The sequence below is a fragment of the Vidua macroura genome, chromosome 5 (assembly GCF_024509145.1).
Source record: "Vidua macroura isolate BioBank_ID:100142 chromosome 5, ASM2450914v1, whole genome shotgun sequence".
NCBI lineage: Eukaryota > Metazoa > Chordata > Aves > Passeriformes > Viduidae > Vidua > Vidua macroura.
In genome coordinates this window covers 2,283,522-2,571,879 of record NC_071575.1, presented here as the reverse complement: position 1 = coordinate 2,571,879, position 288,358 = coordinate 2,283,522, and the positions used below count along the sequence as shown (strand labels likewise).

Here is a 288,358-nt window from a genome sequence, read left to right as displayed (position 1 = left end):
CCAGCACAGAGGAATTAACTCTCTGCCTTCAAGTAGCAAATCATTTGTTCCACAACCCAAACTCCACACTTGCATTGCTTGCAGTAAATCAGTTTTAACACTCACCTATTTGACCACTGTGATTACATTATCCCCACGTGCTCTTATCTACAGTGGCAGTCTGCCAGAGCTCTTTTTGTTTGTGACCACTATTATTTTATTTGCAATATGGGAGAACTGAAGAGCTGCTGTAATAGGTTCACATTATGCCAGACACAGAAAAGAACAATAAAAACAGCCTCTGTCCTAAAGATTTCCCAGGTCCAAGTAATTTGCCCAGTCCTCCCTTTGGATTTAATTTTTGCCATTGATGAAACCCATTTATTTTACCCTTTTCAGATACTCAAATTTTTGTGCCTTCCACTATAGTTTCCTTTTTCTCTAGAAATGTACCTTTTGTGAATTGACCATACAAGGTCCCTACGTCCCCTTTCTTCAAAACTGTCAGAAATATATAAAATTAAGGTCTCTAAACCACTTACCTTAGCTCAGTAACTGGTAACAGCAATCAAAACATGTTCTTCATGAATGATGGAAACCCTTAATCTCATCCCTTTTAAATCCATTAATGGTTTCAAATATTTCCCCAGATATTATCATTACTTCTTTGTTGGTCAGAGAATGCCAATCACGATTGTGTTTGCACTCTTGCATGGTGCTCTCAAGAAGGAATGAGCAAGAGGGAGAGGGAATTGTTGCCAGGAGATGTAGTGGTGGGACAAGGGGGAATGGTTTAAACTGACAGGGAGTAGCTTTAGATTGGCTATTAGGAAGAAATTCTTCCCTGTGAGGCCCTGGCACAGGGTGCCCAGAGCAGCTGTGGCTGCCCCTGGATCCCTGGAATGTCCAAGGCCGGGTTGGATGGGGCTTGGAGCAACCTGGGACAGTGGAAGGTGTCCCTGCCATGGCAGGAGGATGGAACTGAATGACCTTCAAGGTCCTTTTCATCCCAAACCATTCTGTGCTTCTATGATTCATTCCATAATTCTAGAACAGTACAGAACTCTTATCAGACCTTCAGTCCAGCAATAACTAATTTGCTATAAAACGAGAGCCAAGAGACCAGGTACAAGATTTTCTCATTGTTCTGAAAGACATTATTGGTAAGGTATGTGAAGCCACCAATTAGTTTGTAATTGCCAGCAGAGCAAAATACCAGAACTATCTGACTCATAACAGAGAAATTCCAGCCTCACCTTCCCAGGCTTCTCAGAATTCAATATGTACAACAATCATGATGTACAAAAGGAAAGGAAGCTGTCTCCCACGCAGCACATGGGGTCACACCTATTTCAAGTGGCTCTGTTACAGGGAATCCTCAGAGACCCTTGATAACTCAGTCTTGAAGAGTGTCTGAAAAATTCCTGCCAATTAAAAGAAACATGCATAGGTGCAGAGATACCTTGGGGCAGAATGCAGAAGGGACCCAGGCAAAGGGAAGGGCTGTCTTCTCAGTTCCTGTTTATTAGTTACTTGGATTTATATGCTATTACCCACCTGCATGACTAATTAATCCACGGGGAAGGGAGAAGAAAACTCCACAGACCAGCCAAGGGTTCAGGTTTTTGAGACATTTATGTGTGAGCAAGCTCTGCAAGTGGTTCAGAGATGCTGAATTAGAAGGCTGCTCGCATGAGTTTTCCCTCTCGAGCACTGAGTCGCTGAAGGAGGTGAACTGATGGGATTGGAGCAGCAGGGCAGACACTTCACCTCTTTCAGGTTCACAAACCAGCACGAGGGTGAAACGTACAGAGTGCGGCTGACGTCACCACCCAAAATTTGAAAGCTGGCAACCACGGATGTGTCTGCAGTCCCCTGGCTCCTTTGAAAGTATCAGGGATGAAAGACAAACCTCTGCACTTGAAAAGAACCTCCATCAAAGGTCCAAACACAGATGATGACTAGCTCCCTCCTGTGAAGAGAATCTTAAAAAGAAAACAGAAAAAGAGAGAGAAAAAAAAAAAAAAACAGCTAAAGGGCTTGCAGGACTAAGCTGTGTAGATTTATCTGGCATTTATAAAAGCAAGGATCAATAGGTCTGACAGAACTTCACAAAAGTGAAGGTGAAATCTTCCTCAGCTCTCAAGAACAGTAGAATGGAAAAACAGTGCAAAATTATCCTAGTGTTGTCAGCAAAGCCTGCTACCTGTGGGAAGCCTCATCCAAAGCACAGGGTGGTTCTGCCACGTTAAATGTGCGAGTCTTAGTGGCTGGTGATGTGTTTAGCATCACACTAAAATATGCTCCTTGTCACAAGTTTTCTGCTGTTTTGGTTTGGTTTCTGAGGAATCCTGACACAGAAGCCCTGCAGAACTTGCCTGAGAGCATATTATGATGTAGAAGGCATCACACACACCGCTGATAAAACAATCTCAGACAGATGTCCTCAATTGTTACATTGATCCGAGGATTCCTAAATGCTAAACTCAGGATGGCATCCATGAAAAGTCATTGCATATGCTGGAGTGCCAGCTGTGTTTAGTGCAACCCAGAGACAAATAAGGCAGGGAGATGGCTTGGTTGGAGCTGTAGGGAGTTCAGCCCTCCAGGAGCTACACAGGTAGATTTTTCTAATGAAAACGTTATCACCTAATTGACCTCGAACATTTTTTAAAGTGCAAAATGAACACTCATACCAAACGCCTCAAGGATGTCTTTTCTCCACAGAGAGCATCAAGGGTGGATCTACTTGGTTCCCTCGAGCACTGCAGTCAGGAACAGGAGCATAAAAACATGTTAAAAAAAGCTTTTGCAGGAGCTTGATGTCTTCCTTCTGCTTTTCTTGGACATGGTCAAGGTCTATACAGGTGTATGCCAGATGGGCATGGCTACACTGCTTGTGTTGACAAGCACAATATTTCCAAGAGTTTTCTTGTTTTTCTTGGACAACCTTCTAGAGAATGCCTAAGATTTCTGCCATGTACTTCATTAAATTCTGGAAAATTTTAGACTTCCCTGTAGAAGCCAGGAGAAGATGAGAATATTGCAGCTGGGGTGGGATGTTGTTCTGCTGGACTTTGAGGTTTTTCTCCATTCTGTCAGATAGCTGGGGTTGGAGAAACAGAGTTGTGTGAGGAGATTTAATGCACCCTTTGCAAGTGAAGAGCTGTTCTCTGGAGGCAGTGGGCCTAGCTGGCTTTGGGGGCTAACAGGGCGCAGTGAGAGGTGACGGCAGCTCAGCCAGGACCAGAAACACAAGAAACTGCAGGAGGCAACACATGGGAAATGGGACGAGCTCCTCTGCTGCTCTTGCTGCAACTTCCGGGCTCTTTTCTGGAAGCTGGGCTGCAGGGAGAGAAAACTCTGGCAAAAGGAAAGCCAAAAGGTGCATTCACAAGCAGGAGAGCAACAACTTTTTTTTTTTTTTTTTGTGATATGCTGGGACCACCACCCTGAGGTCAATCTCCACAGTCCAAAAGCCCTTTTGTCCCAGGTCTGCACTGCCTTGCTGGTTTATTTCTAGGCATCTCCAGACACATAAATGAAGTGCAAGGTATTAAATTCAACACTCCTTATCCTTCTTGGTCCAGGTTTGGTGGCAGATTTCAGGACCAACATCCAGTCCAGCCTTCACAGCTGGCTCTATCTCCCAGACACCTAGCACTTGTTTGGGAGTTCTTCATACGTCATATTCTGCCAAAAAAACATGTACAGAAATAGATGTAGAAGCAAACAATTTGAATAAAAACTAAAATCCCAGAGGTCTGGACCAGCATTAAGATTGATTTGCACTAGAGGAGAGTGCCACAGGAAGGGAGGTACTGTCTGTGCCTGTGTATCAACACAGGCAAGCCAGACCAGAGCTCATTCCTTGCAGCAGAAAATGAGCCTGTTCTTGCAATGACCCTTCTGTCTCTTCCCATACCTGGCAGAAGCCACCTACATCTTTAATACACAATTTTTTAAGCTCCAAGCTGGCATTGTCACAGAGGGAAGACATCATTTGCTGAGTGTTTATCGCTCAGCTAAAGAGACCTGAGGCCTCACTGGCAGAAGTGAGGATCCTTACCCAGCCAACTGAATTTATTTTAAAAGTTCTCTTCAGAACCCACCATATTTTCTAGCAAAAATTCATCCTTGTCTCTCAGCAGGGCACTGAGGATGTTCACAGCTGAGCAGCATTGTTCTATACATAAACTGGTGGTTTATTTAAAGCACAGAGAAAAAAGCTTCTACTTACACATTTCATCTTCAGTTCCCAGGATATCAGAGATGCCTGGAATAGAATTTAGTTCTCATTGTGCATATATTATAAAAAACAAACCAAGAATCTCTGAAAATATAGATAACCGTGTGTTTGCCAACTTTAAAATTCAATGTATTCGATATCACTGTTCATAAAGAAATATTCACCAAGTTTCTCCATCTTGAGCCTTTTTTCTAGTGTCCCAGAGAATATTTCTTCCACTTTCTGATTAGTACCTCTGGATGCCTTCTAGGTTCCTTGGTCTCTTTTGTATTATTTGGCAATTACTCAATTACTTAAGGCTTTAAAAGTAGACACTCTTTCTCAACAGTTTTCCAACCTCTTCTCTTAAACATTTCTTCCAACCTAAGGGGCTGCTGACAGTTGCTGAATCCCTGCATTTCTTAGGAATTTATTGTAGCAATTCGCAGTTTTTAGATCTCCTTCTGCACTTTTAAAAGTCCTAAAACTTTCAAATACATTTATTAAAATGGAATACTGACGACTCTGTGATTCACTTTAAAGTGCAGATTTCCCAAAAACAAATCTTAAGCTGCCAAATCTCGCCCTGCCTTAGCCAGCCTCTGACGTTTTCATGAGGATATGACTGCCAAGATATGTAAATTGAGTCATTTTATTCTGTCTTTGTCTTCTAGAGTTCAGATTCTGATTTCTCACTAAATTTATTTGTAGGGCTCTCCTCTGGAAAAAAAAAAAAAAAAAAAAAAAAAAAAAAAAAAAAAAAAAAAAAAAAAAAAAAGAAAAAATAAAGATGACCAACTTGCTCCTTTTTTAGATGATTCCCTTGTGTTTACTTGTTCCTGACTGAACTGTCACATCACAAACTACATGCAATTATTCCAGTATCTCGTTATCAAACCACGTAATGACTCGGGGCATATCTGTGAGTTTCCTCATCATGAAGTCATTAACAATGCTATTTACTGGAGGTGAGAGAACACATTTCATCTGGATGCTGACATCTACAATGGATCAGTTGTTGAAGCAGATAATTCAGACTAGCCTCAGACCTTTGTGCTATTTTTCTTGGCACACGACACTGCACAACGTTCCTCAGTGGATTATGGTAGAAGTTTCTAAAGAAAACCAGCGAGTGTATGACTGGTTTCCTCTCCCTTCTGCTTGATGGCTGCTCTGACGCCTGTGCAGGGATTCTTACAGGAGAAATTTGTGCAATTTATGCTCTTTCAGGCTGGAACATGGGTCAGTTCTTCTTTGGAAGGTTGTGCAACGTCACACGAGTATTTGCCATAGCTCCCTTTGGTATGTAGGTGGCAACATCTATTTAACCACAGACCTCTCCTGGCCCCTGGCTTCTCTCAAGTCCGTGATTTTATCACAAATTTTATTTTCAGATTCTTCTGTCCTTCACAGTTGCCTGGTCTTCAGCCACAGCTTTCTCACTTGCATGAGCTCTGTTTCTCTTGTGCTGTTGGACTCTTCCCACCTCCTTTGTCAATGTCCTGGAGAAAAACCACACAGGCAGCACCACCTGAAGGCTTTGACACTCCTCCCCTGCATCCAAACCTTTCCTTGCCCACCCCTGGTGAACATTCCAGCTCCCACAGCCTCCACAGAGGGGATTTTTCCAGAGGTATGGCAGAAACATCACTGCCTCCAGCAGCAGCAGGTTCACCTTCAGAGCTGGTTTGTCCTTGTGCTTCCTCCCAGTTCATCCTCCACGGTGTATTGTCGTACACAGCCACATCACTGGAACAGCACAGCCCACCAGAGACCACAGCAGCAGCTTGTGAGAGCAGCTCAGAGGGAGTCTGACAATTCTGATTTTATGCCCACGGGCAGGGCAGGCACCTACAAGGCTTGGACAGCTCACACACACCAGGCACCTGTGCTCCAGGTCGTCTCCTTGGAATCCACCTCTCTCAAAGAAAACTCAAATACTGCCATTCCTTTTGTAGTTTCCACCTACTCTCCAAGAGGAGAGCAGTTCCCTCCTCCTCTCTTCTCTTTAAGATCCATTCTCCATCAAGACTTTTCCTTTCTGTTAAGAAAAGAGATTTTTTTCTAATACTATTTTCACTGAAGTTGACTGGGTAAAATTACCCAGACTCCCACAAGTCATTTGGAAAGCTAAACAGTGTATTGATAAAATATGTACATTGAACAGGAGTATTGCCTGCCTGTAAAACTTTGAGATATCTGCAAATAACGTGCTTGCACTGCTTTATTATCCAAATAAGCAAGCTATCAATATTTTTGTCTTTGCAGCATATCCCTTGTAAATCCCATGAAAAATTAACACATCTGGTATTTTCCTTGTTGTCTTAGACAGAATATCTGAACCTCCCAAGGTTTTGCATCTTAAAGTAGCATCTACAATATTCAGCTATGACTTAGTGCCTTCTCCAAAAGCTCTTTTAAAAAGCACCTAACATTTTCAGAGCACAGAAGTGACATGGAAAGCTAAGCCCTGCTATCAGAAACGTCTGGAGCGTTCAGAGGCTGCTGGAAGTCAGCAGTTCTTACCCACCTAAATAGCTTAGGCACATTTGCATTGCTCCTGTGCTCAACACCTCGTGCCAGACAAGAGTTTTATCTGTGTCAAATTGTAATTGCTCGTTGCTTTATGAATGTCATTGTCATTATTGCATTCACTCTGCATGTTAACCTCCATGCTGAATTGAGAGATGCAGTTTCTGCTGAAAACTGGGTGTGGTTTGACAATATCTGTCAATTCTGATGCCCTGGTTGTGCATTTCACGTGCTTGGAAGAAGACAACCAGATGAGAATCACTCAAGCCAACATTTAAGTCTCCTTCACTGCATCTACAAGCAATTAAAGTCCTGTTGTTGATTTGAATAGCTTTCTGCTGAGAAATTGGGTAAGGCTGGGTCAGGGAGTGGCAAGACATTGGCAGAGGTGAGAGAAAACTTATTTTCAAGAAATGACTGCTTTTGAGAGCACCAGCCCAGACCACCAGCAGAGCCCACATGACAAGGACAGCTGCCAGGCACAGGGATGCTGAACCAAGCCTCTGGGATGAGGTCAGGCAGGGGCAGAGCATTCAGGTCCATTTCTTGTTTTCCAAAGGGCTGTTGGGATCTCTAAAGCTTTCCAAGCTACAGTCAAAAAAAAATTCATTTTGCTAATCCTACTGTCTTGCTCTCCAGTCCCATCATTCCTAAGGATTTTTCTGGTCAACTCCCATAGTCAAGGTATTTTTCTGTGGTGAAAGGATAGGAAGGGCATCACACTTACTCCAGAACCTGTAGTTTTCCACACTCTGCAGCCCACAGTCCAAGACAAGGACCAGACACTGGGTCAGCATCCAGGAGTCCTGCCAGTGAAACAAGTTCTGGGGGAAGAGAAGAGCACAGGGAAGTATTGCACAGGTTCATCTTCAGCAGCTTCATATGGTGTCCAAACAGCTTCTGTGAGCAGGGCCTGGTTAAAACAGCTCCCACAGCCCACCTAAGAGAGACCAGGGTTCCTCTTTGCTCTTATGTGGCCCAGGAGACAGAATTTAAAGCCTGTGATTTATCAAAGCCAGGGCTTATCAGGGTTTTTGTGACTTGACCTGCCAAGTCTGACACCCACTCTTTTCATTGTTTCTAATTTTCTCTGATCTTAGGCTGCCTGGAATTTTGGTGGTGCTTTTTTGTTTATTTTTTTTTTTTTCCTCCTCTTGCTTATTACACGACCATTCTATTATGGAGCTCACTGGTGAGTGAGGTTTTTCCAGGCACTACTGCACAGGGGTGTAAATTCTCAGTGCACTTGTCAAACCTGTTGCTGTTACAGCCTGGCACCAAAAAGCCAGGTGGGTACCAGGTCCCTCAAAGCCACTCTGCTTTACACCTCTCTACCTTGCTTTTACACCTGGCAGTTTTGAATTACCACTTCTCCTGCCTCACACTTTGATTTAGTATCTTGGGGTAAATATTTACACTCATTCAGAAAAAGCAGAAGAATGTATTTTTATTTTCTTTTGCCCAGGAGTGCACAGCCTCATCTTTCACTGCAACGCTGCCTCCTGTCTGTTACTTGTTCTGGATTCACTTTTCACCATCTGCTAACCTCTTCCTAATCTGTGCATCATCACCACCCTCTCAGCTGAAAAATATAAAAGATTTGCTTGAATTCATTTCACTAGGAGCTGCAGCATTCAGGGAGCTGTACCAAAAATAACTTGATTTATGAGCTGGCAGTTGAAGTAGCCCCTTAGCAGCACTTAACAACTGCTGCTGATGCATGTCTCTGTTGATTCAGGGCCATCCAGGTTTGAGCTACCATCAGGTATCTCCATTTCACATGCATCAGAGTTCAAATTTGAGGAATAAACATGAAATATAGATTTATGGGAAAAGCCAGTTAAGAGATATAGCAAAAATTTACTGTCAAATCTATGTCTGGAAATAAAAACCCCCACCCCACATCCACGGTTTAATTACCATTTTTGCATTAAATGCCAAGCAAGGGTAGTAAAATTAAATATCTTCAGTCTGTACACTTTGTACTCACTTTTCCCTGTTGATATACTGAGTTATGGGATAGATAGAATACATTGTCTCTACTTCACTGTTCTAAAGCCAAGCTGGTGAACTGGCAGTTGTTTCCAGGACAGCCCCTGCAGTGTGCTTTAAGTTGCAAGAGAGCCAGGAGCAGCTTTGGCTTCTCATTTGCAGACGGTGCTTGCTCGACACGATCCTTTGCCACAATGAAAACCAAAAGCAACCCATGGAAGGTGCTGGGTGGTGGCACAAAGAGCCCAGGATGGAATTCCACGTTCACTCTGGTGGCTCCTCGATCATCAAGTCAGTCGGGGTTACACCTAATAAAGTACATCAGGAAAGAGCCAAGCACTGTAATCCCATTTTTTTCTTGTGCACACCTCCCCAGTGCACATCACAGTTTTCCAAGGGCAGGAGCAGGGTCCCTGGAGAAGTGGGGTTACTAATATGGGAAAGGAATGGGCAACTATGGAAATTCTTATTTTCATATCTGCAGAGGCTCAAGGCTGGGCAGAAACCTTCTGCTGCTGCCATGCCTCTACGCAGGGGTGGGAAGAATCCAGCAAAACAAAGCACTTTGTTAGAGTCCACTCAGGGACAAGATGAGATTCCAAAAGCTCCAGCACAACCCTGGAGGGCCACAAGCCACTCTAAATGAATTAGGTGATTTTGAAAGGTCTGAATAAAAAAAAAAAAATCCCAAACTGTAATGACACATTTACAGGCAAGATATATCCTATAGAATCTGAAAGCAGAAAGACATATAAATTTTGGGATGGGGACTATTGTCCTGATAAATGTGGAAATAATAGCAGCCCTATGCCCAATGGGCAATAAAACACATCATGGAGCAAGGCACCAAGAGGCTGCAGTGACTTGGTTGATCAGGGAGTGAAAGAGATGAATGAAAAGGTCACTAGGTATGAATAGAAACATCTGAGCACTCTGAGGCTTTCATAATTTGTTAACCAAACAGAGATGCTGGAAGAATGGATACTGGAGAAAGCGGGGGCAGAGAAACAGAGAGCAGCAGGAGAAAGAAAATACAGTGACTGAGTAATTCTCCTTAAACATAAAAGACCAGGGGCAGGGGAAGGGGATGTTGTACAGCTTTAAATCCCATAAAAATAGGCACCAATGCTGTGCTTCTTGTAGCTGGGCCAGCAGCAAACACATCTGAGGGAGCCAAGGCCGCGTGACTGGGCCACGCACGTGTGCTGTGCTGAGGGAGATGTCACACAGAGCACAGATAATTCCTCTGATGTGGCATTTGCTGGGGTAGCCATGCAATTCCCTGTGCACAGCAAGCTAAGGAACCATGCAAAGCCCACAGTTCACTGCTCTCTTCTTCCCTGAGGTTCAGTCAACTTTCATTTGTTTTTTTTTTTTTTAATGCAGTATTTAGCTCTTTGAGCCATTCATATTTCTCCATCTCTTTTTTTTTTTTTTTTTTTCAGCTGCTCTCCCATTTATGAATTTGTACCATGTATGAATGGTGGCTGCAATTCATTCATACCCTCAGCATCCGTGGGGGTGCAGAAAAGGCAGGCACATTTATGGATACACAGCTCCAAAAGGCTCTGAAGGAGTGCAGGGACAGCCTTTCTGAAAAGCCTCCTGGGTGGGGGCTGCCCTCCTGTACCTCATGGAGGAAAGCTCTGCAGGCAGAATCCCCAGCTCCGTGCTGTGCCATGCCTGGTTTTGGGCAGGAAGCTGATGTCCCATGAGTGGCACCTTTGTGCTTGCTCCACCTCTCTTTGGGATGCTCTCAGCTTTCCAGCTCTCCTGCCAGGAGTAGATAGGTTAGAGATTTATGATTAGTTGTGCTGGCTTTTTTTTTTTTTTTTCCCCATGAACATTCTATAATTCATTGAGTTTAAAACTGAAATTAAGACTAAAAAAAAAAAAAACACTCTGTTGTTGACTGGACAAATTTAAGATTTTATAACAGCGTGGTGCTACCTTTCACATCATAGCAGACTCTTGCTTATGGTTTTAAGTGCATAGTCAAAAAACACAGACTGTGGCAGATTAACACCACTCTTGGATTTGTGAAGTTTTCCTGACTTGCATGTCAGTTTGTTTCTTATTTAAACACATACATACAGAGGTCTCTGAGGTTTTAAAGGATATTATCCATGACCACACACATACAGAGATGTTTGAATTCAATGTTTTAAAATGTTTGTTTACCAGGTGGTCTTATTTTCTCCCTCTCAGGAAACAAGGCACATGTACATACAAAACTGTCTCACACAAATTACAGTGAAGTTGGTTGTTATTTTTTTTTAATGTAAGGAATTAGCTCACATGCTTGCTCCTTATTAAAAAAAAAATAGGTGTGCACATGCCAAAGATTTCCAAGATGAGTATCCTATAGGAAAATATTGAATCTGGGAAGCAGCAGGAGACAGAACAGACCAAACATCTGTTTGGCTTGCTCTTTTTTATTATTATTATTATTATTATTACTTTCCAGTGCAGCAGCTATGCATTTGTCTGATTACTTTGACTCTCAAAACAAGAGCTCTGCAGCTGTACAGTAATTCACTGAATTCCAACTTGCTGTCAGGGAAGGGCTGAATGGAATGGTGTGCATAAAAACAATGATCCACTGTGGGATGGGGCTGGAGGAAGGTGTCCCTGCCCCTGGCAGGAGGCTGGAACTGGATGGGCTCTAGGTCCCTTCCAACCCACACCATTCTATGATTCTAGGTCCTGCACATGGAGCATGACACTGCAGGGCTACAGGATGCTCCAACAGGATGCCTCGGGGCAATTTCCCCCAGAGAAAATTCAGTGAGAAAGCACTGATCAGGAGCATTGCTCTACAAACAGTGCTGAGGGACCCCAGCGAGCAGTTCTGAGCAGAGCTGTGCAGAAAACCTCCCACGGGAGGTACAGAACCACCCAGACTGAGTGCTGGCAGACCAGGGAGCATTTCATACCCAGCCAAATGTGCTGGAATTCCACTTGCAGTGAAGTAACTCCACAGGCTTCAGCCCCTTTCAGACCCTCTATGGCCCAAGTGCATTTGGAGGTGCTGCCCCTGCCCTGCAGCAATTCCAAGCCCTGGTGGTGATTGTTCCAGGACACACGTTCTGGGAAATCCCATTTGAAATCCAGTGGGTCAGAGCAGGGGAAAGTCAGATCTCTCTGTTCTCATCTGCAAAGGCCCAGCCATTATTTGCAGATGAAATTTAGTTTAAAAACATGAATAATTTATGTGCCAACAGGACCTCAGAATTTTACAGCAGCATTGATGAGATAAAAAGCAATTTGGCTTTGCACAGGACAGACCCTCAAGCATAGATAGGCCTCTGCAGTAACAAAATCTTCCTGTCTCTAGAACTTGATTTGGTCTGCTCTCTTTCCTAACTACTGACTGGATGCCTTGACAACACAACAAACCTTTATTTCATTTTGAAGGTTTAGCTTGTCATATAACAATAACCAGATCACTCCCCCTAATACACAGAAAAACAAAATTGCTCAGAAGAAAAATCCCATTTCTGTTGTTTGGCACCAATTATTCACCATGTGAATGACTGTAGAAAGACTTTAAGCTCAAAACCCAGAATATTCATCAGTATCTGTGAAATTATTCCACAGGTATCAATTATTTGTCTTGAGATACAAGTTGAACTAGTGATTTCCTCCCCCAGTGAAGCCCAGAAACTTTTTGTCCTGACATTCATGAGAAGTAACCTCCACCTAAAATGGAATGAAAGACAGGAAAACAAAGCACACAACATGAAACTAGGGCATCGAGATCAGTGGGGACAGAAGAGGAAGAGCCTGCAGAATTAACTTGGATTGAAAACCCCAAAATTCTCATTAGGTGGAGAGTAACAGCTACTAAAACTGTTTTAAGCATGGAATCCAGCAGAAAGATACAACTTCTGTACACACAGACAAATAAGCAGAAGGTTAGGTACTATCCATGTTATGGCCCAGAAAAAAAAAAAAAAAAAAAAAAAAACCAAAAAAAACCACTTCCTTTCTGGTAATTTAAAAGGAAATTTTTCAAAAACCCAACACCTAAGGCTCCACTTCAATAGGTTTTTGCCAGCAGATCCTAGATTCTTTGGGGAATTCTCTAGAAGCAATTGAGATGTAGGGAAATGCATGAACATAAAAGTTCCATCTGGGCAAAGTTTATTAAAGGAGTGGGATCCTAAATTGCCCACACACTATTGCTGTACCCATTAATATTCTGTTTGCAACATGTAGTATCAGATGATTCACAGATGTTTTAATAATTGACTTACAAGCCTATATAACAAATTATTTCTATAAACTCCCAGGATATGCTAGATAACCACTTTTAACTGTTTTTTAAATTATATCTTAACAGCAACTCTGATCGTTAATTTTTGCATACAAATAATAAAACTACTAAAACAATTATAGTTTTAGAAACCATGATTTCAAATGAAATCCAAGACTGAACTCCAGGGTTTGGGTTTCTATTTCCCAAATGCTAAGAACAAATTTCTTCCCCATGTTGTCTGAAACAAGCAGATTTTTCCTGCCTTCAAACAAGGCAGTCTGAGGGCTCAGAGGGGAAGAGATTGATTAAATGTTGACTGAAACACTTAAAGGCCTCCAGGAAGAAACACAAATGCCAGGTGCTGACCTAAGGTTCCAAAAGCCTGTAACCAGTATACAATAAAATTGAAATATTTCAAAGTCTCCTACCCTTTGACAGATGTTGCAATCATGTTGTTTCATTTTTCTGGTTTCAACACTCACATACTTGTCCTTTGGACATTCCTCATTTTAAGCTCATGCTTCTATCTTTTGTTTGCAGCAAGTCTCTAAGGCAACCACGGGGTTGGGCAAATAGTTTCACTTTATGCAAGATAATAGGTAATTCAAAACATCTATTTTTTTCAAAGCAAACTGAAGTCATCTACACATCAAACACTGCAGCTGATTAAGAGTCCAAGAAAAACCAATCAACGTGGCCAGTTAGACAATAACAACTCAATCCCAAAGTGCTGCAGCTCCCATTAACTTCCAGGGTCAGGGCTGAAATTCAGGGGCGTGTAAAGCACAGCCTGCTGCCAAACATCCACCCACTGCAGCCACAGGGTGAGGAAAAGACTGATTAACTGGGGGCTTTATTGCCAGAGGATACGCAGATCACGTCGGTGAAATTCACTTCAGCCCAAAGAGTCCTTCTGGCACCTACAAACACAGCAGGTGCTTCTCATCCAGGCTCCAAGAAGGTCTGAGCCAGAGGAGAGACCACTCAAATAAAGGCCATGCTAATGAACAGCTATCATCCCCACTGGGCTAAAGTGGGGCCCCGTTTTCCCCTCCAAACAAGTCAAAAAGCAAGGGCTTTATCCTCCTAGGACAGGGGCACTTGTCAAGTTCCCTGAGACGCAGACAAGAGACATGTCAAGCCCTGAGCTTGGCACGATGAGGTTAATTCCCCAACATGACAAAAGGGATCTGCCTGCTGTCCTTTTGGATGCAGGGAAACAGAGGAAATTGCACTGATTTAACTCAACTGCCTGCGCTCTTATTTGCCAGGAGAAGAGCAGCTCTGCTTCAGAATTTCCTGCTACTCTACAGATGCCAAAAGATCAGAAAGCAGAATTAGACTAAGGCTCTCAGGGCCTTAACAAATGGACCCTTAAAGGGTTTATGTACTTGGGGCGCTGCAGAGAGACTTGAAACAAGAACACAGAGCTGGGCCAAGCTCAGAAGGAAGGCTGAAAGCAGGAATGTGCTCCCAGGGCTGTGGCCATCTCCTCGTGCAGCACCTCCAGGACTGCAAAGGCTGCTGATGGCACCACCCAGCCCAGAGAATCTACCAGACATCCCAGGGCTGGGACCCAGCCACAGGCTTTAGGTTTATAGTCCTGACAAAGGTTTACTTCCCACCTCCACTGCTGCCCAAATTTCATTGAACTCACTGCTTTATGGCTTGTCCACTGTGTAGCCATAAGGTCTCCAGCCAATATTGCTGCCCTGAGCCCCTCTGCACGAGAAAACGTGAAGAAAATGGATAGCTAATTTTTAAAAAAATATTCAAATTGATTGACATGTTTTGCTTGGACAAAGGGGGTGTTTGCTCAGCCTCACACCCTGGTACCACCCCAGTTCTGCAGGCAGTTTTTCCCTGTGATCCTCACTCGCAGCAGTGCCTGGAGCACAAGCCCACAGCACACGGCCACTCTGGAACAGAACAGCCTAAACCAGTGCCCTCTCAAAGCTTTTGGACAGCTCAGCAGTTGATCTTGCAAGCACCTCACCCACCAAACAAGACCCCCACTGGAACTGGCTTACATCCCAGACTAAGAAGGATCAGGCCCGTGACATTTTCCTCCATCTCAGCATTTCCCTGACTTCTGTGTACTCAGGTGTTACCAATTTCCAACTCAGCTGGTGGCTACGCCTAAAGCTAAGACAGTGGTCCCAAAAACACCTGAGAAATAGGATAACAGCAGCTTTGCAGGCCAGTTGCAACAATGTAAGTAAATCCTGTGGACCCCATAAAAGATCCTATTGTCTCTGAACTCCAGCAGTCGGAAATCAAAATACACGGTGCCCCAAGTGTTTGCAGGGTAAAGAAAGGTCACTTAGCTTACCAGCAAACACACTGAGAGTCCAGCCAGCACAGATCTCTCACCAATGTTTGTCCCTCACACAGGGGAAGCCCAGAATCTCTGGAGAACTCTTGTCCATCACGTGGAGAACACATGTCCTCCTCTGTCTCCTCCTCCCACAAAAAAGACACCAGGGGTGCAACCTGACTCTTCTTTTGTTAAACTTCACTGTGCTTGGAAGTGCAAGAGCAGAGGCAAGTCCTGGATTTTGGCAGAAACTTCTCAAACCATCACCATCTACTGCAAGGTAACAGAAGGGGCAGAGACCCCACGGATCCCTCAGAGTCAGGGGATCCTGGCACAGTTAAATGCAGATGGAAGATGCAATCCTGGATGGATTATCTGATCCAGCAGCACAGATTGCTTAATCCCACAGAGATGCTCAACATGTCATTCTACACATCTGATATCAGCCCTTCACAGAACTACACCAAGAACACCACCCAAGCCTGATGGAGAGAGTTTCACAAACCACCAAGAATACCGAGTTCCCAAATATGTGGGCAGTGTCCAGTGGTTTCAGAGGCTGCACACCAGAACTTGCCAAGGAACTGTACTTCAGCTGTGTTACACAGAAGACCACAGAAGTGCTCGAGAGCTTGCACAAACTTTCCACTTGGTGCCCCCTAATGTTCTGGAGCACTTTATGGTCACAAAAGCCAACCCCGCTTTGGACATCAGCAGCGTTGAGGTGTCACGCTCAGTGGCATGAGTCAGTGCCAGGTTGTGCTCACACCATTGTATTCATGAGACAGTTTGGAAGAGAATAACCAGAGCAAGTCCAAGCTCTACTACTATTTACAAATGCTGAAGTCTGAGAAGCAGATGGATTAGTAAGGAAAGACCAGACTGATGCAGTGACAGCTGATAGCACTACTTTAGATAACGGTTGTAATGGGAATAAACCATCATTAGCTGATTTTCTTCTGGTTCCCACTTTGCAGTTCCCTCACACCACAGAACAAACATCAGTTTATTGCAGATTCCTGAGGACATTTCCAAACCATGGGCTAAGCAGGGTAGTTCCTTTTGCTCAGGTCTGGACAAATTCCTACAGAGTCCTGGAGAGTCAAGGTCTGAGTGTGAATTATTTCCTCCCCACGCACTGGTTTTCTTTCAGGAAAATATCTAGTGAAAAAACAGAGAAAGAGCTGTAACAGGTGAGAGAATTTCCTTCTCAACTTACACAGCACCAGAGACACAAGCAGGTGAGAACACAAATTCATCTTATTTAGTTTCACACTGGAATATGCTGCCAACCACCTGCTCTTGTAGCTGCAGGTAGACACTTTGTTATCATAATTTTGCTCTCTGGTAAGTCATAGCTGTGTCATTGTAAAATATATGTATTTCCTGGAAGCTCAGAGTTAAAAAACATTCCTGAGGATATGTGACATGAAATTACCCCTGTACCTGTATCTTCAGTCAGATATACACGTATGAATTTAAATATATATGTCATGTGTGTATATAATCTCTTCCTGTGGATTCTCCCTCTGAAATAAAACAAAACAGCCAGTTTTGAGGAAAACAACGTTAAAAAGCAGAGAGAAAGGAACCAGACTCCTCCAGAGCATGGAAAAACAGAGTAGTCAGGTACAAAAACTACATCTTCTTCCCATGGGAAGGAGAACAGGTCCTGTGTCCAAATCAGCTCTGGCATGGGCTTCTCATCCATCCCACACTGAACACACTGCCTTTGGAAAGGGACAGCACACTGGGAGCAGGGAGAAGAGAAAGAAAGGGTGAGCAGCCCCTCCTCCGTGGGGAAGTGGGAGGTAAAATACTTGATTACATATCCTCCTGGGGCCAACACCTGGCAGCACAGAGGCTGTGCTGTGAGCAGTGCCCTCGAGTCATTCTACGGGGGAAGCATCTCCATCCACCACACCAGTGACAAGGTTCCTCCATCCTCAGCTGTCTTTCTTCCTTCACAACCCTTCCCCTGTAGCCCTAGATGTTATCAGGGGACAGTTTCTGGTGACAAAACTCAGGTGCCATGAAATTCTAGGCGTTGTAGCATGACCCACGTGGGTTCCAGCCATTGTCACAGAAAGAGCAGTCTCCCATTTATGCAAATACCCTACAGATTAGCAAATGGCAATATTTAGGTAGATGGTTGCTCCCCAGATGATTTCTGTAGCCACAGCTGGAATCATTATTCATTTTAGCTTTTTTACAAATATTTACCTTTTCTCTAGACACTGTAGCAGCACAAACAGGAGCACGTGACCCTGTTTTTGGAGCAGGGAATGAATGCACAAACTTCTCTCTACTCTGGGAGGTGGAGCATAATGAATGTAGTGGTTTGTTTGGTACCTCACTCTCTGTACCCCTGTTTCTCTGGAGTACTTGGAATTAAAAAAACAAACAAAAAACAAACAAACAAAAAACCAAATCAACCAAATAAAACTCACAAGAAGTTTGAGGAAGAAACAAAGAGCAGCAGAGGAGGGACTCAGACTCTCCAGCTGGTTGTCAAGAGTGCTGAGGTCAAAAATAAAGGCCTCAAATCCTGACCAGAAGCACAGGGAGACAAATGCACTCCAAAGGAGGTCAGTATTCAGAAGACCACAATACAACACTACTGCAGTTGGGGCTTCTGCACACCTACACCAATTTCTACTTGAACAACTTTTCTTGAAAAGCCTCTTTTGTGCATCTGAAGAATGGAATTACTGGCATGTCCTGTTAGAATGAAACAGAGGTATCATTGTCATGGAGCTGCTTTTAAAAAAAAATAATTCCTAGACTGAAAGAAAAACAACTGGAGGCACAGTTGGATCAAGAGCAACCAAAACTCTTGGGCTTGCTTCCACTATAGCTGGAGGTGAATTGAAATAAACTTCCCATTCCACAGAGCTCTGGCAATCTCCTGGGAACTACACTCACCCCCAAAGCTATAAATAAATAAATAAACAAATAAATAAATTAAAGCAGCAAGCCCAGACCTCCCACACCATCATATCTGACATAACAGTCCACACTTGGGTGGCCCAATTTGTAAACCAGCCTTATTTTTATGACAGTAGAAAGCACTCAATCATGCTCATGAAAACTGGATCTAGCTCCCAAAAAGACAGGGAAAAGAAACAGAACACGAGCAAGACTGAAAGCAAGTGCAGTACTCAAGAAGGAAAGAGCTCAATGAAAGAAGATATTTAAATTTAAACTTGCTCTGGGCAAAGGGGTACACCCCAGTGCATTTTGATTCTTTTTGCCACTTTCCCCTTCTATTTTTTGAAATATCCAAGCCTACCATAATATTGGCCAGGAAATTCTCCTGCTCCCCCTAGAGAATCTCAATCACTGCAGATTTGCAAGTGTCAAACACGGGGCATACTCTGGAAAAGAAAGACATTTGCTGCTGACAGAGTACCAGAAAAATGGCTGTGGCTGAGGGGAGGTGCCAAAGGCTGCAGGGATCCTGCTCCTCAGGCTGCAGGCAGAGCTCATCATGATGATCTCGTTGTCACCATTGTTTGAACAAGGGCATGTTGTCCTCCCTGGAATAACCCACACCTGCAACAGGACAGCCCAAAATCAGAGCATCCCTGAGGCATGTAAGGACAAACATTCACACCTAGAGAACTCTGCCTATGGTTCCACGCAGCTCTTTTTGGAACCTGTACCACCCTCTTGACAAAGCCTAGAGCACAGGCAGGTCCTAAACACTCAGTTCTCAGATGATGCCCCACGTTTAACTGGTGATACATTTAAAAATTAATGAATCATACACTGCTTTAGGAACAGAACTGGCAACATCCTTCTTTTGAGCCCACTTACAGAGTCCCTGGAGCACATTTCTCACTGCAGGGCTCACCTCCCACTGCCACAGCTAAAAGCTGTAACATCACAGAACAAACCCTACTCCCAGAGCATTGCAGAAGATGGATTCAGTTACTCAGATAAAACAGGAATAACAGATTTAATGTTCAGACCTTGACTTGCAAATTAAGCTGGATTTATAAGAGCAGCCCTTAGGGTTACATGGAGCTTATCTCTCACATTAACTCATGTGAGACTAAATGCCACGAGCCTGCCAATTGCTCCTTTTCTGCTCTATCCCTGGTCTGGAATAAACCTTGTCCACTTGTCATTACAATTGCTTTCAGCTGCTTCAACTTATCATCTATCAGAGGGAGAATTCTGCTGGATCTCACTTCCACCTCCCCTTCCCCACTCACACAATCCTGTGAAGATCCTGCTGTTCCACAGGTGCTGGCCTATCCTAAAGCCTCATTGCAGATTAGGTCTCAGGTGCCTATGAGAAAAGCCTCTCCTCTACACAAATTCCCCAAAAAACCCCACCTGGTTACAGTCATATCAGCTGCAACCAATAAAATTACATCATTCAAAAGCTTACATAAATCATCACTAATGAAGCTGCACAGAAAAAAAAAAAAAAATCATAAAAATCAAACTTCTGGTACTCCACCAGAAGAATAAGCACTTTCTATCCAAGGCATCATATCATGCCATGGCTTTACACTTTGGAAAATAAAGAAATCAGGAAAAACATGGGCTCTAACCAGTAAGGATTGCACCTAGGCTGAGGCTGAGCAGTCTGAGACACAACTGCAGCTTGTGGCTCTCTGAAGGCAACTCAGCAGACACATGGAGAGAGGAAAACTCCAGTAAATGAGGCTTTCAGGGCAAGAGGCTTCACAACAAATTCAGCAGTTGTGGACTACCAATGCTGAAAAATCTGTGTTGCACTGTTATCTTTAATTTGATCACATTTAGGAGCAGACCTGTTCCAGCAGCACCCAGTACTATGTAAGATGTCTACACTAAACTACAGTCTTAAAAAAAAAAAAAATCCAAACCAAAACCATTAATTTAAAAAATCCCAAACAAACCCACAGCCGCTTAATAAATAAGAATTATGAAAAGTCAAACGTATAAAATTTGGTTTTCCTTCATAGCGCAGCTGACTCTCCTGCAGTGTGAAGTTTTCAATCATATTTTTTTAATTTTTCATTGATTTTCTGATTTTTTCCAAATTATGACATATATAGGATGCTGCTATCAAAGTGCTGAAAAGACACTGATAAGCACAGCATATGTATTCTGTATAGATAATGGATATATGCTTAATACTTTATGTAAATAAATACAGAATATCCTGTTCTCTAGTTCACCAACCATATTCTATTACACAGTGAGGCTAAATAGACCCATACCTTTAACTGTTAGCAGTTTTAAGGATTTATGGCTGTTTTGGAAAGGAGCATACAGCACATCTGATATTCAGTTAAATAACACATAATGTCACTTCACTGGGGGATGATGAAACCCAGCTACCTGAAAACACTTTCCTCAGTTTAGCTCTTGATTTCAAAAACATTGATGTGACATCCAGCTACCTCCAGTCTCACACTGTGTCCTTTTCAGGCACTATTCTGAACCAGCTCCTCAGATTTTGCCTACAGTGAAAGGAGCACTTGGAGCTTGATGCTTGCCACAAGGTGAGGAGCACAAAATTCGAGCTGGCTGCGTGAATTCTCTGTAGCAGGGTTAGCGTGCCTGCACCTTCCAAAAACACCTCCTCCTAAGAACCTAGACACAAAGAAAAGCTCGGTGTTGTGCTTTCAGAGCAATCAATGCTCTGTGGGAGGGAGGGACAGACATTTCTCACACAGCAGCGTGCTGAAGTGTAGCTTCTCCCTTGCAGCCTGGCTTCAAACCTTATTTGACCTCGTGGTTTGGTGTACTACAGGCAGATGCAATTTGCAGTGCCTCATGTTTTATTGCTTTGTTACAACCAGGAGCAGCCTGCTGGCCATTACTACATGTACTCTTACTCATGCATGAGAGCCTGCTGTCTCTCATTTACACACACACTCCAGGCTAAGCCTAGTTAATCTATCACTATCTCAGGGCTGCAAAACAAAGCCTGAGCTGAAAAAAAAAAAAAAAAAAAAAAATCTTACAGAATTTTTTCCTTCCACGTAATCATCTCAAAGGCAGCTGCCTGATAAAACAGGCGTAGCACAGTGAATACTTTGTTAATTTAGAAATACTAGTGCAGCTAACTCAAGCATCAGCCCCAGACATGCTGTACTCTGCTGCTAAAACAGGACTTTCCGATAACTTGTGTTTACTGAAGGACTTGCTTAATGCATCAGCCCCTGGATTTCTCATGGAACCTTGCTAATAATAGTGAACAGGTCCAGAAGGCTGGAGTCAGTTGGGGTCGTTTATCTAACTGTATTAAACAGACCAGGAATGCAGAAAAACCAGCAATCATGCCAGAACCCAGAAGTTCATGCAGGGGTAACTAAGAGTCCCCTGACCAGTGGGACAAACGAGGGGCAGAACAAGGCATTAACAGCAGGACAAATTGGCTTTTTTATGTGGTTTGTGGGCATATCTCCCCCTCAGTGATGGTGAGGGGGAATTTCTCCAGTGATGAAGAAATCAAAGAATTTTCTTTAGGCTTTAGACCTTTAGTGTTTCCTCCTTTAATTCTAAAAGTGTTCTTTTTTAAAAAATATCTAAGCATCCGAACAAGACATCCAGCATAGTTTGGTGTAATACATTAGAACTACAAGCTGATTTTACCCTCAGAAAAACAGAGCCTGTCTGGCTCAAGCCAGAGGGATCTGTACACAAGATCTGTACACAAGAAGCACAAAGGGATCTGAATCTTCATCCCAAGCACTTTCCAGGCTGGTATCATGTCCTTTCTCAGATACACCTGGCTGAGGAAAAGCCCTGCTGCCACTGCTGAGACTCGACTACGAGGAATTCACATCTTGCATCACTGTGAATGCAAGAAATACTGGGAAAATTCACTCTTTTAGACCCAGAAGAACTAACAAAAGAGGTCCATCTTCAGAGACCACCTGTCCAACAAATTCACCACAGAGCACTCAGATGATTACACATTAACTCTCTCAGGTAGGATTAGGTTAATCTGAACAGTTAAGATAGTTGGGTCTCATGTACACTGCAGATACACTTTATATCTCTGTCTTGTAAAAAAACCCCTAAGTTTTTCTAGTCACTTCTTGATAAAACTTGTTTGAACAGTAAACAAAAATACACTTTCTTTGTAGAAGACTTAAGATAAAATGGATTTTCTTTCATCAAAATGTTTTAGAAAATAGAGGGGGAAAGCTGTGTATGCTAATCAATAGAAATAAAAATTATCAGATGTAGGCCATCGGAACAATATCCAAGTGTTGGGCCTCAATTTCCTTTTTGTATAGATTTCTGAAGTCAATTGTGTATCAAGTCACACAAATCCCCACATCACACTTCTGTAGCATTTCAACACCTGTTAAGTGTGTGTGGCTACTTTTTTGTAACAATTTTTAAAAGCAGCAGGGAGTCTTTCTGATTGTTATAGTGTAACACTTGTGCTGGTATGGAACAGAAGCTTGAAAAGACATTTTTATATTCAGTGTTGATCAGCAGAATTAAAAGTTTCAAGCAGTTATGTAGAAAGGTTGTAAGGAACAATCCTTCACTCCTCATTTCTCCCCATTCTCAGCTGGTGATGTTAATCTCAGGGCCAAATTCCATCAAGTTTGGCAAACATGTCATGCTTAGGTGAGGTGTCCTTATGATTGCCAACACCAGGAAAAGGTACAAACCTGCTGATGCCTCAGGTTTAGCTTTTATATTTTTCACATTCTGTGCTGCTTTAGTGTGCTGTTCTGAGCTTCACATTATGGGATGGTGAGCTCTCTGCACAGAGCAGGGAGACAAAACAATTCCTGCTCCAGCTGGGCACCAAGGACAAATGACCCAAATCTCAGGCCCAAGAGCACAAACAGCGTGGGCTGGAGAGAGAAAAACAAGCAGGATGGGAGTGCATGGGCTAAAGCTGGAATGGGACAATGAACTGCAAGGTGCAAATGGAGCAGAGCTGATCCCAGTGAGAGCCCCCGGGAGCGCTCGTGCATTTTGGGACCATTTTGGTTCCTCTTGGCTGCAGCCCTGGCTGGGCTCTGGTGCTGCCCAAGGTGGATCCATGGAGGAGATCCTTGGAATAAATCCCTGCTTTATTCTTTAGCTCTGCCCAGCCTCTGTTCTAGGCAGCCTGCACAAGGCATCACTGCCAGCAAGTTAATTAAACGCTGCAGTAATAGAACACAGGTCTTTGCCTCCAAACCCCTCACACTCACTGCTGTCCTGGGAAGCTACAGCACAGCTGGCCCCAGAGGAAGGAAGTCAGAGGAAACACAGGGGACTGCAGCTACAGGGCAAAAATGGAAAATTGTGGAGTAGATGTTGAATCATGACAAGCCACACAGCAGAAATTGCTGGACACTAGCAGAGGGTGCATATGAAATGATTTTTCTGTTCTACCACCACCCCAGATTTGTCCTGAAAAGCCTCCAGATAAGGATGATGTTTAAGCACTGGAAATCTAACAAAGGTCAGAATAGAAGCAAACTGGCAATGCCAGAGCACCTTTCATGCTTTTTCCCTGTGAACCATTTGTTCCTTTCCTGCCCCTTTTCTGTTAAAAAAAACCCAAACCAACCAACAAAAAAGCCCCAAACCAAAACCAAATCAGCACGGTTTCTTTTGTGGTATGACCACAAGAAAGCTCCCAAACTGAAGCCAACTGATTTTCAAAAGAGGAAAGAGGAAGAAAGTGCACACAAGAACAGAAGGATATGTTGACTTTTGGATTTATACTTTTAAAATATACAATCACTCAAAACGCACATCATCTGTCTCACTGACAGCTAAAACTTTGTCCCTTGTTATAAAAGAAACTGATGAAGTGCAGATGGCAGCTTGTGTATTGAGTTGGCTGCTTCATAAACTGTAATTATGGTGGATATGAAATGGATCACCTCATCCATCTGGAATAAAAAATGGGATTATCACTTGGCAATTTTTTTTCCTTATAGGACTGCAAAATGTCTTGCCTGTCGCTACTCTTTGGCATGGCTCGAGTATAACAATGAAATACAAAAGAATGCAGAGTTCAGATTATCTTTTATTTACAGAAGTGATAAATTAACCACTGGAAAGATAAAACCTGCCCAAGAAATCATTTCTCCTCACTGACCTCATGCTTAGGCACTGCTTGGAATGAAATCAGCTTTGGAAAAAGTTATCCATAATTGAAAACAAATGGTGACCATGCACAAAAAAGATACACCAATAACTGACTTGTAATTTCAAGAGTTTCCTAAGCTCCATGAAAGCCTGGACCTTTCCTAAGTATGCAGCCAGAATCTGGTGACATACTCACCACCACCTGCCAGATTGCTGTCATGTGTACAGCATGACAACCAGTGAATTTGTTTGTGAAAAGAAAAAAGTAATAGGAAAAACGTGCTCCTTTTGGCTGTGCAAACCACGAAACAACAGATCTCACTGTAAAGTCAACAGTGCATCCTATGAAACACACAAAGGACCACAGGACACACATGATTATGGCTCAAATCACCCCTTACATGAGCTGACCTTTGTGGTACACAGGCAATCTGTGACTTTGTTACTCAGCACTTGTGTACTCACCTTCAGGAGGCACTTCGAGGTGAACCTGAAATAGTTAGCCAAGTTATAGAACTAGTTCTATAGAACTTTGAGTTATAAAACTCAAAACCTAAGAGTATTAGGTGATGCCACTGCTGTTGGGGGCAGGGAGGAAATCACCATGGAGAGTAAAGGCACCTTCCACTTAAGACAAAGATGCTGATTAGAAAGTTGTAGATAAAGAAAAAAAAAACAACTTGCACCATAGATTAAAAACAAGACAATCTGATTTCTTCTGTAACTTCTCATGAGCACCTTGCCAATATTAAAAAAAAAAAAAACCAAAAAAAAAAACAAAAAAACAAAAAAAAAACAAAAAAAACAAAAACAAAAAAAAAACAAAACAAAACAAAACAAAAAAAAAACCAAAAAAAACCACTCAAAACCACATGGATCATTTGAAAACAACTTACTTTGCACAAATGTGGAAAAAAAAAAAATTCTGTCACTGCAAAAAATCCCCCAGAACATCTCAGTCCAGTTTTCAACTGTGACTCATTTACCCCATCCCATGACTTCTAGATTCATAATCATCCCTTGCCTTTCACATGATGGCAGAACAAGCAAATAAATTGTATACTTCTGTTTTGGCAGTGTTTTGCACCCATTTTGGATAACTCAGTTGAACAACAACACTGAATTTTGCTCAATAAATTCTTACATAGCTGAGGTGTTTGCCAACCCTGCCCACCAAGCCCCCAACAAACACATGTCCACTCCCCATCAAATCAAGAACTGGACCTGCAGGCAGAGAAAAGAGGCTGTGTAAGGAACCTTCCTCTTATCACCTTCCCCTTGCAAGTCCTTGCCATAGCAATAGTGAGATTTAAGTCTAGATTGAGGGGTTGTCTGTGTTTCACACTTACTTGCCATTAATCTCATGTATTTTTAGCCTCCACTGTTGTCCAGAAACTGGAAATTATCACCCCACTGCACACAGTGTACTGAGCTCTACCTGAAAGTGCAGAGAGCCCAAGACTAACCACAAGTGCACCAGAAACTTGGCAATGACATTACTGGAATCCCTGGAAAGCCATGGAGGGTGGTGAGAACCCGGCCACCTTCCAGGCAACTGCTCAATGACACAGTGAGAGCACCAGCCAGAGGGTTTGGGATGAAGAGAAGGCTCAGGGTCTGCAGTTCCTGGATTGGATGTGGGGCACAGCTTATCCACTGCTGTGTCCTTCCTCTTGTAGCCATGCAAGACAGTTCTTGAGGTGTCAGCTTCAATTTCAGGCTTTAAGCATAAGCAAGAGAGACACTGCACAACACAGAAACGTGGAACAGTTAAGGTTGGAGAAGATCTCTAAGATCCAACTGTTAACACAGAGATGCCTTGTTCATCACTAAACCATGCCCCAAGTCATGCATCCACGTTTTTTGAACAGTTCCAGGGATGGTGAGTCACCCACTTCCCTGGGCATGTCAACAGCTCCGTGCTCAGTGCATCAGCCTGCACCACTCACGCAGCAATGCAAACCAACTCCCTTCCTCACTGGGAACAGAACCACGTCCCACCAGCTCACTGAAGGATAAAGGTTCTGTAGGGCATTGCTATAAAACAGCAGATGCACAGCAAAGTGTTGGAGCATCAAAAGTCATTACAGACCTCAGACCAATCAAGAAGTACAGCAGAAAGCAAACCAAGTAACACCACTTTTTGGAAAAAGGGCTTTTTTTTCCCCCCCAGAGTTCTACAAAAACTACTAGACAACTCTAAGGGCAATCGCAGCTGGGAGTTTTGGAAGCTTGCTTTAATCCTGCCTTGTACATGGTCACCCATCTTACAGACAAAAAAAAATCATTTTCCTGTGAAAGGATTACTCAGATACAGAAGAAACCATGGTTCTGATTTCAGCAGCATTTTTCATGAAGTGGATAGTAATCTGAAAAGCTTTGCAATTTACTGGAACATAAAAGTTGTTAGATTTGGGTCTGTTGTTTTTAGCTCATGCTGAAATTGCCCGATTTTTCATTTCCAGAGGGGAAAAAGCCCAACCACCAATAATCTGATTACCTAAACAATTGTATTTGATATGCAAGCTACTTGAACAGAAAATACAGAATTCCTGCCATGCCCCTTCAGAAAAATAATCAGGCAGTCAAATGTGCAATCTAGGGCATCACTGGCAAAGAAAAGGTAATCAGAGAAGAAAGTGCCCAAGCACCATAATTACCCAGACACGTTTGACAAAATGTACAATGTTCAATCTTTTCAGTGCTTGGATAATAACATAACTTCTTTCAAGAATTTTCAGTCTTAGGAGTCAGTTTTATTAAAAGACAAGGCAGTTGCTCTTCTCCTCTGCAACATCTGAGATATAGACCAACCAGAAAAGCAGTGAGGAGAGGTGTAGTCAATTAACACACAACTGCATCCTGTATCAACAAACCAAACTGCACACAAGGAGGCTGGTTTAGAAAAGCAACTAAACACCTTCAGCAGTCTCAGCACCAAGGGATATATTAATTTCTGCAGAATTTAGTGTGGTAGGCTGCTGCCACCTTTTGGTTACAGATCGATGTGAAATTAGATTTGATCCTAAAACACACACACAGTGGAAATGTGCTGTGACGTGTGGGATCTGAGCACCTGCGAGAACAGTGGGGTGGGACAGGAACATCATTTGTATTTTCTGTAAACTGCACAGTGTGTGGCTGCATGTCTTGGTATTTACTTGATATTTACTATCTTCCAGCTTAAAATATCTTTGAATCCTCTACTGCTGAAATCAGCTCCCACTGGAATGCGTGCAATAGTTATTAAATGATGAAATACCTTCTAAGATTAAAATTAACAAATATTTTTGCCAAAAAGAAAAAAAAAGGGGTCCAAGGAGATAAATACATCAGTAACTACTGTGAGCAGTTTGTACAGCTTGTAGTAATTACCCAGCTGAGGCATCAGCCAAGGTAAGCTTTTGTTTGCACCTTTCCTCCACAGCAATTCACTTCTGAACAAAAAGAAATGCAGCTTATTTTAAGACAGAGGCCACATTTTATCCACAAACCAGCTCTCTGAAATTTTTACAACATACACACAACATTTATCTGCAATTGCCCATTTTAAAAGCTATTTGTAACTAGTCAATGAGATGTAAACCACACAAAGAACTACCACCACCATGGGTTTGACCTGTAGAGCCTATGTTACACCTCCAGCAGCAAATCCACACAGCTCTGCCCATGAGGAAAGTCTGTCCACACTCTGAGCTCTAACTGTAACATGAAACTTCAGTCTCCAAATCAATGGCAAACTCTCAACGACTGCAGAGGGAACAGCTACCACAAAACTACCAGATGAGCACAGGATTATTAAAAAACCTTCAGATCTGTCTTCAGATCTTTCTTAAGGCCACAGAACCCCATCAAGTGTTACTTGACTGAGGCAGCGAGGACATGGAAGTCATGGATGGCTGCACAGCACAATGAAAAGGCAGCAACACCACTTGATGGCTCTGAGGATGGAGGCAGAGGAAATTTTTTAATAAGTAATTACACATGAACTTGCTCACTGTCAGCAGAATGTCTCCTGACATCCTTTTCTGCTTTCCTACCTCCTCACTTGTTTAAAAAGAAAGAATCCAGCTGCAGGCAACTGCTAATTAAATACTTGGGCTTTCAGCTACAGTTGCTGTATGCACACATCTGCTCTGCAATAAACAGTTTTAAGTGTAATTGACTTATTTTCCATGCTCTAGGAGAGAATATTTATGGCAAGAAGAAAGAAAAAGCAAGCAGGGTCCAAGCCCCTGCCTCATTTTCACTAGGAAGTAAAAGCTGCAAAGTGTTTAAAATTAGAACTGTTTAAAATGCTTTTATTGCTTAGAGGCAGTCTTAAATCTTACATTCCAAGGCATTGCTCCCAAAACAATACATTTACTAATTTTTTGGCCTTGAAATTATGTAAATCCAAACATATATTTCAGTGCCTAGACATGTTTAAGTGGCTCATGTTGAGCATTTTGGCTTAAATGAATCATGAGCAACATCACGTTCCATTCCCCCTGATTTCACAATCTGGGTTTCAGACAGGAGATTTGAACAGAGGTAGACAAGTCAAATATCCATAACAATGTCCTCCTAAAATCAACGGGGCATTGGTCAGACTCCATATGTCTGTGCAAATCCCACTGAGCCACGTGAGCTTAGACACGTTTCATGGATGAAACAAGCCAAAAAACACGACTGAGCAAAAAAAGACATTGAGAAAAAAGAGATCTCAGAGTCTGGATGGGGCATTTAATTTCTAGTCCTATATCCTCCCTTATTTTGACTGGGATGGAGTTCATTTTCTTCCTAGTAGCTGGTACATTGCTGTTTTGGATTTAGGATAACAAATGTGCTGGTATCAAACTGATTTTTTACTTTTTGCTGAGCAGAGCTTACACTCAGTCAAGGACTTGTCAGCTTCTCATGCTGCCCTGCCAGGGAGTGGGCTGGGGGTGCCCACGAGAGAACCAGGGCAGCTGACCCAACTGACCACAGGGATATCCTTTTATCATTTCACAAGGTCTCCAAGTTTATCTTTTTCTCCAAGCCTCACCCTTTGAGACAGACTGTAGCCCTTGATTAGTCAGAAGGGCTACTGACTGCTTCAAATCAGAGGCAGTTTTTCACAGTAAATCATTGTGGGGATCTCTCATCCTCCACTGAGGCTACAAACACAGGCAAAACACCAAGACTAAAGGATATTAAAATCTGACAATTCTTTTGAACAGCATCCAACAGACAGGACTCAAATCTCCTGTACACAAGCCAAGCCAAGGGGATGTTATCAGCAATTATCTCTCATTTGGGAAGAAATAAACAGATTTATCATATTACTTAGTATTTGTTGCTTTACTACCGAGGAGAATTTACAAAAGTTCAAAGGGCCAGTTTTAGAATTAGGAAAAACAAATAATGTAGCATCAATCACAGCACTTTAATCATCACAAACAACTGCAGGACTTGAATTCATCCACAACTGGCTGACAACCAACAGCCCACTTTTTGTATGCAATCAACACAATTTTATTGTCTTTACTCTTAGAACTGCATTTCCTTAGTCCACTCTAAGTTACATTACGACACCAGACACGTCCTGATTTTAACTCTAGGTAAGAGTTAGAGATAAGTGCATGGATGTATGTGGGAGAGAAGGGGAAATGAGCCTTAAATCTCTAGACCACAGTTCCTTCCAGTCTAGAGCTGAGCAGTATAAGGAATTCTCAACCTTCCAACAGCCACCAAACTCACAAGCAGCAGCATCTCCTTCCCTTCTTTCTCCAAGTCTGCACCCATGAGAACGCTGACTCCTGGGCTGGGTCACTCCATGAGGACAGCTCAGCACCAGGAGCCCTGTGAATAACAACAGGTAACTCCCAGTCCTGCCACCTCCCCTGAAAGGGCAGCAAGCTGCTATGCATCAGAACTGGTACCTATTTTTAAGTCATTTCAGAAATTACAAATTAAACAACTTTAAGGTTTTCTGTTGCTCACAGCAGTAGTGTAGGTGGTGCTTATCTCCTCCTCCCCAAAAACATAACTTTTATTTTTAATAAAAGTTGATTCAACTTTTATTAATTCTACCAGAATATTCTTTGCTTGGAATAAATAAACATGAATGTCTGAAAAAATCCATACATTCAGCTGCTTTTTTTAAATGCCAACTTTCCTATTATAGGACTTTTTTCTGTTGTACTTGTCATACATTAATATGACAAGAGAAATACTTAGGCTGGGTTCACCCACAAATTTAAAATGTCAAGGCAGGAAAGCATTAAGTGAGAGTAAACCATCAATTTCAGACTCAAGTATTAAACAAGACCAGTCTTCTGCACTAATTAATTCATACACAGTAATGAAAAGCTGAAGGGCACAGAACTCAACCACTTGAATTTCAATTATTAAAAACAATGCATGTTTGAACACAATTCACCTGTTTGTTCCAAATGAAGCTAGTCCAGAATCAATGTGCAATTCAATTTGAAATTCCATGTGATATAATTACTTCATGGACTATAGAGGAAAAATATAGTGCAACCTATTGCAGATTTTGGCCAAAATCTGAAAGACCCACAGTAACCTGAGAAAATTATATTCAAAGTAAGTGTAAGAAAAATACCAATTTGTTTCTGCTCTGTCTTTAATAAACAGATTATTAGGGTGCCTTAGCAAACAGAGTAAGATCTCATACCAAACAATCAGCTGTGTGCTATGCCCAAATGCCAGCAAGCTTTCCCAGACAAGAATTTCCATCCACTTAAGCAACAGGCAGAGCTGGTCTTCGAGCCCAAAACACAATCCCTCACTCAAAAATCCCGTTATTCCATTTTAGAACACTATACAATTCAAGCCAAAACATTCCAAAAGAATGGGAGTTTGAACACAGATATTTGTGTGCACTGCAACTCCTGAAAAGTGTGACTTTCAAGGAGCTGACATTTCTCTAGCAAGAAAATAAACACTCAAGCTGGGAGGGAATGTAATCTGTAGATGTCTGGAAAACCTAACATTAAAAAAATGTTCTTGAGAAAGACTGGGAGAAACCTTTAAATGTTACATCCCAAACATCCCAAAACAAAGCACATGGAATTACTTATAAGGGGAGAGGCCAATTATTTCAGAAACAGTTTCCAAGAGTAAGAAGAAGATTATTTTCAGAACAAAAACATGACCAGTGCCCCCCAGCACACAGTGGCAGTTCCACCTACCTGGTATTCCAACAAGAGTGAAATCTATCCAGGGGCACACAAAAACTGCAGCAGAGCTTTAGAGAACAGACTGGCATTTGAAACAAAACACCACCAAATAATTCCAGAATTTGTAGAATGCAAATAACTTTCAAGCATAAATAGTTTTAGCAACTCACTTCCATAACTACAAGGTAAAAACCAACCAGATGTTCACTTACCTTCCGACTATTATGGAAAGTTTAATTAACTTCAGTGTATCCTTTTCTTCACGTGTGTTTGTTACTTAAGCTGGTTTTTCCTTCCAAAGCAGAAACTCTGCCATGAGAACACCACAAGTAATTGTTTTCTCAACCCCAGGAAAAGTCACATTTTACATGAACACCACATTACTTGAATCCATGAATTCCCCCTTCTGTAAAGGTGTGTGTTACAGAGGAAACAACCTCCTTTTTAGATTTGTTTTTGAAAACACCATTGAAAACTTACAATTTTGAAGCTTATGAGGTTTGTTTGCTTTGTTTTATTAGAAAAAATACTCAGGCAAGGTCTACAATCATCTGTCAATTATAAATGACTTACAAGAAACTCATGAAGCAATAAAATTAAAAAAATACAAATACAAACTATATCTGAAACACTTCTATTTGGCAATTTTATAACAAATTCAAAAAAAAAAAGAAACAAAGATTACGGATTACTTTATAGGTACAGAAAAAGCAGTAGGTGAAGTGCTCAAGCAAAAAAAATAAAAAACCAAAACACTGCATTTCTTCCAAAAATAAAGTCACGTCACTACAGATTTTATGAATAATACCCTTATTAAACAACCATTCCAGAACATCTTATATTAGTGGTGCTTTTAATCTGCACTTCATATCATTGATAAGATTCTTTTTTTGTGTATATAAGTAACATTTTTAACCCACTGGAGCTAAGCAAGACTCGTGTCAGTACCAATGCAGAACGCATTTGTATTACATTAGGATATGCTCACTTCTGCAACCAAAGGGTTACTTTAAGTCTTAATCTATTTAATAAAAATTTAGTGTAAAAACTGCTGGTTATTAGTTTCACTGTAGTAAATTCCTCCTCAATAAGGAGGACTAACTCTGCAGTTTGACTGCATATATCCATACAAATTTTACATATTAGTTCCTTCCGACAGTAAGGAAAAAACTAATTCTGTGTTTACTATTAGAAAGGAGTGCCATGAATTAATTGTGAGTACTATTCATCCCTCTAAGATTTCTGGGAAGGATGTTCAATGTATTTTTGTTCTTACAACAGATACTAACAGTAGTATATAGTCCCTTAGGTATGTAAAAGAAGGTTTTTTTTACTGTTGAGGAAGGTGCTTTTTTTAAACAATTCTTCTGGCAGCACTAGTGAATTACAATATCCTTCAATATTATTTCTACCGTAATATATACATTTTAACTTTCATGCCTCTAGAAAAACATCTACAGTACATTTCATAATATAAAAATATATTACAAATCTGCTGAAATATTTACAAGCAATGTCCTATTATCTATATGCAACATTTTTGTCTCCATACAAAGACTAACAGGTTAGACGCATCTCTATTTGTCAGTTAAAAAAAATCCACGGCTCCTTGCTTATTAAGCAAGAAAATGATTTTACTTTCCTTTTCAAAGCCAACTTTGGTGCATAAAGGATTGAATTTCTAGATTAATTTTTTTTTTAAAAAATACCATTTTCTTTACATCTAGAAAACATTAGGCCAGATAAAGTATACTTTACAAGTGAATGGGGGTCCTAGAGGGTCAAAAAAGCAAAATAAATCACCAGTAACACTGACTGCTTACATCGAGGTTTCCCAAACCCGTCCATCGATAGGGATCACACCAAAGCAGATCTGATGAACACACTACACTACTCCTGCAAAGGGGTCAGACAGACTGCAACACTCTGAACATCCTGCCACCGTACTATATGCATTCAGAGTTGACTGGGAAAGACAAGCATTCCATCAACATTTGTTTCAACACCATAATCCAACATATTTTAGGGAGCTGCAAAAGGACACGAGATCACAAATGACGAATGATTACTATCCACCATACTCAAAGGGCAACAGGATAATCCCTTGGTAGCTGTTCTATTGTCTGGCATGTGTTAGGTTTAGTTAACATTGACAGGAAGCCCAATAGCTTGTTAACAGTTCTCCTGGGAATCGGGAGGAAATGGTGATGGTTACTTTCTCTTTTCATCAAATATAGACTACTGTATTCACTAAAGAAAAAAGCAGCTTAAAGAAGCAAGCATGCAAAGCCTTTTAGTTGTTCCACTAAGTTGCCAGAAGAGTGTTTGCTCAGTCTCCCACTGTACCATTCCATGAAAATGTGGATATACAGTAATATATTAATATATTCCACGGAAGCATCAACTTCATTCACAGAATGTTTACACTAAGCATAAATATTTCTCTAACAAAAAAAAAAAAAAAAAAAAAAAAAAAAAAAAAAAAAAAGAGAGAGAGAGAAAAGAACAAAAAAAAAAAAAAAAAGAAAAAAAAAAGATGGGATTTGACTAATGTGCAACTTTATTTCTAAATCCATTGTCAGTGACTAAGACTGCAGGTGTCCCCAGTTGCTTGGTTTTTACCTCTTCAACCTCTTCTGGGGCATTGTTCTGTAAAAGAAGATGGTACAGCTTTATGTTAAGACCCTGTGATGTATACATTGGTCAGTTGAATGCAATGTGAAATCATGACTATACAAAATCTACTTTCATTTGTTTAAAACCAAGAGTCATTTCAGATAATCTCACAAAAGTGTGTATTTTAGATCATTATTTCAAACTTTCTATTAAAGCATGACATTTTAGCATGATGTTAATATCTGCCACTGAATTTCTTTAACTACTCTTTCCTCTTGAAAAGAGATTTTGGTTTTTATTTTGAAGTTTTGGTTTTTAAATTTACATCATTAAGCTCCCTCAGCTGGTCCCAAAAGCTCATTTCAATCACAGACTGATCAATACTGCTAAAAATAGAGTACAACATTACATGTAGGGACCTTAATTTTATTTGAGAGAGATAGAAAGGTTTGCTAATTTTTCTCCAAGGGCTTAATCCAGAGATGATTAAATTTTTATTTTAAAAGGTTATTATTTTCTTTTCAAAGCAAACTAATCCATCAAGCTCGGCAAAGGTAATCAATATAAAATTATTAACACCTCAATTAGATTATAAAAGTCATTGTGTTAAGCAGTTTAAAATACACAATCCAATCTCACAGTAACATTTTTATTATTTTACCATTAATAGCAATGATTCGTGGACTAAGATAAGTACTTAAAACACATTTACAAAGATAGCAAATACAGTAGGATTGGTTTTCATATTGTAAAGCAAGATTTCATTAATCTGATTAGTGAAATACACTGAGGATTAAAGGTGAACTGAAAGGCTTATTGCATAGAAAGATTAGTGTTTAATTTACTCCTTGAGACTCTTGGTCACTGGATGTTAAGGAAGAAACATCGGAACACTGAACTTCTGTTATGACAAACTTTCTTTCCACAAGCTATTTTCATGGATTTTTAATATAATCACATATGGATCTATGGATGCTCAACATTTCAGAATGAATTAAGCATTTCAGATTACCTTTAAAAACTGTACACACAGAACTGTGGGTACTGACAATCATGGGAGAGCAGTAATAAAGGGGTGGGGGGAGAATCAGGAAATTATTAGAAACCAGATGGATTAGAAGCCAATCTGAGGGCCTAAAAACAGAAATGTCAAAGTAGCTTAAAGGCAAGTAACATGGATTGCTCCCTTTTGTCCCCCTATAAAGAATCTTGTAATAAAAAATAACAGTACTTGAATACAAGTACAAGTTTCAAGGTAATACTGCATGTATTACAGCTGAATATAATATGGAAAGATAAATTTGGACTTTAAAAAAATTGGTATACAAACCAGTATGTGATCTTAACAGAAGTGATCTTTCAGGATTCCACTGTATGTACCTCCTTTACTAGAATTTCTGTACACCAAGCACAAAAAAGTAAAATACACTTGGTAAATACACACATTCCCCGTTTCTCAGTCACTAGAGTTTAGTTCAAGAAGTAATTCTGAAATAACTTAAGACCTCAGAACTTAACTCCTGGACGTTTACAGTACCAAGGCTCCCTGATCTGGTGTATAATACATTAGCAATCCTGATTTTCCAACGTCAAAAAGTTAAGTGAGGCTTAAGATTACATTCAAGTAAAGAAAGTTTTAAAATGAAGATGTTACCTGTAAATGTTTGGGTCCAGAAGCAAGGCAGTATCTTTTGGTAGTTTTGATAAATGAACTACTTTAGTTTTTAACTGATGTCGCTCACTTTCATTTACCCACACATCAGGCAGACTATGAATAAATAAATAAAATAAAATATTCAAAAAAGATCAACTGTTTTTCTTACCATAACATTATGTGGTAAATTAGTACATATGAAGCAAATTTCACATTTCCCTGGTTAAAAAGCATCTTCACCAGAGTGAGGAAAGGCAGCCAATCTTTACACATTATGCTTTGAAGTTTTCAGGATCTCAGTTTGAAAAGACACTGAAGAGAATTTAGAATATTCCAGAAGTACATTCCAAGTGTACAATGATAATGGCACTACATTCTCCACTGTAACAATTTAATGTGAAAATAGGTAACAGAAAAAACAACCGGACCTTTGAAAATAATTTATTTTACTAGGCCGAAATTCTTTGACTCTGTTCAATTAAAGGACAGGATACACTGCAGGCACTGAGCTTTGAGTTACACTAATTTGCTTGCTCCAAGCTCAAAGGTTTCAAAGACAAAATGCTCCAACTTTGCTGAAGGTAATTGTTTGATTATCCTCTTCTTTGCATTTTTGGTGGGGTTTTAAACATTTTCTACATGTCCTAGAAGCCAATGATTAACTTCAGGTTGGAGGAGGAGTCTACAATTAAGGTGTCTAAGTCTTTGAAACAGGTTTGAAATTGAGAAGCCCAGCACTTAAAACTAAATGTAATGGCTCTTCCTCTGCAAAGCCAAATTTCAGAGACTTTTGCAAATTATTTCACCGAATCTGTATTTTACAAAGATTTCACTTTGCATGAAAGTTAGCTGCAATTCAAATTCAGTTTTTTGGGTAAGCCATTCAAAACATGAAATGAAACCCAGAACCTCTAACCCAGCAGGAAAAGGAGTTTCTCCAACTAAATCTTTCAGATGAAGGAGGAAGAAAAAAATTAATAACAACAGGGCATAGGAGGAGGGAGAACAACCCAGCAGGCAATCCATTTATTGACTATGTCTCATGGATCATGAAAGGTGGAAAAACATCACAGAAGTTTTTAAAATAAAGCCAAAAATCACTTTTTGAACAACCAACATGGGGAAGACATTTTCAGTAGCAGCTGTATGCTCAAGATGCCAACAGCAAAAAAGAAAACTTTTCACATGCAGACATTTGAAATGTACAGAAAGACAACAAGTCAGTAAACTGATTTACTGGCACCAAAAATAAACTCTTGCTCTTAACAAAAACCAAAACCAACAAAACAACCCTGACCCTCCCAGCCCACTAGAAGTTATTTCCCTCTTGTAGAGGAAACAACTTAAAGACTTGTATTTCTTTTTCCTGACCAAAACCCTAAACACATGGATATCCTGGAGAACTCTGCAGTTCTCAAGAGGACTCAGGGTAGGTAAATCACTGCTCCCAGCTCCATGGGGAAGGCTGATGAACAGCTCAGGGGAGTGGAAAGGAACGAGCCTGAGTGCATTTCACTTTCTGAAGTGTGAGTGCCCTGCCAGTGTAAAACACACTGATGGTGTGTGCAGCATACCTTGGTATCTCTGCCTACATGGAAGAACCAAGGTGAACTGAATACTCAGTAATTCAAAACCACATCATTCAGTGCCTGAAATACACACTCTATCTAACCTATCTAACCCAACCAAGAGGCAACAAACAGCAAAAAAACCATATTTTTCCTCTGACCTGACCAACCAAATCTAAATTCCATTGGGAATGTCTTAACATTACTGAACAACTTGTCTGCTCCAGTGCAGAGATTCTAAAACTGAATTCATCTGCAAGAGCAAAATAAATCATTCAACTCTGTATTAATAAAAAAATTACTCTTCTATTTATTTTTCATGTTCCCCGTGTTGCATACTTCTTAATGTTTATCTTAAAATAAATTGTCTTTATCTGTTACATCTTAAAAAGAATCATTTCAGAATGCTGTTAGATATAATACTACCATCTGTCCTAAAAGGAATCAAAAACCTGCCTATTTTATAAGAATATTTTAGCTTTCTTTTCTCAAGATGAATTGAAACTTGTGACAAAATGCATTAAAAATACAGATGCAAATTTAACTGAACTGGTATTAGAGCCTAAAGACTTGAAAGTAAAAATCAATAAACTCATTTTTTATTAATTTCTAAACTTCTAAATGACTTTTTGAAAAGCATTTTTTAAATATTAACTTTAACTCAAATGCTGAAAGGCACAAAATGACTTAGTAACAGGCCATTGATCCCACTGTAAATCTTTCCCCATTTAAAATGTATCACTAGCAATATACTCACATGTCCTCTGGTGTCCAATGAAGCAAGAGCTTTATTTTGCCAGAATCTTCTTTTCGTTTAGCTATTACCTATAAAAATCACAAAATATTAATTAAAACCAAATTACAGATTTTCTTACTCAAAAATTTGTTGTTCTTCATGTCCTGCTAGATATTCATAGAAAGCAAACTGTTATACTCCTTCAAAGTTGTGTGTCTGCAATAAACATGCTCTCAAGACTTAAAATTGTTTTGCAAAGAACTTAAGTCCATTTAGGTTTTTAAGTGGAAACCACAATTCAGCCAGAAGATGTCCACTTAATACAGCTTTATTGGGAAATATTCTAACTACACTCTCTACATTTCCTGCACTGTCCCAGAAACAAAATGGAAATGCAAAGCAAACGTGCATCAAAGTGGTCTCAAATCAGCCATGGAATTTTGCTGACCTCTTCTGGAAAAAGAAAACAATTTCACACTGTAAACTGGTAGGCATCTCACTGCATTCATTTATGGCATTACAAGGTTTCAATATATTGAAACACTGTAACTACTTAAAATACATGTGGCCACTGAACTGAAATACCTGGAAAAGTTAAAACCAGGGAACAGTTCAGTGTTCAAAGGTTTTAGAGGATTAATTGCAGCCACTTCAAAGGCTGGGGGTGGTATGACAGGGAAACCTATAAGTTATGTTTTTTATTCAGTGTAACCTGTTCCTTATTTTAACTAGACGTGTTTGGCTTTTTCCATCTAAGAATTCAGAGAATTAAAATACAAAGAATCTGAGTCAATTAAAAAAAAAAAACAAGCAGAAAAAAACCCCATCATAATCAAGTCAAAGGTGTATTCTGGATGGCAAGCACATTTCTTCAAAAAGGTTTTATTAATAACTGCATTCTAAATCTCTCCATATCTACAAAGAAAAGGTTGTATTAAAAAAGTATATATAAATGAAAGGATGTGCCTTTTCAGAGAACATAAAAGGTATCTACAGTGACTGCTTAGAAATTCTTTATATTAGAATATCTGCCCTGAAATATACTGCATTGTGCTGACATTATTCTTATGCTGAGTAAAACAAAGCCACATCATTTATATCTACTTTCAGACAGCATGGCAATTTCATCTTCCTGTTTTCCACCTTTCAAATTAATGTCTCTGATAATTACACATTTTTTTCTTCATCTGAAGGTGGACCACACAAACTTCTTCTGCCATTTAGCCAGTCACTATTCAAATCTCATGTCCTAATGCCTTTAAGTGATGCAAAATGAGTAAGTGTTTGTACCTGAGGTATAGTGTAACAGTTCACAAAACAGCTCCTTGCCTACCTTTTCTTTTTAAAGCTGATTTTAGGCTGAGTCTCATCAACAAAGCTGATGTCCAGCACAAGCCAGCACCCCAAAATACAGCACCCAGGTGCAGCATGGGGCTGGAATCCCAGAGCAGCTCTCCCACTGGTACAACCTCTCCCACAACTGAGGTCTAAGCAATTCCAGATCTAATCAACTCCCACCATCTCGAGTGACACATGCATGGATGAGCTAAAAAGATTTTCATCGCTTCCTTCACGTTAATGTGAAGCAGTTTTAGAGCAGATTTCTCCCTCTAATTCCACCTCCTTATGAATTACTCCAATAGCCAGAGCTGTTCTTCCACAACTGAGCAGACTGCCTGGATAACCCTTCAGATTAAAGCAAGCTGTGAATTGGAAAAGAATCTGCTTTTCTCACAGCATTGTAAAATCCACATTGGCCAGGGAAACTAGAATGAGATTTAAATACAGTAACAGCTAAGCCACCTGCAATCTCCACCTGCAGCTGCTGCACAATGTACAAAAAGTTCAGCAGAAATAGCTTGGAAAAGATTTCCAATACAGGCCACAGGTATTTGGAACAATCCTCAGTCTTGCGGAACAAGGTGATATAAGCTTCATGTACACAAAATCTTATTTTATTTATAGAGAGGGACTGATAGTTCAAGAGTTTGAATCCCATACTAAGATTAAGCTGTAACTGAAGATGTGTCAGCCAGCACTCCTTGTTTGGACTATTCTACCAATTTAAAACCATCCCTCCCCATTTTGTCCCATCCCTTACTTCTTTTCTTCAGCCAGGTCTCCACCTTTTACACACCCTCATCTTCCAGCTTAAGAAAACCTGAGGTTATTCAACTTTTTTAACTTCTAATCCTTCTACCCCAATTCAGTATTTTATCCCTGCTTTGAACTCTTCTAAATTAATACTGGTATCTTTCCTATCCAAACACAAGTTCCCCACTTGGTTCTTGCCTCCTTCCAGCAATTCATCAATATTTTGGTGGTAAGTTTATTCAAAGGAAAAACAGGGATGTAAATAAATTTATTCATGATTATATCTTTTACACTGCAGGAAAAAAGAGAATAAACACACATTTCAGATCAGCATCTTTACATATTCAATTATACACCAAAAATACTTCTTGTGATAAATGACCACTGTCACTCATGACCATGGAAATGCCATCTGAACTGTGTTCTTATTTAGAAGATAGAACCAATTTTCTTCTGCAACACAAAGTTGCTGTTAGATATTCCCCAACTGGATCAGACAGAAAGTGTTACAATCCACTCAATCTGTGAGCTAGAACAACTACCACCAATACCTCTTAAAAGTTCATTTACTAACAGCAGTGGACAACTCAACCACATCAAAGAGCCCCTATAGCTTATTTCTGGTTAAACGTCTACAGCAGTAAGAAGAAAACAGAAATCTTTCTGAAATATTGGATTTTTTTAGACACACAGGTAAATGAACAGAATGCATCATATATATACTTACAGTACTATGAAATACAACACTGTGGCCTTTTCCTAAACTTTCTATATGTGCTGAGAGGTTAAAGCAGATGGCTCGATGTCTTATAGCATCCAGTGTTTGTGCATCAAAGAAGTCATGAGGTCTTGCTGGAAAAAAGGAAAAGAGATCTTTAGTGTTCCACACACTGAAAGCATTCAAACACATTCAAGCATGTAAATAGGTCTGAAGTGTCATTAGTAAATCATTTATCCTTATGTCAGCAGCACTACCTTGTCAGAGAACTGCAAACGTTAATGTCACTGAGAGGGAGGAATTATTCCTAGAGAAGCACCATTCAAGTTTGGTCAAAACACACTCCCTGTGGATGAAACAGCTATTTCCAAAAATGCAGCCACATCCACTCATTTCAGTTTCAATAATGCTGAATAGCCAGGTGGAAAATTCCACTCTATTACATATCTCTTTCTATGTACAAGTTGTCATTCCATGTTCTTGGGCTATTAGTAAACATTTTTCACCCAAGAAGCACAAACTGCATGCATCACATATTACCCTTCAATTTATAATGAGTAAAGCACAACTAACACCCATCTGAGATTTTACAACCAGCATAAAACCAGCAGGCATCATAAAGACCTTTTCCTTTTAGAAAAGGATTTTTATAGTTAGGTGTTTCTTGAACAGTAAAAGATTATTGAATTTTGATTTAGGGTGTAAAAGCAAGTCCATCAATTCTACACTAAAAGTACTTAAACTAAAATATAATTGCTATTAAGAACATATTTGCATGACATTAGAAATATTCCACAGAAAAGTTTTTAAATATACCATATAAAACTGTAACTACATTACATTAGCAGGAAAGTCTGAATGAAAATATTCACATTTTTAAGCCTTATTTGAGAGCATCAATTTATCAAATAAAACACTGAAATTAAAACTAAGAATAGGAACTGGTATTACTTTATCAACTACGTATTACCCTGAAATCTGCACAATGATTCAAACTTCTGCTGTCTTCATTTAAAGCAGCTTCTATATTCCTGTGTCCATTATTTCAAAATGAAGTACAAATTGCACTTGGAGCTAGCACTTGCTGCACTCCTGGGGCTGATTGTTGGTAAGCATTCATGTGTACATTCTGTTCTGTCCCTGCTCCATCTCAGCTGGACACTGCCAATTAGGAAATCATCTCACTGCAATGTGTTCTCACTCTAAGTGGCAATGGAGGACCACAGCTCGTGCTGCAGGTGCTCAGTGATGCAAGCATATAAATATTTGATAAATAAATCTGAGGGAAGAAAGGAAGGAGGATGGAAAGAAGGGAAAAAAAAAACCAACAAATTTTTGCTTTCAGGTTTATGCAGCCAATTTCTCCAGGATTTACAGTGGAAAACATTCAGCAGTCTGAGAAGAAAGGGCACAATTTTTCAAAAGTATGTGAATTATTTAATTTATTCGTAGGTGTTAGTGTTGTATTTTCTACACATCTTTACCCCAAAATTATTTTGAGGAAATGGATTTAAATCTCTTCCTTCATGCTTAATAATGCAAGTTCCAAGTACTCATCAGTTCCTTAAGTCAAATAAATTACATCATCACATCAGTAACCCACCACATGAAAATCCAAGCCCTCCATAAGTAAGTCTCACTGTAAATTTCATGAACAGTAAGCTTCCTTATCTCTCATATTCCCCCTGTGAACTCCATTGTCATGCTTGTTAGTAACTAGTGTCATCTTTGCAATGACAAATCAAGTGACAATACTGTAATCAAGGCAGCTTTAGAAGAGCAATACTGTGACCTATTTTACAGGTACACACTTCCAATACATTTGGTTCTAAAAGCCACTCTGCATGAATGAGGGAACACGTAAAAGGCCACCCAGAAGAGAAAGGAAGCCACAGACTCTAACCCTGAATTATTCTACATCAAAATTTCTAAGACAAATAAGATCTCTATAGCACCATGAATGTAACCAGTTACAAGGGTGCCACCAGTAAAACAAGCTTTTATGATAAAAAGCTGATTTTCAAACTTACAAGAACATAAAAACATAAGACAGGACAAAAGATGAGTAAAACATCTTAAAATTACAAGATCTTAAAAACCAATTAAGTAACAGTAAAAATTCTCTTTAAAAAGGCTAAGATTGTGGTCTCATCACCTACAGCCACAGTAAAGTCTCCTTTTTCATTATACATTCTCTCACAGAAGGGTGTTACCTTCAGATATAAAACAGAGGAAGCAAATGTATAAATTTGCTGTACTTCAACTATTAAGAATTTATACATGAGGGTGCTTCATTTACAGCATCTATTGGCCATTAATTGGCAATAAATATTTAGTAATCCACTTACACCTTTAAAAAAGCCAGGGTCTAATAAAACCATGAGGTAGAAAGAACATACTGACAACATTTTTTTTTCCAGAGACAAATTGTTCTGTGGTAAAAAACTGCCAGCTTTTGTCAAATTATTATCTGCAAGTGATTTAAACAGATTGTCCACTATTAAATGGCATTTTATTTTACATCCATATCATTAAGTCCTTGTAACCTTACTTGCAGAGCACCTGGTACATGTGTTAAACATCTCTCCTTTTAGGCACTTACAAATACCTAAATATAAATCCTTCTTAGGTACTTAGCTTTATATACTCCAGACTGAAAGTACTTAATGATGTTAATTGTGTTCTTTTGGCTTCTTAGATAAGGGTTTTCCCTTCCCCAATTCTTCTTGTAAAGACAAAACACACAAACTTGCACACTTCATTCTTTAACTAAAACTAAGCTAAAACCCAGAAATACAAGCAAGATTGTATCAGTCCTTTGTCACGTTCACTTCACCAACAATAATCCACACAAAGTTTGAAAGGAAAGCTGCCAATATTCAGCATTTTCAGAAAATGCCATCAACTTTGGATACATTTCTGGGTCACAAACCCTCTGGAGAAATACATTACAGTAGTCAGTTCCCAATTCAGTTAGAGATGATTTCTGCCTTAAGGCAAAAGTCTACAGCCAGCATTGCATTTGTCTCAAGAGGCAAGAAGATAAGAAATTGCTCAAGCAGCTGTCATTTTTCTTCCTGTGCAACACTTGATCAAGACAGCAGACCATTCAAATACTGCAGTCTGCTCTTTAACATTCCCACAATATTTATTATTTCCATTTTTTGCCATAAATCCATTCATAACTCCTGCAGCAAATTCTTACAACAACTAAAGCATATTAACAGGTGATTTGAAGTTTTAATTACGAAACTCTGATTTGAAATTTGTAAGTCAAATAATATAACATGATGTTTACAATTACTAATAAAATGCCAACCTGAAAAACTACTTCTGCATATAGTGGGGGTGAAAATTAATTAAGATGCATTAAATCAGCCACCTAACAAAATCAATATGGAGAAGCAAGCTAACATGCAACTCAGGAACTTCTGAAAATGAGAACTTTCAAGTGACCAGTCTCAGACATTTGTAGTTTGAGTAACACAGTCAATAAATCACGATGATCCTTTAGGAACCTGCAATTATCTCAAGATATCTCTCTCATTAAAATTAAGATGCAAAAAGATACTGCAAAGTGAGCCCATAACCCTTCACTCATCAGCCTTCCCTTCTGCAACCTTCTCATTTACACAGATTCCCACAGTGAAAGGGAAAGCTCTTTGAAAATCAAATTCTGAAAAGGACAGAAACAGTTTTCCAATTTCTTTAAATCTTGAACCAAAACCAGAAGAAATCTTACAATCTCTACTTTTAAGATGTGTTTCACAATACAATTTGCTCATATATATTTTAAGAATAATAAGAATTTTTAAGGAAACTTTTCAGAATTCCAGAGGATAATGTAATTTCCCAGGACATGCTTGTCTGCATGCAAGGCAGAAACATGACCACCGCTTCATAAATTTCCATAAAGTTCCTTAAAACACAGGTGAGGTATTAAGAATAAATCACAATCATGGGCTGAAGAGTAATTACCTAAGACCACTAGTATGTGAATCTTTGTTGCAGTACCATTTGAACAGCTGGTAACTGTATTTCTTCAGAGGAAGAGGAAGATGGATACAGTTACACATTCTGCTACAGAAGAGTTTGGGAGAAATAAAACCATGGAATAAAACCTAAAAAAAGGTACCTTGTGCTACTTTCCAATACTGTAAAATGGATTTTGCACCACAAGTAAAAATTCATGTTGTTTTTTTCTTCAGCTGCTGGTGTACCAGCAGAAAAAAATGTAAATGGTTTCTTTAATGTCTCTTCTAAAATGCAGGTGGCAGAGTAACACTTTAATATTAGCAAATGATTTGTTTGGTACTGGAGAGTTGCATCCAAAGCAATTATAACCCAAAGTAAAATATTTTGACAATTACCTAACCTTTCCTAACTATTCCTGTAGATTAGAATCTCTGTAGAAGTTTGATGTTTTATTAGTCTAATACTAGGACAACTCAGGAATCAAACTACCAGATCCAAATGGACTAAAAGAGGTACTGGGTAAGTGCTTATTTCTTGCTAGAGGAAACAGTTCTCACTTTAAATGACAAATCACACCTCTCAGTACATTGGTTCATATAAAATTAATGACCATCAACAATATGGAGAGAAATTAAAAAAACATAGCAAGTCAAGTCTGTCCAAAATTAGATCTTGGTTCTGCTCATAAAACTGTCATTAACATAATGAAATGTTGTGCTCAAAAAAGAGCTTATATAACATGCATTTATCTCTAATTTATATGAATCTGCAATCTCTGTCTGAACTTCAGCTCTCATTAGCACTAAACAGGACCCTTTCCAACAGTAAGAGAGTCAGTAAACAAAAAGCAACTCTGAAATAAAAAGCTTCTTTCAGTTGGCAACTCCAACTGTTGCTCACAGGAAACTGATCTTTCTTCCCTGACACATAGAGATTTACCCTGAAAGGGAATACAGACAGAATCTGGAATTGTTTTCTTCCCATCCCAAGGAATGCCAACCCTACCAGATTCAAGTATGCAGAGAAAGCACGAGAGTGAGGAGGAACTTTCACTCTAAGACAAACCTTTCAAGAACTTCTACTTCTGCGAAACACTTACGTAGTGATCGTCGTCTCTTGTTCTTCAATTTTCTTCTTTTATTCATTCCAGCTTTAGATGGAGATTCCTCTTTGGCCTTTGGCTGGCTGGCAACTTTTGAAGAGTTCTGCTGGCTGAAGTGTGTGGGTACATGACGGGCAAGTCCTCCCTGAGATGCAAAGCTGGCATTGCACCCACCAACTACACACTAGTGAGAAAAAACAGAACAACTGCATCAGTGGCTGTGTGGCACAGGAGCTTCAGAGACTTCTCTGCCTCAACTCCCAACACACTAAAGTAAAACCAAATTCTTAATGACCATGCAATTCTTAAAAAGAAAAACGAAAACATATTCTGAAATACATTTGTTTGAAGTTTTTAACTCTCAATAATTATTTTACGGCATCAAAAAGACAATATTTTTTATTTTATATTGTATAGAATAAAAATGATCTCAAACAATGCACTGGCAAACTTTCTACAGAAAACAGGCCTCTGAAGAACTTCCCTCTTCATAGACCAACATTCCCTTGCCTTTCAAAACAGCACTGTTACTGTTTCTCAACACCTCTCCAATGCTCTGCATTTGGTAACAGTAACATCCTCTAACATCCTCCTTTCTTGTGACAAGGCAGAAGTAACAAATAAATCCTTACCCACATGAAATTTGAAACGGTTTAAAATGCTCTGTGAAAAAGGGTATAAAAAAGTCAATGAACAGCTGCCTTACAGTTCTATCTGAAACTAACTTCAGTGAAGGTGTAGTAACAATTATTTATACATTCATTTTGGGATGCTGCTATTATTTCAGGAGCTTTTACGGTACTTCCCATTTAAAGGAAATGTCCTCTCTCAACAGAAAAATAAGATCCAACAATAACCAAGCAGAAACATACAAACTGAATAACAGAAGCAACTAATCTTGTACTGGCTACAATTATTGGTATTTTTGTAAGTATCTGATTCATATGTACAATTATTTCATTTGCAAAGTAAGTATTTAAATTATACTGCTGGAGAGGGAAGCACAACCCTTTTCTATTGTGCTCTGAGCTTATATGGGTAATAGGAAAGGGATTTTAGAATATGCATTTCATCACTGGCTGTGTGAAATTATTTCATACTGGCTGTATGACTGATTTTTCTTGTTGATTGGAAGACAAGAAAATAGCTTTAGAACTCCACATGTCCCACTTTTTTGCCCCTAAACCCCAACTCTGTTGTTTTCTAACAGTGGTTGCAGAACTGAAAAGTCTATTTCTGCCTCAGACTTTGCAAATCATTTTCCATGATCAGTAGTAAAATACAGTGTCCACAAAGAGAAAAAACTGTGCTTTATACTTGCTCTAGGAGTAAAAATATATACACAGATTTCAAGACAGTAAAAGGCAAAAAATGAAAGTATGTTTTTAACTTTTTTTTTGTGTGTTTGTTGTGTTTTTTTTAAAGGGAAGAATTCTTAGAGGGACTTAGAGAAAGTTCCCTAAGTACTGAACTAACTCAAATGTAAAATTTCCTGACAAAAAACTTGAGGAACTGTATTTGTTCCTCCCTGTCTCCTCCCCTAATAAGCATCTTAAGAATTGAGAAGATTTCTACCAAAATCCCCCTTATGCCTTTTAATCTTGCCCTAAGATTTCCCATGTTCAAACAACAGCAATATTGCCTACTTATAGTGACTTCCAGTGGAAGAAATCCCAGCACACCTGTGAGTCCCAACACACTCTGGATGCTGATCTCATTACACTAGGGTAACTCCAACACAATTTTCCTTATTTTAAATTCATACTGAACATTCAAATTTACACTTACAGAATCACAGGGTGGTTTGGGTTGGAAAGGTCCCTTAAAAGTCATTCAGTTCCAAGCCCCCTGCTGTGGGTAAGGCAAGCATCTACTAAATTAGATTGCTAAGCCCCTCAACCTGACCTTGAACCAAACCACTTGTTTTTATGAAAGATTATTTAACTCACAATCAACAGATAAGTCTACAATGCATGTGTGCATTAGTTTAAACATTTTTTGCTCTCCTTTTTATTTTGTCCTTGAAATAGCTGTCTTGCCCATAAAAGCAGCTTCACAAAACTAAGCCACAAAATCTAAATTTAGGATTAACTTTCACTAATGTGCTCCTGACTTCAGATTCCAGCTCTTTCTGCTCATACAAACACTGTCAGAAAAAAAAAAAAATAGCTCAAAACCAGCCCATATCTTGAAATTCAGTCACACTGAGAAATTAAAATTTTAGTTTTACTAATGCCTTCTAGAGGTCAAAAATAACCTAAAGCCTTGGTACAGCGCATGCATTACCATATTCCAAAGGCAAGGAAAAGGCAACACCTTTGGGAAAAAAGCACAAACTATGTGTCAGGCACTTTCCAAAACTTTTCAAACCATAACTGTACTTCTTGTCAGATGGGAAACATTGTTTTATGACAAACTGCAGGTTGACTCATGATGTCATAACTTTTTTCTTGTCATGTACAGAGCAAACAATCCCAAATACTCTATATGGATTATCTACAGAAGCTACCAATAACTTCTCTTGCTCCACCCAACTTTTACTTTCAAAATCCCCAAACCAATATCCTTAGATTCTCAATATCTGCTACTTGCAACTAGAAATTATCTTTTTGCAGAAAGTATATTAATAGTCTACAGCCACAGTACAAAATATGTGCAGAAATTATTACATTCAGATTTTGTGTACTTTGAGACTACCTGATCATGTCTTCAAATACTCAACAGCTGATAGATCAAAGATGACAGAGAATGCCTTTGCAGTAGACAGGAAATAGTAGAAGAGGAGAATGAAAAAATCTTACCTGTTTGTTCCTTTTTTTCTCTAAAATAATATATCCAGCAATCCGTTACTAATGGGCAAAGTCTCTTCTCTCCAAAGATAAGGAGCAGTTCAGGCTGTCACTTCAGGATCTCTGGACGGTAAGTCACACCAAATCAGCTTCCCAGCATATAATTATATAGCTCTAGAGGGCTTCTAATAAATCAAACTCAACTATTATGCACAACTTTGAACCAATCTTTTCATTTTTCCCCCAAAACCTAAATCTCAAAATTTTGCATTGAATTTGAAATACAACAGATTGGGTCCGGATTGGTGGATATGTTACTTCAAGAGAAAGTAAGTAAACATGTAAGAAGTTTAATTTCTCCATGTAAGAAGTTTAATTTCTCTAGTGTACCCATACCCACCATTATTAATGGGCAGTAATGACCAGTGACTTTAACAAACAGGATATAAAAGCATCTAGCAATGCAGGTTTTTGTTCTAAATTCAAAATAAGCAAATCTCCTATTTGGGTTTTTCAACGTGTAATTTTTTCTAGTAAATCTAACAGAAATAGTTTAGACATCTGGATAAATTTCCTTATTGTCTCAACATCTGAGTGTTTGGGCAGAGTGCCTTTACATTTTACATCTGCAACGCTCTAATGGACAGAAAATATTCTGCCAAGAGAGTAAGAGACATGAATTGCCAATGAAGACTGGAGCTGCTTGCCTGTGTTTTCTACATTTCACCAAGCATTACTCTACTGAGAGTTGTATCAAATGCAGTCACCCCTTCATGAATTCTGGAAGTTACAGGGAGCACCAAACTTCATTTTTAATACTATTTTCTTCCCCCATTTTAAGGAGAAGCCTGCAGTGAAGCTGTGCACTACCATTCATTGTCACTAGCAACATTCACCCCACAGGAGCAAACCTTGCATGAAGAGCACATCCACTGGAATCCATGGGTGAAAGCAGCTGCCAGCACTCCCACATGCATCCTTATAGATTCATTTAGGTTGGAAGAGACCTCTGAGATCATCAACCCCAATCCTAACGCTATATGGAATTATTATTATTATTTTATTAATTTTTATTATTATTTTATGCAATTAGTTTGCATAAAATCTCCCACTATTTTGTGCTCATTTACCATTTGCCCTTTCATTGTGCTCAACATCTAAGAGCTCATTTGATGTGTCTTCAAGTAACCCTCAGTGCCAATTTAACTTGACTAATTTAATTTTGCCCCTGCACACCAGAAACCATGCTGGAAAACGCAGGTTGTCACAACTCCTTTAACTATTCCAAAACTTATTACATGTAACAGCCAAGTTTAGGACAAGAAAGATGGAATATCTTATCATTCACTTCTTTTCAACTTGCCAAGGGCAGGTTGTTGAAACCAGGATGTTTTCTGACTCAGCAGATTATTCCTTTACATCCTGCCTATAAGGTCTGAAAGCCAAGTTGCTGAACCCTCAACAGGACTGGCCCTGCATGCTGATGATAATCCACAATATTCCCCTGGTTTCTAAGAAGCTGCAAAATTGTGCAGTAAGAGATCTAAAAAAGAATAATGTTGAGGGTTTACTCTCTCAACTCTGCCTGTAAAATCATACAGAAAGATGAGCATACTAAATGTCTTTGGAGAGAATACCTATATTCAATTAATGTCTACAATAACAAAAAAACTATGAAAAGGACTGGCTAAAATCAGACTGTGAAGGAAATGACTCGGAGAGGAGCTGGATGCACACTACCAAGATATTGCCCCACAGAAAAAAAGGAGCTAGCATAACAACAGTCTCAAAAATAGGTATCCATAAGGAAATTTACCTTTTCTGTGACACAGGTACTGCAATATTCATGATGACAGGGACACACTAAGCCACACAACCAGGAAAAAAAAAGGATAAACTTATGAAAATATGAACCACTTTGCCTTTGCAATTTAGAAGTGGGTTCATTTCTGTGCCAAATGAACTGCACAGTCACATGGTTGATAGGAATGAATGGAAAGGGCAGGTAAAACCCACAAAGACCTTTCAATAGGAAAGCAGAACAGCTTATTTAGAGCTGAATGGAGCTTTTAGTCAAAGGACAACTCCATGTGTATCACAAAAAGAGATAATTAAACCCAAAATGTGCAACTACATAAAATGAGCCCATTTGCAAGCAAAAGGGGAGCTAGATGGGGATATATCCTTCAGTGCAGAATAGAGTTATGTTTGAGACAGTCCCCAATGCTTTTCAATTTAAGAAACTACATTTCTCTCTTCTTTTCACTAGAAATGTAAGAATATATCAATCTGTGATATACTTATTACTCTCTTCTGGTCACTGTTTGATTTACCTTTCCAAAAGTAAGATTTCCACACTTATAGTTGTCATTTTTCTAGCTAAGATTCTTTGTTTTTTTTTAAAACATTCTAAATAGCAGTTCTTCAGACAACAGCATAGAGCTGTACTATTTCCACTACTGCTTCTTACAGCTTTCCTCAAAAATCCCAACATTATTCTTTAACTAAAACACTGCATGACTACTTTCTGCAAGTTTCCTAAAATGACAGATTCCTTCCTTTTATGTTAGAATTCAAGTATATTCTCATGAGGCAATGAAGTTTCATTTGCAATTTAGGTTTTGGGAGATATTTTTTTCTGCAGTAATTATCAAGAACAGGTCTTCAAACCAACACTGACTTCAAAAAATTTGGCTTTCCCTGAAAGGTGAGCAATTGAGATTTATGATAGAAGCTAAATGCACAAAATGGACACATTGGCTCCATTTTTGACTGGCTGCCACAAAACAATTAATAAAAGGCTGTTCTTGGACTGGTCAAGACTAATATCCAACACTTCAAGTGTTTTTTGTCTCAGAGAGTAGATTTCTAAAGTCAGCATAAAAAAAAAAGCAGCAGCAAATGAAGGAAAGGAGCCAGTTAATTAATAGATTGCCATCACAGACACTCACATACTTGGCTACCTCATGTGAGCCCTGAAGCTTATTTCAGCATAAATGACAGGGGAACAAAAGATGTTACAAAATTCTACTCAGACCACAATTATCCTCCATTCAAAGCTCCCAGGAACAGATTGAGAAATACGGGGATAAAAAACAAACAGAGGGACTAGAGACAACAGTATGAAAAAATGCTGCAGTGACACACACTGAGCCAGGATGATTAACTACTGCAACCCTTGAATGTCTTGTTCTCTCCCTCAGTAGGACCAGAAAGTACAGAAAATCAGCTGGTGAAACAACAGATATTGAACACAAGATGATTATTATCAGAAATAACTGTTGACAATTTTATGGCTCTAGCTGTAACCAGCCTAGCCAAAAAAATGAGGGTACCAACTGCCTGTGCTAGGTAAGCCTGAAGACTCAAAAGTACTACTGGTGTTTCTGAGCTATGCCCACCTCTTCAACCCAATGTCTCTAAAACTGAGTTTCTTTGATCTAGAGCAAATAAGAACACAGATTAAGCTATTAAAAGACTTTCACCCAAGAACAAAGCTTGCCATTATACCTTGAGGTAGACAAAATATTTAATTCCAAAATAGAGAAAACCTAAGGTACAAGTTTCCTCTGGTAACTGGGGGTTGCTTTCTTTACTATTATTATTATTATTAATAACAGATTAGGATTTAAGATTAGATCAGCTCCGGGAACAACCATATCTGCAAACTTGCAGGGATCTATGATCCTTATGCTATCCTTCCAAGAGCATGCTAAACTTATTCCTTCAAACACAGGGTACGATAACTTAAAACTCATTTTCCTGTGGTTACTATGAGTGAGAAATTTTCAGTCTAAACTACACAGTTCAGTATGGAAAAAAATCTGTTTGTTAAAAAAAAAATCTTTTTCACATGCAATGCACTATTTTTACTCTCTTGGTTTTGAGTTTAATTTAGTTTTGTTTTCTGTCATAACTATTATTAAAACCTATATAGAAAATGTAACTACGGAAAGACGCTTCTGTAACAGAAAAGTATTTTTAGTAACAAAGCTGCCTTAAAAATAATTTTTTTTAAAAAGTGGAAGATACTACCTGAGGAGAAAGAGAAGAGAGGGAGGACAGGGACTAAAACTTGGTGGGGTTGGGGGTGGGAGAGAAGGAGGCATAAAATGCTACCTAAACTCAAAAAAACCCCCAAATCCTATTTCATTTTCATATCCTACATGGAAGAACTTCAGTCTGAAGTAGTGTGGGTGGGACTTACCATCAAGTGATGCAGGACTGACAGCTATGAACTGCCCCAACTGTATCCATAAGAGGATGAAGCAACTCATTAATAACGGATTGGTGGATATGGGAATGATAAACACTACTATACCTAGAATTGCAGGTACAGATTAAGGGGAGAAAGAAAGAGAAAGTTAGAAAATACTGTGCAGGAAATACAGTCAGGTCAATGGTCCTGAATTCCTGACTTCCTTATTCTGTTCAGAGAAGTGAACCATAAATAGTCACTGCCAGTGCTCCTATTGAATTTAACAAAAGCAGCTCTTTCTCAAGCATGGAACGTGCATCATCAGCCATGATCCAAAACTCAACGTGGAAGTGTAAAGTATGAAAAAAAAAATCTCACTGTTACAGTGTAAGCAGCTCAACCTCAAAATGCACAAACCCCCTGAACTTTAGCACTATTTACTTTTACACTCCCTGCCATTTATAGATTAAAAGAAACAGGGATAGTGAAGCAATAAGAGTTTCTTCACCTGATTTTGTAAAAGAACAGGACCTTTGGGCACTATTACTGCAAAGAAGAAGGCTCAGCTCACTTTTTAAGAAATCCTCCAGCGATGGTATTTTTCAATTGACATATTGTATTAGGAAAAATCAAGAGAATTTTTCTAAAAATGAGAGATAATGTATGTTACAATGAGCCTTACCTTGAAAGGTTTGTCCCCACTGTGTGTCAGCATATGCCTCTGCAACCAACTTTGACTTGTTGAAGGTGTATTATATACTTTGCAACCTTTCCACAAGCAAACAAACACCTAATAGAGTAAAAACGTGGTAAGTTTACACAAGTCAGAGAGAACAGTAAATAAAAAGCACATTAGCAAAGAAGGTTGTTTTTACAACATCTCACAACACTTCAAAGAATTCTAAACAATAACCCTTTTTTTTTTTGAAACACACTTCTCGTATCTCACCAAGGAAAAAGTAATTACAGCATTACAGCCCTAAGCATTCAATAAAAGCAGGTCACTGGAAGAAAATACCAACAGACAGATGCTCCTGCAGATAAACACAATCGAGAGCAACAGGATCTGCAGTATTTGTGTTTGCACTCAGTATCTGTATCCACCAGATACGGAGACAGAACATTTTTAAATGAAAAATTTACATTTTCTGGGTAGTAGTTATAGAAATAAAATTATTTTTTCTCATAAGCAATTAACTGTATTCCTTGAGCATGGAAAAGTAAAAACTCTTAGCTGCAATGCAGTCTATATACTGGAGTTTTGTATTCTGGAATACCAGATACCTCCAGTTAGGGCCTTACATTCAATTCCTGATGAAGGAAGCTACCATTTCTCATAGGATTCAAAATCTATGGGTGTTTTGTGATTCCAGTGTACAGAACAATCACATGCACAATAGTGCATTAAGGGGAGCAGAACTCACTCATGGTGCTTTTCTCTCTCCTCTCATTGTGTTTATCTGTAACTGAGGGAATAAAAAAGCTCAATGAACATGCCTTTCATTAGAATTTCCTCAACAGGTCTGTGGGTGAAGGGAGGTAAAGCCCTAATTTGTTGCAGCAAAAGAAAGTTCCCAGGAACAGCACTGTTCATAACACGGGTTTTCAGAAATGCAGGAAACTAATTGGATTTCAGTTTCTTGTTCTCTTTTGGAGAATAAAACCCCCTCGACCTTCAAAAGATTTTATTTTCAAAATGAAAAAGCAGCCACGGGAGTTCTGCGTTCTTGCGGTACAATGGATACACAACCCAGCTTTACTCACACAAAGCTGGAAACCCCTCAGTGCCTGTGTGACTGATCCAGACCTACTGACACAAGGCCCAAGCCCCTAAACCTTTGGGGTCTGCCACTCCTCACTTTTGAGGTCTCCTCAAAGCCACAGAACCGGAATTTCTGAGATTTCTGGCTCCGCAACAGCTCCATAAGCGTGCTGGCATTTCCAGCACCAACTGCAGACTGCAGGGCACCTGGCAAAGCGTTACTGGGAACTTACAGACGGGGGAAATACAAGGACTTGGGTTTGCAACCACACGCCACAAGTCTAGACAAGGCTTCTTGGGAACCCCTGTCAAAAAGCTGAACCCAAAATATTTCTGAAATAACATCTTTCAAAAGCAAAACTGGTTTGTCAAAAAGCTTCCCAGGCTCTTCATGGATGTATCTGGTTTGGACTGGAACCATGACTTCAGCATTAGTTGGAAAAAATACATTTTACCATGCAAAGATGTTTATCCTATTCCTTTCCATTCTCAATAAGCAACTACTTAACCCCTACTTTTCTTCAAATTTAGAGCCATTGCAGTTAAATAAGGTCTGAAATCCCATGAAAAACACACTTGAACACCTCACCGGCAGATGGCAGACAAATCCCTGAAACAAACCCGCCAGGATACATCCCCCTTCCACAGCACCGCGTTGGAACTTCTCAAAAAATAAACTCCAGCAGTGGCATTCAAAAGTGTGAACTCAATTCAACAGCTATTAGACACTTCGTGCTTCCAACAACCTCCTCTTTCAAATATACAAACACAGTCCAATATTTTCTAAATAAAAAAATCCACAAATTATGTCACATGAAATGTAAGAAAATAAAGGGAAAAAAAAACCCAAACCAAAATCTGCAGAATCTTCCAGCCCCTTTTTAAGAAATGTAAAGGAATCATGGATAGGATAACAAAGATCCAAACACACCTTACTCATTTCATTGTTTCATGCAGGTTTCATGTAAACACCTTTATACACCTGTGGACAGAACTCAGAAATCAGCTCATGGGTGGCTAAAAAGCCACTACACTGGATGGATGATTCTGCTCAGATACTGCACTGCAAAAAGCCATCAAATATGAAGCTGAAAAGTCCAATCAAGCCAAAAAATATTATCTAAATGCAGCCAGAGTCACAGCTGTCTCAGTGACATATTTACACAATAAATTATTTAAAATACTGCAAATTAGCATTTTATTTAAGTTTCTTATTCACTGAAGATAAAGTGCAACAGCCTAACATTTTTCTTCTGAAGAACTGGCAGGGCAAAAGTCAAAAGACAAGAACTATTCTACTTCGAGAACTGATATTATCTCTCCCAGAAATTGAAGAGCTGCAACACACAGTGCCTAAAGCAGGCAGATTGCTTGTGCTGGATGTAAAGGTAGTTTACATGATATATTCCAGACATCACAGGTAATTTGGGAGCTTGAAGAAGGGAGGTAGTTAAGTACAAAGTTGAAATTACTCTACCAGAAGATGTTTTTAAACATTAAAATCGAGACCAATTATCATTTGACCAGGGATTAGACTGGAATTTACATGTTTATATATGCAACTCAATTTAAAAAATAAAATTAGATGTAATTAGATAGAAGGCAAACTTGCCATCAGTATTACACACAGAGCTGCTTTGTTAAGACTCTGTACTCTTGAGTCAGTCTTACATCTTCCCTATTATACATTCTGGATGGATTTTACCTGTAGTGAGACTCCTTTGGTAACAGTAATTAAGATGTGACTTCACCTGAGTTCACATGCAGGAACATGTACACTAAGAGTTTTAAGAAAATGAATTCTGAGTGTAAGCACTTCAAGACACACCAGCAGCTTCAGGATGTTGAGAAATCAACCCACTATCAAAACCCTGGTAAGCTCAAATAATTTATTGAAAAGAACCAACTACATTCTTAAAGTTGGGCCACTAACATTACTGCCACCAGCTAGAAAAAAAGGAATTTTGAAACACAAAATTTGGTGCTGTCATTCAAGAGCAAAATATTGGCAAATAAGTAAGAAGGAAAACCCAAAAGTAACACCAACCCCTCCTCGCTGACCATCCACGTGTATGGAGCGAATGTGATCCGCCAAATCCGGGCTGGAGCTGAAGCAGGCGTGGCAGTGATCCCAACAACAGTTATAGGCAATGCTTTTGGCAGAGGAGGCAGGAACTCCCTGTCCATTCATCATGACTGGCGTGGAACGCCCACTGGAAATTGTGCTGTCTACGTCCATGATAGTGCTGCTTATGCTGCAAGAAAAAAAAAAAAAAAAAAACAAAACTAAATCAAAGGTTGCATTTGTTGCACGTTAACAGAGCAAATCGAAACTGTAGCTCTTTTGTTTCAGATATATTTAGACAGGTTGAAAAGAAAACCTTGCACAAATTTATTATTTATTGTGGTTCATTGCTTTTTTAATAAATGTACACTTAGGAAACAGCTGCTATTACTCAACAGTGTAACTTCTTCTGGACACTGGGAACAAAAGGGAGGAATAGAAAATCCTGAATATAGTGAGTCCAACATCCCCTGCCAACACTAGAGCCTTAAAAAGAATACAGCACTTCAGTTCTACATAGGGTTTAAGGCACTCCCACATGGCCCCAGCGTCCCTCGTGTGCGTGGTCTACACTAATGCTGTTTGTTTTGGTTTTGCAAAACGTTTCCAGAGACGCCAGAATCAGCAGAGGAAATCTGCGGCCAGCAGGGGTCACTTCCATCAGCCTTTCTGCTCTGTACCCTGGCAGATACAGAGACAAGCATCAAACAGATCAGAAAAAATCTTAGAGAGATCACGCTCTTTCCCTATATAAGCAAAAAGTATAGAGATGGATGTTCTTCCTCATTAAATACCTACTGATACACCTTTTTTTATCTTGTTAACCTGCTCAGTTGCCATGACAGCCTTTAAGTTTTTCTCTTCCACAAAGCCACAGCATTACAGAACAGCTCATCTTTGACAGAACCTCAAAGATCAGGTGGTGAAATTTGCTTAAACAGGAACGAGTGAGATCAGCTTGCCTGTGGTCTTGTCCAGTGGAGTTGTTAACGGGTGTGTTCAAAGGCTGGGATTTCTGCTACCTTTCTGAACAATTTTCTCAATGGCTGACTAACCTTGTTCTGGGGGAGGGGGGAAGTTTCCCAACATCTCATCAGAATTTCCAGTGCTGCAACTTCCGTCTCTTATCCTTGGCAGCTGCAGGGTTGAGATGACTCTGCCTGCTCCATTGTTAAACCTCCCCATCAGATCACAGAACACAGAAAAACCCTGCCCTCCTCCTCCCAAAACTCAAGGAACTCACGCACTCAGCCTCTCCATATTCTGGATTTGTTTCAGCACCCTAAACATCTTGGAGCCTCCACCAGATCCTCCCAGCACAACTGGGATATGTTAAACCATTCTGCTTTTAAGGTACAGGTGCTGTTCCTTATTTTTACCATCACTGTTTACATGCCCAGTATTGTTCTCTTACACAGAGATGAACCAAAGAAAAAACACCATTAGTCAAAATCTGAAGATGATATCATTAGTATGTTTGCTCTTCTGCTGTAGGAGTCTCTAGTAGTGATTTCTCACATTATCTGTATCTTTCTGAATCACTACAATGCTAGCAGGTTTTTTCTGTGACAGATTTTGAAATAATCACAGATATTTGCTTTGTTTAGATTTCCCATTCTCACCCACCATGTAGATTCCACTGCATTATTAATAAAAAGTGACTTGCTTTAGTCTGAATAACAGATTCCCTTTAGCAATTCTCCCAGTTATAAGTTTTAGTTTTAACTACCCTGAGTAATTTGGTTTGAAGAACAAACACTTATCTCAAGAGATACCACCAACATAACATATTCCAAACACAGAACCCTTGAAAATCATCTTCCAGCTCATTTGCTGCAAAATCTGCTATTAAAACTGACCAGCTATTTTAGGCCTTTGTCTCCCAAGTTGAAAAGAAAGTTTCAGATACCTTTTGAACACCTTTTTGCTTTAATGAAGTATATCAAACACATAGTTCCTAAATGCTGCACAAACACCACATGCCCCCCTCCCAATTTCAAACAAGGTCTAAGAATTTAGAAAGCATAGCTCCTATCCGTGGAAGTCATTCAGGCTATTTGCTGCTACACAGCAAATTTCCACGTGCCCATTATTTTTACTTTCTTCCCTTTTCTACACCCTGAATGCACAGAGCTTTGCATGATCCCTCCCCATGTCTCCATTCCCTCCCCAGTAATCTTGATTCTTTTTATGACATACAACCTCCCAAGCTGTCACTAGCAAGTAAAAAAGTATTCCCCTGGCCCTGAGCTGAAGCTCCCAGCCCCATCAGCATTAAGAGGCACCAACTACATGAACTGTAACAGCATTTTAGGATCCCTGTAGCAAATTGTCAGAAGCTTTATCTGTTGCAAGTAATGCTAATTTTTCCATGGTGCAGGCTCATAATAGATGCAATTATGGGACTGACATCTTCTCCTTCCTCAACTGATGCCTAGGCCAAAAAATGATCCCCAAAAATAAAGCCTGCAAAACTGCATTGTGAAAGCAAAATTTACCCATGATGACAGAAAATTTGAATAATTAATCATAGTTAATTGTGCCACCACCTCACCTGCCCCTCAGTTTAAGCTATCCAAATACAGCTTTCTTAAAATCACACTTGGAAGTGGGTTTGGACACACAGAATGGCACAAAGCCCAACCACTTCTGCCACAGACAGTGCTGTTACACGGCTCAGTGGTCCCGACAGGAAGCTGCTTAGCCAAGGATGGCAAAGCACTGCACACACAGCACTCGTGCAACAGCTGCCTCACACCAGCTCAGGTCCATAAATAACCCTGCCTTTCCCACAGCTGAAAGGTACCAAAGGAAACCGCTTCCCAAACACTTCCAAGGAGGAGTTCAAGCTTCAAAGCTATTCCCAGTCTGCAGGAGTTTCTACACCCACAGCCAGCGTTAGGTCTGCTCTCACACACCCCACAAACAGTCCAAGCAGACTTCTGACTCAGAGGATGTGTGCTGCTGCTGACCACAGGGCAGAGTATGAGGGGTATTTAACAGTTCCCTGGGTTTACAGTCTGGTATGGAGTGAGAAATCAATGAGAAAACATAACCCTGAACAAGTTCTGTGACAGCATTTTGGGGCAGGGGAGAAGTGTACCCTCACACAGGTGTGTGTGTGTGTGGTTTCTCTGTTCCACAGGCGTGAAATCCACTTAATTCCTCTAAGAAGAGATTAAAAAAACCCTGAAAATTATCAACCAAAAGCATGACAGTTTAGCTCCCATTGCCAGTGCAGTGCAACATTCCTTGATACAAAATCACAGGTCTCCAATTTTACAGCCTAAGGAATGCAAATGCTTACGCTTTGTGATTTTTTTATAAGCTATCCTACCTTCTTCTGGAGAAAAATATGTAAAAGTCAACTGATCCCAGCAAAAGCTATCGTGACAAGTAGGGTTATTAATGACATAAGAAACCAGTAACAAGCTAATTTAGCTATTACTGTTTAAATGTTTGCTGGGTTCGGGTTTAATAGCCGAAGTGTTTGCTAAGGGCTAACAGATTAACACAGTATCAAAATTTTGTATCAGAGGAACTGGGAAAAAGGCTGCCCGTAACACTTAAACCAAGTAGTAGCATATAGAATTTGGAAACTGAGAACAAAGTGATACACTGAACTATAATTCTACAACCTATTCAAAATCCTGTCTAAAAATGGGGGAAAAAAAACCTCATATCCAGTTGAGCAAAAATATTTAAGACAAAATGCCCTCCTTCCTTCTAGAAACTCACCATCCTAGCCATTCCTTCTCTAGTAACAATCTGTTAAATAAAAATGTAGCATACATTTTTTGTTTCCTCTTCTGTGCCTCTAGAACCAGCGTATTTCAGGTGATCAGGTGCTTCCCAGTACTAGGAAATCTAGAATTAGTTTCTGTCTCACTTAGCAAGTTCTGTCCCTCACTAAAGAGGTAAAGGCTGCAAAGAGAATCTGTGAAAGACCAGTGCCCAGTACAGCTCAAACGTGTATAGTTTTCTCTTCTCTTTCTTACACTGAGAAAATATCAGGAAGCTTTTTTCAGAGAATAGTCTGCAGTACATGTAACATCAAAGACACTCACTTGGGCGGTCTCTTGACCTGCCCATTTCGAGATGAAGTAGAAAGATAAGTTTTACAGTCAGAGCTGTGGTTGCTACTAAGTCTGTTAAGACTTAACTGCAACACTGTGTCTGTTAGAGCTTCCAATTCACCCACTTCTTTGCTTCTCAGAATTTCACAAAGGGTGTGAGGACAGGACACACAAGCAAATAAGATGTGTGCACAAGCACTCAGCCCAAGATGGGCTTGGACTACAGAAAAAGTGTGTGCACCTTTCAGTCTATGAATGGGGCTTTTCAATCCAATACAACTTTCAATCTGCTTGGGATCTGACAGAGGGAAAGATTCCTTAACAAAGGGAAGGTAGCAATGGAAATGACACCCTTCTGCTTTCTCACTCCAAATCCATAAAGCCTGCAAGTGGGAAAATAATAATGTGCCTAAGAGGAGAAAACAAAGTAAGAAAAACACAGACATCTTGGTAACAGAACAGAGACACTGAAACAGATTTTTAGCTAAGTCAAAGCAAGTTTTTCTGCCTTTTGCTAAGTCCCTTTCTGGCAGGCAGGAGATCTGTTTAAAGCCTGCCTGCCACTATCAAAGCAGAATGACACGAGCAGAACTGAAGCGCTTGTGGCATTCCCCTCCTGCCAGTGACAGACAGGTCTGGGTTTGCTCCCAAGCTGTAGGCAGGCTCCAGCTCCATTGTAATGGATCTATAGACCATGGCCTGATGAAGAACATTAGACATTTGAGTTTCAGAGAGTTCAGCTCAGGGGTCATCCCAAACAATAGAGCATCAAAAACAGTCACTGCTGGAGAGAGCCTGCATGCACAATAGCAGTTTTTAAGAAGCTCCATTCAAAAGACTGACTAATTACTAAAATTTAGAACTGTTACAGCAAGCACAACATGATCTTCGAGCTTCTGTTGTCCCTATTTTCAACCTAATCGAGCACCTGAATCAACTTGATGTAAAAATCACAGGTCTAGAGGCAAGAACTGAATGCCTTTCTGAAATGCCTTACTAAACCCACACCTCCTTTCACCAAGTCTGCAAACACTGGCAGCGTCTGCCAAACGCAGCAAGGTAGAACTGAAAACACAGAATCTTCTCAGAGGGGTCACACATTTTTCTCTCCTCCTACAAATTTTCCCTCTACCATGAGATCAACAGCTTTGAAACAATACTGACATTTAAAATGTGTTCATTAAGCAAAAACATGCAAGCTTAAATAGCAGAATCATTACCTCAAAGGCATTGTTTCAGATCTTATTTTTACCTGTACTTATTTTACCTGTGGCTAGAAATAATATGATCTTCATTATCAAGAACATTAAGGTATTTTTAGCAGCACTTTCATGTTAAAAGGTTAGTGCTTACACAATTAAATGTGACTCGCTGGTTAATTTAGTTCAAACCCTATTTAAAAAGAATCTCGAAACAAAAAATAATACCTAAAAACTTGTAAGAAGCTGCTAGTAATTTTCACGTCATAGAAAACAAAAAGCATTTTTTGAGCACTTTAAATGCTGGATTATTCTCTTCCTTTAAGGATCTGAGTAAAATTAAGCCACTGTTGGAGTTGTGTAAATGTGGATATTTTCTATAAGGAAAAAAAACAAAATCCAAACTATTAACAATTTAAAATGCATAAATTTTAAACCACATATTGTCCACCTGGGCCCTAATTTTTGTGTGCATTTAAATGTGAATAAAACTATAGCGGGACTATGATTTAATGCATTAAATAAAATGGTATACTGCACATCAATGCTGAGACACACTTGGCTCTCCAAGGAGATTGTTTTCCTCACTAATGCAAGTAATTCCTTCGATTGAATTTAATCAATGAAACGCCGAGAATTTATTCTTTCCCTGATTTTGTTAATCTTTCAGAACAACAAAGAGTAAAGAGTTGAGAAGGAATATCGCCAAAAAAACTGAAAGAACAGCAAAATAATTTTATTTTTAGTTTCCACCAAGTCCCATTAGCAACTGTCCACTTGAAGCGAGAGCAGAGCCAGGCACTGAACACATGCACAAAAGCCCAATCAATTTGCTATTATACTTTTAATGTCTGCTAAACATACTCCCTGTAGACCTTAACTGAAGTAACCTTCCCTGAGGCAAAATGCAGCCCTAACAGATGGGCCTTACACCGCGCCCTCGAGGGTCAACAAGCAGCCTTCAGCCCGATCAACAGGAGCTCATTTCGGGTTAGAGCACCTCCAGCGAGAGCCTGCTCCCCGTGCCCACATGTTCGGTGCAGGAGGTGACCAAAGGAGCCAGCTGAATTCGGCTGACACCAAACGATCCTGACAGATCCTATATGGAAAAACCTCGTCTTGGAAGCATCAAATTAAAAATGAACAGCAATTGCAGCGAGCACACGCTGCAGGGTCGCTGAAACCAACGCTGCTGAGCAGCCATCCAGCTGCACACTACACTGCTGCAAGTTTTGAGAAGAGTTTCTTCTGAAAAATACAGTGATAACCCAGCCATAAAACATCAAATCAGCAGATTGCCTCCGAAACCAAATGCTACAAACCTTACTGGAAGTAATTACCAGGTTAAGGATTAAAAAAACAAACAAATAAACCGAACAAAAAAAAATACCCTGCTAGTTTCTTTCTCTTTTACTAATCAGTGACATACTCTGTCATTTCCCCTTACAGCTGCAGCTACATTGGTCTAATCCATGAGGGAAGCTCAAGAAAGAAAACTGAACTGTTACAGTCAGATAAAACAACCTCAGAATAATGGGAACACTGTGAATGACAGTCAGTCCCATCTCACAGCAACTTCAAGGGTTAAAAGCTAGAGATCAACAGAAAAGCTTTTGCCACCTGCAAGACTAAATCACAACTAGGTACTAATCCCAAAAGAAAACAAACAGCACCAACTGCAATCATTCAATTACAAACACCAAGTAAAAATAGAAACATTGAAAGAAAATAATAATGACATGCTTAGTGACATCCCCCAGCACCTCATTATTTTCACTAAAAAAAACTTGAGAACAAAAACAAAAATTTCACAATTTCCCCCACTACTCCTATTACTTTCCAAGATAAGAGGTGGGAAATTGTGGTGTACAGCTCTGGCCAAAGAACAAGTTCCAAAAAGCAACAGCTTTTCAACATCACCAAATTCAAAGCAATTTGTGCTCGCTACTTCCTAATGCAATCAAAGATCCAGCGAAGATAAATCCCCACAAAACTTCAAAATTATCAAATTCTTAACCCTCAGCTCCCATCCTTGAGAGGAGGATCTTTCACCTGCCCTGTTTTAAAAGATCTCCATCAATTCCAAACAGAGGAGCCACGGACACAACAGATTAGTAACAGATTAGATTACTAACATTATATTTTTAGCTCCTGAACAAAAGCAGAGGAAGAAAAAAATCCTGTGTTTTTGTACTAAGATTGAATTTTTGCTGACATTTAATGAGTATTAAGCAAACTTTAATGTCAATGTCTTTATGAAGTTGCTATCAGAACATCTGCATGGGGGTACCAGTACGCAATAAAATGCAGGGCTCAAGGCAACTACACACAGGTGGGCAAGGAGATTTCAGTTCATCTTTTAGCTGCATGTTCTCCAAATGATCATGCCATTTTAAAAGTAAGATTAAAACAGGTGCCAAGAAAAACAGCGCTCCCAAAACATGAGCAATTACCATGGACCAGCAAAGTTTGAGATTTGCCTGATTTTTTTTTTTTGTTCCTCTGCTCATCTTTGGCAAATTTGGTATTTTATGATACATCTAGATTGCTAACAGATAAAGTCCTCCTACTAAATTTCAGTAATTTGTCAATTTAATTCCCTAAACCAAACATTGATGTTTCACAAGCAAAACAGTTTGTCTTACTTTAATGGATGTAGTTTGATTGTGGCAGGAAAATACCATTATGCTTTAGAGCTCTTACAGTTCCTTTTCATTGAACCAGCAACCAGCCCAGAGAGAATCTTTAAAGGAGACAGAAAGCAACTCCAGCTACCTGCATATCTAAGGGGTTTTTTGGCTGATTTTGCTGAGAAAACCATTTAAGCTTTTAAATAGAACGTATCCAAAATAATTTCATGACTGATAATGATCATTTGCTGAGTTCAGGAAAACCTACCACCAGTAAGAAAAAAATAGTGTACGTGGACAAACCACTATGAAAAAAGAAAAAAAAAAAGAGTAAAGAGAGAATGCAGAACACTAAATGGCTGCCAAAGAGAAAGATAACTCATGTAGTAGCAAGAAATCAGAATACCTGGATCAAAAAAAATAAGCCAGGGCTGCATGAAGTGAAAGTCCAGCACTGTGTTGTGAAGGCAGCACCTTCTCTTGGCACATGACATCCACAAAGAGCCCCGGCAGACAGACAGAACAACTGACTCCACAGCTCTTCACAGGCAATGCAGGCAAAGCAGCATGGGCAAAAATAAGTTAAGGCAACATAAAGAAAAAAAGACCTTCACTTCCAGGACTGCATGACTGAAGAAAGCACCCACTCACTTGGAAGCACTTGTGCTTCTGAATCACGTAAGCATTTTTCTGGAAATCAAACCTATCAAATCTATGCTTTACACTGATTACATTATTCTAACAAAAACGTGTCAAAATGAACAGACTCAAAAAGTGTTCATAAATCAATCTTCAAAACAAGACTGCAAAACTCTTTATGAAATATATGCTTTGTTATCTGACTACTAAGCAAGCAACACAGCGGAAAACAAAATAGTCAAGGAAGAGAATTTTATACAGCACAGCAAGTGGTAACATTAAAAACTTGGTTTTAAATTCTTTTTGAAGCAGCAGATTATTTCAGAGTAAAGCTCTGTCTAGATAAGGTATAAACACCTAGAAAAGGGAACACTGCAAACACCTCAGCCTGATAATATAAAGCCAGGGAAGATAGGAAAGCTCTTTGAGATAGAGAAATTGAAGGAACTTAAAATAACAAACATGCACAGGAAACAAAACAAGACTGAGAAAGTGTGTTATGATTCACCACCTCTAGAGCTGTTTCCACTCTCCTGGATCACTTAATTTGATTATTTAGATTGTTATTCCTAGAGTATTTAGGCTTGTAATACTTGCATAACACAAACTCAGGGCATCACAGGATTTGTAGCACACAGAGCAACTGGAAACACAATGAGGAAACTTGGAATGCCAAAATATCCGAGGAGCAGTGCAAAAATAAAGCAGGTTAAACATATGTGCCTTGTGATATGACAGCACAAAGATGACATTCTGCAAAAAGATTACACAAATCAAGAAACTGTACTCGATTCTGCCTTAAAGATACAAATAAAACTGCCTTTCATTTCTGGGAACCATGTCCTCTTCAACTCGATAATCTCCCTGAAAAGTTAGAGAACAACAACAAGTGGTTCACAATTTTCAGTCTTTACTGATAATGGGGTGTGTTTACTAGCACAGAGAAGAAAAACACTCACTAAAGAACCACCAGAAATAATTTATTCTTCTAACAGTGCTTCCCACTTTGAGACCCATAATCAGTATGAAGTTGTCCAATCGGCACTGGAAGGTAACAGCCTTCAGGAAATTTCATCTGCTGTAGGTATTACCCTGCCATTCTCCCAACCTCAGGATACCTCCCCTCACCCCAGAACACAGAAAACAAGTGGAACATAAAATGACCAAAGAAAGATGCAAACTCACAGAGCGGATCTAAAAAGTTCCAGTTATCATCATGTTAAATTCAACTTAAAACAGAAAAAAATACACAGCTAGGCTAGCACTGTATACAGTAGCAGCCTTGCCTATTTCCACTGTGAAATACTTTTCCCACTATTTCAGTGAATACTTGCTCCTTCAAGTATTAACCATGCATCAAAAGCAAAGAAACCAGCAAAGTACAACTCCACTAAGTGGCAAAATTCATAACAAAAAGGTCCTAAATGAAGGTTTGACTCCTGTTCTGCGGGACACTGAATTTGAATAATTAATTTCTACTTGTACCAACTGTCTAAGCTGTAACCTAGCATTCAACTCAATGCTAGGAAGCCCACCGAAAAACATGCCAAAAAGAGTTTTATTTCAAAGGAAAAAGAAATATTTACATTTCTTTGTTTGCACATATCAAAATATTTTCTTTGCATTTGTAAGATTTTTTTTCATTTGGAATCTAAGTCATTACTACAGCACAATAAACTAAAATGTGCTGTAAAATGATCAAAATAAAGACTTTACTGCAATTTTACAGGGGAGCTAGTACTTTATACAAAAGGCTACATGGAATTAATAGTAAGTAGAAATTCTTTATGCTAGGTTCTTATTGAGGCATATTTAATAAATCATAATACCACTGTGTGAGCCAACTGTAAGTTTTTTACAAGTTTCAACTCAAACCACCAAGGTGCAGTTTTCTCCCTCTGACATTACACAAGCTGTGTGAATTACAGCTCTATGGTGCACCAGGATAACAGGACTTTCAAAATCATAAATCTTTTCCTTTTCTCTATCAAATATCTTGGCATATACCTTAAGCAACCTCTATCAAATAAAGAAAGTATTCATTAAACATTAGCAACAGAAGTTCAGCAGAATTTATTTAAGAATGTAAATTCTAGTATAGAGAAGAAAATTAGATATGGGAAAAGAAATCCCAGGTCTTTCTTGCTTTACATTTTACCATTGTTAAGGGGGGGGGAAAAAAGTACTTCAGCATCTCAAAAGGCTTCAAAATTTTTCCCCAGTTCTTTCTTGGTTTTGAATGCTGCAAAACCACAACTGTAATCACTATCTTTGCGTATCACAAAACCAATGATAAGCAGCAAGCACAGCATGGAATATTTATATTTCATTTTCTAAAACAAATATTTTTTAACATGTTCATATTTAAATGAACAACCCCAGACAGAAAGCGTATAGTTAAAAAAATAATCAGTTACATGGATAGATAACCAAAGAAATCTCTACCTCAGGGAATCTTACAAAATTACCACTTTGTATTTTTGCAAGTCATGCCATCATATTTTTTTAACAGCAGTGGGGAGAGTGGATAAAACTCATTGTTCATACGAAGAAGTTCCTTACCCTCTTCTGCTCAGTCTCCTGCACAACTTAACTGGAGTTAAGTTACATTCCCACCTGTCTCTATGACTCCTTGCAATTACTTGGCTACTTTACAGCAGAGACCAATTTTTTACTTTCTTTGGGTTAAGTTCTCTTTTTTCCCCTCAGGCTATTAGACATATCTCATTCCCTCTCATCCCAGAAGTTTTCTGTGTGTATCTCACATCGTCCCCTTGCCAGAAACCTCTATTGCTGTCTCAAAAGCTCCATCTGCTTTTCATCTCCCTTCTCTGCCGTGCACCACTTTCCCAGCCAACAACAGACTGCTCTACAACCACCCCAAGGCAGTGGGTTCTAGGTGGATTTCCACACTGCTGACTTCCACACCAGCTCTCCCTGCTGCTCATTCCCCCACTGCTCTTCTCCAGCTGGGCAGGGGTTTTAAAAAAATATGTAAATATATGAAAGGTACTAGAAAGCTGTGGAAGGATCTGAGCAGGAGTGGTATGGTAGAACATTTCTACTGCATCATCCAAAGGAGTTGGTTTTATCTGTGACCAGCTCCAGAAATGTGATGTCACATCTCTGCCAAACAGCTGTTCAGGCTGTGTGTGACACCCTGTTTAACTTCACTGGAAATTAAACAGGGAAAGGGGAAAAAAAAAAAGAGGGAAAAAAAGGAAAAACCAAGACCATTTTATTCCATTACTGCCTAGGAAATTCTCTGAAAAAGTCCACCTATTAAACATTGTACTTAGAAGTTACCAGACTTGATGAGGTCACAAACTTAACACAAAATGCACACAGACCAGTGTGGATGTTCAAATCCTACATAAAAGCAAAACGAACTCTGTCTTACACTGAATAGGAAAATGTTTTTCTCAAATTCTATGAAGTATATTTACATCTTACTACAATAACTATAACAGCTCATTATACCAAGCTCTTTCATCTAGTTCACAAAAAGACCTCATGTTAACCACTCAATTATACCAACCAACAGCTTCAGTAATAAAGATACTCACCATACAAAATATCTGGGCTGTTTTGTCTACCCATCAAAAGCTATTTTCTCCCGTGCCAGAAAGGCCTGAACATAACCATTACAGAAACAAGGGGTTTATTTTGCAATTTGAAAGCAAATAACTACAGCAACAATAAATGCAGTTAGAAATACTGCAAATACAATTTCCAGCAGAATTTCTGAAACTCGGGTAAACTTCTGTGTAGCTCACTGTGACATGGCAATGTTACACATACTTGAAAAAAAAAATATTTAACGACTTAACCACCTTGCCATAAGTGCTAATGAATGATTCTTCATTTCCTGCATAGGAACAAGTGAGACTATGCAGCAAAGAGAGGCCTGAAGCACTTTTTAATCTGGTCACATGGATCCATGAAACACACCTATTAGTACCACATGTCCTCCGTATTATATTGCAAATTTACTGTTCTGCCTTCATAAATGTCACCCATACAACTTGCATGCCACTGCCAAGTCAATCTTGAAAGTTCTTCACTTTTAAGATTTTAAAAGATAGACAAAATAAAGACTAGAATTAAAACTAATATTTTTAAATATCTTGAAGGTTGACTAATATTTTTAAACATCTTAAAGGTTGACAAGGCCTTCATTTTACATGAGAGTTAAAAAAACTCAGACTAGAGCCTGGAATTTTCATGTCTAAACCTCTTATCTTTCAACCCATTAGTTCCACACTGTCATTTCACTCAGTAAAATGATAAAACATCACAATCTGAAGCACAAAAAAGTTTATTACTGAAAAACTTATCTGAAATGTGTTTTCAAAACTGCTCATCTATTAAATAGGACCAGAATAATAATATTTCTAGAAGTATTTTGCAAGTCTTATGTGGTTAAGAACACAAATTGTCATTGACTATTATTGAGTACTCCTTGAGTCAGGGCCTCTCAATAACTGACTCATTGGTGAATAACAAAAAACATGAAAAGGTTATCCCCCTCCCAAAAAAAAAAAAAGCCTTACAAGTTTCATGCCTGTAAGATGGACATTATGCAGTGCTGTGCCTAAGGGAAAGATTACTACATAGGTCCAAGGACAACCTGTTACACTTGGCCTAGGAGCACATCAATCAGCACTCACACAGCAGAACAGCTGATCCTGCAGCTTAAATGCACCTTTTCCATGCTCCTTGCCCTGCCAGGAGGAGGAGGGAGCAAAGGATAAACTGCTAAGAAGGGTAAAGATAATGTAAGAATAGTAAACCAGGAGTAACTTCTAGGTGACAGTATGAAGACACAAGCTAAATTCACAAGGGTGAACAAAAAAAGCTCTTCATTCAGATTTACTACTCAAATTTCTGCTCAACAACTTCAAACTGCAAGACCTATCACTGCTTTCTAAATCAAACAAAATCTGATGATGAAACTATTTCAGATTTAAATATATTTCCATAATAAGTGTTCCAGTAAACAATATTTAAATTATTTCAGTAAACTAAGTGTTTGTAAGAAAATACCATAATTCAGCAATAACAACACCAGGGAGCTGCAGATGCATCTCCACCACACTCAGCTCAGCTGGTTTACACCCAAATCCATGCATTTGCTTAGGTCCAGCTTCAGCATTTATAGTTAACTGAACCATTACTTTTTCTTTTCAAGTCCTGTCAAATGTTTCTCAGCATTGCAGCAAGACTAGCAGCTCCAGAGGACTCTGGAGGAACACATCCATCCTTTCACCAGAGGTCTCAATTTAGGGAAAGGCACAAGAAAATGAGCAGCATTCACGTGCTGATAATAGTCTTTGTTCCAACTGTAAATCCAGAGGATCACTCGGCTTGAATGCAGACTATTATTACTCAGCCAGCTGATCCTTGCTCACAAAAGTCACAGACAAACTCCTGCACAGCAGTGGGAACTTAGCACAATTCCCAGGGAAAAAAATGGATCAACGAGATACCTGCCAGTCCTAGAGTTACTGCACTGAACTCTCCTGCTGAGCTGAAAATGCCACCTTGGTTATTTATCCTAGGTGTCAGTCTGGGGTTTGCCTTTTCCTTTCTGGGTTTTTTGGGAGGGAAGATAAGCATGTTTTAACAAAGCACAAAGTCTATCTGCAGGCATGGAAATGGAGGGTCAAAATTCACCCTAAATTTCAGGGCATCAATAGTCACCTCTGTAGCTGTTTCTCGTATTATTATAAATACTGACCAATTTCATATATATTATTTTTTCTGTCAGCAGATACTCTCAAAATACAATAAAATGTTAAAAATAGAAGTTGCTGAACAGTAGTTCTATCTTGACCACATGCAAGATTTTCCTCTACATCTGCTTCATTTGTATTTGATATCACTAAAGGAAAAATGAGAGATAACACACCGTGGAGAACGATAAAGAACATGCACAAGGAAATGGGAATTTGATCACTCATGGAATTCAGGCCCTCTTACCACACCCTTTAATTCATTCAAATTTTCTAAAGAGGAAGCAAGAAAAAAAATCCCAAGCCCAGGGGCATGATCTGAATGTTACCAAACCTGCTGACAGCAGGAGAGTCTTTACCCAGTACACTCTCCTACCAGCTTCCTCTGGCTAAACCCAGGGTCTGAAAAGCCTGTTATTTCCATCTCTTCCCTTTTCTCTCTACTCCCTCCCCAGGGAATCTTACTTTACAACACACAGAGTCAGACACCAAGCTCCTCAGGACTTTGGAGACACAGGGAGTCAGCAAAGGTCATGAAGTACTGTACAATAAACTACCCCATATAAAACAACACTTAATAGACAAAATATGGTTCTCTGATAGTCACAGAACTTACATTTTCATTCAGAGGTGACCACAGCAGCGAATGATTTATTCTTTCAATAAAGGATTTCAATATATTAAGTCTGAACTGTTTCCAGCTCTTCCTTGGTATTTCAATATTCCAATTTACACACTCTAACTCATCAGCACATCCCCTAGCTACTGCAACACTCTGCTTGTCTGTGTGATCATCTGAAAGGCACAGGATTATGCTGTGGCTGCCTTCCAAGCAGCAGCAAGCATTTGGACCACAATGTCAAGCGAGCAACTTGCTGGACTACATGTGACAAAAATAATAAAGCATTCTAACACGCTGCAGCAAGAAGTGCACACCAAAGGAAAATTTCCAGCCCCAGGAATAACAAATGGCACTCTTGGTAGCATTGCTCTTCTCCCACCAACTCAACAAGCAGGCCTTGGAATTACAACACAAAACTCACTCTGAACACCCCAAGTTTTCACCCTGGCAGGTCAAGATACAACTTTGCAAAGATTTAAACAAGGCACGGTCCTTATTTAAACCACTAAACACAAAGAGTCCCACTCCTGGTGGTAAAGGGAAGGAGCAAAGACCCACACACGTACAGCAAGAGGACCACGAGAACAATGACAGAGAAAGAAAGTAACAACCAGCTCTGGAGTGCACAGGGCAAGGCATAATGACGCTACTTCCAGAAAACCCCTGCAAGTTATTTCTGTTATTTCCTCAACCCTGACATGCACTTGGATAAGATCAGGATTAGATTTAGACTCTCACTCTATGAAAAGTAAGAAACTGTTATCTTTAGAGCTCCTTTATGTACCTGGTGTTTTTCCAGAAATCTACGCCCATACTTAGTCAATTGCACATAAAATCTCAGCTTCTGAAAAAAACAGAAAACAAACAAAACCTACAAACCCCAACATCCACACCCCCTTTCCACTTGCATAAGTTTAGAAGAAAGAAAACATGATTTCTGTGAGTCTCAAGTCTGATGGAAACCAAAGGCTTGAATTTTCTTCTGTCTTCTTAAGACTTTTAGGCCAATTACATGGTTTTTGGGGAACTGACTCACTCACGAGGGGTTTGCTGGGCTGGTTTTAATCTTCGAGGTTAGGTCTAGTCATGCTGAAATACGGGTACTTGTATAGTTACAAAGATCTCGATCTAACACATATTCCAAGTCCATTTCTGGACCAAACCATGTAATTCTGCACACTTAACAGTAAAACTATCTTAAGAAAATACAAATAAAATTCTAATTGTTACTTAACTGCAACTTTAGCAGGCAAGTCTGGTACTTTTTCTGCTAAACATATGGAAAAATTGTACAAGTTTCTTAAACTATTTGAAAGGACTAATTAGCAAGGGGCACACAGCACTTTCACACTGTTTTTATGTCCTTTTCCCATCCTATTTTCAGTTTTTCAAGTAAACTGTTGCATACAGCATCGGGGAGAGCTACTACATAAGCCATGTTCTTTGAAATGCTTGACTCAGTAGGCTGAAACAGATCTGAATGGTCGAATCCAACCATGTGTGAGAATTCGGTTGTGCCTTTTCACCAGAACCGAGCTAGAATCCTGGTAAAATGAAATGTGCAGCTTTAACGTACAAAAGCTGAAGAACTCATCCTTACAGATTCTGAAATTCACAATTAAGAGAACTCATTCAAAGACGACTCCGAGCCTCACTTCACACCGTGCATGATTATTACTTGTGCACACGTAATGCAGGAAAGGCTGGCCTCCTTTTTATTTTAGTAAACTCGATTTCCCCCCCCCCCCCCCCATGTTTTTAAGAGCCTTTCACTCGGTTTTCTCCCTCTAGAGCAGAGACCCTGTTGCGGGCGCAGGTAAAGCCGCATCCAGAGATGCATCTCCCATCCCGAAGCTTCAGTACACCCCACCTGCGCGCTGCCGCAAGACACAGCCCTGAAGAACCCCGAAAGCACCATCTGAGAAAAACCCGCAGCTTCCGAGGAAAGAGGCCCCGGAGGAAGAGGAGGAGGAGGAGGAGGAGGAGGAGGCAGCGCCCGGCGGGGCCGCTCGGGGCTCTCAGGGATCGGCGGCGCTGGCCGGGGAGCGCCCCCTCCTCCGCGGCCGGGCAGCCGTGGCGGGGGGCCCGAGGAGCAGGGCAGGGGGGCCCGGCACAAGTTGGCCGGAGAAACCTGTGGCTGCCGTGACAGCCCCGCGGCCGGGAGCGGGGCGGCGCCCGGGCAGCGGGGGCTGCCGAGGCGGGGACGCGCCGGACACTGACCTGTCCTCCGAGTCCATGCGGCTGAGGGGCTCCCCGTCCGAGGACATCTCCAGGCTGCCCCGCCGGCCCCCCGACGTGGCGCTGCCGCAGCTGCTGCCGCCGCCCGTGCCGGGGCCGGTGCCGTATCCCTCGTCGCCGCCGCTGGACACGCTGCTGGAGCTGCTGCCGCCCCCGCCGCCGCCGCCGCGGCCCGGCCCGTCCTCCTGGCTGCCCCGGGGGCCCTTGGGCTCCTCCTTGGCGTCGGCCTCGCTGCCGCCGCCGGGGCTCGGCGAGCGGGTCTCGTCGCTGCAGCAGCCGCTGCTCGTGCTGCTGCTGCTGCTGCCCACCAGGCTGCTCTCCTCCTCCTCGCCGCCCTCCTCCTCCTCCTCCTCCTCCTCCTCTTCCTCCTCCTCGTCCTCGTCCTCCCCGTCCCCGGCCTGGCTGGCGCTCTCCGGGCTGGGCTCCGACATGCTCTCCGCCTCGCCGTTCAGCAGCAGCAGCGGCTCCGGCTCCGCCGCGGCCGAAGGCGGCGGCGGCGGCAGCGGCGACGACGAGGAGGAGGATCCAGCCCCACCGGCGGCCGCGGCCGCCACCTCCACCTCCGCCGCCACCTCCGCCTCCTCCTCCTCCTCGGCGGGCGCCGCCTGCCCGGGAAGGCGCCGCTGGGGCTCCGCCATGTCGCTGCAGCGAGCGGCCGCCATGGCGCCTGCGAGTCGCTGCCGCGCGCGCGGGGCCGGCCGCGGGCGGGCGGGCGTGCGCACGGCGGGGGCGTGCGCGCGCGGCCCCGTGCGCGCCCGCGCGGCCGGTGCGCGCTCCCGCCGCCGCCGCCGCCGCCCCCCTCGCCCTCCTCGCGCACCCGCACCGCCGGGTAGGGGCGGGGCCCGGCTCGTGCCGCCGCCGCCGCACGCGCTACGGAGCGCGCCGGGGGACAAACAACGCCGGGGAGGGCCCCCGGTGCGAAGGGGGCGAGCGGCGGGATCGCGGCTGGAGCCCGCCGGGGATGCCGGCGTGAATCCCCCAGGGATCCCGGCAGGATGCCGTTCGGATCCCCCCGGGCATCCCGGAGCCCCGCTGGAATGGCGTGATCCCAGCCCCCGGCTCCGTGGACAGCGGGGAGTGCCGCGGGACGCGCCGGGAACGAAGCGCTGCCGGTTTGCCCCGCCTCGCTCCAGGACAAGCGCCGGCGGCAGAGCGGGGCAGGGACATTCCCGGCTGGCGCTGGAGAAGGAGCGAAGGCGGAGCCGGGGGGCTCCGGCGGCGCCGGGCACTGCGGGTCCCCTCACGGGCTCTGCGGGTCCCCTCACGGGCACTGCGGGTCCCCTCACGGGCGCTGCGGGTCCCCTCACGGGCTCTGCGGGTCCCCTCACGGGCACTGCGGGTCCCCTCACGGGCTCTGCGGGTCCCCTCACGGGCGCTGCGGGTCCCCTCACGGGCACTGCGGGTCCCCTCACGGGCTCTGCGGGTCCCCTCACGGGCTCTGCGCTGAGGGCAGCGGGACACGGGGCGCACGGAACGGGAGAAGCGAGGCGCCTCGCGGGGAGCTGCAGGGCGCTGAGGGGCCGGCAGTGCCACGGCTCGGCCGAGGCAGGAAGGAGACGGGGAAAGGGTTCCAGCGACGCTGACAAAAAGGAGTGAAAACCACCGCGCTGAGCGGCGAGGAGACAGAAAAAAAACCAGAACAAACCGGCCTGAAAACCTCCCTTGGCACGGGAGAGGCTTCCCGGCTGCCGCGGAGAAGCTGTGCGACCAAAGGGGGACTGTGAAGTATCACAGGATGGTTTGGATTGGAAGGAACCTTAAGGATCAGCTCGCTCCAAGCCCCTTCCACCAGAGCAGGTTGCTCAGAGCCCCTTCCAACCTCGCCTTGGACACTTCCAGGGATGGGGCTTCTCTGGGCAGCCTGTGCCAGGGCCTCACCACCCTCACCCAGAAGAATTTCTCCCTAATACCCAATCTAAACCTATGGATGTATAAAAGGGGAAAGGTGAAATCTCAGCAGGGCAGCTCTCAATCACATAGAAGCCTTCAGAACAGAGTTGGAAAATTAAGGTCATTTAGCGATCATGTAAAATGGGATAAAGTTTACTATAAAGTACATAGGATGGGGATTGGCAGTAGAACAGAAAGGTAGAATCTGGGCGCAGAGATAAATCAGGTAGTTTGACAAGTTATTGGAGAGATGAGAAGGGTAATTGAAAGCTATTCAATCACAGGTAAATAAACCAAAGGTAATAAAATGCTGTTCCATGTGAATTTTGAATATCTTACATCTGTCAGTCTTTAGCCAAAGCTTACAGAGCTTGCCACATTTAACACAAAAATCATGAAGCCGTGGTAGTTAAGTTTAAAAACAAACACAGAACCACAGCTCGGTCCAGAAAAGCCTTGTGCCTTCTGCACACGAGGGAGAACACGACCAACTCAAGTTACAGCAGGCATATCTGGCATGGCCACAGAGCTCCTGGATTCCAGGAGAAGTTAACTGCGTGGGATTAAAATCTGGAGAAGGTGCTCCGAAGACCTGCATTTGCATAGCTGGAGATGGCTCCCAGCCCATCAACAGATGTAGCTGTGAGCAGCAACAAGAACAAGCTGTGGTGTAGCAGCCAAAAGAGAGAGGCACTGCACTGAAACAGCAACAGGGGGTTGGGGACTCAACACTGGATTAATCTTTGAAAACAAACCAATAACATATTTCGCCTGCAGAGGAGCATAAGCAAATTTTGGAAACCAACCACAATGAAAAAGTGATGATAATTCCTCAGATTTCTGAAGCCAGCCTCAGCTAGAAAGTGGAAATGCTAAGAATGCTTAAAAAAAAAAAAAAATCCTGAGCGGGGGGGGGGAAAGACAAGAACAGCTGCAACGCTGTTTCTCGTCTGTGCAAGATGTATATTGCGGGTCTCCTAACTTCACCAAAACAGTCCCCAAACCTTGAGTTTCTGCCTTTCCTCCGGGTAACAGTGTGTGCTGTGCCTTGCTCTCCGCGGGGGAAGGCGCGGGCTCCGGGTGGGTGTTGCAGTCACTGGTCTAATCAAACACGAAGTGTGACGTTTCAAAAACAACCCAGCCTTTGATTCAGCCCAGAAACGGCAGTAGCTGAAATGATTCCTGTGTCTCTAGTACCCACTGATGCCCTTCTGCAGTTCTGTGCCGCAGCAAGGGACAAAATCAGGGAGGTATCGAGTCATGAGAAACCAAAAACACAGGAAGGACTCCGTAAAAGACACCTTTCACAAACGATGAATATGAGATAAAGGGGAGAAAAGCCATCACAAAGAACTCTATGTACCCTAACGTCAATTGTCCTGATCGGCTCCGCTCTGTGCTCAAGGCAATCAATGTCTATTTTTTTTCCCCCTCAGGGTCTCTCTGGGTTTCTTGAGGCGCTGCGTGCACGCAAAGCCTCCTTGTGTTTGGCACTGAAAGCGAGCAGGGTGATTCGACCTCCCACTTTCCTCTCTCCCAAGCGGGGCGGTACAGACGCCAGCTCGTTAGGTAATTTGTGTATTCAAAGAGGGTCAGGGAAGGAAACCTCGGGACGTTTCTATCGCCTGATGGAAATCACTTGGCATTTAGGCAAGCGCTCGGTACCCACGGGGTCACTGCTGCAGCAGGCAGGCATCAAAGAAAAACTCCGTGGTTATCTCTCGGTGTCCTGCTCTCAGGTTTCCAAACACACAAAATTCTGCGTCCAGGCTCGGCCCTTGAGTGCTGCAATAAAGTCCCAATGAAGTGCAAGCAGCAGTGATTATTGCTCACTGAGCTTTCTCTGTACAAACACACACAGCCTACCGAAGCTAGATTTCCTTTTTCTCCAAGGTTTTTTGACTTTTCAAACCTCTTGAAAGGATCTGTCGGAGAACAGGTGATTCCACAACTTGCAAAAGCAGCTAAATCATTTACATTTGAATGCTGTGATAAAAGCTCAAAGGAGGAGACTCCTGTTAGGAAATCCTTTGGAGAAAAAACACATCATTCACTTTGGTGCGTGTTACTCTGTCGTTCACAAAAAGGGTTTCTGATGTGCTCAGTCCAGCTTGGTATGATCACCTTACAACGATGCTTTAACGCTCAGACATTTGTGTTGAGGAATCAACAAAGTACAAACTAATAAAATACATTTTTAAAAGCCAGTAGGTAAACCAGGAGAAGCCTGTTCGTAGGCAAAAGATTCCAAGCAGGACCATTAGTTCAAGAACAAACTTGTAGACACAGTAGAGCAGGGAGAAGAAATGAAGATTTTATTCTCTTACCTCAGGAACACCAGGGTGCAGGGCATTCACACTGACAGCGGGATCAGTAACAAGCACACTCCAGAGAAGTAGTTTCTTCTTTTCTTGATTCACAGCAATTTTGCTGTTTTGTGGGGTTTTCTCGAAGGACACTTAAGTGAGATCACCAGAAGATGTATGTAAGGCAGGTTTCTTGAGGTTTTTTCCCTAACTTGGATCAGCATTATAGTACTATGTTATACAGTATGCAAGAAAAACACTCCAGAACAGCAGGAAAGGCCTATAAATAGAGAAGAAAAATTAAACAGGCCTGAGGTACAGGTACAGGAAAGGTGACATCCAGTCTTACACTCGCTAGGATACCGGGAGAGATTCTGTAAAGCCCAGCATTTGCTCCCTGAGCTCCCTTCTCCAACCCCTGCCTCCCCATGCACCTCTTAAGCAGTGCAGGAAATTCCTGCTGCCTGCACCTCATGACTCACCTTGCTCAGTATTCTGCCTACTCAGCAGCCTCTGGAAACTGCACCCTTCCCTTCTTTCTGCCCCACCCTTCGCCATCCCAGTTCAAGGTCTGGAGGAAGAGGCTGCCATCTGTCATTGCTTCGAGTGAGCAGCGCTGGGTTCTCACCCTTCCCTTCAGACTGGGCTGAAATTGCCTCGTGATGCAATTGTGACCCCACCCTCTCCTGCAGCACCCAGTTAATTCTCTCTTTAAACTCAGCTCCCATGCTCTTTTCTTTTTAAAGCTGCCTTTAATCTTTGTCTGTACTGTCTGCTTAGAAACCATGACTGAGAAACTACAAGCCACCCTTAGGCTGGGCCAACCAGAAGAAGGCTGCAGGGAATGCATGTTGGGAAAGGGTCCCTCTTCTCTCCCCAGGAGTGTTGAGCCCTCTCTGGGATTGTAACTGGCTTTGAAAAACATTTTGCAGCAAAATGAATTCTTGACACTGCTTGGGACCTTCTTCCCGCTCTGCGCTGCCCCTGCTCTGTGTCACGCTGATCTGCTGCCTCTTCTCTGGTGCCAGCACAGCTGTCCCTGAAATTCCTGCCATGATCTAGACCAGGGAACTGCTTTTAGTGGTAACTAGGAGGGAAAAAAAAAATAAAATGGCATTCTGTTCCTGTTAGGTCATGAAGCTTCAGAAAGCTCCAGGCAGCTTAGTCAAATGTAACTCTCTGGGGATGGGGAAAAGAGGAACAAAAAAAAGTTAAAAACTTGCGAAGGTGATGTGAAGAACCAGGTGTTATTTCAGGAATGGAAAACCCCATTCAGTCATTCTGGAGCTCATCCAAAAGCACATCCTACCATTCATTCTATTTGCGTTCGTGGTAAACTCCAGCCAGCCCAGTGGAGATGAGAGCATCTCTGCTTTAAGCCACCTATAAACACCAACAGTGAAAGGAAGGCCATGGTCCATAGATATTCTGATGTATTTGAAAGGAATCAGACGCCTTACAAGTAGATGAAACCTCTAAAATGCACACTAATTGATGCTCAATTTGTTGTCAAGTTATATTGAAGGAAAACAGGAAATGCAAAATAATGAAGCCTGACAATTTCTTGTAAGTGAAAGATAAAAAAGCTGTGAGTTCAGGGCCTTAGGAGGCCTCGTAATATGGTTCATTGGTGTTCTCTACAGGTTGCTGCAAAACCTGAAATATAAGCACAGAATTTCAAGTAGGTACTATTCAGCTGTGATATCCTCTTAGTTATTATAGACACCACTGAGAATGAACTCAGAATTTGCTTCAGAAACAAAAGCTACTCTCAGTACATTTGCACTGGTATTGCTGAGTATTAATCCTGTCACCCCATGTCTCTCAATTTTTGTGACTTCCAGGGACTTGCATAAGTACATGCTAAAAGTGCATTGTGCTTTTCTTTGAAACAGTTGGGAAAGTTTTTCAAGTGGAAAATTTAAATAACTGATGCAATATATCAGATGAACAAGTAAAACAGTAATATATGTGGGACTGTACAAGCAAATAGAGCATCTTTTCTCTGTGTTTGGTATTGTCAATATTTTTATTTATGACTAAAAAACCTATAAAAATTATCAGAAATACTTTCTTTTCCTCCCAAAGTATCCTAAACCTCCTTGTGTACATTTTCTTTTTGGCACAGTTTGCTCTTTTCCAGTAAAGGCAGCCAAAATTCTTATGTCTCTCGGAAGAATCAACATCCTTAAATGCTGTAATTTAGATTCATTTTAGCCAGAGATAATTAAAATATTTGCTTCCAGATTACAGAGTCTTTACATGCTGTTAATTTGGGGAATTGGTTTTCTCAACATTCTTATGCAAAACAGAGATGGATTCCAGCTTTAAATGAAGGTGTGTGCCTGGGCACATGTAGAGGGTTGTCATCAGGATGTCCATTTATTTTCTGCTGGTCACTTGCTGCAGAACCTCGCAGTAAAACCAGGGGAGGCCATCCCAACTGAGGGGGCAATTCTGCACAAGCACACTAGGCAGTAAATCCCATTTTTTCCCCTAAAAATATGGATATGAAGTCAGGAGGTTGTTTTTTTTTTTTTTTTTCTTTTTTGCACACATGGAAATTGTTTTCAAAAACCATAAAAGTAATCAAGATCTTGCATGTTGCAAAACCGGTGTGTAACCATTACAACCAAACAGAAATGCATAATTAATTGAATGCTAATTAAATACAAATCACAGCTTGGAAGGAGTACAAGTTTACAACAGCTTTTCTGTGTTCTAGGATTACTTTCAAACTCCCCTTCTTCAATTTATGGTGGTAAGCAGAATATGGGTTTTTCCATAGAACAGTTTTAGATTTCTTTAAATGAATGTTTCATAAAATTTAAATGAAAATCCCCTTGTAGAAATCCAGTTATGAATTTTATGTGGTTTTTTTTTTTTTTTTTTTCCCTCTTTTCTTGAAAGAATCTCCTGTCCTTCCAAGATCAAGCTCTTGTGAGCACATGTCCTTCCAAACGAAGTTCTCAGCTTCCCAGAACATGCTGTGGTGGGCCCGGCAAGGGGCCCTGAAGATAATTAAGGGAGTGGAGCATGTCAGATGAGGAGCAGCTGAGAGAGCTGGGACTGTTCAGCCCAAAAAGTGAAGGCTCAGGGGGATCTTATCAAGGTGTAAATATCTGAGAGGGGAAGTAAAGAAGATGGAGCCAGACTTTGTGGTGTCTGGTAAGAGTCAATGGTCACAAACTGAGATGCAGAACATCAATCCTATTTAAATGTAAGAAGAAACTTTTCCACTTTCAAGCAGTGGAAAAGATTGCCCAGATAGGTTGTGGCACTGCTGTTTGTGAAGTTATTCAAACCACATCTGGACATGGTCTTGAGCAGCCTGTTCCAGCTGCTGCTGCTTGGAGCAGGGGGCTTGGACTCTATGATCTCCTGAGGTGCCTTCCAACCTTAACTTTTCTGTGACTCTGTAAAATTGGTATTCTATTATTCCCATGTTACAGATGTTATCCCCATGTTGCACAGAGGCACAGGCTTTGCTAAATCTGCAAAGGCAGTACTTTTCTGGGTTCCCAAATATCACCATACACCCTGGCTTTGCCCGAGCCTGACGTGGGGATGAAAATCATAATTCACACCTCTCCCGCCTGGCAGCATGCTTTGTAAAGATGGGGAGGGAGTTCTGGTTGGGAGCCACAGCAGCTGAATGGGGCTGTGTGACTGGGACCAAGCCCTGAGTCCCTGCAGGCAGGTTTGGATGCAGTCTGAATGGCTCCATTCAGAATTCCCAAACTGGCCAAATTTAGGGTCCTGCTACGTCCCGTGAGATTAGAAATGACAAGCAAGTGAGAGTAGGTGTTTTCCATGATTGCCAGATCTTGGCAGGTTAGAGACTTAAGGGAGAGAGGTTATCCTTAAGAGAGGCATTTATCACACACTCTGGCAGCCTTGGGCAAGATACTGTCTTGGAGAAAAATCCAGATTTCCCAAAACCTTAAGAGCTGGACAATTCATCTTCTCTCTCCCCACTGCTCTGCTTATGTTACAAGAAAAATTCATGTAATGGGAAGTTTATCAAACAGCTAGACATATACAGAATTAATTTATTTAAATAGGATTTATTATTTGGTAGGCCTGAGCACAAGCAAACACATGAATTTCAGAAAAGTTCAGAATTGCATCCAAAGATGTGAATTGTGAATTGCCATTATTAGGGCATTCACTGAACAGAGAAGTCATACTCAAATTAATCAAAACTAATTTATCAATTACAAAACCAGCAGGATGACTTCATTGTTGTTTGCCACTAATGACAAATGTTTATTACAGATAGTGTATTTGTCTTCTGAGCTATTAAAACCCCGTTTGCTATTCGTAACTCCTTGAACCTTTCCTGTAAGATGAAGGACCCATCATGTTCATAGAAAATAAGCCAAGCTTGTAGAAGTACAGCACCCCTCCCTATTCTCAATCAATCAAATCTGAGGGAGAGAGGGGGAGACTGATGAGAACAACCTACTTTTCTGTGCGTGGCATTCACTGAATGTGAAAAGGGGTTTCAGCAGGACCGAGAAAGTAGCTGTTGTCATGACAGCACTGGGAAGCCCAGGGACTGAAAAGATCTTCATCAGCTCACTGCAGCAATGCTGTGCCAAAGGAACTGTGCTGCCTGTCTGCAGGCTGACAAGAGAGCCAGGGGAATGCCTGCTTGTCAAACCTCCGTGGTTTTACTCTGCAAACTTCCCCACTCCTGGCCTCTGAAGCTGCAATACAGCTGCAATCTGGCAAAAATGGATCTCTCCCGCCCCCCTCCTTCCCCTTCAGTACTCCCCACGCTTTCTGTTTTTCTCTTTGGTTTAACAAGGACAGCACCCAGCCTTCTTTCACTCCCTTTTGCCACAAAAATGCCATGCTGAAGGCAGCAGTTTTGTAAAAAACCCAAACACCAGCACATTCTGCAGTCCAGCTCCATCGATGCAATGACTGCCACTCCTGCATCCTCGGTGCGAGGGGGCAGCATGTCTGTGTGCTCTGGTGCTCACCTGGCAGCTCTGGGGCAAGAGGCTGAGGATTTCTGTGGCAGGATCTGCTCCTTGGGGTCATACCCTTGGCAAGGGTGGAATGTTACCTGCTCAGCTCTGGCCACTCCAATGCATTGCCTTTCACACTGAGTTAGGCAGCCTGCTGTCTGTGCTCACTGTAATCACCACAAGCACCAGTTTTGGGACAACTGTGAGACTCTTCCATTCCCAGTGGAGTTTCATTTTACAGAAATGACTAAAAATGCTTGCTGCATAGGTGAGAGCCTCATAATTTAGACAAGGAAAGAGAAAGTAAGGTCTTTTTGGCTGTGCACATATTGATCGAGTTCTGGTGCTGTTTATTTGAAGCAGTGGGAAATGAGAACATTTGGAAACTTGTTTCATGCCCCCACTGGTTATCACTGATGGAATGAAAACCGAAATTGAGTGCTTTACACCCAATCTTGCAACAGCCACCTTTATTGCAAACTAAATGCTCAGAGATAGGTGCCCTCAGAGGAATTTTACAGGCTTTGTCTGCAACTTTGGCGTCTCTGGTATTGATTGCAAAATTCACATTGACCTCAGTAGGGCCAGACTATCAAACTCAGCTTGAGAGCTGGGAAACTAAGGAGTTTGGAGGAACCCACAGCAAATCCTGATATTATTGATGGCTGCTGGGAGGTGGGGACTTGGCCCCTACTGCACAGGAGAGCTGAAGTTGCAGTGTACTCAGAATTTCACCCTCCATCAGTCAGAATTTCAATAGTTCAGAAGTCCACTCTCTCAGGAAGCCTGGAATACGTGGCAGAACTGGGAGCTGTAGATCCTAAATTAGCTCAATGCCCCGATGATGTGGCCTGTGGATGCACTGCATGTCCTCTGATAGGCAAAGCAGTGATTTCCCTCTCCTGAATTCCATTCCCAGCTCAGCTGCTCCCAGATTCTCCAAACAGCTGACTGCATAGGGGTGGGCAAAGCATTTTAGCATGTTGCTATGCAGAAATGTATGCATCTTGGTTAGGATATGTTTAAGAGAGTCTCTTTCCCAGGACTGCTCTGAGGTGCAGTTGTTTGTCTTTGAAGCCTTCCAGTGAAAGCTGCTGTTAAACCCACACATGGAGTGCTCTCAACGGCCTGACTTTTAATGACATGATGCTTTTGAGTCTAGTCAGTCTTTTAAAACTGTTTGGTTTTTTTTTTTCAGTCAAGGTGAACATTATGTGCTTGATGATTTTTGCCTAGTGACACATGCAATCAAATTCAAGAAACAAATACTATCCTAACAAATACTACCCTAACAAATACTATCCTATTTTCTAGGCAGATCAGTGGCCCAAAACAACCTCATATAATACTGAAGTTACAGTAAGAAAAGGGGCCCTATATATTCTTGGCAAGCTGTTGCTATAGAGGCATACTGTCAGCAGCAGCTTGGCTTTATATTGCATTTAAGTGGATAATTTATCAGAACCATCATCTTTGCAGTTGAATTTCTGTCTGGGTTTGGCAATGCTAAGCATTTTTTTCCTCTCAGTGAAAAGTGGATTTGGCTATTTAGAGCCTGGAAAATAGGGAAACTTTTCAGAGCAAGGTGAAAAAGAGCTGATTTTAGATGTGGTGAATCTTACAATCCATGCCTACATGCCTTCACATAAAATTGGGGTCTCTTAAATTGAGGAAGCAATTTGATTTAGGTTGTGCTAGTGCATAAGAGGTGCAACAAAGAGGGATGTATTATAAAGTGTAACTCAGGCACTGAAAGCATTAAGGTATCAGCTCTGCAGAGAGCCATGACCTACTTCTGCCTTGTTTCTTCCAAGGAAAATCCTTTGGCACCACTTCAGGCCATGGTTTCTGTTCTCCCTGCTATCTTGAGGATCTTACACAAAAGTGCCTCAGACACACGTCCCAGTTTCTCAAGTCCAAGTTTCATGTAGAGAGGAGGCAAAACAGCCAATTTAAAATGGGACTTTACAGAAAAAAAACCATGAACATTCTCCTCACCATCCTCAATAAAACATAAATTAAGTGCTGGACCAATGTCCATGACCACTTGTATTTCAGATTTTTTATATCAGTACATATTTTGGAGGCCTTTTGGGTATTAATACAGTCAGATTTTGGGACTTTCTTATATTGCAGTGAGTGATCTCAGTCCACCACCTGCACTGCACTATGGTAACTCCTTTTGGAACATTGCATGCATATTCTTTTCCATTACATGCAGCATATTCTCATCAGCTGATGTTCTACAGTGAAACCTCAACAGCTCAGTTTATGTCATGCTTAACAAAGTATGACAAAATAAATGCTGGTTTAAAAGCCATATAAATATTGAAACACGAAGCATTTGAAAGTTACTCCCCTCCTCCCTTATCTAATTATACTATTAATAAGCAACATGCAGAATTTCATCTGAGATGCTGGAACCACAAGAGATCAGATTCTCACACAAATTCTCTCCTGTATCATAATGGTTGCAGTGTGAGCGTGTTTAACTTTAAATCATGCAATCTATTCACCTGAAACCAAAAGGGCTGTTCCCATCTGGGCTCAGATCTGCTGCATCAACACTAATTCTGTTGCCCTGGTTGTGTGCAACTGCAGGTTAGGCCAAGAACACGTTTTCTCTGTTTTGCAGTAATTTGCCTTGCAGTTCCAGTCTAATACCATTATCCCCTTTTTATCTTTAATTGTTGCTGCGCACCATTAAGCAGCAACATCACGATACTTAAAAGTCACTTTGTCTTTCCATTTGGTGAAGCAACCCCATTTTATGAGCAAAGGAAGGCTCTGAGATGTGGCTGCAACCTTGCAAAGAAACCTGTTTATGCAAAGTCCTATCGAGAACTTCTTTCACTTAGGTTAAAGGATCAAGTCCTTAACATTTGAAAATACACAATAAACACACAACACTGCATCATTGAGTAGGAAGGTTAATAAAAATACAGCCTGGCATTAACATTAAAAAGGCTCTAAATTTTTTTCTTCACAGGTAATTAGTTCACACAATGAAATAATCTCCTTTCTTATCCTGGAAACACATGCATAAAACAGCTCAGATAACATCATTTACATACAGGCTGCTGCATCCGCATGTTAATGTCTGGCAGTGAAAAGTTCAGGCAAGTTTGTAATCCCCGATTTCCTGCGCGTGCTCAGCACCCAGATTCCCAGAAGGAAGGGAAAGGGATGCTAAATATTCCTGAGATGACAGGTCAGCTGCAGCCCGCCACATCTGGGCAGCTGGCACAGTTACAGAGTTTCTCAGAGCACAGGGAAGTGTCCAGACACTCCTGGACAATTTTTTTTTTTTTTTTTTTTTTTAACTCATCTTGGTATTTGTTCCTTTTGTCAGTCACTTGTGGCCATGGCGATCACCCGAAGCCTATTGTGCTGCCGCCACTTGCTTTGTCCGCCTTGCTCCATCGCGTGGTTCTGGGAGCAATCTGCATTCCCATTTAAAGCACTATCATGTCACCCATCAGCGATCGCTGCCTTTCATCCCCTAAAACTCCCGTACAATGGCAGCCACGCCGCGAGGACAAAGGGCCAGGCACAGGGAAAGGGAGGGAAGCTGCACTGGGAATGCAGCAGCAGCAGCAGCTGCAGCCGGGCTAACTTTGTTCCGCCGGGGTCCCTCTGGGCGAGCTCTTGAACTTGGACTGGCAACATCCGCGCCCTTCATCTCCTGCTTCCCCTCCTAACACAACTTATCTGCCCAGGGCAGGCACTGGAAGGAAGCTTGGCTGCTCCTGCCCCCAGGCCAACAGGTAATGACGGTGTTTTTCCAGCCGTGCCCACGGCCAGCTGCGGGAGACAGGGAGGGCCGCGGAGGGAAAGCCTCCTCCTGCAGGGTTACTGATGGCCAGCAGCGCTTCCCAAAACACCAACCCAGCTTGCTGGGCAGCCTGAAAATCTACAGCTCCTCCAGCAGTTGTTGGAGGAAGCCAACCATTCCAGCGAACAGCAATCCGCTTTGCTGCGCTCATAGACGCGGGTACAGCACCCGAGGGTCTGGGAACGCCTGGAGAGCCTGCAGTGCTAAAGCTTTAACAAGGATTCACTCCCGTACACTGGCATCCTCTTAAGAGTTTGGAGCCATCAGCTGTAGAGATCTTAGAGTTCTTAGACTCTGATTAATTGCCTGAAAATGCTGTGAAAGTCAGGGCTTCTGCTCGCGGGTGAAATAACCGCAGTGCTCCAGCCTGGGAACAGCCAGCCAGGGGAGGATGGACGGGAAGCACTCCTGTGAAATAGGCACGGCTCAAAGCAAGGCTTTAGAGTCCCACTTTTTACAAACATGACCCAGCTGTGCTCCTTGGGGTCCACGAGATTTTAATGAGGCAAAAATGATCAAAATGTCATGACCTCTGTTCTCCCTTGTCCTAAAAGCTGGATGATGGAAATGAAGTGGAGCTTAGCTAGGTTATATTTAGCTGATCACACAGAACGGAATAGCTTTAAGATCATGAAATAAAAGTTTTAAAATAAAAAGCTGTGAGGTCAGAGTAGTTATACCCCCAAATCAGCTTATATAAACAAGTGTGGTTTTCCCAGGGTTGTAGTCCATGAATATTAACCAATTCCTCTTCGCCAAGGCAATCTCCTAAACGGCTGAGGCTGGTTGGTTAATTTGTAGCTGCTACCTTGTAAATAGTGGTCAGGATTTCACACATTATCCAGGCACTTTGTCTTTATTAAAAAATATTTATTATTTGTAGGCACAATATACTAGAAGCAGTAGTTACAAAAAATTATGGGTCTGTTGGCACAGGCTAAGAAAACAGCCAGGAATGTTATTCAAAGGTGATTTTGGCTTCCAGGCAATTTTGCTGCTCACAAAATGACACCTCTAGCTAGACCTGACTCCTACAAACTGGCTTCCTTCAGTACCAGCCCTTGCATGTGCAAACTCTCTGAGACATTCTCCAGGTAGCCAAAAACCAAACGCAAAATAGCATCAGGAAACATTCATCAGAAAGTTCAGCTTTTTTTCCCTCTATCTACATATGACTATTTCAGTGTATAAGAGTAAACCCAAGAGCCATTAACAGCTGTTTCCTAGACTGGTGGAGGAGCATACTAAAAAAAAGAAAAAAAAAAAAATCATTCGTGTTTAAAGCTAAAACATCTGAAACATGTTCTTGCTGACTTGGGAATTTACCAAGAAGAAAGTTGCACAGTATGAAGCACTCAACTTACATGTGTAATCAGTGTCAAGACTCACCAGAAATTCACATTGTAAAGAGGTGATTTATGAGCCGAGTTGCTGAATTTTTGCAGTCTTTTTTCACCCCTCAATTGCTTTGAAATGTACTGTCAATTAATGACAATTTTCTCAAATAAATTCTTAGGTATTTGTTTATATTCCTACTAATTATTTTATTTCTAGTAAGGTGACTATTACTTAGAAAAAAGTTTTTTTTCTAAATAGAATCCATTGCTGAAAATAAAGGAGATTTACATGCAAGTTACTTGGGAATCTTGGGTGCCTCTCATTACATGCTTTGACTCACTCTTTCAGGATGATAAGCACCTGCAGATTTTCACCTCTCCAAACAGGAAACTGATTGCCTGGATTCAGCTCTCATGTAGGGACAGACAGCTGGGGTGTGGATAAGGCACTTTTCCTCCACATAAGGAATGCAGACTATTTTACACATTGGGCTGTAATGGATTTAAGGATACAGAAGGGAGTCCAGTACAGCACCAGTCACTTCACTGTGACACAGACCAGATAACAACAGATGAGGATGAGGTACCTTCCTGAAAGTTTTCAGTGAGCAAACCTCGAGGCTGTAAGTAAATCATCCTTGTTCTACATATAAAGTTAAACATGCAGAGTCCGCTTTTTTCTTTCTTTCTTTTTTTAAACAGTACTCATTTCACCTTCAAAAGAGCAAGAGGGTGTTTCCATTTTTAGTCTGAAATACTTTGAAGTATTCCTGTTCCACAGAACAGGGATCTGGATAGTATTTGACAAAAAGAAAAGAATTAATTCCTTATTTTCGTTTTGGTTTCAGTAATAAAGAAGTCAGTGATCCCACATCTGGTTTTGTCCAGATATACTCTACAGCAGCCCACTGAGAACAGCACCATTTGCTTATATTTTTATCCCAAACAGAACCTAATCCAGCCTAAATAAGTTTTCTTAAACACATCCCTAGCCAGACTGCCACATGAGGCAATTAGCAACCTCTATGCTGATGTCACTTACCCAGAGCTGCAATTAAGAGCTGCTTGCAGTTTCACCACAGCAGCCAGATAATATTTAGACAGACCTTAAAAACATTTTCTTTGGCATACCACAGAACGAAGAAACACCACAAAAAAAAAAAAAAATTCCAGAATCTTCATTCCACAAGTAACATTTGAACGCTGACACATCTGGAACAGCTGGGTAACAAGTTGTGCATGTCAAGCTCAGAAAGCAGCTGCTTTAAACCTTCATTTTGGGTCAGGCATTTGTTTGCAGCCACCAGTATATTTTATGTTTTATGTATATATGTTTTTTTTTTTTTTTGTAGCAGTTTCGTCAGTGTTCCCATATGGACAAGGCAAACAGCTCCTAGGATGTACCAGCAAGCATATAGAATGTTCTTTAGAAGAAATGAAGGCCAGATGTTGCTTTGTTATCTCCGTGTGCATCCTTAGAAAAGTTAGAGTAAGTTGTTTCAGAGATACTATCAATGCCAGGTAGGGACAATTTGTTTATCGGCCGTTTGAATGTCAACTTTCTAAAGGACAGAAAAGAACATTTAAATTTAGGATTCAAACTGATGTAAGATTAAACTACCCTAGAATAACTCCAGAAAATAATTATAGCACAATCCAGGATCACAGGGACAAAACAGTACTGTGTGGGAAAGACATGAGCCATCTCTGAGATCTGAATGAGTACTACCTATGGTTTATTAGAAAAGGAAAAAAATAAAACCCCTCCACCTTATCTTTAAAATATAATGAAAAGTTTGAGGTAAGACTTATCCAACAGCACCACTGATTAAAGTTCTTCCATTCTGCTGCTTTGCTCACCCACGGTACAACTTAATCCACTAGTCTAAGTCCTAGAGAATTTAATAAATCTGTTACTGACAGAGTAATTCATTAATGTTTTCATGTATGCACTCCAGTGGATCCAATGGGGTGGATAAGAATTCTGTCACAGACTGTCCAATTAATGTGATTTAGATTGAAATGTGCAATTTTTTTTTTCTGATTTCCTGAAAATAGAACCTTATTGGATTCATTTTATGATGCATATTCCTGAGGAAATGTGAAGACTACTTTTTCCACCTCAGTGATAACATAAACAAGCTTTGGGTTTCAGCTCCCTGGTGAGGTCTTTCCCTGTGAGCCAGTCCACAACATACAAAAACTGCCAAGACACCAACTGTAACTTTTTCAGTAATGTCACTTTATTAAGGGACTTTAAAGATTCACATTCTCTAGTAGCCTTGGAACAATGCAAATGGTGAACAAAAGACAAAAATAGATGTAATTGGTTCTGAAAAGCATGAACATCTGTAGAGAATGTGTTGCATTATTCCTAAGGACTCTTGCTTTTGAAAAAAAAGCACGTTCCATATATACAAGTGTCAGTGCAATAGCCAATAAAGCAATCAGTCAGAAATATAAAAATATCCTAAGATACAAACTTAAAATAGATGTTTGAAGGCTGACCATATCAGTATTCTGATATTTCTATATCTCAGGAGTACGATCACTGGGATGAGTTATTCTGATGAGGTAAGAAACAGTAAATGCTCTGTGATAACACAAAGCCATACATTTATATTTTTTTTCCATAAGACAAAAAAATAGAGCACCCAATGAAACTCCAAGTCTTTGCAGCAAGTGCCCACAGGAAGTGAAATTATAGTCTATGATCATTACTACATTCCTGCATCATTCACCTTTGCTGTCTTTGCCAGCAGTTCAGCAAAACCTGCTCATTCTTCCCCAGCTCCATTATAAACTGCACAATCCTTGCAGATATACCAAACCAACAAGTGCTTTAGACACAGGCAACATCTATAAATGTCCAAAAATCACTTAGTCATTCTTTCCTTTATTGGTTGCAATTCTTTTCTTGGCAGCAAGGGCAGAAAGAGATTGCAAAACCTGACAGCAAACAGATCTCTCTAGAAGGGTTAGGGAGAGAACAGGGTGTGTCCTATTTGCTTTGCCTCAGGTGTTCCAGTGATGCTGCTGAACTTAAGCCTTGGTTGGTTGTGCAATAAAATGACATTACTCTTCTTTGCTCTGTCTTTTGCATGGAAGGATGCACTAATCTGGGGCTGCTGTTCCAAAAACAAGGGGATAATGTGGTAACTTTTCAGCTCAATGCTGTATGCCTGCATCATCATTCATCTTTCCTTCAGCCACCTCTCCCACTGTAACCCCTCCAGGCTCTGCTGCTGAATTCTAATCCCTATTTTTTTTTTTTTCCCTTTTCAGAGAAAATGGCAGGACAACAGGTAGCCAGACAACACACTCTGCATCTTTGTGGCAAAGAGCACCAGGAAGAACAGGCGGCAGAGCTGGGAGTGCCAGAAAAATGCAACTAACACAAACTCCTACGTGGGGAGAGGGGCAATGGTAAAGTCATTTCAAACTGTGAGACAGTATCAGGTACTCCTCTGTGGAAAAGCACAATGAGTTATATAGCTTCTAGAACAGCAATGTTAACTTGATCAGGATATGATTTTTATGATTAAAAAAAAAAAAAAAGCACAACAGGAGCTGGCAGCTGCCTTCCTGTGAAACTTGCCTTACCACTTATGGCATACACGTGCACTGAAACACACAGAAGTTGCCTGAACCTGCAAAAGATTCCTTAGTTTTACATCCTAAGATTCAAAAGCTTTCCCTGAAATATTTTTGTTTCTCTTAATTCTTTTCTGACCCTCTTTTGTCTCAGGCAAAATCGGGCAGCTGTGCGAGACGGAACAGCAAAGCTGGTAACATCTGTAGTGTGACAACACTTGACAGATTATTTCAGGTTTCCTTTCAGTTTCTGGAAGATGCTATGCAGGTGCCTCCAGGAATCCTCACACTTCTCTCCTTAACCCCCCTGAACTTGGCAATCAGTGTTTGCAAATATTGAATCACTGCTCACCACACCCCACTAAGACAGGCTATTACCTCCCGTGTAAACAGGCAGGGAATGGAGGAGCAGAATGACTAAGTGATTATTCCAGTATCACAACACAAGTCTGGGAGAGCCAGGAGCTGAACCTGTATTTCTTGCATCTCGGTCTCAGGTTGTCTGTTTTTGTTCTGTGCTGCAGCCTTAATTCTTTCCCGAAGAGGAAGACTGGGATCTCTTAAGAGTCTGTCACTGCTACTCTGGTTGACAGGTGATGTTGCCAATGGGGTAGGAATTGTTGCATTCCCCACATCAAAAGGTGGAACACAGTGTGACATCTGTTTGCTGGAAGAAATACTAACCATACAAGTCCTTAAGAACATCAACATTTATTTAATATGATATAAAAGAAATGGGATATGAACATTCGTATTTGAACAATAATAAGTGGCTTCTTATACTTACATCGTATGTGCTCATTGTATAATATATACACAATGAACATAATTACATTTGTACACAAACTAAGTACTGGATTGAAAACCTGCTTATTGCTGTACACACCCCAACCCCATGAAGGAAAAGCCCAGTACCTCAAAATACCTACACTCCATTTTAGTCAAGAGAAAGGAACCACTAACATTAATGTCTATGTTGACAGAAGTGTGGCAGTAACTGCTGACATTGCAACCTGACCAAGAAATCATTACAGCAGAAACAGGACATCTCTTACTAAGCAATAATAAAAATGGCACATTTTAAATATATCTATATGTATATATATATAAAAATTTTACAAATAAATTGTTAAAACAATAAATCGTAATGCTTAAAAAATGTAAAACAAGGTTTAGTGGTGATATGTAAAATTAACCGAGTTATGCATCTAAAAGAAGCAAAAAAAGTAAACTTATATGATCCATCATTAAAAGAACATTAAATTCTGAAGAACAGCAAATGAAGTTCTGACTGTAGGCTGCACATTAGAAAGAGCCTTTGTTTTATGTGCACAGAAATCGTAGCAGCAAGCTGGTATCAGGAGAACGATCTGAAGGTTGTTGAGTGTACACGTGGGCCATTTAAAGCTCTCTTGGAATAAACATTTTCCAGGAAGTGATAAAACGATGCTCTGTGGCCAAAAGCATCAGAACTATGAATTTCATAGATTTAAAATATACTGTACAAATATCTTCTCATATTTTCATAGGTCAGGTCCATACATCTCAGGCATGAATTGTTTCAACAGAAGCCATTAGTGCTGAAAGACAGACACAGATTAAGTTACTCAAATTTAGCAACAGAATATCATCTAAAGAACTCAGGGGATTAAACACAGCAAAGAACTCTTGACCTCAACGTAGCAATGTAGGTGTAGAACATAATAAACTATCCTAGAAATCAGTTGTTTCCAAAATCTGTTTTCCTGATGAATAATACTGCTGTCAAGATATCTCAACAGAAAGAAGCAAAGCCAAGATTTTTTTTTCAAATTTACACCACTTTGAATGAAAGTCTGTTTACTCTGAGAGTTTTATCCTGTTACACATGGTCACCTCCAAATGCTCTTCACCTAAAACCAGTAATAACAGCAAATATCCTAACTAGTCTTAGAAAGGCACATTTTGAAGAAGGATGCAGAATTAATTGAGTTGCTACACTGCACTGGCAGTGTAGTTCAAATGCTCTACCCAGATCTTGCTGTATTTTGGTAATTGCTACAAGGACTTCTATAAATAACTTTTAACAGTTCATTGGTAAAAATGTTCCTGAGCTTTGAACCCAGGTGCTGTATAGAATTTCATTATCCCAGTGCAAATGCAATGCTTAAAATCTAACAGGGTTAGTGGTACACACAAGAGATTTGTCTCTGCAAAATAAGGGCTGTGACAAAAAAGGAGCCTTGTGTTAAGGGGCTTCTCCTTAGTCCTACAATATCCTGTGCCACCAATTTCCTATGGCAAATTCCCCCGGCATCGTGCCAAGAGTATCATTTTTCTAATTGACTGTAAAAGCCAAATATAGGTATTACCTCTTCCTTCCCTGAAATCCACTGTACATTTTCCAGATGTTGCCTGAAAAATCTGCTTGCATATGACCAGGGCTGATCCTACAGCCTGGAAGTTCCCTTTGCCACTTAGGACTTTATGAAAAATGAGGGACGCTGAACTCCTGTGTGTTAAAATATGGGCCAAAACCCCTCAGCAAATCACTGGAATACTGGAACCACAGCCCTAGAAGGCAGTAAATATTGCAGGCAAGCACTGTGCTCCATCTCCTTTGTAAGCTAAGCCCAGCTCATGGAACAGATTTGTTTTGGAACTTCAGGGAAACAACCAACAGAGGCATCAGATGCAGCAATGCAGAATTAAGTGCCACAGTCAAGAGCTTTCCCCAACTCAATCCAAACACTGAACGGCCACAAGGGATGTGTCTGAAGTTCTGGGATCCTTTCTCCATCAGGGTGAGGCATGTGCAAGCACAGAATCAGACTGACAAGAGCAATTAAAGCCTCTTTAGGGGTTTTTGAGCTGTCCTGAGCACAGAAATGCTTCACCTGCAGAACTGGCTGTGGGGATGCACCTCACCCAGGGGGGACAAGCCTTTTCCTATTCATTTCTCTTTTATTTAGCATAAATCCTAAAGGAAATGAATTTGCTGATCTGAGCTGAGAGCAGCTTAATGCAATTGGGGATAGATTTCTGGTTGCTTGCCCCTTCCTGTGCCTACAGACAGAATCCAGCAGTGCAGTTTCACTGTCATTACTGACCCAAACCTCAGCTGATGGGGGAATGCTTGTCCTATTTAAAAAGGAGATGCATGGTAAATGTGGGTATATTTATACAGTATATTTATATACTTATAAATAAATTTATTTATAAAGTGTTTATTTTATATGTATATGTGTATTTATATTTTATATTTATATTTATACAGTGAACCTAAAAAGCATTAACACAAATCAGCATTCCCACTGAAGGAAAGTTCCACTTCTTTTATTTTTTAAATAGTTCTGTAATACACATTTTAAATAAAAGTACAAAAACTCAAGCTAAATCTAATCATGGCAGACCACACCCATCAGGAAAGGCAAGAGAAAGGAGAAAATTTTTAAATAATTTTCCTTTTTTAAATTTTTTTTTATTTTTAAGGAATATAAATGGTTTCTTGCCCTTAGTTCCTATTAGAAAGGTCTCTGTGATGACTAATTAAGTCTAATTTTGCTAAAATAAAACCTTGGCAATTGAGGCTGAGACAGTATATTTTAAACAATGCATTTTCAGATCTCATGCTAAATGACTGAAAATATCTCAATTTTAAATTGTTCTTGATTTTAAAGCTTTCTCAAGTTACATTTGCTATGGCTTTTAACACTGCCATCAGACAAAGCTCATTCTTTTAGCAGAAAGCTTATTTAAACAGACACTTCCTGACAACAAAGAAATGTGGATTGATTTAAATGTTGGTAAAGTGCTGAAGCATTCACACTGATATCCTACTGATTTTGCTAAGCACTTGCCCAAACAAACACACACAAGTTATATTCCCACTGCCATTCATTAAGTGGGTGACACCACAGGTAGAAAATGTAAATCCAGCCTAACTCATGCTTTCTAACTTGATTTCTAGAAGCAATCACCCACTATGGCAGGAAAGAGCAGCTGTGTAGGGCTTTAGCTATAGAAAGAAAGAAAGAAAAAAAGTTTTGTAATTGTTGTTTCTATGTCTTAAGCCATGGATTCTTCAGGCCATTAGCCTTTATTCCCTCCTTTGCACCACTGAGCTCTGGTTGCCCATTTTGCCCATGGCTGAAGCATCAAGACTCATCTGCACCTGTGCAGTGATGCTCATGCCTTAACTCCCCGTTTTGGAGCAGCTCAGGCTGTTAATTCCAAGGGCTATTACCCTGCCACTTGTGGAGAACATGCTTGATAAACCAATTAGCCCTCGATAAACCAATTAGCCCTTTCTCTTTGTAGCTGGACGGAGAATGCACTCCTCGCAAGCAAATCAATACACAAAATTATTTGTTTTCAGGCTAATTTATATTCAACACTGCAGGTAGCTCTGTCTTGCTGAGTACCAGATGCTTCTCCCAAAAATAACAGCACACAGATAACCTGGAAGATTACTAGGAAGAGGAGAGGTGGGAAAGAAAGCACGTACTTCTCTGTAACTATACACACATGAAATGGGATCCCTCTGTGAGCTGTGTCTGTGTGGATGGAGCTGGTGACAAGGACGATTCTGGTGAGGAAGGCAAACTTTTCACTGCGGGTCATACAGCAAAAGAAATAAGAATACAAGTTACAGGAGCCATAATAAAGATCAGCTTGAAAAAGCACCATTTCAAGCCACAGCAAATATAAGCAGAAACAAATGAAAGCCACACAAGTAAAGGCTTAAAATCTGATCAGCACAAAAAGCACAGCTTCAAGGGAGAGCACAGCTGATCCTTAATCAGGCTTAGAAATAAATAGTAGAACAGCAAACGCAGGAATGCTGATGTTTTATGTTGCCAAGAAAGAGAGGGGGGAAAAAAAAAGTAAAATTTAAGTAGTTGGGATAGGCCCAGACCCACCTTCATATCCCAGCTCAGATTAACTAAGCTCTTTCATTCTGCTGAGCAGTGCAAAATGTACACACAAGTTCTGGTTTTGATTAGCAAGTCACAGAAAGGATTGCTGACTGCACTACAAAGGTCCAGATCACCTTTTATATCCATAAGTTGAACCATTTGGCTTACTTAACCATTCCCATCAGCAAATATCCTAATAATGTCTTGAATTCTATCTTCTCCCTTCCTCCTTCCCTTTTTTTCCTTCTTTGCCCAACTTTTGCTTTATTCCACTCTTCTCTTCTTGCAAAATGACTCTCCACCAGTCATTGTACCTGTCAGGTGGTGGTTTCTGTTTTCTTCTTCTTTCTTACTCCTCAAAACGTGGCCAAACTGGGCTCTTTTACTTGCTAGTTTAAAACATTGGAAACTCTTGATAATTCCACAACTTTGGCATTATCTAAGGTCACTCAGCAGCAGGGAGTACTGGTAAAAAGTCTACACATACTCAGGACTGAGATGAAAAAGGAAGGATTTGCTCCAACCAGCAACTACAGTATGACTCAATTTCTGGCAACAGTTATTTAGATCCCTGAATTAGCAACTCTAAAAGCTGTATTAAAACCTCAGAAAAATGGAGTTTCTGTAGCTGTCCACTGGGAAACTATTTTTCTGTGCATTATAAAACTGTACACTTCACATGAAGACTAGCTCAGCATTTTCAGTTCACAAGGGTTTCAGAGCATCAAAAGACACAATCAAAATGCAATAAAGTTTTACATATGTACTGGCTAAGCTGTGCTTCAGTCAAACTCTTTTTCCATACCTGCTGCTGCCTGATTTCCTTTTGAAGACTGTGCTGCTAATTCAAATGAAGACACAATCCCTTCTTGTTCTTGAACACTGAGTATTTCACTTTCTTCTGAGCTGCTTTTGGGTTTGTGGTTTGCAACTGTGGTCACACTCTGCAAGCTGCTTAAAAGAAGCACAGCATTTAGAACCTGCTCTAACTTAATTTCAGGTGTTAACCACAAAGTATGGGAGCTATAATTTAATTTTCTCCTGTTAACAGATAAAAAGTTGCAACTTGCAAGTCTGGGTAGCATAAACTGAGCAGGCATTTGGAAATCCTTCTACTTTGTGTAGTGACACCTTTAAAAAAGCACCTGGGATTTAATTCCTTTCCTTTCTGCCCTCCTGCAGTTTCCTACTGCTGAAGGGTCCTGTGACAAAGTGATGACCTAATGTGAGAGCTCACTTAGGACCTGCAGTGCAATTTACACCAAAGCTATGAATTGTGGGAGAGAAATATCCAAGATATAAAATCCCTCTAATTCTGAAACACTGCAAAGCAGTGAGGTAAAAAAAAAAAAATAAAGCAGGAGATGTAGAGTAAGATGTTTAGTTTGCTCCTAAATTAATCAGCAATAAAGAGCATGCTGTGGAAGCACTGGCTGGAGTGTTCATAACAAACTGATACAAAGCTTGAACTGACATTATTAAGCACATTTTGGAGGCCAAGACAAGGAATATGAATGCATTCTGTTTATAACAGGGACAACACTTGAAAATAAACATTGCTTCACCCACCAAGTCATCAACTCTGACTGAATCCCTGCAGCAGTCCAGCCTCTCACTGGATTTTCCTACATGTAAACCTCTCAAAACCACATAAATAAACCTTTTCAGTATTTATGGCAATTGCTTGGTCCAGCTAATAAATACAGCATGCAAGTTTAAAATAGCCTCTGAACATCTTGTTTGATTTTTACCTTATATCACCATCATGTGTTTCTTCCAATTTATTTTTCTTTTCTGCTTTCTCTTCATTACTCCCTTCTTTTGAGTCAGATACAACATGTGCATCTGATAAAAGATCATCAGTTTTTGACAGCTATAAAAAAATTGAAATCATGAAACAAAAAGCTGTAACACACACTGAGTGGCAGATAAGAAATACAGTACCAGGAAGCAGTTTTATTAACAGACAAATTTTGCCATCATGTATACTTAGTAACTCAGAATTACATAACTTAAGAAATTTTTATCAATCCCATGCAGGTTAATAGAGTTATCCTAAAACTTATACCAGAGGCCAGGGGCAGGGTTTGCCTTAATAACTTCCAGAACTTATCTGAACTCTCTGGATTGCAGCCTGCCTGTTTTTCCATGCTATCCCTCTCTTCATGATGCCAAAAAAAAAAAAAAAAAAAAAAAGCAGATGCTGCAATATTTTGTTGATAAGACTGAATGCTACTCCTAAAGTCTGATTACATATAAACAATTTGAGTGTATTACATCATTTTCCTTTTGAAATGTTTGCATATTTAACAAAGCAACAGTCTCTTAATAAGGAAGTGTTTCTAATGGATAACAATAGAAATTAGTTATTTGATTTTATACTATTCTCCATCAGATATGTATATTTAAAAAACTAAATATAAAATAGGAAAACAAAAGGATGATGAAATAAAAGGATGATTAACTGAGGAATATGGATACAGAAGAAGGAAAAAACCCTCTACATAGTACTTTAAAAGAATATTAAACTATAAACAGGATATGATTATGTAGAAGCAACTCGAGTAATCCATTCTTCACAGTCAGTCTGGTTTTGCTGAGTGGTGAGGGCACTTTAGTACCAAGGTAATTCCCTGCCAAGTGTGTTTCAAATATTTCAAGGCAGAAATCAAAGCAGTGAAAAACACCTAAAAGGTACTGCCTACTTCCATGTGTAATTTGTTGTGTCAGCTTTATTCTGTTTTCTATAAAGCATTTGATGCATTATAGCCAACCAAACAAAAATTCAGGGACATTAAATGGCTGTCAAAAATCCCACTGGGGTAGCCTAAGCAATGAGTATGTCAATGATTATTATTATTTAAAGATCACACACAAGAAAATTCAGTGTCTCAGCTACAGACAGATCCTATTGAATTTTGTGATTCTCTATGGAATATTTTATTTTCAACAAGAAGTCTTTATCTTCCAAGCAAAAGGAACTGGCTCACTTTCCCATCCTCTGGTGTGTGTGTGTCAAAATAGTTTGTTACTGCAAGGCAAGCTGATGAACAGTTTAATAAAGAATAGTTCTGTACCTCTTTAGCAAAACTTGAATTATGTTCTTGATCTCCATCATTTTTGAGTTGTGCTATTTCTTCTCCAGGACTTCTGTTATTTTGTTTCAAATGATCTTCTCTGCTGGCGCTCTCTAACTCCTTCATGTTACCAGATACTGTATCATCCTTTTTCCGATTCTGAGGAACAAAATTGGACATACTGTTACAAAAGTTATCACAGGCTCAGCTCCGAGCCTTCTGCTGCCCTCTGAATGATTAAAAAAAAAAAAAATACTTGGAAAAAAAAAGCACAGATTGCAATAAGGAAAATGGAAATCATTAAGGACTCGGAATTTTCTCATCTTTGTACCTTTCAAAACAGTTCAGCCTAACATTTCTTTGTCTGCAAGATTATTGTACTTTCTGCCCCACCTTCCTCTCCAGCACATCAATGTCACCCTTATCTTCTGAAATTGCATTCATATTTAACTCAGTCACACATCAGCTTAGCAGCATTCTTACTTGCATTCATAAGCACTGCTCTTTTTATAAAATAGCCTTTTCTGGTTTAAGAACAAAAAAAAATCGATAAAAATCTGCTTTCAGCACAAAATTCTCAGCGCACCTGCATGCACTTCCTCCAATTATCTTGGGTATCCTCCGAGCCTGTGGTGTGAACTGATTTAATAGAGGACAACACAGTATCTGATAATGGCAGAGGATATTAATTATTTCTTAAAAAAAAAAAAAAATCCATTGCGCAGAGAATAAGTTGATATGAAAATCTGGAGGAAGGATGGTAGAGGTGACTTAAGATTGTGAACTGTGAACATGATACTGGCAGGCCTGAAGGGAGGCTCATCTGAGAACTGGAGCTGAGAAAAACAGGAGCCATGGAGGCAGTAAATCTCGAAGCTGAACTCCTGTGATCTAACACATGCACCCTATTACGAGGAAATTCCACCTAAGTCAGTTCATAAATCAGTGTCTCTGCTCTCCTGAATTAAAGTGTGCACCCCTTATCATCTGCTCGTCCCAGCAACAGTTGTGAAGCAACTTCCTTTTGGATTATGGTAATCACTTCAAAATTACACAGCAGGCCATTTATAAACCCCCTTTTTTTTTTTTTTTTTAAATAACCAAGCCACAGTCGAAAAGACTTCCAGCAGTTAATGTCACTGCACCACTTCTCTAAAAATCAATAGACATAAAAACTATGCTTTTAGAAATAAAAGCTATTACTCAGCATAATACCTCATCCTGAGGCTTTCAGCCAAATAGCATTCTGGAAGAATGAAAGTTATGATAGAAAAAATGACTTTGTAACGTGGACTATTAGCTAAATATCCAATTCAGAGATCTTCTCACTTACTCTGTAAATTTCTTATCATCCTGATTTCTCAGAGAAGACTGAGGAACGTGGTGCAATGAACAGAATTACTCTGAGTTCTGGCCCAGATCTGGCCCCACTCTGCTGCCCAGGTGTGACACACAGGACTGCAGCTCCCTCACCTTGAGGTATGGAATGGTATCACAGGGAAGAGGCAAAGCTTAAACTTTCCTTTTCAGTAAAAAGCACTGAAAGAAACATCTGCAAAGCTTTGCTTGGCACCACCTCTTCTCGAGCAAGGCAGTGTTAATCACAGAAATATTTGTAGGAACTCCCTTCACATATAGCATTCCTGATGTCAGCCCAAATGCAGATGCTCTATTGCAAAGGCTAAACTGGGACTCAGAGTCTTCTGGGGATGCAAAGTTCTTGAAGAAAAAGTAACTTTTGTATAGCTCCGTAGCAGCTTATCCTGCTGAGAGGGGAAAAAAAACAACCCAAAATGCAAAGCTGAAACATCTTTGGAAATACCTGGTTTCCTGACACTGCAATATATTTAATCTGCTTTTGGAAAATCAGATGTTTAAATGCCTACAAAACAACAAAAAAAAAGGCATTTCCATACCAGTAGAAAAGCAAATAATAATAATAATAATAATAAAAACCCAAAACAGTAAACACTATGGTCTGAAGAAAAAAGTATTCCAGAAGATTAAAAAACCAAAGAAACCAAAAACCAACCAAAAATCAAGTCCATTAAGCTACTGGAAAAGAAAACTAATTTTAAATATCTAGAAAGTAGTAGGCTGCCTAATATCTGCTGTCCTGTATCTGGGTTTGGTTTGACTTTCTGGGTTTTGTTTGTTTGTTTGGGGCTTTTTTAGATATATAGTCAAAATAATATTTCCTGGTTAATGACAAGCACTTACAGCTTCCTCTTCTCTCCCCATCCTTTACCCATGAATAAACTTTTTAGGCAAATAAACAGGTTTGAGAATGAGTGAAAACAAAAGCGTGGGTTCTATTTTAATGCATTTATGGGCTCAAACACCACAGCAGAAGAGCACCACTGAGGAGCTCTGATCATAAATATGCATTCATGCCTAAAAATGTTGCAGATGTTTGAATACATTACAGGGCAGAAAAATCAGCACTGGCTCCATTTCAACATCAATGGAGTCACGATTCCCCCTGATCTTGTTTCTAGTCACAAACCTTGCAATTTCACCTTGTTTGCTAAATCTGACCAAAACACCCTGCCCTGCTCCCAAACATCCCAGTGCACAATCAAATGGAGGTGGATTGGAGCTGTTTGTGTCCCAAAAAGGCAAAGAAGTGGCTTCTACCATTAGGTGTAAGCACAAAGGTCGTCCTTTTGAGTCTGTGACACCACAACAAGTCTCAAATCCACTCCTTTGGTTTTTAAGTGGACACATTTTGATCCCTGTGCCAGTTTGAGTGGATTATCCCTGACACAGGACGAGCTCTGGGAGGGAGACTGCTCTGAAACACCAATAACATTGAGTCCTTTCCTCTTCTCTCAGACAAGCTTGTTGGTGCCTCATGAGAAATGAATTTGTAAAAAGTTCCCAGGGCCTGACAGAAGGCCCACACCATGTGCATCTGTATGCAAACTTTGAGACAAGAAATGCTGACTTAGAAATGCCATGGAATAGGACAGACATTGCTGAGAGAGAAATGGAGCTGGAAACAAGTTTCAGAGGATGGTTTTGCAAATAAGACTGGATACTTTGGAGAAATAGAACTATGAATGACTGTGGTAGGACCCACGAGGGGTAATTTTACATGATTGGCTTGAAGGCATCTACAGCATGGTGTGGCCAAAACTGATAGGCCAAGAAACACTTAGAGTGTTTTGTAATCAGGAAATGGTTGGCTTCTGATTGGGATGGTGTCAATTATAACACCTGTATTGTCTCACCCTTCACGTGAGACTGAAAATGGAATAAAAGCTTTTAAAACACCTCTCAGTTGCCCCATGTCTGGGTCAGGAAAAGGGTATTGTCAGACAAGTTGTAGTTCCTGTGTCAGGAACAGGTAACTCTGCTAAGCTGTCCGACCTGTCGGAAAGCCCCGAGGTCATTTTTGTAAAGTGCTGCTGTTTGTGTCCCAAAAAGGCAAAGAAGTGGCTTCAACCATTAGGTGTAAGCACAAAGGTCGTCCTTTTGAGTCTGTGACACCACAACAAGTCTCAAATCCACTCCTTTGGTTTTTAAGTGGACACATTTTGATCTCTGTGGGACCCACCTGTGCCAGTTTGAGTGGATTATCCCTGACACAGGACGAGCTCTGGGAGGGAGACTGCTCTGAAACACCAATAATATTGAGTCCTTTCCTCTTCTCTCTCAGACAAGCTTGTTGGTGCCTCTTTATTCTTTCCATCTGTTCCTCCACAGTCATTCGAGGCCGTGAGCCTTCTGCAAGGCACAGCTGCTCCACTGCACTCCTTGGTCTTTCCTTAAATAGAAAACAAACAAACAAACAAATAAATAAGTGTGTGTGTGTGTGTGTGTGTATTTCAACAAAAACTAAGATTTCAGACTGGTAACTTACCAGAAGAGATCACCTAATGATTTACTAAAGAGCAGAAAAACAGTGGGCAAATAAAGACCTCCTGTGTATGTGAAAAAAAACCGTACAAAACCCAATTATCAATAAATAAACACTGAAATTCAAAATAAAAGGAAGGAATAATTTGCTCTTCTGAACAACAACATTACCATCACCAACAATAAACACCAGGAGAATGAGTAGATGCTCTCTAAGCCACCCTCTCAAGCTGAAACAATTTACCAGACATTATAAAACTGGCAAACACAAGATATGTGACTGAGACAGAAACATAATTGAAATTTAATGATCCAGGACATTTATACCAGTTGATCTAATAGTAATTTCTGCCTTTTTATTTCAAGAAAAACTACAGCTGGGCACCATTTAACTGCAAGTGCGGGCTGAAACAAAGTGAATTTATTACCACTTAAAAATATGTAATTCTAAGCATTATATTTTTCCCAAAATAACACCCATTTACCTATTCTTCTCTTGAAATTCACTGGTTTTCAGGCAGATTTGTACTTTTTATGAGAGATAAAAATGGCTTCAGGCTAATCAGCTGCATTCAGTACATTTACAGGAATTGATTTCAGTTATGAAAAGTGGTATTCTTTGTCCAGTCAACATCCTGGGAGTTTCCCTCTCCTCTCCCATCTTCTTACAACTTCTCCTCTAACTATTTGTGCTGTAATTATGGCAAAAGTTTTCCTCTCTTTTGCATGAACTACATGTAAATGTGGGTCTTTAACCCAGAGACTACAGAACTGTCCAATCTGAAATTTTGGGTTTATTACCTGCATACTGCTTACTACATCCTTATTTTGTGGCTGCTATTTCCCAGATTGTTTTAGCATTGAAATAAATAAAAGCCTGTGTTTGTTTTAAAGGGGCTGTTCAACTGCCAAACACAAATGTTTCAAAGATGCTTCATGTGCTTTCAACTCAAGCCTGAACTTCAGTAGATCAGCAGATTTATCATTTACCATTTAGCTCGTGCCCAGTTTGAGGGTCTCTATGCAGTTCAACACACAGAGCATTTATAATTTTATTATTCTTTCTACAGCTGTCTCTGTTAGAATTTTGGATGTTAAGAATTTTAGACTTCTTGTGGTTTTAGGTATAGACTTTTAAGGAAATCCTGCATTTGACTTGAGGTTGTAGAGAAAGTTTTTAAAATTGAATGATAGAACTGAGATTACAGGTGTGTAGTTTAAATAGAAGTGTGTAATATGACAGAGTGGAAAACTTAAAAGAGTTTAAAGTGTTAGAATACAGTAACATATATAAAGCTAAGATAGAAGTTTTAAGGTTGTAGCTAGTCTTTTTTCTTCACCTTCTTTACTTTTTTCTTTATGGATTTGAGTGGGATTTTGCAATTAGACAGAAAAGTCTGCGTTGTAGGACACAAGAGATTAGTTACTGAGTTAAAAGTAAAAATAATTTAAGTGTCATTCCTTATATTAAATAGGTTTTCTTTTGAAGACTTTGTAGAGATAAATACGGAGCCATTTTGTAGCTTAATTAGTAAAATGTTGTAGAACTGACAGCTTGTGAGACTGTAATATAGATAAGAAATAATAAACATCTGAGTCTGAACATAAAATACCATCTCGAGTGCTTTCAATCCCAACCCTGACCCATGCAAAAAAAACCCCAGAAGAATCCAACTAGCATAATTAATTAAGTATATAATTGCTTAATCTAGTATATAATGGTTCTATAACAGTGATTTTTATTTCTTTCTTTGTAAAGATAATGAAAATAACTTCAACTTTTGGAGTAACTACCAAACTTAAAAACGTATAATTTAATCTGGTATATAATGCTTCTAGAACAGTGATTTTTTTTTTTTTTTTTTTTTTTTTTTTTTTTTTTTTTGGTAAAAATAATGAAAATATCTTCAACTTTTGCAGAAACTACCAAACTTAAAAATGAACACATCCAATGCTCAAATGCAATTTTAAAGTACCGTTCTTAGATCTATCTTCTTATTCTTCCTCAAAGTGACATAGGATGCTATTGTTGAGGACTCTGGCATTGGAGATTTGGTTCTGGGTGGTACAACTCCCACAGGGAAATGTGAGCCTGCAAAACAGCAAAGCAACATCCTGAGTGCTGTGCAAAACACTGCCAGAACTGTTGGTTTGTTTTCTGGACAAGACACATTGTCAGCCTTGGGACCTGTTCTCCGAAAGGCAGATTCACAAAGTGGTGCTGAGAGCTGATGGGTGCAGATATGGAAAGTCCAGCCAGCTCTTGGATGGCCTCACTTGTGTGTGCCCAGCCATGCTCATGTCTGTGTGTGAGTGAAATCAGCCCCGAGCCCGGCCAGCTGGTGAGTGAAAACAGGAGCTGAGGATATTCTGCTAGAAAGCAGCAGTTTGGGTCTCCTTTAGACATAAAAAAGGATAAAACACAGCAGAATTCCATTTTCTTTTTGTGTCACCTTTACATACCACACGGGTCACAAATATTCCTCTGCTCTCACATGTGACATGGTCCCATTTCTCTTTAATTGCTGATGTTTGAAAAGAGAGGGAAATGGCTGGCATGAGAAGTGTTCAGTACTGTAATGTGCACAACCACTAGAAAAACCCTTTTAAATTTCCTCTGAAATTATTTATTTTTAGTACCACCCTCAGTAAGAAACTTCCACCACTGAAGTACGACTTCTTAAAACAGCAAGGTAGAAAAAACTCAAGAGATGAGCTGCCTTTCAGTGTGCTTCCTCATCAGCTTAAAAACTTAAGACAGAATGGCATAAAAATGTTTCCTCTCATGGCTTACACACTGTAACAGATCTGAAACAATCAGACACGGTTACATTTCCCCACTGCATGGGGATTGCTATTATGAGTGAATGCCCAGAACAAGAAATGTCTGTTAGAAAATTCAGATGCTCACATGATAAAACACAGCTATGATAAACAACACACTGAAGGGAGTTTTAGAATATACAGAGCCTCTCACTGCTTGCTACCACTGCAGTTATTCTGTTCCACACCTCTAAATATTATTTATCTTAGAGCAATTTGCACTACTGCTCTTCCTGACTGAGGACTGTTTTTCTACAAATGGACAGAATAAAATAATTTCTGTCTTTGAGACAGAAAGCAGATTAGAGTGCTTAAAAAGTGTTGGGTTTCTTTACATAGCCAGTGTAGTTTTTTTCTCCTTTTGTCTTTATCATTACTTTACCTCTTGACATAAATTACTGTGAATAATCAGAAACATCACAGGTCAATGCAAACCTAGGCATGCTGTCAGAAAGACAAGTCTCTCAATTTAGGTCACTGATGATTAGCAAATCTCAGGATAAATATTCCATTTTCTGCCACCAAGTTAACAGAAATTTAATTATGTGCCTTAACATTGTATCTCAGCAGATACCCCAGAGATTCTGAATTGACAAACTGTGTGGTAAGTGCAAGCTTAATTATATCACAGGGACATTCACATAGTTTATACCCAAATTGTGTGCTAACCTTAGTTTTAAAAACCCCTATGACCATTCTGATGAAAACAGTATCTTTGTATAATCATAATTCTTGGTAAAATTCTGCTACCATTGCATCAGCCTGCTCTGTAAATGCTCAGTCAAAGCACCAAAAGAGAAGGCTGGGATCCCGCTGGCACTGGCAACATCAATCCTTAGGGTAAAAAAAAATAGCTAAGTTTAGGTAGTTTTCCTCAAAGCTCTTAATATGGTTTTTGGGAGGTGCTAAAGCTGAGCATTTTCCTGAAGTCACCTTTAACAAACTATTCTGTGTGTTTTAACAAACAGAATTGAGAAGCACTTCCTGGTAAAAGACTCTACCAAGCAATTAGTAGCTTTTATGGGAGCTAGATGAAGAGAAGAATCTAAAGCATTTAGCAATTGCAAAGACCTTTATTGTCTGTACACTCCAAGGTCATGATCATTATTCCTATTATATCAGAGGACAGAAGGCAATTCAACAATTACAAGATTAAAAAAAAGAAAAAGACATTGTTTCCCTGCCTTATGAGAGCCTGAAAATTCTGTGGTGCTGCCTTTTTGGACGTTCCAGCGACATAACATTGGGAGCTTGATTCAAAAACTGAGTAATTGTTCAAGGGCAAGAACATAAAATGGGTAATTGTTCAAGGGAATGGTGTGTGGGGAATGTGAGTGATGTGATTAGACATGGTGTCAATAAGGATTTCAGGGCTGTTGGTGAGCGTAATGTTTGATTTTTCTGCGGTGTAATTGACTGAAATTTCTCTCGTCATATAATTAAATCATTATTTTATTGTGGAAGCTGTTCCATCAGATTGAGAAATGGACAGGCTGCAAAGGCACAACCCACAAGGCAGCTTCTACAACACAGTGGAAAGAGAAAGGTCGCAAACACCGTGCCTGGGGACAAACCTTTAGCAGAAGATTCTGATTCTGAAACTGGTTCTGTTTTTTCTTCACCATTAGACTCATCCACTTCTGCTACTGTAGTTAACTCGGGTTCACTCTTATAAAGCCTATAATCAGGACCCTGAGGAACATCAAGGGATGAGGTAAATAAACAGGCACTTTGCTGCAAGTATTTATGTCTTAAGACTCAAACCAATTATTTTGTGGTAACTCTGCTCTCACTTGAAGACAGTGTTCCATCCTTCAAGCGCTATGGCTGAAGGGTTTTCTGGTAGTTAATCTGAGTAACAACACTTGCAGAAAACCAGAAATTAGAGAAAAAAATTGCAGTTATGTTTTTTTTTTTAATGATCTTCTGGAAACATTTTAATGATCTTCTGGAAACAAATTGGTATAAGCTTCAAAAGCCGAGCCCAGAATTTTTTAAAGAACTAGTGAGGCGAAGAATCTAAGCTTATGAAATTTAAGTCTTAAGACATTTTATATACACACAGAACACTTGATAGGAAAATGTGAAGAGCAAATGATGCAGCTATAAACAAAACCAAATAAAAGTGAAACCATAACACACGAAAGTAGCCAGATGAGTAAACAAAAACGGTGACTGTGCAAAGGAGGGAGGATGCTTCAAGAACAACGTGGCAGTTTAAGCCACTTACACAGTAAGATCCATTTCTCTGATATCCTTGAACTTGGTACATCTTCTTTTCTTCTGTCAGATGTACTGGGCCCCTGCTATAACAGAGCAAGGAGCTGCTATCACTGGGCAGAGGGGGGATTATGGGAGGATGCTCTGTAAAGTCATAGGACCGAGGGAGTGGAGGACGAGGTGGGACTACTTCCTCTTCCTAAAGATTGTAGAATAGTCACCTTATTTAGACGTGCGCACCTGGTACAGTTATTTATAACTTAAAAAGAAAAATATATTACCATGGCTACAGCAGCTATAGATTTTGCAGTTAAAGGGACAATGTCACATTTAGCAAAAAGGAAGAAAATAAATCTGACAGCTGCGCTTTCTGTTGGACACGTACAAACCCGCTAAATCGTACTTTTAAAAATCCAATCCATTATCTTTTGAAAGGTTTTTACATAAACGAGACTTTTAGAAAGTTCTGTAAGCCAGATGTATATTGTACACACTTGAGATAACCATGACAATGTCCCTTTAAAACTGTAACTTCTAGCCAGATTTTCAGAGGAATTGAACATTTGGGAGCTCCCACAGTCTCAGCTCTTCTTGTGGGTGCTCTGGCCATCTGAGAACCAGGCTCAATATATGAATAAACATATAAAGCAATGTATTTCTTCCCATGAAATTGTGGTGGGTAGAAAACATATCCATAAATCAGGGTTTGTATTTCTATGTTAAGAGCCTAGGGAGAGGAAAAGGTAAGAAATGGAAAAGAGAAACATACCAGTGAGAATACAGAGACACAGTACAAATGAGTGTTAGAATTACTAGTGGAGGTAGCAGTCTTTAAAACTAGTTCATAATATGGTGCTGTTACAGAAACATACTGAATACATCCTTCAGACATCCTCAAAATATTCACGACAACGCTGGTTTTTATCACAGCCATATTAAAACTTGCATAATGCTAAAATAGTAAATATGCGAAAACCATACCTCATTTTTATATTTAATGGAAGAAAATGTCCTTGATATCATGATGCCTGTTTGGGGGAAGGGGGGAAGGTGTGGGGGAAAAAAAGAGAAAAACAGTTTTCAATTAACAGTTTTCAAAATATGAACTCTAACCTGTTGCTATTAACCACCAACTTAAAGTAGCATTTGCTTTGTTCTTTTCTCAGGCATTGTGCCATTTTTTCAGACATACAAAAGCAATGATGTAGCTTATATTTAAGACATTTATATGATCCAATTTCATTTCTTATTCCTTACCTGCCTCAGAAGAGCTTCTTTGCTGTTTATGTTTAAGTAAACCCTCCATGACATCCTGAATTCTCCAGAGTTCCTTCTGAATCTGAGCACGCTGTATCCCTGCTGATTCAGTCTGTCAGCAAATGAACAGCATATATGGCCAGTACATTAGAACACACTGCAAGTGGAAAAAAAAAAAAAAAAAAGGGAAACCCCTTCTCTCTCTTTAGACTACTCTGCATATCCTTTCACAGTGAAGGGAAAGAAAATGCAGTAATGACAGACCCTCTCCCATAAAGCATTTAAATAGTGTCTGGAACAAAAAAGTAAAAGATTGACTCATTTCATAATGCCTCAGTCAATTTGAGAGCAATCTGCTAATTCAAACTTCACTTCAGGAACAAATTTGATCTATGGTCTCCACAGAAAATCCAGGCAGACTTTGCACAGGAGACCCACATAAAACCATGGAAAAGGAACCACCACTTCCTACCCCAACACAGGAGGAACAGTGTTTGCATGCTGGGATAGAAATCTATTTACATTCATGGACATGCACACTGTGCACCAATCAGTGCAAGTTTCCCAGATTTTGGGCTTCTTTGTAATCTCTTTTGTAGCTGCTTAGAAAATCCACCCCTGGAGCACAGAGCCTGCAGGGCAGAGCCCACCCTTGTGCCCATCCCAGATAATCTGGGCACACCTGCATGCCCATATCTCTGTGAGTCTGCCACAGAGAGCCCTCCCTAGGAATTCAGCACCAATTCCTGAGTACTAAAACACACAGCAGAACCCTTTGTTTGCAAGGCCTGAAGCAACACCTACAGCATTTCCTGTAATAATTTCTTTTGATAAAATGATTTAATTTTAAAATATTCAGTTAAATGGAAGGATTTGTGTGAAGATGTGTTATGACTGTCAGAGCAACTATGGTCTGAGAAAGCCACTCCATTTCAAACCTGCTCACTGAAACAAAAAAAAAAAAAAGAAAACTCCCAGACAAAGGAATATCAGTGTTAGAACGTAAAAAAAAAAAAAAAAAAAAAAAAGGAAAATCTGAAGACTTCTTCAGAACTTACAAGATAGAAAAAGAAATTAAAAGTCTGTAAGTTCACCATTTGTCCCCCTTTTTTCATTTGTACAGTTTTAAAACTCATAGGAAGTCCAAGTGAATTGAGTGTATTTTAAGATCTTTGCCACACCTGGATTTCTCCAAGCCGATCGAGCTGCTCTTGCATATGGTTCCTTGTTACAGTTACATCATACTCCAATTTATCATATTCTCTCCAAGCTCTTTCCAGTTCCTAAGTATATAACAGATGTAAAGAATTAGAGATGCAGGTTCCATTAAAAAAAAAAAAAAAAAAATTTTTTTTGTTTTTCCAGTGGCACGAAACTTCAGGAAGTAACACATAAATAGATACCAGCAATAAGTAAATATTTGTAATATTTAATAAATAATTTAGAGAATGCAATGTTTAAACAGCTTCTTTATTTTCTAATGATACTGAATGAAATTCAAACAAACAGCATTTTGTCTTTTCACCAACAAAAAAGATAGGCAAGGGCAAATTCTTCAGAAAATGCCTTTATAGTCAGCAGGAATGTTGATCTTAAGCTGTCTTTCCAGTGAGGCAGAAAAGCCACAGAAATGGATGCAAATTTGTCTCCTTTATCACCCAGAATGCACACGTGTGAGTGCACAGCCTGTGTGTGCACAGGCAGTGCCTTATGCAGGGGAAATGCAACCCACCCAGCCCTGCCTGCAAGGCTGCCAACACACCACTGTCCTGCACGTGTGCAGCTGCAAACTCCACAAGGAAAAGGTGAAAGAAATAAAATTATTCTTCTTTGAGGTCAGCCCCACCATCTCACTTCTGCAGCCTACATCAAGCAATTTACTCATTTAGAATAAATTGGAAAGTTAATGAGGGAAAGTGTGTCTGGAGGATTTCCTCTCCCCTGGTTCCCTTTGCTGTGTCCAACCAATTCCTGCTACAAGGCAGTTCAACATTCAGACTACAACCAGGATTTCAGGGATGACATCATGTCAGTTTTTACCACAGCTACCCCCTGGAATCTGACACCTTTTTGGAAATATCTGTAAGTAGGCAAAAATGATTCATTGTCATCATGAAGTAGAAAAGGACAGTAAACAGCAATTTCCTGCCTATCCCCTTTTCTTTTAAAAAAACTTTTGGAAGTGCATAATTTGAGAGATCATTTAAATGTAATGGCCCAATATTAGAGAGAGACTATGGTAGTCCTGCAGCTGCTTTTGCTTAAAAGAAGTCAAATAAAGTTCGTGCTTTACACTATTTTGCCATCACATGAATAGCTTATTTGGAATAGCTTATTTGCATTATTTACTACTTCTGTTATCATTTCTCATATTCCAAAGATGGTAACTGCCATACCAATTAAGACAGTATGCACCCATTCCTGGTCAAAAAAAAAAAAAAAAAAAAAAAAAAAAAAAAAAAAAAAAAAAAAAAAAAAAAAAAAAAAATACAATTAGAGAAAGACCACTCGATGACTACAGCGAAAAGATCACTTTCCATCCACCTGTGACAAAAACACAAGCAAGTAAAAGACAACTGAGTTTTTGCTGGGATGCAGTAAAAAAAATAAAAAAAACAAACAAGCAAAACCAATGCAGATAGGAATATGAACACAATCACCCCACACCTGAAGAAGTTTTGCTGGAAAGAACACGGTACTCACTGCAGTGGCTCGGGACACCTCCCGACAAGTGCTGAGCAGTCCGTTCTGCAGGTCATCTCTCTGCAGGATGACATTCTGTATGGCTGCTGGGTTATCTGCATTCATTTCTATCTCCTGGCTTGCTGATAGCAAAGCTTGCTCAAGCGTGTACTATTGTAATAAAAAGAATTCTTTTTAATGCGCTGCATCATTGGGCTGATTTTCGTTTTATTTCAGCTATCAGTGTTCTGATAATAAGCATGTAAAATAACATCCACTTTAGGTAATAAATACAATTGTCCTACTTTCTCCTTGTGTAGCTGTTGGAGCTTCTCCTCCAGTGCTTGCACGACTTTATCCTGTTCACACAAACGGCTAAGCTTAGCCTAGTATAGAACAGAAAATTGCCACAATTAGCATTTGGTTATTTGCATCTTCAGTAATCAAAATCTAACTTGATCAAATCATTCCATGAATCTATAGAAAGTATTAAAATAAGCATTCTAAAATTATGTAGGTATCAGTCTTGCATTTTCAAATTACTTAAGAAATTCTAAGAAACTATGAAGTGCTATTGTAACTTGAAGTAGCATGGCTCAAAACATATAATTAATGATTCTACAGCTAAATCTTTACAACTTAATAATAGGTATTACTCCATTTTAATTTACATATTGCTTAGTACTGCAAAGGCAATTTTACACATTCACAGTCTGTCCTGTGGCTTCTCAGGTGATTGTATCAAATAGTTAAAATTTCAGCCTGAAAAAAGTAGTATTTCCTGCAAGTTAGAAGCTTATTACAGAGGCATGTCCCTCTGTACCATGATGCAATTTCTGCTGGCAATCACCTGTATGAAGTGGGTTTCAAACCCAAAAGCCAAGAGGAAAATTATTATCCAAAGAAAGAGACAAATACCAACAGTTACAAGGAAGAAGGAATACAAATGACTTACATCAATGTCCAGCTCTTCAGTTCTATATTTGTATAGTGTACCCCTACATTCTTCTTGTGTTAACTATAAGGAAGAATAATATTGCCATAAAACAACTTAGTTGGACTGTGAAAATGAAAACTACTCTTCAGCTTAAGACTTTTAACATAGAAATCAGCTTTTGCTTGAAAGGTAGGTAGACCTGCCACGTTGAGCAATACAAATTTAGCCAATATACATTAATGAGGGTAACTAAATGGGATGTCAAGCAGACTGCCAGTAGAGTTGCATTAAATTAACAGGCTGTTTTTAATGCAAATGTAAAGATGTACAACTCAATCAAACATGGATTATGGAGGGAGATGAAATTGCCAGAGTACATCTAAATAACGATGCATCATTGTGCCCAAGTTCTGTTATGTGAATTCTAAATAGAGGGGCTCATTCTACTCTGAATGAACCATTCTAGGCCCAGTAAGGTCGGATGTTTCACAAGCAGGGTGATCTGATGTGAAGCCAAAACCATGTAAGTTTACAACATATATGTAAATATCTTGTTAGAGACACGTCCAGTAAGTGCCACCACTTTTCATGTGGAATTTTCATACGGATTTCCTGCGTTTCATAGGATTTCCTCCCCTCCAACAGAGCATCACCAGAAACGCCACAAATGGAAGCTCTTCTATTTTATCTTAGGCAAACTTGTCTCCTTGTGCAAAGTACCTCAAGCTACTTTCACACAGCTCCTCACATAAAGTTCTTAACTTTTTCAGTCTGATACTGACCAGGAACAAGATTTTAAAATATTTTACAAGGAGAAAGGCAGCTCCCCATTTTAGAGTGAACTGCCACACACAGTCACTACTTAATATCCTATACAGTGAGGAAGGACATAACACTATCAACCTTCATATTCTATTTAATTGAAAAACATTGTGCGTACTGAGTCCCAACAGAGATTCTTTCCTTCCATGTCAGAATTAGGTTATTGTGACTTAATAGTACAAGGAAGACTACTGAAACACAAGCCCATGTTAAGGGACACTTATAAATAAAAGGACTCGGGAAGGGTTCATGAGACAAGCATTCCAAACATAAAATAAATCTTCAACACACTAAAGTGTTTCATTTCACTGTATTATGTCCACATACCTCATGCAAATGTACCTGGTAATAATTTAGAAGTATGAATAGTATATTAAAAACACAGAATAACTTTCTTTGAAATGGATATTTCATGAAAATGAACACTGGAATATGAAAAAAGCCACAGCACTTTTGCACCTCATGAATGTCACACAAATTCAGATAGCTATTTAAACTCCCACTATTGTAGAGTTGTGTTGTTTTACTGTTGATTTTATCACAATGAGAGAAAAATGAGGAATGGAAATATTTAGATAAAACTCATAAACATGGCCAAATGTCTTTTAAATTACAGAGGAAACCTAGTTATATTTCACAACAGGAAGATTTTACAGAAGGAGTATTATCCCCTATTAGATAAATACACCTTTCCAAGTCACTGCTCAGCATTTTATGTGGCTTGGCTGGAAAAATATATTGCTTTTTCAAGCCAGTATTTTTCATACTTTTTAAAAAGGAAAGACATTTATTTTTTTGTCATTTCAACCTTAATTATAGCTGAGTTTAAAACGGTTTGCCAATTCAGCATCCCTACCCCTCCGTGCCTCCTGAAAGGAATACATTTTAAGCATTCAGAGAAGGAAAACAGTTTTTCAAAGAACACTACAGCCGTGCTAATTCTTCTTATTAAAATCCTATCACACTTTTCAAATTGCTACCGACTTCTTGCTTCGGTCAGCAGCACCAGCTCCGCACAGGAGGCACTGCTGGAGGGAGAGCCGCCTCATTCTATCTAACATTCCCACTGCAGCATTTTGCACAGGCTTAGCACAAAAGCGCCCCAAATAACAGGAATAGCTGAATCCATCCCTGACAAAACAAGCAGCTCCACTTCTCACAGCCCGCGAGCAGATCCGCCGGAGGCGCGGAGTGCAACCGCGTCCTGCCGGAGCGACCGGGGAGCCGCGGCAGACACAGCGCAATCACGCGTCTCGGGCAAGGTCAACAGCCTCACCACCCTGGAAAACGCCTCACGAGAGCTCCAGTGGCCGAGTTATCAAAATGTCCTTCGTGTCATGGTCCACAAACGCCTTTCCTGCCAAATCGCTCCCGCAAAGCCTTAGCCAGGGCAGTAACTCCAGAGCAAGAGTGCCATCTACTGAGCCCGCGACAGGAGCTGCTGCTGGCCTCCCTCTCCCTCGACATCTGCCTGCTCAAACACGCCAAACTCACTCCTCTTAACACCAAAAACCTCCCAGGCGTGAGGGAGCAGCACCCCGAGAGCTACGAATGGAACTCACCGTTTTTCAAAGGCAAGTAGTGCAAGCAGAGCTTGGCCAGACGTGCGTCTTGCGTGTGAAAAAGCAAAAACGACCTCAACTGAACCTCCCTCTTAGCTTAGGAATCATTTGTCATCAGCTGTACAGTCCCCACCTCTGTGATTCCCAGAAAGGGAGAGATCCCCTGTGCTGGATACCCTGGGACACAAGTGGTTGAACTATTTAAGTAGTTGATATTAAAAACATTGAAGTGACAGACTTACTTCATTACTTTGTAAGCTGTTCTCAGATTCCACCAACTGTTTTGATTCAATAAATTTCTAGGAGGATGTTTCACACCCCAAAAGCATGCTATGCACCTCTGCAGGATGCTGCACTTAGGAAATTAAAACAGGACAACCTAGGACATTTTGTTGTTGAGCACAAGCTTAAAATCAAGACGTCCCAGAGGCTCTTTTGTTTACTTCTTGCCTTTTAAAACACATCTTGCTATCAGGATGCAGGGCAAATGGGCATTTAGCCCAATTAAGGTACTCCTCTAATTTTGAATTCCGTGACACAAAATACTTCAAATAGAAGTTGGGAAAGCAAATTGGAAAGACAAGATTTTTAGCTCAAACGTCATCACCTTGTATTCATAACAAAACCTGAAACATCTCAAAATCTAAAATGTGTAACAGCTTAAATGTATGCAGCTCCTATAACAATAATAACCTCCCTATCCTTACAGGAACAAAGAACTTAAGGGCTATATTTCTCTGGTTTCAATGTATTAAGAACAATTATCCATGGCAAGACCTGGATGTTAGCTTGTTGCACTCAGATTTTAATTCTTCCTCCTTAAGGGAACTCATAAGAGGAACTGAGGGAAATTTTGCTTTTTAAAGTCAGCCTGTACTGCTTTAGAGAAAAAGATTGGAGAACAAGATTAACATTCCTCATCTAGTATTAGAAAGAAGCAAAAAAACCCAAACCAAAGTAGAAATGAGTCTAGTCTGTAAAAATCCTTTTTTTCTTGTCTGTACATATGGAATAATTTCCATGGCCTGTACTTGTGAATTTATAGCACAGTCTGCAGAGCAGACTGATGTAAGTCAAGTGATTTAAATAACTCTGAAGATGTAACAAATCACAAGCAAAAGTGCCTTATAAATAACACATTTGAAACAGTAGATGTTTTTGCCGTTTTACTAAAGACTCATTAATCATTACAAAAAGCAAGCAAGACAAATTAAATACAAACTTTTCTTGCTTTCCTTTGCTTAACTCCAAATGAGCTCAGACCTAAAACTGAACTGAATAAACTGAGAAAGATCCTTTTCTTTATCCACAGGAATGGTCGCAGTCATCACAAACTATTTTAGCATCCTGACAACAAAACAAGTTTCACCCACTAGCACAGAGGCTTCTCCCAATTATTTACATGTCTTTAACACTGCAGCAGGAAAGATGACTGTTAAACCAATTTATTTCATTTGAATAAGAAATTATCTGTTGTTTAGACTTTAATAAAGTTGCCAGAATTTTCAACGGGTTGGTTTTGCATTACAAAAGTTTAGCAGACTATTTAGGCAGTGAAATTTTCAGTGTATTTTTAGCCTCTCCTGAGAGTCAGTTAATGCAACATCTCACACAGGAAACTTTATCCATGGAAGCAGATGTTGTGACTCCTCAGCTTCTGCAGAAGCCTTCAGCATGTCACAAACCCTCTGACCTGAAGAGACCACATCTCCAGTGGCAACAGGCTACTCAGAGTCACTGCTTCTCTGACAAGAATGTCAAAAAAGGTGTTTATTCAGTGCCAGATGTGCCTGCAAGGTGAAGGCAGATACTGCAGCTGGCAGCAGAGCTTCGCCAGGGCAGCAATTGGGAATTTACTGGTATCCCCAAAGGCAGGAGCAGATTAGCCCAGGCAGAGCTGTACCTCAAATATGTCTATTTAATATTAAAAGCTTGGGCTGGTTTCCCCTGACATGTTTAAAACACCTCTGCTCATTATACACTCATTGACTTATTTTTCTTACATACTCTATCACACAAAACTGACTTGCTTTAAAAAAATTCTATCAGTTAGGCTTCTTAAAAAAATTACAACCAACCCCTAAAATTTCCTTTAGGGCTCCAGAGCACCTTACTTCTCTCATTCCCCTCCAAATAGCTCCTCCAGGTTCCAAGTTAAAGGTCCTGCTTTGCATGTAGGAGCACAAATCTGACAGTCATGAAATCAGTCACTCACAACCCAACTTCCTTTGGAAAGCTGAGATTTTTTTTGGCAACGTTTCTGGATTGGAAGCAAACTTACGATGTGGAGTTGACTTTGAAAAAAGCGAAACTGGATTGAACGGGATGAAATGGATTAAGTTGCAGCATTTTTTAGAAACATGGCAGTAATAAAGATCTGTTTTACATGGCAGAACATCTCCTTTTCTTCAAACTGTGCAACCTTTATGCATAATTTTGGCTCACAAGGGCATAAATGTAAATGCAAGGGAACTGGCCAGATATTCCCTTGTGAGAACAACACCTTCACTGTAGTCGAGGCAAGAAACTTCTAAAACACCCCCTGACATGACAGGGGCTGCTCAGTTCAGCCCCAGCACCCGTCAGACACTGCTGTGCCAAGGGAGAGGGATTGGCCATGCTCATAAGTTGGTGCAGGTCTCAACTCCCAGACAATATTTCCATTCACATTTCTGATTCTTCTTCCATCTTACCATTGCCAACCAGCACTAGACACTCTGTAAGTGTGCACAGTAAAGTCTGCTGTGACTTTATGAACAGACACTGCCTTTCGGATTTACAGGCCCCAGATCAAAGTAATTTTGATCCTTTCTTTCTTCAGTGGCTAAAGGCTTGGTAGGTGCAAACAAAAACTTGTAAATCCACTTCCTAGAACGAAACAAAATTGCCAGAAATGACCAGGTAAACACCGCTCACATGCTTTTGTAGTGGTCAAAAAGAAAGAAGCACCTTTGAACACTAATTGCAGAGAATCATGCTAAGACAAATGTTGGAAGCTCACTGGAAAGTTTCATGAATTTACTGGACACCTGCATAAAGCACCAACTAATTAAATCGTCTAGACAGAGAGGAGTTACTCAGAAGTGTACATTTAATAGTAAAACAACAAAAAACGCAGCGGAAGCCATGCTAACGAGACTGCAGCGCTTCGGGAAGCATGGATGACATTGTGGGTTTCCAAAGCAAAGAAGAGAAACACCGATGTCATGAATAAATCTGAGGGACAACCAAAACTGTCACTAAGGAAAATTTTCGCAGATGATAAAGCAATTTCATTCACTATCCAAGACCTTACTTGATGGTACAGTTGCGGTCTTAGCGCCGAGTTCTCAATCATAGTGTGAACCATGGTGATTAAAGGTTCATTCTCTTTCATCTATTTCAAATCAGGAGGAGCATACAGCAAACATCAGTTTACAGCATGGCTAGATTTGAAAGACGACACTGTAAAATATAGCCTCTACTTTAATTCTTTCTAATAATGCAGCAGATTACATTTTAACCCATGCTTTTTATATATTCCATCATTCAGTTAATATCAACATCTGAAAAGTTTAATAATATCAAACAAATATATCAGAAGTAATGTAAATGCTCAACACCAATGTAATATTTATTCACCAACACTCTCCCTTTTTAAAAATAAAAAAGCTTAAAATAAGTTTGGCTTTGCATGGTATTGAAATAAAAAGGATTATTGGATTTTGCTGCAGGAACACTCAAACCTTTATCAGAAAACCTTTTAAATTATAGATTTAATAAGTCAGTGTACATTAAAAAGATATAAGCATTCCCAGCCTGTGAATAGACTTATGTCCACATATCACAAAATGCCTTTATATGCTGCACTGATTTATACCCTTTGGAACTTGGAATCATTGCCTGTTGCATTTATCCACCCCCATACACAGGAGTGCATTTTGGAACTGGCCAGACATTTTCTATAATGATCAGTATTTATTGTTAAGCATGCAAATGTCAAAATCGGGTATTTTATTACGTATTGCATACATTTAGGGTTTCAGAAAAGTGTGCAACACAGAAAAAAGTACGGGATTTTGGTCTTAAAAAGGAGACTTTCCTAACAGTAAGAGGAAAATGATGAAAACAGGTGGTTTTCTTCTCCAAAAGAAAACTGAAAAGTCACTTAATGCACAATTCTCCTCCTATTTTTGCTGGAAACTTTAGCAATACCTGCTTCAGGTATGGTCACACAAAGTGAGTGAAGGAGCATTTATGATCTTTCACTTTGTATTTATATGCACTCTCCATGAAATTTGCATAGCAAGGTTTTCTTTCACTGATGGAAATGCAACAGAATGAGTTTTTGATACCTTCTAGTATTTCTTGCCCAAAATTATTTAGGAAAAACCTAACTTTTACATTTGGGGCAGTTTGTTTTTTTTTTTTTTTCATCTTATGGCAAACCATTTTTCTTGTTGTAGATAGAGGACCTTTTTGTTGTTGTTGTTGTTTTCTATCCAAAGTCTGATCAGCTGGTAAGTTAATCAGCCAATAAAAGGTACCTTAAGAAGCTTATGATGCTCTGTTTGTCCAAGGCAGGGAAAAAACCCTAACCAAGGAGTCCCTAGCACTTACTCCATCATCTCCAGTACAGGTAAACAGAAAGCCAGAACTGACACAAGAAGTTGTTCTCCCTCTACAATAAAATTTTGTCCAGACAGTGGGTGCACTCCAGAGAGTGATGACACTAAAAGAGATCTCAATAAGGAGAGCAACAATAAGGCCCAAAGCCAAGCTGTCAAACTACAGCCAACTGATGAATTAATAAAAGAAAAATTTCTCTGAGGCTCAAATATTTTATTAGGAACACATGAGTTTGTATGCATTTTTATTATCAGGGTTTCAACTGCTTCATAAACTCTAGCTAATTCCTTTCTACAATATTTCAAATTTTTCTTTTCTGACCAGCAACAGACAGTGCCAGAATTAATTTCTGTTGAACTGTTCAGAGTTTGCCTAAATCCAGATTAGAAAAAGCAATGTGTATTTGCTCAAAAGACATTTTGAAGTAATGTTTTGTCTTCTAGGAGCTCCAACTTTGATTTACAGGAGTTCTTCCAACATTTTTACTACTACAGGTGCTTAATCACACTTATCTAACCCTGTTTGCAAAGGCCAGGTACATCCAGAAAAGTCACAGATCCTTAATCCCTTATGGAACCAAGATCAAAAAGCAGGCAATTGGTAAAGCAATGCCAATCAAAGAGCCTATGGAGCAGTCAAATACAACAAGTGTTTTTCCCTTTTGCGATCAAAGTTTCCAAAAAATCAGTGACATTTAAGTACTGAGGAAGGTATGTGTGACAAACCTTCTAAGAGTTAAAGCCAGTGCACAAGTAATCAGAGTTACCTGGGACACAGTGGCAAGTCCCATGCTGGAAAAGATGACAAGGACACCTGTTTTGTGGTCTTCAAGCATTATCACAAGGCTACTCCCAAACTGAAGCTGGACACTCTTCACATTGAATAAATGGCTCAAGGAAAAATACTGGCTTGCTCGTAACAGAGACAAGCCTTGGTTTTCACTTATTTAAGGAAAAAAAAAATTACAATAAAGGGACAGATTTTAGACCCTCCATGTAACACTAAAAGGATTATACTCAGAGATTCTCTCCAGTTGGAAAAGCCACAAAAATTGGAATTAATGTCTCCATAAGCAAAGAGAAGTGTGAACTGCCACAGAGCAACAAACCCAAATAAAATACAGCAGTCTTGGCTTTACCACCTCCTACTTCGAGTAAATCTCTTTCTCTGAAGAAGTGATGTTTCATCTCTCCTTTTTTTTTTGTACTGATGTAGTACAAACAAAGCAGAAAAGCCCTGACCTCCTTGACATGTGAAAAATTTTCCTTGTAATTCACATTTGTCTGACTCGTGTAGGTCTTGCATGGCAAAAGGATGGGGGAAAAAGCTTTAAATATTTCAGAAGCTCCAAAATTGGTGGACAGATTAGGCACAGTGAAGTAGCTTCAGGTATCTTATTTAGTCTACCAGATGACTAATTGTAAGGTTTTAATTAAAGTAGTAGTGCACTGATCTATACTTTTCAGCACTTGTGATCAAGTATGTTTCTATTTAATAATAATAATTTATTTTACTTCTTCTTCCTAGAGCTAACTGAAAAATGCAGGAAGATGTAATGGAGGAATTAAGGGAATTGGTCTAATTAGCAGTTACTGGAGCTAGCTATGTAAATCCTTGGTGCAGATATGAACAGCTACTTTATTTCTTTTGTGGTTTAAATTGGAAAGTCAAGCTGTCAGTAGCTTTTCTCTTTCTGCCTTTTCCTAGAGGGTTTGGTGAAACCCTGCACAGCTGACATTCCAGAATGTTCTAGCAACCAGCTGGGACAGTGGCTGCCTACCAGGATTGGTGACCTCACTGCTGAGGTGACACTGCATGTTTTGGGTGACAAAGGACTCAGATTAGCCATTTTATCCCTCTCCTCTCAAGCTTATTGAGGGAAAAAATAACAGGACCTGAGGAAGCTTTTCTCCTTCCTCCTTTCAGTCTTTTTTTCACCCTTCACTCCCTATCCTTGAGTCTTCCTTCTCCCTTTGAGGAAGGGAAAAAAAAAAAAAAAGGGCAAGGTCAGCCACTCCAGCTTTTCCAGATAACCTGGAAAACACAAATAAAAGTAGTACCCTATAAGATGTGAACACAGGACATGGAATTTTAGGCTGAAACACGAGATACCATGTCAACTCCATCCAAACCTCCTTGTACTACTTCAGCCTTCCTTAATGCACTACTTGTTCCCAGAGCCACTTTCAGCACCTCAGAAAAAGGGAGATGAAGAGCAGAAAATAGAAGCAAAACACCAAGACAGTGAGGATGTTGGCTGTAGGACCTGCACTCCTTTGTTTGACAACTTCTTGTTCAAGTTCTGTTTATTTTTAGACACACTTTGAAAATTGAAAGAGACTGAAAATTAAAGTCCTAGCAGAATTATTTTAACTCCTAAACATCTAAACTATTTAAATAAATAACTATTTCAAAAAAACTGGGTAAAAAACCCCAAAAAAGACTAAATGAAATTAAATTTAGTAAAACTTCCGTGACCAATCAGCCTGGGATAGGATGTTTTATACAAGTAACATGAGCTTAGTAGTGAAGGGTTTTTCAGCCAAAGAGAAGTTTTACTATCAAGATAAAAATTCAGAAGTGTGAAAGACTGGTGTGCTGGAATTCTTGATAATAACAGAAAGGTTAAAAAGTGGGACCTTCTGCCATGGCTATTTGTAAAGGAGAAAAAAAAAAAAACATGTCTAGCTTTTACTTGGGGGAAAAAACCCAACCTTATGTTGTGTTTTGGTTACTCATTTTGTAATTACTGGGTACAAATAAATTCAGGAGACAGCTGGCTTGCATTTAGTAGCACACAAGAAATGATTCTTTAAAATCTGATCGTGCAGGAGACTGAGATCCTATGTGCACTCAATGTCCCATGCTAGCAAAAAAATCATCCTTGCCTAGGGCTGCTAGCTATGTCCAGAACTCCTAAAATTCCTAAAATGCACCTGAATCTCCCTCTCAACTCTGCAAACCTTGAGCCAGCAGAGTGGATTAAAAATAAAAGGGTTCTGAACAACCATTTATTTAGCCCTAAGACATGGAAGAAATCATATGGCTGGGTATCTGTGTGCCAAGTCTTTTCAGGCTTTTTCCCCCCCCTCTCTCCCTCTGAACGCCAACAACAACAACAAAAATTCTGAAAGCATAATACAAAACCATCAGCAAGTGTAACCTGAGAATTTCCTAGCCATGGCCAGAGGAAACAGCAGTACAAAAACAAAGCTTGATTGCTAAAAGGTGATCGAATATTCTTGACAAGAAAACCACCTGATCAGCAGCCAGCTTACTGCAACAGAATATGAGCTACCTTCCCTACAGGTGAATTTTAGTCTGCCTGAAAAGTCACCTGTGCAACCCTGTAACAAGCTTACTATTTATTGTTGTGTACAGTACTGAGCTCTTTGTGACCAAGAAGGTGAGAGTTGAGGATACAGGGACTGGAGTCCCACCCTGTGCTGTAAGCCAAGTAGGTTCTGACACTATTTGCAGAGATTAAATACAAGTGGAAATGTCTAATTTAAGTACACAGGACATTTAAAATCCAGAGAGGGTAAGTGATTATGCAGGTTACAGATGCTGGTAACAAGGAGGAAAGGCCTCAATTACACTGAAAGAAATTTTGAATTTTTTTATGCTTTTAACATAAAGGGAAATTGATATTTGGCAAAAAACGAAGAGCTATAAATGTGATACCACCCCTAGAAGCAGTGGTACTCAAAGCAGAAAGACTTCCAGGGAGATTTATTTCCTACAGGTAGATTACAGTATTATAAAACAAGAGAAATGAGTATTCCAACCTGCTCTTCCATGATTTTGTGATTAAGGTAACAGATTTTAGACTGCATTTCTAAGTTGTAGTGATTCCTTTCATTCTGGTATGGCACAACTATAAGACTTAGATGCTTTCCTAAATTAATGCTTACCACATCCCATTTCTAAATTTTATCTGGTGCAAGCGAAAGGAAAATAATTTTTACTGTTTTGCATCTTGTACATAGACAATTCCCCCCATTTAATCCTGCCCATCAGACTCACAAGCTTGGCTAACCAAGCACTAACAACAATTTTACACTTCACATCGACAGTTGTCCTTTCTTGACAATGAATTACACTGCTGAAGACAGAATCACTCCCTAATTCCAAAACATTATAGACTGGAAATATTTGAGTTGGATGAAATATTTTGGTCTAATTTAGCAAGCAGTATGTCCCCACTGTTTTGGACCTGCTGCAGCCCCTTAAATAAAACAATACAGAGATGTTTAGAAATGCATTGCCAACAAACTGAATTGGTCACAATTCCCACCCCGTTTTCAAGAGGTAATAGGAAAATAAAGTCACTGGGTGAGCCAAGCCCATGTGAGAGTGTGTACTTTGTGCACAGCTGGGGTTTTCAAAAACTCACTGAAACCCCAGTAGAGGAAAATACAGAATATAAAAGGTTAAGAGTTGGTTTTAAGGCTCAAAAGTTTCAATAAAAGACATAATAACTATAAAAGATTCTTACAAAAAGCAATTTTTTCTATTTTTAACCAATGGTCATCCAGTTGCTTATTTTAGGTCTAAGCACTTATGACTGTCTTTTATAACTTCTAGCAAAAAAAAAAAAAATCCACTTCAAAACTTCTCAAACACAACTTGTACAGAAATCCCATTTGGTCATGCAGCAAGGCCAGAAAGAGAGGTATGTGATATTGCAATTCTTCACTTTGCAGTCAATTATGCTAGTGAAGACAGAACTGTACCCTCACTCCATGAGATACCAGAAATTGGAAAGAATTAAAATCTTATTCTTATATAAATCCTTCAGAATGAACTGAGAATAATGAGGAGACATGTTATGATTTGTTTAAAATATTCCTTCATCTTTGACCTCCTCTTCATTTAATGTCCTGTAGAAACAGCTAACTCTTTTTAATTTCAAAAACTGAAATTCTTAGAAGTACCCATTTTTTATAAATCGCATGTGTGTCATATGAGCTTGGAAACACATTAGGACTGGTTAAAGAAGGTAAAATGCTACAGTTAGTGTTATTATGAAAAGGAAATTAGGAATATATTTAGAACAGAAAAATGAATTGGTGACTGGCTACTGTTTTCTGACAAATTTTAAATTGAGGGATTCTTTTTCCCCATAAGAGCTCGAATTTGTGATCAACTGAGATATTCTATGCTATGGGCATCATCCAACTTCACAAAAAGCACTGAAAATCCTTCTCCCCAAATATTTCCAGCTTTGACAGGAGCAGGCAAAAAGCATTACGAAATATAAATGCACAAGTAAATTGCAAATCCCACCTGGTGATCCAAATATATGGCATTCCTTTGAAGGTGATGTGAAAGAATCTCATTCTAGAAGGCAGCAGTCAGAGGGGAAAAGGAAAGGGACAGAAGGTGCAGAATGCATGAAAAGAGCTTTAAAGGATGTAAACTAGACAGTGATAGACAGTTCTGTTTTATGGAGAAATATAATGCTGTTTTTAACTGCCTTTTTTTGGTGAACTGTTAATAAATTTCGAGCCTGAAACAGAAATGATGAAAGTTTGCTACAAATCAGACCATGAACCACTACATTTCATTCTGGTTTACACATAAAACACATAAGTAAGCTTAGGTAAATGTCCACTACACAGGCAACTATGAACCCTTTGATAAATCCACGTTTTAAACACGTCCTGCTTTTCACAGACGGATCACAAATAAGATGGCATGAGATAGGAGGCTGTGTAAACAGCAGATTAATCTCAATCTATCACGACTGATTTTGTTTGCAATACAAAACAACAGATTAAAACCACTCCATTTAAATCTGGGGTGGCTTTCTGATGCTCGCATCCCCCATCTGTCTGTTTAGCCCAGAACTCCAGCGAGCTACAACACACTTCAGAGTATTCCCAGGTAAATTTGACTCGGCTAAAAGCCTCAAAGGGTTGATAGCAGAGCGCCGCGCGCACAAAGGATTAGCGCCACTCCGTCCTACAGGAGCCAGGGAATTTATTGCAAAGCAAACTTGGGTTAATGAATGACTGAGGGTTAGTGAGGATGGAGCATGACACACATCGCTGGGTGGCTGACCTTTGGGCTGCTGGCCTCAAGCTTTAGCTGCATGAGCTGTGCTAGTGTGTGCTCCCGGATACTACTCAGCTCCGCCTGCTGCCGTCTCAGCTTTATGAGCAGCAGCGTCAGCTCCTCCGGCTGAAGGAGTGCGGCGTGAGAAGCCAAAGAGCAGAGAAAAGGTTAATTGGTACCCCAGACAACACCTCAGTGAAATCAGGCATGCCTTATAACCAAAGTAAAGCAAGGTGCACCTTCGGAGCGCCTTGCGGAAACTCTGGCAGTGATGCAACACAAGAGGCACCATTTTCCCCAAGTGAACACCTCCAAATATAAAATGAAGGGTTAGCTTTTGACTGCTCAGACCAGGAAATGCCATAAAAGTCAAACACTCTGTATTGAGGACAAAAATAACGGAGGATGTGGCAGGGCAAAGTCTGTGCATCTTCCTGACATGCACATCAAATTGATGATACTGACTTAAGTCAGGGGGAGACAATTCCAGCCCTTGGGATGTCGTTACCTGCATGTGGGCAGCCATTTGAGCCGGGTGAAAGAATCAAAACATGCCCTCAAGAAAACGCAGCTTTAAAAATAATTCTTCAAATAATTATTTAAAATAATTCTTCAAATGCATGTGTCAAAATTGAGAGGGAAAAATGATGACAATCACACGTTTACTGAACTACCTCAGAAATAATCACCTTTCACAAAAGAAATCTGCACAAGCATGACAAAAATAATTTTCCATCCCACCTTTCACAGGTCTGAGGCCTCCAGTTATTTTATTGCTTTACTTTTATGACTAAGCTGTATTATTCAGCCTTAGGAGGGGATGAAGAATATCATTTAAGATTGTATGTAGATTATACATATTATGGAAATTATAGATTTCCATATAGATTTAATTAAGATTATATGTATTATGGAAATAAAGTCCAACTCAAACGGGTATTTGTCAGGTAATTCCACACAGATCAGGGCAATACTCCAAAGAAAACAAACCACTGAGCATCACAAGTATTTTTGTTATGTTCCTGTTTGCTTCTGTTTCTTACACTTCTCCAGAAGTCAGCCTTACAAGAGGTTAAATATTCATCCAGTGTTTTCATTTTCTCACAAAGCCCAAACACAAAAAGCTCCTAAACCCCTGCTTGCCCTCTCCCACAGCCACAGAACTTCCCCAAAGCAAAGAAGTAAAGAGCTCTGGAGAACCACACATTAAAAATGCTGAAAGTGAATACCAGTTTCTCAGAATAAAGAGGAAAAATCCCCGAGAAACAGCATGGCACCAGCACCTCTGTGAGTTCAGAACAGAGGAGCCCACAAGAGGGAGCAAGGGATTTCCACTTAATTTCAGCTGGCAAAACCATTTACTTTTTGAGGGAAAACCAACACCAAACCCAAATTGTCTAATGGCAGTTTTCCTTCTTACAGCTCTCCTTCAATACCTGGATTTAAAATACTTAATTCCAGAGAGTAAGCGTAAGAATCTAGGCTGCCATACGAGACATTTTGGAGTTCTCTCCAAAAATAGGCAACAGTGCTCTCAGTCTGGAAAGTAACATCCACTCAAAGCACAAGAAGCCTCATTTTTACGAATATGAGAACAAAAAGCAGCATCTTCAAGCAAAAGGAGCAATGATCCACTTTTTCAAGATCAAAACTTCTTTTGGTATATCCTGAAAAAGGCCAGTTTTAGTGCATTAGGAGTAACTTATTTCATGGCACTCCAACCCAAACTTTTTCTCCATAGAGGAGCTCTTAGAACAGAACTCCTACTCCTCTCTAGACATTCAGAAAGTTGCTGCAGGTGCTGTGCATTTGATGCAGGTCTTGGGACTCTTGCAACAACCATAACGCCAACTTTTCTCAGGGCTACAGGTTTCCTCCTCTGGCCCCTGCACTGTCCTGCTGTGGGCAGGATTTCTGGTTGGTTTCTTGGACCTGCTTGTCCCAGCAGAGCTGAGGGAGCCACAAATCCCAAGAAATGTCTGGAAGGCTCCAGGTGCCAAAGGCCAACCCACAGAAATCGCTGAAGGTGCCAGAAACCTGTGCTGGGAAGTGCAGGAAACAGGACTCGAGGCAGTGGAAGGACTGGCTGCCCACAGTATGATCCCAAAAAAAAAAAAAAAAAAATCTGTTTTTTTTAATTCATAGCGCTCTCAAATCAGTATTTTCGGGTGGACAGAGAGATGACAAAAAAAAGGAGACAAAAACTGGTAAAGAAGTGACATAAATTTAGGGCAATTTTTTGGCTGAGAGTCGTGTTGCAATTAGGAAACTGGAGAGCATTCACCAACATCACTTTGATGAAATATCTTCAATGAGAATTTCAGCTCTACCACAGTATGGTGTCAGAAAGGACATCCTTTTACAAAATGCTCTTTTACATTTCCAAATAAGCCAAACTTTACTTCTAGGATTTTCTAAATAATTAATAGAGAAATAAGTGTTCTGTGATGTAGTCTACCCTCTCCCAGGAATTTCAGCAATGTATCAACAATGATTAAAAAAATAGTAAATCTGTATTTCCCAAAGAAAACCTTGACTCAGCAGCTACACAATATTCTTAGAATTCTGTGGAATCACAGAGCACTTCTCTTTCTCTGATAATTTAAATAAAGGTTACATTTAAAGCAAGCTTTAACTAGAATAAATTTTCAATGTTGCCTCTTCATACTTAAAGGATTATTCTTAAAAAAACCCTGATGAACCAAATAAAAATCCAACTCACTGTTTTGCCTTGGAGGCTCTGAGAAGTAACAGGCTGTAAACTCAGACCTGCTGGCATCGACCTTCTGTCAGGCACAAAGACATGCTGTACAAAAAAAATAGCACAGTGTGACCCACAGTTATTTCTAAAGACTTGAAAACTTTAAATGCTAACACAAAAAGTCAAGCCAACGTCCCCCTCATGAAAATTTGCTATGCTTTGTGCCAGTCATGCTCCCTGCTGATCTCCTACCTAGGTTACTCAAACAGTCTATCTCTAAATTCTAGAAATACCCCGAATTTCATATTTCATTTAATTAACAGATCTCCCTCATTATTGCTGCTACTGACAGAGTGCTGACCACGAGCAAGGTCTACCCACAAATCACATTTATTTCTGACAATACACCAAGAGACTGCCACTGCAGTTCTATTTCCAAAGCACAAGCAATATAACCAGTAATATTCCCCAGAGAGGATATTTATCACTTAAATGTGTAATATTATCACTTAAATGTATGTTCAATAAATGTAAACATTAGCTAAGAACATTGAAAAATATTAAACATTCCCAAATATGAAATGTTTTGTAGCAATTTTAAAGGAAGCCTGGAAAACAACAGACAGTTTTTAGCACAAAAAGGTCCACAGCCACAGCAAGATACCTTAGGAAAGTACATCTACAATGATTTGTGATAAAAAAAAAAAAAAATTGAGGACTTATTTCCTTTATCAGTGTTCCAAAGGGAACTCATATGACACAGTTCATTTAAGGACAGCTGAACAATAGCAATTTGGGGAGGTAGTCTTTTTCTGTCTTGCTGTACTCTCAAAATATTAGGGGCAGATTGCTCGATAAAGTAAATTCAGTGGGTGTAGTGCAGCATTCTTGGGGCTGCAGATGCCATTTATATTTCAAGAATAATAGGGGAGGTCTTGGAATAGTACGGAAAGACTCAACACAGGACAGAAGACTAGCTGACATAAAAAGAAATAGGAAAGGAAATTTTTAAGCTGCAGGGTGACTACTTTGGACTAGGCAATGCCTTTTAAACATATACAAGCACTCAGTTCAAAACCATGTGATGTAAAAAAGAGAAAGTTTTGGCATCTGCTCATGATGTTCTCATTCTGCCTTTTCAAACCATGCCTTCATTGACTTCTCAAACTGAAATAGTCACACACAAGGGGATTCATGCAAATGGGCATGTGGATGTGAACACAATTGTTTTATGTTTGCCAGGTCTTGCAATACATCCTTGCCTCATCCTTTGAGGCGAGAAAACTCAGCTTGAGCATCCTCTGCCTGCCAGAGTGACCTGACTTAGGCAGAAAATGCAGCTTGTCCTGAGCTTGGTGGCCTGTCCCAGACTGTTAAGTGGGCAGTTTTTCCTTAACTCTTCCACAATCAGTTCTCTCACCAGGGAGACATCAGCTGATAATGGGCTACTGAGTGTCACTGCATGACTGATAAGAACTAGAACATCCCACTGTGAGATGCTCTGCCCAGAGGAAGGAGCCAAGCATTCCCACCTGGATATAATCTGGGTCTTTGGGACACCAGACTCAGCCTTTCCCACTGGATTCCCAAGAGAAACAGCTGGGTTTTTCCACTGGATCTTCAGAGGAAGACTACACCCTTCTACAGGACCCCTGCTCCCACGGCACCACATCTGCCACTCCAGGAGGATTGCAACCACTCTGATTTGGACTGCTACCAACACCCAGACCAAAAGGGTGTCAGGCTCTGTTCTGACTCTGTCAGTGGTTTTTCTTTTGTATTATTGCATGCATTTTCTTTTCTTTTTCCCTTTTCCTAATAAATTGTATTTCTGACTTGGAATCTCTCACTGGTTTAGCTTTCAAACCAGGACATGGCCACACAGCCCCAGCTTGAGGAGGATGCTTGGATAAATGCACACATGGCTTGGGCTCCTCGACTCTCTGCTGGAAGAGACCTCTAGTACCACTCATAAAAGCATCCCTCTCTCCTCCTGGGGGGCTTTAACTTTCTTTAGTAGCCTTTTCTTCAAAGTAAGTGTACACTTTCCTGTAAAATTGCTGGATGACTAAAAAGACTTTCTTCATCTTTCCAGTTCCAACACATGAGGCAACTCCTGCAAGTTCAGCCTTGTTCTCTAACCACTTGATTTTAGCTAAGTGGACATTAGTCTCCTTTCTGTCTTATACACAATAAAGAGTATTTGAGTTGTTTTATGTCCTCCTCCAGACATTCTTTCTAACTCATCACTTGTGAACAAGTTTAAAAAAGGAAATGGCTTAAAAGGTAGCAAATGCTAACAGGAATTCTGCAAATGTGAGATTCCAGCCTGGGATGATAAGATTACAGTCTTGCAGCACATGGAGAAAAATATATTTGCCACAAAAATTGACCTTCTTGTAGGTTAGATGCTCCAGCCTATAACAACATATTATGAGAACACTGCTTTAACTTCTCATGATAGAAGAATTACAGAATATTGGATAAATTCTAGAACTTTCTGTTTGGATGGCTATCTATGCAGAAGTGCAGCACTGTAAATGACAAATATTGGCTATACAGCCCTGGAAATATACATGTATAGCCCTGGCTATACAGCTATACATTTTCCTGGAAAGGAAAATCCATCCCACCTCTCAACTTGGGATAGTGCTTAATGTGCATAGATGGGACTGAGCTCTGGAGAGACACAGCGTGGCATTTTCAAATCACTGTCATAGAGGGGTCTAAAAATAGAAAGCCAACCATTGAAAGCCACTGAAAAACCTAAGATCTCTATGTAGATGGAGTTCAGATGTTAAATTTACTCTACTGATTTCAAGTAATCAGCCTTCTAATTGCCCACCTCTTAAAGACAGGGGTGCTTTTAACGTTAGTGGCAAAAGCTGGTTGTGTAAGTAATTACATACAAACCAAACAGCATGAAAAAACTCAAGGGAAACAGGAGGTTTGTATTAAAGATAATACTAAATGAAATGCTAGCATAAAGTGCTCAACAAGGAACAAAAATATCAGGAAGCAAAACATGGCTGACAGGACAAGTCATACACGCTCTGCAGCACTGACCCCAGTGATATTTCTCAGATATTTGAGAAGCATTGATAACTAAATTTCCAGAGCAGTTGAGACATAAAGGATGCCAAATCAAAATTACTCCTTTGGTGCTAGGGATCTAAAAACTTTAAAATCCAACACCTGATAATCAACTCTAAAGTTGTTTAAATTGCTTTAAGTTGTAATTACAGATTTTGTTCTTTCCCTGCATCAAAAAAAAACATCCAAGGATAAGGTTTTTAGAAAAATGCTCAGGAGCATTTTACATCCAGCTGAAGGAGTAATTTTTATTTAATTATTTCCAATCTATTATAACCCATGGTAACACAAGCATGCTGGATGTAGCAGAGGGGCACATATGGCCCCCAGGTTTACAATTCTTCATGTCTCCCTCTCAGTGGTCAAGCACTAAGGCTGTGTGCATTTAGACAGTGATCCCCCATAGAGCTCCAAGGCATAAAAAGGAACAATACACTTGATTTGCTGCTGGAACCCAAGGCAGCCAAACTTGCTGCTGAAGGACAGAAAGCAGCATCTGTAAAGAAACCTGGGATTTTGAGTCTTCTAGGTGCTAGAAAGGAGCTAGATTTCTGTATATGCATAAGGTATTCTGAATAATTTGCCTATTGACTCTTTTTTTTTTGAGGAAACACATTATCATGGGCAGTAATATCAGGACATGTTTTTATCATCGAGTGTTTAAAAAAAAATACATTTTTTACTACCCTTAGATTTTTCCGCCCTTTTTAAAACCAAACCTTTCTCCACAAAAACACTGGGCTGCTGCATGTCCCTACAATCTTTTGTCCTCATCTGGCAGAAATCGATTGAGCGGGAAGCTCATTTTAAACTTGATTTAAATAGTGACTAAGAGCACACGTATTGAAATGACCTTCCCCAGATCTTTCTATTTCTTCTAAATATGTCTTTTAGAGTATGGAGAACTTATGCTACAGACTGCAGAGGCACTAAGTAGTGACTAAAGGAACAACAGTAGTGACGTTAACAATACCCGTTATAGTAAAATATACTCCGCTGCAACACGAGTTTTCCAGTGATCAGATACATTCCACCCAAGAGCCCTGTACACCAGAGTTTTAACTATTCAATGAAGCTTTTTTTTTTTTTTTTTTACCTTTGTGTGGTGTGTCCTGTGCCTGCGGTCGATGGTTACATCTCCCCTCTGCACCGGCGACGACACCTCCGAGCGGTACGCCCGCTGCGGCGAGTATCCCTGGAAACCGGCGATGGAGCCGTGCGAGGGCGACGTGGGAATGGAGTGCATGGTCTGATCGGAGATGTTGATCATGGTTTTCGGGCTGCTCAGGGTGCCGTGCCTGCTGAGAGTGGCCTGCTTGCTGTAGAACTGGCGCTGCTGCCACTCGTAGAGCTGCCACATCGTGTCGTCGCGCATGGAGCGCCGCTTGTCCTCGGCGCTGGCGGGTCCCGCGGCTCTGTCGTACGCCGAGGGAGCGACGCCGCAGAGGCTTTCAGGACGTGTCTTGCTGTTCCTCGGCAGCGTCCTGTACCCCTCAGGGTAGCGGGGCAGCACCTGAGCTCGATGGCTTGGCATGTTCCTCGGCAGCGTCTGGTAGGAGATTATGCTGGAACACAAGTTTCCTTTCGTTAGCATCAGTATTATATGGCAACAGGAAGTTGTTCACTTGTGGGTTGGGTTTATCCAGCTCTCACCTTTTTTAATTAATACTTCGAACGCCACTTAAAAAACGCCCAAGAAATTCAACAGTTCAAGAATCAATGATGCTGAATGAACGCACTGTAGCAGCCAAAAGTGGATCCTTTCTGATTAGCTTTTGCTGATATAATCCATATTTAATCTTTTTACCAGTTTGCCAGTCTAGTACCCTACTAAATATCATTAATGATAATCTAGTACCCTACTAGACTGGCAAACTTGATTTGAAGTTCTGATCAAGTCTTGGAACTCATCTATATGCTGGATAGGTGCAAGTTTTTAAACCTTTTAAGTTCTACATGGTTTCCACATGCTTTCCATATTTCCATTTGAAATGTCTGTTTTTTTCAAAAGTGAAAAAAAAATCCTGTTTCCCTAAGAAAATCTTGAGCAATGACTACGGACATTAAAAAAAAAAAAAAAAAGATTATGTTAACAGCATTCCATGGGAAAACTGCTGTAATTGTCTGAAGAAATTACATTTTGCAATTGTCAAGGACAAGCCATTCCATATCAGCCATTCAAGTGAAACAAAGAGCAATACACGTCTTTGTTAAACAATAATATTTTATTGCTTTTCAACTCGGATACGAATTCAAAGGCTTATTTCCTTATTTTTTTTCCCCATTAAAAGTCTGGAGTTCTACAGTCATTTAGAAACTTTCAGCACTAGTGGAAATACAAAATTTTCTATACCAAGGATTGATGCATGCCTAAGTATGACACAGCACTTCTTGTTCCTTTTTTTCAGAGGACAAAATCTAGGTCATAAACATTGATTTATTCATCCCTTATCTAAAATGCAAATGAGCACCTCTTAAAGCCTTTTGCTACAGAGCATGCATATGATTGATGCTTGCATACAGACAACAAAAACAGCCTCAGATTGGATCTGATTTAGCCATGAGAGGGCAGCAGCTTCCAGCTACACCCCACACTAATCCGAGCTAAAATCCCTGCACCATGAGAACCAGAACCTGGAGATGCTTTTGAATTACTTCAATGCCACAAAAGAAACCATTAAAGAAATTATGTAGATCAAATGGCAAGGTAAACCAGCATCATGCAAGGGAGATCTTTATGGAATAACTATTGGGGAAATTCACTGAAAATAGTTAAGCTGAGTATTTACGATCACCTGCAACATTCTGAAGATAAAAATTGCTATAAAGAGCTTTATATACAAAATCTGCTACAGTTCCTGAAGCTTTTCAAGAATTACCGAAGAATTATCCCGATTTTGTATTGGACAGCTTCCCATTCTACAAAAAAATTACAAAAAGGGAAAAGGGATTCCAAGTCCTAGTCTTCTGTTGCCAAATCTGCTTAAATACTTCCAAATTTCTTTAGTAACATACCATTAATGATAAAGCTTTTGTCCATCTCCATATTCAAAACCAACCAAAGAAGATACTTTTGAGCTCCATTTCTAACTTTCAAAATAGAATTGTAGCTATGCCCCATAGCAGGTACAGTATGGCCTGACATTTTCATGAATATATTTAGTAGCAAGACACACCTCACTCACTGAAGCTCCTCACACATTTTATTAATTAAATGGGCAGTGTAATCCTGTGGGCACCTTTAAATATCCTGAACTTGCAAAAAAGCTGCCCGAAGGTCTTACTGTGCGAAGACATCAATTTAAAATCTGCATGCAATTAGTTATGTTCTGGAACATTTAGAAAGATAATATAATCCACCTTCATTTGGTAAGGGATGAAATTTGTAAAAAGCTCAACCACCTCAATATTAAGCCTTGTTTTACATAGTTTGATAAAATTAAAATAGATTCACCAATGTCCTGTTGATACTTGCAAAAATGTCATTCCAGTCAAACCCGAAACCCAGATCCAGACAGAACTGCAGCTTCCAGCTGCTCTGCACTCAAGGAGAGACTGCTGCAGTTGGGTCTGAGGTTGCAAAATATTTCTGCAGCTGCCATCATAAATAGCTCCTTATAAGTGTTCCCATATGAGAAGGAGTCTTCCACATGTGTTTACAGACACCTTGAGAGGTTGTCTCTAGGGCTACTCTTGGGTAGCAACAGTGGTTCTGGTGTCTGAGTTGGACTGTTTGGGTGTCTTAGGTTGGAAATGCAAGGTGTGCCTGGGGGTGGTGTGTTCTATTTGCCATCTGTGAGAGCTGGGGCAGTTCTCTTCTGTTCATTGGGCAGTTTTCTTTATCCCTTCCACAGCCAATCCTCCCTCCAGGAGATCTCCGCTGTTCATGGCCAGTGAGTGTCCCTGCATGGCTGAGAAAATTCCATCATCCCATGGGGAGATGCTCTGCCCAGGGGAGGAGCCAAGCATTCCTACCTGGATACAATCTGAGGTTTTGGGAACACCACAGCAGCCTTTGCCCACTGCATTCCCCGAGGAGCAGCTTTCTGCCCCACTGCATCCCCAGAGGAGCAGCTTTCTGCCCCACTGCATTCCCAGAGGAGCAGCTTTCTGCCCCACTGCATTCCCAGAGGGAGCCCAGGCCCATCTCCAGCAGCCCTGGAGCTTCAGAGGAAAACTCCAGCCTTGTCCAGGATCCTGCTCCAGCAGAAGCACAGCTGGCACTGCAGGAGGGCTGAGCCCCCATGGAATGGCACTGCTGCCACCACCCTGATCCACAGGGGGTCAGGGCTGTTCTCACTCTGGCAGTGGCTTTTTTTTTTTTTTTTTTTTTTGTACTATTGCATTTGTCTTAATGTTCCTAATAAAGAACTTTTATTCCTATTCCCATAACTTTGCCCGAGAGCCCCTTAATTTCAAAATTGTAATAATTCAGAGGGAGGGGGTTTACATTTTCCATTTCAAGGGAGGCTCCTGCCTTTCTTAGCAGACACCTGTCTTTCTCACCAACAAATTGGGAAAGCTACTTTGCTGCTCGGCCTTTAGGGGCTCAGCTCTGCAAAGCTGTGAATATGCTCGGACTGAAACCTGAGAACAGCCCTTCATCCTAATGAACACAAATACCAGCTGGCCCCACATACAGAACTTCCAAGTAAGATTCAAGAAAGGGCGGCACAGTGGAAGATCGAAGCCTGGTGTTTTACTGCAGGCATTTATTATTTCGGATGAATCTTATATAGGCAAGGCAGAGAGACAGGCTCCTGGGTTAGCAGCAACAAAAAACGTCATTTAGTACCAAACAACCCCTCCATATTTTGTCACATTTGAGAAAGACCACTCAAGTGAACTACTTTTGTGAAAAACATTTTTTTCCATAACTGACATGTGCAAAATTCAATAGAATGATAATGAAGCAGAATGTCTTCCTTAAGGCAGCAGTTTATTCATGTGGCTTTTGCCCAACTAGATGTCTGGATCCATGGAAACAACAGATAACAACTTCAAGAATTAAAATCTACATTGCTGTCATTCTCATTACTTTTTTTGGGTAATCAAACTACTGAGGGGTCAGCCTATTCCTCTAAAAAAATTAGCAGTTGTATAGTGAACCTTTTTCATTCTATACAGAGGACAACTAAGAGCTCCTCTTTTCTTTTATATATAGTCATTTAATTGAACATTGTTAACATTTAAGCATTAGTCCCAGCTTGTTTTTGGAGTCTGACATACAAAAGATATTCAGTTGCATCCTCCATGATTTCTCTAGTGAAGACACAACAATACAGATGCACTGGAAAGCAGCTTGGTGGACAGTCAGCAACCTTCTCCCATTAAGTAAAGACTACTTTTTTCAAAAATTCCAGTTATGAGTTTTACAGGTCTTAAACAGCCTTAGGATCCTCTCACCCCAACTTTAAGCTTTAACATAAACCAGAACTTTTCTCTACTCTCATTAACCAACTTTGATTCTACTTAAATTCCTGTCTCCAGCCAGAAACTGGCAACCTGAACAAAAATAAAATTTTAAATTTAAACGTAGCCCCATTTAAAAGACATCATTATATACATTAGAAATTTGGATCATTATTCAAGGCTGTTTCCATGCAAAGCAAAAATAGCTCAAGGCAAATTCTCCTTCAGTTTGCTACTTTTATGCAGAACTGCTTTTGAAAGCATTTATGTTATCAGTGCCACCCTTATCTAGGCAAACAAGTGTTCCCTATACTCAGGAATAAAATATTGTTAATTAGTAACATATTGTTAATAGCACTTCCCTCTCTTTGATTCCCACAATGAAATCAGTTTTAGGGTTTTTATACTTGTTCACAACTGAAAAATAGCACAGCTATTTCTAGTTTCTTCTGTTTGGTTGGTTGCAAGTTTTAAAGTCCAATTAAAACAATTAACTGCATCAAAGAGCCTTCTGAGTTCTCATTATGCAAGTTTAAATAATAAGATAAATGTCAGGATGTGCAAGTCCCTATCTGTACTGCAAGTTCAAACTTGATCAAAATAATTATGATGATCATTTCATGAAACAAAACATTAACAAATCCAATTTATATGTAATGAAGGGCTAAAAGCAGTGAGCAAATCTTCAGCCTTGGCAAGTGGAAGCCAAGTTCATGGAAATGTTTCAAGATTTTGCAAAAACTGAGAAGCCCCCAGCTACATATCTCAAAATTTGTGGGGGGAAACACATTTTCTGAACATGGTTTATCTTAAGCTCTGCCATGCCATCCATCTATACACAAAATCCTTAATTTCCATCCCTTCAAAGTATCTCCTGTGATAGCATCTCCATACTTCCTATCAAATGTAATATTTAAAACCTCTAGCATTTTCCTGCTGGAGCTGCTTGTCTGTAAGGCAGCCTGGAAGCTACACTCCTGTCAGACAGAGAAATTGCTATTGGCATGACATCCAATATTGTCAATCATTCACACATCGTTTTAAAGCTTCATGAATAAGCACTAGAGCTCAGTATTATAACTGGCTGATAGCTAATTTCATGAGAAGAGAAGCTTTAAGAATCAAGTTAGATTCTGTGTCTTATTTTTAGGTAAATCTCTCTCTCCCTCTCTTAATTTAAAGCTGGTTTAAAGTTTAAAAGCTCCCAGGAATATTTTTTTTAGAGAATCTCAAATAAAATATTATTACAAGAATTTGTGAGCAAAAATTGCAGAAGAGAAGGCAATTTCAAGAACAGATTTTAAGAGGAAAAAGAATTTTTATGAGCGGTGACACGTTTTCCCTGCTAGGACAGGGAAATTTCTAATACCCAAGAAGAGTTTATGGCCATTTTTACTTATTGAGTTATTAATATACTTTATTAGTAATAATAATTCAAATGCTAATAAAAGAAACTTCCACACATCTGTTCTCAGAAGTCCTCAAATGCAGAAAGGAGGGCAATTTCAAGAAGAGATTTTAAGCAGAAAAAGAATTTCTATGGGTGATGATACCTTCTCCCTGCTAGGACAGGGAAATGCCTAACACCCAAAAAGGGTTTACAGCCATATTTATTTATTAATATACTTTAGTTTATTAATACTCATTCAAATTATAATAAAAGAAACTTTCATACATCTATTCTGAGAAATCACCCAGGCATTTCTTACAGAGAATGAAGAATGCGATAATGTAATATAGATCTAGAACTAGAGAAACTAACCAGGGCACAAATGTAAGTAGTATTTACTAGAAAGGCTAAAAAAAAAAAAATACCCAGTACTCACCCTCTTGTTTCCTCCTCCTGTCCTTTCCCCCTCTGGATTTTAATCCACTGCTCCAGCTGCAGCATGGAGTTGGTTCTCTGCATGACCCGCTCGGACTCGGCGTGCGCCGGCACCGCGTTGTGATGCGCCCCATCGCCGGCATCCGCCAGCACAACTCCCATGGATTTACTCTCAGAGCCATTCAAATGGACAGGCCTGAAGTGCCCACCTGGAATTGTGCTTATGGGCAAAGTCCTGTACTCGGATCCCAAAGGGTTCAGCTTCACGCTGTTAATTTTTGTTAATGGCTTATCTTGCCCGACTTTCTGGAACCCGTATTTCTCAGCTTCCAAGGCTTTCTTCTCCTCGTTTTTGTTCACTTCTTTGTTTTTCTGGTTGTTTTGTGCCTCTGGCTTAATTAGCACCCGGTGGTTTGAAATGTTATTTGCCTCTCGAGGTGATGTGTTTTCAACAGTGAACTTCTCTATTCTGGAAGGGAACATAGGACAAGCTATAATACCAAAAAAAATGTTCCTTACAAATAATGATAAAAAACATGGAAGTTATTTCAGTGAGCCCCTGACTGTATATTTTGCAACAATATCTTGACTTTGAGAGAAAAAAATCAGGACATTTTCACAATAATCAAGGACAGGTTGGGGGGGTTTTGTTGCTGTTGTTTTGGTGTTTTCTTTTGTTTTTAATTTTGTTTGGGGACTGGTGGTAGTTCTTGATTGGTTTGGTTTTTGGTTGGTTGGAGTTTTTCTGGTTGGCAAGCGTGAGTATTGTTTTCTTCTACACTTTTCTCTTTATTTGCTCTTTTAAAAACTATTATAATATGGGATTTTTTTTTTTAAATTCAAGAGTCAATTAACCCCCTAGAAAACATGTGCACAACAGGAAATAAAGCCAGAGTCTGAAAAAAGTGGATGTTCAGCTCCTGGAAGGCTGAAAATGCAAAGGGTAAAAATATTCAGTGGCTCTCCAAGAGCTACAGCTTCCAAATGTCAACAGGCTGAAATTCAGATGGTTTTCAAAGTCAGCTTGTGATTCACAATACTGCTGAATTTAGCATATAATGAGCTCCTTTAAAGAAAGCAAATGACTTTTCATGGTCACTGGTATCAATTAGGTTTCTCTGGTGTGTTATCACTTTGGCTGGCACACATTTTGCAGAAAATGTCTGTGGCTTTTTCTAATTTTAAGGGGGGAAATAGCTGCTGACTTAAGGAACTGTACCACAAAAATAGTGGTATTTTTAGAATTGCTACTGCTTTACAGTATTTACACAAGTACTCAATGTGTGCAGTTCTATTAGTGATCTTCTTTTTAAAATTTCAAAATGTCAAGAGGCTCTATCTTTTGCCATACTGGGAAGACCTGAATTTCAATTCCAGCTCAAAAACAGACTTTTGGGTTTAGTTCACTAGAAAAATAACCCCACCACTTTAAAATGTTTTGCTCTACATTTTTTGGTATGGGAGGAAAGAAGAGGAAGAGATATAATTTTTTAAGATTACATCTCTGTATAAAACCAAACTAAGAACAACACTTTATTTTAAGAGGATGTCGAATTAACTTTTTGTTTTGTTTTGCATCCTTTAAAAAAAAAAAAAAAAAAAAGCATTATTCATCTTTATCACTGCATCCAGTTCAAGTGTCTGTAAAAAGGCCATCACACACACAACTTACCAGGAGCACAAGAAGACTGACCACATACAAAGCTGTAAGCATTATTGCTTACCCCATTGTGAAAAAAGCCATTTATTTTTCCCCCACAAAATCTTAAATTACTCCCAAAACCAAACATTTGTGCCTAGGCTCCTTCTCAAGGTTATGGAAAAGAAAAGGATCACCTCCTCACTCCTACCTCAAAGCTGCACTACCCAGTGTTCTACCAGAAACCAAAGGAATTTCCCAACAGGAATGTGAATTAAAAGCTCCATTTCCCACAATTATCAAGTAAAAAAAAAACGGTTTTAAGATTTCAGTTTTGAGCCAGCATTCTGGAGTTTACAAATTAATATAAAGACTACCTTGCAAATAATCCTGGGCATTAATATTTGCAGCATGTCTCAAAAGCACCACCTACCCCATTATAGAATATAAAACATATTGTAAATCTTTCTCAGGTGGCTTTGGAGCAGAGGAAAAGGTGGAAAATCCATGGTGGAGAGGGGAAGGGGCATGTCTAGGACACTCATCATGTATGTGGCCAAGTCAAGCCTTGGCACTGTGCTCAGTTCACACTCTCACAGTACTTTCTACTCTGTTTTAATTAAAAACCAGCAACTCCCAAAATCACAGAGCTGTTCTTCCATGCAGCCTCATGCTGTAGCCCTCGTTCCTATGGTTATACAGAGCCAAACATTGACATTTTACACTCTTTGGGATGGTGTAGAGGCTGAAGGACTGACATTCCAACAGCCTGCTGGGCTCTCTCAGCTTGGTGAAACCGAATCAGCCAACTCTGAGTGAGCAAGAGATCTCTTTCCACACTGGAGGACCCATATGGGGAAAAATTATCAGAAACAAATGTAAGAAACATAAATCCATATGGATATTTGGCTCCATATTTATAGCTAGCTCTCAAAGACATATTCAACAAAGCTTGCAGGCTGTTTGAGGATGGGATAGGGAGAAGAGGAAGAGAAAGAGCATTGAACACGGGTCTTTCAGCATATGCTGAATGCAATTTCTATATTTCTGCAACCAAAAAGGGAATCATATGTACAATATGCACTACAGGAGAAGTACTATTTTATGCTGGTTTATAGAAAGAAATAATGCTGAAAGGGTTGGAGAGGGGGGGAGCATGTGATTAGTGATCAGATGGACACGAGGACTGTGATTTAACAAAGCAAGGCAGAGGCATTTGAAAAGGAAAAGCCATCTTTTCCAAGCACACTGACGTCAGTCAGCCCCCACTGTGGATGTCTCTATGCTAACAAGTGCTTTTTTGGCAGCCTGGCTTATGCTGTTCAGGGAAAGTAACTACACCAGGAGGGAAAAAAGCAATCTTTTCTTAGTGCATGCTGCATCACTGAGGAGAAACAAAGGCTGCAGCACACAAGCTGACAGTGAAAGGACAGAAAGATGACACTCAAACCTGGGAGAGCAGGGAATCAGCATTTAGGGTAAACTGTAAATCAGTGTGTTGGTGGACACTACTATCTAAAAACACAGGCAAGCAGCCAGGGAGGGTGTTTGAGATCATATTTTTGAGTCATAAGCTTCAATAGCTCCTCACTAAATAAAGTACTTGGTTTAATTATTTTAATAGGTCTCTCAGGACATTATTAAACTTGAATGTACTATCTAGGTAAAATCAAAACTGTTCAGAAAGGGGTAATTACAGTTAAGTCAATAGGGCCAAATACTGTTTGTCCTTCCCTGCAGCTAAACATCAGAAGGGAATATTTCTGTTGCAAATAAAGACCAGTTCTAAGAGAAACAGGTGCATTTTTACTTTCTCACTTCAGTATCTCATTTGTGGTTTATGTGGCTAACTATGTGTGGAAAATAAGAGTAAAAGAGTAGTTTATGGAAAACTTGGCAACATCCCTTCCCTCCCACCAACTTAAAGTTTTAAATATTTCTTTTATCTTTATCCTCTCCAAGGAACTCACATCTCCAGAAAAATAGACACAAAAAATGTGCTAAAATTACTTAAAAGATTTGGTTTAACAGACTGTTGGACTTGATTTCCAGAGTACCATAAGCAGTGAAGTGTCTTGATTTCTAGGTTTAAAGAATTATACTGTAAAAAACTCTTGATTTATCATTTGGCATTTTATATTACCAGGCAATTAATAGTGGCCCAACATCAGTTTACATGAATATTTAAGGAAGTAAGTTCTTAATTACTCATTTATTGTATTGCAAGTATCTAGTCTGTTGGAAAACTGTATTCAGTGCAATGTCAGAACCTCTAAAAAGCCAGAACTCAGAAACAAAAGCACTGCCAAATTTGACTGAACCAAAACCATTTATGCTTAAGCTCCATCTGTGCCAAACTTCAGGTTACTTAGAGATGAGGTAATAAGACACTTAATACTTAACAGATTTTTACAGAGAAGGAACAGTATTTCTTCTGCATAAGACCATATCCTGCTATGTTTCATTTTAAGAACTTAAAAAACAGCCAATAGATGGATTCTTTAGAAAACAGATGTCTTAAAGAGTTTTCTTCCTTATTATAGCTAACAGATTTGAAATTCTTTGAGACTTGGTCTTGAAATCTGTTTTCTCTGAAGTAAGTATTTCAAGGCTACCAACAAAGTTTTCAAAGAGGTCACATCTACTTCTGTTTCATTCTGAGGTTTCTTGCCTGAATCAAAACAACAAGATGGTGTTATATAAGTTGCTTTTCTGACAACTGTTTGGCTGCTGGCAAGCCTGTTCTGCCTGTGATATCCAGGCAGATAAATATCAAATGAAGGTCATTTCACCAGTTCAGAAAAAGATTGAGAATGACCCCCTTCAGTTTCGTTCCTCTACAAAGTGTTTATACAACTGGTATGTGATTTTTGGTTGAAGTCAAGTGGGTTTGATTTGGTTTAATAATTTCTCCACGTGTAAATTACCACTGTGTCTGCAATACAAACCCGATTTTTCAGATGAAGTTTATTACTACCAAACTTCTCTGGTACCCGTGTCCATGAGATTTTTCTGTTACTTTTTTAAACGCAGAGTCTCTCAGCGATGCTGACTTTATTTAGCTCCAGGGTAGCAGGAACTAGCAGAGTGGATCAAGTGACAGCAGCCATCAGCAATAACTTCTGTGCTGTCAATAACGAGGAGCTTTTAAACTTTCAATTGATGAGGTTTCCATTGCAGATGCCATGGAGCTGACCCCAGGGAGCACATTCTGAGAGCAAATGACTCTCACTGGAGAGACAGCAGCAGACAGGGCTCGGTCTCTGAGAGCACAAAGCTTCCGGTGATAATTTGCTTTTCACTGTCAACACACGGGCACAGGAAGGTGAGGCTCCAGATCAGGTAAGCATAAATTTGGTGACAGCTTAATGATGAACGAGAATGGCTCCCCACAGGTTGCCCACAGGTACAACTGGTTAATTTAGCCAGAAACTCCAGCTGTGAGTTTGAGGATTATGACAGGTTTACGCCGAAGGCTGCCACCAGTTGAGCTGCTGTTGCTATTCAGTCAGGAGGGCAGGGAAGTCAAACATGCCTGCACATAGAATTTGTCATTGCACTTCTTCTGATGCCACTGGCTAAAGGGATAGTTCATTTGTTTCCTTCTAGCTCCTGACAATCAATATTCAGAACAGAACTTAGATTATTTTTCCTATGTCAAAATTTTATCCAACGCTGTCCAGTTAGAAAGGGGTCTTCAACAGAAGGAGAAATCACTTCAGCCAATTTACATTCTATTTTAAGGAGCAGTCTTTCACTAAACAAATCAAACTAAACACGAGAAAGCAATACACTGTCCCACTGTTTTGTCAACCCACACTACCTTTTCACAGGCTCTGTTTGCACAAGTGCTGCATCTATCATGGCTTTCATCCACAACTCCATTTCCTTCCCTGTATCTGTGCAGAAATAATAGGTCCTCATGTTTGGATGAGCTGCCTGATTGGAAATGACATGGTCATTGCAATAAAAATGTAAGATTCTGGAAAAGAAGAGAGGCAAATATTGTTACTGCATATTCACTCTAATGCTTTATCTAAGAAGATTTTTTTCAAGTAATATGCTCAGGAAAAAACCCAAAAGGAACACTACAGTGTTTCTTAGTCACTGCATTCATATTTTCAAAATAACTGCCCGTAATTTTCAATCACAGCTGCATCTTCATTAATACATTAAACAAAAAGCCCTTAAATTTCTTCAATCTACTAAAAATTATATTGAGCATTCATTAATTTAGATTAATATAATTCTAATAAATAAGATTTTAGCATAGATTGTGGCAGTCTGAATGATACAGTAAGTTCTAATTTGTACTTACCAGAGTAAATAAATGATGTCTTGGTTAGGAGACCAAACAAAGTGCCCAAAGGAGCTCATAAAAACAACAATAAAAAAAAGTCAGGACAAAATGCTTAGTAAAGTAATTTATACCGTGATTTAAGATTGTCATGAAACACTCCTAAGAGTGATTCATGTAATACGGTGATTTAAGTGATAATAAATTCTTATTTATGTGTAAAGATACTTTGCATTAAATAACGAATGAACTTCCATTAGCAGGGTAAGTTCAGCTGCAGATGCTGGTTTATAATTCTAAAGCACCACACAGCATTTAAGATCCACAAACTAAAAAAGAAAACACTACTCCTAAGTGACACCCATCCATCTCCCCATTCTAGTAATTATGTCTATATCTGTATCAGGATAAAAAAATGATATTGAAACTTTTGCTACTCTATTATGTAAAAATCAGCCTCAGAAGCTGTTTGCCAATCCTTTTTTACCTGACAGCTCTGTAAAATGAGTTTTTGTGACCAGGCTTTCAGACACAAAATCCAATGGAAAAGCTGATTCCCTCACCTTAAAGGCGTATTTGCGGTTAATGTGGTCCTCAGCAGACAGCACAGATATCTGGAAACTAGGCAGAAGTATGCTCCCCAGGATTCCTTCTTCCTTCTCATCTGGGAATGCACACTGGGATTAGAAAACGGCCTTTGGACACACAGCACTTGCATTCTGACACTTCATGGAACTCTTTCAGCCACACACGAGCACGACCAAGAAGTTCAGCTCGGAGGAGAAAGCATTAAGAACCAGAAATCCAGACTAACTTGGGGGAGCAGATGGAGGCCAAGCCCCTGATTCCGTGACAAAGAACCAGAATAGCACACATCTCCTGCCTGCTCAGTAAAAACACCTCTGACAACACAAGTAGTTAAAAACACTGCTTATGACTGCTGGCAATTTAGAGAAAATGTGCACATTCCTCTTCTGATCTCAGGCATATTATGCTGCATAATCCCCATTATAATATTTAATTATGAATTATCATTATAATTCCCACAAAGAGTTTGCACTCAATTACATTCCATTTGTAAGAATGCACATGTTTCAGATAATTTGTAAAAAAAAGCTCTCCCCCATAACAAATACCCCTTTCCCAGAGCCTTGTTTTACACAAAATTTTAGATCAAGAGATCATAATAAAAAACTGACACTTTAATTGAAAGCCACAACCAGCTTTTAAATCCAATTATACTTTAATAAAGGAATAGTTGGATGCAATTCATAAAGTCTGTCTTAATTGTATTTCATGTACAGAACTCCTATTCACAATCACTCTCTTAGAGACTGTCCCCCGTAACACTTCTCTTAGTTGAAGACAGTGCCCACAATAAATCTGTGAAATTAAGATGAAAAGAGGCATTGCAGAATTTCAATGAAAAATCAACACTATTACAATTAAAATACACTTAAACAGCATGCCAGGACTTAAAAATCTTTTCCAGGTTCTCACTTACTCCAGGATTTTGAAAAGCCAAACCTTCATTTAAGTTATTTATATGGGGAAGGTTGTGCCCAGCCATTTTAGTATCACGTGAGAGATTAGATGTAAAAACTATGCTTTTTGGGATAGTTCTTTAAATTGCAGAGCTGAGCATAAATTCATTCCTATTGTAAGGCAGGAAAGAAATGGAGTGGATTTACTTCCAGCAACTCAACAGTACCTTTAAATATGACTGAAACCATCCCACCTTCCCTTCATATGTTAACTCCTTGCTAGCCACACACAAAAAATGTGCCCTGTCCCCAAACACATATTGGGCAAATATTGGGGTTTACTTCATTTGGACTTCTGTTTGTAGGAAAAGTTCTCTTTTCCTAGATCATATTTTGACTAATGACTGAGTAAATCCCCCACTAGTGCCACATAACAGCATTCAGCATTTTTGTCCCACTGAACAGCTGCATGTCTGGAGGACTTTGGTCTTTGTTAAAGACATACTGCCACATTCCAGTTCCAGATTTTAAAAATCTGTTCCCAATCACATTTGCTTTTATCTACACATCCCACTGCCCCATGTTATCTTTACTTGTGTGCTGTGTATGAACAGAACACAAGAAAAGCAGCAGATCTCCTGTCCAGTTCTAAGAACTTTTATTTGTGCCAACAACCTTCCATTATGGAAGTGGATGGTCCTTCATGCCTCGGGGGAACAGAAAGAGAACATTCTCTAAGCTGGGAGAAAATAAATACTATGACACGATTTTTCTTTTCATCTATAAATTGGATTTCAGCTGCTAACACTGTAACACAATTCTGGAAGTTTAGTAAGATTTACTAACAAAACCAAAGAAACCCAACAACCACAAACAGGTCTGTGGTTTGAGCAAGTGCATGACCCTCCCTTTGCTATCTTTTCACTACCTGAGACAGAATTAACAGAAACATGAGTAAAAACTTTTTATATTTTATCAGCCACTTCTAATACATTTTGGACTATCACTGCACACATTTAATTCCAGTTTAACAGTTTTTACTACTTTCTAGTGAGTGATAGCTAAAAGCTACATTTAGCATGTAAACAATTTAGATTATTCTGCTTGTATTTCAGAATGTTGGGCAGAATAACACATAGAAAATAAAAACTAAGATTACAGAGCTGTCCATATTTATTTTATTTGTTGTTGGTTTTGCTTATTGCTTTTTTGTTTTATTTTCACAAAGTTCCTGTGCAGTGCTTAAATTCAACTTAATCTGTTCTTAAGGCAGCAATAATATAGCACTTTTTTTTTTACAACTTTGTGAAGAAAGAGCCTGAAGAGGTGTTTAAAATAAACCTGCAAAAAGCACCGAGTATATAATGACCACTTAGGTAAGCACAGTGTAACTGTATCAGTCAGTTGATGCCTCCACAACTGGAATTTCAGCCTGATTTTGACCCACTTGGGGTAGAGAAGCAAAGCCTAGTGATCATAATTGAATAATTCAGAATTTTTTAACTAAACAGCTGCAAGCAGAGCTTTCATGCTTCAGACCTGATTTGTCTTTGACCGGATCTGTGCTGCACTTTCAGAGAACACCATCACCAGCATCAGCACCAGTGCTACCAATTCCAAAGCTTCATCCCAAACTGAAACCCTTTGTTGCCCTTCACCCACATTAAGGCTGCAGATGGGCCTGTTTACATTCCTCTGCTTCGCCATGCTCTACAGTCCTCCTCACTCTCAGCCTCCTTTAAACTGAAGTGGCTGCACACTCCATTTCAGGATTGTCCACTTTCCCTATGCACAAGTCCCATTTGCTTTTGGAGGAGCACTACAGCTCATCCTCTGCAGTGCTGAAGGGATCACTAGACTAGAATGAGAAGCAGCTGTTTATTCCCACATAAAATAAGTCAGATCTAGCTACATGAGGTTACTAACAGATTCTTTTGTTCCAAATGCAGCAGAGACTTCCACTCATACGGAATTGGACAATGTTCCATTTGATAAGTATTCATGAACACTGATTAGAGCTCCCAAAGGCAGATATATCCTCTTTTATCATTCTAAAGGCAGAGTTTCAGCTCCCCTGCACTATATCCTTCCCTATCCCCACTTCAGCTACTTAACTCACATAAAAATCAGATTTAACCTGACATGCTTAGCTTCTAGAACAGAAGCTGTGAGAAAAAACTACAACCCAGAATTTAGTAACAGAGGTGGCTGTGAATGGGCTTGCACTTTGAGCACAGCCTGGCAGGCAGGAAGCAATTATGTGAAACTGGTAATTACCAAAGAAATAAAACAACAAAAAATATGAGAGTTGCAGGCCTGGATATTGACAGCTATACAACCATTTTAATCCATTAAGCTAAGCAGCAGCTTATTTCTTACATTTGAGTGGTGTGTCAAAATGTATCTGCTCCCAGCCAAATTAGCAAAGGAAGCTCTCAGGAGCTGAACTTACCTCTGTAATAGAAGAGACACAGATCTGAGAGCACAAACCAGCGCTTCTTCCACAGCTTCATTCCAGTGCTGTCCTGCAGGAATCACAGGGATCGTGTCAGAAAACACACACTGGGGACAGCTCTGGTTCCCAGCACAAACCAGGAACTGCACAGCTGCTGGAACCCTGGCTGCTGAGAATTTCAGACTTCCTGTGCTGCCAGGCACTGACCCCCAAGAGAACTCTGCATTGACCTGAGGCCATGGAGAAGCTTCCAAAATGGAATGACAGAACTGGGATTGTGGGTGTGGAGTTTGAACAGAAGTGTGTAACATCACAGGGTGGAAAACTTAGAGCTTAATGTTTTAGAATACACTAATATATATAAAGCAAGATGGAGGTTTTGGGGCAGAGGCTGCTCCTTCTTCTTCACCTTCTTCTCCATGGGTTTGGTTGGTTTTCTGTAATTGGATAAAAAAGTCCCCATTGCAGGCATGGGTGGTTGGTTATTGGGTTAAAAGTGAAAATAATTGAGGTGTCATTTCTTAATTGGACAGTTTATCCTTAAAAGGCCTTGTAGAGAGAGAGACAGGGCTCCATTTTTAGTTTGTCAGAGTGAAGTGCTGCAGAACTCAGGGTTTGTGAGACTGTGACAGAGATAAGAACTAACAAACATCTGAGTCCCAAAAAGAAACACCCTCTCGTGCATTTAATCCCGACCCTGGCAAAAAGAAGATAAAAACTGAACACACAACTGTGCTGTGTGTGCTGCCAGCTCAATTTCTTGGCTGTTTTAAGTATTTGACTTCTCATCCTGAGCTGTCTGTGCTAACAAAGGCTGTGACCCAGGAATCCTGAGGTGAACAGGGAGCCACGGAATCGCTGAGGTTGGAAGAGGCCGTTTAGCTCATCGAGTCCAGCTGCTACCAGCACTGCCAAGTCCACCACTAAACCATGTCCCCAAGGGCCACATTAACACATCTAATTACACCTTCAGGGTTGGTGACCCAACCACTTCCCTGGGCAGCCAGTTCCAATGCTTGACAACCCTGCTGGTGAAGAATTTTCTCCCAGTATCCAACCTAAGACTTGAGGCTATTTCCTTTTGTCTTGTCGCCTGGGAGAAGAGAGCAGCACTACAATCTCCTCTTTGGCAGCTGTAGAGAGTAGGGAGCCTCTCTGAGCCTCCTTTTCTCCAGGCATGCTAGAGATTACAATCTACAGTTTGACCAGTTTTAAAAAAGCCAACAAAAAAAGCTTTTTTCTCTTAAAGAGGAAGGTAACACTTCAGGTACATCCTCCTTTGTTTTCTGAAGAAACTCTCTGTTGAACTTTGTCTTCTACTACCACTCATATGCCTAGAGCAAATTTCCTTCCCAAATAAAGTTTATTCCTACAGCAATTTAATTTTCTTTTATGCTTATAACCAATTTACACCACACAATTCAGAATGAAAGACTGCCACCACTACTGCAGTGTAAATAAGCCAGAGCACTGCAGCACACACATCCTGGTAGAATCAGATTTAATAAATATGTTAATCTGTTCCAGGAAGAAAAGTATGTGTGAATTATCAATATTCTTGTAGTAAACAGGTTTTGTGACAATGAAGAAGAGGGATTCTCTAATGAAAAACTGTGGGGTGGGTTTGTTTTTGGGGTAGTTCCCCAGCCCAAGAAAAGTCAAGATCATTTTTAGCCTTGTATTTCAAGCTCTGCTCTTTTTGGGGTGGGGGAAATGAGCTGAAAGAAGAAGAAAGGATAAACCAAGCATTAGCTAGGAAACATTATTCAGAAAAAGTATGTTCGCTGTAAACATCTTCCAAAAAAGGAGTTGGATTTAAAAATTAGCAGAAAAATGTCAGAAGAAGATCACTACATGTACTGAGACAGCACACCCTGAATTAAACAAAAATTGCCACTCTGTGATTACATAAATGTTATTTTACTATCAGAAAGAAACCTGCACAAGCTTTCACTGTACATTTCTGAAGATCATATCTGTTGATAAAATTGACTAAATTGGCTCTCAATGACTCCTCCAACATAGAAATACACAGCAGCACCTTTTCTTACAAACACCAATCAAACATCACAGCATTTAAATTGTTTCCCATATAAACAATCTCCAACCCTGAGGTGGATTAAAGACTGGTTGATGTGCCAGCCCCAGGGAGTGGGTGGCCAGAGCCTCCTGGTGTGCCCCAGGGGTCGACACCGTGGCCAAGACAATTTAACAGCTTCATTAATGAGCTGCACACAGGGCTCACCCTGAGCAAGTCTGCACACAATTAGAGTTACGAGGGGTGCCTCGTACTCCAGGTGGTTGTGCTGTCATCCAGAGGGACTGGACAGGCTGGGAAATTGGGCAGAGAAGGATCTCTTGGAGCTCAACAAAGGGAAATGCTCAGTCCTCCATCTGGAGAGGAATAACACCCTGCAGCAACGTGAGCCAGAAATGCACCCTTGCAGCAAGGGAGAGCAGCAGCACCCCAAGTCTCGGGGTCTGGGTGTTGAGGTGACCCCCGAGAGTGTAAAAGTCTTTGTTCTCCCAGCCTGCACAGCCAAAGGAGGAGTCTGAATGCGTAGGATCAGCTTCTCAAGGTTGTTTATTTTTCCTTATCTATAACATTCTTTCTCTGCCCTGCTGAGCTCTGTCTAGCAAGGAGGCCATGGCATTCTGTCTGCCCTCTAGGGCAGACATTTTATGTAATCTTCTAGGTTTACATTTTATACCAAAAACTACGTGTGCTATGTTTACAATGATGTGCCCATATCTATCATTTATGTTGGACAGTGTGTCTCTACCTTAAACCAACAGAAATGTATCACCATCACACCAAGACATGGAGGGCAAGGAGAAGGAGAAGGTCAGGACATGCCCAAATTCCTCCATCTTGCCCCCTTGAACCCCCTTCTAAGAACCCCAAAATTCTACTTCTTCACCCTGTGTTAATTCAACTACCACACTACTCAAACCCTTGTGGCTTGTAATTCCTCACACAAAGCTGGCAGCTTTTTCCCATGGGCTAGAATTGAAGCCACAGGTGTTTTTGACTTTGTGCCAAGGTCTCCAAGCCCCCTGCCAGGGTCTTGAGACAGCCAGGGCAGCCAGAGGGATGTTCTGGGTTCCCACAGACAAGGACATCCTTCCTCTCTGCTCAGCACCACAGAGGCCTGGCTGCAGTGCTGCTCCTGCTCTGGGCTCACTGGTACAAGAGAAATGTGAACATACTGGAGGGAACCCAGCAAAGGGCCACAGAGACAACTGAGAGACTGGAGCATCTTCATATGGATACAGGGTGAGAGAGGTGGGATTGCTCAGTTGGGGGAGAGAGCAGCTTAGGAGGCATCCTATCAGTACAAACATCTGGTGAAAGACTAAAGAATGTGGAGCCAAACTTTTGCCAAGGGCAAGGAAAGAAACACTGGGCACAAATTAAGAAGCATGAAACTCTACCTCAGCAGAGGTAAAACTTTTCATGGTCAAATACTGTCACAAGTTGCCAGAGAGGTTGTGGTGAAGTCTTCATCTGTGAAGATACTCAAAGCCCAGCTGGATAAAGTCCTGCCCAAGACTCTCAAGCACATGGTGTGATTCTGGGGGTGTCCTGTGCAGGGCCAGGAGTTGGAATCGATGATCCTGATGGGTCCCTTCCATGATATTCCATGATTCTGTGACCCTGCCCATGATATTCCATGATTCTCTGACCCTGCTCTAGCTGAGCCTGGTTAATTGTGTTGGATTATCATGAGGTCCCTTCCAACCAAGGCAGCTGTGTGATTCTGTGCCCCAGAAAACAGCAACAAAATCACCTTTGTGAGAATTTTTCACTCTCGGCATTTGCACCTCAGAATTCTCTTCACTCTCAGAGTAGAGGCTACAGGATTGTCTAAACCTGGGAAAATCTTCCACTAAACAGACAGATCTAGATCTTATCATCTGAGCAGTTTTTAAAAACTGACTCATCACCAGCACCCAGAAATCTACACAGGTCATTCCAGTCTATCTGAGTAGGCACAGTAAATGACAATGTAGATCAAAATTACATGCACACATTTGTCTCAGCTGAGTTTAAATTATGAGTTCTCAAGGGTTCTTGGTGGGTTTTAAAAACAGATTCGTAATATTAATCAGAACAGCAAATTTACAGGAGGCTAGAACATTGTCCCTGAAGAGCACATACTTCAGATGAATTCACACTCCATGGGAAAACCTAAAATAATATCTGGTTTTAACATGATTATCTTTGAATAAAGCAACAGACATACCTATGTGAAATATATGAAGAAATGGCTCCACTTACTATTTTTTATTGAAAATATTACTTTTAGAAAAAAGGTAGATAGTCTAAGAAAAGAAACTTAAAAACCCTCAGTATTCTGGATCATGCACCTCTTGTCCCATCATCTCAACACGCCTGAAATTAAATCAGCTATTTACTACCAATATCTGCTTAGATTTTTTAGAATCATATATATATATATAATCTACCAATGTTCTTTATTTGTCTGATGTCCTGATTTGCATCAGACTGATATCCAGTAAGGAGTTAATGAATTGAAGACCACAGTTTACAGCTTCACTCTGCTACTGCTATCATTGTATTTTATAGAAGTGGTTGTCTTTTGTACCACACAGTAGAGGGGAAAAAAAAAAAAAAAAAAAAAAAAAAAAAAAAAAAAGAGAGGGTTGAGGAAGGTGTGAGTACCTGTTTGTAGAGCCAGCCTCGTCTGACAACTGGTGCATTAGGATTTCTCTTTATGGAGTTCGATCTCTTCCCAAAATTATGAACTTTCTTTGAAGATCGTGATGTCTAAATTGAATTGAACACGTTATAGAAACCACGGCATCAATAACTGTACAAAAATCAAAACACTTTTCTTTAACATCTTTTTCTTACATGTGATCCTCTGGGGGACTGCAGAACACAAGCTCTATTCTTTTTTTAGATAAATAATTACTGCAATGGTTCTGCTGGTTTCAGCATTTCTTTCTTTTCTTCTGCAGAGAATATAAAGATAAATCCCAAGACAAGTACTAGAAGATGTTTTGGGATTTTTTTCAAACAAGAAAAAAACCCAACCAAATACACATCTGACCTTCTTCTAAGGCAGGCAGAATGCCTACTGAGCTGTAGGAAGAGAAGTGAACTCACAGAACTATTATTAATTATGAAAAACTACATTGCCTGGGCAAGAAATCCCACTCTTTCCTGCTTCCAATACTGAACTAACACATGAAAACTTGTTCAGATTCCAACAAGATATAACTCCCCCTTTCCTAATATAAATTAATTTTTTAGTATTCCTTCTTTGTTCTGTGATCTCTTGGTTGATTTCAGTATTATTTTACTTGCTTGCACTGAAGTCTACTTAGAAACCTTTCCATGGAACTCTGGAGCTCATATCAGCTGCTGCTTATACTTTTTACAATTTTGCAATGATCACCTATGATTAAGAGAAGTAGGAAAAATAAAGCATTTTAGATTTCATCCTTCTACTTGAATAACCAAGGGAAATTGGAAAAGGCACAAAGAACCCTGCAGTGCTTTGCCAATTCACACTTCATTTTTCTCAGCCTACATTTAGAAAGTTTGCTCTGCAACTAAACCAGCTGAACATTTACTTGTGTTTTCAATCCTGTAAGAATTGGTGCCTCAGACACCACGAGATGTGACAGAGCAAAGTACACTCCTGTGCAGAAGATGTCAAGTTCAAGTAAGTTTTTAAAGCTGCATTCACATCTCTGCTTCAAATCCACCATTTGGATTGAGACAATATTATAATCCTGTGTTTCAGCTTCCCTCTCTCTGCTACTGAGACTAATCATGAGGTTATGCAAAATTCCTAAAGGGGGAATGCTTGACAACCACTCAGGTTTTGTTGCAAATGAGGTGTGGGGTTTCTCTGTGGAAATTCTCTCAGCACTCATCACAGAACTGAGCTGGGTTTTACTCGTGCTTCAGAGAGAATCCCACAGTAGCTGAAAAACCATAAACTGAGAACTTGATTTAAAATTATATGCAGCTTTTGTCAATGATGCCCTTAACTGAAGAATACAACACTGCTTGGCAGAAAAAAAAACAAAACAAAACAAACAACATTACAAAAGCTATATGTGCCTGCCTAGAGTCTACAACACAAAATACATTTTGTATTTCTTTTTTGCAAGAATCACAAGGGAATATAAAAATAAGAGTGCTTTTAATTTTCCCTAGAGATACAGAAATTTAACTCAGTTCTGAAAAGCATGACAGAACAAGCAACTGAAAGCCTAATTAAGAATAAAAGTAAAAAACTTCCACATTTCTATCTGTGCAAAATGGACAAAGATTTCTAAGAAGCCAAGAGAATTATGAGAGCCAGCTGTGAAAAAGGAATACATAACAAAGAACATATAAAAATCCAGTTATAAAGGGAGCTACAGCTCTCTCTGTTAACCTGTATGACTGCTGTATTGGCATATCACACAAAAGCTGGGCTAACACTTTGATCAGAAATAATTTCTAACACTCACACCTACTCTAATATTAGGTACTAAAGGTTCAAAACCCCTCAAGAGTGCTCCAGTGCTCTATTTTTACAATTAGCTATTGTAAAAATAGCTAATGCATTGAGGCTGCTTCTGAAGACAACCATGCACTTATGTCAAGTCTAAGAAATTCAGATAATTTAGACAGCTGTCTCTAAGGTAGGCCTGATAAAAACCCATATTGACTCCAATTTCACTGAGCTAACAAGAGAGTTTTAATGGGTTAAATCCTACCAACTGTGAATACAAACTTCTAAAAGCAGCATCACAAGTGCTTTCTACTTTTAGTTATTACAGAGAACACTTTAGATGACTTGTAATTAGTTTGCCACACGCTGCATAAAGAGATTTAACTTCACAACAAACTCTGAACCTTAAGACAATGAATATTTTGGGACACTGAAACACTGTAGGTGAGTATATAAACTAATTATGAGTGCTCAGACTTTAGATTACTTCTCCTTTTGTTATGCCTGGGATCCCTGGCCATCCCTGGTCTCTCATACATAACTAATTATCTCAAACTGTGACATGGGAGAAAAAAAATAAAAAGGACCGAAGGCTTCAAGTACTTTTTACCCCACAGCACAAAAAAACAAAAAAAAAAACAAACAAAAAAAAAAAAAAAACAAAAACAAACCAAAAAAAAAAACAAACCACCAACCAACCAACCAAAAAAACCCCAACCCCCCCCCCAAAAAAAAAAAAAAAAAAACAAAACAGGACATATTGCCCAGCTCCAGCTTCTGGAGAAGGCAAAGAGAGGATAGTGAAGGAATGGTCCAAGCAATCATCACTTGCTGGAAGGTGCAGAAGGTAACAGAGCAAGCAGAGTCACACCTGGCACCATCTGATCCATTCTAAGTCCCAGCAACTCAGATGCCTCCAACATCAGATCCTGTGGGAAGAGCCCTGCACAAATCCAGTGCTGAGAAAGAAGCCAGGATGTCCAGCCAGTGATATTCACTGTTTTCCAAAACTGAAAAAAACAAACACCCAGCAGGGTTTTGAACTCTGGACAACAGAGCAGTCAGCATCTGGGGCTGCACATTTCATCACCCTGCAAGTGGCTTTTCTCTCTGCTTAGCTGGTAGAAAAACACAGGGTTTATGTGAGGCTTCTTTCCCAGTTTCAGAACTAGCACAGAAGTCATTAATTAACACTAAATTTACTGCATGTAAATTTAAAAAACATAGATTGAGAACCCTGCAAATAAGGAAATTTTCTGCATGTAAACTCAGAGAATACAAATGTGTATCTTTGTTACTTTTAACTTCTGTTTAAAAATATGTTTCCAGTGTTCAAGGCTTACATTATCTTCCAAACCACAAAACAACAGGATGCTTCCTTCTGGATTTTGTAGGCAATTTTGGTGCCTTCCAGTGCTGCAGTTTTCCATGAGCTGGGTGGGTTTCTGCCTCAGCATTTTGGCTTGGACCAGGAGGCTGCTCTTGAAGCAAATCTCCCCATCATTCACTCTTAGGGTGCTCTGGTTTGCATAATAAAGCAAACTGGATTCCATTTAGGCAGAACTGAAATGTAAGATGCACAAGGAGCACTACTGGGCTGGTCTGAATATAAATCATGAAAACACTGTGCAAACATCCAGCTCTGAGCACCAGGAATGCCCTTCACACCCCTCCTCTTCACTGTGCTGTTTGCCCATGAATTTTAACAGCAACTAATAATAATTCTAGTTTCTGTTAATCAGAAATTTCCAGCTAACCTGGATCCTGAGCAGACCTGAATGGCTACACCTACACTAGCCATTCAAAGCTGGACTGAACTGAAATATCTATTAACAAACTGATTAATATTTGTGAGCACTGGGAAACATCCCAGCTGTACTGGAGTCACCTGGAGCTCCTCAGCAGCTGTCCTGGGCTAACACTCCACTTCCTGTGAGAAAAATGTGTTCATCTTATTCTGCTGATAATCAGGACAGCAATGAAGAGCAGCAGATCTGAACCGTGGAGGGTGACTGGGGATGTGACTGACTTTAACACATTAAAAAGCAATTTATGACATACAATCCTGTTTGTCTAGGTAGTGATTTTAACAGCAGGGAGAAAAACAAGATTGAAAAAAAAAAAAAAAAAGGCAACCACAAAAATAATTTCTTCATTCTACAGAGAGATGAAAATAAATACTTCTGTAGCAATCTGAAGCCTGTGGGTTTTCACAGCCAGGGGTCTGTGCTAGTGCCTTCATGTCTGGAAACACTTCAAGCTAACAGGAAATAAGCAGCACTTAACAGAGCTGTGATTTGTTATTTGGCCCCTCTCACGTATACAGTGGGAAAGGAAGATTAGAATTAAGACTTTTACTGGGCATGGACTGATTTTTGCCTCACCTCATATTAGCCTCTGGAGCAACTCCAGAGTCTTTCTGACACAAAAGAGCAACTTCTCCAAGTTCCATATCTATCTGGGATCAATTCACATGAAATGCAAGGAAAGCCTTCTCCTGTACCCCTTAACTGCCTGAAACTTTAGTTGCATCCCAAGCTTCTTCCCATTCCTCATTACTTTCCAATATCAGGTGTGGTCATGAGTTATCTCTGAAAACAAAAACCACCTAAAAAAATTGGATTGGCAACAACACGAAGCATCCTTCCCCTCTCTAATTAATTCTCTGTAACTTCTCTCACCAACATTTTATTCCTGTTTTATTGTGCTACAATACACAATACTGCTATTATATTAATATAATACTACATATATATATGTAAAATACATATTTTATATATAGGATTATATATATATTACATTATATATTACATATATATACAATACTACAAACTACATATTATAGTCAAAAGTTAAGAATTTCAGGCTTTACTGCTTGAAGACATGAATAAAAAAAGAAAAGAAAATCCATTTATTATCCAGGCACAACCCATGGGCCATATCTATAGTCATCTTTAGAAAGGATTCAACTCATTATCCTTGAATAGCTGCCAGAAAAGGCAGATTGATATTAGCTGTGGTTCTACTTTCCCAGCATTCACCTCCCAAAAACCAACAGTTTTTAAATGGTGCTGCACTAGTTCAGACAAATGCACATCTGAGAACTGATGTACAGTAATTACACATGCAGCCACAATAATCATATTCATATTTTAAGTGCATTTAAATAACTAGAACAGGAGGAATGAAAAGCAGAACAACAGTCTATTTTTTCAAAATGTTATTTCCACAGGAAACTAAAGTGTCATTAATCAATGAAAGTAAAAGAAATCACAGTAACTGGGCCATAGAAATCTCAATTTCCTTCTCTAAGACTATGAAACAAGCACTAGGCTAAATGGCATTTTCATCTTCTCTTTTGAAAGTGAGAAGAATGTAAGACACATGCTCCCAAATTGTAATTAATTTTGCATATTTAACCTGAGATTAACCAGAAAATGAATTTCGAGAGAACTAGCTATGTAATTACTGCATTCTACACCTCTGTTATGACTCTAACAAGAAATTACCTTGGGTTTTTTTGCTTGCTTGGTTCTTTTAGGGCTTAGCTGGGTTTTGAGTTTATTTTTTACTACTGTTGTTTGGGGATTTTCTAGTTTTTTTGTATTTCAAACTGGTTTTCCTGCATGGACTTAAACATGATCATATGAAAGTTGAGATGGATTTTGTTTCTGTTCATAATACATCTGTGACTCTCTATTTTTCCCCCCAGCAACATTAATAGATTAAGACACTTTTCTCATTAAGTAACAGTTTTCTAACGTAGGTCAAGGATTCTGCCTGTCTCATGAGATATTTAAAACAACAAAAAGGTTCCAAAATGCACTTGAAGGAACCTTGCAATGTTTCTTACCGCATGGTAAGTCAATTATTTCAATCCAAGTTTCTGACATTAAGGAATTTGCTCAGTTAGAACACATTCCAAAGTTTATTTTTCCCTTGCAGGCTGGATTAGTTTGCTGAAAAAGCAGTTCTCAGGGTTAACATTTCCAGTGACTAGCTAAAGCACAGGGTTTTTCCCCTTGTTTAACTGTTAACTACTGGCTAGAAGAGATGACAGCTCTTGTCTGTCATCACTGATCAAAGCTGCTTTCTTGGTCTCCTAGAAAACTTAAGGCATTTCTTAACTTTGTAGCAAGTGCACTTCTCTTTCAAAAAAAGCTGAAAATTAAAAAAAATACGCACACAATAGGCTCATCAGCTCTATCCAATAAACCTAAAAGTTGGTAAGAACATCTGGGCATTTACCTTAACCTCCTGAGAACCTGGGTGAATGGAGAAGTAAAACCTTAGTAAATTAAGGTGACCCTAGGTTTCTCCTAAACATTTAGCAGGAATTTTTCTAGGAAGCCAGGACTTCTGCTTCTGGCCCAAAGTCACCTGCTGTTTAGCACAGGGTCACCTCCCACCTCTCTCACAACTGCTTCTTGCAGACAATTCCAACTCTCTCTGTTTTACCTGGACACATCCAGGCAATTGTTAGTGATGGAGCAATTTCTGCAGAAGTGCTGGCCCAGATGCCTCATCAGTCACTCAGGTTTTTGCTGTTCATACAGATCAGGAAGGTCAATTTAAGTACGTGCAAGTCATAAGATCTCTGAGATACCTGATAAAAATTACAGCTACAGTGACAATTTGTTTGAGACACTTCAGTTTCCAAATTAAACGCGGAAGGAGTCGAGTGCCCTGAAAAATATATAAGCTTTGTTTCTCTTTTTCAGTGGAATACTAACAGACAGCACTGTCTAGCACCCTGTGGAATAACTGAATTATTTTAGTTCTAATTTATTTGGATGTAAAGACTTACTCTGCCCACAGGGCTCATTGGATGAGCAGCATAATCTGATGTCAGATTATAGTTAGTTGCTTCACATATCATGCTTACTGGTCGCTCCTTCTTTTCTTCAGATGACATTGCTGCAGCAGTCCTGAAAATAGAATATGTAATAGCACCAGAACATGCTGTGTGTGCAGACTGCTAATAGCAAGCACCCCTAGATGTAGCTTTGTACAGCCTCTGTCCTACTTTTCCAGTTTGAAAGCAATTCACACTTCATCGCAGAACTACCTGCACTGTGTTTTAAACTCCATCCTATTAGGGATCAATTTCAAGATGTTGCTTAAAACCAGAATTTCTCTCTTAGCGCCAGGTGTTGGTGGGAGGGAAAAAGACAGGTATGAGTGTGAGATGGAAATGGGAAGAAATGCTCTCCAAAGGCCCCCTCTGGCTTTGCCCCCCCTGGGTGAGAACAGGCCCAGGGGTGAAATTTGGCCAGTTCTGATGGTTTTCACTGGAGCCACCGTGTAATGTGCTGCAGCAGTGGTGGGGAGCAGGACACCCAGGAGCCAACAAAATCCTGAGGTCAGGCATGAGCTCCATGCACACCTTCTTGTATTGCTCTACAAAACTAATGCAAAGACAGCAAATCCCAGTTATTATCAGTTATCCCAGTTATGATTCAGAAAGTGTCCCAACTGGCCAAGGAACTAATCAGTTGAGGAGAAACTATCAGGCAAAACATTACAGATTAACAGCTTGTGGTTGTCCCTAAGTGATTATAAAATTTATCCCTTTCTGGAAGTTTATTTGATCGCTATATAGCATCTAGGTTGTTTACTAAAATTACAGAATTAATTAAAGTGACAAGAGGAAATTCATACAGCGCATAAATGTGATGCATTTCTATCATACAACTAATTTGAGCTATGGTTTATATCTTAAAAAATAGTATAAAATATTTATCCTTGCTTTCGAGTAATTTAAACAAGTAAAACTATCTACACATTGATCTGATTTGGAAAAGATAAATACTACCACTAGTAATCACTGAATCTTACTTCATTATTAATGGGATTTAAAATCTGTGTTTTACAGAGTGAAACAGAAGGCACTTACTGCTCATTCACAACAAAAATACAGTTGTCCTGTGATGGCTGTCCTGTCACTGGATGTTTGCAGGTTACTTTTCGTTCATTATGACTGTGAAAGAGAGAGAAAGAGAAGCATTAGGCAATAAGTTTTGACTTTCCAGCTCAATTATGTAAATTTAGTGAAAACAGTTAAGACTATTTCATTATGGCATATAACAACAGAAGTGTACACATTCAGAAATGCATGTCTATATATACACATATATTTATATACACACACACATACACAAAGAAAAAGGATGAGAACTAGAATTGAAGAATCTTCACTGGCACTGCCAGACACTGGCACTGGCAACAATTCTGAATTCTAAAAGCAGTAAAAGTGTTTTTAGTTCATATATGAACATCGATAATTCACTCCAGCTATGGCTTTATGCATTCATTAATAGGGTTTCAGGGAGAATAATAGGACAGGGAGAGGTTGAACATGAGACATGAGACATGTAACTGCTCTGTAAGGATAAAATACTAGTGTAAAAGGATTGTCTTCATCCTCAGGACATGAAGATACTAGTTGAAAATTTCCAATATTGCAGATAAATACCCAGTGACTGGAGTAGGAGCGAGGGGTTGCTATCACAGTTCTACTTTTGCAGACTTGACTTTTTAGTTCAGGGTGCTGCTCAGAAGTGTCTTCCAGTGGCTGGGAGGCTGAGCTTCATCCCCAACAGCACAAAAATGCTCCTTTTGCATTATCTCATTCCCCTGCAGACCCTGATAGAGCACAGCAGCTCCCACAGCTTGGAAGAAATTGCCCAAATTCAACAACTATCAGCTGCTGCCACACAGGAAAGAAATGTCTGGGCTTGAGTCCTGCAGCTTCTGAAGAGAAGAGGAGAAAGGGAAGGCTGTTCTGGGCTCCTCAGCTCAAGAAGGACAAGGAACTGCTGGAGAAGGTTCAGTGAGGGTCATGGGGATGATGAGCATCTCTCCTGGGAGGAAAGGCTGGGAAAGCTGGGCCTGTTTAGCCTGGAGAAAAGATGATTGAGGGGGATCTTATCAGTGCATCCACAGAGCTGAAGGGTGAGTGCCAAGAGCCCAGGGCAAGGGGCACCAGCTGAAAGACAGCCAGCTCCACCTGAATGTGAGCAAAAAGCACTGAGCACTGGAACAGGCTGCCCAGAGAGGCTGTGGAGCCTCCTCTGGAGAGATTCAAAGCCTGCCTGGCCACCACCCTGTGTCTCCTGCTCTAGGTGGCCCTGCCTTGGCACAAGGCTTGCACTAGATGATCTCCAGAGTCACTTCATCCTCAGCACCTACTTCTTTTACTGCCTACACATTTAACCACCTGAACTTTCAAAACCACAAAGCACAGCTCACCTCATGAATGTCACACTTTCCACCCTTCCTGCTTCGTAAATTTAACAACCTGAATTTAACAACTATCTTAATATTCTCCACTTTTAAAATAAAATTCTTTGGATCATAACAATTTGCAATTATAGAGCATTATTGATTAAAAGCTGCCTCTCAACAGAAGTCTAATAAAAAACCCACACTACTTTCATGGTGAATGAATGGAAAAGCTTTCATAAACCTAGAGTGCAAGATTAGAAGAACAGCCCAATTCTCTGCACTTCCTCTACTGGAATTTTAGAAACCTGCTATAGCCTAAATGGAGAGACTATGTCACAGAGCTTAACTGATGAGCTGGCAATTGCCAGTGCTTTATCTTTGCTCTAAGTTCAGCAGATTTCTAAGTTTAGCCCCTGAAGGATCTGTTGTTGCAGAAATATATCAATTACAACGGGGAGACAGGAAAGAGACACTCCGAGGACAGTCTGTGCCACTTCTAATTGCCCTGGTCATACAATGCCTCTCAAGGAATCAGCCCAGATTAAAAAGAATTCAGATTCAAAACGTTCCTGAGGAAGCATCCAGGTGTCTTTGGCTGGGTGGTTTTTTTTTTTGTTTGGTTTTTTTGGGGTTTTTTTTTTTTTGTTTTTTTTTTTTTTTTTTTTTTTTTTGTTTTTCTTTTTCATTTTGTTAGTCCTCTTTTTCTTCCCTTCCAAAACCCTTTTTTACCCCCTCTGACATTCCAGAAACTCTCACATCAAAGTGAAAAAAAAAAAAAAACAAACCAAAAACACACCATGGAGATGAGCTGGCCAAAACGCTTTGCCAAAATTTTGCCTTCGTATTTGCATTAAACCTTGGCAGGTGACTGCCAGCTGACACCCATAAATGTGGAAATAAGTGGATCAGGACTTCTGCTCAGGGATCAGAAACTCTCAGGTCCACCCAGGAGGAGGTACATCCCATGTTTTGTGTGAGTGCACCTCACTGCTGACACAGAAGAGGCCACACCCAAGGGCTGCAGTGGGGAAACCACACAAATCCAGGAGGGAAAGAAGGGACAGGGCAGAAAAGTGGGAGAGGAGAGCAGAGGAAGCAAGACTCAAAGAGTATTTTGCTCCAGGTTTGAGTCATACATCAAGCTAGCATTCCAAAAAAATCCTTGAACAAAACAAAGTTTTCCTCACTAGTCACACAGATGCTGAGATGTATAGGAGGTAGTTAAGATTACATAAAAAAGGCAAAAACATATCACAGACATGAACCACGCTCCTGAGGACTGCACAGCACTTTCCTTTGAGAGCTGAATAGGCACTTCCTTCTAAAAGGATAAAGCAGAGGGAAAAGAGGCTTTTTTTCCCTTCAAGGCAAAGAGAAAACAGGTTTTTCTTTCCCTTCAGTTTAGACACAAGTGAAATCTCAGCTTGGAAATTGAGCTTGTGCAATTAAGAGTGATGACTGTAAATATGTCTAACTGGATGAACAGATTTTAAATGCTTCCATTTGAAAACTTTTTCATTACTCATCTAATTAGTGCATTTTTGGCAGTAATTTACCTGGTATTTTGACAAGGCTCCTCAAAATACTTGTGCAAGGTGTAGTGAAGCTTGATAATTATTGTCATAACCCTCCCACATAACAGCAGGTTAAGGCATTTGTTTCAAACTCTGTCTTGCAGAGAACAGAGTTTTATTCAAACCAAGCTACAGTTTGATATTCACAATCTTCAACATCCAATCTAGACAGTTGTTCAGTTATCCATAAACTTCTGGCTACACACATAAACACAGAATTTCATTTATTATACTACAATAATCTATACATCACCAATAAATCTCAGGGGAAATAAAGCAAAAACCTAATTTTTTTACTGAGAACTCTGATTTCAACTTCATACCAAGTCCAGTGTGTAATTCAGAGTTTTAACCCTGCATATTTATATGTCTGTACTTTATTATGTGGATTTATGATGATTCACTTTGACACAGCCAGCTAGAAGCCAGTGTACTACTTTTCACTCATGCAGAGGTCCACCCTCTTCCTTCTCCTTCCAGTTTTTCCCATGTTTTGAGAACACAGGATAACCACACACAAAGTCTTCTGCACTTTTTCTAAAGGCCCTAACTATTTTAGGATCTGTATTAATGGCATGCTGAACACTAGAGAGAAAGACAGGAAAAAATTCCCTGTGCATTTCATTACTGCTCATGAGCATGTTCTCCAGACTTGGTCTGTGGCACAAACTATTCCTTATTCATATTTGCTACTGGAATGTGCTGGGCTCCAGAAATCGACACTAAGGTGACATGAGAGAAGCAATTCAATGCAAAATAAAGCATAATTCTTGCATGTATCAAGATAACATTCTGTGCTTGATTCCAGTAGTGGTTTTATACCTGCCATGCGAGCATCAAAATCGAATTAACCAAACCAACAATAAATGTGTAAACACATAACCCTACAAAATATCCTCACCTGGGTAGAAGGTCAATTTTTAGATATCTCAGTTCAAGACAACTGGCACTAACCAAACAGCACCAACTTAACTTGAACCCTTTTCTCCAGAATTTTCAAACTTCTCTTTTCCAATCCTTTCCTCTGAAAGCTGCAAGCTTTGGCATCATTTATAAAGCAGCACATGGACAAAACCCCCAGATTTATCCTGTTCAGGTTAGAAATGACAGTAACCTTGAATTTGACTCATGTTATTTGCCTTCTTATCTACTCTCTTTCTCCTTTCCATCCTTTGAGACTCTAAATCTCTTCAGAAGACAGGATTATTTTACTTATTTTCTAGAACATGTTAAAAAAAAAACAACAACTTTGTTGTGTAGTTTTAATCTACTCACTAAATGTACAGTCAACAGCAATCTTTTTGTTGGTCTAATGTGATCCAAGGACTACTGAAAAAAAAAAAAAAAAAAAGCCCTCAAATATATCATTCAGAGATATTATTCTATTTGTAAGCAGCAACTAAGCACATCATTCCAGGTGCAGAGCTTGCCAACAGAAGTCCTACACAAGCAGGTTTCTTTGTTTTCTATCTTTTGTTTTCAGGACTGCTGACCCAAAATGCTGTGTACTAATGTTTTGTTCTAACACACATTACAGACGTCAGCCAAATCAAAATTCTGATCAGTTTTGCTATTTTGAAGTCACTTATCATCTGTCAGTGTATTGCATAGGAAATTAACTCAGATAACTGCAGTTGGAATGGAAAAAGGAGATATGCAATCCAGTTGTACAGGATGATGCACACAGTTAAAATGAAGGGTTAGACCATTTTTCCTCTGGGACAGAGCAGTGCACTCAGAAGTGGTAACAAAGATCAAAGTGCCAGGGTGGAAACTGTTGGTTTGGGGTCTCTCCATTGAATGATTTGGTTGAGCTCCCTATCCTCTTAAAAAAAAAAGAGCTGGGCCAGAACTCCCAAAGACACATCTGGTTTTCTCCCACTCAAATTAAAACTAGATGCCACTTCAAAGCTTCTCTCATGCCCTTTCTTTGTAGCCTTTATTTATGTGTTCCTCAGTGCTAAGGCCTTCTCATTTGCTTATTGTCTATGTGGCCATCAAAGCAAAGGCTGAATACAAACAAAATCACAAACCAGGACACAACTTTTAAGAGGCCTCCACATCTTAAATTTAGACACACTGTTCCTTTTGACAAATGAGCACTGAAGAACACGTTCCAGAAGAATGCTACACCAAATATCTGCTTCCTAACATTTATTCTAAGTCTTAAAATCCACAGACTGGCAACCTCTATTATAATCTATATTATCAGACTGATAATCTCTATTATGGATACACACAATCCCTATATAGCACAAATATGCTGAGAGATATTTCTTCTGAGAAGCAGTTCTATGCATTTTTTATGACCAAATACTTGAAAAGATGACAAATAAGGCAAGAAGACCAAGATTACCAGAGCAATAACATCATTCTCACTGCATTAATGCTGAATTTCTGCACTGATATTTAAAGGTAAGGTTCAACTGGAAACAAACATAAGACAAGTCTAGGGCAGATTTTTTTTGGCTTCTATGAATGAAGCCCTTCATTCCTCAGCTGGGCTGGGGAGATGGGGGTGAATAAAATCAACTATCTCTACCTTGTGTGCTTGCTTTGTAGCATAAGAGTATCTCATTTTTAACAGCAATAAATACAGTTACAGTTACCTAAGAGTTGTCTGAACCTGGAAAAATTTAAGTAAATGCAGTCCCTACACAACTGCAAGCAAGGATGTGGTCTGTGGCTTTACTGCCACTTCTATTTTACTGAATCTGTAATGCCACATTTCACAGCAAACAGCAAATGCAAGCACTTTTTTGCCAGCGCTATCATACCCCAGAATTATACGAGCCTTTTTTCAATTGAGGTTTTTCAACAACGGCTTTGGAAACGGGGCTGCATGGCTCCGCAGGGAAAACATCTGAGTGTGGCAAACTTAACATCAGGGAGCCCCAGCAAAAGTGGGGGTGAAGAGACAGCCAGTGCCAAAGTGCTGACAGACCTGTAACACATCCCATACGCTGCTAAGAACAGAGTGTTTCTCACCCTTTGTGCGTGCACACGCTTTTGGGGAAGGTGCAGGCAAAATTCTACTCATTTTCTTGCCAGACAATGCAGCACCTGAAGTGTAGTTACTGCTGCCACCATTTTTTCTGGGATGCTCTGAGTGTATTTTTTCAGGCAACCTGCCAGTTCTGTAAGACTTTCCTTTTAAGCCCTCCTCAGTTACAGTTATAGCAGCTTTGGTATCTTTGCTGCTGCTGTAGTGAAAAGCATCTGGACATTTCTACACAACTGACTGCACTCCAGCTTTTATTTTTATTTTCCAAAAGATTAAGCACTGCTGCCCCGAAATTATGAACCTTCCTCTCAATGGGACCATTCTAAACCCACACTCACATTCCAGTAACAATATTCATATGAAAACAGCCTTTTCTCACTTGAGCAGGTATGATTAACATGCTCTCATTTCGTATTTCCAACATAAAACTAAATTTATGTAAGCAAGAGCAAACATTAAAAAAAAACCTCTTTCAAAATGCTAGGATGAAATACTTGCTAAAATAGCATGCACTCTATTACAGATTGAGAAGGTGTTACTAAAAAAACTCCTCTTTCTAATCAAACACTCCATTGTCAGAAAAAGTTTGTTTTCAGGGTTCCCAGAGCTTTGTGGGAGGTGTCTTTCATTCTGCAGGTAACATATCTGGGAATTTGTAAAATACTGACACTCAGTAAGGGCCACAAAGCCATTGTGGTAATTTGTGAGCTGTACCTGCCATGTGTCATCAATTTATGCAACACTTCATTACATTTTAAGCCCTGGGCACAGGGTCTAATACAGTACCTTGACAGCGGCACTGCAGATGAAGAAAATTTTAAATTCTGTAAGCATTGCTCTGTAGCAAAAACACCTAACACACTGTTTGCTATCTGAGGTTAACCTCATTTTATTTCATTTTATTTAGGAGAACAGTGAGGTGGGTTTTAGAAGGCAGAACTGTGTGTAAGCCTCTTGAAATCCAAGGATCCTTCAAAGGTTAACTCCCTGGAGAGATTCCAAGAACTAGAGTTAACAATTCTGAAGTGAAACCCCACAATGTGTTTTCTAGAGAGAGCCAGGGTTTTCAGCAGCATGGTCCAGCAGGTGGTTTGTGGAGCAGAAGCAACCACTGGATTCTCCAGTCTGGCTGCTGCTGCCTCTCCCTGCTGATGACAGGACACTCATCATCATCTCTGAGGTGAGGACTGGAAGGAAGCAAATGTCACCCTCCTCTTCTCAGCCCTGGTGGGGCCATACCTGGAGTGCTGTGTCCAGTTCTGGGCTCCTCAGGACAAAAGGGACACGGAGCTCCTGGAGGGGATCCAGTGAGGGCTTCGGGGATGGTGGGGGGACTGGAGCATCTCTCAGGAGGAAAGGCTGAGGGAGCTGGAGCTGCTCAGCCCTGAGAAGGGACCTCACCCCTGTCTGTCCCTGCCTTCAGAGGACGGACTGCAAGGTCCAGTAATGGTGGGACAAGAGGAATGGGCAGGAACTGATGCCCAGGTTCCACCTGAACACGAGGAAGAACTGGAACAGGATTGCCCAGGGAGGTCATCCCCCTCACTGGAGAACTTCCAGAACCATCTGGACACAATGCTGTGTGCTCTGGGACGACCCTGCCTGGGCAGGGAGGTGGGACCAGATGCCCACTGTGGTGCCTTCCAGCCTGACCCAGCCTGGCATTCCCTGAAGACTGACAGCAGATGTCTGATCAGCTGATGTTTTCCAAAATCTTGCTTCCCTGATGCAGGAGAGACACTGCAGCCTCTCCTGAAGAGGTAGAGAGGGTAGAAGTAGTAAAAGCTAACTTGTAGAGAGGGCAACAAAAACCCACATTCAGTTAAGAAAAACCCACAAAACCAAAAACAACCCACCAACCAAAAAAAAAAAAACCCCGAAAACAAACAAACAAAAATGCCCCCCAAAAAAAAACCCAAACAAAAAAGCCCTGTTTGAAAACAAAGAAAAAGCTGTCTTTGCTGCTGGAGTTAGACCACTCAGATTAGCACTAATAAATTGGGACATTTCATTAATAGGGGTTAACTAGAAACCACTAATTGGTGTTTTCTTACACATACAGTATTAGAGATTTTCAGAACAAGAGATAAACCTGACTTGAATTTACAAATGAACACAGAATGCATGAGCACAACTGTACAACACTACCAGAAGAAATTCATCACACCAAGCAAATTAGAGATAATTGAGCTGTCTTAGTCACCCCCTCTACAACTACAAGCATCAAATTCAGTAGAAACTTTTAGCAAATGCTTTTATAGCTACATAGCAACTTTTACTGTTTTCAAAGTTCACTAGACAGAAAATTATCTTCACCACATACCACTAAGCTCAGTTATGCAAGCCTTGGCCTATTTCATTTATTAAAAGCCTAAGTGAGATGTGCTCTTGAGCAAGCATGAGAAAGAGAAGTAGGAATTCAAAAGGCAGCTCTGACTTATGCTTCCATTTCACTGTAGGAAAATTAGAGATATTTTACAAGAGAAAACAACTTTAATAGCAATTCCTCTTAGCAATTTTAACATGTTTTTCAATAATTGTATTTTGAAAAAAATGCTGAAGATACTTATATGAAAAGTGAATGCAGACAATTTAAGCAGTTTACTGATGTGGAAACAGTTGTGCATTTGTTCAACAAACTCCCCCTACAGAACCGTAAAAAAGCTCCTGAATTTATTGAGTTACAAATCCAACAGATCCATAAAAACAGAAAAATATGTATAATTTCAGTGAATTACTACCTCAAATTTAACAGCAGAATTTCAAAAGACTCTTGGTAAAACCACAGTGTTGCTTTGCAAATCTCTCTTACGCACAATGGGATCAAAAAAACCAATATTCATTAACAGAAGTAGTTAAATATCTTATTTCTCTTAAGTTTTCTACCTTTGGTGACATTTTTCTCTTTCTCTTATTTGGTAGTATTTATCATTACTCAGGTGTGTTTGCTTTTTGGGTTTTTTTTTGTATGAATGGTGGGTTGCTTTGGTTTTTTTGCACTTGGTGTTTTCTTAAGATTGTGTAAATCACACCAATCCTTTAATCATCTTAGCCAAGGTTATACAGAAGTGTAACAACATTGTACTGTTTCCAGACAGCTACACAACTTCCATTTCTTGATCATTTCAGATACCTGGGAATTGGCATAGTCACCACACAATCACACCTCTGGTAAACAGCCATTTTCATTAAATAAAACCACATTTCTATTAGTAACTCAGCAGAAGTTTTAGAAGAAAACCATGCTTATAAAGCACTTATATCAGTATACATCAGGTCAGAACTAGACCTTTCCTAAGACTGCTGAGAGAGAAAAATGGTCTGGCAAACTTCTGCCACGTCATTGTCATCTGGAAAATGATTAGAAATCTTTCTTTTAGCAATCTGACAGAAGAAAGTAGCTGAAATGTTGGTGCACCCACTTGTCTATCAGTTGTGACTGTGGTACCTATTCAGACATCCTGCATTTCAAGCTGTCCCTCCCAATAGATCCTAATTTGGAAGAAATAAGCACCGAGATTGAAATTTACAAAAATAATTATTTTATAAATGAACAGTCATCACTAAGGCTTTAATCACTGGCCTTCTTAAAGCCATTGTGAGGATTTAATTGAATAATCTTGGTGGTCCACTGAAAGAGCATATGCAAATATGTGCAGCAGACCCCAGAGGATAATTAATTGAAGCTTACACCATGTGTGGGCCTGCATTCATCTCAGACAAAAGAGTACAAACTCTATTAAAAAATATTCATTGCCTGTGACGTGGAGTTCAAGCCCAGAGACACACGGGGTACAAAGTGTGGCACTGAACTGGAACACCAAACGTGTCACTTGTCATCCCCAAGGTCCCAGGGTGCAGCTGAGCCTCGCACAGCTCTCCTTCCTTTCAGTTCATTTGGGTGCAGCTTCAGGTGCTGATCATCTCAGAAAAATAATAACATTATTGCCTTAGAAGAGTAGCAGCAAGTTGTTCTACAAGTCTCCAAAAGATTAAAACATCAGCAAGAGGTAAAATCGGTTTGGGGATTCGTTTGAGGTCACATGCAGATCAGAAATTATCTCAGGATTTTCTAGGAACCCTCACATCCTTTAAAATAGACCCTACACTGTTTTCCTGAAACACCCACACCTAATGCTCATTTGCTCCTAAACCAGACTAACAATCCTGGTGCAGATAGAATGTATTTTAATTTAGAGGTGTGGATGCCAATCAGGCTTGTGGGGGAACTTCAAGAACTGATCTAACTGCAGAGAGGCCACACATCCCCTCTTTTATTTCATTTTAAATGCATACTTAGTTAAAAAAAAACATACTAAAGAAAAGCAGTTAAAAGGGTGCTCCCATATACAAAATATCCACAATAAAAGTTATTGTGAGAAAATGAATTGATTTTTAGAACCAGTCTACCTAACAAATAGCAAAAAAAAAAGCAAGTCAACCTGAATACACTAAAAGATTAAATCCTATTTCCTTAAGTAATGTTTTACTTCTTCCCATCTCAATGCCAAGTTTCTTGTAAAATAAATATAAACCACAATTTAGACAGATGGTTGAAGAGGCATCAACACCAATACTCACTATCAGGTAAGGAAGCAGAGCAGATGAAGAGTAACACTTTCTCTCTAATTAAAGTAATTTAGCCTTTTAAAATTAAGAACAAAAATGTATACAATGGGTAAACACAAATCAATTATTTAAAGTGCTATCATAAATACATTACACTACAAGATTTGCTTTTTAGAACGTGCTTCATGTACACAGTCAGGTATTTTAAAAGGTGATTTGGCCAAAGTAAGTATCACAAGAAAAACAGCATTTAGGCAGCAGGATATATCATCATTCAATTTACCAGACGAAGTTTTAGAGCCCCATCTGATCAAGAGTTTACATCTGCCACCCACAGCTTATATGCAGACTGTCAATCACTTTGATGCCTGTTGGTCTCATATAATCAAACTGTTGGCTCTAGAAGTCCAGAAATTTCCATTTGACAAAAAGTATTTCTTGGCTGCCTCCCCTTGTATTTTCACATCTTCGATTTCAACACCTAGACAGATTGATCTGCATTATCCTTTTACTTCACAAATGCAGAGGAACAACCACAGTTTATTTACAAAGAGAACTGTCAGCACATTTGACAGCTCTGCAGGAAAAATACCCAGCAAAACACTTTGTAATTCAGTAGTCCCCTAGTTTTACATCTCACAACTGCATCCTTATCTCACAACACAACGGAAATAACAATTAACATTTATTAAAGACTTTTGCTGACCCAGCAACACATTCTGCTTCAGCAAATGGCACACCAGGTTGTGCTTTCCAAGGTTAAACTGCAGCAGCAGAGAAAACTACAGGACAACACCTCTTGAACAGACAGGATGCCTCCAATGACCTTCCATTAAACTCATACCTCAGCGACAGCCAGGATCTGGGAGCTGTTTTTCTTTCTCAGGTGGTTTTTTCAAGCTCAGGGTACAGCAAAGTGACACGGAACTGGCTTTTTTGGCAACAGCTGACTATTGTGTAAGAACATCTTCAGTCTCAAGCAGGCAAAAGTGATTTTTTAATGTGTTTTTAAGGTGTTTTAAGTGTTTTTAATGTGACAGCAGTTCATCTGTACCTGACATTTCTAAGAGTGTAACTATATGGTAATGAAAAACATCCTGGTGAAGACGTAGTTCATTGAGAAACACCTTATGGGAAGTGAAGATCAGTTTATTTCATTTGTGTCAGAGCAAGGGGCCAGGGACAGAAGAACACTGGGATCACACTCAATGTCAGTCATTTCATGTGATTTTAAAACGGGAAAGAAAACCCCAGGGAAAACCACCCTCTGTACTGGGTGGGAACATTATTTTTTATTGACTTTTTTAGGAACTTGTTTAAGTTTTCCTTCTGTTAAATCTGGCTCTGGAAACACTTTTAAAGGACTAGTAAAATCGTATCCAAAGAAGTCAAATGAACTGCTGTCTACCATATGGAGTATTACTCAATTCTCCTCTTACCAGTAGAGAACATGAACATAAGGAAGAGATTTGCAAGGCAGGGACTATTCATATGAAACCCAGAAGTGAAAACTCCTTCCCCCACCATTTTTTCTTTCTGGATTACACATTGTATCAGGAAAGCAGATTTTAGGCTACATTTCAAGACTGTAAAACAGAGGATTTGTAAAGAAATTGGTTTTTACAGTATCTCTCACCTTATAGACTCTTTGCAGAATCAACTTTAGAGATGTTCCAGATCTATTAGGTAACTGCTATGCAGAATTTTTACAGCTCTCCAGCTACTCTGTACAGTTCTACCTGTTATGTACCTTCTGACATTCAATTGTTTCTGAATGGTTTTCTTCTGGCATGCCAAATCTCCTTGCATTCTTTATGGGGATCCAGCCTCTCTATCTGTGCACTCCCCTCCCTAACTCCAAAGCCTGGCAAGTTTGGAGATGTATTTATGGCCAGAAGGTTTGGAGTAGCACAACACTTTAGAATTGGCACAAAGAGGAAAAAACCCAATACCCCTGGCCATTCCTGGCTGAAAAATACCAGCATTTATTTGTTTCTTTGCTTTAAACCCAGATTCCTGGTGCCCACTGGAGCTCCAGGCACCACACAGCTCATGGAACAGGAATCACAGACTCTGTTTAACTCCTTATCAGCCTGGTTTTGTGCATCCTGCTCTGATGAAAGTGGCAATGAAATCTCTAGAACAGGCTACTGGCTAGAGCTGGATGGACAACAATGTTACTTTTTAATGGTGGACATCACAATAAAAGAGTCCCTCGAAGACAGAGCCCTCAAAGGTATTTTTAAATATTATTCTCCTCCTATGCAATTTGCATAAATTCATAAAGCAATGAATTGTAACAGAAGAAGGCTGGGAGAGGAAAAAAAAATACATCAGTTCACCAGCAATTCCATGAAGAATGGGGACTAAAGTAAGTTTTGCTTGTTGAAAACAAACTGTCACTTGAAGAAGTCCTGCATGGAGTAGGAATTTAGGGAGTTTGGCCAGACTGGTGCCTGGGGCTGGGAGGTTTCCCCATGCCTGCTGTTTCTATGGTGTGCCAACACCCAACATGCTCCTGATCCATGCCTGCCTCAGGCAGGGATTTTGAGGATGCTCTGCCAATGACAAGTCAGCAAAACACGTTTGCCATGGTCTCCTTCCTCCTCATGCCCTTTTCCTGGAGATGATTAAGGCAAAACCACCCAAACCAAACAATTCAGCCTACTTCATGCATTTTAAAGGAGCAGAAAATGCAGAAGCCAAAATACACATGGGTCAAACAACGTCAGATAAAATTTATTTTCAGTTTTGTCTGGAGAGCTCCAACCCTAGAATCACTGGCAATTGCCTCATTACTAAAGTTTTTAATGCTTTAATGCCAAGCTTGATTTCATAGTATGTTATGTTATAAAAGCAAACATGGTCTTCACAAAATAAGTGTTTTCAGTGTTTTGCAAGAAAGAACATTCCAGAAAGTGAATACAGATCAATGTATGAGGAAAATAAAAAAAAAAAAATGTTAAGTTCAAGCAATGAATTCATCAGCTTCCCCAAAAGCAAGTATGAACAAGCAACAGTGCCCTGCCACGAATGTTGTTCATATTTTTCCTCATTAGGCAGAAGGTATTTTGAGGTAAAGAATTTGTTCCATGACATGATCATGGCTCTAAACTACTTCACTGTTCAGGTGAAATCAGAAATTTTTCCCTTCCTCTCTCCACCTCCCAAAATAAACACCACACTTTAAGCTTTTGAAAATTTTTGTCTGCATGACAGCTTTCACTTGTTTACTGCAAAAAAAATTTGTTCCTATGGCTAGCTAAGGGAATCTGCAGGTGACACTGAATGTTCACACCTGGTGCTCCAGCAGGGATCATGTTTATTTAGATAAAACAGGAGTTTCAATAGCAGAAGAACCACAGTAAAATAGGCAGCCTGATACACCTGGCTCAGCTTAGAAGCAAAGTCAGAAGTTTCTTTCAGTCATGTAGCTCAGTGACACACAGCTTTAAATATATCAATATATTCCTCTTCTAGCTTATGTTAGGTAGCCACACATTTAAATGAAGATATACTTTAAGGTTCAAAAAAACTTGCTCCTATTTAAACTGTATCCTTTTCTCCTTAAAAAAAAAAAAAAGGAAAAAAAAAACAACAACACATAAAACCAAACCCCCCCCAAACAAAAAAAAACAAAAAAAAAAAAAAACAAAAAAAAAACCAACCCCAAACAAAAACAAAAACCAAAAAAACCCAAAAAAACTCCCACCAAACAACAACCCAAATCCTACAAGAAAATGGGAAACTTACAAGCTATGGGCTGGAAAAAGTAACTGGAAAATTCCACACTAACTATGGCTCCAGTCAGTTAACCAACAAACCCAGAAAGCTTCATATTAGCAGCCATGACCCAGCTAACATATGCAGTAAGCATTTCTAGACCTATACTTAAGAAAGGCCCCTCATTCCATTCCCTTTTCTTTTCTGGAAAGAATTTAAGCACATTATTATGTGCTTAACTGATTAACTTAAATGTATAGCTGCATGGGGTTTTTTTTTTTGCTAAAGCAAAGCAGCAAATTATAAGTTTATGCACAATCCTAAATTCCTGTCAACAGAACAGCACAACAGCTATTTGTGCCATTCAATCTCTACAATTCCAAACCTAAAATGCTAGCAGCACCTCATTTTTGTGCATAGCCTCTGTATTTATTTCCATCTAATAGTACATTCAATATATCAAAAAGCACAGTGCACTTTAAACATCTTTGAAGACAGTTTGATATAACTGCCCATAAAACCTATTATGGCTAAGCTCAAATCACACTTTAAAAAAAAAAAAAAAACCAACAAAACAAACCAGTGATAAAAGTCACATTAAAATTTAACTTATCAAGCTTTAAGAGAAAAAAAAAAAGGCACCAATTTGGTAAGATAAACATCTCACTAAAATGAAACATTATAATTTATCTAAATTCAACATTAGAATTTATTTGGGAACTAAAATGACAGAGAAAATAGTTTTTCTATTCACGACAACAGAATTTAAAAAGCTTTTCCCACAGCTCATTGTTTTTAGTTCTGGGTTGGGAGCCAAACCACCTACATGAGGAGCCAGAGCTACAAAGGAACTTCAATGCTAACAGTCATCTTCTAAATCATGTAAATCATAAATATTACATCAATTCTTCATCTGCAATATATCACCACCACACTGCTGTACCACAAGAATTGCCAGTTGCTGCATTAATGAAATTACCCAAAGCACAGGTTTCTGGAAGCTGATGTATTACATCCACCCACAGCTCTGATTCAGACCATCCAAATTCAGTCTGGAATTATTTCCTGATGAAAATCAATACCTAACTTTTACTGAGATGAGCTGCAGTATTCCCCAGAATCTTCAAACAGATGAATAAGACATTTTTTTTGCATGTATTCATCCATCAAGGCTTGTCATCCTTAAAGGAACACCAAAAGAAAGCAAAACCAAACTGACACAGCAAAACCCTGGGCTTCCCTTGCTAAATGCCTCTCTGGAGATACATGTGCTGTTATTTTCTAGCTATAAAAAATAAAAACCTTCTCAAAATTGGAAACTGACAAGAGTTCCAAGTGCCACAGGACTGCAGCACTTTTACAATTAGACATTTAACTGCCAGGGAGGAGAAAAGGAGACATGTATTTTATTATTTCTCCTATGAAGAGACAACAGTTACCATGAAGTGGAACCTGAAGTGTTTTTCAATTACTTGAATCCTAAGCTACAACCAGATACTGTTCTGTGGGTTGGCTGGTGTTTTTTTCCGAAATGATTTTTATGCTGACAGATTTTGCAGCTCAATGTACGACATCCCTACAGAAATAAACAGCCAGCTTTGCAGGTGATGTACACACAGATATATACACTGACTGCAAATGTACCTGGATTTCTGTTTTGTGCCCTCCACAAACATCCACAACCCCCAGAATGACATTTGAAACCTGGCATCCAGTAACACTGCCATATGAGCCGTGTGTTAAAATCAGGTACCTTACAAGTGTCTATTTGGAAAGTACTTCCCATTCAGCACTGAAACCTAATAACAATAAAAAACACCTAATAATAATAATAAAAAAAATCTCAAATTCCTGCTACATTTAATGTCTACGATATGATTTAGCAGACAAGCATGTCTAAATAAAAATCTTGGAAGTTAGACACAGTTACAGTAAGTAATAAACACAACTTCTACCCACAATTAGGCTCCCACTTAAAATCTTAACTTGAATGCTAACAAAGTTGTATTCTGCTTTGCATGTACTGTGAGTTATTGAATGCTGGATTAAAAAAACCTAAAAAAGAGCGTTTTTTTCCAAAGTGGGAGGAAATGCTTTATGTCTTAGGAAAAGCAATCATTAAAATGTGTAAGAATTACTCACCTGTCTCCAGAGACGTGAATTCTTTAGCAGAAGCAAACAAGAAAACACACGTAAGGATGTGAGGGACGACCCTGTGCTCTTGGAAGCTGTTTCCCAATGAGTACTGCACAAGCCTGACCCAGAGGAAAAGCAACTTAGCTGTCAGGACTGCCAGACTCTGAGAAAGCTGATACCAGAGTGATGTCACTTATTCCTGAAATGTTACTGCAGCTCCAAACTATTGACTCTCTCCTACCAATAAAATCTCATCCTCTGGATGACAGAAAACAAAATGGTTTAACCACAGGATTAAGTTTCAACAGGAGGTAATAGTACAGATTTTAACAGCACATCTCGAGCATAGACAAACTATTACAGTCAGAAAAAAGTGAAAAAAAAAAAAAACAAAACAAACCCAAACCACAAAACACAAAAAAGGCCCCAGATGTTATCTAAATATGCTCTTCTAATTATCTCTGACCTGCAAAGATTTTCTTTCTGGCAGCAATGGTCAGAAAACAGTTCATGAAATGAAGGGGAAGAGCAAAGATGGCACCTGAGTACAAAGCTCCAGCTAACTCAGCTGAGAAGTTCTTGGCCTGAGAGTGACCCTCAGCCAGGTCACCTTTCTTCCTTTTTTGATTTATTTTGCCCCACAATGGAAGCTCAATCCTTAGGATTTTGCCCAACTCCACTGGGAAACATTTTTTTTGGGATGGAAAGAAAAAAAAAAAAAAAAATGAGCAAACCCCATAATGCTTGTGTGCTAAAATCAGGAACTTTTAATACTGAAATAGACGTATCCAAACTACTAATGCAGCATGTGAAGCTATAAATGCTGTGAAGAGCAACACAGAAAGCAAAGAAATGATCACAACGGGCACTGCAGGAAATTTCTGTACAGGACAGAAAAACCAGGGACTAATACTCTACTTTAAAAACATAAAGCAGGAAGGAGATGAAGAGCATTAATGAATTATTTGGTGCATAAAATTCACTTTTGTGATAGTAAAAAGCAGAGTTGCAGTTGAAGGGGTGTCTGGGGTCTTCTACAAAATCCCAAATTTTAAGACTAGAGCGCAGAGATCTTTCATATTAAAACCCTAAACATCAAAAATTATCTTCATGAATATTTTCAAATCAGCGTCACACACATCTTTAAATATGACAGCCCACAGATTTCCAACAGTCCTGAGCCAAGAGCATCCTAAATTAGAGCTGGTTAGCAATCAACGGGGGCACTGTGTGGGCAAGCACCACCTTCAGTCAACCACACTGGGGGCAGTGCAAGCCTTTCTGCACACAGAAGGCCTGGATTTTGGACATTTATTAGTGATTGGACATTTATTAGTGAAAATATGTGAGCTGTAAAGAGACAAGTCTCACAGAAAAAAAAAACAAAAAGTATATTCACAAGATAAATCGCTACTTTTTAGAAAGTGATCCCACACGTGCAAGATGAGAAATTCTAAGGAATGCATGAAGTAACCAACTAGAGGGAACACAGAAGCCTTCAAAGCAAAGAAATGGCAACTCAAGTTGGAACAACAGAAAACATTCCTCTGATAGGACTGGGAAAACGCCCCAAAAGTGGCAGGCAGTCAGAAAAGGCTCAAAATGGGGATTGAAACCTGAGTTATCCCTCAATTTTCAGTGCGAGCAGCATCAAAAGCAGAAGCTGGGGGGCAGAATGAACTATAAATAAACACAGGGAACAAGGCGCCGTGGGGGCCAGGAAGGAAGTGGTTAAAGAGAAGCAGCCAAGTGCTCAAGCAGTGCCCAGGACACTCCTGCCAGAAGCCTGTTCCGAGCTCATGGGTGAGATCATCAAACCCTTGTGTGTCAGAAAGAGGCTGCCTCCAAAATCCACAAGTGCTAAACCCCGAAGGCAGGTGACCTATTTTGAACCAATTTCACCTGTCGCGCTTAGAATAGCACAAAATATGGAGCGCAAAACCTGTGAAATGCTGGGGTTTTTTTTCCCAAAAAAAGTATGGAATGTGAGACTTGAGCCAAATATTAACAATGCAGAAACGAGTTAGGAAATGTAAGAGTTCTATTGTAAAATGTAGGTGAACTTAGTGGGAAGAAATTATGATGTCTAACATCAGTGTAGAATGCTGAATGATTTATTATAATTATGTTATAATACATTAATATACTATATAAAGGAAGATACTAAAACTACATACCTACTTTTCTAACTACCATATCTAACTACTGACTACTTGTGATCCTGTTCTTGAGAGTTTAGACACAGGTGGATTGGATTGGCCATCAGGCTCAAACAATCCTCACCAGAATCCAATCAAGTAATTACCCCAGGTAAACAATTCTCCAAACACATTCCACATGGGAAAAACAAGGAGCAGAAATAGACATTGTTTTCTCTTTCTTTTCCTATGTGTACTTCTATGAAAAATCTTGAGAGAGAGGGAAATGTGCTTGTTGCAGAGTTCTACCATCAGTCATGTGCTAAGTGGTCAATATTAGTGACTGTGCCTCCTTCTCTTGCTTGGCACAATTAATTTACAATACTGATCCACTGCTTGAAATGAAGTTAGCAATCTTCTTTTTTTGTTAGAATATGATAAGTTTTATAGAAGTAATCAATCTCCTGTTAGTTCTGTGGCATTAAAGCCTCTCATTGTAGGAGCTGTGCTATTTCCAGAAGAATCTAAATTTCATTAATACCCTCCAGGCCTGAATTCAGTGTTAAGACTTGATGAAGCATTAGCACATGACATTGGAAGACAAAGATCTACTAGTTTTGAGACACAGAAGCTTACCAGAATGTAAGGGTTGAATTTGAAAGAGAAAATTTTAATATTTAATTACACGGACTTTCTGTTTTTTTTTCCAGTTTTCAATTTCATTTAAAAACCTGTTATTTCTGAAGGCCTTCAAACTGAGATTGCAGTCAGTGCTGAAGCACCATAGTTTTCAACAAAGAGCTTAACTTCCTAAAAATATAAGACAGCTAAGACTAATCCTAACAGTCTAAATCAGAGTAGGACAACAGGACACACTTTGTCACTGTTGAATTAGGGAGTTATGGACTGTTCCACTTAACCTAATTTGCTAATTTTGAGAAGAATTTTGTGGGGTTTTTTTTAGCCAAACCAATACAAAGACAAAACAACATAATTGAGCCCAAGGAGCAGGGGAAAATAAAATTGCTCTGGGCACATATGTACATGGCAATATTACCTTTATTCTCCACAGAATTGAGGGGTTTATGTTCATATCTAACATACTAAGATCTTTAACAAGTTATTTTACTAATGTCTTTAGATATTTGATTTAGGGAACATGCTTTTGTTAGTTCAACAGGCTGCCTTATGGACAGTCAGTGTAAATGCTATAATATACAAAAATCTTAGGTCAAAAAGATATCACGGGAGTAAGGCTCATGCAGAAGTGTCAGATGAACAAGACGCTTGGTGGCGTCTTCAACCTCATGCTCAGAGGTAAATACAATGCCAGATCAGATTGAAAAGGCCAGTTGAGTTTCAAAAATCTTCAAGAAAGCCTTGGAATCATTCTCTGCTCAAGAGGCTTGGGTTTTTTATTACTATTATTATTTTAATCTGTTAGAATGTGCTTTATTGCAGTTTATGACCATTGCTCTTTTTACAGTTCTGAAGAGAGTCTGTCCCATTTATGTCTTAGGTAGAAAGATGTGGCTGGGGGTGTGTGTTCTATTTTCCCATCTGTTAGAGGTGGGGCAGTTATCTTCAGTTCATTGGGCAGTTTTCTTTATCTCTACAACCAATCCTCCCTCCAGGAGATCTCTGCTGTTCATGGCCAGTGAGTGTCCCTGCATGGCTGAGAAAATTCCATCATCCCATGGGGAGAGGCTGTGCCCAGGGGAGGAGCCAAGCATTCCTACCTGGATACAATCTGAGATTCTGGGACACCACAGCAGCCTTTGCCCACTGCATCCCCAGAGGAGCAGCTTTCTGCCCCACTGCATCCCCAGAGGAGCAGCTTTCTGCCCCACTGCATTCCCAGAGCAGCAGCTTTCTGCCCCACTGCATTCCCAGAGGAGCAGCTTTCTGCCCCTCTGCATTCCCAGAGGAGCAGCTTTCTGCCCCACTGCATTCCCAGAGGAGCAGCTTTCTGCCCCACTGCGTTCCCAGAGGGAGCCCAGGCCCATCTCCAGCAGCCCTGGAGCTCCAGAGGAAAACTCCAGCCTTGTCCAGGATCCTGCTCCAGCAGAAGCACAGCTGGCACTGCAGGAGGGCTGAGCCCCCATGGAATGGCACTGCTGCCACCACCCTGACCCACAGCCTGCCAGGGCCTGCTCTCACTCTGGCAGTGGTTTGGTTTTTCTTGTATTATTGCATTTGTATTTTTAATTTTCATAGTTAAGAACCAGTACTTCTATTCCTACATCTTTGCCTGAGAGCCCCTTAATTTCAAAATTGTAATAATTCAGAGGGAGGGGGTTTACATTTTCCATTTCAAGGGAGGCTCCTGCCTTTCTTAGCAGACACCTGTCTTTTCAAACCAAGACAATTTATAAAGTCCATGTGCCAAAGGCAGTTCAGTGCCTGCTTTTGTCATCTCTTTAGGCTAAACAGATGAATCCCCTTCTAGCACATTAAATCTCCTGGCCCTGTAGCCTGCTAGTGCTGGACTCACTCATGTTCATCTCTTCTCTCTCTCTCTCACTGTATGTGACCAAAACCAGACAGATTATTCCAGAAGAGATGGCAATAATCACCATTCTCCCCAGGACAGTTAGCCTTCATCCCCATTACAGCACATCATCCTGCTTGTCTCCCACCAGTACCCGCAGGCCATTTTTGGGGTGCTGCTCCTCCACCTGCACACTGGCCTTTGCTCACCTCCAGCCTCCTCCACTCTGCTCACACCTCCAGCTTTTGCTGAGGTCCCTGTGGGTGACCACCCTGAGCCCTCCTCCCAAGGGTGCTGTTATGCAGGAACTTGCTGATGCTGTGCTCTGCTTGACTTGCTGATCAGTGAAAAAAAATAGTTCCACCCCAGCAGCAACTCCAGGAATTGACAGAATTCAGAGAATTCAGGCTACAGGGCCAGGAGAGATGATGCACTAGAAGAGGCTGAAGGGATTGATGTGTTTAGCCTGAAGAGATGACAACAGCAGGGACTTAACTGCAGCCTTTCATTAACTACATGGAATTTATAAATGAGACAGACTCTCTTCAGAACTGTAAAAAGAGCAATGGTCATAAACTGCAATAAAGCACATTCTAACAGATTAAAATAATAATAGTAGTAAAAAACCCAAGCCTATTGAGCAGAGAATGATTCCAAGTTCTTCTTGAAGATTTTTGAAACTCAACTGGACAAGGGCATTTGCAGTCTGATCTGGCATTGGATTTACCTCTGAGCATGAGGTTGAACTTGATGACCACCAAGAGTCTTGCCCATCTGACACTTCTGCATGAGCCTCATTGCTGTCTGAGGAACTGGCTTGCTGATCAGTGACAAAATAGTTCCACCCCAGCAGCAACTCCAGGAAGGACTCCCTGTAAACAGCCACTGATTTGAAACTTCAAATCACTGATTGCTTATGGCGCAGTCAATTCTTCACCATTCATCCAATCCACACCCCACACTCAGACACAAAGGTACCACATGCAGATACATCAAAAGCCTTGCTAAATGCACGTGGTTTCCACTCTTTCCCCCTCAGCTGCAGAGGCAGTCACTGTAGGAGGTAGCCAGCTTGGTCAGGCAAGATTTTTCCTTGCTATATCCATGCTGCCTGTTTCCAATTACCTTCCAGTCTTTCACACGCCTAGGAACAGTTTAAATGAGAACTTGCTCTTTAATATTCTCAGGGAAAGAGGTGAAGCTGACCAGTGTTTAGTTCCCTGGATTCCCTTTCTTGCCTTTCTTTTTTGAACACAGTAATGTTTGTCTATTCACAGTCATCAGGGTTATCCATGTTGATAAAAATCACTCTCATGGTGACATCTGTCAGCTCACTCAGCACCCTCAGCTGTTTATGCTCCCATAATAAGAATCCATGGCTGTTTCAAGCATCAGTCAAAAATAATTTTAAAGTGAATGTCATATAAAAAAAAAAAAAAACACAAACAAAAAACACAACAAAAAGCAACCTAGGAGGGGTAAGGGTCTTAAGGCAGCTTGTATCTGTCAAAACAAAAAAAACAAACAAAAAAAACAACCCCCCCCCAAAAAAAAACCCCAAAAAAACAAAAAAAACCCAAAAAACCAAAAAAACAAAAAAAAACCAAAAAAAAAAAAAAAAAAAAGAAGAGGTGGAACAACAAATGACACCCACAGGAAACACATCACTAGTCCAGGTTGCTGGAATGCTCCAGGATCTACTGGGAGCTGCCATCTGATATTTCTGCTGTATCCACAATCTATGACTGAGAGCACTGAAGTGCTACCCAAACATTTCTTTAAGCTTGCCCTGTTTTGTTTAAGTTCTATACACCATGAGCAAAAATGATAATGAATTTGAAAGCAGGAATTCTGACTGCTTGCTATTGACAGTACAGACAGAACAAGTTTTCCCAAAGGAAAATCCCAACCTTGGCTTGCAACTGGAATGCCTTGTTCTGTCCTAAACATCAAAGAAGTTGAAGACAGGTAATGGAAACTGCATGCAGCATGAACATTACCAGTCCAGCAACCTAAGCAGGCAAGGCAAGGCCTCAACAGCCCACGGGGCACTTTCTCCCCATTACATGACACAAAAAGACACTGACACAGAACCTTAAATGAGCTTGGGAATAATAGGCAGCATTTAGAGTTGTAGTCTTTCTAGAAAAACATGTTTATAGTTTATATACATATAGCCTCTGATTCTATGCATTGAAAATGAACAGAAACAAAGTGAATGTTTCCTCCTTCCCAATGCTTTCAGAGGAAGGGAACAGCATTTTTAGATTTACTGCGGGAAGACCAAGAGTAAAGCAAATGTCTGGTTAAAGAATGCATTAGTTTTACAAACATATACACATTTCTCAGCTACAGCATCTTTTTCTCGTGCTGCTAGAGTTGCCATTAGGCAACAGCTGAAACAAAATGTTTCAGGGAATTTTAGCTCACTGCTGAAGTCAACACCATCAGAACCTACTCCTCACTCAATCACAGAAAGGTCTGGATGGGAGGGGACTTTAAAGATCCTCTGGTTCCAGCCCCTGCCATGGGCAGGAACACCTTCCATGATCCCAGGGTGCTCCAAGCCCTGTCCAACCTGTCAGCTTTCAGGGGTGAAGCATTCACAGCTTCTCTGGGCAACCTGTGCCAGTGCCTCACAGGCAAGAATTTCTTCTAATACCCAAATAAACCTGCCTTTTTAAATTTAAAACCACTGCACTCACCCTGTCACTATCTACCTGTGTATCTCCCTCCTTTTTCTAAGCCCCCTTAGCTCCTTCCCCTGCTTTTCTAAAAAACGCACTTCATGTTTAATCCACAGAATGCAACTCTTCAGGAAAGAGCCATCACAAAACACGATTATTTAGCCATTTTATTCACTGGAAAAGAGATTTTCAAGCATGTGCCAGACACGAAGGACCCACAGTCTCCCACAACTCATCACTAAGGCTTGCATGTTCCGAGATGGAAGCCAGACACTTATTCCACTCCCTGAAGCCTGTGACAGTCTTCTGCTCCCCCCAGTGGCAAAAACCCAAATACAATCCACAAGGAGGCCACTGCAGCAGCATCACACACTCCTAACAGCACTGTTCTCAGAGGTTCTTCAAACCCAAAATTTCTAGTATGCAAAGGGTTTTTATTCTACAAAAAATAAGCAACGGTGTAAATCAACATTTATCTTGCTTTGCGCAAAAAAAAAAAAGTTTTTGGAATTGATAAATATAAAGTATTGCTAATAGAAACATTTAAAATTAACCTATAATCATAAAGTTGACAGCAATTTTCTTAGGTTATGATACAGGAAAAAATAGTTTAAAAATGAAAATATTTTTGATACAAGTATTAGTAGAATATTCTGTTTAAAAAAAGGTCACAGGAAGCTGCTGCCACGCAGACATCACTTGCCTACTCTTACTACCCTTCTAATGTTTTCTTTCTCTTAAGCTTCAAAAAGTTTTTAAAAAGTGAGCATAATAGGAATACTATTTCCTGAAAGATGAACCAAATGACTATGTGAAAAATAATTCTGACAGTGTAATTTGAGGATATATATATAGCTTACATTTTCTTTTCAAAGACTGACTGCAAAATGGCCTTATTTGAAATATTTTTGGCTTGTATTAGTGGTACCTGTGATTCCTTATCTTCAGTAAGGAATTATAAGAAAATAACCCCAGGGATTTTTTTTTTTTATTTCATGCACTGAATGAGGTGAGCCACTGAACCCACATTTGAAGGTCCAAAACACTAACACAAGACTTTAAACACTGCATGTAAGAAAATCAGTTACTGAATCTCACTGGGCCAAACTGAACCCATGGCCCACAAATACAACTTCATAAGGTTACCCTAAAACTTAATTCTGAAATTTACCTGAGTTTTATGCAGCACAAAAGTTTTCCAATATAGGTAATGAAAATCACCTGTAGGCTGTGCTGCTTTTAAATGTATTTAAATGTGCAATATTTACACCAAGTCAAAGCTGTCTAATAAGTTAGAGAAGCCCCAAATGATATTGCAATTAATATGGTTCAAAACTGCACCTAAAGAACTTCTACGCTGGAGTTTTTCCTCTTATTTCCAATAATTACTTCTAAAGCAGAGAAACAGCAGCCTGCATTATTTTTGCATACTTCAAGTTTCTTTAGAGCTATTGAGTTAAAGCCCTTGGACTGTGGTTCCAGCCAGACATAACATCCCTGATTTATCCTGAGGAACGAAACAAGGAACTCTCACTGTCAGTGAAATAAGTGCTACCCACATGGAGTAATGATGCCAAATCTTGTGTCTTAGGCTGAAATACGTGGCTGGGGTGTGTATTCTGCTCCTGTCTGGGAGATGTGGGGCAGTTATCCTCTGTTCATTGGCAGTTTTCTTTAGCCCTTCCACAGCCAATCCTCCCTCCAGGAGATCTCTTCTGTTCATGGCCACTGAGTGTCCCTGCATGGCTGAGAAAATTCCATCATCCCATGGGGAGATGCTCTGCCCAGGGGAGGAGCCAAGCATTCCTACCTGGATACAATCTGAGATTCTGGGACACCACAGCAGCCTTTGCCCACTGCACTCCCAGAGGAGCAGCTTTCTGCCCCACTGCACTCCCAGAGGAGCAGCTTTCTGCCCCACTGCATTCCCAGAGGAGCAGCTTTCTGCCCCACTGCATTCCCAGAGGAGCAGCTTTCTGCCCCACTGCATTCCCAGAGGGAGCAGCTTTCTGCCCCACTGCATTCCCAGAGGAGCAGCTTTCTGCCCCACTGCATTCCCAGAGGGAGCCCAGGCCCATCTCCAGCAGCCCTGGAGCTCCAGAGGAAAACTCCAGCCTTGTCCAGGATCCTGCTCCAGCAGAAGCACAGCTGGCACTGCAGGAGGGCTGAGCCCCCATGGAATGGCACTGCTGCCACCTCCCTGACCCACAGCCTGCCAGGGCCTGCTCTGACTCTGGCAGTGCTTTTTTTGTTTGTTTGTACTATTACATTTGTATTTTTAGTTTCCCTAGTGAAGAACTGTTATTCCTATTCCCATATCTTTGCATGAGAGCCTTTTAATTTCAGAATTATAATAATTCAGAGGGAGGGGGTTTACATTTTCCATTTCAAGGAAGGCTCCTGCCTTCCTCAGCACACCTGTCTTTTCAACCCAAAACATGTTGATATTAGCATTACCACAAGCTGCTCTGAAGCCACCAAGGCAAGGTTTGCACAAGGATCTTTCATTACACCCACGGACAATGCTGGAAATGGGTGACCAGCAAAGAGCTCAAACTTAAAGGCAGCACTGCTCTTGGAGTCAGGAAAGGTGAAACTCACCTTGCTGAGCTGAAATTAGGTGTGTTCATCACACCAATGAGAAGACAAGGAATTTTAGAGTCCAGTAAAGGGGAGCACGACTTGTTCATTTCATTCTGTATTATTCTTCCTCTTTTTCTCTCCCTAAAAAGGAAGGTGCTAAATTGGTGGGATTGGCTGAAGTGGTCAAGAGAATTATGTGCTTTAAAACCACTGAGTCAGTGTGTTTTAAGACCTAACAGCTTTCTGAATTTCATTTCCGTGTTTGTCTTTCAAATGTATTTTGCAGACTTTCCTTGAGGATTCAGAGGACAGTATGACAATCAGCTTTCTAAGGATTTTTCTCCACTGTCTTTTAATGATTTTGCAAATGTTCATGCCAGTGCACAGCAGTTGCTTAGCTTCACTGGCATGGTTTCTGCACGTACATTCCCGTCAGGTTAGGTCAGTCATTTTGATATCTCAAAAATAATCAGACTATCAAATATTCACTACTTGAGCTTAAGACACATTTCCCCCAATAATTATAACAAGATTCACACTGCAAACAGGTCAGCTCTTTGCAGAATGAATTCTGATGATCCACATCTATTGGATATTGCCTGTCAGAAAACATTAATTCAATGTTTGGAGAGAAACAGAATTACTGATAACCATCTCCAGTGTCATAAAGGACTTGAAACAGTCTGAAAAAACATCTGGTTAGAAGTTATAAGCTTCTATATTCTACATATTGGGGTAGTTGTTTCTAACATAGATCTGACATGCCAAAGTTACTTTTCAGTAACTTTAAACCTGTAAATTCTAATCTCTGCCTCTAGAGCAAGGACTGTGATGTCAACAGAATCAGCAAAGGAATCTACTGTCTTCAACTAATTTCTTTTCTAGATAAAGAGCAGCAGGGTCTTACTAATTATTACTCTTTATTACTGTAATTCTTCAATTAAAAAGGTTTCTCCTATTTTCATTCAATAGGAGAAAGCTGCAGAGAAGTGGAAGTGTAGCCATCAGTCACAGTGTCTCCATTTTTATCAGTAAGAACGCTACTGGTGTGTGCATGAGGTCCCCCAAGTTAAAAGTCAAGAAAGTGTAGACTATTTGCAGACACTGAAATGCTTTTCAGTGAAAAAGGGTCCAGTGTTCAGTGTTCAAATTGTAAACTTTTCCTCAATGCCACAGGGATACCAGAGCTTTGCAGGGAACCAGCTGGAAAACATTTTAAAACTACTGAAAGTATTTTTCTTCTAATACTTTTCAAGGAAACAGCTGTGCCATTTTCATTTAATCTTTTATATAAAACTATGGAGGTAACAAGAGACAAAAAATTGAGCCTGGGAAGCTAAAGAGCTTTCTGGATCACAAAGTCTAGAAGTGTTAGAGTCTAGAAGTGTAGAGAAATTACAACATGGTAGTGGTTAGTGTACAGCAGTGGCTAAATTTACACATACAGGTATGGACACACCCCTGGCACCCACATGATGCTGACATTTCTGAGCTTCTCTTCTCCTGGCTGCTGTGCTATTACTTTTCCACATAGTTCTCTGACTTTGTTCCAGCTTTCCATAGGTGCAGCAGAAGCTTTCATAATTTTTTGTGTGAAAATGGAGAAGGGGAATGCAGTAAGAGACTCTCAGTATCACAGTTGCCAGAAAATGACACGTTACCACTCTACTAGACATGTCACTACAACATAAAATGAAGAAATTAAATAAATCTAATTCTGTTGAAGTCCCACACTGATTAATACATTTAATAGTCCTGTCTTAACAAAATTGAAACGGCTCTTGCTTGGTTTCAACACAGACAAGGTAATGAAATAAAAAAGTGCATCCAATAGATGAAATTATCAATCTGAATCTGTCCTGTGAATATGAACCATTACAGGACACAATGAGACAAGAACATCTCAGTGCTCAGGGCCCTGAGCTGATGAATTTAGGACCTTAAACTTCCTGTTTTACAGGGCAGGGCCATGGTAAGATACCAGAACAGAATTTCTGAATGGAATAACACAAAGCTGGCAGCTGAGATATTGTAATCAATCCAGCTTCATGAGCAATAAGTTTCTCTGGGGCTATTTGGATTTTCTTCCAAAATATGGGGCCAGGTGCAGCTTTGCACTGACATGCACTTCAGTGCCTGAGGTGTTTGACTGACAGTCATCATCAAGCTAATTGCTAATGTGCCCTTTGGCTTCACCAGGCTTCCTCTGTGATCCTGGTTAAGTAAACCTCGGTTTCCATTCCCAATTTGTACTGTCGTGATATAAAATACTCCCCACCATTAAAAGAGATAGATAAACTAAACAGCTAAATACAACTAAAGCAGCAGCTAAATACAACAGCTAAATGTTACGTAAACCTCTGTTTCCATTCCAAATTTGTACTGTCACGATATAAAATACTCCCCACCATTAAAACAGCTAAATGCAACAGCTAAATGCAACAGCTAAATGCAACAGCTAAATGCAACAGCTAAATGCAACAGCTAAATGCAACAGCGAGATACTAATGCTGCAATGGAAGGTTGTGAGGAACATTCTCAACCTATTTCTGATCATTTAGACAGCTGGAAATCCAATTCAGCTGCTCCTGCAGGAAGCACATCATGGCCAGAACCACACTGTACTTGGAGACACCCTAAGAGGCAGCATTAAAGAACTTATTTTGACAGCCTCAGTTTGAGGGCTACTAAGGATATCTGTCTTGTCTTTGATCATAGAGAGAACAAATGCACTGGGCAGAGTGGGCTGAAACAGATGGTATTACCAAAACTGGTGTTGTTTAAGTCATGCCTTTCGTTCTCTGCTATGACAACCTTGATGGCTTGGGCTATTTTCTCCAGGAGGAAAAAAAAAAAAAAAATCATCCTATTTCTCAGAACAGTAAAAAAAAAAAAGAAATAAAAAGTTTAACATAGATTTCCCAGGCAAGATACAATGTCTCATATCAGACAAATTTCTATTGAGTAAAATTGTTAAGACTTGTATTGATATCCCACATTTTAATGACAGCTCCAAAAATATTTTTGTATTTTTTGTTTCTCCATGCATTTTTTCCCCTCCAAAACCCCCATCATATGCTGAACCCATCCTGTCAAAAAGAACTGTCCATTTAAAATAATGCAATAAATCCATTTTGCTGGTTTTGTTTTTATCTTCATCATGGGTCACACTTAAAGGGATCTCAAGACTCCACATAGCAAATCCTGTTCCAGGAAAACTTTGCAGGTCCTTCCACTAAAGATGTCGCTCAGTGTTGTCACCAAACACAATGTTTTCACTGATTAAAAGGTTTTTATTCAGTTGCCCATATGCTAATGTTCATGGAAATGACAGATTTTCTACCAAGATGGTTATGTTATGATACCTATATAATTGCCTGGAAAAAAAATCCCTGTACACATTATTATATATATTGTGGCAAAAGAGGCAAAGGGACCATCTGAAATATAAAGATAGCCAAATTTGGAATGAACTTAAAGACTGAAAATACTGAAATGCTGATTAAGTTAATAATTTCCATATAAACAGGGAAGTATAAAACATGGAAACCTTTTGATATTTGAGGCAAGATATGAATTGATTTGATTTTTTGGGCAAGATATTAATTGCACAAGTCCCTTCAAGCGGCCTGAAGTACATCATAATTAACATTTCCTTTCTTTTCTCCCCAGTGGGTCATACTTTGAAAGAGCATCAAGTTTTGACTGGCTTGGAAAAAATGAAGTCACTGTATGGCACATGCTTCCATTAAATTCAGATTAGCTTAAGGAAAGCACAAAGCAATTCCAGTTTTCTTACAGTCATTGACATGTTTAAATACTAAAACTGTTGTCTCCTCACCACAGCACTGAGTATCCTGAAAGCATTTTAAAATATAGAAACATGCATAAACATAAGGAAAGTGATGTTTTACTGAAAACATACTGGAAAAATTCAAGCTTATGTATCATCTTGAGAAACATTCCTGTGTGTTTTTTTTCTTTTTGTTCTTCCCCTTTTCTCTTCCCTATGTTCGTGGGGGGGGATGGAAATTCTAATCCACAAAAAGAAATGTTTTGCTTACTCCTGGTCATCTTTTAGGAAATTGAAAGTTCCAAACAACTTCTTTGTACAAAATCATTTGCTAAATTTTCATTGACAGATATTCCCAATAAATACCTATTCACTACTGAACTGCAATGATCTAGTGCATTCATGGTAAAAATCTGCCAGAATTCACAGAACTGTATTTAATACCCATTTTAAACCTCAGTGTACTGAAAAAGTAGACAATTTTTAGCTCATTCAGCAAGGACTTAGCCAGCTCATTATTTCCACTCTCTTGGTACAAAAAAAAGCCAAAGTTTTTAAAAAATAACACAATCCCAAATATTTTCAGTTTTCACTTTAACAAACCCATTCCTCAGCTTATGCCAGACACACATAGAAAGGACTAATAATACCTTCTTTACTTTTCCATAAAATCTCAGACTCAATTATACATGGCTGACATGAGAGCCAATTATTTTAAATGAGTACTGGTGTACTTTTTCTTTTTCACTTGGAAAAATAAATGCAGCTCATGCTTGTGAAACATAGCTCCACTCCTTCCTCCACTTCATAAAAAAAAAAACCTAATAAATGGCAGTATCAGATTGTAGCAAACTGTCTAAAATAGGTCAAGATCTGATGCAGAATGCTGACAAGGTTTTTAGACACAACCTTCAACCTAAAATTGTCACAGGCTCTCCATCCTCTCCATCTGGCACACCAACTGAGCATGTGCAATTGTCAGCAGTAGTAAAATCTCTTATTTAGAGCACAGTGTGAATGGAAAAAGGCTGAGCCTTCCCTGTCCAAAAGACTTTAATAATTCAAAAAACAGTTGGCAAGCAACTAAAGTGATACATACACAAAGGTCCCCCTTCACCCCACATCCTTAACTGATTTTTTTCCCCCCTGTACAAACTATTATATTTATGAAAGTTCAAGCATAAAGTTTATTTAAACTTATTTCTATTTAAACTATTATTTCAGCAGTGGTGCTCCCTCAAAAGGACTAAAGCCACCACCACATTCTCACTGCTCTCCTGGTGAAAAAGTGCCACAGAAGTCAGTGATTTTTTATTCATGTGTAAAAAAAAATATAAATTATTTTTTCATACTCTTCAAAAAATAACTCAACAGGTTGAATTACATGGCATACATTTTCAGTCACATGAGTGAGTTCCTCAAGCTCCTTCCAGACACCTTCAGCTTCTAAAAATCACAACATCTACATAGCACAATCCTAGGAACTTAAACCTTGCACTCCGCTATTTTATTGCCAATTACAATATATTGAGCCACAATAAAACACAAGAAAATCCTGATGACGGCTGACATGCCTAAAATGACTGAATAATAACATTCCTTAGCATGGAAAAGCATAATTTTATTCAATTTCAGTCCTCAATTCAGTGCAATTTAAATGCATTTTGTATAATCTTGTTCCTCCAGCAGCCCTTACATAGATTCACCTCCCTCTCTGCATGTTCTCTGTGTGTATATACATATATATGCACACACACATGTAGAAATATAAAGAAACCAACAAAACTAGCACAGACTAAAACTGCAGCAAAACAAAAGGCAATATATTGCTGTCATGTTTTCTGAGTTCTCAAAATAACCTCTCTATGCACAGCCACCATTAAGACCATAAAGACAAGGCAGATTTTTTTGTTCTTCCCATGACCCAACGTGGACTTGAATATTAAATAAAACTGGAGAAGCTCTGCAGAGGAGACAGTGTCTTACCTACAAAACTCAGTTAACCTTTGTAACAATAATTTAAGAATTTAGTTTTTTGGAAAACTAACCAGAGTCAGCACTTACTTCAAAGGGAAGAATAAATATTATCCTGAAGAGTAAAGCAGACATGATCAAGGTTATAAAAATAGCTTGTGATGTTTAACACTTGCAAATTTCTGCTTTCCTTTAGACTAAAACTGTTCCTCCACAAAACCTGTGAAGTACAACTTCCTGAGAGGTTTGAAGTTCTCTAGGATTGTCCAGAAATTGCCCTGTGGTAAATCTGTGTAGCTTCCTATTATTTTTCAGATCTCTGTGACACAGCTCAAGGCACCGCCACGATCAAACAACAAGTTCCAGCTATGAGTGAAAACTCGGATTAGAAATAACTAATAATTAGAAATAATAATAACTAATCTTAGAAACAACTAATAATGCTTTGAGGGTAACAAGTTAGTGTAACAAGTTAATGTTGGTTCTTGGGGTTTTTTTGTTGTTGTTGTTGAGGTTGGGATTGAAAGTTTTTGAGATGATATTTTGTGTCTAGACAAATGTTTATTTTTTTAATACATGCTATAGTCTCACAAGCAGTGAGCTTTGTAGTATTCTACTAACAAGTTACAAAATAAGGTCTTTTAAGGCTAAACTATCTAATTAAGATATGACACTTAAAATTATTTTTTGTTTTTAACTTAATAACTAATCACTCGAAGTCGGCAATGCGGACTTTTTTGTTTAATTATAAAATACTACTTAAACTTATGGAGAAGAAGGTGAAGAAGAAGGACTAGCGTCTGCTTTAAAACTTTTAACTTGTTTTATATATATTACTATATTCTACAACGCCAAACTCTTTAAGATTTTTACTTTGTGGTATTACACACTTCTAATCAAACGACATCATCTTAGTGTTACCAATTAATTTTGGAAGCTTTTTCCATGGCCTGTCTTGGGGGTCAGAGTCTGTCAGCACAGAAAGTCTGGAATTCTCAGCACCCAGGACTCCAACAGCAGTACAGTGATTTATTCTGCTCAGCACAGGTCTGCAGTTCCCCTGGCTGCCTCTCTTTCATCATTTGTCACAGCAGCAATCCAGAATCCTGTTCTGGCAGCCCAAGCACAGCTTTTCTGATGGGTTATGACAGCCCTTTGCCACCAGAAGGCCTCAATTAAATGCATTATCCTCAGGCTTTCACAAAAATCTTAACTCCTGCACCCATTTAGATCATTTTCCCCGGAAACCCCGCATTAGGGGGTCAAGCAAACTCATGTTCAAGTGCTCAAGATCCACAGATCATCCTCCATCCCCTCCCTCTTCCAAGCAGGAATGTCAGAGTGATGATGGAGCTTAAGGGCTTATTGATTCTACTCCTATAAATCAGGTCAGCTGGAATCATAACAGGGGCTGTCTCTGGCAAGAGCCTCTTTGTCAGACTCAGCAAATTCACTGACAAGCAGCTTTCCCCATTGTAATTCAAATCTTTTATCCAAAAGTGTATGTCCACAATCACAACAGGATAAAGGCTATCCACTTGTAAAAACAAGCTCCCCTCCCAACCCCAAAATATTGGTGACTGCATCAGTACCAAGAGCTCCAGTCTCATTCCAGGGATGAACTGGGTCACACCAAAACCTTAAAACACACATGAAGCTCAGTCATGATATTAAATCATCCTCATTCACCCACAGGTAAGCGAAATCAGGAAACAACTTTTTTTTTTGGGGAATGGAAGTGGGTGGTGTCAGTTTATCAATTCACTCCCTGCTTTTTACAACCCCAGTTTAGAGGTTTCAAAAATATATTAACTGATTTTTTTGCTACCAGTTAAATGCCTTGCATTAAAGAATCTAAAAGTTAGAATTTGCAGATGTTCTTGGAGGAAAACAAGATTTTAAATCAAGTGCAAGAACTAAGCCCTGATAATACTTTGAATCATAAATCCTGCCTTCCCCACAGTTAATTAGAAGTTAATTAAATCCTAAGCCATATCAAGCATTCACCTTAACTACTACAAAGACTATAAATTCAGAAATTCCTACTGTATCTTACCTAGGTGCCAAATCTCAGTTTTAACAAAGAACTAGGAGATACCTTTTTCTATTCCTTAGTTGGTTAAAGAAGGAAATACATGCACAGCAGCAAAACTAACATGACTACACCTAACTTACCCTGTTTAGCAATTTGTCTTGAAACCAAGTACTGTAAATATCTTTCAGCATTGTCTTAAATAATTCTCTTCTGCAAGACTACTCAAGCTCCCTCTAAAATATGAGATGCACAAAATAATCCAGGTTTTAAAAAGAACATAATGAAAAATGACTGACAAGGGATCGTTGAAGAACTGTTGCTATATTTAGAATAGTTAGCTAATTTGAAGTCAGAGGGAAAAAAATAAAATTATGCCCATTTTTCTGCCCAGCCCAGCATTCCTGTTAAAAATGCAATTCTTCTCCAATAAAGAAATTAACACACATATTATTTCACTGAAGTGAAGCACGGCAGAGCCATTTCAAACAGATACCATTATCAGAGAAGAGAGCCAAGTGTGAAGCTGAGTTTTATCTGAGATATCTAAAGGCATCAGAAAGGAAAAGAGATGAATATCAACTCACCAAAAGCAGCAAGGCTCGTCTCACATCTCCACTTGCCAGTTCCAAGAGGAATCATATGTGCACTGATAGAAGGATGACAAAAGGGCATGCTGTGCTCTCCTCCACCCCACTTGAGTGACAGCTCTTCTCACAGGCAGCCCAGACACACACTGCAAAATCTCAAACAGTGGGGACCTGAGGGAGCATGCTCAGTGCCTAATTTAAAATGGCCTGATGCTTCATCTCAGCAGGAGATGGCCTACTTCCAAACAATTTCAGAACTTTAAGTCAAATCTAAAATCGTTAATTGGAATACGCAAAACTCAGCCACCAAGCAGCATTGATTTTTTTTTTTTCCCCCCTCTCTTTTTTTTTTTGTTTTAAATCTGGGCTTATGCACAGAGAATGATTTGCACTATTTCCCTGAAGGGCATCCTGAGGCTTAAACACTATCATCATGTGCTTCACTGTAATTACATGATGCCACTGCAATAGACTGAAAACCTTTCTCAGGATAGCATATGGTTTGAACACTCAGCAGCACAATTCATAAATCAGACAAAGACAACAGATCTGCTGAATAGTGTCCATATTGATTTAGGAATTAGCCTACCTGCTGATTTCTGGGCAGGTTTTAAAATTATTTATTATTTTATTTTATTTTTTTTAGGGTGAGGGAGGCAAGACAAAAAGCTTGAGAACTGTCTAACAAGTGACTGCTTGAGAACAATCTAGCAAATGATTTATGCTCCAGAGCTATTTACCTCCACTTAAAATCTCTTTATACATAAAGAAACCACTTAGCTTCTTAATGAAACAATTTATTTGGATATCAGAAGTCAGGTTATTCACATGCAAAAATCCTGTGAACCAGATATTCAAACCTTTTCCCCTCAGGAGATTAACATCTTTTCATACACCCACAGACAAGTGGAAGAGAAGTCTTCCGTGTTTTGGTTTTCTCTGTCTCACAGTCTTCTTTCCATATTTATTATACATTCATTTTTTTTCAAATGAATACACAAAAGTTTTCCTCCTCTTGTGAGAAGAAAAAAGCTGCGCCCCAGGCACTTCTGGTTTTTTAAAATGCTTTCCTGCTTATCATTCAAGCTGAAAGCAGAGCCAGGCAGGCTACTTCATAAATGCTGCATTTTAAAGGATGCTATAAAAAAAGAGCAGCACAGCCCTCCTCCTGTACCACACCTGAGCATAAGCAAAAGATTTGGGATAAACTCTACCATCAAATCCTCTGCTTCCAGGATGGTGGATATTGGTGAATACAATGGTTGGTAGAGAAGCAGCACAATATTCTTAAGCTTCGCTAATGTCTACAAGTAACTTAAAAATTGGATTTTCCTGTCTATCCAAAAACGCTTATATTTACTACAAGGATCTGCAACTTCAGACACAGAGTTTTGAAGTCAAAGATACTCACTCTGCACTCCAATGCTTTAAAAATCCTCTTTACTAAGGCAATTATTTTAACATTAATCCTTGCCCTTTTCCTTTGAATTTGCACAAAATGAGAGGAAGTATTTCCACTTCAGCAATTCCTTCCAGCCATAAACCCAGAAGTCAAGGTGCACAACAGTGCTGTGGCACAGCTGAACCTGATTTCATAAACACACCCAAACATCCCAATCCATATTCCAGAGACACACTACAAAAAGTAGTTTATTTATAGTCACGTAACACTGACTGTGTTCACTTGATTTTTAATCATATAATACCATGGTAGCTAATCTTCTTACACCAGAACATACAAAAAGAATCCTTGCTACAGGATATGTCCACACTGCAAAATTCAGATGAATTCTGCAGTCTGCCATATCAAGCCATCTTCTTGAGAAGAATTTCAGTATTTATTTGCCAGCTAGTGGGCCCTTTAAAGAAACAAGTACTAAATCATATTTCACATTTTTACCTAAGCTTCTATTCTTCTGTCATCTATCTTTTCATCATTTGCTTTGTTATTGCCCTCTGAACTTCCATGATTCAGACTGGTAAATCAAAATTTTATTTAAAAAAAAAAAAAAACTTTAAATGTTTATTTTTATTTTTAAATTTTATTTTTAAAATTCAAGGAGCCACGGACATAAGAGCTGCCTCCTGAGTGAGAAATGTTTTCATCCAGGCAGGCTTGCTCTATTCTGAAAACATAAATAAATAAATGCTATTGAAGAAAGATTACTTGTGCAAATCCACAGCTACCTAATCAGTAGTTTGCAGTTTCTACACAGAAGGTGAGGAAGGGGAAAAAGAAGCTGCTAAATAAGACCCATTAAAATTGAAGTGAACACTGTTCTCTTGTTTCAAGTTCATTCCCAAAGTCCCATCAAGCTGAGCACAAATTATGAGAATTTTCTCTGAGCTAGACAACAGTTCACAAGTTCAAAAGCTCTGCTCTGAAGTTAAATTTCTGTGGGTATATTCTCCCCCAAAAGACAAATTTTCACGGGAAAAAAACCAAACCAAAACCCTCTGCACTTCCTGGACAAGTGTCCAACTTTATGGAAGCACAAGGAAATTTTAGGACAGTTTTGTTTTTTCTGTTGATGAATCTGGATTTTATTGTTTTAATAGCCTACACATCGTGGCCACAATAATGAAATGCAAGGGGGTTATGAGCAGCACATAAAGCCAAAATAATTTGGTTTCACAAGTAATGCAGAACAGTTGGAAAGCAGTCTCTTGCTGACCTTGAAAGGGTTCCTTTACAATGACATAAATTTGAGTTTCAAGACCTCGATAAGGAAGTTTTACAGTGAGTGAGTATAAATTTACCAATTTGCCGTCTAATAAACATGTCTTGAAAGAAAAAAATAATTGAATTAATACATAAGTAGGGAAATGTAGCCTGTACACAGGACTCCTAAGAAAGTAATTCTTCTGAACGTGACAAAGCTGGGATTAAAACCAAACAGCCCTGGAAGCTGAAATATTTTTCTAGAGTTTCTGCACTGATATCCAAACCAAAGTCTTGTTGCCACAGAAAACACTAAAATCATGCCAGACCACTGTGTCATGAAGACAGTGAGCCTCAGAGAGTGGAGCAGGAACACAAGTGATTTCACTAAACTCTCTGCAGACAGAAGCCAAGTTAGAAAATGTCTAATGACTGAAAAATGGTGGTGGTGGGTTTTTTTTCCCCTTTCTTTTAATGTATTTAACAAGAAATCAGGTGGTAAATACTTTAAACATCTTTCTTGCCAACAGCTTCTTCGCAGGAGTTCACACACGACCAGCCCTGATCACCTGCTCTGACAGCAGAGCAGCTCATTTTAATAAGATGGGTGTTGAGCAGTAGATTTAATTTTCAGTCTCAGTATCAAACTTGGCACTCTTTCACAATGAAATATGATGCACTTTTAGGGTTATAACTAGGCTTTACATGGATTTTCTGAAGAGCCTTGACTTATGCAACTGACGTTTTTTAACTAAACATGATAAATTCTTCAGTAAATTATATGCAGCTGAGTTTCACGAGACTTTTTGGCATCCTAAGAAGAATTCCACAAGGATGTCTCTTACACACGAGCTCTTTCAGCTCTCCTTTCAGCCTTGGCATGATGACACAAGCAGCTTTCCTGAATTTAGTTACCAGCAGTAATACCTCAAGATGTCTCTCTCAAACACTACATCACAGATATGTAAGAATTCTTCAATTTCTATATTATATTCTATTATATTCTCCAGAAATGTGTAGCAATTTGAAATCTGTTTGCCATTATGTTATTATATCTTATCTATCAGCTGACCTATTCAAGTGGAAAGAACATTTTTCAAACAAAACAAAGAAAAAGGATATATCTGTGTCTAGACAACCACAGGGGGAAAATTACATATGCAAAGTTCAAAAGATGAGTAATATTTTTCTTATTTCTATAGTATAATTCACATTCTTGTTTCTATTCATAGATTTGACTGTGCTACATTTTTTTTCAGTGTTTCTGCTGTGTAACGTATATTCCCTCTTTTGTTTGTTTTTTTCTAATTATTTTTGCACCTCACTTGAAAACGCTGTCCTGGTTTACAGCTTTTCTTTCCATCCCATGCCACGTTTGACTTCTTTAACTTTCTTTTCTCATATTTGCCCTGTTAACCCATGTCCTAATGTCTTCAGTAGTGATAAAAATGAAATAGACATTGACTCTCTCATGGGACAAAGAGAACCAAAGGACCCACAAAGTACATGTACATTTAGTACATCAGCTGATATGTGCCTTGGATTTTATTCCTTAAATTATTGCAACCTCCTGATAAGTCTGATTCTTTATAGTCTTTCACTCTTCAAATACCCACAATTAGATTGAATTGTCAATTGAATTGAGCATTCCCATTTCTGTTGTGATTTCATTTCTAAATCCAGGTTGGTGCTCAAGATACAGAGCTTTGTGCCCACACTCTTGAAGAAGTAAAATGGAAAAATAAGGTTTATATCTGCTGTTCACAGCTTATAAAAGCAGGCTGCCTGTTGGTCTTTAATATATGACCATAATGATTCATCTGGAAAATTGTATCAGACAATGTGCCAGAACATATAAAACTGCCACTGCTGCCCACACCGTTAGTGTTGGTTCCCAAGTTTAAATATATGTATTTATATTATAAAGTGTCTGAGACTAAGACCAGGTCTGAACCAAGCACCTTTCAATAAATCCAAGCTATTGTGCCTATCCCAAAGACAAGCTCTAACTACCCAGCCACCCTCTGCCTATCCTCAGAGTAGAGACAATTCCCCTTCACATACTAGTCTCTTAATACATTTGCTTCTCTTTTAAAAATAATCATCTAAAATGACTAAAAATAGTCATTAAATTAAGAAACACATTCAATATGAGCAAGAGAACAACAGTCCCTGACAAAGGAACTGCACTTGCTAAGGTAAAACTGTTGCTGTTTCTAAATTCAACCTGTTAGTGACATTCCTTTTTATTTGATGTTGACCCCCAGAAGTTTTGTTAAAAGAAATCTAGTAAATGATTCCATATATGAATGAGTTTACTTCTGCTGCAAGACTGATGCCCTCAGGAATCCAATCTGAACCCTTCTTCTTAATGCCCAACACAGTATGTTTTTCTACAAATGTGAACACATCCTTCCACTCTATCTGGCATCAACCAAAGCAGCATAAAATATTTTCCAGTTTTTGATGCAACACAGAAGTGAAACAACACTTCAAGTTTCATCCAAAAAAAAATTAAAAAAAAAATAAAAAAATCAAAGTTTCAACCCATCAAATACAAGTTTCTGTGTAAGAAACATTGAAGCTCAGCAGCTCTTTTGTGCTGCAAGACCTACACACATTTTCAAATCCTCATTCAGTAATTGTCACAAAGCACAAATCCCTTTTATTAACCGACAAAGCCAGAGTTAAAACTGCTGCAATCCCATCTGGAAAATATCTCAGTTCTCCTCTCAAAGGAACTTTCCAGTCAGACAAAGCTCTTTGCAACATTCTTAAACTCATTCTGAATTGCAGCTACATATGTGCTCATTAAGCTGCTTCTTTCTATTAATGGCAGGAGCTGCAGCAAAAATACCCTTTTGTAGAGTTACCAGTTTATAAAAACAAACATAATGAATTTAAAATTAACTACTTAGAAGAACATGCTATTCTGACAACTTGCTGACTGTGTAGCCAGAGCAGAATTACAACCATGAACCAATCTGAACAAGATCTCTGCCTCATCTCCCAAGTCTCTCAAGATGCAAAAATGAAGTTGATTAAATGCTTGCAGTGAAAGAGTGGAGGAAAAACCTTTCTGCATTAGAGAAAATGTGATGTACTGGAAGGGAAATGTGACCAACAGTCAAAATTAAGTAAAGCAAAATACAGATCAGCATCATTAGATAGCAAAGTAAGAGAAGTTTACTGAAACAAAGAAAAATTCTCAAAGTGCTCAAATAGAAAAAAGGAGAACAAAGTTCAACAAAAACCTCACAGGTCCATAAATAAATACATTGCAGGCCGTGAGGAATCATTTGCAAATGTGTAGAGAGCAAAAAGGGGAGAGACAGGCCCATATCTCAATCCTAACACAGCTCATCTTTCAAACTCCACAATCAGAAAACTTTTCAACCCAAAAAAAAAAAAAAAAAAAAAAAAAAAAAAAAAAAAAAAAAACAAAAAAAACAACAACCAAAAAATAAATACATTCACAACAGCTTTTGAAAATGAATGCTATAGCTCAGAGAACCATTGGGTAAAACAAACTAACAATAACAAACAAACAAACAAACAACCACAACGAACCAAAAAAAAACAGAAAAAAAAAAATCTAACAGACCTCTCAGCTCACAGAAAATCTGGTTTTCCTGAAAGTACCCTATAAGGTCACTCGTTAAAGCTCCTGAAAGAATCTAAGGTGCCAGAGGCTAAGACATGGCAATGGGCTCACAACAGTGAAAGGACACAAATTAATAAAGCTGCAGGGACCTGAGCTCACAGACTCTTCACCCTGATTTCAAAGAGGGGTGAACACAGAAGTTAAACTTTACCACTCCTGCCAGGACCACAGGTACCATTCAGTTGAAGGACCACAGAGGACTTACACAGGATTAGGAACTCAGGCAGTAAAATAGCAAATGACATTTAATAGGGGCAGTGTAACATGGTCCAAATTAAAAAATCCCTCTGTACTTTACACAAGAGCAGTGACAGGACAAGAGGGAATGGCTGCCAACTGGAAGAGCGTCGAGTTACATGAGATATTGGAAAGAATTCTTTGCTATAGGGTGGTGAGACAGGGAACAAGTTAGCCAAGAGAAGCTTTGCACATCCCATCCCTGGAAGTGTTCAAGGGCAGGCTGGACAGGGCTTTGAACAACCTGGTCTTGTGGAAGGTGTCCCTGCCCATGGCAGGGGGGTTGGGAGCAAGATGATCTTTAAAGCTCCTTCCAACCCAAACCATTCCACGATTCCACAACATTCAGAGGGCTTTGAGATGACCAATTGTACCATGGAACAAAACCTTAGCATTATAATAGATCCTATTTTGGTAGACTGGTCATCTCAGAGAACTCACAGCAAGTTTTGTGCGCGCCTATGAACAACACAGAGCTTTGGTCAGCTTCTGAAACAACTCGTGAGAGTTGGTGTGGGGTCAGGGATGAACACAGAAACCCCCCAGGTGCAGTTAGATGCAAAGACAGGAGCTCCGACTCTAGAACTCACTGAACCACAGAGAGCTGGTGGCCAGGAATTCTTGTGCAGGTTCTCCAAAAAAAACCTCTGAAACAAATCCTCACCTCTGGCAATCTCTGTTTCTGGTAAATGCAGCAAACCTCAGCGAATGCAGTGTTCAAGAAACTGTGAAGACAGAGCATGTCCAACTGCTGCAGGTAATTCCTCCTACATTTGGCTGCTTTTCTCAGCTACAGGGAAGCCCAGTAAGACTGATGATATAGCATCAATTTATTAGAAACTTTGTCTTTTCAAACTTAAAACTAACTTGTAACAGTTTTTTTCTATTCCCCTGGCTTCTTCACCTTTTCAACAAGGTAGGGCATGATCCACCCACTTGTGGCACAGAGTTGACTTGCACTTCAAATTACACAAGCTTGCCAACCAAGAACATCTCCCTCCAGCAGGCCAGAGCTTTACCCACTCTTCCCTATTTCCCTGGGAATTGATACAGCATGGATTGTGGAAGGGAGAGCAGAGTAATTCTCAAGCCACAGACACTGAAAGATTATGAAAACCAGTGAACAGGATAATTAAACTCTGAACGATCCACAGCTAATTCGCAGTTGAACTTCCCTACACAACACAGGTCTGTAATTATAAATTTCCATCAGATGCCTGAGACGAGTCCTTGTCAGGGGCTTTTCACAGACAGATGCCTGAAACAGGGATATTATTTATTATACTCAGACAACAAAATTCACCAGCCAGGGTGTAGCTGTTTAATTTTGCTGTCAGCTGAATCACTGGATCCAGCAGAGTGGATTAGCCCCTAATAGCACAGGCTTTCCTTCTGTCCAAGCTGCCACCAGCTCAGCATTGCCCTCCCCAAGAAGTCCACGTCAGACACCAACCTCCTAAAGCTGCTGAAAGCAAATCTAATCACAGTGACAGTTCAAATAAAACCAGCACAGATGAAAACCATCATATTCTGGCTTTCCCTTTTGTTAAAATAGATTTAACTGATATCATGAGCTTTATACTCTTCTCAGTAGGAAAAAGCTTACATACATCAATAAAAACTAGAGGGAGCAACACTTGAAATGCTTTTTTAATTGACTTTTGTTTTCAGGACAACAGCCCAGGGATAAAGTTTCATTAGCACTCCAGTATTTTATGTCCTTCAAAAAGTACACAATTTATTCTCAGGATACCATTTTTGAATGATTCACAGGAAATGAACTAAAAACAAAACCACAAGAAAATCTACAGTTCAATTGGATTTACATGAATAATAAAAGTCTCTTCAGTTTTAAATCCTCCAGTCCAAATTCTTTTAAGGTAGTATACACCAAGAATATTTTGCAAGGTGTCTCTATTTTCTTAGAATACCCATATTTAAAATTACTAACACTGACATGCAGTCATGTGTATTTACAGTACCTTTAAGAACAGAAAAGTAAATTACTGGAGCTTTGACTTCCTAGAAGTAAAAGACTCATTATCATCCAAAGAACTTAAAAAAAGAAAAAAAATCACAGGAAATTTGAGAGGTAAAGTGCATGGTATATTACATGCTGAAACCAAACTACAAAAGCCCACTTAGTCCAAAAAGAAAAGAAAACATTTAATGAGCATGATAGCCAAAATTTGTGCCTTCAGTGCAAGCCAGAGGCAATTCATTCACAGCTTCACTTTTTCTTTCAAGCAGCCTCTGATGGGTTTTTCTTAAGGCTAAGATATTACTTAGAAATATACACACACAAACTGAAATACAGTCACAAAACAGCATTAAAGGTGAGAATTAAAAATGTTTTGACAACCTACTTGAAAACCAGAAAAATAAAAGAAAGATCAAATGCTTTATTCTACACTGATTATTACATGAGAACACGATTACTTTAATCCTCTGCTGTGGAGATGGGAAGAACAAATCAAAATTTGCTTGTGTTTTGAAATTGCTGCTGATTCTGCACCTTTTAAGCCATTTGTGACCCAAGATTTCAAAGCAAACTGCTTGAAACTCACAAAAAAAAAAAAAACCTAAACAATTGCATTAATTCAAATAAAATAAGAAAAGATGCCAAACTGGTTTTGGTCTTAACTGAAAACGAAGAAAATTATATAAAAAGACTGAATTACTTTCAGTAATACAATTTGAGAAACACAAGCTTGCAGAGTGCAAGTTCAGGCACACCACGAGTGTCCAAAGAGCATGAATGGACAAAATGTGTCAATGTGTTTGATCCAACTTGTTTACAAGTTTCTCTGCCCAACAGCAGGGAAACAACAGTCTACTACAGTGCATTCTACACTAAAAGTTGGCAATGTGCAGTTTTACAGTCAAAGATTTTCTAGACAAAAGTCACTGTGTTTGTTTGAGCTACAGAATTCAACCACGCACACAGCAAACCCTCCTGGACCATCTTTGTGTCACTTGTAGCTACAAAATTCTCAGGAAAACACCTCCACACAAACAAAAGTTTAACATTTTTAGCACGTGAATTCCTCCATCTAAAAAAACTCTGTTGCTTTAAAGGCTTTTAAATACAATTTATGTAGAGCTACAGATCCCCATGCAATATCCTGTGCTGCACTTCAAACATATCACTTTATATCTGAAAACCCTTGAAACAATAATCTAATTTACTCTGTATATAAACATGTAGTATTGCAGAATAATTATGAAAGAGCATTAATTATGGATTAATACTCTTTTCTTGGTAAATCCTTAGCTGCTAAGACTGTAATGCTGAGATATTATAGTATTACCAAAATGAACCATTGTGCTCTCAACTGCAGAGCTGTGCCAGCAGAGTTGAAATAGGCTGGCAGCATCCTGCCACTGGAGGAAAAACAAGAATTTGTTTTATTTCCTTAGCAAAGGGTGTCTTACAGCTGTTGACATCTGCCAAATCTTGTACTTGCAAGGGCTGATGAGACAGCAGCGTGAATAACCCCCAACTATTAACTGAGGATTAATAATTGAGTATTAATGGATTTTTATTTGTTCACCTACACCAGGGCAGCTCCTGAGGCACAAACTTGCAGCTTCCAGCTGCAAGGAAGTCCCACCATAGCCCATCAGGACGTGCTGGGATTTACAGGATTGCACAGCAGGGCCTGAAGATTCATTGACATCTTTCCCCTATTTTGAGTAATTCATTAACATGTGTAAAGCAAACAAACAAAACACAACCCCTGTTCAGAACTCCACACTCAAACACTCCCCATTCAAGAAAACCCAGGCTCTGAAATTCAGTAATTTGTTCAGAACTGGAAAATCAAAAACATACAGGGTTATTTTGATTCTTTAGTGTTACATTGTGGCACAGTACTTTTTTTCCCTTTCTTTTTAATCTCTCTAGGCAAACTGTTTCAGATTTTTGTGCGCTTGAGAAATGACTTGTGCAAGTTGACTGACAGGCATTTGAATTTCCTGTTGAGTGTGAAGACAGACGTTACCTTTGATGATTATCACATTTATTCCTTCTGGATATGAATTTCAAACCCTCTATTTTTATTTTTAAGACAATACCTAGCATTTCTGCTCTTTTAAGCCTTGGTTGAAGATACTCAAACATTAAGTGTCAGCATTTACGCTTGTCTGTAACACGCATTTTCTCCAAAGCTTTTGATTTTATTAACTCAAAAGCAGCATTAACCCTCAAATATTTTATCCAAGTTTTAAAGTTTGGAAGCAACTTTAAAAAGTACAGATGTACTTTTGTACATAATGTACAAAATGTTCTAATGTACAGAACATTTATGCCTGTTCTTGGATGAGCACAGGTTAGTGTGGCAATAGGTCCATTCTAAAAATCATTCCCAAACTCCTCTTCACTCTTGAAACCATTAAGAAATTCTACTTAGATGCCAACTTCCTTCCCCAGAATTCTTACCAGTATCCCAGAACAACCCATACTTAAGTGATTCAGACATGCATAACCTAAACAGTTGGAAAAACAGGTTTTATTCACGATGGTAATTATTAATTGCATGAAATACATCTGAGAATAATTACACATAAACTAGACCTCTTTGGCACTGCAGTACTTGGCATGGTTTTTGCAACCTCAAGTCACTTCACCTGGAAAATCTTATTCTTGTGCCAAGGAGTCAAATATATCCTGCATTAGTATTTTAATGTGGAACACACATAGCTTATTCACAGAAGCACGTGAAAGAAGCAGTGTAACCTAATATACAAATGCAATTTAAAAAAAAATTAATAATATCCCACCAAATAAAAACTAAATCCCATCCAAATATTTAGCTTGTCCTAAAAAAAAAAAAAAAAAGCTTATAATATAAGAGTCTACATTTATTAAAATGAATCTCAAATGTTCTTCCTGGCTTGACAGCAAGAGGAGGAAGGTTGCCACAGAAATGGGTCTAACCCTAGGCAAAAAAGGTAAATTTCTTCAGAAAGAAAAACCCAAACCCCCCAAACTGTCTCACACTTGTTTGTTTTAGACTTTTAACTCAAGTTTCAGAGCTGCTGAGAAAGGACTGCTGTGGTTTATCCCCCTAAATAATTTACATAATTTTTTATAAAAAGAACAAAATTCGCCTTCAGAGCGTGGAAAATAAAAAGAAGAAGTTTCCTGGAGAAAAAGACTTCTTTCTTTCCTCTGGGCTATCTACTCAGAGTTGGGATAGAAAGGAGAGAGAAGGAAAGAGAGCAAGAATGGATTAAACAGTCACAGATTTCTGGTCCCAGCAATAACAGAATTACTCTACCTTTGAAATCTTTTATCATTACAAAAGTCACTCTTTCTTCTTCTGAATTAATGATTTGTTTTAATCACACTGATATACTTGTAATCCACCAGTACTTGTGTCTTCAAGACACATGAGGATTTGGTCAGTTCCAGCAGATTTAGAGCCCAAAAATGCAGTGAGTTTTTCATTAGAAAAGTGCCATATTATTTAACATTCACAGCACAGGTATCATGCAGTTCTCCCATAAAGGCTGATGTTTTTACCAGTCAGTGAGCTATATATTCTTTAGGAGATTCTCCATCTATATTCTGATGATCTTTAAAAGTGTCTGATATGATTGGCAAAAAATATCCAAATGTTTTTGTTAACAGGAAGAACACTATAAACAGATTTGAACTGCATTTTCAATATGTTCCTTGAATTGGTTTGGATACAAAAGTCAACACTTCCATAATGCAATGAACTATTTCCATTCCCTCCCCTACATTCAATCATTTCAAGGACATAAAAAGCAACATTTAAAAATATTTTGGCACTTCCCTCCCCTTTAGATATATATACACGAGCTGGTTGAAAGCACAGTTACCCAATGAAGCCAAGCAAACTGCTTTTTTTCCACAAGGAGGATGGAAACACCAAATATTGCAACTCTCTTTACCCTTGACATACCTACTTTTCCCACACCATCCTCATTTGTGTCCTGTTACATTTTATTTCACATTCTACCCCAACACTGCTTTTTTGTCCTCTCAGTCCACTTCTAAGCTTGTGCCAAAGTAAAATGTTAGACCTGACATCAACTGTGTTCTTGTAGCAAGTTTGCAAAGAGGAAGGAATACTGAGAGCTTGAAAGAAAGCCTGAAAATACCACCTGCTTTAAACAGCCTGAATAATATCTGCTATTAAAGCAAGGCAATATTAATGACAGATTTCTTTCTAGAATAATCCTTGTCTTTACGTTCAAATTCAGTTTAATTAATCTTTAATGCACGCTATTTGTGTACACTGTATTTATAGTTGGTGCATACTGCATCCAGTACTTAGACCTGTGCAACAGAGAAGCATCACCTCTTACTCAGAGGCTGAGCCACTCAGTCTCCTCTGAGAAACTCCACACAACGAGGAAAAAGAAAAAGAAAAACCACTCTTGAGCCAAGGTGCCCAGCATAAGCCGTGCCTGTGCCCCTGGCAGTGCTTGCTCCAAGTCTGGAAGAAAGCTGACAAAAATCTCCCTCCCTCTTCCCTCCTGGCTTCAACGTGTTTGTCCACGTATCAAGTGAATCCAGCTCCTCCTGGGATGGGCAGGAGAACAGGCAGTAAATGCTGCCATCTACCAGAAATCCAGGAGTTTTCCATTTCAGCTGGCAGTAAGAAAGCAGGAAGCTGGGGGGAAGGCAGGGGAGCTGCTGGGTAAACACAGCAGCCAGCTCTTATCCAGTCATAATCTTTAAAACATAAAAGCCACTAAATAAAATCCACAAGGAAAAAGACCTTTCAAAAAGTGGAACCCGGTGCAAGTATGGAAAGCAAGAATGTAAAGCCACAATTCGGCAGGCCAAGAAAAATTGCCTCTGGCGTATGGCACAAAAATTGAACAGAAGCTTGCTCCAAATAGGCAAAATTCTCTTAGAATCTTAAGAAGGGGTTTAATCTGAAGAGGCAGAAAGAGCACTCGAGACAGGCAAAACCACAGTAAAACAGCCAGCCACATTTTTCTCATTGGAGAAACCAAATTCTCCTTAGAAGCGCTGAAGTATTTCTGTATAGTCATAAAGTGTCCCAAAGCAATGCCACTACAGAAGTTTTATTTTAGAGAATTGGTAAGTGAACTGCAATAAAACCACCTGGTTAAATTAGCATTTATTTAATTATTCTAAGGAAATAAGGAAAATAATTAGTAGTATGTCATAATAGCTGCAGTTCCCATATAGGCTGACATTTTTATCAGAAGAAAGTGGTGATCCTGTCTGCTCTTCACTTCTCCACTTTTTTCCAAATTCAGCCTCTGTATTGGGTGGTTATCAGGTATTAAGAAGAACACCATTATCAGGTACTCAGAGAAGAACATAATTAATAGAACTTTTAATGCATAGAGTACACTGTGAAAAAATTGGTATCACCTCTGTAGGGGAAAGCCTCACCTTGCACATTTATTATAATGGAATCATATTAATCACAGACACATGGTTATCTGCAAAAATGTAATTTTTTTTTTAAAGTCCTTCATTCAGATCTCTTAAAGAAGCCTCACAGTAATGAAACAAAACCTGAGCCCTGTGTATGAACGGGTAGGAATATGCAGAATATGAGACCCATTGTACTCAAGATATTCATAAGCTCTCTGAAAAAGCAAGTGAAGTGCATAGGAATAACTTGCACTTGATAGAAAATTATTCAGGACAGGGAAATTTGATTGAAGAGGGCTGCTGAGAAAACCCACAATAGCCTGTGCCTGAGATACAAGATAGCAAATAGGAAAGGGGTGCATTAATTGAAAAGGATTCTTACAGGAAAGAGAAGTGCAGCCAAAAGATCAGGAGGAGGTGCTGCCTCTCAGAAAAGGGCTGGGGACCTACACTGTGGTTTCAAAAAGCATCAGCCCAGAGGCAGTAAAAAAAAAAAAAAAAAGCTGGAACAGCAACCAGCTGTGAACTCCAGGTGCCACAGAGATCCAGCCTTGTGCCCCTACTCCAGCTGTGTGCTCCTTCAGGGACAGCAGGGAACAAGGACAGGCTCAAAGAGCCTGGGTTTAACTGGACCCAAACTCAGGGAATGGGGAGGGGGTACACTGGAAAAATGGTGCAGACAAGGCACAGAGCCAAAGTGGAGCAATCCTGGGAGGTGATACTGGAAATTCCTCCTGCACAGGAAGCATTCATCATTTCTCGAGTGGAAGGAGTGGTAATGGCAATAGTGGCTTCACTGAAAAGCAAGTTTGGCTCATCAAAAGAAACAAATGGAAGAAATTCTTTCTCTCCCATCACAAAGTATTCTGGAGAGAAAAAAAAAAAAAAATCCACATGCATACAGCAGAATAAAAGTACTAAAATACCACAACATGCTTTGGTGCAGCACTTAGCTACACCCACACAGCCAATAGATACTCTATTTTTATATATTCTTTCCTAAAGGTCTTAACATTCATCACACACAGGTCTCTTTGGTCTGCCTGCCTAGCACAACCATTTTGAGGTTATCCTCGAGATGACCATTGATTAAAACAAAAAACAAGAGCAACCCTCCATTTACTAGACAATTAAAATTGAGCTATAAAATTCAACCACTTGGACAAAATGTCCCAAAGGCAGCCTTAATGTTTTTTTGGGTTTTTTTTTTTTTGCATAGGAACATGGGTATCAGTGTAATAATAAAATAAACCACTTAAGATTACAATAAAATCCTACCCTGAATATGCACTTAGGGAATGCACTAGAGTTGTTCTGAAACTAGTATTTAATCCTTTATGAGAACAAACTGATGCTTGTGGGGCTTTTTTCCCCACCACTTATTAAAAAATAGTATGTTTAATCAATATTAATGTCAGAGCATAGAACCTGCACTCCCAGTTAACCAGTTTATTAACAAATTTAAAAATCTATTATTCCCAACAAGAATATTTTCACATTCCATCCGAAATTTAATTACTATTGGCACTTCAGGCATCAAACCAAATTTCAAGCCTAACCCTTTTATCCCTACATTACATCACAGCAAGGTTAACATTATAACTCAGGTGAACTGACTTCACCTTCCACCAAGAATTTTGCCAGCAATCTCAGAAAGCAACTCTTGAGTGCTAAAGCAGTGAAAGACTCATTATTTGTTTCCCAGGCATTGCTACACATGTATTTTTTAAGAAACACAGCATTAAATCCCAAAAGACAAAATTAATTTCCCTGCAGGAGCATTTACTTATAAAATCTCGGTAACCAGATGAACAAAGGAAAATAAAAAAAATGTGGCTCCCCAAAGAAAACACTTGGTTTAGCACAAAAAGTGAGGCAGATTCCTAAAGATGGCAGTAAGTTACATTATAGTGGTTCCAGCCTTTAATGCCCACTGAATAGACACCACATATCACAGCTGCTCTGAGACCTGATACCACTGCAAACACACACAGGCTAGCAGCTGCCTCACAGGTTGAACTCAGAAAATCCCCTTCCTGGCCCAGAAACCAAGTGGTGTTTTGATTTGTGCACTACACACGATCCAGGAAAACTTAGTCAAGGACTAGGACCTGATCAGCCATGTAAGCATAGAATAAAACCTCTTACTTCAAAGAGATTTGCATTCAGAGAGGGGAGAACCAGACTAAAAATGCAGACAATATGCAACAGAATGTACCTGATGAATTACTACTGGAAAGCTAACAAATCCATCCTGAAAGTAATATGCATTTGTGAAGTCTTTCAGAATGCAGAGTGCAGCACCAAAAAAACAAAAAAAAAAAAACCCAAAAAACCGAAACAAAACAAACAAAAAAAACCCAAACAAAAAAAAAAAAAACACCCCCCAAAAAAAACCCCAAAACAACCCCCCCCCCAAAAAAACCCCACCCAAGGCCAAACAAACACCAACTCAAAAATCAATGTGAAAGTTTAACACATGACCAAAGTGACATCATGATTTCAGAATAAAAACAAAAATCCTCATGTACAGCACATTCTTAGACAATAAATCTAGGCTATAGCTAGATATTTGAATGCTTTCATCACATGTTTAATAAACAAAACCACCATTTGAATGTGTGTTAACACCATGACTACAAACACAGACAGCAATTGTCATCTGTCCCACCAAGGCTGTTGAAACTATCAGGAACATTCTTCCCTTTACACTGCTTTTTTTCCCAGCTCCTGCTTCGGAGCATTAATATTTGTCCCAACTACCAGGCAGAAAAGCAATTACTCTCACTTTGCTGTAGCTGTTAGTGCATTTCTGGAGGTCCATTCCCTTCCAGCTTCTTCCTCTGTAGGCTACATAATCTCTCTTTACAGGTTGTGTTTCCCTGGTTTTGGTTATCTCACAGTCTGCACTGGCTGGATGTGATTTCACCAGATTAATGCTTAAACACGGTGCACCCATGAGCTTCTAACCCTTTCACTATTTTCTACAGTACACTTGATGTGACTGTTGACAAAAGTGGAAATGTGCATACTCTGAACCCACTACTGCCTTTAACAGGGGTCTCACTCACCCTAACCAGGGTTAACAAACAGAACTGGGGACAACTGGATTTCCCAGTCCACGATTCCTAGCATGGATGAAATCACCAGCACTGCTCATCCTCAACAGGCACACTTCGTATCTTCAATATTGAAATATTTGGGGTATTTCTAGCTCATCTCTATGGCCGAGGATGCACCTACGCAGCACTCTCACAATAAAACAGATCAATTGTAGAGCAACCTCTAAGATCCAGTTGCCAGTTCTATCCAGGATGACCAAATCCTGGTGTGAGAGAATACAAGAACAAGATTGTCCTCCAGCAAGGACAAAAGAATTAGCAAATTCTTATAATAAAACTACTGCACTGCTGACAGGGAAATCAAGATGCTTTTGTAAGCCAGTTAATTACATGTGGCCTTGAAAGTGATCTTGCAACAAGGAAATCTTACTGGACAGAGTATTACAGAGAAATCTCATGTTGATCTTAGAATAACACCAACACTTTCTTTAAACCAAAGCAAACATGTCACTCCAGTCCTTACAACTTGGGAATAAACTTCCCTTTTGTACAGAAATGCTTACTTTATCCTACAAGCACCAAAAATCTCCTCAGAGTTTCCTTCCAAAGCAACAGTCATTGCATGAACATTCAAAACAGTCTCTTCATCTGCACCACTTAACGTCATGGCTCCAATTCTTCCCCTAATGAGGGAAATAGAGTGTTTTTTGAGGTTCCTTCCTTGCTGTTTTCTGAGAATGAAGGAACATGCAGCAGCAGGAGAACTGCAGACAAGCCACCATGATGCGTGTGGACATGATGGACTGGGAATGGTCCATATCCAAAAGGGCTTCCAACTTCTATACGGAAGTTCAAAAACATTAATTGGATTGAATATCTAATTATATCTATTTCTTTACTCATCCTGTGTATCTTTGTTAAAACAAACTTATATTGATTACAGATTTTAACAGCAAATAATTTCCCCCATATAACTATTGTCAATCTCAGACCAAGCAACTGTAATGAGCACTAGAACAAATCAAGCTTTTCCAATATCAATTTGTAGGCACAGTACTTTTGGAAAGGAGCAACAGGGGTACTGACCCAACCTGTCCATTTTACCAGTGCATCAAGAGTATGGAAAAAAATTAAGAAATATTTCAGAACAAAAAGGAAGAGAACAGTTTGCCCATGGAGAGAGTAATATAGGATCAATTTACACATTAATGAATAAATTATTAATAACATAATATTGCAATTTCCTTAAACGATGAGCTATTTCCTCTTTACTGCAATATTTTACAGCTTTCCCATGTACACTTGCATATTTATCTGTGTGCTTCATAATTCCAGAACACAGGGCAAAATTAGACATGGAAATCTTCAGCTTCTGTGCCCTTCTCCTGCCCAACATGCCAGGCAGGGAGAGCAAGAGAAGAATAAAATGAGTACAAAAGGAGAATAATGTGTTACGTGCCAGACTACAGCAGTGGCAAACCTGGCCTTGCCACTAATTCCAAGTTGAGGCAGCAAATCTCATAACAAGAATGCACAAGGTCTCGGAGGAGGAACTCAAGTATGAAAAAATGATCCAGTATTTACAAAGAAATAAGCTGGAGGTAACTTGGAAGACCTCCAGGAAGTCATAGAAGCAATTCAAAGCATTACCAAAGACAATTCACCCAATGCCAGTCCTTCCTCTCAACTGGAACAAAGATCAAGCTCACAAACTACCAATTAGTTCAGACTGCATTAGACTGTCAGAACACTTTGGGGCTACCCTAGCCAAACAAACTAATTATTTCATTCTTCAAAGACCTTTCCCAGATTTAGAGACTTCCTTGTCCAGGTTTCCCCTACCAATACTCCATCAGGTATTAAATACTTGTTATATATATATCCTGTAAGAGTCACCTTAACAAAATAACATGTATTCCCGTTTCCATTCTGGTTTTTTCCACTTTCTCTTCTTATATGCTGAATTCTCACTTTTCATGGCACATCTCTACAACTGCTTTAACTTCTCCAAGTTAGGGCACCCCTTTTTGTGTCAGACAGACTCTTGCATTTGCCTCTTCTTATTTCATTTCCTTTTAGAGCAGGTTCAGTCCTCTTGATACTGCCCTAATATTAAAAATTGAGAATCCAAACAAACTCTACAGGTTCCTTGCAAAGGAAATAAAGGTTATTTTAAAGCATCTTCCATGGAGTACATCCAGAACTGCCTCTCATTTCACACAGAGCAAGACTATTAGTCCTCACACACTTCATAAGAGATTATGATTACTACTGACTTGAGAAATGAAACTCCTTTCATAAGCACCATCCCCCAGCCCTTTCCTGACACTAAGGTGGGACCTCAAAACCACACAAACAATGAACAGAAATCAAGCTAAGTCACTTACAAGGTCTTCTACTTACTTACTCACTTTTTCTACTTACTTCACATGGAACGAATCCGAGGTGACAGCCTAAAGGCACTGGTAGCAGCTTCCTCAAGGCATCTTTTTTATTTCAAAATCCAGTTTGAACACTTAGGAAATGTGGAAATGGGCTTTTGTCTACACAAGAGGGCCACAGGCATCCAAAGAGCAGATGAAAACCTGGAGCTGATGGTGATTCTGATGCTGATGTGAAGAGATCCCTCACCTCCTGACCCAAAAAGTTCTGCTTGTTTTTAAAGCAGCACCACAACCACACGCTGCACTTAACACTGCAGATTGTTTTGGTAAAGAATATCCAATCATGGGAGTGTTACACACTCAGCTGGTAGGACAGGGAGAGATCCACACTTTCCAGCTCATGGGATTTAACATCCTAGCTGACGTTTCTTCATGTAAAATCTACTGCTTTAAGGTGGTGTCAGTCTGGTGGCAACTCAAACTCTCACAGTTTCAGGTAATGTTTCTCATCACTGATACCTGCTGGTGAGGAGGAACACGAGACAAACTGAACAATGCTCATTGTAAGCAGCTCTTGGAGTAACAGCACCTTTTGGAAGAGTCTGCTGTTTGACTAGAGAAGCTACATGAAAGAGATGATTTAATTTGCAGTTCTGCTGTGCAAGACAGAAAGCAACCCTGCTAAAAGCTACAGAAGCATTTAGAATTGAGCAGGACGGAATGCACAATTTCAGATTGGTAATGAAGGAGCTGCTAAATGCTCTTATAACTATAAGATTCACCGTAACAGCAGCAGCACAGAAGAGCCTTGTACTCTCTTCCCTAAAATCTGGCACAATAGAGGTAACACACATGAAACTATAAAAACATAGGAATTACCAGTGAGGAACTGCAGAGGGAATTCTGAGGTGAAAGCAGAGCAGATGCAGTGGGAAGAAAGCTTCAAAACCATGTCAAGTTCTATCTTTCTCTCAGGTTTAACCACTTTTGGTGTGTAAGCAAAGTCTTTAAAAAGTCAGCCCAGGAATCACTACACCACAGTCTAAGTGTCAACACAGGCATCCCTTTTGAAATAATTTCTGAGCTGCCTGAAGCTACAGGATTAAATCCCTTAGGAATTCTGACTCCAAACACTGTCCCATTTACAGTAACAACTTGAGTGTTGTTGATGTGGAGGTTCCAGCAGGATTTGCTGGCAGGCAAATTACCTCAAACTCATCCCGTTGCTCAGCTACGCCCACCGCGCTTCTGGCTTACGTCACCTTAATTGAGCAAAAAGCAACTTAAATTGTGCTGACTGCTGACAGACAGAAAGACTAATCTGGAGGCACATTTCAAAAACTGACCTGCTGTCTGAAGTGATGTGATTTATTCCTGACTCCGAAAACCAGGACAGAGCTCCTGAGCTGGTGGAGCATTAGACGGAGCAGCAGAACGTGAACGTTCTGGTTCTCATCACAGCCCGCTGCAGGGATGTGACAGGGTCAGAAAGGCATTCTTTACAAGGCAGTTTCCACTACTGCTTTTCTGATTGCTCCCCAACATGGACACGTAAAATATGCAAACTTTTACTGCCTGTCTTTGAGAGGGAATTGTGCAAAACCTTGCTGGAATGCGCAGAGCTTTCTAGCAAGAGTAAATAACCACGCACTGCCCTACTGTCCTGGAGCAGGGATAAAGCTGAAACTCAATTTCAGCTTTGCCCATCAGGTACCTTTGAACAGTTGCAGAATGGTGCTCTGAAGAGGTGATCTTTTAGTGCTAAGAAGATCACTGTCCTCTTATGCCTCAGCCTGAAATAATGGCATTCAAAACATCTATATGCTAGATTTAGTTTGCTCTGTTTATATTTAGTTTGTTATGTTTTCAGTGACTAATTAAAAAAGAAAGATGCTTGTTGCTTACAAGCCAAAAAAACCCCAACCAAAAACCAAAATAATCCAAAAAAGAGCCAAGGCCACCTTTTTTTACTCCTAGAAAAGCAAGTTATTTTACTTCTCTACTGATGGTTCCCTAAGAATCAGAGTGAACCCCAACTAAAGACTTTTAACCTACAAACTGCAGTGTTGTTTTTTTTTTTCTGCAGATACCTTGAGTTTCTGAGCTACACAGCAGCAGTCAAAACACAAATTAACTCTGAACATGGTCATGGTGATTTTACTGGCATGTTTGGTTCACACAGCATTGATCATTTGAATAAACATGATGCAAGCTCTTTAAAGAAGCCAGTGCTGCAATCTGAAGTTTATATTATGCAACTTGTATTAATTGGCCTGTTCACTGCACAGGAAGATTCCACCAGCTGCAATCTTTGTGTGACTACACCAAAGGAGCAGATTTTAACTCTACTTTTTAAAAATTAAATGTTACGCTTTTAAAATAGAAAGTATTTTATGGAAAAAAAAAAAAAAGATGAAAACCAACAAAACCAACAACTTCCTGCAGTTATTTCCTGAGACATATTTTACTGATTTTTTATATGCAATGAAGCTAAAGAGTCAGAGAGAAATGCTCAGTATTGGAATCTTTAAATGAAATTCAATACAAATTCATCTGCAGGCAGTTTCTACACTGCCACTTTGGGATTATTACTGCTTATGTATCAAAGTCATGCACCACTTTGGAGGCTTTTGCAAGCCTTCGCTGTTTCCAAGAACAAGATAAAATGATTAGTAACAGACAGAATTCTTCATTATGTTTATCTCGTTGAAAAGTCAAAGGTCTCGTGCAAGGAGAACATATGGAAGGTGCTCGTTTGAAACAGAGAGGCAGGAGAAAGAAGAAGTAAATCCAGCAGCTGGGCTGGGAAGGGAGGGAGCCGTAGTGCAGCTCGGGTCCACATGGGGGACCCAAGCCTAACACTTCAACAGCTCTGGCACCGAAAACCACCGAGGTACCACAGCTCTGGCAGACGCTGGAAGTCTTCCCAAAGTGGCACATCCAGAGCAATCATCTTTTGGGTGATGGCAGGAGAAAGAATTAAAGGTATGCAAACAGAGAGGATGGAAGGGAGGAGAAGGAGAGGCACGCGTCAGCCGACCGACACCTGGGGACGGACCCTGACCCAATATTTGACAAACTCAACTCCACATTTCTTCCTTGAATTCATTCCTTGACTCGTGATCCCCCCCTACTCGGGGGGCAGTGTGCACTAACCCACCAGTCTTTAGTGTTGTGAAGTTGTCATAAAAGCCTCCAAGAGGCCAAAACAACCAGGCCCCAAACATTCTAGAACGCTGAGGAATTTTCTTGGCACTTCTTCATTAGTTGTCATGTTAAATATTCCAAAATAATTTCTCATTGCTTCTCCCCAGAGCCATTTCCTTCTTAAACAGTGACTACTTAAAAGCAAAGGCAATACCCCAAAAGCATTTTAATACTGAAGAAAATTACTTCAAGTTGAAACACCATGGCAACTACAAGTTGCTATGCATTTTCATTTTATCACTTCTTTTGAATTTCCATTTATAACAAACCAGAGTTGTTTAACACCCAAACACACCGACAGCCCGACCCTCCAAACAATGACATTTTCAAGTGTGATTCTCCATTAGTCAACAAAGAAAACAAGAAAAAAGTTAATAAAAGGTGTTTTATGGGTAAGAATAAATACTGAAATAATGAGGGATGGGGTGACCCTCATAAATTGCTTATTGCTTTAACAACTAGTAACACTCTTGCAAGTCTTTTCATATGGACACGTGGAGGTCATAGGGAAGGAAATGTGAGAAATGCTTTGAATGTGAATGGGAAGCCATGGTAGGATAACTGAGGATATAAAGTAGAGATGAACACCTGGCAGGAATAGCCAAGCTTTAAAAAAATCAAAGTATTCACCATGTGGTTGCATGATGTCTTTACGTTTCCATTTCCAACTACCTTCCAAGTCTAAAATGTTAAAATCTGCACACACAATACATCCGAAGAGTAAGATCAGAAGTACAAACTAAAGTACCCTTTTTTTTTTTTTTTTTAGAGGGAACAAATTTTCAGGAAAATAGTAAAAACAGTAAAAGTTATAGAATCCATAGTGATCATTTTTCCACATGCTTTAGGCAAGAAGAGATCTCAGTGAGTTAGCACCTTTCTTAATAAACTCTTCACATTTCAGCAGTTTAGCACCTGTACTAATTCCTGTGCAGAAAAAAGGATAAGAAAAATATCCCCAGACAACAATGCAGCTTAGATTCAGTTCTTATGATTATGTGCCTTAACTATATCTTTAGCAAAACAGATTTTTTTTTTTTTAAAACAGAATTGTTATTTTTAAGCTTTTGTATGTTTTGGATTTCTGAGGAGATCACAATACTGCTCCTATCAGAAGAGTCACTGAATCCAAATGTTTAGAGGGAAAACTTAAACACAGAGTAATTGCTAAGCACAGAGTACAAGCAAATATTTAGTTGAAATGCATTATTTGGGCTATAATGTAGAAGTTTCCCTTCTGGATTTATTTCAGTCCAGTTCCTGTATCGAGAAAGTTGAAACCAGAACTAATTATTTTTTGTTAAAAGGCTTTTTTAAAGCTAAACTATTTTATTAAGAAGTGATACTTAAAGTATTATCACTTTGAATTTAATAACTAATTTTTCAAAGTCCACACTGCGGACTTTTTTTTTTACATTACAAAATATTACTTAAACTTATGAAAAAAAAGAAAAAGGAAATAAATAAAAATAACTTATTTCTACCTTAAAACTTCTATTTAGTTTTGTATTTATTACTATATTCTAAAACTTTAAACTCAAAGTTTTTTATTTTATAATATTATATTTAAATTATATTATTATATTATATATATAATTATATATTTATAATTCATAATATATTTATAATATAATAATATTATTATATATAATATATTATATATAATTATATGTAATATAATATATAATATTATATAATATTATATTATACAATTATATATTATAAATATATATTATAATTATATTATATTATATTATTATATAATATATAATATATATTTATAATATATAATTATATAATATATCTTTATAATATATAATTATATATTATATATATAATATATATTATATTATTATATTATATATTATATTATAATTAAACACTCATAATTTCAGCATTATTAATTTTAGATATCTATTCCATAGTTTTAAGTTAAATATAACGCTCTTTAAAGAGTTAGTTTATATAAATAGTTTAAGATTCTCAACATTTAAAACCCCAACACAGAACCATTTCCTCATTTACAAAGTTGAGAGGCTCCAATAAATTATTTTCTGCTGCGAAACCGCGTTCCCCGCGCTTCCTGCAGAACACAACTGTGCATCCCAGCCCCCCCAGTGACGTGTAACTGGCCAGGGACTGTGTGCCCAGGCTCCAAACCACTTCACACCAGCACTTCTGCTTCAGCACAGCGCAGCTTTTGCAATGTCACACCAACACCTGCCTGCGTGACAGCTGCCACTCCTGCCAGGGGCCCATTTCAGACCTGCAGGGACCCTTCCCCCTGCACTGAAATTCAGCTCAGCCCTTCCTGCCAGTACCTAGGGGCTCAGGTCACAATCTTTTAAGGAACTGAGCAGCCAAAGTTTAACTACAACTCCTTTGTTTGCACTAAATTCCTTAAAGGAAAGTCCGTTTTTGCTTTGTGAAAACACTCCACAGATACCATGGACAATACTATCAACAGCATATATATATATATATATATATACAAAAATACTATATATTTATATATAATTCTGTATTAATTATCTATTTCAGCATTATATATTTCAGACCTGCAGGGACCCTTCCCCCTGCACAGAAATTCAGCTCGGCCCTTTCTTGCCAGTACCTAGGGGCTCAGGTCACAATCTTTTAAGGAACTGAGCAGCCAAAGTTTGTTTAAATACAACTCCTTTGTTTGCACTAAATTCCTTAAAGGAAAGTCAGTTTTTGCTTTGTGAAAACACTCCACAGATACCATGGACAATACTATCAACAGCATATATATATATATATATATATATATATATATATATATAAAAAAGATATATTTATATATATATACTATATATATATTTTATATGTATTTTTTATATATTTTTATAAATATTTATATATATTTTATATATATTTATATATATTTTTAATAAATATTATATATATTTTTATATATATAAATATATAAAAATATGTATATTTATATATATATTTATATATAATTCTGTATTAATTATCTATTTCAGCATTATATATTTCAGCCATCTGCTTCATAATGAAATGAGAAATTTTTTTGTTCTGCATTTTTGCAGCTGACTGTGTCACAATAGTCACTTCTGCTATTTAAGTTACGGTTAAAACTAACCTTGGCAGTCTTTATGCACTTAAATAAAAGACAGATAGTGGATTACTTTTCCATTTCTATATGAAATGTTCAAATGAAGCAAATACATCCAGCAAGAGGTTGTATAAAATTTACAGATTACAGATATTAAGTTTTTAATATAATAATTGTGTAACTGCAATGCATCTTTGCTGAAAAAAGCCCCTAGGATCCATTAAAACAGGAAAAGTAGGCCTTCATGAAAATCTTTAATGGTCTAAAAAAATTAAGAATTTTTACTCTGCTGCCTCAGTTGACATTTCAAAACTAGGAGACTTCTGACCAGCAAGCAGCAGCAAAGGATTACATCATGGAAGGCACTCTTACAAGACCAAATGCTATCAGATTCTTCTGTCAAAGGAAAGAAGTGTCAATTAAAAGATTCACTAATGGAAAGAAGGCACATCACAAAATGTTTAAGATCCTGAGCAGTCACAATCCATGAAAACTTTTTAACAGATGGGAAAACAAGCAGGGAAAATACATCAGAAACTGATTACATTATTATGACTATTGTCCATCTCCTGCTGATGAGCAAGTCATAGCCTCTTTTAAAACCCTGTGAGCAATTAAAAGATCATAACAAGCACATTTTACAGTAATTGGCTACAGAAGCAACTAGAAGAAACACAGAACTTTAAAAGCAAAACCTTTGGTGCCAAGGACATTACACATTTCAGGTAGGTTTGGTTTTGTTTTCAAATGCGCCTGAGGTGCTAAAATTTACTCCCATAGGTTATCACCTGAAACAGAGCACAGGAAAGGGAAAATTTAAGCTACTACTTCTGCTTCACTGGCCTCTCTTTGGCTGACAGAGTAGAGCTGTAGTCCCACATTTCCTGGAGGAATGATCTGTGCAAGAAAGGGTGCTCAGAGATGCTCGGCACAGAAATCTCCCCAGTTTCCAACAGAGGGAGCTGGCCAGACTTGCAAGGTAGTCTTGACAGTCTCAAAATAAAACTCAGAGGTAAACCAGCTTCTGGAATGGAATAACTTATTCTCACCTCTGTGGGAAGCAGAATTTAAACATGCCAACAGCCAGGCTATATATGGGGAAATGTCATATTATTTCTTTAAAAAAACAACAACAAAAAAAACCCAACAAACAAAAAACAAACAAACAAAAAAGCACCACCAAAAACAGAACAAAAAAACCAAAAATACAAAAACCAAAAAAAAAAAAAACAAAAAAAAAACAAACAAACAAAAAAAAAAAACCCCAAATAAAAATCCCACCCAGAATATGTTAAGGCAAGCAAGTGGCAAGGTGTTTAGCTTTATTTGAGACATTTCAGCTGAATATGATCACTTTAAAAAAATCTGTAATCTTTTCCAGTTAATAGGCTGCTTACAGGTCATGAACAGACCCTCAGAGGATGCACTCTTATAGCCTAGCAGGCAGCTGCAAACCAGCTGCCAATGATTCCAATAATCTGAAAACTTGTCTTTATTAAAAGATAACCTTAAAGTGTAACCACGACTGCAAGACAAAAAAAAAAATATGTTTAGAAGTTTGGTTTTTTTTGGTCGTTTTTTTTTTTTGGGGGGATTTAAAAGGTGCTAAAAATCCACAGCACTACTAAATCTTATCCTTTTCTGTAATTCCATAAGAAGCCATAACAGCGAATTATTCATTGTCACAAGTGTGGATGTCAAGCTGTGACCATCCTGACTCCGGACAATTTGTGAAAGAATCCTTTGATGTGGATTTAAATTAAAAGGGCTCTTCCTCTTTGCCCCCAAGGTGCAGTAAAATTCAAATGCAGACTTCAGTATTCTGGCTTCATTTATAAATTACTTTTTGACTGACAGAAGACTTCCAAGAGATTCTCTTTAAAGTAGATGGGAAGATAAGAAGGTGGCTGTTAATCATATCCATAACATGCATGCATAGTGCAGCTACCAGTCTTAAAATTACCAGGATTTTATATTTTTAGCACTTGAAATTCTTGCAGAAGCAAAATTATGTTCCTAACATTTCTCAGAAGAAAAAAGCGAGACACTTCAGTATTTTCACATGGAAGAGCTACTTGAATTAAGGGCTGATAAGGATCTGTAACTAATTGATTAAGATGCCAGTTGATATCCACTAAAGATAAAATACAAATCAGCAAAATCCTCTCATATATTATATACACAATTCATGCCTGTCTACTTTTTGAAAAAAATGGAAATATTAGTTCCATCAGGTTACTTGAGGTTATGAGAAAACTTCCAAACACACTTCTGTACATCTCCTCCCCCCAGAATATCTAGAAATTGATAACTGACAGCTCAGGGATGCACTCTGGCAGTTCAAGCACTAAGGCACATTAAAATATGTGCTCACTTGTGAACTGTAAGCTACAGATTTTCTTTATAATGGGCAATAAAGAACAGGAACATCTCATGCTGCATTGTCTTTCCTAGAAGAATGACACAAAAATACCTTTGGTGGAAGTGGAGAAGGAGCCTCCTAACATCTAAGCAAGGAAACCTCTTAAACCACTGTAAAAGGCTGAAGTCTGCCTGAAAGTAGACTCGTTAAGGGATCAGCTCAGCTTCCATATCTTGCAAGTTTCCAGTCATTATTCCCCTGCATTGGTTCTTTACACTTATTTATGTAACATACATAGTGTAGTCCATTTCCTGCCATATTCAGACTGGAGACTCCCTTCAGAAAAGATTCGGGATGCATCTGCTACTTTAAGCACCTTCTCACCCAGAAAAAGGACTTAAAATAGTTCTGAACTACCTACCACTTTTGACAGCTACTCAACTTCATTATGTCAGAAGTTCTGATGTTCTTGTCACTGCTACTGGTGAGTTCTAAGCACCAAAAGTCTTGGAAGGTGCTTGACTCTGCCCCCTTGCCCAGGCAACAAATCCGAAATCTCAAAATCCTTAATGCTGAACAACTTTTATTAACACTATGCTGAGTCATTCCTTCTGCTCTTGCTCTTTCTTTTTCTTAGTTTTGCTGTTGCTGTTTTAATTTCTTTTCATTTATGAGTTGTTGTGCAATAAACTCAACTTATTTTTTTGGTAGGTACCAATGTGATGCACCATTTTCCATGTTAAAAATCAACACACACATTCATGAAAGTACTTCCTGCCTTGAGGGATTTTTGTTCTGTCTTAGTGCTGAATCTTCTTCCCAAAAGATTAAAGTTCAATCTCCCTAAGCCAAATTTATTTAAATATTTTGGTCTGAAAATTATAAATCCCAGTTACACAAAGCTGTGTTCATGAAGTCCTACAGTTCTCACTTGTTCCTTCTTTCACACTGGCACAACACACTATTTCTCAACAAAGCAAAAAAAAGTCAACACTAGCATTAAAGTTTGTGTAATCCCAAATGATTTAAAAAGGGAGAAAACATATATATAAAACAAGAAGAAAAGAAAACTCTTAAGAACTCCACAGCAGTCATCAGGTACTCACCCTGGGGCCGAAAACAAGTTTTTCTTGTTGACCACACGAGCTATAAAGTTCATAGTTTAGCATGGAAGAACACACTCCAATTAAGCAGTAGTGTACAGAAAGGATGTTTACCTTTTCCTTCTGTGCTAGCCCTTGTCCATTTACAATCAAGGTAAGATAATTAATTGCCAAGGCTCCTCCACCCCAGCATTACTCATGTTTTAAGCAAGAAGCGGAACAAAACAGTGAAAAGCTTAGGAGACACTGTTTAAATCAAAGAACACAAACAGCTAAGCCAGCATTTTACTGCTATTACCTGTTTAACTACACTTGAAAGACAAGGTCCTGAACTGGTTGTAAATTGTTGTAAACTCTAAGTTCATCACCTGCACCACCACCCAGGAGAGCTACAATCACATGGACAATGTTGTGCAATACACTTAATAAACTTAATACAAATCTCAACCCCACGTTCACCACAGCTTCATTGGGTAATTTCTGGTAGCTACAACACTGTGTGTCTTAAAACAATAAATTAACTTTGCTGATCAATGTCCTCCATTGTTCCACGTGGTCCTGGTAAAAAAGGACTCACACAAAAGCAAATGACTGCTTTTCTTGCTCCCAAAGATGAGGTTTTTCGTGTTTGAGCAGATACTCATCAAAAGGGATGCTAAGCACCTATGGAAGAAGTTTCACAGGCACTTGCTGTTTCATGATGTCAGGTGAGAAAGATACTGAAGTTTTGGACTCGGGATTGCTCATTTTTGAGAGGTGTCTAAGAAAAATTTTTGTTGGATCTTTTCCTAATTTGGAAAAGTGATTAAACATCCAGATGCCATGAAAAACAGAGAGAGGAAAATATTACAAGATAGCTCTCTGAAGCTCAAAAAAATTACGCACTTTCACACACTGCCACAACAGACATAATAACAGGACTCCTTCTCCCATAGATGAAAAGTCTTGCTTTATGCTTTGAAGCATATTATTAGTCCAAAATACAAGTGTTTATTCCACTTCATTTTAACCTGTCTGCCTTATGAAAGAAAAGGTGAGCGCTACAGTTTAACATGTGGGTGACTTCAACAAGAAGCTTGAGTTCTGTTTGTCTTCTGCTTCTATGAGTCAAAAAACAATCCCTGTCCTAAATTCCCAAATTACTCTTGCTCAGAGTTCTGAACTCCTAATCTGGCAATTAGAACCCTCCTTAAGCAGCCAAGCTGCAAAGCTAGGAGCAGTCTCTACTTAAGCAAACCCAAACCAATGCAGTCAGAACTGGATCACTCCTCTGGTACAGGGACAGCATTCCCACCAGGAACAGGCGTGTGCAATCTCATTTTGCAGTCTCTGTGTCTAGAAGGAAGGTTCTGAGCCCATTAAGCCTCAGTAGCCCTGCATCACTTGCAGCCTTTAAGTACAGTGTTAGTGGTTCCTTGTCCTGTGCCAAACTCCTGCAGTTTTCTTCCTAAATAAGGTTTCTAATAGGAGAGCACTATTTGAATTCTCAAAAATAACCCACCAAGGAACACCCACCCCTAAGCCCCACAACAAATGTACACTGATTTTACTTCCAAAACCACTGTCAAAGAAATTGGCATGAGTTAGATAAAAGATCAAAGCTTCTCACAGAAGGTGACACAACTGCAGCTGTGACTCACATTCATTCTGGTTCTGAAAGAAACAGGTTTGACCAAGTGAAGAAGTTGCAGACTCAACATGTAGGGTGTTCTCAATATCCTGCTCCCTAAACAAGCTGCTTATAGTGTCCCTACTCTTGTGAATAGTTTGTCTTGTCCAGATGAAACCATGGCAGTCAAACTGAATTTTCCCAGTGTCTTTTTAAACTTATTTCTCCCTACACTATTCACAGCAGCCACTGCCACGATGGGGTAGGCAGTTGGGGTTGCCCATGCACCCTAAAAGTCAGAATTTCCTCCAGTCTGTTCCTCATTGTACCACTTCTTGATCTCTACTTCCAAATTTTTTCCAGACACTTGAACTAAAATTAACTGCAGCGATGATCTCACCAACACAGATTCGCTCGAGGAGGTGCCCAAAGTTCATGCTTGCTCTATTTTCTGAAGGCTGGAAAGCACCACACTTTGGAAGGCATCTGGTTAGGCAGCCTTCTCTCTGCTCTACCAGGGAACGTCAAGAAATTTAGGACACGTTAAAGATGTGAAAGCACAGTGGAGATCTCTAACAGCAATCAGACTGGAAATACCTGCACACAACACAGAGCTACTCAGCAATGCTGCTTTGGTCTGGAGCTAGCACAGAAGCATGCCAGAGATGAAAAACAAACAATCTGAAAATCTTTCTATGCTCCAGAAAATTCACTCAGGAAAGATTTCTTGATTAAGCAGCGGATTCTCTAGCGTATCACACAGAAATTAATTTTTGAACTTCTCCACAATATTTTTCCCAGACAGAATAATAAATGCTTCGATCTATTTACACAAAACCTTGTAGGGATTAATCGTGTTTGAGCTCTAACCCACAGCAGGCACGTTTGAAATTACTTACAGCAGATAAATGCCATTATAAACATGTAGCAAACTCATCCCTGCATGGGTCACATTTGAACCCTGTGCCTGTTTGCTTGGCTTCCCCTGGGCTGGAAACCAAGGCTGAGGACAGCACCAGCTAAGTCAACATTCCTCCAGCGAGAATCTCGCTGTGCTCTCAAGCTGACACAGGTGACAACAGCTGCAAGACAAACTGAGGATTTAAATACAGTGGCAAGAGGGAAGATGCACAAGGAAAACACAGGCAATGAGATGACAAAGGTGTCTGAGGGTAGCTGTACCCATACTTTTTTGCCTTTGTCCCACATAAAGAGGCAAAGCTGTTTTTCTCTGAGATGACTGGCATTTGCCAAGGGAAAGTTCCACTAATAGATGCTTCCAGAGAGAGCACAAACCCAGTCAATCCAAAAAAAGTGATCTCAACTGAGTTACAAGTCTGTGTGTGACCACAGCCACAAGCCCAAAGCTTCTCCCCACAATTATTTCTTGTACCTATGGAATAAGATCAGGAAATTCACCTACTGGCGTGAAAAGGCAGTAGGCACAAAAGACAGGAAAAAATGGAAAAAAAAAAAAAAAATCCCAAAATAAGTGCATTTGTTTTCAAACTTCCGTAACAGATGCTCTAAAACAAATAAAAAAATAAAGATGAGTCCATCAGCACACATTTTCTACAGAAGTCCACGCTCCTCTCTTATCATCATCATCCATGGGACTTAAAGTGTTTAAAAAGCAGAAGAGATTTTCCTCTCACTTACACAGTAATATTTTACTGGACCAAACCAGAAATGATACAACACTGCTCCGCAGCCTCACTGCGTATTTTTATTTGTGGACCACAAAGCTCTCCCAAGAAGGTACACAAGTCTTGGATTGTTTTGATTGTTTTTAGACAATTTAAAGACACTACCAAGCTCCCTCTACTGTTCTGTTTATTCCTGAGATGTCAGTAAAGCACAAGCCCAGGAAAATGCCTTGTCCTAGACAGGTCTGCATCCTAAAAGAAGAGATAATTTGATCACTAAGATTTATTTCAACAATTTTTTTTTCAGTAAATTGAAAAGTGCTATGTTCCAAATTCAATCTAGTATAGAGAAGATTTTCTTTAATAGTTACTGTAGCATTTAGCACTTCCAAATGAAATATACAAACTAATAGGAAGCAGAAATAATTCTTGCTACAACAAAAAAAATATAAATAAAATCGATAAACATAATAAACTCCACTAAAAACACTAAACAAAGTAAAAGCATTGTAAATTTCTCCTTCACAGTTCACCATGTTCAGAACAAGCTGGTGCCTTAACCCACTTCCATTAACTTTTATTCTGGATTTCAAATATTGATCTTTCATCATATCCACTCAGATATATATACAAGGGCATCTTCAAGCATTCTCTTAACATCACAGCAAACTCCAGCACTGCAAATAAAGTCAAACTGCAGCTTTTGTGAGAAGCCTGGGCATGGTGCTTGCTCCCAGCGCTCATCCCAACCCAGAGGGCATCCCACCAGTCAGCTCTGAACTAACTTTGAGTCAACCACCTCAGCCTGAGCTTCAGTTCCCTCCCAGGTACCACAGCCAAGATTTTAAACTCTGCATTCAAGGCAGGTCTTGATTTTTTTCAGTTCAGGGGTACTAAACTGAAAATCACCTCTCATTGGTATTTGGATCCACAAAGGTGCCCAGTTTTCATCATTGCTGAGCAAACTGCAATTTCAGAGACATTCCCAACTCTCTGTAACCTGCAACTGTATTGGCAACCACAAAAGCATCCAAAAATCCCAACCTCCACTCACCCTGGTATCAGTCACTTCTCAGAACAAAGGTCTGTGTTTGCAGTTGCATTTTTGCTTAGTGCTCATCCTTCCACATCTCAGCCACAAGCTCATGTCCACGGGGAAAAAAAAAAAAAATCCTGCACTATTATCATCTTACAAAGAGCCACTGCTTCACTGACACAACATCACCCCATGATTTAGGCTGGGAGACACCTCTGGAGCTCATTTACTCTGACCCCGTGCTCCAAGCAGGAACAGCCTCAAACCTAGCTCAGGTTAATTAGAACCTTGTGCAGTCAAGTTTCAACAATCTTCAAAGACAGAGACCCCACGGCCTTTCTGGTCAAGAGCTGAGATGAAGCAGGTCACAGATTATGCTCCTCTCAAGGATAATTACACTTCCTTATCATCAAGAGCTGGCAAAAGCCCCTGCCATTGCTGACAAAATGATATTTGCTGTGTCAAATAGCACTGGAAGAGTTAGCAGCAACAGCAGCAGCAGCTGTCAATTCCCAATAACAGAGTTTCTGCACTGAAAACTGTTTCTGACAATATTTTTCAAAGCACAACCATTTCCTGAAGTCATCTTGCCAAAACTGACAAAACTCTGGGTATTCAGTCAGAAATACTGCCTCTGTTTCTAGGCATAGAGGTCCATATATTTACTGCTATGCTGTGGTAACAGGTGGATCTAACACAGAATATGTTTTCTGCCTTTAAACCCAGCAGACACATCAAATAATCCATGGAGAAAAAACAGTGCTTACAAACAAGTCAGCTAAATGAATGGTCTTTTCCCTTATTTTATTAATGTGATGAATGACTTGCTGAATCACTTCTGAACTCTTTTATTGTTTGGGGTTTTTGTTTTAATCAGTTATAGTAATGAGTCAAAGAAAACCTAAAGATTCAAAGTCCCCCAGGAGCTTGCAGCCAAGATAAATATTCCTTTTGCCATTTTTTTTAATATTTGGTGCTTCCTTCCTTGACTGAAAAACAAACCTTTACCTGCTCAGTCAGCTTGGCACTCATTTTCTTATGTTAACTTCAGCAGTTTAGTCTCTAGATAGGATGCAAAAGTCCAAGAGAGGACTTGAATTTTTGATATTGAAACTGGCAGAAAAAACTATACTAAACAGCAAAGCTTGTTTCATATGCATTCAAACACATGTGACAGTCAAAAGAAAACATGCAGGGGAAGAAGCCTTACCCCAGTCCCAAAGTCACTTTGAAAAGTTCCTAAAAGTTTAGACTTGCACCTACAAGTGTAAGCCACAGGTTTTACACTCATTTCAGAGAGCTCTAGTGATTTAAGATCTCAACACACACAGTGAAACCAGAGCAGTTAATTCTACAGTTCTGATGAATTCCTGTGAGTACAGGTACTTTTTAACTTGACTCATCTTCCATTTCAGCTGTACCCAACATTATTTTTCAAACTTCTGTGAACAGGCAGGCAAGACATTAAATTCAATAAACAGAATTATCAGTTTTGCTGGGTTCTAAAGTTTCTGCTGATTTTGGAGGCAGCCATAAAAGCAGACTTCAAAGAATATCTTCACATCTTTATTTCAAAATGCCTCCTATGCTAGAAATAGCACCTACTTGCTGTTTTAGTTAATCAAAGAAAGCTTTAGGTATAAATAGAAACACAAGTGAACTGCAGGGAAATACTGAGCTGGCATTACTTAAGTATGCACATAAAAACTCTGTATAAAAACTATAAGCAAATCTACATGTCAGATTTTTTCCCCCATATAGCACTACCAGGCAGCGTGATATTTAGTGAGGAACATTTCATTACATTAACAAGCCCTCTTAAGGCAGATGGAGCCTATGCCAGCATAAGTCTTTTCCCTGAATAGCTGAAACTGAGGAGCTGGTATTTGCAGCAGCTCTTCTGGAAAGTGGCACAGGTTCACATCAGCTCATATCTCACTGTAAAGCAGTCCTACAACTGACACATTTTCAGTTTGATGAGACTTGCCCTATGGCTGCATGACTGCAAAAGTTATGGTAAGAGAGGGAAGACTTCAGGAAAATGAATCTGTGGCACTGACAACTTTTATATTTCCAAGCCAATCTCAGCCAAGATGAACCAATCCTGGCAAAGCGCTCCAAAGGTACCATGAAAACACAAGCAAATAAAAAAAACCCTGAACACTTTTCTCCTTGGAGCCATGAACTTTGAGCTTGGCAAACCCACATCCACTCTGTGGAATTCTCTGTCTGCAGCTGGGATTGCTCAGCCTGGAGAAGGCTTAGGCGTGACCTAATTGTGGCCATCCAGCACATGAAGGGAGCCTACAGGAAAGATGGAGAGGGATTATTCCTAAGGGTCTGGAGGGACTTCAAACTGACAGAGAGTAGGTTTAGGTTGGCTATTAGGAAGGAATTCTTCCCTGTGAGGTTGGTGAGGCCCTGGCTGGCTGCCCTGTGGCTGCTCCATCTCTGGAGGTGTCCAAGGCCAGGTTGGATGGGGCCCTGAGGAACCTGGGATAGTGCAAGGTGTCCCTGCCATGGATGATCTTTAAGGTCCCCCCAACCCAAGCCATTCTACAACACAAAATTGTACAGCAGAGCCTGAAGAAGATCCACTGTCATCTTTCCCCTATTCTGCTTACATACTTGATACTGTCAGCACTTAAAGCAGCCTCAATCCACCACTGCTCCCAGCCTGCTCAAAAATTACACATCAAACAGTGGCAGACAGCAAATGCTGCTTTGACAAATGCAGCCTTTGACATCGCTTCTAAGTTATGTCACATTCCTTGTCCTCTTTCCTGTATTCCAATTTCTTCAGCTCTTACAAAGAGTTCTGCAAGAATTAGGTCCTAAGAGTTTTTTGAAGAGAACGAAAATTAGAAAGCTGCACCCCAATAATTTTTTATGTGGACATGCCACTACACTGGATTAGGTGCGAGTAATTATGTGAGCTGAAAAACTTGCACAGAAAACAAAAACTATTTTTAGGTAAAAATAGATTTCAAGTGGCATTGTTGTATGCAGAAGAATTTTAAAGTTACTGCATAGATAGCTGTTGTAGTCCCTGTAGAGTGGACTCCATTTTCCATTTAGACTTGCTTCTGGAAGACTGGAGATTTTTCATTTTTTTTTTTTTTTTTCCAAAGTTCTCTTCGTGCTTTTGCTGTCAGCAACCTGGCTTAAAAAGCTGAAGGCAGTGCCAAGATACTGGTTGCTGACTTCTCTGCCAAACAATTCTTCTATTGTTTCTCAGGATTTAAACTGACTTCTTTTTGGATAAAGGAGTAGTCACAAATCAGTCCAAATTAAAGAGCCTGAAAATTGGGAAAGCATGGCAAGATCTTTATCAGCATTTGGAAACTCACTCAGCTATTCTTCAATTTTGTTATTTCCTTATTCTCTCTTCAGAAATGGATAACCATGCAAAAAAAAAAAAAAAAAAAAAAAAAAAAAAAAAAAAAAAAAAGCCACAAGATGCCTTAAAAAGCTTTGCAGAATACCTGGTAGGATTTCATTCAGGCAGTGTTGGTAGAAGCTTCACAACCTAATTTCTGGTGATGAACAACTTAAATGAACAACCTTGATTTAAGAAGTGTTCATTTCCCATATTCTTGTTACTCACTTCTCCCTTGTTTACTAGATCCCATGAGAACCCAGGTTTCCAGTGCTATTTGATAACTTATTCTTGATCTTGCTCCCCTCAGCCCAAATGAGAAATCATTAAAAGCACATGAATCCCACAGCAGGAATCCAGCTGGCTGTACACTAAGCAGCTTTCACCAGCTAAATTCTCTTTACAGCATTTTCTTCATATTTTAAAGATATTCCAGTAACACATCCAGCAAATTTAGGAATTGATTTCCATCCTTTGAGAGTTTACAAGTCTATCCCCATAAATGCAGTTTAATAGCAAAACCCATCATTTGTGTCAGACCAGTAATGTGTATTTCCACTCTCCCAAACATCTAAAAAAGGAACAACTCCACTGTTTTATTTGACAACATGAGATAATACTGAGCCCAAAACACCAAACCTTTCACAGAACCTTCTAACAGAGAGTTCTTGTCCTCCAAACGCTTCTGGAGATGTGTGTATACAACCTACAGTGATTTACTATTAGCAATACTAAGGTAAGTAGTTGGCTTTCAGATTTTATGAATATGCAACTCTATATTCTGACATTATTGTCTGAGAAAAACAGAAATTCATGATCAGAGTTGATCAACAGTGAGATCCATATGTAACAAAGCTTCTGGATTCATTACTCAAATAAATTCAGAGTTTCACTAGTTAAAAGGAAAAAAAAAAACCAAACCCGTAACTTTAGAGAAAAATGTTGTCTAAATTATGATTAAACCTCTACAAGTATCCCACTTGTTATGTTTTCCAAAGAATTTATTTCTTGAAAGAATAACATAGAAAAGGTAGTTACTTCCTAATAATTCCAGTACTGATCTGAAGCACTGAGTTGAAGAAAAATCATTCTTCAAAGTCCACGTGCTTTGATAGAACAGATCTTTTGGGAAGAATGCAGAAAGAAAGATTTTCTTTTCAAGTAAGTAAACATTTCATCATTTAGACTGTTGTAAGCATCTTACTCTACCCTCCCCGAGCTTGTATCATTCTAAATTAATCTCTTACTATCTCTAAAATGATCTCCTAGGATTTCTGAAAGCAGGTACAAGTTTAATACTTCAAATCCATTTATAATCTGAAAAACAATTCAGCTTTCCAATCTCTTTGCCAGGTTCCAACTTACTCACCCAAACCCCTTTGTGCAGAAAGTCAATTACACCAGTCTGAATCAATACTCAGCCAGCATCCAGTGATTTCATAACTTTTATGTTTCTCTCATTAAGTCCCTGTGCAGGGTAAAGCTTCAGTAGGAAGATCAGTAAGATTTTCATGTTTACATAGTTTATTTTCAAAACAAGCCAGAGCCAAAACCTCACTATAAGCAAACTATTAAGTCTTCCCATGCAGCCCTGCTTTGTGCACACACAGCACCCATCAAAGCTTTAGTGATAAGATACCAGTCAGATTCCCTGCAAGAGCTTCTCTAAGTACCTGCAGCACCATAATTAAAACAACATTCCTCTCATTGACTCCTGGCTAATTAATATGTATACCCTGGTGATGGATGCTGCTCTCCAGAGCTGCTGAAGCAGGTTGGAGCCACACAGCAGGGCTGGGATCAGCAAAAAACACCTGGGACAGGTGGGCTGCCCTGTTTTGGCCACTGCAAGATTCAGAAGCGGGCTACCAAAAGAAGGAGTGAGCACAGGATTCCATGACTGCACATGGAAGCACTTTCCACACGTTTTCAGCCACTTCCCTGAATGACAGGAGTTTCTTTCAGACTTTTGGAATATCAGCCACAAGGGCCAGCTCTTCTTGATCTGTGATTCCTCCTGGTAGTTCTCTTATTGGAATATACAGCAAATCTGTTCTTCACTTGCCTTTCTACCATTTCTAACTTTGAAGATTTGCACTCCCCACATCAGCCCTCAGTGAGGTATTCCAGGCATTCCCCAAATGAAGCTCTTCCATCTTTGAGCACCCCTGTGTCTCCAGTTCTAGGATATCATTTTCCTGTTAAACCAGTACTGCTTTAGAATAGAACTATGCTCCTATTCTAGACATGCTGAACTGGAACAATATTATTTCAGATGTCAAGCCTTTAAAAATTCCACTTTTCCAGCTGCAATTTGATTTTAAGAAGTCTGTTTTCCCTGCACTGTGGATGAAGGCCACAGCTTCTGCTTCTTCTCCTAAATGGGAGTGATAAAATATAATCCAAATATCAATAATGACATTTTTTCCCTATCCTGAGGGCATGCAATTCTGTCAATTCATAAGCTTAGCATCACGAAGATATCAATCGAATTTGAGCAAGTAGTGCTGCCTTTCAAATAGGAAAAGGAAATCTTGTTAAAAAGAGCCAGAAATCCTTGCATGAAAAGGTCAGTGAAAAGCAGTAGCGTTGTGACAAAAAAGAGCACACCTAAAAATCAAAAAGAATTATCTCCTTTTTGCTTTCCAAATGAAATTATTAAAAAGCCCCACTCTCCTAAGCAGCTTAAGACTCTCTAAGCACTAGAAATACCAATAAGGCAACAAATTGATACAGCTGCATGTAAAGTTTTTTTTTTAAATACATGCAGAGTTTCCTCGCTCAAACCACAAGAACATCCATTCAAGAAGCAACATTTGCTCCAAGTTTATTTTAGTAAAGTGGAAATAAAAGATTCAATTAAGATACTGGCTCAAAAGGAGACATAAAGAGGGAAAAAAAACCCCAAACAACCAACTTACCCAACTTTGGAAAGTCATCAATAAAATTTAGGAGCTGGTGGCTCCATAAGCTGAAGTGTTAAAATAGCATCTATTACCTGCAGATTGCCTTTGCAGAGGTTCAAATCACATCAGGGAACACAAGAAAAGAAAAAGAGGCAAGCTGTTATTTAACTCCAAGTTAAATTTTAATTTTAGTGCCCGCTTCACAAAAATCTGTACCACAATTCACAAGAGTTGGGATATATTTGAAAATCTTTGAAAGTCTGAAAGAACATGGAGCTTGTACTCCTCTGTACTCTGTGTTACTGCTGAATTCAGTATTCACCTTGACACATTTAAAGTGAGAGGGCAGTTTTCTCCCTAGTTATCTTAAATAAGAAACAGATTGTTATATTTTTTTTTAAATTTATTATTTAAAGAAACCAGTGGTAAAATCTGCAAAGAAAGGGATTTCAATGTTCAAGTCAGTACTGAAGGAATGAACACTACATGTCAGCTAAAACCAGAAAAACCTTGAACCAGTATTAGCACTACACAGATGTGCTTTTTTTGGTTATTATTTTAATTTCGAAAAGTCCCTCTCCCCAGGAAAATTAAAAAAAATAAAATCAATTAAGCAGTCAAAATGAACAAGTATATAGAGGAAGAAACTTGTAGCAAAATAAATTCTCTATAGAATTATACATCTCGTAATATTTTTTTTGAATGCTGACTACCTATACAGGATAACCAAGAAAATATTTTAATTGGCCTCTAACTTCATATTCTTCCACCTATTAATCTTGCACCACAAAGAAAACCTTTAATCTGTTTTTGTGGCAAAACGATCTCCGACAAGCAGATGGTTAATTTGGGTTAGATTAAAAAAAAAAAATCTTTAAAAGGGAGAGCTGAGCCATGTAAAATATTTAACATGAACCACTTCAGCTGCCTCAAAACAGGTTACAAAGATACATAAACTCTTGATGAATTCACACTATTCAGTTCATCTTCTGCCAAGACAGGTCATATCTTGAAAACATTGCTGTTCTCCTCAGCTTAAAGGAAGCAGCTCCTGTATGTAAATTCCTGCCCTAATTTCATGTAGGGTGTTCATCACTCTCTCCTCAGCTGCAAGGACTGCACATCAATCCTGCTCCTGAGCATTTGGAGAAACAATCCCTCTTGTAAATATTTTCTTTCCTCCATTAAAAGTTTTATTTTGAAGAAATGTGTCCATTCAGAGGGATGCTGCCTCTTCCCACAGAGCTCCCTATTTACTGCTGTAACTCACAAAACATTTACATCCCTACAGCTGCTGATGCACATCAGCTCTTATTCTGTACCATTATCTTCTTTTGGGACTGGCACCTCCTCAGCTTTACATGAGTCAGTTTTCCCCAAATTATTACCCTGGCCATTACCACACCACCAGGTGAATCATAAAGTAGAAGCACTGGAAGAGGAGTACAGCAAATTACTGAAAACAAAATCCTGGCTTCAAAGACCATTCCACACACAATATTTATATACTCTTCTTTACTACGCCTTGAGCAAGTAAATATATATATATATAAATTTGTTAAAGATCCAAGTATAGCTTACAAACTAGCAATGATCTTATATAATTTTTGGTGGTCAAAAGAATCACCGAAACAGCAATCAGAAACAGCTCAAAGCAATGTCACCAGAGAACTTTAGAACTAACATTTCCACGGTATTTTGTGCAGCACAAAACATGGTCTAAAGAGCATGAAAATCTGAGATGCTTTGAAAAGTGAACAAACACGAGCAGTGGTTTTGTACGCAAATTAAAAAAAAAGTATTTAAGAAACATAGTAAACCCAAGCTGCTAAACTGTGGAAATGTATTATGAAATTACATTCTTCTCCATTCCCACCTCTTTCATTTGAGTGCTGAGTGCTAAGAATGTACCATTATGTGGAATTTAGTCAAGCAATTTTTTTTTTTTTTTGTTTTACCATTTCAATACGTAACTTGGAAAGCAACCAGTGAATAGCACAATTTATCTCTAAAAATAAGACCAGAGATTTTAGTGGCTCTTGATTATGTTTTCCTTACAAGGATCCTTTGCAGAAAAGTACAAGTTTCACTTTAGAGCCCTGATAATTAGTGCCTGTGGGAATAAAGCAAATTATTTTTTCCACAGCAACATAATTTCCTGTAACTTTAATTTTTACATGATTATATTCCAGTGGTTGCTCAGACATAAGATTTTAGTGTCTACGGTGTGATCGGGATTTGAAACAATTTTCTGTGTTCAGTTTAATCTCCTCCCGTCTAAAAAAAAAAAAAAAAAGTTAGATTTATAGTTATTAAAAAACTGTGTATGAAGATAAAGAGTATTTGCCAATAAGCTCCACATAATTTTAGGGATGCTAACGAATTTTGGATTCAGTGATTTAAGATGACAAAATCTAACAGATGCCACTTGTAAGTGAACCTGGAGTAGAGGTGCTGCAGCCGCCTTCCTGCGGGTGAGAACTTACTCCCAAAACTCAGAATCCATCTTCACTGATGGGGAAAAGCTTCATCCACAGAAAAGGGGTGCAGAGAAATTGCTGAAATACAGATGTCAGAGCTGCCAGGCCTTTGCAGAGAGGCAGCACTGCAGAGGTGCTGCTCCAAAGCCATCCCCAGGTGGGCTCGGGGGCACGCTGAGGAAACCACTGCTGTTCTCAGAGTGGTTCATTTCTCACTCAGCAGTGGGAAGAAACAGTGTCTTACAGGGCACAGAGCTGTGCAAAAGACAGCAGATGCAACCACCCCTTCCCACTGAAATGAAAAACAAGTATCAGCACTTTTTCCCCAGTTTTAATGATGCACGGGGATGCTATGTTTAATCATCACACCTCATGAGGAGGAATCATTAAGCACTTCAAAAAAAAGCTTCTAAAAAAGACCAGTGTTCTTCTTGATTGAAAAAAAGAAACCCAAACAAACCCTACATTCCCTTGCAGAAAGCTCAGCCAACAATATTGGATCTTTCCCAAAATAAATGCTGGGGTTACAGAGTTGGACCGGGAAAATCGGCGATGCCCCGATGAGCTCCATGGACATTGTGCCCTTCACTCAGGCAGCTCCAGAACCACACCAGAGCCAATCCACATGGTGCAGTGAGGCACTTACTGGTGTTCACAACACCCTCATTCCCCGACTTTAGAAATTGAACAGCACCGCTGCAAAGTGCTGTCAGAAACAAACGAGCTCGTCACATGCCAGACCTCTTGCAACCCTGCTGATGAAATCCCCATAATTTTCAAATGGACTTTGGGAATTACTGTCACATCATTACACAAACAACAACAAAAAACCCCACACATACATTCTTTTATTAAGTAACAAAATAGCTTTTCATTTTATTTAAAAAAATAGAACTGATAGATGAGCTGTTCCTATTCCTTCACAGCCAATAGTCTGATTTTATACTTGAGTATTTTAAGCAATGGCCTACCAGCACACAGGTGCTTATGCTTTTCATTTTTAGAGAGAAATGTTGATCTCCCAAGTAAATTACTTCTAGTAAAAAATGCTGTCCAATGGCACAAAACTAAGTATTAATAAAGCTAGACAGTTTTACACTCCATAATACATTCATCTTTGCTTCAGAATGAGTATTTCATAATGTATTCATTTGAACTTAACATTACTTTGCTTACATGACAGCTACTAATGCTTTTCATTTTAAAATCTGTTTTATTCTCTGTTCAGCACTGTAGTTTTTCATCAATACCTCTAACAGTTATTTTCAATACCCACTTTAATCCACTGAGAAAATCAAAGTGTAGCATTCAATAACCAAATATTCCTTCATCTGAGCATCATGAAGCCTCCCAGACAAAACCATGGAACTTTACCAGGAACATAACAGAAACATTGTGAAGCAGTAGGGACTTATCTAACGACCACAACACTATTTATCTCCTCACAAAAATAAAACAGCTTTGATTTTTAAAGAAAGCAAACATTCCCTGACCACAGGTCGGATTTTTCTGTTGTCATTTCACAGGGACATTACCATGACACCTTAAGAGACCTGGAGAAAGAAATGGTCTTGCCACGGTGTGGCCAACAGAAAATACCAAAGAACAACTCAACTCCTGGCTTGTCTATGAACACTCAGAGGTTATTTTCTTCTAATTTCATCAATTAGATTCTTCCCCAAACCAACAGCAGCCAGTCTTTCACAGAAAACAGTCTGGAAGACAAATAAAGTGTTTTCATCTACTGACAGCAGCCCTGCACAGCAAAACCCCCTCGAGTTCAGCTGTTAATCTCTACTTCCCCTCCTTGTAAAACCAGAAGTTCTGGTCCCTAGCAGCACACAGATGCAAGCAATTCAAACTGTCACAAGAGCATCACTGACCTGAAGGGATCACAGGGAGCAACTCTCCCTCAACAGAACGACCAGCAGGTTGTCTGAAGCACAGGAGAACGTCATAAGCAGCAATTTGGTTTTGCTGTGCCATGCGAGTTTACCCCTGCCCATTCTTTTTCAGGGACAAAGGGAGGAGTGAAGGGAAACACAGAGGAATGGATGGGCTGAAGATTTTATTTGCTATTTACAGCACATTCGTTGAATGTTTAAGTGTCACTGTATTAAATATGTTGCAGGTGAGCATGCACACACATTCACCTCTTCCTCATTTTTAGAAATAAACCAAGTAACCTAATCCATCAGTTTACAGAGAGAGGTTTCTAAACATATCTCTTAATTACCACAGTTCTAGTGAGTAGTCTCTAGTGCACACTCTTTCACGTTAGGGGAAAAAAAAGAAAGCTTAAAGTAAAAAAAAAAAAAAAATTAGAAAATCTGTAAAGCTTAATACATAATTCAGAGTCTTGACTTTTCAACATTTAGCAGTGTATCCTGAGCAGGTTTTAATTTTGACTGAATAGCAGAAAATCCTGCTGGGTTCATTTCAGGCTGCAGGCATTTGATACTGCATTGACCTCACAGTATTTACATTCCCCTTAGGAAAATCTGGCATGCAGTCCAACTGGGGAAGATCATGTCTAACACTACTTGAGCTACCAGTGCTAGAAGCAAGCAGAGTAACAGTGAAAACAGTAGGGTGAACAATAAGGGCATGTATACAGAAATAAGATAAAAAGGAAGAGAAAGAGAAGGTCAAACAGCAGAAGAGAAGGACTGAAGAGACAAAGAGTTGGAGACAGTTGTTTTTCTGATATAAATAAATCCCTATTCTTTTTTTCCAAACCAGTGGTGCAGAGAGGCTTTTAGACTACTAAAAAACCAAATTACTTCAGCTCAAGGAAAATAAACTGATCAGAAGACTTGAAATATTTGTCTCTGATCAAAACAAATTAACAGCTGCCAACTGCAGCTTTGTCTGCATTGCGTTTGATTTTTTGTTGTGGTTGATGTATCTATGTCAAACTCGGACAGAAAAAAAATCCCAAACCATAAAACCCTCCATAAGCTCTGCTTTTGACCATTCCTAATAGAGACACTTGGTGAACCCAGCTGTTAAATCAAATCCAAAAATCTATTCACCACCATTCATTACAATTCAGGTCCCCACTGCTGCAAAGAAATTAGGTAGGAATACAAGAGCCAATTTTCCACAAATTCTACTCCAATTTTTCTTAGACCCATCTTGAAACGAGTGGAACATTTTGTTTGTTCGTTACAGATTCACTCTGCCAGCAACATAATCTCCTGTATACCAGGCCTGGTGAAAGTGTATGAGACACACAGGTTCTGAAACAGTGCCAGATTCATTTCTTCACCTCCTTGAAAAAATAAATAAAAGCCTTAAGTTACCAGAACGTCTTTTAAAACCCTGTTTACAATTGCACAAGGCAGTTTTTCAAGGAAAATAATAAAAGAACTCTTATCTAAGCTAATGATTGCAAAACTTGACAAAAATGAGAGTACCTTCAATCCTCATTAAAAGTTTGAGAAGTCTCTGTCTGCACTAAGGACTTAAAAACAGCATCACTAAAAGTCAGAAAGAAAAAACAACTCCATTACCGAGCAAAAGACTTCCTCCCCTTCTTCTTTAAGGCCTGATAATTCCAACTCCTCGGCCTGATGCAATCATTGCTTAAATCATCGAGGGCTGTGAAACACAGCAAATCCCACTTAGAGCCTAATAGGACATCACCACTTTAATCAACAGACTGATTCCTACTTCTGTCTCACTTCTTTTGCAGCAACTAAACAGCAAGATTTTCAAGGAACTTACATATCTGAACTCAAAAGTGTTTTGAGGCAGCAAGCACCCAAACAAAAGATTCTAATGAACAGGATAAAACACTGGCGTTTGAATTGGTGAATTTGATAGCACTTTTTGTTGTTTTGAACCACAAAATGAGCAATCAGAGGCACCAGAAATCCCGAATTTCTTGTTAGACAGGTTTGGCACTCTCACCTGGAGCTGGATGAAAACCACAGAGTGAGCTCAACTCTGAAGCACATTGCAAAGTGTGTAGCTCAGAATGCAAGAATAAGGAGCACTTCAGGAAAAGGTTCAGATTTTTATTATATTTTGAAAGCGAAGCAAAATGCAAATACTCCAGGTAAGAAATTTGGGAGTGGGTGGTCTGCAGAACAGGCAAAAAGAACAATGTGCTCTGTATATGTATGTAAGAAATAAACACCAGTGGTAACAGGAAGACCAAAAGGATAACCTTTCATTAAATTTACATTTAAGCAGATATCACTTTACCATACTACTAGGCATCACTCATCTGAATAATTCTAAATGTCACCTTTTATGCTGTTTACTGTGTTCTGTGCAATATATTCAGCTAGCAAAGTAGGCAAATTTAATGGTTTTGTTGTCAGTTTATCTGCTCTTAAGAACAAAAAACTTTCCTTAAACCCTCCTCTTTGTGGCAATCACTACAGAGGAAGTTTAAACCTGGGAGACTTTTAAATTCAGTTTACAGGAAAAAAACCTTTCATTTAGTTACCGAATTGTCAGACAGACAGGAGTTGCAGATAAAGAAATACAAGGCTCAGTACAGAAGAAATAAAACACCTTTGGCAGCAGTGTTGGCACAACTCACACCCTGCTTCCTTCCAGCCTCATCCCCACAGCACTTCAAGGCACGGCTGATGAAGAGACCTTGCAGATTGCAGGGCTGTCAGCTCATTTTTACCTGGAGCTGAGCAAAAGCAGGAGCACAGGCAGGAGCCAAGGCTGCAGGGATCAGGACTTTCTGCTGCAGTGCCCAGGGGTGGGTGTGGAACCAGGCTAAGAAACCCCAACCCAGTGCTTTACACATAGCCCGAGACCCCCATCGCTGAGTGTAACCATTTAGGCTCCCAAACCCTTCAAATTCACAGAATCCACAGAATGACTAGGCTGGAAATCGAGTCCAACCCAGCCCCAACACCTCAACTCAACCCTGGCACCCAGTGCCACATCCAGGCTTTGTTAAACACATCCAGGGATGGTGACTGCATCGCCTCCCAGGGCAGCCATTCCAGAACTTTATCACTCTTTCTGTAAAAAAACTTTTTCCTGATATCCAACCTGTATTTCCCTTGGTGCAGCTTGAGGCTGTGTCCTCTGGTTCTGTCAGTGCTGCCTGGAGAGAGAGACCAACCCCACCTGGCCACAGCCACCTTTCAGGGAGTTGAAAGGTGTAAGTCATACAATGAGGTCACCCCTGAGTCTCCTTTTCTCCAGGCTGAGCACCCCCAGCTCCCTCAGTGGTTCCTCACAGGGTTTGTGTTCCCAGCCCCTCTCCAGCCTCGTTGCCTCCTCTGGATGTGCTCAGCTGTCTCAAAATCCTTCCCAAACTGAGGGGCCAGAGCTGGGCACAGCACTGGAGGTGTGCCCTCAGCAGTGCCAAAAGTCAAATTATTTTAACTCTGCTGATACAACAAAGAAGATGGATCAATCAGCAGAAGCTGAAATTTTATTAATTAAAAAAAAAAAAAGGTAATATCTGTGTGCTTTAACAACTGAAAATATTTCAGTGTTTCAGACCAGGTAAGCAACTGATGCCCACGTTGATACCCACATCAAGGAGAGAATATTTGAGTTTGTACCACAAGAGAGATTTCAGATGAGAACAGATGATATGAATATCTAATGAGGTTTAACTTGCATCATTCTTCTGATTAAAATTCATCATTAAAATGAACACTTGCTCTTTCGACATTGATTGCTCAAACATGTATTCTTGTTTGCAACTTTCTTTTTCAACCTTTGCATCAAACCTCACAAAAGATTTCAACCAGAGAGTTTTATATTCATCTAGAGGATTTTCCTTGCTCATCAAAAAAATACAAAAGCAACCCTACAAAATGGTGTGAACAACATCTAAAATCCATAACAAAACTCTCCCCCTCACAATCTCAGCCACGAGGAAACCAAGTTCCCCTTTTAGGCATTCAAGTAAATCAGATTAAAAGGTTTTTTTCTTCACTGTAAGCATTTGAGAGCACCATGTCTTCATTCTTGTTGCTCACAAAATTTTATTTCAAAGAGGGATTTCTGTCCTTTTTATAAGCCAAGTTCATTGAAAAAATTTAAAGATTATACATCACATGTTTTTACTCATCTCAAAAACAGATTCTCAGAAATGATAAATGTTACGGATGTTGCTCAGCAGCTGCATAATCTGAAGGATTTAATAAAAAAATAAGGAATTAAAAAAAAAAAATCCCAAACGACAGAATTTTGCTAGTAGTACGGCTCAGAACGAAATCCAAAGCTGTATTTTTGCAGGATTTGTGCAATTACTGCTTATTCAGTGAGTAGTAAAGATGATAAAAGCTTCCAGGAAACACTGGAATGGAAAGATGGCATTTGAAATTGCAACTTCCACCAGGCATTCTGCTTTCAAACACCTTTTCTTACTAGGACCTCCCTTGCCTGGTCTGACACACTGAAACATTTCCAGTTAATAAAGCACAAAATTTGTTTTTAAAGCACTTGTTTCTATTAAACATGATTTACAATTGATTCTGGAAGAAGAAAAAGCACAGAGCTGATTTTAAAGGTCAGGTTGCTTGGCAATATACCTTTCCTTACAAATAATTGCTCTTTCTAAATCACAGTGGAGAAAGCCACGAAGAACTAAGTTTGTGGAGCCTCCTGAATATGCAAGAGTCTTTTAAATTGTTTATATAAAGCTTCAAGACAATCATGGGTCACACAGGCATTCAAAATACTGCTCAAAAGCCTTTTTCCCCCCACCCCATAGATTTCAAACAAGTATTCAATTCAAGTTTCATAGGTCTGGAGCAGAAAGATGCAACTTCACAACCAACCATACAACCAGACCTTCCTGTCCTAGCCAGCACTGGCAAGCAGAGTTTCACTGGAGTGCCTCTGCTGTCAAATTCCCATCCCCAAATTTCTACTTCTGATGGTGGCTACTACTCGTGCAGCTTCCTCCCCCTTCAACATCACTGCCAGAGAACCCCCTCCCTTCAACCAAAATGCAGGAGAACTGAAATCATGGTTATCTCACACATCCCAAAGCAAGAAGGCGAGGGAGGAGGGAGAGAGAGGAGGGGAAAGAGTTTAAATTTAGGTATTTACTTACTGAAACTCAGAAAAGAACACACATCCAGGCACCACGCTGGCAGAAATCCCAGCAGTCAGGGCTGTGGAGCTTTGCTTCCAGCAAGGATTTCTTTGCCTGAAGCTCCACAAGAGCCTTCTCCCCCCTCTCACAGGAGCGAACTGAGGAGTGCTCTGCACTGCCAGCCCCAGTGTATCTCAGGCTTAATGCAAGGGTAATTCATTAGAATAAGAGCTGGGGTAACACAAACATGTGCAGGAAAAACAGGCTTGGTGCAACACCACAACAGACACCAGGTTTGATCAGCACAACAAAACTCTGTCAGACCACAGGGAATCAAAAAAAAAAAAAATTAAAAAGAAAGTGGGTGCAACTCCTTTAAAGCAAAAGCAGCACATAAAAGGCACCAGGTGAAATTTGGACCTGTGAAAGTTGTAACAAATAGAGGTGTATTGCATAACAATAGAGGTGAGGTGTTTTTGGAAGTGTCCCTCAGTTCCAGGTGCTGCAGGATATGGGTACCAAGATGGGGAAAAGAAAAGGAACCTGTGCAGCACCCAGACAAAACAGAAAGGTGAAATACTGATATGTGCCCCAAAATCATTCTTAAGAAGGCCCATCAATGCAAAGGGGGGAAGGTTTGGGGGAAAAAAAATGTACCACTGTATTTATTAAACATTGCAGCGACCACCTACATGAAAGTTTTGATTGATGAGCATTTCCTTTGCTTTTTGCCATCCTTCACATAAAAATGAAAGACCATGTAAGAATTCACTTCACAGCAGTAGAGCATATCCACTTTATCTGCTACTAATCACCAAAAGAGACCAAAGCTAGGGAAAGATCTTTCCACTTCAAAAGCAAGGTTCTAAAGCTAGAGACCAATCTACTAATTTGGTCACAAATACCAAAGAAGTCTCTTCAATATCTTTGAGTGTCTTCAATATCTTTCTCATGGACTTCAGTATTTCATGTAACTACTTACGTATAGGTATTTTTGTGTTTTTAAATGATTATTCATTTTCAAGTCTTTCTCAGTGAAACTGAAGCATTTAAGGTATTGCCCAATTTAGAAACACACTTCAGGAAAGAGACAGCTCAAAATACCAACCACAGACGTCACAGGCAAAAAGAGCCTTTAGAAGCACAGCAATTCCTAACATTCACATTTGATATTCCACCTCCCAGACTAACTTTGAAACAGACTCCTAAGCCAGGGATAATGGGCCCTTCCAGACCTGCACACGAGTCAGACAACTTGTTTTTGCAGGGTGAACTTTTGCCACCCTTCCCTCTGGGAGCAATCCCATTAAGTTTGCCCCTAGGAAGTCAGCTCCCACTCCTTTTCCTGACTGCTCCTCTCTGCCTGCTTGTGTCTCCACTCCTCCTGCAACTGCTCCCACCCTTTTAGCCTTCTCCTGCAGTCCAGCAATACCTACAGCCCTGTCCTTCCACATCCAACCCATCAGAAGCTGCTTTTTGGACGCAGTCCCACCTCTCCTCTGACCCACACCCATTTCTTCCTGTGCCTAAAATCCTTCCACCTCCACACCCAGCTTCAGCTCTGCGGTATTTTTGGTTCTTGGAATATTTCAGTGGAAGAAAGAAGCAAATGTTGAAACAGATAATAAATGTGCAGGCATTCCCAAAAAAAAAAAAAGTTCTCCTCATCTGAGCAGCTTTGCTCACTCCAAAAGGCACAGGGCAGCTTCTAGCTGAGTCCCAGTTCACCCAATACACTCTTATTTGACCTATAGGTCTCACAATGTGAGAAAAAGAATTAAGTTTATTCTTTGTTTTAGTAAAATAAAGGTTAGAGGTAACAAGAAAAGAACTAAATTTCCAGGAGGAAGACTGAGATTCTTAGTCTTGGAGAAAAACGGTTTCATTTGTTCGTATTTTTCTCAAATTCCGTTTTTTCCTTTCAAGAAACGGCTTTTCTGCAAACACCACTGGCTGTTCTTTGATTTTTCTGGAGAAAGTCTCAGCTGAATGAGAAAGGATCTTTAGAATGCACATAAAAGACAAAGGTTCAAACGAAAGCTGAATTCTCAATGAGCACAGGTTTATTTTAGTAAACAACAGAAACTCGGAGCTGAATGAGATCTTATCCCTTTTAATCGCTTAATAAATTTCTCTTGCCTTCCCAATTTTCAAGCTACATGTCTACAATAAACAAACCTGCACTGATAAAAAGTCTCTACAAAAGCACACAAAACCTCTATTTGATGCAACAGTGAACTCACCTCGGCTTTGGCCAGGGTTTGCCAATGCCTTGGTTCAGCCAGCAACAGGAAAAAACTGTTCTGATGAGCACAGAAGAAGGTAAACTTCAAGAGAAAACCCCAAAAATGAAACTTCAACCCTCTTAATTCTTTGAGGTTTTTAAGAACTTTTGCAGTCAGCTTTTGTACTGCCCCAAAAGTGTCAGTCCTACAGCAAAGTTAAGAAAAATCAAATTCTAACATGCATACAGCTTACTTAACAGTACTTCTGTAGAAACCAACCTAGGCAGAGTGATGTAAAATTCCACAAATATCACCTTTGGATTGATTTTTAGAACAACCTTATTTGGCAAATTAGTAATTTAAATAATATAAACCCTTGTTTGAAAAGCAAAAAGCAATACAAAACATTGAACATCTCTTCAGAACTACTGCAATGAGAACCAAAAATGCAAGAGAAGTAAGCAAATGCCTGAGTTTAGATCATTGAGTCATTTTAACCAATGAGAAGGGTTTCTTAAACACATGCATAAATGCACACACACGCATTTATGTAATTTTATGGTCCTCAAACCCAGTGCTTTGGTGCCTTAAGATTATGAAGTCAGCAAAAAGTCCTAAAAACATCAAGCTGGCAATTCTCAATGACCTTACCAGGTGAGGAGTCTGAGGCCCGTGACCAGGTGTATTTTTTCTACTGAGAAGTATCATAATGGGATTTTCCTGTGGGGTCCTTTTCCTTAGGCACTTATAAATAACATAAATAACTTAAGCTTCCCATACTACTGCCCAGCTGAGATGTGTTTTGGGGATAAAGCCCTTAACTTTTCAGAGCTCACGAGTGCACAATCCACTCAGCACAAGTAACCAGTCCAGTGAAGGACCCTAAGCAGGACAAAAAAAAAATAGCAAGTTTGCTGCACCACAATTTTTAAGCCTCGGGAGCTTTGCTTCACAATACAGAAGATTCAATACTTAACTGAAAATAACAAATGTTAGAAATGAATGTTATCAGTTCTACAGTCAAGGGCTCTGTATTCTGCGTAAAAGTTTAGTTATTTCAGCAAAGTTTACTGCTAGAGTTCCCACCAAGTGCCAATGAAGGGCTGTCTGTGCACAGGTCTGATATAAAATAAACAAACCCAGACTCCCTGACCCTGAAAGAGACAAAACCCCTACACTCTCCTGAGAACACACACAAGGTAGCAAGGCACTGCACATTTTTTAACTCCAAATAGCAAACAACGCCTTTTGTCATTTGGGTTTACCAGATGTGAGGAGGATTTGGGGAAATGATTCTGTCATTAGCAAATATTCTACTGCTCAAAAAAAAACCCAGAAAAAAGAGCATGCCAAAAAGGTCAAAGTCCTAGCTAGCATCAACTTACTAAGACAACCCTACACCAAAAGAAAACCACAGTATGCAATGGGAACAACTCCTTATCTGTCCCTGTTTTAGTGTATCTTTCCACTTTAAAACTAGAACAAATTCAATGCCACAGGAGAGGAAAAAAAATGTGTAAAATAAGTCACCGTTTGGTATTTACTTATTCTGAAACCGAGTGCACACATCCCAAGAAAAATACAGTGTCCTTTAAAAAGAATCACATTTCAGTGCAGCCTCTATACTGAGTCACTTGTTTGAAATGCCAGTGCAAGGAATGTTAAGATTTAGCTGACGATTATCTCCTCAACATTATCCCAATTTGATTATACAGTGTTTACTACATCAAAGCCAAAAAAAAGCACAGTAATAGATTCAGCAACACACCCACTTGGAACACTGAAGACCTATTATTAAAGAACCAGAAGAATAATTTTCAAAAGGTTTTTATTTTCAAACACAGTCTAGCATAAGATCTTACCATAAAGGAAGGTTGTTAAACATTTCTATTCAACCCACATATTTGAAGCTGTGCCTCAGAAGTTAAGTCAAATTATTTATGTGATCAGGAAACTTGACTGCCCTTCTTGTCCAACTCTGACTGGACACAGGAATTGAACAGACAGGTTTCACTGGCTGAAGCACCAAAAGCATGACATCAACATTCATTTCCTTGTAACTTTGTAACTCATATGGAACATAAAACAATATGTTTATTTCAGACCTAACCACAAACAAGCTTTCAATATTTATAGTTTTGACATGGTTTATTACACTGTAATTGACAAAACAAACGCTAATATTCCGCAAATCAGTAAACACAAATGAGCCAGGTTACGGTTAAAAATCCACACGTGGGGGTGTTTGCATGGCAGAAGGTCACAACAGCCTGTGCTGTTTGCCCCTCATGCAGAAGCCCCACAGTAATTAAAATTCAGACAACCAGAATTATTATAATCAACACATCACCCCGAGTTACACTGCCTAGGATTAGAAGACAGTGATTATAACGTTGTCACCCTGTCTACGTTAGCTCTCACATCCTCTCTAGCACCAGCAGGGCTGAATGTGAGACTGCTTTAAAAGGAGAAGCTATCACTGGGCAGGAATTCAAATTCAGCCTGAGACACTACACAACAAACCAGTATTTAGCTGAGGATGCCAAACTGGTCAGACCACGTGAACCTTTCAGCAGGCCTGACAGCACCATCCCTGCTATCCTCCTACATCTACCAAATCCCAGAGAAGTGTTTGTGCAACGTGTTTTCAAAGACAGCACAACTTTCAGACACAAACTGAGCTATTTGGTGCTGGCTATCAGCAAAACAAACAACTTTCAGACACAAACTGAGCTATTTGGTGCTGGCTATCAGCAAAACAATCAGCTCCATGCACATCCTCACAGTTTTGGTAACACCTGGAACACAAGATCTTGGAAGGACAAGGGTACACAAACAACCCAGCACACAGTCCAGAAGAGCTCTACAACAGCTGTTCACATACTTGTTTACTCCAGGAAAACTCAAGTTGCTATTTTTCAATTACTACAGCTGGCCAACACACTGTTCATAGGCTTATTCTGCAAGAAAAGGTTCCATCTCGAAGTCTAGAAGAATTTTTTTTGTATACACACACAAACACAGCTTTCTTTAATTCTCACTTGTCTTCATTTAACAGTCTGCACAGAACTCCAGAGGTAAAATTCTCAGTGGATCCCTGTCCTCAGTCTGGTGTATTTCTTGTCAATTGCTACTCAACACTCCTGCAATGTAAATTGCAAGCAGGCAGAACAGAACAGAAAAACAAACATGTTGCTTATCAATAAACAATCTGCCCTCCTAGACAGCACAGCATGTATTCTGGTCAGATTTTTGGGAGCATTATGCTTCAATATATGTTTTTAAATTTTGCTTAGGACAAAAATCAAACACACTCATATAAAATAAACCACGAAACGCACATAAAACATCCACCTCACACTGTCCACAATGCATCTCACACAGAGCAGCAGCCTTGTGCTCAACACTGCAGCACAGAAGAAACCTACCTGCAGCCTACAAATTCTATCTGTAACCTTCACTCATAAAAGTTATCACACACCAATGATGCTTTTAGTTTAATGACAGCAAACCAAACAGTGCAGTGAGCAAAAACTCCTGAATGGACTGAGAAAAGCCTGTGAATTGTTAAACAGAAGAAAAAGAAGCATATTGACCCAATATACATAGGTGCCACTTAAAAATTTTCCAGGTGAGGATGGTCTAACTATCTGGAGAGGAAAAGCCTGTAAGAAGTTTGTACAGATCCAACCAATACATGCTCTGGACTTCTACACAAAAGCTTGATTTTCATGTCTCTCATCCAAAAAGACAATACACACAGCAAGGCTACCACAGTGAATGTGCTCCTCAAAACATACTAAAACCAGAAAAAAAAAAAAAAAAAAAAAAAAGGAAATCAATGCTAGAAGCAGAAGCAAGAGGTCTGCAAAGAAAATGGCCAAATTAAACCTTCAGTGTGGCTTTAAACCATGTAATTAGAGAACAGGGCTGAAATCAAGGCTCTTCTCCCAGTGATGAAGTAAGATCTTGCCCTTGTGAAAGCATTTGTGGCACAAGAGGGTACACACACAAATGTCAAGCAAGCAGACAAATTCAAGGTTTTCTTGGCTTGCAAGGACATTTGTTGCTAGATGGTTACATTTACAGCAGAAACTGCATTTGAATCTGCATCCTCACACAGCTTTAATTAACACAAAAAGTCAAGAAATTTTTTTAGCTGCGCAGAATTCAGTAAACAAAGGACCAGATACCCTAAGACAAATTGAAATGCTCCTTTTGGATTTCTAGCACAACACGGAAGTTCAGTATGGAAAGCATTCAGAATTACAGCGACATTTAGACAAACTAATTGAAAATTATAGTATTGTGACAAACATTCAACTTACTTTACATAATATCTTGCACCTTCAAAAGTATAGGCTTCCTCCCAACCTGTGGGTAAGTCTGGAAAACAAGCAGCAAAACATTCCAATTACCTTTTGAAATGAGAAATGATGCTGGTCTGCTCCCTAACACTAAGGTAGTTAAAATACTGTGTCTGATTCCTCATGTCGAAACCTTTAGTCCCAGAAAGAAGGATTTCAGAATTGACTCACAAGACTGCCTAAGTGGGAGCTCTGTAAGCCAAGAGAAGCTGCACACCTGAGAAATCTGATTGGGGCTTCTCGTTGTCAAATAATAACAAGGATGGTTTAAGTGTGCCCTTGTTTAACGCTCCTTCCTCTGCCCAGCAGCTCAGGGTCATCGCCAGATCTCCCTGCCCTGAACTTCAGCAGCACCAGATCACCTGGCAGGCAGAGATCTGAACAAAAATCCATCCAACTGAGTTCCATGCAAGTCACAAGCTCCTTAAGAGGCACGATATCAACTGCACCACAGAGCATTAGCATTGCATTAGCATAATTCCACCACTGTTGTGACTAACAAGTGCTCCTGCAGTGTTTACAACTCTGTTGCATTTTACATGAAAATAATTTTCCATGTAAATCTAGTGGAGGATGTGGGTGCATCTCTTCCTTTCTATTACCACTCTTAAGAGTCAGGAGTCCAGATATAAAAAAAAAACCCATACCACTAATGGTCAGAATTTCTCAAGTAAGTTTCCTGGTGTGATGGAAGCTCTGGAGATGCTGGGCACCTCCATGCACCTCTACCCTTAAAAGTTTGCCCCCATCAATTAAAAAAATTACTGATACGTAACGCTCTTCATTGAATTATAAAAGCAAGAATGCATTTCCTAAAGAAAAAAAAAATCAGGCTGGGTCATGTGGTGGTTTTCATCCTGCCCATTACTTATTTGCTCTGGCTGTTTTTTTTTTCACTCCTGTCTTCTGCAGAACAAAAATCAAGGTGTCTTTTGATAATGGCACGGGGCAAAGTACAGCAAACAGGAAGTCTCTCCAGCAGAAGTATTTATGGCTGCTATAAGAACTTTGCAAAAAATACCCTATTGAGTTTGAGCTGAATAGCTCAAAGAATAAAAAGCACTTCAATTCGTAATGGAGGACAAAGCTTTCCTCACCATCTAGAACATGCCTCACAGAATTGTTTAACAGAGAGCTTTACAATAACATACATCTGCAAAAGAAGTGCCATTCACTCAAAAATTGTTTCTTAAGAGAAGATGTATTTTGAATATATTTTGATTAGGTTTCAGAACAATGGTCAGAGCAAAGGAAGAGATAAACCCCAGAATAATTCTGTTTGATTATATCTGTGTGTGGAAAGATTCATTAACATACACATGAATGAGGAAAACTACAGGAACAGATTTGGTTTTTAGACACTTTGGTATCTGATTGATGAATTATGGTCAAAGGTCATGCCTCAGCCTTGTGTTCAGAAACAAGTTTAATTTACCTGATGATAACTCTGCTCTGTTACACACAATACTCCAGATACTCAAAAGCAAACTGCATTTCCTTTAGAAGGCACTTAACAGCAAAAACAAATGAGACACTTGGAAAATTACTGGGGAATCATCATCGGTCAACAGGGACAGTGGGAATAGTTTAAAAACAGAATTAATACTCAGCCAATGCCAGTATTGAACAAGGAAAGCACTTCACACACATCTGCCCCCATGCATATTGCTGTAGATGAAGGCCACTTTCTCAATCTGAGAGCAGGAGCAAGAGGAGCCTGATAACAATCAGTAGTTCTATTTCCCAGCATTAAATGACTTCTTACAAACAACAAAACCTTCGCTGCAAATCAAGCCGCAGGGTTCTAATAGCCAGAAACCTGTGGTTTTTAAACTATTCCCAACTCAAAAACAAAAAAAAAAAAAAAACAAAAAAAAAAAAAAAAAAACAAAAAAAAAAAGGCTGCCCACAGTTTTCTAAAAGGCTGTTTCTGATTCCTTAATGCATAAGTATTAACCAAACATAAAAAGCAAATAATCTGATACAGACCAATTCACTTGCAGATTATTTCCCCGTGATTATCCAAGTGCTTATATACATGAAAAACAACTGCACGTATTACTACACTCCACCACCTCCCAGCGGCATACGCAGCCTGTGCGCAGCTCCAGCCGTCAAGAGTTTGGCTCCGGGTCTCCGGAGCGTCTGCTGTAAATCCTCCTCCTCCAGCACCTCCTGCTGATACTTCTCCAGAGTGGAACAAGCAGCAGAAGCAAAGACTCGATTCCACCCTCCTCCCTCCAAGTTATTTCTAATGTTTCAAGTCCCTTTTCCTCCTACCTATTCCAGCTCTCTCAGTCACTTGGAAACCGCACAGACTCTCAGCCTAGATGGAAGCGCAGGGAGAAGAAGGGTTTCTGGGGGACTAGCGAAATCAACCCCTACATCTCTAGTACACCTATCGTGCTTAAACCCAGGCACTGCTGGAAATAGAAATACGATGGGTGGTTTCGTGCTAAAACTGGGGAAGGATGCTATGCAGGTGGATCACCGGGGTAGCCAGCGAGGAGCACGGGAGGAACGAGGCGGTCTCTAATGGTAACTACACAGCCTCCTCGCAGGGGTGACACAAGGCAACGGAGGGAAAGCAGAGACAGATACATTACACAGGCACAACTCGGGGGGCAGGGGGAGCAGGCGCCTGAAGAAACTGGCAAGCGGGCTGGACACGCAGGACTGCACGGCGACGGCAGCGCTGCTCAGCCCCGGGGGGAACAACTGCGCGAAGTGCGGGGAAAGCGCGACCGCGGCTCGTCCCGGGGGGCTGCGGCGGCTCCGCGGGGACCCCGGGCTGAGCCCGCCCGGGGCAGGGGCGGGTGGGGCGGCCGAGCCGGGGCTCCGGGCACGGCTCCGGGCAGGGCTCCGGGCAGGGCTCCGGGCAGGGCTCCGGGCAGGGTCCTACCTGCGCTGCGGCGGTGCCCGGTGATCACGGCCTCGCCGGTGAGCGGGTGCAGCCAGGTCGTGCTCTTCGCCTCTTCGCTGCGGGGACGGACACACGGACCGAGTCAGGCAGGCGCAGCCCCGCCGCCCCCCTTCCCTTCCCTATCCCTTCCCTATCCCTTCCCCGCACGCCCCTCCCGGCCCGGCCCCGCTCCCCTCCTGGCCGGCCCCGCGCTCACTTGATGAAGAAGACGCGGCCGCCCTGGCTGATCCCGTAACTCCAGCTGCCGGGCAGCGCCCGCAGCCGCTCGGCGCTCAGCTCCGCCATGGCCGAGCAGCCGCAGCCGCGGAGGAGAGCCGGGCACAGCCGGGAGGGGTGGGGGGCGAGGGGAGGGGGCGGCGCGGGCACGAGCGGCGAGCGCGTCCCCGCCGCCGCCGCCAACACCTTGGGGAGGGGAGGGCGCAGCGCCCGCCCCGCCCCGCCGCGGGGGCGCGCGGGCCGCGGGGGCGCGCCCGGCCGGCGGGGGCGGTTCCGGCGGGCGGGGAGGGAGCGGCGGCGATGATGGAGGCAGCGCCGGGAGGCGGCCGGGGCCGGCCCGGAGGGGCCGGGGGGCGGGATCCGATGTGCAGCGGCCGTGCCGGGAGCAGGGGAGAGACGGACGGAGCGGAGCGGCCGCGCCGGGACGGAGCGCGGCTCCGGGATCGTTCGCCCCCGGCCCCGAGATCGTTCGCCCCCGGCCCCGCTCGTTCGCCCCCGGCCCCGCTCGTTCGCCCCCGGCCCCGCTCGTTCGCCCCGGCAGCGCTGCGAGCTCCAAAATGCTCGGCTCCGCCGCTGGCGGCCCCCGGTCGCGTCCGTAAGGACAAAGGAAATCGAAAGTTTTGCCCTGTTTCCTCCCCGGGTGAACGCGCTCTTCTCACGCCCTCCGCTTCGGGCGGTTTTGGAATTTCTTATGTAAAGGCTTAGTCCCCAAAGTGTAAAGAGGCGGCGAATTTTCCGCTTCGTGCAAATCTGTGCTTCGTGGCCCTGTTCCAAAGGGGGTCCGGGATGTGGCACGGGTGCCGCACGGATCCCGTGTTTCGGGGAGGTGGCAGTAACCCAGGTGGAGCCCACGGCTGCAGGAATGGCTCTGTGTGCCCGTGTGCAAAGTTTAATTCGCGTGAGCAATCCCATCGCACGTGCGTTTCTGCGTAGCCATCCGCCCCTTCGACTGAAGCTGTACATGACAAATGTGAATTACTAAAGCTGTGCCGTGGCCATGATATCTCTAAGAGAACCGTGCCTTGCAAAAAAACACTTTCTGAATAAAGCGCTGAAGCTGGGAAGTCTCGCTGCATTCCTGTGTCCACAAGGCATTTGTAATTCGCAGCTGACAGTGTTTTGCACAGGCAGCTTTGTCCCCTCTCCCGTTCTGAACACCTCAGGAAAAATAAAATTGGACAGACGAGCTGTTTGGTTTGGTCCCCATCGTGCCACGTGGTCAAAACTTTAAATCCCTGTTGTCCCACACGAGATACTCCAGACACGAAGAGCAGTGAAAGTGAGAAGATCTGGAGTTGTCTTTAAGTAACTGGATGCAAAACAAGAATTCCTCCCTGTCCAGCAATACCTTTCATTTCCACTCAGCGCTGACAGCACCTGAGATTTATGGACTACCAGAGGAACAATACTCTGGGGAAAACACAAGTCATTCTGTAACCAGTTCCCTTCTCTCCTAAGAGCCAGAGCCCTTAGATGATGAGCAAAGTGAGTAATGGCTCTTCCTGCGAGGGGCTGTGGAAAGCTGCCTGGCAACAGCAAGGGGGAAATCGTGTGCATTTTGGGCTCCTGAGGTGGGAGTGGTCATGTCCTAATATTTCCTGAGTAAAGCACAGAGCAAGTGCTCTTAATCCCCAGAACAGTGGATGCCTTCCACCATGCAGAACCAATGTCTTTTCCCTAGCAGAGAAGTGCATGTGGCACAGCTAGACTTACGTTGGCCTAGATCCATAAATTAGGTATTTAGGTAGAACTTAGGTGCATAAATCCTGCCCAATCCCAGCATGTGCTTTGCCAAATGGCTTCCTTAGGCAACTTAAGTTCTTTGCAGCCTCTTTCTGCTTTGCTTGTGCTTAGAATTGCTGTCATCTTGGTAAAACCAGGATCGTGGTGCTTAAAATATGCCCAAACCTGGCTGAACTCTCAGGCAAGGCATTATTGCCCCAAATGCCACGGAGGCTGGGTAAATTGGCTGTGTTCAGGCCACACCTAAGAAAGACTTACAAGTTTTGTTTCTGAATAACTCACAAACAGGCAAACAGGCTGGCAGCAGAGTCACCACCACGAGCACTACGGGGAACACGTTGAGCCTCAAGGATGAAGGGTGTTCAAAACCATGCCACTCTGCTCCCAGGGAAATGCTTTTTGCTCCAAGCCATAAGCTGTTCTGAAGCTGAGACTATTCTGTGAGGACACTGAGGGTGCTCCTCCTCCCCCTCACATTATTTTGCAAATATAATTATTGGGCTGTAGGGTGGTGGCATGACTTGCTGGGCTCATGAATAGGAAGCTCAACCAGGGAGTGATGGAAGACCTTGGTTCTACTTCACTCAGGGACATTGGGCTCAGGGACTCAAGTGTTTTATGTTAATACAATTTATTTGCAGATGCTCACCCTGCCAGGTGCTACGCACCCTGAACTCCCAGTGATTTCTGGGAGCCCAAAGTTTTACCCTGTTTTGGAGCAAAGGGTATGAAGGAAACCACATCTGCATCATTTGTGCAGGCTGGTGCTGGCAGTTTTTCTTTCTGAAGGCCGCTGTAAGTTTCCACAGTTAAAACTTTTGCTTCAAAAGTTGGTCTAAAAGTTTGATCCAAACAAATCACACATGGAGTTTTTTGCAAGGTTCAATAATGGTACATGTTTTCTACAGTCAGATAAGTGCATGGATGCTCTTAAAAGAGGGACTCAGGAACAACATTTAGAAAAAAAAGAAAAGGTTTATCACTTAGAGGAGTAAAACTCTTCTTTGAAAGGAGTTTATATCACCATAAAAACCACATGCATAATTCAAGGCACTACATATCTTACCTCTCACATCATTCTTTTTTACTATGAAGATGAACTAATGATTCCAAATGTGAAACTGGTCAGCGTGATTCATAAAGCTCAGAGAAATCCATCACACTGCTCCCATCTGGCCAATTTTTTTTTTTTTTTTTTCCCCTGGAGAGTTGAAGAGAGACTGTTGGAGTGGTGACCACCACTGGCACAGCTGTTCTCTCTGCATGTATGGCCTTATTTATCTGCTGCTCCTGTCACTGATGGGAAGAGGATGTGGGGCAGGATGTTAAAGGCAGAGCCCTCCCATCAGTACATTGGCCCCCCACCACTGGGAGCTTGGGATGAAGTAAAAACCCAGCTCCACTGAGATTTTTCGTGGGAAAAATTCAGTTTCTCCACACTAACCCAAGCTTCTTCCCTTCCTCTTTCACCTCCACATGACAGAACCTTTCCTAGCAACTCCCTCAGGGCCAGGGAGTACTAAGGGAGAAGTAAGACTATTGATGTTTTAAGAAAATAATTTTGGCTCAATAATATATTCATAATCAAAATACTTAAAATTCCTGGGGCAAAGGAGCCCTGCCCACAAAACAATGAGTCCCTTTAAATGAGATTAATTAAAAACAGCGTTGAGAGAACAGTCATTGAATAAGAGTCAGAGAATTCCATCCACACCTCTCCCAACAGGTATGAGGTGACAATAAACATGATGAGCCAGTAAAAAAGGGCTTTTTTCCCTCTAAGCATAGCATCTGACAAAGCCTCTGAAGCAGGGAGTGGACTGCAGTCAGAGAATGACAGAACATCCTGAGCTGGAAGAGACCCACAAGGGTCAACAAAGACCAACTGCTGGCCCTGCACAGGGTCACACCATGAGCCTGAGGGAGTTTTCCAAGCCCTTCTTAAGCTCTGCCAGGCTTGGTGCCATGAGCACTTCCCTGGGCAGCCTGTTCCAGTGCCCAGCCACCTTTTCCTGTTATCCAGCCTAACCCTCCCCTGCTGCAACTGCAGGCCATTCCCTTGGGTCCTGCCACTGGCCATGGGAGTGAAGAGATCAGTGCCTGCCCCTCCTCTTCCCCTCACGAGGATGCTCATGAGGATGTTGTGGCTGCAGCGAGGTGTCCCCTCAGTCCCCTCTTCTCCAGGCTGAGCAGACCCAGTGCCCTCAGCTGCTCCTCACTCGGCTTCCCCTCGATGCCCTTCACCTTCCTCGTGCCCTCCTTTGGGCACTGCCTAACAGCTCAGTGTCTTCTTTACACTGTGGCACCCAGAACTGCCCCCAGCACTCGAGGTGAGGCTGCCCCAGCCCCGAGCAGAGCAGGGCAATCCCCTCCCTTGCCTGGTGATGCTGTGCCCGGTGCCCCCAGGACAGGGGTGTCCCTCCTGGCTGCCAGGGCACTGCTGCCTCCTGTCCAGCTTGCCCTCCACCAGCACCCCCAGGTCCCTTTCCATGGCACCTCCAGTTACCTGTTGCTAGGCATTTACTATTAGATATTTATCTGTTGTTACATGCTTACTATTGTTAGTTATTTGCTATTGTTAGATACTTATCTGTAATTAAATGCCTATTATTAGTAGATGTTTAGAATAGAGAATCGACAAGGTGAAGGTCTTGTCAAGCCTCTAAAGGGGAGAAATGATGCCTTAAGTTTTAGCTGTCATATTTTTCAGATTTTGGTGTGTAGCTCTGAGCTTCATATTTAATGTCAGTAGGCTCTCTTCACAGCTTAGTTAGAAAAAACAATCCTTTCCCAGCTTGAGAACCAAGGACAATTGTTACAAGCTTCAGGCCCAAAAAAGCATAAACAACAGTGAATTGAAGAGAGAAAAAGAAGGATGAGACTTCATAACCTGAAGGTATAATTGGACAATGAACTGCAAGGTGCAAATGGAGCAGAGCTGATCCCAGTGAGAGCCCCCGGGAGCGCTCGTGCATTTTGGGACCATTTTGGTTCATCTTGGGTGCAGCCCTGGCTGGGCTTTTGTGCTGTAAAACTGCATCCATTGAGGCCTTCTAATAAACCCCTACTTTATTCTTTAGCTCTGTCCAGCCTCTGTTCCAGGTCAGCCTCTCTAAGCATCAGTTCCAGAGCCCAGTCTGCCCGTACAGCCAGGGCTGCCCCATCCCAGGTGCAGACACTTCACCTAAAACCTCTCCACAGGACTGATTGATTCTGTGTGTTCTGTCAACGTGAATCAAATTGGATGAGGTTATTTCATGGAGTCTGTGACTTCACATCTTTTATGTTGTTTAACTAGTGAGAAAATACAACCCTTGAAAAGTGAGGATAGACCATTGCTGGAGGTGCAGTTTTATATTGCACATTCTCACCAGGGAGCTACTTCTGAAGGGTGGGTTCCTTTTTACCCCATCCCTAAACATTAGTTTTTTCTTGCCTTTGTACCACCTTGCAGTCCATGGTGAATTACATGGGTTTCCTGATCTGATAGAACATAAATCACAAATCCTCTCAAATAATTAGTTTCCTATCAGATCACTAAGCTGATCTAACACGTCCTGAGGTCACTTGATAACTAGATCCAGCACAGGGGGTGAGAAGAGAAGAACCACTCCTTTAGGCTACATTCCTCAATGATGAGGAGGGGGGAAAAATCAACAAATCTGCTAATTGACATTCTCTGGAGTCAGGGTATCTCTGTGCAGATGAAAGAAGCAATTAGCCTAGGTCAGAGGAAATAAGAAAGAGGAAAAAAGCTGTTGAACACAGCCTCTGCAGACAGCTCTGTTGGTAGAATGGAGCCTCTGCTTTCTCCAAATACAGAGCCTGATGTCTGTCCAGGGCTCCCACCTGGTAGCTCTGGAGGCTGGAAGGCTTTCTGGGGGTCACTGGTGCCAGTGGCACGGGAGTCCTCTCCTGGGTAAGTGCACAGCACCAGTGTGACTGAAGAAGCACTGGGTCACTGGCCTGCCTGCCGTCAGCACCAGATATCCTCACGCCCTGTGAGATACACAGGCAAAGCCTGCGCACGCTCGGGCCGCAGAAACAGAGCGCTATCTTACAGCTTAAAAAGTTTTGCAATCTGTGCTTGACAGGAAAAGCACTTGTTCTCATTTCAAAACTATTTTTTTTTTTTAATCTGCAATTAATGATTTCCAGGTCTAGCTGTTGCTGTGTTTCCTTCCTGGCAGTGAATCCTAACATGAGGCCATTTTCTTTGAAACATCCAGTCAGACTAACACAAAACAAACTCCAAAGCCAAAGTGTGAGATTTGCCTTTCCATGGCAGACAACACCAGGAGAGCAAAAGGGCTTATTATTCTCTGAACCAGCATCATCTTGCCAGAATCATCTGCAATTTTGAAGAGAGAACACTTTTTTTGTTGCAAGGCTCTCTTCAGAAGCTCATTCACTGTATGCTCCATGCCACGTATATACCATGATGAGGTTACGTGGTGAGTCTTCCAGCCTGAAATGATGGATGCCATATATGGGACCTTCAGCTTCCTTTTACTGATCCTATGATATTCAGTGTCTCACAAAAAAGGTTGAAGATGCTACTTTTCAAGATGAACAGCTACTTTTCTGCTGGAACCTTCTTTTCTTCCTTTTCACACCATTTCGCAGCCTTTTTGCTTAAACCTCATTATAACAATGGTTGCCTGTGGCTTTCACACAGTGTTAAAAATGACATTTTAATATCATGTTTATTACTAGGATTAGTTTAAAATAGTATTGAGAAGGAAAGAATTTGTGAGGGAAACACAGTGATCTCAATATCCTACTTTTCCTCTCACTGGCAGTTGCTAGCTACATTTGACTTAAGCCAGGGTATTTCATCTTTCAAACAACCCTCTCATTTGAGTCATCTAAAAGGAAATCATATACAGTACAACACAAATAAATTCCCTGTCTCTCAGCTGGCTTCTCTGTTTCACAGATCTCTCCAGGATCTGGTAGACTTCAGCATCTGCTTTTCTTCACACGGTTATCTTCACTGCTGCTGTCCAGTTGCACAAAAACCTGCTCTGTTCCAAACTGTAGGAGCCAAAGAAGCTTTCTCTGTTCTGGAAGAGGCAGAAGATGACCTGAGTTCCTCCCGAGAATTGCCTTTGTTTGTTCAGTAATTGCTTGAACAAATAGGAATGAGCTTCATGTGGGATATCTGGAAGGGCTTCACCTGTGGTTTGCATCATGTGAGATATGCAGGGCCCTGTGGCTGAGAGGGCTTTATTTATGTGGGCTTTTATATGGGTTTTTTCATACCTTTCCTCACATGCATTCATTCCCCCCTTCCCCCCCTTTTTTGTTTTTCCAACGTGGCTAGTAAGAATTTGCAGTATGTTTGTATTTAATACCAACTATATTATGAATTCTAAGCAATTCCCATTAAACTTTCAGCAAATGACAGTCTTTGTTCAAAGTAGGGTGAAATAATACTGTGTTTCACCCTTGAGATTTTACTAGGCACCCTTGTTGCAATCTGCATGACATTTTCCATAAAATCATTATGTTGTGGATACCTTGGCCATGAAGTGCTTTAAGTGATACTATTTTTGCAAGCCATTTAACATCTTAATCAAATCACAGGCCATTTTCTGTAATTACCACAGTTGGTGCAATACGTGTGTCAGTCTTTTTGGACTAGACATAAGGTTACCAGTGATGTTCTTTAATAGTGTTACAGCAGAACAACAAGAAAAGTAATCTATTTTTAACCTGTAATTTTCCCAGCATCATAAGCAAATCCAAGCCATATCTTAACTTGTTGATCTAAAATTCCCTTGACTATATTTAGATATGGGCTGGTATCTGTTTCAAGGCTTGTTTTGCTGTTAACAGCACTCACCTTTTATCATCTTAGCAGGTTCTTTCTGGCCTGGTCTATGTACTAGAAATTCTATTCTTATTTTGTTGTATTTTTGTGTATTTCAGCTTTTCTGTGCACATCTCTTTCATTTTATCTTCATGAGCTGCTGTTCTTCCATAGTTTCAGCTCTCCCAAAGGGAGGTGAGACCGAGTTTTGTTCTTTCACATTTGTTTCCCTTACATCTGATTTACATTTTACTCACAGTAAGAATATTTTGTTCACTGCATGATATGAGTTTTACAACTGAAAAGAAATGTTACTGAGACTTGGCTTGCAAAACTGTGTCCAGCTCAAACTCATTGAATTTCAGGTACTGGGACAGGATTTTCCTGACAAAAGGAAGGTGTCTCCCAAGGCCTCCCTTACAACAGCAGTGGGCTAGTCAATATAGTCAATATAGTCAATATAGTCAATATAGTTAATATAGATTATGGAGCAGTTCTTATTCTGATGTAGGGACCTGTTTCTGCTCACTTGAGTCGCACCTTGAGCTGTTCTGGCTGCACTGACTCTGTTAATAGTGCTGGGATTCCTTCCCAGGCAAGGGGAGAGACCTTGACTGCAAACTGCTGTAGTCAGAGGAGACAAATCCCTCCTGAAACAGAGCTGCCATTTGGACAGTTCCCACAATGAACCTCCCATGTAGAGTATTTCTTTTAAAGACAACTTTAGTCACTCATGGGAAGCTTTTACAAGATGTTTTTATTCTTGTGAATTTAACTGCGTTTTCTTCCCATCAGTTTCTTCCATTGCTTGATGAAACTTCACGCTGGTTGATTGCAGTTTTTAGACTTCACCTCTGACTATTCAGACCTGTTCTGCTTCTTCATTTTGTGATGAGGTTCTGTAGCATCAGCTGGTTTCAGTTTCAAAACTTGTAATCAGATCTAGCTCTGTTCTGCAGCCAAGTCTCACAGTCTTTAGCAAGCAAAGCTGTGTGCTTCTAGCAGCCCTTTCCTGAGGGTCTCTTGGTCCCTATTCTGATCTCAGATTTGATTTTGAAAGTTACATCATCAATAAGACTTCCAAACATTATAAATATCTGGAAATATTTCCTCTTGGTTTCACTTATACAATGGCCATGTCTCAAATATTTCAGTCTTTCCTAGAGCACAATATTTTCTCAAATCTCTACAGCACAGGATTTCTCATTTGCAATCTGGTGCTTCTGGCCCTGCAGTACTCACAGTTACCTTAATTCATCTTCCTTTTCATCAGCCCTGTCTCCTTTTTAAAGAAAAATTGTGTTATTTTATTGAACCTACTTCAACCATATCCTCCATTTCAGGAGAATTTAATATGCTTTGAACTTTTTTTTTAGTTTCTCCTCCACAGTCTTCTCTCCTTACCACTCCTTCTGGTCTTTTTTTTTTTTTTATTCCATGTCAGCTTTTGTTTGTACTCTGCTGCATGTTAAATTGCATCAAAGAAAATGCCAGATTAGTGATAAAAAAGGCATCTCTATTACAAAAAAAGGGGCACATGCATATATATATATATATATATAGTCACAAAGGTACAAGAGAGGAAGGAATTTGTGAAGGAGAAACTAAAAATGTTCCACTGAGCCAGTTTCTGTCACCAAGTCTCAGTGACAGCAGTTGCTGAACTGGGGAGTGTTCCAGCCTCTAAGGCAATGGGTCACTTTGCTATAGCCAGAAACCCACTGTCATTTGTCTTGCTCTCATCTCAGTTCCTCATCTGTGCTTGGTTTTATGCTTGTATAGCTCTGCCATACTTTATATTTTCTCATCTCCTGTTGCCATTCAAATGGTTTCCAACCTTCATTTTTATTTTTGTGTATTTCTCTTCTCCAGGGGAGGCAGGAGCCCTGTGTGGCAGGATTGTATTAGCTGAGAACAAGGTTATCTTTCACTGAACACTTAGTGGTTCACACTTCACACACAGGCTGTAACTCCCTGGTTAAATATTGCTGTTAATGCCTCTCCTTCTTTCCCCAGCCATTTCCATTTGTCCCAGCTTGTAGCAAAGGTTAAGCCAGCTTGATTTGTAGTAGTTTCCTTTTGTCCTTATGCTTTTAGGTTCTTTTAGTTATATTTTCTGTATGGTGGAATTTTCATCTCAAATCTTTTATACGGATTTCTGCATATGTAGAATATCTTGTCGTTCCTAATCTAAACAATTTGTATGATTTTCTGATTCTGTTTCCTTTCTGCCTTGTTGTTCTGCTGCTCCCCCCAGCTTTTACTTTCTCATTTTGCCTTCCTTTCCTAACTTCCTTTTTATCTCCCTCTGAAATGGGCCATTCTGCCTTGAACCCTACTTCCTCCTCGTTATCTTTGCCTTTCCTGGCAATTCCCCTTTAACTCAGCCTCTCTCTTCCTCCATTTACTCTTCTGCTGCTTCTCCAGAGGACAGGAACAGGTAAAATCTGTGCCAGGATGACCTGTCCCCTGTGCCTGGCTTCCCCCAAAGGCTGCATCTTCTCTCCAAGGCTGGCTGTGCACCTGTCCTCTCTTGTGATAATTTCTGCACAACCCTGCTCCTCCAGCTGGTCCCCAGAGGACCCAGATTTGTGCTGTGAATAACGAGGCTTCCCTCCCTCCAGTCTGTTCTGACTATCACTTCTTTTTTTTCTCCCTGCCCACTCATTTTCTATGTTTAATGTCCATGTGACACCATTCTTCTCTCTCTGGTACTCAGCCTTCCATTACAACTGGCTCCTGCCTCTCCATTTTTGCTTCCCAGAGCTGATGATTTCATTTTCTGCACTGAAATCTCTGCTCCTCTGCTAGATCAGCTGCTTTATTTCTCCAGATAAGCCCTGTTTGTTTTGCTTTCTTCATGACATTTCAGCATGCTCCTGTTAATTCCATCAAACAAGCTACCGAGAGCATTAAACATGTAAGTTTTTTTTAATTTTTCAGGTTTTAGAGAGGTCAAGGAGGCATGTGTCAGACTTGCAAGTTGAAGAGGTTAACTTCTCCAGGCTTTGGTATTATTCTTAAAACATCATGAAACAAACAACAACAACAAAAAAATGCTATTGTCATACTAGGAAGAGTATAAGAAAATCTCTGTGAGATCAGGCTGCTGGGAAAAGCTTGAAAGAAAACCAGCAGCACTCTGGAACAGAAAGAAATTAAGTAATCCTGAATCTTTGGAAATCACAGTGAAAGAAAACCAGAATTCCTCAGCAAGGGCAGGGGGAAGGGCTTCTAAATAACAAAGACGACTGCAGAGGGGATTGCAAAAGCTCTGACAAATGAAGCAACCCCGCTCAATCAAAACCAGGAGTGAGCAGGAGCACTCCAGAGGCCCAAGGGCTGCTGGTGCTTCACCAGGAGCTGCAGCAGGGGAGTCCCTGCCACACGGCCACCCTGCTAGAGGAGTTGTGCAAACCCTCCTGGGTGTGTTCACCTGCCTGCAGAGGAGCCCCAGGATTACCAGCTGGATGCCCTAACACGTGTGGTAGGAGATGGGACAGTGCAATTGTTACCATCTGTGTGTCCCTTTCTTAACGTGAGGAAAGGAAGGGGTTTGCAGGGGAAAGGATGTGCTTCATTTCTTCTTGATGATAGGCAGAGTTTGTGTCTAGCACCACTTACAAAGATTGCCTGTTGCAACAGAAAAACAAGCAGGAGAAAGGATGTTTTTTTAACAAGAGTGGCTCAGTTTATGTGATTGTGAAAGAAAATGCTTTTAGCAGTCCAGCTATCCCAGGGAAAGATTTCTTCCGTGTTGTTGACCACCAGTGAAAAGATCATGTAAACCAGCAGCACTGTTTGTACCACCAGCAGAAGAGACAACATTTCCAGTAATGCTTTGAGGTAAAAAAATAAAAGTGAAAGAAATGAGAACGTCAGATTTCCACTGTAATAATAATCGTAGTCCAATAGAAATGCAGAATACCTTTATGAAAGAGAGGAATAATGAACTGTGGAAGAGGCTGGGGTTATAGGCTGCATCCAGCACAAGAAGAAAGACAGAAAAACAGAAATAAAGAGAGAGAGAGAGAGAGAGAGAGAAAGAGGAAGGAAGGAAGGAAGGAAGGAAGGAAGGAAGGAAGGAAGGAAGGAAGGAAGGAAGGAAGGAAGGAAGGAAGGAAGGAAGGAAGGAAGGAAGGAAGGAAGGAAGGAAGGAAGGAAGGAAGGAAGGAAGGAAGGAAGGAAGGAAGGAAGGAAGGAAGGAAGGAAGGAAGGAAGGAAGGAAGGAAGGAAGGAAGGAAGGAAGGAAGGAAGGAAGGAAGGAAGGAAGGAAGGGTAACTGTGTGTAACCACATTGCAGAGACACGCTAAAAATAGCTTTAAAATAGCTAAAAATCCTAGAAATCACCCAAAGGGGACTGAAATCAGGAGATGCTCCCATGTTCCCACAGGAGATGACATAATGGGCTAGACATCATCATATTTCAGTAAAGTAAGTATAAATGGCTGAAAATTCAAATTGGTTCTGGAATGGTTGTTCAAGGTACAGTTGCTCCAAAAGGGTGCAAATGTGTCAGTGAAATGTCTGAAAAGACTCTATTCACCCAGTAAATATAAACCCATGTTCACCCAGTAAAGCTATGCTAGGTGTTGATTGACAGTTCCTAAAACCACAATACTGAGGAAAAAATGTAAGTGGAAAAAAGATAAAATTGGGTTTGGAGCAGTTGTCACTGGAAAAAAAAAACCCCAAAAGAAAAAAACAAAACAAACAGCAACCAACCAACAATGACAAAAGAAAAATAAAGGGAAACCCTCAAAACAAACAAAGCCCAGACCAACCTAAAACACCCAAGCCAAGTCTGTTCAGTTGCAGACCTGAAAGAGACCTGATTGAGTTTTGGACATGTGCTATATTGCTATACTGCAGTATAAGTTGTTACAGCCAGTTCCTAGGGAAACTAGAGAAGGGAAAGGAAATATTAAAAAAAAAAAAAAGAGAAATTATCAGCTCCTTTTATTGTTATTGCCAGAAATGAAAGAGTTTGATGTAGAAGGAGAGCTTGGTTACGCTGGTGATAGAGGGGAATCTATAAATAAATGGATTTCACAGGTATACCCAGGATTAGAAAAAAAAAAAAAGGAACAAAATACAATTGAGATAATTCACCACTTCCTTTGGTGTCACAGCTTTTCATTGCTTTTCACTATGAAGGCAGTGTAGTTTTTCCAAGACAGGAAATATTGGACCAGTAGTGCTTAAGTAAAAACCCAGCTCCTTCCATGGACATCCCAGAACACAGGCATGTTTGTGGGATGACATTCAGCCTGTCATACATTTGTCAGGTTATTTGTTACCCAGAGCCAAAACCCCCCAAAAAAGTGACACGAGGAACGTCTGGCAAATGCTTTCCTGCAAAAGCACCAGTGCTGATACAGCCCTGGTGTTTACAGTCACATCCCTCAAACATTTCTTCAGAAAGAATCAGCCTTGTGAGGACCAGGCTACCAGCATAATATCTGACAGGGAACAAAAAGCTGAACAAAATACATGCTACATGTAGGTCTAACAAGTCTAGGTCTAACAAGACAACCTTGCTTTGCTTAGAAGGAAACACAAAACTAGAAAATCTGAAGAGGAAATGAGAAGCGTGTCAGTCCTTGAGATCTATAACTTACAAGCAGGATCATAAGAATTACTTAAAAAAAAACTATTTTATTTGCAACAGATTCTCTACGTGTCAAGGCTTTCTCAAATGAAAGTAGTGCATAATTTGTTCACCAAAAGGATCTATTCACTATGTGCCTCAGCAGCTGAAGAAAACAGGGCGTCTTTGTAACATTTAACAACTGTGTTTAAGAAGTAGCAGCAAATGAAGAGGAAAACCAGAGGCCTGTCACGTATTTCAAGCACTGCAAACACACAAACAAACCCAACCCAGCATTATTATGTCCCAGTGGAAATGAAAGTCTTACTAATGACACAAACTTTTGAACAGCTTGCTGAGTATTTGGTATGGTTTGTTTCTGTTGTTAAAAAAACCAAAAACCAAAAAACAAAAAACCAAAACTCTCAATGCATTTAGTGGCGTGGTGGAACCCGAAATTATTGAACAAATTTTTGCCCAGAGTACCAGAATGCTGTTACTGCGACTTGGCAACTTTTCTTTTTGAGCTGAGCACTTCCCAGGCAGGGCAGGCACAGGGACACGTGTTTGTCAAGAGCTGCAGTTACGCAATAACTCAACAGGAAAGAGCTTAAATCACGGGAAAAAAGCCCAGCAAACACAACCCGAGGCCTTTGCTGACCTTACAACAAGAGCAGTTTCAGCACCAGCGGGCTGACTGGAACCAGTTGGGGATGCAGGGCTGAAAAAGCTGGCTGGAGCTGGGGGAATGGGCCAACTCTGCCAGGTTGGCAATGACCTCCCTCTCACTGACAAAGTGTTCAGCACGTTTTTACCGTCTCTGTGCTTTTGAAAGTAAGTGCTTTGTGGTTCCCACAAGGGATGCAGATATAAACGAACGCAGGACAAAACGCAGCAGCCAGGTGGATGGCCTTGACCACACAAACAGACTCAGACTCTGTCACACAGCTATAAAATACAAGCTAAAGACAAAAAAAAGCACCTCTTTTCCCACCCTGCAGAGTCTCTTAATGGATTTCAGCAGTGAGTAGGCCACAAAGCTGTTTTTCTGAAATGGAAATGCTGTCGTTATTTCCTTCCCTAAATACACAAAGCAGGCAATAATGCTGAAAGAATCTCATCCATAAAGAAATTGAAATCAATATTGCAACGCGTGATATTCGTGAAGCCCTGATTTGGCTAAAAGCTCTTAATTTTCAGTATGGTGTTTGTGCTGCTGGCAGGATGCTGCCCAGCAGTGATTCATCAGCAAGGAGAGTAGATATCTGAAGCTGGGCTCCTATGTCCCTACCTGGTTACCAAAATAAATTGCCTGATTTTCAAGCTTGCCAGGAAGCAGCAGATCCCAGGAGCACACGTGTGACAGAGAACAATTATGCAGCAGATCAAAGGTAAAGCAGACTAACCACAGTCCCCTAAATTACAGGGGAAACTGAGCCTTTAGTGCCAATTGGAACATCTTTTATTTCTTTTTGCTTTTCAGTTCCAGGTCTCCAGTCTGTGATCCACTGAGAAAGATGCTAACTCCAGAATCACCTGTTGGTGACCAAATTTGACAAAGTGGAGACCAAATCAGGGATTTTTCACCTGACATTTTAGGTCAATTTTCTAAAGCTATGCCAAATCACTTACATGTCCAAATATCTTCTAACCCAGGATAATGTATTGAATTTTAAATCACTGTCTCTGGATGACTAACACAGGACAGTTTCAGAGACCTTAAACTCATTTAGATCAGCTTTCTGTAGAAAAAAGCATAGCATTTTGATATTCATGCATTATGTCTAATGTTTCCTGCTTGATGCAAGCATAAAATTAAAGGTCTGTCTTCAGAATTAAAATTAAAGGTCTGTCTGATATTTCCAGAGCTGCATGCTATATTTTATAGGGCCAAGTGACCAGAGGTGAAACTACCTTGGGCAGATGCTATTGACCCTAACTGGTGCCACTCAGGCAGAAAGAAGTGGCCCCAAAACACCACAATAAATCAGGATATTAGAAATAATTTATTCTCAAGTAAAGCCTCAGGCTCCTGTGGACTACAAACATTCATGTTTCAAGACATAAATGAGAAAAAAATGTGTCTAATAAATTCACTCCTGTTGAAAAACAAGCTTTTCTGTTTGGCTCAAACAAATGCAGTTGGAAATGACTTACTGAACATCTAGAAAACAAACCCCAAATGCTTCATCTTTATCACACACCACCAGCTCCATAAATGGACCCAAATTCTAACCTTGTCAGCATCACCAAGTATCCAGTATCATTAGAGACCATGCATGTTGCTAGAACAAAAATAAATTCAGTAATATTTACCCCCCTAGAACCAAAAATCAACTTAACCTCAGAATAAAAAACCCAGTGCTCTCTGTTTGTTCTGACATACCAGAAAAAAAATTACTTTTTCCAGCTTCAGCTACATCTGATCCAACATTGCTTTAACGTTGTGTTAGAAACACGTGTAGCTTTTTAGAGCAAACTGTGCTGGTTAAATAGAGTCATGGGAGGTTATTCATAACAAAATTATGCAGTAGATCTCTTTCAGTAGAAGAGCAAAACAAACAAAAAATATAAAAAAAAAAAACCCAGAAAAACCCTTATTATGTCCCATTTTTGTTATGTATTATTAAGTTTAGCTCTCCTTTTCCACTGTGGTTTTTCATCGTGACACGAGTGTGGCTGATTTTAGGAGGACCAGAAGTTAAAATGCTTGCTCTCAAATGCAACTTGCAGTACACAGGGGAAGTGCAGTGCCACTCGTGTTGCAAGGAGGTGGAGTAGACCTGTAGATCCCATAACACTGACCACACCTGGCATGACTCGACTGCATTTTCAGTGTAATTGAGGGGTGAGGAGCATGCAGGGTTCCTTCAGTGAGAGGTTTGTAGAAGAGCGACCTAGAATTTTTACATGTAAATCCATGTCCTTATTGCCATGAGCTTATGACATTTTTTGGGTGTTTCTCTTTAAATTTACATATCTGAATGTAGGGCTGAGGCATGGCCTCATCCATCTGCTTTCCCATTCCTTGCACGCTGTTGACACTGAGAGGTTCCCAGCTCTTGCAAAAGCATGACTCATGTGGAAAAATTTTCCTTTTGGGAAGCTCCACTTTGTTAGGTCTGGTATGAACCAGATTCTTCTGACCATTCCAGCTCAAATATGAGGTCACCTTTGCTGAAAGACTTCAGCATCTCTAATTCTCTGCCAGCTCCTCATGAAGGAAGCTCAGAGTTTCTCCAGGGAGCCTCGGCCACAGCCTTTGGTTTCTCTCTAATTCCTAGACTTGCAGCTTCTGTTTTGTTCAGGGACTCTGCTGATGTCCCCTTTCATTACCTTCTTCACAACAGTGTTCCTGAAGCTCAGCAGTGCCCCAGCCCTTGTCCCCACACACTGAGTGGGTCCAGCTGAGCCCCATCTGGGGACCCTTCTCCCTGCCCTCTGGCACCTTTGGACTAACTCCATGACACAGGTTCTCATCTCATTCAACCATTACAAAATCCAGTGGTCAAATCCTCCACCCCAGGTCTGTGTTTCGCCGATGCTCAGGTGATTGCTCAAGAATGTTGGCATTTGCACATCACAGATTTGGGTGTGAAACTTGCAGGCTGCCAGCAAAAGTCCTCCCATCCATTTGGCACATCTTTCTCCTCCTAGAAATCTGTGCTGAACAAAGGATTTAGAAAAATACACGGTGAAACAACCACTTCGAGTATAAAAGCTGATCTTGGAATTACCACCTATTTTATTTTAATGAACAGCTGATTTTTAAACATGGTGAAAAATAGGCATTCCCAGTTTATTTCATTACATGCGCAGCCCAAAGTATTTGTTGCCCAAGGATCTTTGGGCAAGGGTCAAATATTCTTGAAAATATTCACTTATCTTAAGGTTCTTAATTTTCCCCCTCAATTCTTTTTCATTAGCACACTGGCTGGAGCTCTGAGGAGCCAGCTCAAGTGGAAGATGTGCCTGCCCATCCTGCAGAGGATGGGGGCTGGATGATCTGTAAAGTCCCTTCCAACCAGGCCATTCTGTGACTCAGTGACTCTCTTTGTCAGACACAAAACCTTTCTCTGCTCTTGTGCCATCCAGTGTTTGTATTAAAAAAAAAAAAAAAAAAAAAAGAAAAAAAAAAGTAGCCTTATGTATAAACTCTGCATTTCCAGAAAATCCAAATGGATTAAATTAATTCTCTCAAATGAGCTGAAAAACATTCATATTGATTTTAATATTAACTTAAAGAGGCCCAAATAAAATCTCCAGTGCTTACAGAGGAATAATTTAAGAGACCACAATTTATAAAACCACCATCAAAATACAGAAACATACCGACAAGAACCCCAGCAACCTCACAATATAATATTTTGATACAATAAGACAGCAGAGAGAGAGATGGGTCAGATTTTCCATTTCTTGTGCACATAACTCATAATGATATTTGCTTCCTGGCAATGTTGCTTCACTGATATAGCCTGTAGCATATCAACAAGTGTCCTTAAAGAAATCAGGATCAGTTAAGAAATGATTCATGAGCCTGAGGAAGAGCTGCTTTTGTGACAGACATTCAGCCATCTCTTCACATTTGCTGTTCTCACCTCCTGCTTACCAAGTAGCTTCTGGTTGAGTTTGCAGCATTCCCTAAGTGCTGGTCCAGTTGCCAACCACACCTTTTATTTTTAAACACATATATTTGTATCAGGTGACTAAGGCTTTTCTTTCCCAGTCAAACAGAGTGTTTTCCTACGTGATGACTACCCTGTATTTTTGCTTTCCCACTTTAAATCTTCGTGGAGGCAGCAAATTCCTGTTTTCCTGTGCACCATAGCAGGTGGAGTCACTTGGAGTGATGATGCAGTGCTGACCTCCCTTTGCTACCTCTCAGAGGAAGCATAAAGGGTTTCCCACCGCTGGGATTTTAAAGGCAGATGACCACCGTGACATAATTATGTCCCTGTAAGAGCAGTGGAGAATAGGCTTGAGGTGTGAATTAATTTCTTACTCATCAGCAGGTACGTGGAGCCTCTCAAGCGCGTTGTGCGCAGTTGCTGCTGAGCACGTTGCGCCGAGGAGCCGCAGAAACCCCTGGTGGGGGAATCTCGACTCCCCGAGTGTTTCCACACTGCCATCAGTGTCAGAGCTGAGGAGGAGGCGTCACAAAAGCAGATCTGGGGTTTTTTTTTGGTAACAAAACCAGCGAGGGGAGGCACGTCACAGGCCGGGGTAAGAAGTGTGGCTGTGACTTGCTGAGCAGATCAGATCCTTGGAGTGTGTTAAGCCTGTGACACAGTAACACTTCATTTCAACAGCAGAAAGCACCCTCAAGTTATAATCTAATTAGAGACGTTAAGATTCATTTGCATGTTAGGGGGCATATTTTAGGGACAGGCTTCTTTGATCTTTAGAAAGCAGACGATAAATGGTTGTCCTTTACCGTATCTAAATCAGGTAACCTGAAGTTAATATGAACTGAGTTTCAGTGTGCCAGAATTTACATAGGGATGATTAACATTTCAAACGGAGCAGAGCAAACATTAAATGCAGGCATGTTATGTGCCTGAGACTGGCAGGAGGGCTGGTTTATTGCTGTCCTAGGAGAAGAGTCCTAGGTGACTTTATCATCTTTCAGACTGAGTAGACAATATTCAGTTTTATTCAAGTACCCCAAAAATGGGTTAGAGAAGGCATTGCATGCTGCATATAAATATATGAGAGAGAGGGAGATGGAGAGAGATTTTGCTCTCTAATGGAGACTATTTTACTGAAATATGATCATGGGTTTTTATTCAACTCTTTCCCCAGGTTAATACAATCAGGTAATTCTTCTAATCTATATTCAGGACATTTGAGCCAGTAATAATTTAGGAATGAGAAAAAATATTCAGGTCTCACTTCACCTTTGCAGAGTCTGGAAATTCACTGCAGACTGTGGGCCCTAAACCTCCATGTTTTATTGGGGAGCAAGCTACAGTCATTCCTCTGCTTTAGTGCACATGTTTATGTGAGTGAGATTATTAAAGATCATATATGACAGGGCAGCCTGTTTGTGACTCTCTGTGAATCCCCAGTGAAAATAAGAGGGGTGTGTGGCACAGAGCTCTCTCCTATACAGCTGTATTTAGGAGGGGAGAAATTCCCTGTTCTCTATTTTCCTTGCAGAACAGTTTTTTGGGTTTGGTTTTTTTTATTTATTTATTTATTTTTTATTTTTTCCAGTAAGCCCTGCTTCTGTGTTGGCCAGTGCTCTGGTATGTCTTCTTCTCTGTTTCTGTACACCAGCAGCAGCCTGGGATTCTCACTCTTGACATCCTGAGACGTTTTCATATTAGTCATTTATTTTAGGACTGTGATGCCTGCCTGCTTCTGGGGGCATTGGCTGTCACTGCATCTCCAGTATCCCCAGCAGGCTCTTCACATATGAGCCAGTTGCTGCAATAACACAGAAACTGGGCTGTGCTGGAGATCCAAGTGCTTTGGGGTAAACCTGGGCTCTGTCTCATGTGGAAAACCAGTCCCTAGCTGTCATTCAGTGCTGCTTGTGTTTTGTGCTTGTGTTTTGTACCTGTTTTCAGAGAGCTGGGTGAGACACTGCAGAATAATGCCAGCACCTTTTCTCATGCATGTTTACCTTCTTCAAAGAGGATTTAATAGATTCTTTGCGTGTTGAGAAAGGCTCTGTGCATAAGCACATAAGGGACATGGGTAGGTAGACAAACTACAAGAATGAGAGAAGGGGAAGATTCTAGTAGAAAATATAAGCAAGGTAAAACTGCTCACAGAATTTTTTTTAGCACTGTGTTATCTATTCAGCATCTAAAGCCCAATGTCACTTACAATTGCTCTGGAGGATTATCATGGTTGAGACTTTGATGTTCTGCTGCACCAGTGGCCTTCTCTATTTTTATCCATGGGCAACAAGTCCTTTGAGCCTCCCTAGCTTTTTTTGTATTCCTACTGCTATTAATAATGATGGACAAATTATATGAGCCATAACAACTGAAAGGTCAAAATGTCTGGATCATGAAGAGGTGAAAACAAGGTCACTGTTGACATATTTTTAAGGGGGAATCTACAGATTTAGATTGTGTTGCATGGCTTTGAAAAAGTTTAGTTATTTATCTCAGCTTGTTTCTGTAAACATAAGAATGATTAATAATAACACTGTAGAACTATTGCAAATATTAAGTGCTTTGGGAGCCTCAAAAAACAGCTTTAAGTAAAGGCACAGCACTGTTATTAACTGTGACAAATATTGACTGTAACACTAAATATGTATTCATACAATCAATCACTCCATTCATTTGCACCCAGAAAACATACTGGGACAAAGCCATGCTCCTCTATCGAGGTTTTAACCTAAATTTTATTCAGATTAGCTCTAGATAAAAAATCAAGGCAAGCTAAATTTTCTAATAATGCTAACTGAAAGAGCCAAGAGATGTTTCTTGACTGTGCTGACCTGATCATTACAAAGGTGGCCAGAAAAGGAAAATAAATAGTTTTCATTCTTTAATGAAAATAAGGAGGGGCTAAAATAACTTCTGCTCTGTTTCTTTTTCTACTGTACTTTTTACATCAGAAATTCACATTCTTTTTACACTGCCAGACCAACGAAAAAAATTACAAGGTCTTAAAAAAAGGTCTGGAACTGAGGGCAAAGATTTTCAGTTGGCATTATGTTGAAATATTTCTTGCCAGATGAGGTGGTGGATACCCCATCCCTGGGAACATTCAAGGTCAGCTGGAATGGGGCTCTGAACAACCTGACCAAGTTGAAGTCCCTGCTCTTTGCAGGAGGTTGGTCTAGATGACCTTTAAAGGTCCCTTCCAACCCAAACTATTCTCTGATAGCCTTGACCACTCCAGACTTTATGCTGTGTAACTTACCCAGGGGAGCTAAAGCAGTTCCTGGCTCTGTCCAAGCAGCGATTCTCTCCGTAGGTAACGGGTTTCATCAGCCACAGCATTTCTGTCACCCTGTCCTGCTCTGTTTCCCCTCCTGGCTCCCAAAGGAGGAGGTCTGAGGCTGGCTCCTGGAGCACATGCTCCTCTCCCCAGCTGGAGCACTTTCCCTCTGGGAGCACTGCCAGTTGGGGTGGGTTGGAACAGCCCTCGGGCTTCGTGTCGTCCACTTTGCCTTCCCTGAACCGAGGGAAAAAGCTGCCAGTGTGTGGTTCCATGTGCACAGCAGTCCATGTGACAAGTGTGGGGGTGATCCTGGGTGATTTGTAATAGTCTGGAAAAGGCTGTCACTCGTGTGGTGTGTTTGCATTACGAGCAGGATAAATATTTCGCTCTGAGAGGTCTGTCTAGTTAGCAGAATTACGCATCTAGGCAGCAGCAGGAAATTGTCTTTTTGTCTGAATACAAGAAGGGCCTTTGAGATACCAAGCCAGGCAAATAGCAAAAGGTGCACCAGGGGGGAGTTGCAGCAGGCAGGTGCAACCAGGCTGGTTCCTGGGACGAGTGCTTGGGTCTCTACAGCATTAATCCAGGTAAAATAAATAAAGATTTTTCATTATAATAATGTGTTGATCGGCACGTGTGTGCCTGCATCCCATGAAACATCCTCCAGTGCTGGCCTGAGTTTTGGTAGCCAAGCAGTGTGATCCAATTGCACCTGCACAGACAGCCAGGTGGAGCATGGACGTGAGCTGGGGCCTTCCACAGCAGGACAACAAAAACAACATGCACTGCTGTGTCCTGTCCCCGAGAACAAAGCAAGGACCCTCCCTGAGAAGGGAGTGGATTATCAAGTGGAAACAGGGCTCCTGTGTTGGAACCCTGGTTACTGAGAATTTTAGACTTTCTGTGCTGATAGGCACTGACCCCAAGAGAACACTGAATTTAATTGCCTGTCTCAGGTCTTTGATTATGTCGTGTGTCAGTGGTGCCCATTTGGGTACCCCTTGCATTTTGCCTGCCATATTTTATTGTCATGGCCATTATTTGGGTTGATGCCATGTCGAAATCTCCTTCCTCTAATGCCCTTCTTCTAATCTCTGCCCAGCTGGTAAAATTTGGTATGTCTCATGGAAGGTCTTTTGTATTATTATTTGAGATGACTCCTAGAGCACGAGGAAATGGGACTACTTCTCTGTTTGCATTCTGTGGGTTTGTGTCCCGCAAAGATGCTCCTTCTTCAGGCTTGCAGGCTGTATTCAGGCCTGCACAGAACTTTGAGGATAAGGGTGGAAGAATGATGGGATTATTATACCTGGGTATAATGCCATGGCTGTGCACAGCCTGAGGAGAGGCAGGAGGGAGCAGAGTAGAGCTGCCTGTTACCATGACAATAGGCAAGGGAGTATCTGTGTGAGGAACAAAAAGATTAGCAGTCACTCAGGAAAGATTCCCATCAAACCCCCTACCCTTTCTGCAGCTTAATGAATGGAAATCTCACCTTTTATTTGAAAGTTTGTCGACTCGTTGGAGTCTTGCCTTCCCATCCCACCAATACAACCTGTAGCAACTACAAATTTTGTGTATTGCAACATTTTTCACATCCATCTGAAGGCATATTAGAATTCAATGGCAGCTGTAAGAGGGATGTGAATGTGAGGAAGAACTTTTCCAGGAAAAAGAGTCTCTGCGTAGCGCAGAATTTTGCATTACCACTCTAGTGAATCCTGAACGAATCTATATTTTTAACCTTGGTGCTACAATGTGGCTGGTCCATTAATTCATGATTGCTTCTCACGTATGCAATCCTTTGCTTAACTATGAGATGGTTGTAAAATACTGTCACCCTGCAGAGGTGATATTTTACCTCCACTTTGCACTGTTATAGTAACGATTCCTGGTTCAGGGCCCTGGTTAATAAAATTTAACAGCTTTTTCCACTGGAGCTGTTCTTGTGATCCTTCAGCTCCCTCTGCTCTCAGGGGGCGAGGAGAATGATATATCCAAGACTGGCATGTTCTAAGCCCTCAAACTGTCTGCCAGATGCTTAATGGGAAATGTGTGCTTAAAGTCAAGCAAACGGTAGAAAAACCAGTGTGATGTCTTAAGCTTGATAAAGGGACCAGCTAATTTAAAAAATCTGAAGGGAACAAATGACTCTAAAAGTATAATGTTTTAGTAGGTTTTAACGCTCTATACTGGAAATGAATTGCTTATTCTCATGTAGCAAGTCATTTTAATTTGTGTTTGTCCTGCACCCAGGTCTGTATGAACATTATGGAACAAATAAAAGGGATGAAAATGCACTGCTCTGGATGTACAGACACACAAACCAGCAGGTTCATCTGAGTGCATTTATACAAATACCTAGGACAGCCTGTTTGGAATATTCATGGCGAGCTATTAGTCACCTTCCCAAATATTCATTTAGATTTTTTTTGGCTCTTAGAGGAGATATAATCAAATATTTGTGAAGCCTGCCTGCCGCACTGCTGCTGGAATTGTGTTTTGGATTCTCTAACATGAGGGCAGAGCTATGTGGGCTGCTGCTGTGCACTCTCTAGCAGGCTCTGCGAAGCCTTCTGATTTGAAACACAGCTATTATTTCCCCAAAGCCTGACACAGTGAGTGTTCACATCCTGATTTTCATTACTTTCATTTTCGGGGACTGAAAGCCCTTGGACTGTAGAAGTTTCGTTCTGATCAAACTTTTTCTTTTTTTGTTTTGTTGGCTTTTTTTTTTTTTTTTTTTTACCTTTACTCAGCTACTGTTTGCATCAGAAGCAAGAGAAAGGCATAAGGTTTGTACTTTCAGTCAGGTCCCTTTTCCATTCATAGCATATCCAAGTCTGGTTACTTTCTCTTCATACATGACCTTATTCATAGGACACATTTGTTGATGACTCTTAGGAAGTTTCCTAGTAGTTTTAGAAAGACACTGTTTGGCCTCATTCACACTGGTTTTTGAATCTATAATAGGTATAGATAGCCTATTTCTTGAAGTTTAGACAAGGCTTTGCTGTGATAAAGGTGGTAAATATATATTTTATTTCACAGTCCTCGGCTTGAACTGGATACAACAAAATAATTACAACCTTACAGATTAGTATATATATTCTGTACAAAAATCTCTAAAACTCCATGAATTATCATAAGAAAGAAGTAATCATTCTGTTTCTCAAACATAATCATCTTTAAGTACCAGTAGGAGGCCTGTAAACTACATCTAAGGGGTAATTTCCCAACAGGAAAAAATTGACAAGTGCAAAATTTGCCTAGAGATGCTAATAATTTATGAGTTATGATCCATGTGACATTCTGTAGCTGATTTTTCTACACTAAAGTAAAGGCAGGTCTTTGTGCAGTAATGGTAGTTATTGCACAAAGCAGAAGTGGGCTTTATGAGCATTTTCAAACACTGCTGCGTGTCTTGGAAGTTCAAAGTGTGTCAGCAGGAAAACCAACATTGTAGGAAATTCAGAACCCCGACACCGTCAAAACACCAAGTGGATCCATTAATTTCTGGTTTAAGAACTTGATGTGCTTTTAAATACTGGAAAAGTTCAAGGCCACTGAATGGACCAGGAGTGTGAAACCTGCCACCAGGCATAACTACCCCACAGTGCAGACAGTGTCATCAAACTTAGGTGCTTGACTTCTTGAATTCCCCTTAAATTGCTTTTCTTGTGTCCAGAGGAAGGAAACCACAGACCTCAGAGGGGCTTTTGTTCTGTTTCTAATGACATTCAGCAATGTCATCTTTGCTAGAGATCTTTAACACTCAGTTTATCTTAGTGCAACAGGGCAATAATGAAACCTGCTTGCAAAATGAATATTTAATTTTAAGATAGCTAAGTCACTTTTACCCAAAGCATTCAGACATGTAAAACACTACTGCTTTGTTAGCTGCACAAATGTGCCCCATTGCTTGGTGCCTGTTGTATTGCAGCCCTGATTTAATGAGCTGTCCTTGGAGTTCAAAATAGAAAATAAAAAAAGTAATTAGCTTGGATCCTGATTGCCTGTGCCCACCTTTGTGATAAAACAAAAAGTTCTGAACAATGTTGTGTGCATCATCATTACAGGCCAAGATTAAAATAGATGTTCTGTTATGTTTGGGAAAGTCTGGTGGCCTGATTTTCCAAAGCACCGTGTGTCTGAAAGCAACCTTTGCATTCAAGGTGTAAATGACAGAGAAAGAAAAGAATCTATTTACTTGTAAAGAGTAGTCAAATTGGAAAAAGTTAGAAATTGACTTTTACAAAATGAGCCCATGGTCAATAACAACTTTAGCAGAAGGGAGACTAAATTTGCTGGCATGTATGGAACGAGTGATTTAATCTATTGCTGAACGACTGCCAGTGCTGGGGTGGAATGCAGCAGATGTTTTTCATGGAAACTTTAAACATAATTTTCCAATAGAAAGTGAGGCATAATATTGTCTCTAATAGAAATAGTAGGAAAAACTTCAGTGGGTCCAGTAACTACTGTCTTGCTCCTAGTGCAATCCTTTACACCCTTTTTTTCTCATTTCAATTGTAATCCTTTTTCTGCTAAAGAACCAATATACTTAGGAATAAAGGGAAAATATCCTACTAAGCAAGAGTAATTAATTCTGCACAGAAGCAGCAGAATTAACTAGTCTGAAGTGAGTAAGCTTGTGTACCAAGCAAAGCCTACGTATTTAGACCTTGTTACTCATTTCAGCTGCTCCACAGATGGGAGAACAAACTCTGGAAAAAGCTACTCCACAAGGCAGCACCAGGTATTAGAGGCAATTTAGGCAATTATTAAATGGAAATGGTGACCTCTGATGTGTCTGTTCTCATCACTTCTGCAGAGCATCCCTTTGGTGTATATACACACAAGATGGGCTCTGTCCCTGGGGCTGTGCAATGCCAACTCAAATCCCCCAAAATATTCAGCTTTTAACCTAGAATTGCCTATGGTGAGATGCACAAAAAGAGAATACAAAGGATCTTGACCCATAAAGGTCTTGTTTTACCTGAAGTGTCTTGGGATTTGACAAGGCAGGAAATATTTAGCACCCTGCAAAGTTAAGGGGGAACATTAGATACGTGTGGCCACAGGATGGGAATCCACAGAAATACTTTCAGGAGTAAGTTTTAAATTAACATTGATACTGTATGATTGCAAGAAACAGAAGAATGACAAACAACAGTCCTTTAATCCTGTTGGTAATCTTATCAATTTATTTGCATAAGTATCTGTTCACATTTTGCAAGTTAAATACATTCATGAGTTGATATGGATCATCCCATAGCTCGTGCTATGGAGATTCAAGGGGAGTGTGCTTCATTAGTTATAAAGAGAGAGAGAGGAACCATAAGCCAGTCCACAGCCCCCACAGTGTTCACTGTAGAGCTGTTCCAACTCATTTAAAACAGCACAGTGATGAGGGTTTCATTACTTCCTCTGGGAGATTATTCTCCAGAATTGCGAATCTCAGAAATGGGAAGTGTAAATATTCCCTCAGTTAATTTAATTAAGCTCTTCTCCATTCTTGCCCCCTCACCACCTTGTAATTTCTCTCTTTTCTCACGTAGCATGTTCCTCTAAAACTCTGTGCTTGAGTGGCTGCTAATCTGGCTGGGGATAGGGAGTAATCCTTCTTCCTCTGGCTGCCCGTGCTGGATGCACTGCTTGGCTGGGGCTTGGGAGGAAGGGAGGAGGTCAGGCAGGGCTTGGGGAGGCCAGAGGAGCACCATGGAGGGGCTGGCACAGCCTGCAGCAGCCACACAGGGATGTGCTGGAGTTCTGCATGGCTTCTTTCACCACGCTGAGCACTCTGGTAGTTTGCCCGAGCTTATGCCTGCAGGACTCCTGTAAGGAAGCAAAGCAACCCCATTTTGAGCTAATGGAAGTGGCAGAAGATGTTAAGCAAGAGATAATGTGTCTCCACCACACCGTGCAGTGCCAAGCTGAGATGCTGGAGATGCTTCCATCAGGTCAGGTGGGGTGCCCAAAGCAGCATCTGCTGGGTGCTCTGCACAGAATAATTTGCCCTGCAAAGAAGCTAACTTGGGTCTGTTTCTGCTGCACTAAGGAGTGTAAGCGTGGTGTTTGTGACAGATGTTAAATGAGCTCAGCTCTTGTTAGGCAGCTCAGAAAGGAAAGGCTGAGGGGGTCTGGTGGAGCCCTGGTGAGAAAGCTGCTGACTGGCATGAAAATCACAAAAGATGATAGTGATGCAGGACCTTTCTTGTCAAAAGCCTGGGATAATGTCACCTTAGCTCTCTAAACTTAGAATAGAAAGCAGAGAGTATTAAGGCTAAAGTTTACATAGCAATAATGTCTGGTTCTGTTGCTTGGCTACTTATTAGACTGGTAATTTTCCACTTTTTTAATATTTGATAAGCTACAATCTCCTGCTTTGTAATAACTGAAGTCAGATCACTTCCTTGATCCAGTAGAGCTATTGAAATGTTACTCTGCTCAAAGTCAGTCATCATAACTAAGAGGGAATTAGAGTTTACATGCTCTGTCCACATATGAACAGGAATGGATATCCTCAGCCATCCCTGTCTCACTAATGTTGAGAAAACTATGAAACTTACAGGAATACATGAAGGGATCAACCCTCTGTCTCTCTCTGTCAAGATAAATAGATGTCCAATACCTTTACTCCTAAATACTTTTTTTTTTCCCCAATAAATGCTCTTTTTCACTTCCTGACTTCCTATTTATGAAGCATTCATAAATTCAGAGTGTCAGTAGATCTGATGGTTTGAAATAGGGATGATTTTCTTTATTAAAAAAAACCCCAAAACAATCAGTCAAATTATGAAGGTTGCTATAGTTAAGTCAGTAGAGTTACATCAAGGTTAAGCAATTATAAATGAAAGAACCAAAATCTAAATAGTCTGTAGGATTTGACACAGCTATTAATACTTCACTCTTTGTACTTCTGCTCAGATCTCCACTCATGCCTGTTGTCTCCAGTTCCTTTTTCTACTTGGCACTAACATGTTCAAAACTTAATGTCTGCCCAATGATCTTCTCTACCCACAAATGCTTTTTTTCCCTTTTTGCCCTCTACTTATTAATTTCCTTTTAAATTTAGTAGGTGTCAGAAGCTTGTCAAACATTCTCCTTTCAGTCCTTTACTACCTTCAGACCTCTTTCCCTCTGTCTTTAAAATCCTCCTGTTCTTCTCTGCCTGTCTCCTGCTGGTGCTGGTGCGTGTACTCAGTAACTTAGAGGAGGCAGCTCTGCTCCTTCAAGCTCAGCAAATGGATCAGCTCAGCATGGAAGATCAGGAGAATAGCATGGGAGTGACAGAGAGATGCTTTTAAAACTGCCCAGTAAGAGATGGATGAGTGAACATCTAATGGTGAAGTAAGAGGGTAAAGACAGGTGGTAAATCTCTCCTGGATTTGCTTTATTATGTTAAGAACACATTCCTGTGACTTGCACTGTACAATATTTTTTGATAAACTACATCTCATCTTCAGCATTTTACCCTTCATGCCTGCAAGGCATGTTTTTTTTAAAATTGGGCTTGTGACCTTTGTGATTCATGAAATATAAAAATAGAAAGTTCTTATATTTTTGTTTTATCTGTTAGTGTTGAATTTTGTGAGTGTATTATTAGTATAAAGCCTTTCCTTTGTTGTTATAAGTAGTGTTTACTCTGACATTTAGTGAAGGGGTGTTGTTCTGTTCTCATGACTGCATTTGCTCCAAAATGCTAAGTAACCACAGAAATTAAAAAAAAAATTACAACTGCCAACCCTTTAACTATATGTTCATATTTTGGTTTTGCTGTGATGCTCACCCTTTCAGTAAGTGTTTTGATTTTTTTTCTCATGTTTAGGTCATCTTTGAAAAGAATGCAGCTTTGCAAACAATGACCTTTACCAAGTTGGTAGGAAATGCCATTTTACTCTCAAGTGAGGTGAGATTCATGTGGGAAAGGCTGCTGCTCTGCAATCCTGAAAAGAGTCACTCACTTTTCTTCCTCTGCAGGATGAGCAGATGCTTTCTGCAGGCCTAGGAGAAAGTGTGGCAACCCCTTTTAGTGCAGACTCCTGCTGGGGCCCAAGTCAGGTTTTTTTCAGAGACATATTGCTCTCTAAAGTGGTGGTATCAAACAAAATGCTCTTGTGTTCTCGCAGAGGTTGCAATATTGACCTCATCCATACAGACCTCATCAATACTGACCTCATCAACTTCCCTGCACTGTGTTGGAAGGTTTAAATCCAAAAGTAAAAATTACAGATGTTCCCCAAGGGGCACAGATTCATTCTCACCTGGTCAAATCTGTGTTGCAGAAAAAAGGGGCTCAGCCTCAGCAAGCTGTTGTCTATCCCATACTCTAAACCTGTAGTAGAAAATCTCTATCCAAAATGCTGTTAAGATTGAATAGAAATTTCAAAGAAGAAATTGCCATAAGCCTTCTAAAGTGCTTGCCAATAGGCTTTCTTTAAAGAAAAAAATAAAATTTAGGTCTTAAAGGTGTTCGTCTTAATATGAACATTTAATGTCAGTGCCATGACAAAAAGCTCAAGTATTGCTGAAGTGTGGATAGAAAATCATGTAACTGGTGTAATATTAGTTACACACCTCTTATCAGCATGGGTGTGAATGGATGCTTTGTTTATCAACAATGTATTTCACTTATTTATAGATGGAATAGCTGTTTTTAAGGGGATACAGCACTACAAAAATACAGTCTGATTTCTGTTGCAAAGCTGTTTTTAAATTGCCTGATTACTTCTAATAATTTTGTTTTTCCTGTATTTAGCCAGCAGTAACCAGTGCTGATGTAGTTCCTGATCTTTTAGAGGTTTAACATATGCTTAAATTTTGACAATATGAGAATTCCTGCTAGCCTTGCTAGGACTAGTCATTGGGTATAGGCATGTGTAAAAGTCTTAGTGAGAGCTGATGCCAAGTCCTGTGCTGTCTAACTCTTGGCAGGAGAATGACCCCAGGCTGGATGGGAATACTAGGAAATAAAAAAAAAAAAAAAAAAAAAAAAAAAAAAAAAAAAAAAAAGAAGCACATAGATGGTGTTACTATTCTCCTGAGTCATACAGACTCTAAAAATATTTTAAAAGCGGTACACTTAAAAATTAAAAAGGGCATTTAAACCTACAGATTATTTGTTTTAATGGATCACGTGTAAATACACGTCTCTAACTTTGTTTTTTTATCCTTGTTGAAAAGTATTGTTCTTTAAATGAAAGCCATTTTTGTGGTTAACCTTAGGAGGAGAATATCTGTTTATTAACTAATAGCAAAACTGTAGTGCTCCATGGCAGCAGGAGCAGCATCACATTTCAGTCTGAACAGCTGATATCTCCACAGCCAGACCTGGCAATCCTTTTTGAATTTCCACACAGAATAGGCCCAGACAAGAAGAAGTGATTCAGCAGCGTCCTTAGAAAGACTTTTATACCTTTTATACTGCAGCCACACCTATGTGGCCACCCGTGAGTCAGCAGAGCAGAAATGAAATTTTCAATGAGTCCAATGAATTCAGCAAGCAAATAGAACTTGTCATTTTCTGGTAATTCAGTTCCCTGCTGTGTCACTGACCTTGGGCAAGGTATTCAGCTTTCCAATGTGTCATCCTCTATGTTAAATGGATTTAACAAGACCTAATCATCACAAGGTATTCTGTAGACCTCAGTGGAGCTGCAGCTGTGGAAACGAAGGGAGAATTTAGCACGCAGCCCTGCCACAGCATTCTGGAGTTCTCAGACGACTTTTGACCAAAATGAAATATAAATTATGCAGGGACTTGCTAACATTTAATTAAGTGAAGCCTCTTGCTATTTTGAGAACAATTTCTTAACAAGCAGAATTAGCAGAAATATTCTGCTGGTGGAAGCCAATAGGTTCTCCAGGCGGAGCTGGTCTCTTCCCATCCCTGTAAGGCTGTAAACTCTTTCTGTGTTTTATGAATCATTTATCTCCTGATTTCTCATATTTTGGGTGCAATTTTCCCTTTGCCTAGCTCTGAAGAAGCCATGCATCTAACAGGGCAAGATGACTGCTGTTATTTTTTGTACACCCATGAGCTGAATTGCTTAGTAGCTTAAGCCACTTTGCAACTGTACAAACACACTGTGAGCAGTAGGAATGCACTTATGTCCCCAAGGACCTAATCTGGCTTGCAAAACTTCCACTAGTGGCACAGATGCGCAAAAAAACCCAAAAATCCATCTTTGTTCTCTGTTTGCAATTGCAGAATATGGATTTAGCTAGAAAATAATATATTAGCATTTATACATTGATTTGTATTCATGTTCTCAAAGCATTTTATTTACATTGAGTGGTAGGAATCATATGAGTTTATATTTCATATCTGGAAATCGAGCCAAAAAGTGACAAAGTGTTTCCTTCAAAATCATGCAGCAAGTCAGTCTTGGAGAGAAATGTGCCTGTTCCACTAGACCGTGTTTGTATATATCTTCTTATTTATGAACAGCTGTGACTATTAGAATCTATTATTTATATTTCCACTAAGCTTATTTCCCCCCCTTGCAGCAGACACTCTGCAAAGGAGAATTGTTGTCATTTTTCTGCAGGTACTGTGATTCACTGGGGTATTATGGGCTGTAATGAAGCAGCACTGCTCAGCGAGGATCTTTGTAAAGCCATATCAAATGTGTTACTTAAATCCAATGCAGCACTTTAAAAAAGAATTAAAAGTGAGCGGGCTGTGGACTTTCAGTGATGAAACAAATCAGAAAAAGTTGGTTCTGCCTGCATCACTGACCCCACACCATCAAGCATTTTCAAGCAGTGTCAGTGCTCATCCTCACTGCCAGCAGCTCCATTTACATGCATGCTCTGTCCCAACAACACATCCACTGAGAGCTGCTTCCAGCCAAGAGGGAGAATCTGTCACCTGTCCACAGCAGTGGCCTGAGGTTTACACTGGTTACAAGCAAATTTCAAAAAGCCCAGAGGATTGGCTTCAGGCCCAGAATTTCAAATCGTCAGAGTTTGGCACCTCACTAAAGAAAACAATAATAAAATGCCAGAAATGATCACTGGCAAGCTACAGAGAGGTCTAGCACACAAGAGGTGTGTGTAAGGCACTGGGGCTGCCTGCCCTGTGGTCAGTGCTGGAGCTGTGCTTCAGGGGGGCTGTGGCTCTGGGGAGATGGCAAAGCAAGTTGTGTGAAGAACAAGTGCCTAAACCAACTAGCACCGACTGAAGACGCAGACATCTGTTTTCAATTTGCATGGAGTTGCTAATTTTTAAAGGACGAATTAGCATATATCTAATTTTAACTAGGGAGTTGTAATTGGTATTTTCAGGAAATGTGGCGGTCTCTGCAGGCATTGGAAGGCAATATCTGAGTTCCAGTCCTGCCCTGATCACCTGGAGGAACAAAGCCCTTTGGCCAGCAGGAGCAGGTGAGACACAAGAACCATCACACGTTTTGTTCAGTAGGAAAACAACTTTGAAATCCAGCCACCCCTTTCCCCCCGTGCCTCTCAGAAAAACAACTTGATTTACTCTTGGAGAATGCAGCATCCTGGTTTTTCCCCTGAGCAGCAACAGATGGATTTCAAAGAAATCTCCACTATTACAACAGTACTTCAGTCCCTCTGCTGCTTCTTCCTCTTCAGAAAACCAGCAGCTGATTTAACGCAAGGCAGTTTCTCCTTTACGGTCCATTTCAGCTCTAGAATGGATATCCTGATTCCTGAGCTCCTCAGCTTTA

The 288,358-nt window shown here is 40.0% G+C and overlaps 2 protein-coding genes and 1 long non-coding RNA gene across 10 annotated transcripts; 1 reads left to right on the top strand and 2 right to left on the bottom strand.

Moving 5' to 3' along the window:
- Window positions 1-2,497: 2,497 nt before the first annotated feature.
- LOC128807127 (uncharacterized) lies at window positions 2,498-2,796 on the top strand. The gene is made up of 2 exons (XR_008437056.1): window positions 2,498-2,599; window positions 2,707-2,796. It is a non-coding gene; the product is annotated as an uncharacterized LOC128807127 (long non-coding RNA).
- Window positions 2,797-34,080: 31,284 nt separating this feature from the next.
- On the bottom strand, window positions 34,081-74,616 carry AEBP2 (AE binding protein 2). 2 transcript variants are annotated; one of them, XM_053978928.1, is made up of 9 exons: window positions 73,937-74,616; window positions 56,798-57,005; window positions 53,671-53,778; window positions 45,999-46,185; window positions 40,934-41,058; window positions 38,134-38,201; window positions 35,809-35,922; window positions 35,485-35,551; window positions 34,081-34,187 (listed from the first exon to the last, which is right to left on the bottom strand). In XM_053978928.1, exons 1-8 carry the CDS (start codon window positions 74,614-74,616, stop codon window positions 35,497-35,499), a joined length of 1,545 nt encoding a protein of 514 aa, XP_053834903.1. In that variant the 3' UTR covers window positions 34,081-34,187; window positions 35,485-35,496. The 2 variants fall into 2 exon arrangements, with proteins under 2 accessions (XP_053834903.1, XP_053834904.1); XM_053978929.1 differs by lacking the exon at window positions 35,485-35,551.
- Window positions 74,617-90,522: 15,906 nt separating this feature from the next.
- PLEKHA5 (pleckstrin homology domain containing A5) lies at window positions 90,523-255,717 on the bottom strand. 7 transcript variants are annotated; one of them, XM_053977564.1, is made up of 28 exons: window positions 255,580-255,717; window positions 255,363-255,439; window positions 252,422-252,479; window positions 161,984-162,067; window positions 160,895-161,015; window positions 154,296-154,400; window positions 149,606-149,678; window positions 146,233-146,333; window positions 145,196-145,311; window positions 139,735-140,202; window positions 133,593-134,061; window positions 129,425-129,508; window positions 126,709-126,828; window positions 113,669-113,731; window positions 113,019-113,099; window positions 112,735-112,884; window positions 111,213-111,314; window positions 110,032-110,143; window positions 109,756-109,802; window positions 108,785-108,973; window positions 108,129-108,246; window positions 105,708-105,823; window positions 103,430-103,639; window positions 99,871-100,029; window positions 98,545-98,666; window positions 97,599-97,744; window positions 96,402-96,486; window positions 90,523-93,475 (listed from the first exon to the last, which is right to left on the bottom strand). In XM_053977564.1, the coding sequence occupies exons 1-28, from the start codon at window positions 255,666-255,668 to the stop codon at window positions 93,457-93,459; spliced, it is 3,684 nt and encodes a 1,227-aa protein (XP_053833539.1). In that variant the 5' UTR covers window positions 255,669-255,717; the 3' UTR covers window positions 90,523-93,456. The 7 variants fall into 7 exon arrangements, with proteins under 7 accessions (XP_053833539.1, XP_053833544.1, XP_053833540.1 ...); XM_053977569.1 differs by lacking the exon at window positions 108,785-108,973 and having other exon boundaries at window positions 96,382-96,486; window positions 97,599-97,747; XM_053977565.1 differs by lacking the exon at window positions 108,785-108,973 and having other exon boundaries at window positions 97,599-97,747.
- Between the last annotated feature and the right edge of the window lie 32,641 nt (window positions 255,718-288,358).

Coding starts and splice junctions, on each gene's coding strand:
- AEBP2 (XM_053978928.1), bottom strand. CDS start 74,616: ATGGCGGCCGCTCGCTGCAGCGACATGGCGGAGCCCCAGCGGCGCCTT. Junction 46,186..53,670: donor GTGGGGACAAACCTTTCAAG/GTAAGGCTCATT, acceptor TTTTCTCACTAG/TGTGTAGTTGGTGGGTGCAA. Junction 35,552..35,808: donor CTGGACCCAAACATTTACAG/GTAACATCTTCA, acceptor CTTGGTGTACAG/AAATTCTAGTAAAGGAGGTA.
- PLEKHA5 (XM_053977564.1), bottom strand. CDS start 255,668: ATGGCGGAGCTGAGCGCCGAGCGGCTGCGGGCGCTGCCCGGCAGCTGG. Junction 162,068..252,421: donor GGTGCAAGATATTATGTAAA/GTAAGTTGAATG, acceptor TCTCTTTCACAG/TCATAATGAACGAAAAGTAA. Junction 108,247..108,784: donor AGAGAAATGGATCTTACTGT/GTAAGTGGCTTA, acceptor GATGTTCCTCAG/GGTCCTGATTATAGGCTTTA.